General features: G+C 32.8%; 15 protein-coding genes and 1 long non-coding RNA gene across 25 annotated transcripts; 14 read left to right on the top strand and 2 right to left on the bottom strand.

Annotated features, from left to right (window-relative positions):
* Window positions 1-5001: 5001 nt before the first annotated feature.
* Window positions 5002-7355, bottom strand: LOC144421054 (uncharacterized). The gene is made up of 3 exons (XR_013474917.1): window positions 7142-7355; window positions 6535-6606; window positions 5002-6446 (listed from the first exon to the last, which is right to left on the bottom strand). It is a non-coding gene; the product is annotated as an uncharacterized LOC144421054 (long non-coding RNA).
* Window positions 7356-10935: 3580 nt separating this feature from the next.
* LOC120343486 (OTU domain-containing protein 5-A-like) lies at window positions 10936-13043 on the top strand. Its single transcript, XM_039412678.2, has one exon. The coding sequence runs from the start codon at window positions 10989-10991 to the stop codon at window positions 12885-12887; it is 1899 nt and encodes a 632-aa protein (XP_039268612.2). The 5' UTR covers window positions 10936-10988; the 3' UTR covers window positions 12888-13043.
* An 82-nt stretch (window positions 13044-13125) lies between these two features.
* Window positions 13126-14628, bottom strand: LOC120343497 (transmembrane protein 98-like). Its single transcript, XM_039412698.2, has one exon. It carries the CDS (start codon window positions 14479-14481, stop codon window positions 13780-13782), a length of 702 nt encoding a protein of 233 aa, XP_039268632.2. The 5' UTR covers window positions 14482-14628; the 3' UTR covers window positions 13126-13779.
* Window positions 14629-29055: 14427 nt separating this feature from the next.
* On the top strand, window positions 29056-47694 carry LOC120343477 (ATP-dependent RNA helicase DHX58-like). The gene is made up of 26 exons (XM_039412668.2): window positions 29056-29315; window positions 29816-29933; window positions 30514-30573; window positions 30646-30748; window positions 31531-31745; window positions 33421-33559; window positions 33898-34025; window positions 34217-34429; window positions 35111-35289; window positions 36056-36114; window positions 36628-36698; window positions 36788-36812; window positions 37556-37648; window positions 37746-37872; window positions 37991-38131; window positions 39701-39845; window positions 39919-40084; window positions 40618-40725; window positions 40825-40967; window positions 42378-42498; window positions 43262-43483; window positions 43853-44020; window positions 44369-44523; window positions 44869-45024; window positions 45410-45534; window positions 45613-47694. Exons 1-26 carry the CDS (start codon window positions 29215-29217, stop codon window positions 45902-45904), a joined length of 3573 nt encoding a protein of 1190 aa, XP_039268602.2. The 5' UTR covers window positions 29056-29214; the 3' UTR covers window positions 45905-47694.
* On the top strand, window positions 47678-61981 carry LOC120343492 (antiviral innate immune response receptor RIG-I-like). The gene is made up of 18 exons (XM_078110398.1): window positions 47678-47764; window positions 48344-48396; window positions 48483-48553; window positions 48819-48837; window positions 49136-49258; window positions 49388-49520; window positions 49794-49919; window positions 51963-52104; window positions 52589-52754; window positions 53356-53457; window positions 54173-54315; window positions 54683-54803; window positions 55141-55362; window positions 56188-56355; window positions 57847-58001; window positions 58483-58647; window positions 59173-59291; window positions 59609-61981. The coding sequence occupies exons 1-18, from the start codon at window positions 47751-47753 to the stop codon at window positions 59883-59885; spliced, it is 2319 nt and encodes a 772-aa protein (XP_077966524.1). The 5' UTR covers window positions 47678-47750; the 3' UTR covers window positions 59886-61981.
* On the top strand, window positions 61979-83690 carry LOC120343498 (antiviral innate immune response receptor RIG-I-like). 2 transcript variants are annotated; one of them, XM_078110397.1, is made up of 28 exons: window positions 61979-62096; window positions 62379-62477; window positions 62582-62695; window positions 63042-63101; window positions 64396-64504; window positions 64642-64853; window positions 65107-65245; window positions 66005-66129; window positions 66564-66764; window positions 67129-67304; window positions 68549-68601; window positions 68862-68917; window positions 69350-69371; window positions 70001-70102; window positions 70399-70525; window positions 70758-70883; window positions 71242-71386; window positions 74459-74624; window positions 74717-74824; window positions 75039-75193; window positions 75518-75638; window positions 76112-76330; window positions 76671-76844; window positions 77318-77472; window positions 77780-77935; window positions 78081-78202; window positions 78829-79042; window positions 79862-83690. In XM_078110397.1, exons 3-28 carry the CDS (start codon window positions 62687-62689, stop codon window positions 79952-79954), a joined length of 3345 nt encoding a protein of 1114 aa, XP_077966523.1. In that variant the 5' UTR covers window positions 61979-62096; window positions 62379-62477; window positions 62582-62686; the 3' UTR covers window positions 79955-83690. The 2 variants fall into 2 exon arrangements, with proteins under 2 accessions (XP_077966523.1, XP_077966522.1); XM_078110396.1 differs by having other exon boundaries at window positions 61979-62100.
* LOC144420772 (ATP-dependent RNA helicase DHX58-like) lies at window positions 83688-104787 on the top strand. Its single transcript, XM_078110390.1, has 28 exons — window positions 83688-83804; window positions 84087-84185; window positions 84290-84404; window positions 84751-84810; window positions 86106-86214; window positions 86334-86545; window positions 86799-86937; window positions 87718-87842; window positions 88277-88477; window positions 88842-89017; window positions 90226-90278; window positions 90539-90606; window positions 91037-91058; window positions 91675-91776; window positions 92074-92200; window positions 92430-92567; window positions 92927-93071; window positions 97248-97413; window positions 97506-97613; window positions 97828-97982; window positions 98307-98427; window positions 98939-99157; window positions 99498-99671; window positions 100826-100980; window positions 101289-101444; window positions 101590-101711; window positions 102339-102552; window positions 103372-104787. The coding sequence occupies exons 2-28, from the start codon at window positions 84100-84102 to the stop codon at window positions 103462-103464; spliced, it is 3561 nt and encodes a 1186-aa protein (XP_077966516.1). The 5' UTR covers window positions 83688-83804; window positions 84087-84099; the 3' UTR covers window positions 103465-104787.
* Window positions 83752-163918, top strand: LOC144420773 (antiviral innate immune response receptor RIG-I-like). Of its 5 annotated transcripts, none has more exons than XM_078110392.1 (28): window positions 83752-83808; window positions 107447-107548; window positions 107652-107766; window positions 108112-108171; window positions 109471-109579; window positions 109717-109928; window positions 110182-110320; window positions 111098-111222; window positions 111648-111848; window positions 112212-112387; window positions 113160-113212; window positions 113322-113371; window positions 115577-115598; window positions 120516-120617; window positions 122064-122190; window positions 122260-122397; window positions 122738-122882; window positions 126903-127068; window positions 127178-127285; window positions 127561-127721; window positions 128048-128168; window positions 128557-128775; window positions 134049-134222; window positions 158810-158964; window positions 159890-160045; window positions 160193-160320; window positions 160857-161070; window positions 161920-163918. In XM_078110392.1, exons 2-28 carry the CDS (start codon window positions 107460-107462, stop codon window positions 162007-162009), a joined length of 3555 nt encoding a protein of 1184 aa, XP_077966518.1. In that variant the 5' UTR covers window positions 83752-83808; window positions 107447-107459; the 3' UTR covers window positions 162010-163918. The 5 variants fall into 5 exon arrangements, with proteins under 5 accessions (XP_077966518.1, XP_077966521.1, XP_077966517.1 ...); XM_078110395.1 differs by lacking the exon at window positions 83752-83808 and adding an exon at window positions 107027-107147 and having other exon boundaries at window positions 111648-111776; XM_078110391.1 differs by lacking the exon at window positions 83752-83808 and adding an exon at window positions 107027-107147.
* Window positions 142543-155400, top strand: LOC144420774 (serine/threonine-protein kinase/endoribonuclease ire-1-like). 2 transcript variants are annotated; one of them, XM_078110400.1, is made up of 18 exons: window positions 142543-142673; window positions 142977-143075; window positions 143180-143294; window positions 143640-143699; window positions 145006-145114; window positions 145252-145463; window positions 145717-145855; window positions 146633-146757; window positions 147192-147392; window positions 147757-147932; window positions 149177-149229; window positions 149490-149545; window positions 149978-149999; window positions 150795-150896; window positions 151194-151320; window positions 151550-151687; window positions 152030-152178; window positions 155261-155400. In XM_078110400.1, the coding sequence occupies exons 2-17, from the start codon at window positions 142990-142992 to the stop codon at window positions 152058-152060; spliced, it is 1752 nt and encodes a 583-aa protein (XP_077966526.1). In that variant the 5' UTR covers window positions 142543-142673; window positions 142977-142989; the 3' UTR covers window positions 152061-152178; window positions 155261-155400. The 2 variants fall into 2 exon arrangements, with proteins under 2 accessions (XP_077966526.1, XP_077966525.1); XM_078110399.1 differs by having other exon boundaries at window positions 142557-142677.
* On the top strand, window positions 163906-186596 carry LOC120343478 (ATP-dependent RNA helicase DHX58-like). Of its 3 annotated transcripts, none has more exons than XM_078110387.1 (26): window positions 163906-164009; window positions 165561-165647; window positions 165862-166006; window positions 167074-167133; window positions 167252-167342; window positions 167675-167862; window positions 168888-169029; window positions 169446-169573; window positions 172806-173009; window positions 173155-173324; window positions 173404-173459; window positions 174010-174213; window positions 174831-175034; window positions 175486-175612; window positions 176083-176208; window positions 176575-176725; window positions 177176-177341; window positions 178058-178159; window positions 178767-178909; window positions 179550-179670; window positions 180148-180375; window positions 180483-180650; window positions 183536-183690; window positions 184300-184461; window positions 184584-184702; window positions 185057-186596. In XM_078110387.1, exons 2-26 carry the CDS (start codon window positions 165568-165570, stop codon window positions 185325-185327), a joined length of 3711 nt encoding a protein of 1236 aa, XP_077966513.1. In that variant the 5' UTR covers window positions 163906-164009; window positions 165561-165567; the 3' UTR covers window positions 185328-186596. The 3 variants fall into 3 exon arrangements, with proteins under 3 accessions (XP_077966513.1, XP_077966515.1, XP_077966514.1); XM_078110388.1 differs by lacking the exon at window positions 163906-164009 and adding an exon at window positions 164341-164481; XM_078110389.1 differs by lacking the exon at window positions 174010-174213.
* A 6589-nt stretch (window positions 186597-193185) lies between these two features.
* LOC120343484 (uncharacterized) lies at window positions 193186-200857 on the top strand. The gene is made up of 13 exons (XM_039412676.2): window positions 193186-193450; window positions 193938-194104; window positions 194616-194753; window positions 195101-195247; window positions 196289-196402; window positions 196639-196780; window positions 197324-197535; window positions 198019-198053; window positions 198634-199012; window positions 199215-199424; window positions 199852-199975; window positions 200047-200169; window positions 200505-200857. Exons 1-13 carry the CDS (start codon window positions 193298-193300, stop codon window positions 200589-200591), a joined length of 2031 nt encoding a protein of 676 aa, XP_039268610.2. The 5' UTR covers window positions 193186-193297; the 3' UTR covers window positions 200592-200857.
* Window positions 200858-201770: 913 nt separating this feature from the next.
* Window positions 201771-205973, top strand: LOC120343494 (N-acylethanolamine-hydrolyzing acid amidase-like). The gene is made up of 8 exons (XM_039412691.2): window positions 201771-202612; window positions 202863-202928; window positions 203292-203480; window positions 203556-203688; window positions 204409-204573; window positions 205088-205260; window positions 205455-205584; window positions 205693-205973. The coding sequence occupies exons 1-8, from the start codon at window positions 202479-202481 to the stop codon at window positions 205807-205809; spliced, it is 1107 nt and encodes a 368-aa protein (XP_039268625.2). The 5' UTR covers window positions 201771-202478; the 3' UTR covers window positions 205810-205973.
* An 863-nt stretch (window positions 205974-206836) lies between these two features.
* LOC120343495 (N-acylethanolamine-hydrolyzing acid amidase-like) lies at window positions 206837-213478 on the top strand. Its single transcript, XM_039412695.2, has 8 exons — window positions 206837-207110; window positions 207351-207416; window positions 207842-208030; window positions 208108-208240; window positions 209303-209467; window positions 209625-209797; window positions 209991-210120; window positions 210225-213478. The coding sequence occupies exons 1-8, from the start codon at window positions 206977-206979 to the stop codon at window positions 210339-210341; spliced, it is 1107 nt and encodes a 368-aa protein (XP_039268629.2). The 5' UTR covers window positions 206837-206976; the 3' UTR covers window positions 210342-213478.
* A 146-nt stretch (window positions 213479-213624) lies between these two features.
* Window positions 213625-221031, top strand: LOC120343488 (sorting nexin-9-like). The gene is made up of 4 exons (XM_039412680.2): window positions 213625-215003; window positions 215426-215515; window positions 215910-216093; window positions 218998-221031. Exons 1-4 carry the CDS (start codon window positions 213704-213706, stop codon window positions 219110-219112), a joined length of 1689 nt encoding a protein of 562 aa, XP_039268614.2. The 5' UTR covers window positions 213625-213703; the 3' UTR covers window positions 219113-221031.
* A 387-nt stretch (window positions 221032-221418) lies between these two features.
* LOC120343480 (uncharacterized) lies at window positions 221419-227333 on the top strand. Of its 2 annotated transcripts, none has more exons than XM_039412672.2 (7): window positions 221419-222488; window positions 222786-222857; window positions 223072-223533; window positions 224322-224422; window positions 224798-225327; window positions 225540-226696; window positions 227187-227333. In XM_039412672.2, exons 1-7 carry the CDS (start codon window positions 222375-222377, stop codon window positions 227292-227294), a joined length of 2544 nt encoding a protein of 847 aa, XP_039268606.2. In that variant the 5' UTR covers window positions 221419-222374; the 3' UTR covers window positions 227295-227333. The 2 variants fall into 2 exon arrangements, with proteins under 2 accessions (XP_039268606.2, XP_039268605.2); XM_039412671.2 differs by having other exon boundaries at window positions 223042-223533.
* Window positions 227334-227787: 454 nt separating this feature from the next.
* On the top strand, window positions 227788-232739 carry LOC120343493 (uncharacterized). Its single transcript, XM_039412689.2, has 10 exons — window positions 227788-227972; window positions 228274-228359; window positions 228906-229052; window positions 229126-229302; window positions 229502-229637; window positions 230009-230159; window positions 230436-230533; window positions 231519-231631; window positions 232233-232369; window positions 232449-232739. The coding sequence occupies exons 1-10, from the start codon at window positions 227841-227843 to the stop codon at window positions 232553-232555; spliced, it is 1284 nt and encodes a 427-aa protein (XP_039268623.2). The 5' UTR covers window positions 227788-227840; the 3' UTR covers window positions 232556-232739.
* The last annotated feature ends 3350 nt before the right edge of the window (window positions 232740-236089 follow it).

Raw genomic sequence — 236089 nt, 5'->3', positions numbered from 1 at the left:
GATTCAAATAATAGTTTATTTATCCATATTTATATTATGAGCACCATTGGTGTATTTGCAATAACTGCCGTCTAATTTTGAGGCTGAACCCTTGCTATATTCTTTATATTGAGGTCTATTTTGTGCATTTGAGAGGCTGACCCTCTTTATTTCAAATGATGTTTATTTATCCAAATTTCCACTTATATATGACTATTGATATTAAGATTACCAAAATTGTTTCACATTTGGGGTATATAATAGTTTATAAATTGGTACTTATATATGTATTTGTGGGTATTAGTCACCCATCTGTCTAAATTCTTTCTTGTTATAAGGCTGATTCCACTCTTTATACAATTGTTTCCCAATATTATATTCACCCGACTATGAGTACCATTTTGTTTATCTCCTGAAGTTTATTTTTACATGTGAGGCTTACCGCTTGCTGACTCAAAGGTGACCGTACATTTGAACCCATGTACGTTTGAACCCATGCGTATCCACGGGTTCAATCTATATGCGGGTGCTAAAACCCATGGGTTAGTATGGGTTTAACTATCCGTGAAACAAAAAAATTCCATAGGTGCAATAGCATACAGGTGCAATTGTCATGGGTTCAAATGTACGTGGGTTCAAATGTAATGGAACCTGACTCAAACAATTGTTATGTGTCCAACTTTACATTTGAGTATAGTAGTCCAATAACCAAATTTGTTTTTTATTCATGGGACTTAGACCTTGCTTTCGAATAATAGTCTGTGTAATAGTTGATTATTCGTTCAAACTGTTTCATTTCTCAAAGACAAATCTTATCTTTTAAAAATTGACTTCGCTAAAATAATTAGGCTTCCCGCTGCTTGTCAGCAGGGAACCTATTGTATTCCTGTGTTTTATTATTATTATTATTTATTTATTATTATTATTATTATTATTATTTATTTTTATTATTTTTTTTTTCAAATTGGTCCTACAAACTTGAAATTCACCTCAAATGTGCAGAAGTTCTCAGTTAGCAATAAAATGCAAATTTTATGCATAACTGATCACGCTTTCACGCTCCAGTGAGCAAAACGCGTTTTCAGTTTTTCCGCGATTTCTCAAAATTGATACATGCTATTTGGTTGAAATTCATAACAATGATTAATGGACATGTTCCGGATACGATATGTCAAGGATACGCATGAGTTACCTCGGCGATACGCTCCAGTGAGCAATATAGGATTTTACATTTTCATCTTCTTCTCGAGAACGACACTACTTAGAGACTTGAAATCTACATCACATGCAGATAATAAGTCCCCCATCATAAATTGCAAATTTTATGCATGACCGACCACGCTTTCACGCTCCAGTGAGAAAAACGCGTTTTCAGTTTTTTTTACGCGGGAAGCCTGTTAAAGCTGCACGCAGCTCTAGTTATTATTTATTTTTATTATTTTTTTTTCAAATTGGTCCTACAGACTTGAAATTCACCTCAAATGTGCAGAAGTTCTCAGCTAGCAATAAAATGCAAATTTTATGCATGACTGACCACGCTTTCACGCTCCAATGAGCAAAACGCGTCTTCGGTTTTTTTGCGATTTCTCAAAATTGATACATGCTATTGAGTTGAAATTCATAACAATGATTAATGGACATGTTCCGGATACGATATGTCAAGGATACGCATGAGTGACCTCGGCGATACGCTCCAGTGAGCAATATAAGATTTTACATTTTCATCTTCTCCTCGAGAACGACACCACTCAAAGACTTGAAATTTACATCACATGCAGAAAATAAGTCCCCCGTCATAAATTGCAAATTTTATGCATGACTGACCACGCTTTCACGCTCCAGTGAGCAAAACGCGTCTTCAGTTTTTTGCGATTTCTCAAAATTGATACAGGCTATTGGGTTGAAATTCATAACAATGATTAATGGACATGTTCCGGATACGATATGTCAAGGATACGCATGAGTGACCTCGGCGATACGCTCCAGTGAGCAATATAGGATTTTATATTTTCATCTTCTTCTCGAGAACGACACCACTCAGAGACTTGAAATTTACATAACATGCAGATAATAAGCCCCCCATCATAAATTGCAAATTTTATGCATGACTGACCACGCTTTCACGCTCCAGTGAGCAAAACGCGTCTTCAGTTTTTTTGCGATATCTCAAAATTGATACATGCTATTGGGTTGAAATTCATAACAATGATTAATGGACAGGTTCCGGATACGATATGTCAAGGATACGAATGAGTGACTTCGGTGATACGCTCCAGTGAGCAATATAGGATTTTACATTTTCATCTTCTCCTCGAGAACGACACCACTCAGAGACTTGAAATTTACATCACATGCAGATAATAAGTCCCCCGTCATAAATTGCAAATTTTATGCATGACTGACCACGCTTTCACGCTCCAGTGAGCAAAACGCGTCTTCAGTTTTTTTGCGATATCTCAAAATTGATACATGATATTGGGTTGAAATTCATAACAATGATTAATGGACAGGTTCCGGATACGATATGTCAAGGATACGAATGAGTGACCTCGGTGATACGCTCCAGTGAGCAATATAGGATTTTACATTTTCATCTTCTTCTCGAGAACGACACCACTCAGAGACTTGAAATTTACATCACAAGCAGATAATAAGTCCCCCGTCATAAATTGCAAATTTTATGCATGACTGACCACGCTTTCACGCTCCAGTGAGCAAAACGCGTTTTCAGTTTTTTTGCGATTTCTCAAAATTGATACGTGCTATTGGGTTGAAATTCATACCAATGATTAATGGACATGTTCCGGATACGATAAGTCAAGGATACGCATGAGTGACCTCGGCGATACGCTCCAGTGAGCAATATAGGATTTTACATTTTCATCTTCTTCTCCAGAACGACACTACTTAGAGACTTGAAATTTACATCACACGCAGATAATAAGTCCCCCATCATAAATTGCAAATTTTATGCATGACTGACCACGCTTTCACGCTCCAGTGAGCAAAACGCGTCTTCAGTTTTTTTTTACGCGGGAAGCCTGTTAAAGCTGCACGCAGCTCTAGTTTTTTTTATTTTGTTCAATTTGTATAACGCGCCTCAGCCCAATTCTTATTTTCTCATTTTGTTTTTAATCATCACATGTTGATGGCTATGAAATTTGAAACCCAATTGCAGGCAATTTATGTAAATTTAGATAACAACATCACATGTAATATCAAAACGATAAATAGCATCCCGATCCCGCTTACATATATTTTCCAAATATGTATCCATGACGAATGCTTGTAATATCCTTACCTGACCCCTTCATAAATTATTCTCCCAGTCCAAAATGAATGCAATATTTCTTCAAATGAAAAATAGTAATGGGCTTCTTAGTTGCATCATACCACATTTATTTTGTTAGTTTTATAACTTTTCTGTATTACTATGTTTTATTCAAATTGTGTGTTTGTATATATAGATGTTAACAACAACAATTGCTTAGTCCATTTTTTTTGTTTTATTCGTTTTTTTTTCAAATTTTGTTTCATGAATTTTAACCACTTCAAATAGTCATATTTTACTGTGAACAATGACATTAAACAACATGATAGGCAACTCTGACGTCACTCCATAAGACTACAGGCAAAACATTGTATTTCATGATACGCTCCAATGCACATATTTCTCGTCGCCTTTCGCGTCCGTTTTCCGCTCGCTCTTGCTACTCGGCGTCTTTTTTACGTATAGTACCTGCCTTTTTGCGCCTGTAACGAAACAAAATAATCTCTATATCTAAGAAGTTTTGCTTACTTGGAAAGCTGGAATAACAGGCAAGCTGTAAAGAGCAATTCTGGACATCATAGACGTTTTTTTTTATCAGAGAAGATTACAAACGCGATAGCGGAAAGATTAGTGTGGAACATTTTGCAGATAATGACAAAGTTCAAAGTTAGTAATTTTAGTGTTTGCGCTTAATCATTGAAATTTCATACAAAACTGTGCTGCGATACAATTCCATAACACAAAGTTTGCACCTATCGAACTTGCTTTTGTAGGTGAATTTATTAGACATATTACATATTCAGTTAATCGTAGGTAACATTGCTGGTACATAATGCATCGTAGATAGGTTTGTTTAAATTTAGGAATTTAGCTCATAGCCCACTAATTAATATTATCTTCTATGCAGGAGGTTGCAGGGCTGAATTCAACTTGCAGCCTTACCGATCACCTGACGATGCTCATTTAGTTTGGCTCGAGCAAGTCTTCTTGAAATGCTTGTGTGGATGGAAACTACCTATATTTTTTGCCTTCCTCCGATTTTAGACAAATTTATTCTGAGGGATTTCGCATATAATTCTCACTGATTGTTGGCTGTTTATAATACCTATTGATTGTGAATTCTGATTATAACAATGAGTTGAAAATTTTTTTACCTAATTTACTGGCACCTTTTTCTTGTCAATACTCCAAGCTGAGGTAATAAACATGACAATACATTTATGTCATCTGGAAGCAAAATATGCACACTAATTAATAGTTTGGCACATTGAGATAATACATCATGACAGAAAATACAAGTTAAAGATATGTATGACCATCACATGGTAATTAAAATTAAAAAAAATTAATAGGGGCTGTGGAGTATGGAAAGTTCAAGACAAAGAAAAGAACAAATGTTCATAGCTCATGAACTCTCAATTTTGCCTCCATTGCTTTGTGAAGGCCAGTATATTTCGAGTGGCTGAATTGGTTTACTTTTATGATAGCAACGATTTTGTATTTAATATAGCGAGATTATTTCAATTTAATTGAAGTGATATAATTTCCCAAAGCAATGCTTGAATCGTCTAGAATAGATCAGTGGTGTCAAACTCATGGGTTTTCGAGAGCCGCATTGCATTTTGAAAATTGTAAAAAGAGCCGCAAACAGTTTTTGATAATGTATACTTAAAAGATATTTTTAAGATAGTTTTAGTTTTTGACATATATTGTGATGCAACTAAACAGTTGGATTAAGTTTTATTATTTTCTTCATTTTCAAATGCAATTACATATTAATATTTGCATGCCACTATTATTGCAACATTTGCAAGTTACAGTATTTATTATAAAAAATCGTAAAATTCTATGTACAACCATCAAAATCATTTTTGAACAAGCTTTGAATAAGGAAAGAATAATACATACACTAAAAATAACTTAATCTAAATATATGAACCTAAAATTAACAAAAATACTACAGTATAAACTCAATGTTTTAATAATTACATTTGTCCTGGCGTTTGGCATTTTTTTGGTGTCACCAGCATACTAAGGCCAGTCTGAAATGATTTTATAGTACCAACTCTAACTAACGAGGCCACATGATCATGGGTTTATCTGGATCTTTACGAATGTTTAATTAATTCCAGTAATGCAAAAAAGTTACTTTTATCATTTCATGTATAGATCAGTAAAAAAACAAATGACAGATTTTTTCGACAAGACATTTCGCACTACATTGCGTGGCATAGGATTGCTTGAATTATTATTGATATTGATTTTTAGTAACTAAGTCGTTGTATAATTATATTAATATACAAACACATGGAAATTTTCTGTTCGAAGTTGGTCTTCGAATTTGTCATATTGACTGCTGAGCTTATTGTGTTTTTTGATTGTATTGATGGAAATATGACAAATTAAACAATGTGCTTCAGAATTTTGTAAAGAGCAGAAATGTTACAACTCCCATTTTCTTCGAAAATGCCACCTTCTTCATGTACTTTGCGTTTAATTTAATTACTCAAGTGTTTTATTCAAGTATTCTTTTGCTAGCTTGATGTGTATTCCTAATTGGGTCAAAATGTGGACAAAAAAAATCAATATTCCAAAACTACTTTCAGTAAATTGTTTTCTGTGTGAATAATCAATTTCACTTTAGAAGGTTTGAAAAATCTATTACATTTAGATAAAAATAAAAAAACTTCCAAAATACTATTACAATTATTGTTAAACGTTCGAGGGCCGCACTGGAAGTTCTCTGGGGCCGCGAGTTTGAGATCCCTGGTCTAGATTGAAGTTGTTCAAAAAATATATGATAGTATTTTATCATGAATGATGATTATACCCCTTCCGGAATTTCTTCTATAGTACTACCAAAAGTTGATGAACCAAATATAACACAGGTGCAGTGAGGTACCCGTAATCCTCATTTCCAAAGCTGTTTTAAGTATGTCTGGCGTGTTTTGTGCCTTTTTACAAATAAGACCGCTTATGCAATCTTACGCTTTGGAATTTTTAGTTATTTTCCTCAAGCCCTGCAGGATGTGGGGGCCATACACAACTCTACCGGAGGGTCAAATGTCTTTGCATGCCTCCATAGGTTGTTTTTCTATTGCAATTTTCTATTTTCAAATGCATTATATTTCTTGGAATCACACTGTCACTGATATGTCGCCAGACTTCTGATATCTCCCCGTCTGCTATAGTTGTCCTGTGAATAAATAATAGAAAATTGAGATTAGACGAATAGTTGAAAGTTTTGCTTTATGTCGGCTTAATTTCTTGATTGATATACTTACTATTTCTGCTATTGCCTCTTGTGCTGCAAGAGTCTCACAATGCTTAGACAGGTTTGTCCACAACTTTCACATCTGAAGAAAGAGAGGAGATTTATTAATTTTCGTTAAGAATAAATAAAGCAGTCTATATGATTCAGAATGGAAAAGCTAATAAATCCAATATCTTATGTTTTATTTGAAAAATATTTTACTGAATTTGGTATATAAACCAACTAATAAAAGGGTTTAGTCAAAAAATTACAAGCATTCGTGGCTCCAAATACTTGAGAAATCAGACTATACAATATAGACCGGTATGAGTGAAATGTTAGGTGAACTTGTTAACACTTTGATTCAATACGCAAATAAAAGTGAATGCGTAATAGTATGTTACAATGAGCAGCAATCAACAATGAGTATATATCCTCACTGATTAAAAAAATCTAACTGGAGGTGCATGAACTATTTGAAACCATAAGGGGTAAGTAAATATGTAATTTCGGCAAATGGGCAACTACGTACCGTACTGAATTAATAACTTCGTAGTATTTGACAAAGGCTGGCTTTCCCACATGTACTTAACAGTGCGATGCCCGGGTGTGATATACAACAATAGCATTCACCTTACCTTTTACCGATTTCTTTTTACCCCAACTTTCAAAAATATCATTAAAATCGACAACAACTGTCAAAGCAGGCACGAACACCATTCGTGCTACGCCTTGAAAGCAGCACACATCCGCTCGTTTTCGTCTCGTCAAGTATGTGCATTGGAGCGTGCTATCGAATACGATCTTCGGACAAAAATGCCGGAGTTGCGCATCATGTTGTTTAATGTCATTGCTGTGAACTTATCAGCGTAAACTTGGAGGGAGCTGACTCCGATGACCGCATGGTCGTATCGCTCCTTCCAGTCTATACCGAAAAAAGTGTATTTTTTGTTACCATTATTTATTTATTGTTATGACTGTTTTTTTTTACTGGTTGACGAAAATAAAAAATCTCTCTCTGTTCACGTAGGCCTATATCACAAAATATGCCTTTAAATTTGCCAGAATTGAGCTATCAGTGCAAAGTTTACACGTAACGTTATATTCATTATGTAACAGGGCTCATTTATATTCCAAAGTGTTAAGAGATCTCCTTAAATTATACACAGTAGCCGCCATATTCAGAAAAATCCCAAAAAGATTGACAACTATAACAAGAAACTATCGAATTTTTACTAAATCATCAGATCAAGGTATTTTTAAGTAAGCTGTTATTCTTTCTTACAAAGAAACACAGCATAATACCTCTTTGGTGTCTTGACTATGTGACGTCATTATCGGTTGCTACTTCTGACGTAATGTTTACCACAATTCATTTGAGAGATCAATTTCAACTTCCGAAATTTTTGGAAGGACTGAAAGTTAGCACTTTGTCTTATTATAATAAAAATTATGAGCTTGATACTTGATAGGCGCTTTTTAAGCGTTTTACAAGAAAAGAGGTGGGTTTTTTTATCACTCAAATATTACAGGATAATTTATTTATAGTACAGTAGTAGTCTGTCACAAAGACATCATGATACGCTTGATTTCTGTGGTTGTAATTGAGATTGGTAATTGTCCAGGGACTTTCATTTAATACACCCCGATGAGTACATTGGGAAATGGTATATTTCTTCCCTAAATATAACAGAAACTCTTTTATTTTGGTCGAGCCGTTTTATGCCTTTATAAGTTCTCTTGTGGGTGTGTGGGAATCCGACCCTTTGACCAGTCTTTGTTTATAGCAAGCGACCGCAGACTCCGCCCGTGAGGGTTTTGGGCCTGTCTGCCTGTGTCTCTGTCTTCAGCAGGAGGTTTCAAATTAGAATGTGCTTATTTTATAATCTTATCACAGTAAGTTGTAGGGTGGGTACCGGTACCGTAGAGCAGAACAATGTTTTTTTCCCCACGAATCTCAGGTCAGCAGTTACCGGTAGATAACGGTACGGTAACTTAGTATTTCAGGTCTTTTGGTTTTGTTTTTTAAAATTAGGTTATTTTCATTCATATTTTTTTAGATTTTCAACATTAAATTGACTGCTGTTAAAAAGTACTTTGTATATTCATAGATGTCAGGATGACTTGCAGATTAGATTAGGGCTGTAGAATATGCTAACAAAATTCTGTGTTTTAAGTAGGTTAGTTAATTAATAGGCATTTAAAATGGGTTTTGTCAACTTTTGTGTTTTACTTTGGTGTGACAGTAGGATTTAGGATATAATTTACAACCAACCAGCAGTTACGTGCACTACGGTACCGTAATCTACAATCTACGGACAGACTGAGGCAAGGAGTCCAGCAATCTTCTCGTACATTGCAATATTTAGACATTTTGCACAGTTTTTGCCGATCTTTGGCTCTGAATCAAAATGATGAACTGCCTGCATACACTTGTGAACTCGACTGTTTTTTTAAAGATTTTTTTGTTCGATTTAATGGTACTAAAATTTGAGTTTCATCATGCCGAAAATTTTTCATGTTTATTCCTATTCTTTATCTTAAATATAATATATCAGTTTGTTTAGATGAACTCAACTTCAACTTACATTCCATATCATTATATTTATCTGAGATTTCTAATACTTATATGCTAAAAATAATAGATGTATTTTTTCCCATGTTCTGGCAAACTTCTAATTCACCCTACAAGTCTATAATTAAGACTACTTGCAGTTGACTGGCTATATATGTGTATACCATCAAGTCAACATGTTGATGCATGCAATAGCGTATTTTACTATTCCAGCACAGCTCACGTCACGTAGAGCAAGAAACTGATCAGTTACACATCTGTATAAATATGAAAATCCTTCTATTCGAAAAGAAGCCACATATTGCTGTATTGTAAAGCATTTCCTAAATCATTCACTTCCTATTTATTTTGTATATGATTGACAAGTGTCAAAACTATCTATATTATCCTTCCAGTTTCATTTTTTCTTGGTAAATGTATCTTAATAAAAAACAAACAGTTTAATTCTCTTTTTCTTTCAATATGAAACCCATTTGATGCTGTTAATTTTGAGTGAATCATTAAGCCTTTTCAAGACAAAAAATGGTATATTTTACCTGTTGCTTGGAAAAGATATTCACACATCAAAATAGAACGATAATGAAAACTCAATGAAAGTTGAATTGCCCGAGTCTGGCACACTCAAAAGTTATGTTTATCTAATCTTTGTGGCAATTTCCTTATACAGGACATTGTTTTTCTTTTTTCTATGAATGACCGTTTTGAGCCTGGATGTATTTTTTAAGTATCAAATATTAATTTGCGACCTTGCAGCCGTGATCACTAAGAAGTCGTGCATGACGTCATCAATTTTAGTGTTGTATCTGTAAATTGTTAATCCGCATGATATAGTAGTACCAATTTACAATGTTGAGTCAATTTTTAATTATAGGCCTGGTTGTAACTTTAATTACAAGTATTGTCATTATCCCATTGGAATCCAAGTTTTAGTGGTATGCTGTAATTAATTAATTATAAATAGTGCCATCATTGTATTCAGACAATAGTAGACATAACTTCAAGGTGAACTATTTTTTTCACTGAAGAATGAGTTATACACAGCCAATTGGTTAATCCCACATCCCTTTCAAGTTTTATTGAAGTCATATTTTCCTTCCCTGGTCAAAGTTGCAATAGTTATCATTATGAATTTGCCATGAAGGATATTTCATACTCGAATTGAAAATATATTATATTCTTCAAGCAATTTTAACTGGAAGGTATATTTTTGTCAATGTAATACCCAAACATAGCATTTTTCTTAACTGCTAATACGCTATTAGACGCTTCTTCAATATCCAGTTTTGAACGGGCCATACAAAATTGAATGCTTCAAGTGAGTGTAGACAGCTGTTTTAACACTAATTCAAGTATCCATGTGTTAAAATGGCTTGGATGTGTGAAGCACCACCAACGCAGTCATAAATTGTCAGAGATCTCAAATTTTCTGCTTAGAATAATGGTAATTTGGAGGCTGGTGTTGTATAGAATAAAATCTCAGATAACATTCCATAGTGTTATTTATCAATTGGATTTTGCAAAACTTTATTAATATGTGACCTGTGTTGTTATCTCTTTATATCTCTAGAAAATCTAATACTGAGTGCTCTGATTTGGAACGGATTTTTATTTTTTGAAAAGATACGACTAAGGCTTTGTAAAATTTAAATGAGATAATTTTTAATATACACTATAATAATATCATTGATAAGCTATTACCGACATTTTTTAGGAATATCAAGCATTACTTTTTATCTTATTGCCATCAGCACCCTAAAGTGCATTGAATCAAAATGTGCATATTAACAAAAACTATTGTTCCACCAATCTATAAGGGCTATTTTGTTTAATTAAATGCATTATCATATCCATCTAAATCTTGTCTAATTGTTTATATAGAAGAAATAGAATAAACTGTAATAGTCGTCACAATGACGATTTTAGATAGGGAAGTTACTGCTAAAAACAAAGAAGAAACGGGACAGTCACGAAAACAAAATCATGATAATGGAAATCGTAAACAGAAATCACGGAGTGGTCACTCTGGTTATAGACCATCATCCCAACACAGAAGTGGACAAGTTAGTCCAGCTAATGATTTTAACTTCTGGAGAGATCCAATGGTGGGTCACAGAAATCCAAGAATTGAAGTTCCACCTCATGAAGCTGAAAGAGTGAATATTCATGAAGACTTAGCTTTGCGTAATCATTTGAAACCAAGGGGCCTCTCAAAAAGCAGTGCTGTACCTACACAAAGTGATTCACTCACTGCAATGATAGAGACAACATCAAATGAAATGTCTCATTCTGTTGTTGATGGGAATTGTATTCAGCTTGGTATACCTAAAATATCACAAACAAGTGATATGAACATGCCTTCATCTTCACAGCCTGTCAAAAATTCAGCTCGACACGGGAAAAAGAGTGCTGATAAGAAGATATCTCATAAAAAGAAAAATCGAAGGTCTGCTCCATATGGCCAGAGTAACAAATTATCAAAATCTCATATGAAAACCAGTGTTCAAGTTCATCGTGTGCACTTGCAAACTGAAGAAATTGCAGAAAGCACTGACAGCAATACCAGTGCTGCTGTTAGGCCTTATGGAACAGGAACAACACTGGGAAATGAAAATCCATTCATAGCTAATGATATGGATGGGCAATATAAACAATTCCCCAATGAAGCGACTGGGTTTCTAAGGGCTATGACAGTAAATCCAGACAAATTTTCTAATATTTCCAATTTCCCCAAAAGTTCCCACAGTTCCCCAAGCAGTATGTTGGATACATCGTGTTCTGGTTTAGATAAAAATACCACAAATGAAGTGAATGATGCAAAACATAACTCTGATGATGAATATGATCAGAATCGTTTGCAAAAATTACATCGTGGAGTAGATTTTAAAACACTTGAAAGTGAATTTGAAGAAAAACTAAAAAAGGTTCGTGGCTTCATAATAAGACCAATGGGAGAGGATGGAGCTTGTTTGTTCAGAGCAGTTGCTGATCAAGTATATGGAGATCAAAATATGCATGATGAAGTACGCAAAAATTGCATGAATTACATGATTAAGAATTCTGATTATTACAGTAATTATGTAACAGAAGACTTCCATTCATATGTAGACCGAAAACGTGATTTAACTGAGTATGGTAATCATTTGGAAATGCAAGCCATGGCGGAACTTTATAATCGTCCATTTGAGGTTTACCAGTATGCAACAGAACCCATAAATACCTTTCAAGCTAGTCATTTAACTGCAAACCCACCAATAAGAGTTAGCTATCATCAAAATTCACATTATAATGCCGTCATAGATCCATATAAAGCAACAATAGGTGTTGGGCTAGGACTTCCTTCTCTCAATCCTGGAATGGTTGATAAAGGCATGCTAAACTCTGCTCTAGAAGCTTCATGTGAGGAATGGGAACAACAGATGTTGAATGACAAGGTTCAAGCCACCGACTGGGAAAGCACCGATGATGCCATATTAGAACAGGTGGCACGTGAATCTTACATGGAATATATTGAACAAAAATCAAGCAAAATTCAAGAAATACAGCCAAAACTTGCTAATGCAAAACTTTCACCCCCTCGAGAACCCAGTGCTTCGAACATTTATTCTAAACCAGAAACACCCAAAATAGTGAAAGAATTCCCTAAGAAGTTCAATCGTACTGCTACAAACTCATCTACCGGTGATTGGGTGGCTGAGGATGAAGAGTGGCAGGTCTTATCTAAAGTATTAGCTAATTCACAACAAGAGTATATGGACGCTTTAAAACATCATGCTACTCATTCCAAAGCCACCTGTAGCAAATATACATAGCTATATTTCTAATGAATTTTCTATAAGATGTGACTGATGGCACAAGCGAGAAACCTTCAGGTCACTAATTAAATTTTTTTTTTATCCGTGTACTTTGATCAAAGGAATTAATAGATTATTCTCTTAGTGCTAATAAATTTTCTAAATGTATATCAACACCTTGGAATGTTTCCTTTATTAACCTCTGATGAGCTGCAGAATTTTTTCCCAATTTCATATGATAATCACTACAAACTGACAATGTTTGATGATATATTGCAAATTTATTGCCACCGAACAAAGGTAAAATATGTAATAGTATTCAAAGAAAAATCAATTTTGGCAAGAATCAACTCAGCACCAGAAACATCAGGCTGTATTGGAATGTAGTCGCCAGATACATGTGTTCAGTCATTATTAAAAATCTGATTTGATGGAAAAAATGTACAAAAATCAAACACTGTTTCATAAAACATAATGTGATAATACTATGAGAAAAGATTCGGAACATCATCATTATAAAAAAAGTAAAATGCTATTAAGGTAATATATATTTACAGAAAAGAATATCAAATAAAGAAGGCGCTAGCAATTGTTCAAAAATCAGTGTTAACACTCTACTTTAGTGGTAGATTTAATGTTGGTTGTAAACCTTCCAATGGGTATTATATATATATGTCAGTAATTAACTGCAAACCCCTGAGTAGTTTAGTTAACAAAGTGATACATAACAGGACTAGAGTTTAAAAAACAAAATAGGAAACAGAGTTCATTGAATGAGATGACCTTTGGTAATTTTATCCCCCAAAATGGCAAGATCTATAAACACTTCAGTAAAGCAATATACAGATAAAAAAAATCTAAAATTAATTTAACTGCAATACACAAGATACCTTATGACAGACATGCATTTTTACAACTTTGTTACATTTGCATCTGTATTGGTATTTGAAGTACCAGCATCAGGTTCCTGTGGGAAAGTTTCAAATGCAGAATTAAGTGCCACACCTCTTAATATTCTCATATGCTCATCCATTTCAAGCATAGCTTGATCTATCCATTCCACTGAGCCTTTGTGTCGGCAAGCACCCTTTATTATGAGAGCCAGATGTGATACAGAGAATATCAGTGCAGCAGCACGTGCCTCCAAAAGCTTGGGATCTAAGGGGGGTTGTATTGCTCTCATCAGGTCATCGACCCTGGGAGTAACACGTTTTGCTATTTGTACAATTTCTTCCAACTGGACAGGATGAATCTGTTCGGTAGTCATTGTTTTTGCTACTAATTTTTCAGTAACGGATCGGCACAGACGTAGAACAGATATACAATGTGGGATGAGGCCCTGAGCATCGAAGGCCCAATCTTCGGTCTCCAATAACTCCCTTATTGTATCGTCATCACAAGTTATGATATCGGCAAGTTCCAACTCTCCCACGGCATCGGATTCATCCATGTTCGCAGATATTGCATTTGGCGATATAATTCTGTATTCTTCGGCTTCTTCCGCTGAACGTCGATTACAGTATTTGTGGCGACAAAGTACCAGAAGGGCGACAAACGATGCAAGAAATAACGCACCTAGGAAGCTAACACATACAACAACTACAGTTTCCATCTTGATCAGCAGTAATGTCGATCGATCAAAGAAATATGGCGTGCCAATCCAGCCTTCTTTATTGAGCCATTCGTCGACATACGCGATGTCGCCTGAGGCGATTTGTTGACATTCGTGAATCGTTGAAAGAATATGAACCGTGGGTACAACCTTTAACCTCAATGAGTAATACAAGCAATCCTAAAGTTGTTTTGTTTAATAAAGCATCTATTCAAGATTGAAATTATCTCCTAATTTTTTTTAAATCTGTCCGTCGTGGAACCGGGGGACAAGTACAATACAAACATATTTCCACCATAAGCAACAAAACTGAAAAACAGACATATAAAAAAGGTTACTTTGCACAAAATTTAGTATGAAGTTTAAATTTTTTTACAAGAAGTAAAGAAACACGTAGGCTACAGTACAGGGGTGTAAAATCCACTAAACATAGGGTGCACAACACAAAGCACGCGTTTCTAATGTGGCACGCAAACGGTTTGGTACAAAGTAGTCTGAAAAAACTTGAACCATCAAGTTTATTCACACAATGGTTCGTAAGTAAGGCTGGACATTTTCGAAACTAAATTTTGCCTTCGAGACGAACACACGTTTGTTACAAACAGTAAAACATGGCATCATTATTACCCATCGAATTTAATGTATAATAGCACATATTTTCCAGGATCAAATCCACAAAATGAAAGCACAAGAGGCTAATCCGAGAGCATGGGACGCTAATGATAATTCCACGAAGATTTCTACTTAATGACAAAGCAGTGTCCAAATGGCACCAGAATAATACGAATAACGTCATTGTTAGAGAAGGGACTCACAAGCAGCACAGCACGGGGCCTCTCAATGCGACCCTGCCCTCATCTCATGTAATAATTGGGCTCATTTTCTACTTCATCCGATGCCACAGATCCTTGTGTGGGAGTAATTATACCAGGAATAGCCACAACCGAATACTTGACTATTTCATATACATTCGAAAAAATATTTTTGAATATGAATTTCGAATACATTCTTAACACCAGGAACATAGGAATTGGACTTTTGTGATATTATCATTGATTGAAATTAGTCTATTTTAAGGAAATAGACTTGATAAACATTACAGTATTTATGATTTGTAGTGCATCTTGGTAAGCACAGAAAAAAGAACAACTAGGCGCCCAGTGAAATGTTTTAAATTGTACAGTAAAATCAACATAACTCGGAATTTTAACACGGCTAATTTTTGTTATGAATTTTGACTGTTTATCGTCAGCGTGACATCGTTGAGCTAAATTTCGCCACAATTATCCATCCCCGTCGATATTGAGTCCTACTGGGGGAAATTGATTTTTATTTTGCTTACGAAACTATATATACGTGTTTTATTTTTCTTCAAGCCAGCTCTGATTTAAATACTTCATGTCGGCTGTTATGCTTTTATTATTGCTTATAAATTGATATCGCAAACTTGAACTAAACGATATTATTATCAACGACGCCAGTCTAACAATAAAAGGATTTCATACGGGGTAAATTGCAAGAAATGCAAAAAATGCTCGGTCACTATCAACGACTAACATACCGGTCACTATCGAAACTAAGGATGAAAACGATTAATTACGACATAATTTGATTTTAGATTCATTGCCGCGGTAACCCAGATTATCTCGACTATGTTAAAATATACGATAATAATTGTAAAATATCTTCAATCAAAAACTTCCTCGACGTGTCATAAGTACTTCAAGTTGGCGCTGACTTATTTAGTCACGTGGTAAGATTTGCCGGTTACAGGCAGTTTGCCAACTGCATGGTTAGATCAAACTGATGTGAAAGTGAGATCAGCTGATAAAGTGATACAAGTTTATCCCTCCTGAATCCTTGCCAGAGTAGAAGATTGTGCTCATGGAAACTAGCCCATCGCTCATAAATCATATTGAAAGTTATTGTTATTTTTAGCTACAAACAGCCCGATTTCTATATTGATATTTCAGATTTATGTGACTATGTAAATCATCTAATTGTGCCCTTTGTAAGTTGCAGACACGAATTTGTTATGCCTATTCTCCAACTCGAGTCCAGAAACCATAAATCCTATAGTTATTTCTATCCTAGGCCAAAACTGATTGAGATAATTATCGGGTCATATCCTGGGATTGTTTCAAAAAATACAAATTTTGATATAAAATGGGGTAACGCGATTCCGAAAAGGTTGAAGAAACACTGATCCAGGGTAGTGGTTCTCTAACTGTGGATCTTCACCCCGGACGAGGTTACGTGAAGATTTTACGGGGTTACATAACTCCCGCTGAACATGTAATACGGCTCACACAAGTCACTAGGATTTGAAAGCTGAAAAGAGAAATTTGTGATCGGGTATAGTAGTAAATGCGATTGGGTGTTAGTGTTACGAGCGTCAATGATATTTCCCAGTGTATAGTTTAGTTGAGTATATTACATTATAATTGGAAGTGTACCTTGGTCCTAATCTGGCAAACATTTATCCATACGACTAAACCATCCTTTTTATTCGGTAGACTTCGATTTCCATGTTATAATCAAGTATCCGATTCTCGAATCTCGATTACTCGACATATCTTACCGAGAAAACATACCCACCTAAGCAATACCATATGAACAGTGGCGCAACCAGGCCGTTTTCAACGGGGGGGGGGGGGTCCGACCGGAATTTACACAGTGCAACCACGACGTAAGTCGCAACGCCACTAGGTGTCGCCCCGCTGACCACGATAAATTGCTCATGGTTAAAAGGGAAACGCCATCGATTAAATCCCAGCCTTTCGCTTACCTTGCACTCGTTCATTAACGGCGCTTCGCTATGTCTTGCACCTCGTGGGTAGCAAAACGCCGTTCATTCCATTCCAGCGAATTGCTAACGAAAAGCTGTTAATTATTTTCAACGTTTTCCTCGCTTTGCGCCTCGTGGATAGTGAAACACGGCTTGAATAAATTCCAGTGTTTCCCTCGTGCCGCGCCTTGCTCGTTGGGTGAATTCGTCAAGACTAAAAACAAAATGCACTTCTTGCGAATGGACCTTTTCCCGACCCTAACCCCGGAAAAATTCTAAACTAAACTGAAGCTCACCGGAAGACATAATGACAATTAAAATAATTGATTTACAACTAATTTTTGGAAACACAACTAAAAACTGACTAATTTAATGCAGGGATGTCCAAATCGAATTTAAATTCAAATATCGCAAACTTCAAATACTGTTTTTTCGTGTTTATAATAATCCCAAATATGGCGCACATATCCTAGGCGTCGTCGTCCATGTGTGGTTCGGCAATATATTACAGCTGAAATGAAAGAATTTCGATAAACGCCGACTTGAAGAACTTATAAGACTTCGAGGACGTTTTTGATTGAAAATATTTTCCTACCGGGTATTTAACTTAGTCGAGATGGTTTAGGCGTCCTCGGCAAATTGTGTCTTAATTAGTTGTTTTCATCCTCAGTTTCGATAGTGACCGAACATAACAGGAAATTTTTTCATTTCTTCTAATTTAGCGCGTATAAAATAGCTCTTAAATAGTATTTAATATCTATCGCGGATTTCGTCGGCATCCGGCATTGATAACAACATCCGTTCAGTTAAAGTTAGCGGTATTCATTTACAAACAAAAGTACATAACAGCCGACATGAAATATTCAAATCAGCGCAGAATTCAATAATAAAACACGTTTTTTGGTCTTAATATGCACATAGAAAGAAGAAAGGACAGAGAAATAACGACTAAAAACTGAGAACGGTATGGTATGTTTGTGTACTTTTGTTTACCATCGTCATCATAATCAAATTAGTTAAACCCGATTCCCAAATTTCCGTCCGCCAATAATGGAGAATGAAGATGGAAAAACGTGTTTTACTTTTTGAGTCAGCGTTGATATAAATTTTTCATGTTATGTGTTATAATTTTTTTTTTTGATTATAAACCAATACCTCCAACTTAAAATGAACGATATTGTTATCAACGACGTCAGGACTCGGGATAACGATAAAATCTCCGATAGAAACCAAATAATATTTAGAAGCTATTTTATAGATTGCAAGAAATTAAAAAATTTGACTAAATTGAAATATACGATAACAAATGTAAAAAATTTTCAACCAAAAACGTCCTCGACGTCTTATAAGCATTTCAAGTCAGAGTTTATTGAAAACCTTTCACGGCGACTGTTAGTTATTGCCGTGCCACACATGGCTGCTTTCGATTGCGGTAAAAAATGAAATAATTGTGGAATGTTTTTAAATCAGAACGTGGACGGGGGCGGTAGGATGTTTACGGCGTTTTCGGTTTTCGGCCTTTAATATGTAGAAAATCTTAGGTTATTCGAAGCAATATTTTTCCGAAAATAATTTCTACTGCATTATTATAACATGAAGACGGGCGGCGTTACATTGAGTCAAGATGATGAAGCACAAGAGTATTCGTCACAAGAGAGAGAGAGATAGCATTATGCTATTGTCGCTTTCAATTCGCATCGACAGCGCGCGATTTCTACTTTTTTGAGATAACATATCTCATTTTCGAATACAAACATATACGCGGGGTTAGCGATTATTACGTAACTATCAGCAAAAAGGTATGATTGAAGTCGGGCGGTGTTAAATTACGTCGAGGTGATAAAGCACTGGAAAAAAGTAGTTTTCACCGGATTGTTATGACCGTGGAACGACGTTGTTTTAACATAGAACAATAATAAAAAAAAACGAAATTCAAACGGGGGGGACACGACCCCCGTAACCCCCCCGCTGGTTGCGCCACTGCATATGAAATCAAACAAGAGAGCGGTGTTCAAATATATGGACGGACAAGAAGGCCAAACCTAAGTAGTATGAGGATCCAATCTGTCACAGGACACAAAATCGCACAAAAAAAGAATCCCTCAGAACCCACAGAGATTTCAGAAATAAATAAACATAAAAGCCTTCTAGCGAAATATATATATCGTCACGCTTATAACCGAATTGCGTAAGTCATTTTTGGCGGTTTTGAGTTTTTCATAAAATAGGTATTTATGTTATGCTGCGCACCTGTCTGTTAACTCAGATTTTATTTTAAGAATTCCGAAACCCATAAAAATAGAGATTTTGTATGATATGCAAATTTGTTCAATTGTTTCTTCATAATGAATTATCATTGTTAACGCATGACTATTGTGACGTCACAAAGACAATATAACCTCGGCGAAGGATTTTCGAGTTTTGCATCTCAGATTCTAGCTTAGCGCTTATAAATTTCAATTTCTACTACAGTATAGGAAGGCGTGCACTTGTGATATTCACTGTCTGAGTCCAATTCACCTTGGTTGGCTTTTATATAAGGGTACATTGCTGTTTTATTCTTTATATTTAACTTTAGTCTTAACACGGTGGATGTGCAGAGCGTGTTGTATTGATGGAATATATATTTTTAAACATAAAAAATAATGTAATTGAAGCGAATTAGCTATTTTGGGAATTAGACTTCGTATATACTAAGAATTACATTCGTTTTTGGATTGTTTAGTTTTCAGGACTGGTGCATATAGTAAAGTTGCAAAATTGCGTATGTTCCCAAGTCATAGACACATTTCTGCCTAAGTCACAGTGCGCCATTATGACGTCAAATTAACTTAAATCCGGCTACGATCAAAAAATTGAACCATGGCAAATTATTGACTCTCAATGGCATAGCAATATCATTAGGAAGTTTTTTACGTTTTTCTCAAAACTGCTAAAAATGACTTGCGCAATTCGGTTATTAGCGTGACGATATATACATATATATAGTTAAGTTCATCGTTCATGCGGCATCGTAGCAACTCAACATAGCAGTAGAGCAGTTTTTACATATATGCAGTGCTGGGATTCAATTTCTTCGTCAGCCGGTTCCATCACAAAAGTCATATTTTCAGCCGGTTCTATTACAAAAAGTCATATTTTTAGCAAATAAACCAGTAATGCTAACCGGTTCGCTGATCTCATAAAATTCCGTTAGACGGTTTTATAGAACCGGTGCGAACCGGCTGAATCCCACCACTGCATATATGTGAAGGAATTGCCACAAAACGTTACACATTGTTTGCAATCTAAGGTTTAATCTCGAGAATCGATTCCAATGCATCGGAATCGATTATAGTCGATTCCGCGAAGAATCGATTCTGTAATCGAATCCGTACTCGATTTCGTCATCCCTAACTGTGGACAATCACTGAAGTAAATGGTACGCCAAAGTATGTTGTTTATGAAAAAATTCTTGCCAAATCGATAAAACTACTCTCTTTGCGTCAAACCATTCAGGTTGCGTCGATAAAACGGAAGAATATTTTCAACGTAAATTGGAGGCACTGTCAACGCAAGAAGGAGTCATGAGAGTTTTAGTACTGTAAATAAATACGCGATATCTCACGAATGCGAGATTGAATCTGCTTCAGATTTTGCATGTGCATTCATCATATGTCGGACCAGTAGCCTATTGATTTTGGATAAATATGTCGTATAATTAGCGAGTTATTAATTAATTAGTGATGGGACACAAAGTGTCATTATGGAGTAAGAGCGCTGTTTTGGGGATCCCCCAACTTTCGATCGTTAAGTCTTCGGTCTCTGACCGATATTCTTGTTTATTTCTTACGAAATAGCAAGTTTTCAAAAACTCACAGACGATATACACGTGCATTGTTCTTATTAAGATAAATATATAGAATATATAATCCTTCACGAATGGAGCAAAACGGTATTGAAAAAGACATACGTGTTTGTGTCTCACTGCAAATGCCACCAATTCTCTTTTAGAAAAAACACATGTTGAAAATATCCCTAGCCATTTCACTATCTCCTGATGGCTACGCCTATAATAGCGGCAAACGATCGCCTGCCTTATCCTTTGGGTTGCCAACTTCACGCACGATAGCTTTGCATATTATTGTTTTTTTTTAATATGTCACAATACATTTATTTTACATATATATATCACTTGGTGTCATAATAAAATGCACGAGTCCTATGATGTCATTGTGGTGGGGGCCTCACAAATACCACCCACTATTATTAATTTAAATAAATAAAAAGTTCGCGAACTTATAACAATGTCGTTTAAGTATATCGTTGGTCCATTTTTTGAAACAATTTATATACCAGTTCGTATAAAGTTGGATGACTTACGGTAAACGAGAGTAAAGCTCCATTAAATGAATTCTAAAGTACTAAATTTGTGTTACAATAAGATACTTACGCCAACCACTCAAGCATATTTGATAGTAACTTGTATTTTAAATCACTTTATGAAGCTGTAATAGAAGGCTGCCATACCCGCTCCTGGTCGCGAGAATTGATGCATGGCCCAATTATTGATGAAAAAAGATCAAAAAATATTCATTTATTTATTAAGAAATTTTAGTTTCGTCGTTGTTTCTTAAATTTGCATGACTATATATATATATATTCTTATATTAAAAAAGGAAAGACTTTAGTAGGGTAAAAGGAGTAGTAGGGTAAAGTGATATAGTTTTTCAGATTGAGACTAATTCATATATTCGACCGACTAAAATTTGAGGCCCCCTGGGGCTTGAGACCCCTAGACTTCAGCCCACCTCGCCTAATGGCAAATCCGGCTGTAGTGTATTCTGCCTTTAGATCTTTATAAACAAGCACCAAGTTTCCATTACAACACCACTTTATTGTAAGAGTCAAGCACTTCAAAATTAAGACACCATAGCAGTAACAGACAAAACAGCAAGTCTTAACACGTGCACAGATATAACAACAATCACAGCCTCGGATATACCGATTATAGTATATTATAATATATAACGCTTTGGGATATATAAGGTCAAATCAGTCTCAACCCCGTGCAACTAACTTGTTCCATTATGGCGTCATATGGACGCCATTTCGATCATTCGGCTCGAGTAGTGTAACGCAGCTTACCATAAATCTGAAACAAAAAACCGGGACGGTGCGATTTGGCAAACATTCGGTTGATTGCCAGTCTTTGTAATATTGAAACGTCCACCATGCCATTGCGGGTATATACGGCTGTAAATCTCTATACTGATCATTGAATTAGAAAAATCACAAAAAAATAGTTTGTATTATTTATTTAGACCAAAAGTATTTGTTCGCAGATGGAACCCTTCTCAAAAATTCTTGTTTTGATTTTGTCATAAAACTGATAACAAGAGACATCACCATTAAATTTGCAGGTTACGAGTGCTTTTATATTTTCTTCTGGCATTCTGAACCTGCTTCCAGACCAGAAAATTTGAACAATGGAGAAAAAATCTGTTCAACAGATGCCGATGTTCTGGCAAACAAAATGAACGAGTTTCTGCAAATTCGAAATGCTAATATTTCTGTTAGAAAAAACGTTAAACATCTCTGTCCACTTAAATTCAACCGCAAAGTAAGCCAAATTGCATTTGGACCATGCTCAGATAAATATCTCTTTATCAGTATTCGTCGAAAAGTGCATCTCTATTCAAAACCTGACTAGCTAACCAAACATAACATTTATCAATTTTGCAAACCAAACACTTTAGTCCAGTTTAAATCACCCTTTGAATTTGGCCATATGTGGGGCCTGGGGAGCATTGTAGACTTCATCATGCAGCTCTATATACCGCAAACATTCTTTTTAAATACAGTTACATCGATTTCGCCAAAGCGTTCCATGGATTCCAGAAGTACAAGTGATTGCGACGGAATTAACATTCTTCACCCTTTTTCCTTCAAATTTAGCTTCACCTCTGACATCTACGGCAGGGGTCGGCAACCTTTTGTCGTTCGCGGGACAAAATTAAGGGTTGTGAGTCATTGGCGGGCCGTACATATTTTTAGAAAGCTGAAACCGAACGGATGATACTTTTTATAATAAAAATCAAGCAGTAATACATCTTTCGAATAGAATATAGATTTATTTCCTCATTGCATCGCAAAAAATTGCATTTGAATATTTTCAGCGCCATTGAACCCTTTGCACTTCGCATCATTTTTCTGCGTTTTGTTGCCATTTGTCTAATTATAATTAAATTATAGGCTCATTAAACAAGTAGTTGTGAATTATATACTTGTTAGGTTATAATATAATTTAGTTTAAAAAATATAATCGTCAAAACAGCTGTTTTGTTACTATAATTTAGTGAAGCGTCACGAGCCGGATTATAATATTTTGCGGGCCGGATCCGGCCCTGGAATCGTAAGTTGCCGACCCCTGATCTACGGCATTAGTATTATCTTTTTTCAAAATTAAAATAATTTTGTTGAAGTAGGTGAGCTGGCAAAGGACAAATTTCAAGTGAAGTTCGTACGCTGGAACATTTAAGCATAAGAGTAGGACATCCTTCTTGAGAATTTGAATAACTTATCAAGCTTTCAAACAGTTCCGTAATCCTTTGCAAAGCAGGTAATAAAGGGAAAACCCGAGTGTTGCCATGCTGTAATAGCCGTTGATACTCACTATCAACAAAATCGCAGAATGATTTCTCCTCTGTTACTCGGACAGTGTAAATGTAATAATATTTATACATTTCGACAACAACACAAACAGGCAAAGTATCTACGACATGTTGAAAATGGCATCGCAGTGCACTGTTGAACTACATGGTACGCACAATCTATACCGGTTATATTTCTTTTAATTTGAAAAAAAAGCATTATTTGTTTTTCGTCTTTTTACGCCTTCAAAGTTGATGTTGCAATTATCCGCACAGAATCCAACAACTTTTCCGAGAAAAGAGAGCAAGTATTCAGTAAAAGTTTTGGCGGTTTCCCCGGGTAAAGATTTGAATTCTAATAGTTTTATCTTCACACCAACATCAGGTAAAAAAATAACGAACCACAACTGGAACAAGCTTTAAATTCTTTCTGTTTGATGCATCGAAGGTTACTGATACGAAACTGGTTTAAAGTAAATCATTATTAGGTTCAGAGGAGAACAGCGGAGCAATTCAATTAAAAATCATCGACTCTCATTTATTTCTGGCTAAACGTGCAAAATCAGCGAATCCGCTTATCAGACAGCGGACATCAGAAATTTTAACTGTGTATATTTACAAGTTAATGCAAATTTAGGCTAAAAAAATTAAAATTAATTTAGAGGTGCAGTCAAAACTTTGTGTGATAGGCAAATGTCGGCTGCCAACGACAAACAATCATCCGAATTTGTTATCGCAAAAAATTGGTCAGTCGAGTCGATGCCTCAATTAATGTTTTGTGCTTCCTGCTGTGGATATGATCGTTGACATCAGAACGACCGTCTTTACTAATAGGAAAACAGATCTGCAATGCGTACAGTGTACCTTTCCTCCTTCAGTTTGCGCAAAATAAGGAAAATCTCCTTTCAACTCATTAGAAAATTTGTACTTTTTTATGGCATTTCGACAACTTAACGGCATTGTAGTTAACGCCAGAAAACGCATTAAAACATATACCGATTGTGACATAACAATAGAGCAATTTTTTACTCTCTGAACTAGCGAAGTGTGTCGCAAAACAGTGGTAAATGGGCTGCCACCATTAAAAAAAATTTGTAACAATAAGGAATATGAATTTTTCACCCATGACAGCCGTGCTGACAAACCGGGACATTTGAGTCAACCGGCCGGGACGCCGGGACAGCTCGTCAAAACCGGGACTGTCCATGCTAAACCGGGACGTATGGTAAGCCTAAGGGTAAAGTGATATAGTTTTTCAAATTGAGACTAATTCATATATTCGACCGACTAAAATTTGAGGCCCCCTGGGGCTTGAGACCCCTAGACTTCAGCCCACCTCGCCTAATGGCAAATCCGGCTGTAGTGTATTCTGCCTTTAGATCTTTATAAACAAGCACCAAGTTTCCATTACAACACCACTTTATTGTAAGAGTCAAGCACTTCAAAATTAAGACACCATAGCAGTAACAGACAAAACAGCAAGTCTTAACACGTGCACAGATATAACAACAATCACAGCCTCGGATATACCGATTATAGTATATTATAATATATAACGCTTTGGGATATATAAGGTCAAATCAGTCTCAACCCCGTGCAACTAACTTGTTCCATTATGGCGTCATATGGACGCCATTTCGATCATTCGGCTCGAGTAGTGTAACGCAAACAAGCCTAATTTTAGTAGTTTTAAAAGGCTATTGGGGCAGATTTATATCAGTAGTTATATTTCGAGGGCGCAGAAATCCGATAGGATGTCTCAATCAGTATCGAACCCAATACGGGGCACTCACATTAAGAATCCACGACGCTCGGTAACAAACATAATATAGACGCAACGCACGGTTAGTAAAGTAACGTTTATTTCGATTTTCCGTAACACTAAAACAAATATATAGACAATGCAAGTCAACACACACACATATAGCCTACAGAAAATCGGAAAAGTAGGCAAAATCTAAAACTATTCAAGACCTGCTGATGCTAGGGCTACCAACCGTCCCGGGAATGGCTGGGACAGTCCTGGAATTGACGTCTGGCGTCCCGGTGGTCCGGAATTTACTGACAACCAAGGCGTCCTAATGAGTGCAACAAAACCTCCATGATGATTTTTCTATTAGGATAGTAGACACACACAGTTTCACACTACAACAGGCTTAATTGACTAAAACGAACTAAACTTTTCGACAGTAAAGGCAACGTCAATTGGGACTGTAGCTAAATATTGATGTCAATGTTACATTAGAAATTCGCCATTTTTAGACACTCCAGCTGCGTAATTGAATTGTACACGTCTTTACCAATGGCAGTACAACGAGAGAGAGAGAGTTTTATTATTTTGTCAACCAAAAAATACAGTCAGCAATAAAATAGCCAGCAAATAAAACTGTTTTGGTATGAACAGGAGGGAACGATACGGATATCGAAGTCGAAGTCAGCTCCCATCATATATGCTGAAGTGATTAGTATTAACACTGAAAGATGACTGGTGGCAAAACTTGAACTATGTAAAGTGTTGAATGACATTTAAATATAATGTTAAATTCATAACACGTATGCAAAAAAATATTAACATATATATTCTCAAAAACACAAACGGGGCAAATAAAATCAAAGACAAGGCTTAAGACATACGGAGAAAATTAGTTTCTAACATGCACCTCAACAGCTTTATTAAAATGCCAAACAAAACAACGAAACTTTTATCACAGAAGGCTATACCGTTACCGGTACCTACCACGTTACCGTATCTCGTTTAATTTAATTTTAGCGTCACAGATATTCCGTCTTTCTATTTAATGCTACAAGATTTTATTACCTGTTTCTTTGCTCTCAATATGCACCGCGTCTAATTGAATGCCAGTGTTACGCCTTCAGAATCTGACGTTTATTGCCGACTGCTAGACAATGCGCATCACAATACAGCAATAGTATTGTTGTGACACAGTCCATTATTGCCATCTCCATGGTTACCAAGTTAGTGATGTTCAGAGTCGTGTTTTGTTGAAGTGAGCGACTGTTGATTATAGCAGATTGCCTCGAGATATTGTATGCATTTTATTTTCCAATTTACTTACACTTGTCACTTGATTCGACTTTTTCTTCTTTATAATATAGTGTCCAGAGTTATTTTATAGGTGCCGCTGCTCGATAACCACCACTGATTTCCCGCGTCCTTTTCATCCTGTAACATGGCCTATTTATAATTCATTGCCATTTGCATGTTTGCGCCTATTTAAACTATGGTTATATATAAACTCCTTATTAGTGTTTATAGTGTTCGCAATCAGGCTATTTCTAGCCAATATATACAACACGTATCAGCATTTCAGACCTTTACTTACCCGATTAATCAGGGAATACCCTACGAGTTATCCGGTGGGATGGGATTTTCAAACCTGTACCGGTACATTTTATTCTTAAAACATAACTTCCGAGTTTCCAAATTAAATTAGATGACGAATCTTGGGTGTCGCTGCTCGATAACCAAATTTGGTTCCCCGCGGCTTCCCTTCCCCAGTAAAAATGTGTGTTAAATTTTGTTTATCTTTTGATTTTGTATGTTATTTTTTTGCTGGTTGGAAAAAATAAAATTGACTATGACTATGACTATGACTATATAAAACTGCGTTACTGGGAAGCGATTACACTGACCGATGGTGGGTATCACAGCGACAAAATTGTGATATCATGAGTAAACTAAAAGTATCAGCGATAGGGACTGGCAGTCCGGCATCCTCTGCTTATTTTCCAACAGATATCGCAATTTCTCACACAATGTTGCCAATCTAAAGATAAATTAAAAACTTAGTTCTGTAGTAAAATATAGGAAACGGATTACATTGATCTTTCACTATGCTTTTCAAAAAACTTGGATAAATACGGTAAATGTTTTATTTCGAAAATTCCATATTACCCCTAAAATTAGAGAATTCTGAACAGGCAATGCAGGATAGGCAATGCAATTTTCTGATTGTACAATAAACCTTGAATTCCGACTTTTCAGTGGGGCTTAGGCACGTTTAAGGCGTGGCCCTGTAATATTATACATAGAAAGGGGATTTCCCTTAGAACAGCTGTGATTAGAAGTAGCCTAATGTATTACAAAGTTATGTTTTCGAATAACCTTAACTAAGATTTAGGATGATAAATACTTTTGTTGGATATTTATATATTTAATTGCATTGCTGTTTCCCATAACTCTTTTGTTATTTCTGAAACATATCTTAGACGTCGAACGATACGACGATGTCGGCGTCGGGGATTTACCTTTGGAAATACCCTTAATCGCGACCGAAATATCGGATCTATGTTTACTTGGTCTTTGTTCGCAATCACGCCTTTTATACAGTTTAAAAGTGTTGCTTTATCATACAGGTGGCTACTCCAAATTAATATTTAACCACTGAAGCTTGTTGGCAGGTAAAATAATTGTCTGGAGCATTTGTATTATAAAGTACGCATATAGATTTTCTATAGATGTAAAAGGAAATAGCCGTTTATTCTGACATATGAGGAAGAGGTATAGTTATAAGCTATATCAGGGGTTTGCAGCCTTTAATACAAGAGGGCCAGATACAAATAACTGGGTGAAACCTCTGCTGCACCTTTATGTAACATTGACCTTCTTATAGTTGCAGGCACAAACATAATCAGATATTGGTTAGTTATCTTATGGCATGTGTTGTTGATATCTCACAAGCTAGTTGTTAGTGCATTGTCACATCATAGGCCTGTAGGCATGGATAATAAATTGTACTCCAGATTGAAATTACTCGCACTTACCAGATTAAACTAATTAAAACTAGTTTCGTGGTCCACATACTGACATACCATTAAAAATTGGCACTTCACACACTTTTTTGTGGGCCACATTTGGCCCACGGGCCGCTGGTTACACACCCCTGCGCTATATGATTGACTGCTTCAGCCATAGGTTGTATTAATTATTAGGAAATTTGATTGATTGGGAAGTTTTCTATTTGTGTCCAAATTTACCAACTGGTAAATTCAAGACTACAAGGTGATTTCGGAGGGGATTTTCATTGAGAATATATATCATTAGTAGAAAACACTGTAGATATGTTTTTATATTTACGGTTCCTCCTTAAGATGAAAAGTGATTGATGGGCCTTGCGTTTTTATTACAGTTTCATAGTGTTTTTCTCTGGTCTACTGGGCTGGGTTGCTTAGATCCTGGGCTTTAATTTCAACAAGCAATTCTTGTTTTGAAAGAAATCTTTTATACTAATGGTAGATGCTTTGATTGACTGTTTGTGATCTGCTTTTGAATGTTTTTCATTGCTTCCCATTATGGAGCTTGGAGAAACAATAAACTATAAGTTTGTTGGAAATAAAAAAGAAATCAAAGTTGGGCCAGTGATTGGAGATGGGACCCAGTCGAAGATATATAAGTATGCTATTTAATTAAACAGGTGTATAAAACGGTATATAAACAATATACCGGTATATGAAAGTATAATTTTAGTATGACAATGCATAATAGAAAACTTTAATACGAAGCAGTATCTTCATGAATATTTGCACCAACTTATATTTATCCAATATTTCATTCTTGCAATTGCTTACCAAGCCTGTATTAAATAGATTATCATATATAGTATATTGGTGAAATGATTATACTTACATATGCCCATTTGACCTTATACTGATAAATTATGCTATATTGTTTTCTTTGGTATGCTGAAGGGTTAAGTTTTATAATTTGAAAATGGCACCAAATACATATCGTGGGGTTAGACTAGGTATAAAGAGAATTTCAGTTGTTATGTCCAAATGAATGCCCTCTTTATTAGATATTCAACTTGCTATATTTTGTATCATGGTAAGAGAATCACACGACCAATATTTTTTTTCATTCAAATCATTACTATATTTCATTTTTATTTCATAGGGGGGTGTTTGCGAAAAAATTTGTTGCTGTGAAAGCAATGCTTTATGACCGAGATGCTGTGGAAGTTGAAATTCTTCGAAAGCTAGATCATCCGAACATCATTAAAATATTCTTTACGGTATGTTCTTACAAGAGCTACATGATGCTGTGCGATGTTTTTTGGCAACTTGTGTTTAATAGGGCCCACATGAGCATAAGTTAGAATTTAAAATAAAAAAATATTAGAAATTGCCCTTCAAATTTTTCAGACGCCTAATTTTAAGATCCACTGGAATTTTATCTTCTTAGCGTTTAATTGAAAAGTCACATCCAATTTTCGAAAAATTCATATCCAAATATCATTACAAATTTTTATAATCCCATAATTTGTTCATAAAAAAACTTTTTAAATATAAGTCTTAAAGTTGTATGACACAGCTACCGATAAGTTTGTTAATAAATAAGTGGTATTTTATTTGCTTTACGTAAAATCCTTTATATTCATTTGTATTCTAATTGTTTGCCATTATAATGATACAAATGGGATGTGAGTCAGTCGGGATGCTTGCTATACCTGTCTGTAGTCATTCATATTATTATTAGTCAATGTCACAAGGAAGTAACTGCCGATGACGTAGTAATATTATATTTTGTTTGTGCACATGACTTTTCCTGGGTGAATCTTCTTTATTTATTCTTTATTTATATATTATATTTAGGACAAAGATGATATCACACAGTTCATCGCATTGGAGTTGTGTTCTCACACCTTGAAACAGGTAAAAAATAACCCAATCTAAATACAAAAAATCTTTTTAAATTCACAATGATGTGTAAATAAATTCTTTTAGTATGTGGAGGAAATTTCCCCAAGAATGCTCAATGAAATTGAAGTGTTAAAACAAATTACCAAGGGATTGAATTACCTCCACAATGGACAAAAGTATTGCACAGGTATTTGTTCATGACAATTTCTCTCCTTACTCCTTATGATATATATATATATATATATATAAATAAGATAGGTAATAGGTATCATATTACCAGTATGTGTCCTATGTCTGATCTGATAATATGTGCTCTGAATTAATGTGGAATAAATTTCATTTTCTGGTGTATAGATAGCTTTGATATAATTGCCTTAAAAAGATAGCAAGGATGTTGATCATTGCAACAGCATTCTATATATTCTTGAAAAAATAAGAAAAAAGTGTACAAATGCCTCAGTTTTAAGCCAGCAACTTAAGTTTGTGAAATTATGGAATGGAGACATACTTCAATCTATAAAATTGTATTTTTATCCCAGCAGAGTTGAAATGCATCAAGCTCATTTAATTATATAGCGAAATACCACCTCTTATCTGTTGTGAATTCATATAAGAAAAAATGTGCTTGGTAGAGGAAGATAGAAGCAATAGAATATGGGAACCAAACTGCAACAATTAAAAATTCTTTCATCTTTGCAATTATCATCCTTCATGAAATTCAAATCTGCATTGTGATAAACTGTCGAGAGTAATCTTAATTCTTGTACAATGCATTTTAATAATAGGGCATTTAGTAGATAGTCATTGTGATGGATGGTTCAGATATCCCTTTGATTACTTAGAGTTTGACTGAATAAGGGTGAGCATATTGTATGTGACAACTTGCTGAAAAATAGTAATAAATAATAAAATAAATAACGAATCCTTGATGGAAATCATATAGTGTTACATATAAACCTTGACTCTTAGTTCACAGAGATCTGAAGCCTTCGAATATTCTTTTTCAATACGTTGATCGAGAAAAAATCTGGAGAGTAAAAATATCTGACTTCGGTATAAGCAAAGAATTTTATAGTGGTAAGACATCAACTCACTCTAAATTGAAAGGGACGAGTGGATACACAGCACCTGAACTACTTACGATGTTTGACGATGTCGATTCCAAAGCTGGAAAAATCAGGAAGGTATACACTGACAATATCGTCTTTACTCATCTTGGCAGGAAATGAAAAATTGCCTCGTAGACCATACTCAATATATGCTCAATTTCATCAGAGATGATCTGATATTATATTTTTGTCCACTGATATATTAATTATGACTGACAGTTTTTAAAACATGGAAGAAAAACTTATAAGGCCCTTCTTATATCGAAAATCTTGACCAGTTCAGATATGGTAAATCATTCTAGATGCGTGGCTAGTGGAAAACCCGGGAACTAACTTGTGTTTACATTAACCTTACTGCATGACAGCACTTCTTCTGTTCATAACCATCTCCCATAAAATTTCCAGCTTAAACTGATAACCGCTGGTCGATTACCTCCACCATCAAGTCCATGCTTCTGAAACAAATACCTGACTAACTAATCCCATACCCAACAGGAACTGGTAACAGCATGAGAGGCCGGGGTTTGCCATGATGATTGAGCCCCTTATTCGGCTTTTCTCTTCCCCGGGATAAACATGCAAATCATATCCTAACTTAGAAGGCTAAATAGATGCAGCAACTTGCAGTACGATTAAGCCTTATTATCACTTTTTCTCTCTCAGGGATAAACGAGAAATCTTATCTTACTCTCATTATTGTAATCTTATCTTACTCTCATTATTATTTATAGATGGATTTTCGTATGTCTCTGTAAAAATTATTGAAGATGCTATTATGTATAGTCTGAAGTGTTTATATTTACTATATAGCTTTGGAAATATGGTATTTTCAATTTTTCACCCATTCAAAGAAATTGCCTCATTGTCACGATTTGATTCTTGTCTAACATAAAGTAAAATTAATTTGAGGAAATTATAATTAGCTCTAAGCCCTTCTTATTCTTTCTCTTTTTTTTCGCACTTCTTATTACTATTGAAAAACATTAGGATCTGCGTAATTATGTGATGTTCCCTTTTCTTGTTCCTTGTAAATTTCATTCTTATTCTAGTACTTTTGTGGAATTGATTTCTGAGGCCTCTTAAACAGGCTCAACACTCAAAAATTTATTTTCCCCCTATTGCAATTATGATGCCTTCTTTAGAGTGTCCTGTCCTGGAAGAATCTCTCCTTAGGGGTCGGTTGACCTTGGAAGTCTTGCTCGTCTCCTTCCGTATATATTTTTATGCTTATTGTTGTTTGCTTATGCTTACTGTATTACGTACTTGTATCGGAAATAAATCATTATCTGTCTATTGTATTAAATATAAATTCAATTTAAAAGAAATTCTTAGGGGCTCCCGAAGTATGCGAACCAAGATGGCGGACATCGGAATGTAATATGTGTACTAGGTTAGGGTTAGGCCATAATTTTAGGTATAAATAATACGGGAGGCTCTTGGCTAGTCTTCGAACTGATAATAGGACTAAAATAAGGAAAATTGGAAAAAAATTATCGCCTAACCCTAACCTGTTACCCATGTTACGTTCCGATGTCCGCCATCTTGGTTCGCATACTTCGGGAGCCCCTAAGAATTCCTTATAAATTGAATTTATATTTAATACAATAGATAGATAATGATTTATTTCCGATACAAGTACGCAATATTATATTTTGTTTGTGCACATGACTTTTCCTGAGCACCAATTCTTATCTTGTATTGTAAGGATAAAATATGTATTGTTCATTTTTATACTTTGTTTGCTTCATAGGAAACTGATATGTTTTCTCTTGGTGTCATCTTCTATTACACTTTAAGTGATGGCCATCATCCATTCAGTGATAATCAATATGATGTTGATGCGAAAGTGCAAGTTGGTGAACCTTCTCTAGACTATCTCAAAGAAGAACGTAAGTGATTAATATCTGTATTAAGTATCTGGCTAAATGTGGGAAAAATACTGCTCTCGCAGGAAGTAAAAGAACAAACAAATAGGATGAATGCAAAAAAGAAATCATCAAAGGCAATACAATGATTCTTCCCAATAAAATAAGCCTTTTGTACTACATAGCATTATCCTGAATATTTACTGAACACAGCCTTCTACAGATGATTCTTGAATAAACTTGAGGAAAAGGGTATGCAACTCAGGATTCATCATATCTGTGTACTTGTCAACCTTTACTTTGGATAACAAATTTGTATTTTTTCATCTTTTACACCATTTTTTAATGTTTTTAATATACAGATAAAGAAGCGACTAAAAGTCTTATTCTTTCGATGATAAACAAGAATTATAAGGAAAGAATTCCAGTTAAACAAGTCAAAGCGCATCATATTTTCTGGGATGCCAAGAAAAAAATAGACTTTCTGCAGGTGAAAACTAGTTATTATTTAATTCTTTGCTTTTATTGCATTCAACTTGATATTAGTTAACAACAGCCTCACTTTTCCACTGGCAACGGGGTCAATTATTTTTTGTTTATTCATATCCAAATTTTACTTAAATTGTTCAAAATGAAGATGGAAAGAAAACAGGTACTCAATTAATATAATGTTTTTTATAGACTGCTTCAAACTTCCTTGAAAATCGCCGAAAACATGATGATGTTATTAACCAACTGGAAGAAAAATGTGAGGAAGTAACTGGTGGACAATTTTGGAAGGACGTGATTTGCAGTGAAACATATAACCCAGAAGTAAAAAGAGTCATTGAAAAATATAAAGGCTGGGAGAACAAAACAAAACTTCAAGACTTGTTGAGATCTATAAGAAATTGGGTAAGTATGCTTCACTATGCAATGAGAGCAGTCCTAAGCAAGCAGTGAGTCACTGTTGTTGATATGATATGTTTTCATATCTAAGAGAAGCGGCAGTGAAGATAAGAAAGCTTAATCATATGCTAGCTAAGGTATCCTGGTCAGTTAGAAGTTCATGCTATGCATAGGAATTGTAATCTTGTTTAAAGTTCCTACTCTATGAGCATATATGGTGGAGCAAACCATATGTGACCAGCAGTTATTTGAACCACCATATAATAACAAGAATTTCGGCATTTATTTGTATATGATTATCTAACATTTGATAACAAATTTCAACATATGTATGAGGAAATCAGCAGCATTGTTGTCTTTGTTGAATGAATATTGATTATTTGATGTGTGTGAAGTATTTTAGGCATGATATGACTCTAAATATTACAAAATTAGTATGTGATATCTTGTCATTGTTGAAAAAGTTTTACCGGTATGTGAAATGTTGATAGTGATTTTGCCATGTTATGGAAATTTTTTACCACAGGTAAATCCAATATTAAGTTATCAGTTGCACACTGTTATTCTATTGTCTATTTGTATAAATTATTACATATCTTTAAAATGAAATGGTGACTGGTTTATGTTACTGGAATTCTATGATGAACAGGAAACATATAGGGTAAACATATATGTTTATTACTACAGTCTCAGCATTATCATGACCCTAAGACCACAGAGAAATTCAAAAAAGAGGTTGGAGAACATGAGGCCGGTTTTGTGAAATTCTTCATATCTCATTTTCCAAAACTTCTTCCAGTTACTTTTGATGTTTTGAGAGGACAGAAGGACGAAGATATTTTCAAAAGATATTACTTTGGCACTGGGTAAGTGTTTTAACACCGTAAATAAAATACATGGAAAACAGGAATATACCTTGTCCTAAGCGAATGTGCAAACACCACACACAAAAAAATTGAGCGAAAAAAGTTATTATTTGTTATTCAAATATACATGCTCAGCTTGACGGTGTAGTGCATTTTGCTGCGCATTAGGAATTCTCTTGCCACCAGATCTCCGATTACCTGTGTGGGTTCGCAGGTTCGGATCTTGTGGGGATAATTATATACGAGAGGATTACTGGGCTCCTTGCCGCAATAGGGTGGTTCACGGCTTCCTCCACCATCAATTCATGCATCTGGCTAACCAATCTCATAGCCGATGTAGACTGATAACCGGACGATAAGCCATGGTTTTCCATTTGATTGAGCAGTCGTATCGCCTTTTCTTTTCCCAAGGATAAATGTGTAAATCCTATCATTAATTCTACATATATGATCATTCTTTTCACAAAGGTACCATGGAGTAAAATTTCAACTTTTGACTAATAACTCAAACTTAATTTTAATTATCTTGGATAACCTTACATTGATTTCAAAACTCCGAAACATGCAATGTATTGTGTGAACGAGTTTTTCATTCCACTTATTAACCTATTCAGTGATTTGTACCTTTCTGGCATCTCATCACATCTCTATGTCCATACTTAGTGGCAGTTGTCATGTAAAAGACATTTTCAATTTTAGTAAGTTAGGGTTTGAAATCTTGCTCCACACGACTTTGACTGCAAGTCACATTTTTTTTGAATATCAGGGATGTGGAAACATATGAAATGCAGATTGATGAGAAAATGGAAACCTCACTCGGTGCCGGTGAGTTTTTGTACTATTTTATAGTAATTATATTCAATTGGTATGGTCATGACCAGACCTGGCCAATGCCCAGCTCTGAGCAGTGTTTAAGCCACTTTGTAATGAAGCAATATCCATAGCTACATAAAACAGTTATAAGACTACTGTACCACCTTTTAATAGGATTTTTTAGTATTGCAATTTTTGGCAAACTTTTCTATATCAAGTTTCCACACAAATTTACCAGTAACATATATATAAGAAAACTTCAAAGTTTCGAATTATTTATTAACTATATTAGTTTTTGGGTAACTACTACAGACTGACTTATTTCCAGATATCAGTTATTTATACCATTTAAATTTTTTCATCATATAAATGCTAATCTTGAGCTAAATAAACTGAATTCAAAAAAATTATTTATAATACTGGTCACAAGGGTTCATCTTGGATTTAGCTATGATAAATATTAGCTTGTCTGTGCTAGTTTTAATTCCGTCTTTATTTAACACCCAATTATTTGTGTTCTTGCAGAGGCTTATGGAACAAGAATGGAAATGAGTGAAGCCGAGAACTTGGATGATGAGGATATTTTGCCTTCTTCGGTGTGTTTTCATTTGATTGATTTCTATAATGAATTTTATTGTGAATCATATAGCTAATTCTCTTTTTGAATTTTTTTGCTTTCTTTTAGGATGAAGAAGATGCATCAAGTCCAGGTTTGTTTTATTAATTCTTGTTTTAGAAATTCCTTTTTCAAATATTGAACCCTAGATTTTTAGCAGGTAATGCCAGTGGGCTCAACCTTAGAAATTTTGCACATAAACTATGCTAACAAAAACATCCTTAATACGCTATCCGAAATTGTCCAAAACAATTACTTTTATCCAGGGTTATTTGATAGTGTAATGGAGTGTAACTGCGTTTAGTCTGTTGAACTATAGAAAGGGGAGCATTATGTCTGGAGTTGAACGAATACCTTGGGTTTTTGAAATCAAATTGAAAGCCTTTGTCATGGGTTGTGATTTGGTATTATGTTAAGAAGTCAATGTTTTGTTTGACTGTTTTTAAGTCCTCGTGCCTGTGACATATCCAGGTTTAGGCCAGTTACACCCCAATTCTACATGCTTGAGACTCTCTTAGTCTCTCTGTGTTTGTACTATATGTCAATTAAGGAAGCGGAATGATATTAACACAATTTGATCCTGAATATGTCTATAATGTTAATTGCATCATTGAAATGTGATAAAAAACAAGATGGCAGTGATTTCAAAAATAATCTGTGCCAATTTTAATAATTAAGCATATATTAAATTTGATATACTTGATATATATAAATGCCCTATTGGATAGGTTTCCATTGGTTTTCATTTTTCCATCCTGTGAAGGTATTCTAGTCAGTGCTATTATGTTCTTTTATTGATTGTCGTAAAATCAACAAAATTGTTTCTATTTGTTATAGAAGAGCCGGTGAAGCTCACTCTTCGGGGATACCAAAAAGAACTGGCAGAACAAGCACTAGCTGGAAATAATTCATTGATTATTGCACCTACTGGTTTGTATTTTTATTTGCTATTTTGATATATTTATTTGAATTCTTTACTTGATAATTGATTTTAAATTTAGTATTATTATACAAATTTGTGTTTTAGGGTCTGGAAAAACAGCCGTAGCTAGTGAAATTATCCAAAATCATTTGAGAAGTGGAAAGTCAAGAGGCATTTTATTCTTGGTATCAAAAACAACATTGGCTCGTCAGCAGTATGAATTTTTTTCTAGGTTTGTAAAATTTTAGAAAAAATATAGTTGCATGGTCAAATTTGTATCTTTCAGCATTTGTTTTATTAGAAAAGGTTGCCTTTTTCTTATTTTATTCTATGCTATTTTTTATATTTAGGTATTTAAGTGACGACTTGGAAGAAAGTGAAGCAGCTTACTTAATTGGAGAAATTGCTACAAATGCTGCTGTTGGAGCAATAATTAAAACAATGAAATTGACAGTATTAACTCCACAGATTCTTATCGATGAGTTGAACAGGTAACATAAGTTTACTCAATCAAAGAGATACCAACAAGTTTCATCCACTGGAGAATATTATAATTTCTCTGATCATCAAAGGATTCTGGTATTTTCCGCATATTCCTTCTTATATTTCTTACTTCATATTATTATTGGAGCATTAATTAAAATGAGCTAAGTAATTTTTTTTTTGTATTTGTCATGGTGCAATAATTGATAATATACATTCACGAAATGTGGCTCGAACTTCCAATGAGGTTTTAGCATGTAGGTGGGCATGAATATAGGTAAAAAAAATAATGAGGTACTCAGGGTTGTTCAAAACGAATCGAATATTTGAATGTATTTCAAATTGTCGGGACACCTACAAGACTTCTGATTTACACATTCATTCCCATTACGTCGAAAAATTGAAAATTAATTAAAAATTGAAAAGTAATTGAAGCCGTAATGGTTACAAGACCCAATAAATTGCAGCAAGTTGGAAAACTTTTCCCGCTTTTTGGCAAGTAATTTTGACAATGATAGCTTCAACTTTTTACGTGGATAATTTTCTATTGCGCAAAATATACGAATCCATGACCGATACCATCATTCAAAATCATTATGCCCTATTAATTTAATTTTGTTCAACGTAACTCACAGTTGCGTCGACAATCTGTAGAAAATAAAATGTATGGTAAACTACCCGATATTATTAATTTCTGATTCGTATTTACAAAATAATAAACATATTATTGCAATTAAATACCACGGCCATCTGTGGACATAAAATGTGTGGTAAATTGCCGATATTATTAATTTTTGATTTCTTCTTTCGTGTTTACCAAATAATTAATGTGATATTACTCTAAAACACACCGGCGATCTGTGGACTGGAAATGTGTGGAAAACTGCCCGATATTATTCATTTTTGATTCGTATTTACTAAATAATAAAAGTAATAATAGAATTCTAAAATACTATGGGAATTCGTGGACACATAATGTGTGGTAAACTTCTCAATTTACCAACGTTTGAGTTAAATTAATAGAATTAAATTAATACGGCAAGGCATTTTAAATAGTGGGATTGATGATGAATTTGAATATTTTGCGAAACACAAAATCATCCTAGTAAAACGCCCATACTTTCAAATACACACCATTATCCGAATTATTTGCCAAAATGCAGGATGAAGTATAAATTATTTTTCCGACTTTCTGCAAAATATTCAAATCCATGACCGATACCACTATTTTAAATGCCTTGCCCTATTAATTTTATCCTGATAATGGTATATAAAATATATATCGCAGTAATCTGCAAACAAGAAGTGCATGGTGATATAGCCAGGTTGTAGATAACAGTTATTCCATTGTCTATTGAATGCTAATCTCTTCATACACTTACTCAAATCAATTACTTGATTTTATTTTTGAATGTATTCGAAATTTCATATTCGAAAATAATAATTTCGAATGTATTTGAAATAGTGAACTATTCGGTATTGACCATTCCTGGCAGGTAGGTACTTCAACATCAGGCTTCAAGCTTGTGAGAATTGTGACATCCTATCAGCATTTTTTTATCGATTTTATTACACAGGTCACATTCTTTTGTATCAATCGATGATATCTCACTGATGATATTTGATGAATGCCATAATGCCAGCAAAAACCATCCTTATAAAGTCATCATGGATATGGTACTGGATTTTCGCATGGATTCACCAAATTCTCTCCCAGTTCAGGTATTCATTCTCGTGTAAAGCCTTATAACTATAGATATAAATATTTGCATTAAAAAAACTTTTTCTGGATTAGATTGTTGGAATGACAGCATCACCCGGAGTTGGAAAAGGAAAGACACGAGATGTTGTTTTGGATAACTTGATAACTTTGCTGGCAAACTTGGATGTGAGACTTTGCCCTGCTATTGTAGAAAAGAACACTGATGAACTGAAACTCCATCAGAATGAGATTGAAGAAAGTAATACTCAATATATATCTTTTGTGCATTTTTTTCTGTCTAATCTAATCTGTCTGAGATAGTTTCTATATATTTACTTTGTGGAGGAGGTAAATGAATAAATTGTTTTGAATATATAATGCAGGGGTGGCCAGCCTGCTTTCGACTGCGATCGATAAAAATCTTCAAAAGAGCACGCTATCGACTGATAGGTAATAAGGTCGTACACAAAAACGAATGAGTACTAAATATGCAGATAACTGCACACACACATACAAAAAATTTAACTGCTGTCAATAAGTTCGGCTCCGTGGATGCATTTTGAATGAATTCGCCACAAAAATTTGTATTTTGATGTTCCATATAATTGGATTATGCAATTGTAACTGATGTAAATTTGTCCTGTTTCAAAACACACAACAGGGCTGCATGAAACTGGTTCAAGGCAGTTTGTGAACCATGGTTTCACATCTAATCAGAGAGTTTTCTCTAGTGAGATTTCGTCTATTTTGTTTAGTTACATTAAACACCATATTATTATTTCTATCACACAGGTTATGTCAGAATAAAAGTGGAGGGTGACAGGTTCACTCGCAAAATATTGGAAGCTATGGGTCTGATTGAAGCTAGAATGGCTAAACAATTAAGTGTTGATTCTAAAGGTAAATATACAGAATATGCATTTGCACAAATTTTAAGTTTATTTTTTTTCAGTGATTGCATTAATTGGTTTCAAATATAATGTCTTACATCTACTGCAGGAAAGCAATACAGCAAACCACCAGGTGAGAAAGACAAACAAGCTTATGAAAGTTGGGTTGTCAGTCTCATGAGATATGTGCGGGAGAATGTTACTGACCGAGACATATCAAGAATTGTTCTTACTTATGCGGATCACTTGAGGGTAACATTTGCTACTTCTACTTTTGTATCATTTAACCTTTTACTGCTTTGAGTGATAATCTTCGAATGCAAGGGTTCTCGCTGTGGTCCATGATTATCTACAGCTTTTTCGTGGCCATTTTTTAATAGATAGACGATGCATCAACACCATTTGAGTACATTTGAATTCTCATTATAAGAGCAGGTTTCAAACTACAATTTGTGTGAATTTTTATGTTTTTTGTTATAAAATTTATTGGATTATTTTGCGATTTTTTATTGGAGAATCTCGAAGGCTTCTTTCTGGTGTCTGATGGAAGAATATCTGTGAATTGATGATAACCTCAACCAGTTAGATATCAAAGCACAATTTAACTCGATTAACAGTTCACTACAAATTGTAGGAGCTGAGTCCTTGGAATCTGTGAATATTTCGAATTGAATGTTGAAATGTTTTTTTCTATTGAATCGCTATATTGTATATAAATCCGTATAATCCATAGTCACAAAGCTCATTACTATGTACCAATTTTTGTCCAATATTATTTGGACCAATATGTACCAATAATTTTTTTTATTTATTATGCGTACTTATGATGCATTATCAAAGCTATAACACTGTCAATCAATGGAATATCATCTTTCTAAGTGATTAATTTGTCATTTTAAAGGACTAGTTTCTCTATATTTTCCCATATTCATGACTAACTTTGTGTGCTATTTTTTATTTTGCTAAATGAAATTTTATATATATTTTTCATCGGATTGTTGTGAATACTTGATCTGATCCACAGCCTCTAGCATTTCCCTAGTAGGTGGGTTTTTGTATCTGTCAATGCTCCTTACTAGGATAAATGTTGAAATGCTCTTTCCTTACGATATGTTGTAGAGGGTAACTTACAGCCACAGCCAAATTGTTTGTTGATATAGATCACTCCGTTGATCATCGGTATTTCATCCATCTATTGAATCGATTTAATGTTTCCAAACACCAGTTTCTCCATGTTTACTTATGTTGGTCCTTTTAATATGCTTTTGAAATTTTATTTCACTGCTTGGAATGTTTTCTTTACTTATTACGCATATTTTCATTGTTTTAATCATATTGGATTGCTTTCTCATTTCTTCTTGGACTCCCATATGACTCCAGCACCAGAAACCCCCGCCACTATACTTTATTTATTCGCTATATAAAAGCTAACAAAGCAATTCCCCAGATACTGGTACTGCATTTAGTGCCGCTGTGGCTCTGGAATGCTGTTGCTAGGGTTACGGTGCTTGACGGTGCTCGGAGTTTTTTATTTTTGTATGTATTCGGTTTTGTTTTCTGTTCTGATGTAAACTTTTTTTTTTCATGATGTAATGTTTGACTCACAACACAAACACACAATTCACTTACTGTTGTTATGTAACTAATAAATTTGTTCCACAGATGTATTCAAATCTGTTATATTTGAAAAAACATATACCAAATGCTATGGAGATCACTAACACTTTGGCAGAGTTTGATCAAGAAGGAAGTGTAGGAAAGTTTTTGAGGACAATAAGAGCAAGTATGGTCTACATTGGTGATATTCTGTAATGCTGTAGACTGTAGTTGTATAAAAAAAATTTATATTATTTGTGTATGGAATACCATGGGTTTAAAGGAATATTATTCATGAACTTTACTTGACTTTACCTTAACCTTGGTATTAAATTTGATCTAAATTTTGGCAGTGATTATTTTATTTTTTGTGTGAAACAGTTGGTTAATGTATTTTTTCTTGTATGAAACTATTTATAGAAAAAATTATTACATTTGATATGTTAAGAGAATTAGTATTTCAATAAGTGCTGATATTTAAAAGATTTGATATTATTTCTCCCTAAGCATTACAATAAGAGTTCTAATCTATATACAAAAGAAGGCCTGTGAAGTATGACTCTGTATAGCATTTTTAATAGTAATAAGTAATAAGTCGGCAACACATACAGTATACTGTATTACTACTTTTAGTTGGTAGTATGTATTTTAGAATCATGTAAGTCAGTGACAAAATTTTTATTGAAACAGAATGAGGTTGACCAATACACTTATTTTTGTAGCTGAAATTTGTTGTCTTGAAATTGGAAGCGGTGTCAAAAGTTTTTGTTAATTCCGAAAATTTCTAGAGATTAGACGAAAATTTCTCTAGCTTCTAGGCCTGCATAACAAATAGCATTTTGTCATATTGAAATCAATTTCAAGACTTTTAGATAAAATCTGATGATATAAAAATATCAAAAAACGCAACCAATGATTTTTAGGTGTGTTAAGATTACTTTCAATTTTAGAATTGGAAAGTGCATCTCTGAAATCAAATGTGCCTATGATGGATAAGTTGTTTGGTATATTAAAAGATGAATTTCAAAAGAATGAAAGTTCTAGATGCATTATATTCGTACCACGGAAATTAATTGCTCCAGCTATTGTTAACTGTATAAAAAACAATAGAGAGCTTGCTCATCTTGAACCAGAATACTTGACTGGGAAAAATGAACAAGCTGCTATGGGTGGTAGGTATCTGGTATATTCTCGCATTAATTTTCATAATTATCTGACTGTTATCTGAAGTTGAACATAATTTGAACTTAGCACTGTTACATTATTTCTTTACATTGTTATAAATTTCTTTAATCGTGCAATGCTCTTTCATACATTTACCTATTACAAAAATCATTATAAATATCAAGTGTAATGTTTGCACCAAATGAATTTTATTTAAAAAACCTGAGATCAGAAAAGCCTCATAATTCATGGGTGTCAATAAAGCAATGTGTGCGAATTCCTGGAAGAAATGTACTACATTTCGTCTCTACTTCTGTAAAACGTTAAACAGTTGAGGTGAAATATGTTTCCATATTTGCTTTCTTTTGGTTACTCAGGTATGACCAAAACAAAACAGGAATCAGTTATTAAAGCATTTCGAGATGGCGAATGTAAAGTTTTGGTTGCAACCTCTGTTGCTGAGGAAGGCTTGGATATTCGAGCTTGTAATCTTGTTATCATGTACAACTATGTGACTGGTGAAGTTGGAAGAATTCAAAGAGCAGGTTACAAATAGTATAGTATAAACATCCATTCAAGTAGGTATATTGTAATATTCATCATACTAATTTGAGAATGGTAATTAATAATACACTGTGTACCATAATAACATATAAGATACATACCGTACTAATATAATGGGTAAATTTTTCTTCAATTCACTAAAGAATTTTGGTAAAATGGTAGAATTATTTTCGATTGACCTATTACAGTAATTCCCAACTCATGCGTTTGTCGATTTGGTCCCATGAGAAGAGTTTTTTCAAACTATTGCATGGACATTGAATGGTAGTTAAGAAACTGAAGCAGAATTAATTTTGTGTATTTGAAATGTTCAACTCCACCATCTCTAGGAAGAGGAAGGGCTGCAAATAGCAGATCAGTGCTTATTACTCCACAAGATACTGAGCAAATTCAAAGAGAAAAGATGAATGCTATTTGTGCTGTAGCAACTGAGCAAGCCATTAAAGATTTGAATCGGCTTTCAGATGGTGAACGTACATCACGGGTCAGTTTGAATGGCATCTTTTTTTTCGATATTCATAAAATTAAAAAATATCAGACACTCATTTTATGGAGTTTATCACAACACTAACTCTGTCTCACTAATACTGTTTATACTGCTAACTTCTACACTGTTTGTATGATGTCTTGTTGCATTGATATAAGATTAGCCATATAGTTATGCGTAGTTATAAGTGTTATGTGATGTTTGCGGCTTATAAGATAATAGTAGTTGGCGGATAGTATCTCTTAGAAAGTTATTCTTCCATTCGTTTCGATAAATTTTCTATTTTGAATGAAAAATTAGTTCATCTTTATTTTGAAATTTCATTGAAATGTTGTTTTTCAGATTAATAATGAGCAACAGAATCAAAGAAGAGATAGGCAAAGAAAAATTATGGATACTAAAAGGCTCATTCAGGAAGCTGGTAATTGGCAAATCCTGTGTGGTGTTTGTCAAAACTTCATAACAATGGCAAACAAACTACGCCACATTAAAAATCAGGTTTATTACCTTTTAATGGTTATGATGTGCAAATAGTCTTAGAGGTTTTTCAAATTGCTATGTAGCTTGTATCAGATTGAATCGTTTCTCAAATGGATTTCTATAGTTAACTTTGCTGATTAAAAAAACACCTATAGGCATTTGTTACAGTAAAGATGCTTACTTCAGTACGTATTTTACATAGTTTCTTCCAGTAAGGATTCATACAAACAATCATCTTGAGTCTGCCCTAACAAAACCCACCCAATTTCTTACTTTTTGGATGAGGGAGTCATACCATAAAGTGTACATACCGATAATTCAATTTCAACATAGGTAATTTGCTCCCATCATACACAGATTACTTTTCAGTTATAAGACCTTGAATTGTTTGAATATCTTTTAGCATAGGTTTGTTGTTGATCCTGAATTTCAAACAAGAATCCTCATGAATAAATGTGAGCCAATAGTTGTTCCCTGGGGACCATTTGAGCAAACAGCAACATTTACCTGCATAAACAATGAATGCAAGTAAGTTAAGTTTTGTATTTTTACATGTTAATTCATTGTTGCAGTTTTTCATAAATTCAATTGCCATCTATTTTTCAGAAACTATTTAGGTGTGGAAATGCAATACAGAGAAAAAACATATCCAACTCTATCAGTTGACAGGTTGATCTTCAAGGATGAAATGGGTAATCAAAAGACAGCAAGACAGTGGAGCAAGTGCCCATTTGCTGTTGAGAAGGCAATGGATGAAGTTGATGATGTGGAGCAGGCTGATGTTCAAACCGTTAAAGAATTTGCAATTTCTCAAGCAAAGTCAGTATCCAAAGGATTCAATCCAGAGGATATTTCTGAAGAAGAGAGAAAAGAAGTGATGGCAATGGCAAATGAATAAATGTTTGGAAAATTATATGGATGCTTCGTTGTACATTTGATTTATTTACTTTATTCACTGATTGTCCTCGGAACCTATCTATGCTCAAGAATTTTTCCAGGCCCGTAAAAAGAATGATAAAATTTCATGGATTGTATGGCTCAGCTGAAGTGCATTTAATTTTTCATCAATGTATTTTTATACCCAAGCAACATTTTATTGCTGTATTATGAATAAAGTAAAAATGAAGCAGTAAAGATTATAGTATTACCACAGTACAAATATGATATCGCACAGCACAACATTTTTGGGATTTCTTGACATAGTTGTTTGGATAATTGACTAAATAAATAAATGCAGACATCTTTTTGTAAACCAAACAATTGCAATGTATTTTTGGGTTGTTTTATATTACAAACTATTTGTAGAAAAGTTAATGAGATATTTATGGTACTGAATGTTAAAAATCAAAAGCAATAGTATTAGATACTTGTGTGTGATTTTGAGAAATCACATTTTCTTTTACTGTCCAATTAGTTATCTTATTAGTTTGTATATAGCATATATATTATATTTATCGTTTTGTCTATATTATGTCACAATAAATTACTGTATATCATAAACCATACCAACAGAACTTGGGAAATATCATAAATATTTTTCGGCTTCCAGAGGTGCTATCTGAGATCTTAACATACTGGTAATTTTGAATATAAACTGTTTTTGTCCACGAACTCACTGTTACAATGACAACTCGACAATTATCTTTTATAATTTTTTATTTAAATCTTTCTTCGAAGACAAGTCAATTCTAAAAGTTCATTCTCCTATCTTCTTCAATCTATAAATATTTCAAACCAACTCAACATTTGTATATATATATATCATATGAGTTGCATGCCTGCCTGACATTGAAATGCATTTTTTATTTGAAAAATTAATAATTTAATACTTAATTTAATGAATCTGAATTGACTTCTTATGCTTCACAATTTCGAAAGTATGAAGGTAATCTTTCAAGGTCAGACTTTAGAAAGCCTTGCTGTTGGATGAAACTATTGTCTGGCTCTACATAACTTCATGCTTGATATATTAGTCCTGTGCATTTTTTAAATATCAAAAATTATTTAAACAATATATAGTTTGATATATGCTAAATTGACCAGTTGTACTATATTATGTGTGGCTTCGTTACTAAATTATTCTTTTAATGATTTATTTAAATCAAATTGTATTATTAGATTCTTTGTCTAATTTTCATGCATAGATTTCAAATAGAGACGCTGTATTATGATTTTTCAGATTACTTTTTATAACAGTGGTTCCCAACCTATCCTGTGGCCTATCGGAGTCTTTTAACACTCATGCCAACCCTCCCCCTTGTTCATCATTTCAGTGGTAAATATAGTGTTACTTTGATTGGTAGATTCCAAATCCCATCACGTTCAAATAATTCATACCTAAGAAAGGTAAAACACCATGTAAAGTAACTTTATCAAGCAATGAAACTGGGAAGAACGTGGAGTTTTCTAGTAAAGGGCAAAGTAAAATCAGTTTTGCGCCTGGCATAGTGACTCCCATCCAAATGCTCTGCGGCCCAAATGCTCTGCGGCTACAGGCCTCCCGTTGGGAATCACTGTTCTATAACATGGTTTAGTCAGACTGTTGCATTTACTTGGCTTTATATATATATATATGTATATGTACGGTATGTTACAAATTTTGGGTTCTGATGCTGATCCTGAATCAACCTAATTATTTAAAATTGATATTATTCAGCAACTAATAAATCTATGTAATTATATTATAGATTTTACTTTGTTTAGTTTACTGTATAAAGTAAAGAGTTTGAACCTGGAATTTTACTATGAAGAGACAAAGGTTAGAAAATTTTTCTTATTTTTATTCATGTAATAAACTAAGATACATCAATTCTTATGATCCTATGATGCCAATGCATGCTTTCAATATGCATGTATGTAATGCTTCATTAACCAATCATAATTAGTCATAGGTGGTTTATTAAACTTTGATAAGTACAGGTGAAAATAAAAATGAGTGAAAAATTTGTTGTAAAGAATTTTTTTCATACTGCAAGTTCTGGGGTGGATTTTTTTCATAATAAATATTTTGCATTTACATGAAAATTCCAGATAGTGGTCCATTCATGTTATATAGGTTGCCCCAAAAACGAAAACCAGGTCATTTGGAACATATTGTATGGAATCTGTTTTTTTGAGTCAAGCTGTGATTCTTCTATCACCTGTTTTACCTTTTATTTTTATTGTAATCAAGAGAATGTTCTTATAGTACGGTTAGGCAATTAATTGAAATCTATAGCATATGCTCGTTTATACGACGGAAACAAGAGTTTCAGCTCAACTTATGTAACAAAATTGCTCATTCATACAAATATGATTTTTTACAATTAACATAATTATACAACCATACATGTTACAGAATTGAATCTTCTGAAAGTGAATGGAAGAGTGATGGACCAGATGTGTTGAATGGTAGATATATATTTTTGAATTGTTTTATCCTTGTTTAGTAATACCGGTATGTGTAACATCATTGATTTTTATATTTCTATCCTTAGCAAAGAGCTCACGACTTGTTGAAGATATACAAACCAAATCCGATGCTGGTACCTCACCCGATACAAATCTGGTATGATTTTTTGTTGTATTTCACAAATAATAATATGATATTTCCAAATGAGTGTAGATAGATACTAACTGGAAAGTGCAAAGATGGTGTTTTAATTGTATCGTTAGGCTGATCAAGCTCATACATAAAAAAAATTTCTCTTAATAAAAAGTAGAATATTTTCACAAAAGTAATTGCTTGATTGGTGAAAACCATTGGCTGTTGTAAATGTCTGTATTATTGTTTATTTTAATGAATTAACCTACACAATTATTCTCCTTATCAGAATTCATCATTGGAATCAGGTATGATACATTATTATATTATTATACAATATTACATTATTATAACTCATACTTTAATCTATTGTGCAGTAACTGTAAACTGTGAAGAAGTTAGGTCTGTATGAGGTGTTTAACAATCTTGCATTCATCATTGATGCACAAAATTAATTGTTTATATATTTCTGCCGTCACAATTTGCAAATATCAAAAAAAATAACAGAAACCACTGATTCCTCTGCTGCTCTGCTCACTCCGTTTTTGCTGCTATCTGTAAGGTAGAAGGCTAGTACTGATAATAAAACTAAGTTCTAATCTTTAGATATTGAAATGCAAAGATTTGAAAAAGAAGAAGATGATAATAATCTTATTTTACGTGGTTACCAAAAGGAACTTGCTGAAAAAGCTCTGAATGGGCAAAATGCTCTAATTGTTGCACCTACAGGTATACATTTTAATTCTGTAATAAAATATTTAAGTCGCTGAAAAGTTCATAGTCATACAACATCGCATTAGGGTAGAATTAAAACGAATTTACTGCTGAGTTGGTCAAAATTATTTTTCATAATTTCAGGTTCTGGAAAGACAGCAGTTTTAACTGAAATTATCAAGCAGCATATAGAGTCTACAGAGCAGAAAAACCGCCGTGTCTTGTTCTTTGTGCCAAAAACTACTTTAGCACAGCAGCAGTTTAAATTCTTAAAAAGGTACAATGTGTTTACACCAGAATTTGGCTGAGGCCTGTTATGTAGGTCCGTGTCTAACTCCCAAAAAAAGTATGCATTCATATTTCAATATTATGACATCTGTATTGATAACTTTTGTTAGTGCTGGCCTGTATTTTGTATATAATACCAAATGCATGTTGTCATTAGTTTGTTGCATATTTTAGCGCCAAAAGTGAAAGCATTCAATTTTAAAATTTCATCGAGTCCATTAATCTATTTGTATCGATAAACAACCTAGTAAATTAATTTCAGGTATTTGTCATGTTCGGTCAGCTACATCATTGGAGAATTGACTGCGTTGGCACCACCTGGACTAAAAATAAAGAATAGTCAAGTCACTGTTCTGACTCCACAAGTATTTCTCAATGAATTAAAAAGGTAGGAAATACTTATAAAGAAGTGTAATTTCTGTTGAATAATGAAGTGCGTTGATAATGACATATGGTTTGATTTTAAACCAATATTTAGATAAGTTTTACATATTTATCCCAGGGGAGAGGAAGAATGATAAAACGGCTTAATCATATGGCTAACTATGGCCTCTCGTCCGGTTGCAAGTCCATGTCGTGTATGGGATTAGTTATTTGTTTCAAAAGCATGGACTTGATGGTGGAAGCAGTAACTGGCCAGCGGTTACGTGAACCACCCTGTGGCGGCAGTGAGTCTAGCAATCCTCTAGCACAGGGGTTCCCAAACTTTTTTTTCGCGACCCCAATTTTCATCAAATCAAAACGGATACTCGCCACCCCACAACAAGAAACGTTGCGCAACTTCAAAAATCAGTTTAATTACAATATACCTGTATATTGACTGCAAGTGGACGTTGATGGTGAACATTGGCCAAAAAAAAATATGAACGGGGGAAACGGGGAAACCTTAGAAGATTCAATAACACATGGCATCATATCAGGATTATAACGGTTCTCGACGAAACATAGACGGACTTGATAAAATGTGGTAGATTGTTGTAAGGAAGCGTACGATACTTCGGAAATAGAAAGATTGCTTCTAAATATACATAAATTCAAAATCTTATTCAGTATATTCCAACAGTGTCTTCCTTAATTTTAGTTAATTTTCTTAATTCGAAAGTAAAACAGAGCACTGAAGTAAAATAGGGAAAACGTGTATGGAATCACATCTTTTAAGTTCCTTTTATTATGCTAGAACGGAGGTTGGGAACCTTTTTGGTCAAGAGAGCCATAAAGTTACTTATTTTCAATTGCATTTCCATACAGCATTTTTCTTTCCCTAATCATGTCTCAAATTTTTACTAAGAAGTCAACACCTACAATGTCTCAATATACATTCAATGTGACTTCTGATGCTGCATATTGTCGCTAAAGGCCTTATATGGGTGCTCACATGCAACACATGTTGAAATCGATGATACTCAGCCATATATGGCTTGTGAGACATGGGTTCAAGACCACTGTGCTAGAACTTGTTGTTGTTTTGTGGTCGACTGCTCGGAACGCTTCGAAATTATGTAGGAAACGTCTAAATACGTAATACAGTAATATTGCAATACGAATATGTTCACTTTTATGTCACGGCGATGTGGACAAAAAACTCGTATTTTACTCGTAGATTTTAGACACAGGCGCGAATTAACAAAGTGCTTTCATAACTGATCGAAATCTGAAGTGTAATTACTCGGCCAAGACACCGCCTGGCCACCAATATCATACTTATCAAACACCTGATTAACAGCCAATCACAAAATAAGTTTGATTTGTATATTCGATAACCAAGCGGATACACTGGTACAAAATAACAAACCAACATAATTTCTCGCAGCCTGGCAAAAAAATCCGATTTGCGTACTAGTGGGACACTACTCTTTCGGATGTAATATGATCAAAAAGCTATAAAAAGGAATATATTATTGTCGTTCATACCACTGTCACTCAATTACATTTACTAATACTGGTTTCTGCCGACTAGCTGGAAAAATACTGCATGAAAGTTTTACAGAAAAAATTTGGCTCTATTTGGACAATAAATAGGGTTATTGCTGAAAACTCCGAAGTTAGGCACTTTTATGGTACTTGCCGACCAGCATAAATTTCACTTTCCAACTTTCGAATCCTAGACACCCGTGTGCGCGTGTTTGAAAGAAATTAGGAGACCCCGGGAAATCTTCGCGCTACCCACAGTTTGGGAACTACTGCTCTAGCACATGACTATCACAGCATGGGTTTTCAAACTTGCGAAATCATGCAGGGTAATCAGAAGTGCAGTGATCATATTCCTAGTACTTAGCACGATGCGCCACACCGCCAAGCGTTTTCATCATTCCAGTTATATAATATCCCCTTCAACAAATCATTTTGTGCATTACTCACAGTAATTACTAAGCGTATTGGAGGAGAAGATTTCATTAGCTATCCACAAATGTCATAAATAATTTTCTTTCAGCTCAAAGGAAAAAAGGTATGTCGACTTCAGTGATATTTCCATGATTATTTTTGATGAATGTCACAATGCAACAAAGAATCATCCATACAAGGAAATCATGAATATGTTCTTGGATGAACAAGATCAAAAACACAATGTTCAGGTACCTTTAATTCATGGTATTCATTTTGAAAATATAACAGGCTGTACTCAAAACTCAACTCAGGTAACTTGGTCAGTCAAGTTTCAACTATATTTAGTCTTGTGCTTTTCTGATACCAATGCATTCGAAAAATACACTATATCAGTGGTCAGCAACTCTGGCATTGAAAGATCCATTTGGCATTCTTTCCGTCACCTCAATGCAACCTATTTTTACTCGACTTTATTTTCGACTTTATGTCCTCGACTATTAAGGAATTCCACTTTTCTCACAAAGAACTTCTGTAGCCACTTTGATTCATATGACCCGGCTCCAATATTTGATCTTGCATTTTCTTCTTAATAATGCTTTCAGCTTCTTTACAAAGATTTCCAAAGGATTAAATATGCTGTCAATAACTGGACTGTTTATTTTAAAAGGTGTTATCAAAATGGAAGATTGACACATTTGGTTAAAAATGATAGCATTTATTCATTTTTTTAAGATTGTCGGTGTAACCGCTTCCCCTGGAGTTGGTAAAGCTAAGAATAAAGAACGAGTAAAAGAAAATCTTTTGAGACTACTTGCTAATTTGAACATTACTACTGCTCCTTGTACGGTTGAAAAGAATTTGAAAGAACTGGAGGAACATCAGAATAAAATTAGAGAATGTATGTGTCTTATGTGATGAGATGATTTACTTTATGGTGCTCATTTATTGGAAAACAAAATTTGCGATTTTCTTCAGTTTATTGTATACATTTAATGTGACGACTGTTTCTGTTTATAGTAGTATAGTAGTAGATAATGCACGATGAATATCCGATTTAAAGATAAGTCTTGCCATGAATTTTAATGGTTTAACTTTGAATTTATTGGCCCACGAAACAAAAACAATTCGCCTCCTGAAGTAAATTTACCCCAGGTCAAGAACCACCCGTTATAAGTTAACTCAAAAATGTAATGTCCCACTTGTCTCAATTTATAAATGAACATTTAAAATGAACTTGTGATACTTGAGCTGTCCAATTCATGTGAACCTGTTTCCCGTTTCACTTGGTTGCATCGCAGAAGTGTCATATATATCTACAATGCAAGAAGCCGAGAAAGAAACTCTATAAGCTCAATAACTCAAGAAACTCTATAAAGTGCTACAAGTGGGACACAACATTCTTGGCACACTGCGATGAACTGAACAAAAGAATAGAATGAATAATTAAGTTAAGAAGTTTTTAAATGCAAATACCAGATAGTACTTAAATTTTTTTTCAGCATTGATTCAAGTCAAAACCGAAACTGAATTTGAGAGTAAAGTTCTGCTTACAATGAGTGATATTGAACAAAATGTAAAAAAACTAAACACAGAAAATGAAGGTAGGATTTTTTATAAAACATTCTATAATGATTGTTGGTAATAAATAAATGCAAAAATGATTCATTGAAACTAAAATGATAGACGGAAAATATTAAGTAATTTTATTTTTATTTTCCACAATTCAGAGAGGTTTAATTTTAGTAAAGAATATATATATATCTATGTCTGGTTTATTTCATATATACCAGGAACAGAGAACTTTTGGTAAATGTGGATGCTTGGTAATGATGCTGGGACTCATGTTTTGAGTTTCACATGTGGACGCACCTTGAGAGTCTTGTCTCAAATCTTATATTATAGTGGCTTTTGATCTCAGTTTAAACAACACTATCATAGTCATTAGATATTTCAGTTTTTCCTGAAAACAACAATGTTATTGATTATATTTATGATATGATGGCTTAATCATATGGCGAACCACGGCCTCTCGTCTGGTTACCAGTCTAAGTCGGGTATAGGATTAGTTAGCCAATCATTTGTTTTCGGACGAATGAACTAGATGGTGGAGTAAGACCCGCGGTTACGTGAACCAGCCCAACGACGGATCCTCTCGTACATAACCATCCTCGCATGGGATTTGAATCTGCAAACTCACGCAGGGTAATCAGAATTGCTATGGCGAGTGTATTTCTAACTCTTGGCATGATGTACCACACCGCCAATATAATACTCATATATGTTGCTCATGGCAAATAGTGTTACCTTTTTTTTAAGCAAAGAAGCTGAGTAATATTCCAAGTGAAAAGGCAAAACAGGTTTACATGAATTGGATAGATCAGTTGAAACAACATGGCAAACTTTACATGAGTGACCAAGATGCAGCTCGAAAACTCATAACATATTCCAAGCATTTGAGGGTAATTGATTTTGAAATATTTATGAACAAAATAGATATACCGGTACACCAAATTTGTTTTTTTATTGGACAATGATGTAAAATTGAAAAGCAGGTACCTATTGAATAGGAATGCAAAAATGCAAACACTTATTTTTCGATGAACTTTTAGTGTTGTTTTCTTTGAAAGAAGCAACCTTCTGTGAGTCACAGCTCTTCAACAGTTGGTTGGCATAAAACAGTTGAACACTTTGAGCGTGACGGAATACTGTCGTAATCTGTTGTAAGAATGCAAATGTTTTGTATGGACGCATGGGATGTATGCTGAAGTATAATTCTAATGGAACAAGCTTTTAACTTCTAATTAAAATAAAGTTATTGAACTTTAGATGTATCATTGGTTACTGGATTTGAAGAACCTCATTCCACAAGCAATGTTGAAAACGAACAAAATGGTGGATTTTGTGCATGAAGGATCTGAAAATATTGAGTTGGAAGAGAAAAATGAGGGTAATTCTCATCATATAAGCATTTCTCAATTTTTGCATGCAGTTTCACTAATTGTGGAATACGAGTAAATGTGAAAGTAAAATTTGATATAGGGAGCAAGAATCTATTTTGAACCATTGAAAAACTTCTAAAATTAAAAGAGATCAAAAGACAGAAAGTTTGTCAAAAGACAGAAAGTTTGTAATTTAAAATGTTTTTATTCCTAGTTTTATTTACTTTATTTACTTTTTTAGTGTTAATATAATTTGTGCAATGCTATTATACATCATTGTATTTTATACCTTGTTACATGTTTTCATATTATATTTGTATAATGATTTCTTTCATTTAACTTAAGAATTGCTAAAGATGTCATCAAATATTGAATTGCCAATGCTTGGAAGGTTGGTCAATATCTTGGGTGATGAATTCAAGAAAAATCCAGAAGCTCGGTGTATTATATTTGTTAAAATGAGATTGACAGCTTCATGCCTGGAAGAATACTTTATGAACAATAACGAACTTAAGCATCTGAACCCAAAATATTTGACTGGAACACATGCCAATGTACAATCTGAAGGTATGAATTCTTTTGAATTATAATTTAACATTTGTCGAGTGGTGTGTAATCGCATACAACTATATTGCTTTTTCAGTTTTTATGCACATTTCAGGTAGAAACGCTGACAGTCAATTTCCACTTGTGGAACACTATATCAAACTGTCATATAAATAATGACTTACTTTTAGGCATGAATAGGCACGAGTCAGGTTATTATTATATTACAACATTAAGGTTAGGACATCTGTTGTAATATAATAAGGTTATTATATTACAACATTTAAGATCAGTTAGGACATCTGAAAAAATAGATGTATAATTTGATTAAGATTTCAATCTATGCAGTGTGACACACATTATCAAACCTCCATTTTTATTACAGTATGAGTTCGATTAAAAAATTTCAATTTAGCTTTTTTTATTTTTTTCCACTTCTGTATTTGATTTGTGTTCCTGCATTTCTTTTTCCTATTTTTAATTTGGTGGTCGGGCATTGATTATTACGATGGTAGGACTCTTCTTACCCAAAAGCGGTTAATTAGGTGCGAGAGGATTACGGGACTCCTCACTTTTGTAGGGTGGTTTACGTAACCTCAGGTTGGTTACGGCTTCCTCCACCATCAAATCCTTGCACCTGAAAACAAATAACTGGCTAACTAACCCCATGCCCGACATGGACTGGTAACCGGACGAGAGGCCATGTCATCAGCTTCCCTCTTCCCTGGGATAAATATGTAAATCATTTGGTTGTTAGTTTCTTTGTCCCCAGAGGATTGTCCACACTTGGTTTAAGCTATTTGAGTAATTTATAATCTTTTTACTTCATTACTGCACTGTATGTAGCAATGACAAAAGATAGTCAAGAAAGTGTCTTGAAATCGTTTCGAGAGGGTGTTACAAAAGTGCTTATTGCAACATCAGTTGCTGAAGAGGGACTAGATATACCAGCATGTAACCTGGTTATCATGTTTAATTATGTAACTGGTGAAGTTGGAAGGATTCAAAGGAAAGGTATGGCAAGTTATGAATTGTTTGTGTTTTTTATGTTTATTAGTTTATTGTGAAATTATATAAAGCTAGAATGGCTACTTGTCCAACCTCGTTTTTCAAGTAAAGGTGTGAAATTAAAGAAATGAATTATGCATCACTGCATGAATCACTATATTATGTATATATGTAAAAAAAAATTTCAGGCCAAGAACCTCAATGAGACCCAAAATACAATTATTTTGCTTTTTAAAAAAACTTCATTATTCTGCTGTAACAATGTATGGTTGTCATAATCAGGGATGGCCAGTACCAAATAATTCACTACTTCGAATACATTCGAAATTTTATTTTTGAATATGAAATATCGAATACATTCGAAAATAAATTTAATTAAAAGAAGCTTATTTTAGTGTATGAAGCAATTTGCTTACAATAAACAATGGAATAACTGGTATCCACAACCTGGCTATTTACCAGACATTTTTTGTCCACAGATTGCCGTGATATTTGAGGGGTATATGCCGTGATATTTGAGTAGTATTGCTTCCATATTTTTGTAGGTACGAAAATTCGAATCAAAAATTAATTATAATTAGCAGTTTACCACACATTTCATGTCCACAAAGATTGCAGTGGCATTTTATTTTTAATCTTTCGTAATTCGACACAACCATGAGTTACTTTGAACAAAATCAAATTAAAACGGCAAGGCATTTTAAATGGTGGTATCTGAATATTTTTCGCAACAGAAAATCATCCTAGTAAATAGTCAATACTTTTAAACTATTATTTCAAAATTATTTGCCATAAAGCGAGAAAAACTATAAATTATTACGTGACAAAGCGTGGAAAACGTTCGAAGATTTCCCTCAAAAACGAAAACCTCGCTTACGGCGAAACGTGGCTAATATTAGAAATTATTCAAAAATCGGCCAAAAAGGTATTCGGATACTTTGATATTTGCATACATTTCAATATTCGGCAAAAATGATATTCTGGAATGAATTTAGGCTGGGATAACTGGAAATTTCTCCCAAAATCAACTTCACTAGTTGAAGTATTGACAAAGGCATAGGGTATTGGAATTTTCCTGATAACCCTTGACATTATTACAGAAGAACTATAAGAGTTACTTTTCACAATTGATCTAGATACTCCTTTAAATAAATGCAGATATATCCTCAAAATAAAAAATATATTTTTAGTTTGGGTTACTTTTGTTGTTTCATCTTTATTCTGTTTGTACCATAAAATTTTACAAATGTATTCTACCTGTTTGTTATTAGTTCAGCAATTAGCAACAGCAATTAGTTGATAGTACCGGTACATCACTGTGCAATGTTCCACAGAATTGGTTTTGATGAGCTCAATAATATGTTGAAATTTAGCAATTTGTGAGTGAGTCAAATGCGGGAACTCATACATATTGATGAGCCTGTTCTTACTTCAGATCAATTGAATCCCAATCTAATATCACAAGATTTAATTTGTAATAATGTGACATTCCTTAAGGTCGTGGTAGAGCTGTAGATAGTCGGGCAATCGTCATAACATCACAAGAAAGTGATCACCTGAGAAAAGAAGAAGACAATAAAATTTGTTCCCAAGCTTCTGATATTGCAATTCAAGATGTAAAAAATATGACAGAGGAGAAATTAAAAATGCAGGTACGTGCTAGACTTTCTAAGATTGGATATGATTTACATATTTAATGGGGATGGGGGGAGAAAAGGAAGTCAATAATATGCTTAATCATATGACGAACCACGGCCTCTTGTTCGGTTACCAGTCCATGTCGGGTATGGGATTAGTTGACCAGTTATTTTGTTTTGATATGCATGGACTTAGTGGTGGAGGAAATTGTAACCAGTTACGCAAACCACCCTACGTTGGTGAAGATTCCAGCAATCTCTCGCACATAATTAAGCCTCAATGGGATTTGAACATGCGAACCCACGCAGGGTAATCAGAGATGCAGGGGCTAGCTTATTCCTAACGCTTAGCATGATGCCCTAGTCCTGAAAATACAGTTTTTTCTTAAATATGAAATTTAAAAGTTTCAGAATTTAAGATTTCAGTAAATTCATCTTTAAAAATTAGCCAATATTCTCTTAGATATCCATCTCAGATATTCTACTTTTAAAATAGATTACTGACATTCAAAAAAAACAAAAAGAAGATAGAGATATAAAAAGAAAGATGGCAAATAAGTCAAGCAAAACTAAAGAATCTCCTTCAAAATGGAAAGTACTTTGTGGGGATTGTGGATCATTCATTACATCTGCAGACAAACTTCGCCATATAGATAATACAGTAAAATTAAGGATTTATTGTTTATGATTTTTCAACATAAGAATATTACGAATATTCATTTTATTATTCTAGTTTGGTAAAATATATTGTAATATATTTGTAATATTATGTTGTAAAATATAATGTAAAAAGTGTCATTGATGCATTTTTGTAAAATCACAAAGTTATTGATTTTGTTTGAAGTTTTTTATTCTCGTAAACTGTTCTGTTAGATTCAACCAATATACAGAGATTTTTCAAAACTAGCTTCAATAATTTGTGCTTTCCAATTTTTGTTTGACAACACTCACTGTAATTAAAAGTTTTAATCTGACAATTGGAGTTATTTGGCTCGAGCATTTTTATGTAAATATCAGTTATTTGATGGCGATTATAAAGTAATCTATGTTAATGATTGTTATGCTAATTTTGGATGAACTGCTGCATTACCTGAAGCTTGCTTGATATTACCAGACAACTTTTCAGTGATTGGTCAGAAATATATAGGTATATTTTTATAAAGTGGTTCCATTAAATCTATTGCAGCATACTGTGGTGATGGATGAAAAGTTTCATGGCCGGATGAAAAAACAGGCAATGGATATGAAAAAGGGGCCTACTATTCGAGGAAAAGGAAATTTTCTTTGCTACAATCCAAAATGCGGGTATAAAGTTTATAATAAAAGATATGAGATGAATCAATCACATTTGAGATGGTTAGGTTCTGTGATTCCTGGAACATTTACTGCTATAGAGTAGTCTTGTAACTTATCTAATGCACCAATTTCACCAAATGTTCTAATGCACCTGAAATGCTCAACTTATATCCGATCAATCCAGGCATGTGCATGAATGGTGTCATGATTATGCTATTAAACTTGTTACTCAACCTGTATTACAATATTTTTTTCTCGTATCATACCTTTTTAATTTTTTTAGTTTGTGTAGAAATCCTATCATACAGTCATTCCTATTCTTACAGTATAAAGATAGCATTAAACCTTGTACATAAGAAGACACTTTTTCCAACACTCTCTATAAAGAAGATAAAGTTGCAAAGAGATGATGGCAAAGTGGAGATTCCTGGAAAAAGAAGTAACTTGCCTTTTGCCATAAACAAAAGTGTCCATGAAGCAGATGGTGAAGAAATGCAGAAATCATTTGATGACAATCCGGAGGATGGAGATGAAGAGATGTTGGATGAAGATTCTCTTCTGTATGATGAAGATGATACTTGTGAACTTTTAGAACTGATCTAAAACAATTAATATGATGTGACCCAATCTTATTGTAGATGTTTCATAGTTTAGCATCTATTTGATACGATTCATCTGCAAATCTGATGTATATTTTTGTTTGTTAAATTTGTAATAATATTTGTTGGTAGATTAAATTAATTATTAGGTTGTAATTTGATATTAGTAAATACTTTTAAATGTACTATATCTAATTTTTTTAGTCTCCCTATTGTTATCAGTCAAATCGAGTTTAAGTCTGAGGTGTTTTGAATATGATTTGATTATGCTTGTGTTGTCTAATGTTGATTCATATTATAGATATGTAATTTATATAAAAATAAAAAATTGAATGGTTCAAAGTTTATCATTTCATTTCAACAATGAATTAAATGATTGCTATCGAATAAACTACAATCAGTGAACCTGTGATGTTTTCTAGCCACTGTTATAATTTTGCACAACTTTGATTCACGCACATTTTTATTTAATTATTCTTTGAAAATGATATGCATTACAACATTGCATTATGCTATGCAGCCTTTTTCTCAAAATGATGTTTTCATATTATTTTTTAATTTTGTAAATGAAAATATTTATCATTAACAACTGAACTCATCTGTGCTATGATATATTCAATGCTTGAACAGATCAACCGAATGAATTGATTTTTTTTATATGCTTTACAGTAATCTGAAAGTTATGTTATATGCATCTCAAGAAACAATTCTTCATTTGTACATCATAGTGTGGTTAATACACTCACTCCAACTGTGTCTTTGTTAGTTTTTGTATGTATTGAAAACTAGTTCGATGTTGATTCTTTTGCTTAATATGCTGGTATTACTTAAAATTCTGATTTTATGCAGTTTTCAGTAATTTTCTAACTCAACTTTGAAGTAAATTTCTTTTTTTATATTTGTGATTGTAAGTTTTTTGAATGGATGTCCATTAGATGAATATATTTTAGGTTTGTTACTTACAGGTAGATTTATATGGGTCATTTTAGAAAAATTGTACAGCTTATTATCATGCACTGTTAGATCATATTTTATATTTTTATTTTTGAAATAAATGGCGTCATGATTTTTAGGGCCATATATTATAGTTTTTATACTAGTAAAACAGTGGTTCTCAAATGGTGGGGCGCGCCCCTGTACACAATTTTTTGAGAGGGCGTGAAGCTAATTAAAAATTGAAATATTTGGAACGTGCCAACCTTATTTCAGATATTCACATTTCTTTGTTTTGGATATTTACGTTCCATCCACGTATTTCTAACGTTTTTTTCAAAAAAAACATACTTTCGTCTTACTATCTGTTATTTGTAGCTTATTGTCACCTAGTTATTTTTGATGTTAGACGCGAGACTTGACAAAGTCTAAAAATGGGGCGCGGCTCAAAAATTTGAGAATCACTGTAGTAGAAGATTGCTCCGTGTGCTTGAGATAGTTAAGTATGTAAAGTATTAAAATTCTCTATTTAAAGTCTGTAGTTCAAATATTATAACAATATGTATTCAGTTATTTTGAAATTTTTTATGGAGAGTCGCTAAGAATTTTTTAATATAAGTTTCTGAATTAACCCAATTTCATTGTTATGAATCGCCATATATTAATATCCTGAGTTTTTAAAACAGAATTGTTTAGGTACTAATTAGTACAGGCTGGTCGCTAGAAAAACAGAAAATTTGTCAAACAGCTATATATTTTTACAAAGAATAACTTTTTCAAAGTTTTTCAAAGACATATGTTAGATTCCTTTCAAATTCTGGAAACTGTTTCCTGCTTTCTTTCATGATACAGGTGTCAACTTAAAAGGTATCAAACTAAAAAAAAGGTCAACAACCTAGAACCTCAAAGAAATACGGTAAATACTTATCGAAAAAGAAATGAGTGAGCACACATTTTATTTGTGTTCTCATTTGAACTTCAATTTTTTTGCTTTGTTAGCGACCACCATTTATTCAGTAACATATTTTAAAATTTTATATATGATTTTATTTTAATAGTATCCATTAGTACATTGTGATTATAAATTAATCCAAAAATATATGTAGTATATGATTTTTTTCCTTGTTAGTGTTTGTTTACCCAATACCCAATTTTTTTTTTCTTAGATGTATTTTTGATTTTGTATCAGTAAAATCAGTAAAATATTGGCAATGCTGGTGTGAAAAGTAGAAGAGCATGACTGAAATTGAGACAAAAGAAAACTGCTACATTATCTAAAGTTGTAAGTAAGTAGCCTATTTTAACTATTTCCAGTTTTTAATGAAAGAAAAACATGTGGAGGTTTTATTTAATAAGAATTATCAATGAACTTTACATTTCAAATTTTACAATCTGAAATCTATCACTTTTATATTTTGAAGTTTTACTTGAATAAAACATTTCAATTTCTCTTAAATTTCCAATTGGTTTCAATTTTGTGCTTTGTTGTTGTTTAGTTACGCTTGTTATAAAGATTGACATACAATAAATGAACTTTCAACATCTTATTTTTTTTAACTTTCAGAAAATTCGAAAACATGTCAGGATTCACGAATTGGACACCTTTAGGAAGAGGAATTGTCAAAATTGGAAAACTGATTGATAAAGATTCTATTGTATACAGGTCAGATTATGTTGTTCTCAAAGATCTTTTTTATGGCTCGGTTGTCCTGGAACTGCTTTGAATCTAGCAGTTTTACTGATATTTTCAATTTGTTTTAATTGCAGGGGGGTTTTGATCGCAAAGAAGTTGCTGTAAAGAGTGTGCTAGACACAAATGAAAAAGAATGTGAAATTCTTCGCAACTTGAGTCATGAGAATATCGTAAAATATATGTATATGGTATGAATTAATGTTATACTGGATACCAACAATTTTAATATTGTCAATTTTTGTGATTTCACTTTTGTTTTTGAAGAGATTTGAAAACTTGTACTATCATATCAGCATTCTTTATATACCCATTGTAAATATAATCATAATTGCAGGATGTAAATAACCATAATCATCCTGTGGCTGTTGGTCACATCTGTTTCAAACTAAATACTGCAAATTTTTTGAGTGTTGCTGCCAAAATTTTTGGCATGGATTGATGCGTATATTGTAAGGATAAATATTGTGATTTATAGTTTTCTAGGCTTTTTATCAACATGTGGTTTTGGGATTGATGGCATGACATTATTTTTAGGAGCAAGAAGGTCGAACATTGCATATTGTTTTGGAGTTGTGTTCATATTCACTCAAGCAAGTAAGTATTTTATTTTACTCAGAATTGAAAAATATGTTAGATTCAAAAATAATAATTTCCCTTTATCATCAAATACAGCACTGGGATGAGATTATTGATTATAGATTACTCTCAAATTTAGTGAAGCGATGTGATTATGATAGAGCAATGGTTCTCAACTGTCGGTCTGCTAAGCTTTTTCGCTGGTCGGCGTGAAATTTTCTTTTTGTTGATTTTCTGCCTTCTCAATCGCTTTATTGAAGCTGAAAAGGTGAAATTAATATGGTTCATTGTGCAATTTCTCTTCCATCCTCATATTGCTGTTTGATGAGTGCGGTATTAATGGCCCGGCATAACTATACTTTTCGCTTTCTTGGTTTCTATTCATCGCCAAAGCGCTCCGTCAAATCTCGCAAGATTCAGAAACCTGAAAATCAGCATGCATGCTTTTACCGTTCTGCATGCTTTTCTTGATTTATATGACCATCCAAATAAAAGGTTATGAATATTTCTTTGTTTAAAATAGAAAACAGTCTAGACCAATATATATTCCAGAGCTTCGCCATCCAGCAAGATATGATTTTGTTGGGACCTTGCAGGTGGTCACGAGATGCGCACCAAAAGCATTAAGCCGTTGAGATCTTTTTCTGTTGATTCACAGTAGGATTTTGAGCCTGGTGCCAAGTTAGCACCGACTTTATCATTGCAATATAAATTCATTTTATTCGGGGCGTCGATCAACTGCAGAAGGATAAATATGAGAAACCTGATGTAAACTCCTACTTTACAGTCCAGATTTAAAAAAGAATCACTGTCACGATTCTCAAGCTTTCTTGATAACGATTACCCATCGTTAAGTAATCGAGCAATCAAACTGCTGTCCGATTTTTCAACCAGTTACTTGTGTGAAAAAACTTTTTCATCACTAGCTTTAATTAAAACGAAGCAAAGAAATAGACTCTATGAGCCGCTGCAGAGCTAAGCAAGCATTTTTGATACCTCGTTTGCAATCCTGTCCAGCACTGCATTTTAATACACAAATATATGTTATTATTTTATGTTCCACCCATTTCAATTTTTGGCCGGCACATTATTTGATAGTTTTTCTTAATGTGAAATGTTTTCAAGTGTGCCTTTTTCCAGAAGCATAGAGAGTGAATTTTTCAATATCAATTTCTCAATGAAGTTTTTATGTAAATACACAAATTTAATACTACACATATGCTTTTAATCTAGATCTTTTTAACAGCAGTCTAGCCTGATTGTCATTATAAATATCTGTTAGATTTTATTCATCAATATCAAATAATTACAGTATGTTTTGCAAGAAGATCATTGTAATATCTCACTTACACCGATTGAGGTATTGAAGCAAATCACAGAAGGAGTCTATTACCTTCATACTGGGCAAACATTTTGTACAGGTATAAATACAGACATTCTCTCAATTCAATTTTCTGATTGATGACAAAAATGAATTTTTAAATGTAGAAACCGTCTTCAATGTAAAACAAAATTACTCGAGAGCTTCTACAACTTTTGTGCAACATTATATTTTTAGTTCATCGTGATCTGAAGCCATCGAATGTTCTTTTTCTATATGTGAAACGAGATGCCAAATGGGTGGTTAAAATATCAGATTTTGGCTTAAGCAAAGATTTATCCCCAGATAAATCTTCAACAACATCTTATGTGGAAGGCTCGCCTGGCTATATTGCTCCTGAATTATTGGCATTTTCAGATGGTACAAAAGGACATGGGGAAATTAGAAAGGTATTGATATTATGGTGTTACCATATTAAATGCAGTACCAAAGCAGTATGTTCACATTTGTCTTTTATGTGCTATCTCAAGCAATTTCTTTTATAGGAAACGTGACAATATTTTCCTATACTCTGTATTTGATTCCTGTTATTGCTTTGCTATGGTCGCGAAATTGACTGAGCTCATGTTTCCACAACAAAAATGTTGGAGAATATTATAATTCAGGACTTGATAATATTTAGTACTTTAATTTATTTTATAGGAAACAGATATGTTTTCCCTTGGTGTTATATTTTACTTCACATTGAGTGGTGGGAAGCATCCATTCAGTAATGATCCTTATGCTGTTAATGCTAAAGTTCGGGATTATGAGCTATCTCTCTGTGAACTTGGAGGAAAATGTGAGTCATAAATGCTTCATGAAATTGTTATTTAATCGTTTGCCAAGTTTGTAGTCAGTTACAAGTAACCACACAGTTTAAACTTACTCAAAAACTAGGTTTTCCAATTGATGATGTGCAAAAAAGCATATATCATTATTTTTTTGCAAAATAGACCAAAGAAGTAATTTAAAATTGAATTTATTCCCAATGCAGAACTTAGAATAACTTAGTATTGGACTATAGACTTCAATAAGTTGGGTTCATAATTCTATTTGTGATTTATAGTTATGTGGTAATCAGGGTTCCATTGAGGTAGAGTCATAATAGTTTATGACTCTACCAGTAAGACAAAGTGACCTGACAAACAATAAAGATGAATATTGGAATGAGTACAAGCAACGTGGCATAATATAAAGCAAGAATATACCAATTCACTTACATTTAAATGATGCTTTGTCAAAACAGATAATCCCGATGTAAGAAACTTAAGAAATAGATTATTCATACCCAATGACTATAGCACCAGTAACAAGCTTTTGTGAACAATTCTAAACACAGACTGAAGTACTAGACAGTTAAACACAACAAGTAGTGATCAAGTAATCAGCCAATAATCGTGGTGCAGTGAACCACATGTGAACACGCCAAAAGTAAGTAGTACAAAGATAAATCAGTCAGATGTTCAAACCAATGTGGTAATCAGAGTTCCATTGAGGAAGAGTCATAATAGTTTATACCAATTTGCCATTATGATACTTTTTACCCTGTTATCAACAGATAAATTAGCAGAATCTCTTATTCTGTCACTGATTTCGAAAGACTGGAAGGAGAGAATCAAGATTCAAGATGTAAAATCTCATTTCATTTTTTGGGACTGGAGTAAGACGCTAAATTTTTTTCAGGTACGTGTTTTTTTGGAACAGCATTTTCAATTGCATCAAGTTTTGTATTACAAATGTATAAATAAACAAACACTTTTGGATTTATTCTCAATGTTTTTATTTTGATATGTCATTGTTATCTTAAATGAAAATTTGATTGGAATGATATTGAAATAAACTATTCAGCATTTTAGCATTATATCTATACATATAGTTTTATGACACAATGAAACAAAACTGAAATTTAATACTGTATTATTAAATTTAAATTTTGGTATCTGTAAATAACATGTCTAAATCAAATGATCATCTTCCATTCTTGATAAATAAAAGCTTTTTCTAGTGATGCAAAGTAAATTTGAGCAGGGAACCAACATACTCTATGGCATGCACTCTGTCTATATGTGCTTTGTTTGCATTAATCATTAAATATTGAATAAATATTGTTCATACAGACTGCATCTGACTTCCTTGAAGATCGCAACAAGCACCAGAAATTGATCAACGCCTTCAATAAAAAGTGCAATGATATTACTGGTGGTGATTGGTTTGAAAAGTTGTGTAGTGAACCTGACAAACCAAAGGTTTGTGAGACGTTACAAAGAAGAAAGAAAAAAACGTCACTTCAGGATCTTTTACGTCAAATTCGAAACTGGGTACATATTTTCATCTCTATTACCGGGAATTTAAAATTTTTATTCACTTGTGTTTGCTATAAAATGCTAAACATACCAGGTTATGTAACTCAGTAGCATAGAAAATATCAAATTGATCCTAGGCAGCGATGCTCTAGGCAAGATTATGAGATTCTACTTAGATAAATGGAAAATAAATTGAATGAAAGTACTATGAAAAATACTAAAATCCTTTTTAAATAAAATAAAAACATTCAGTCTTGAAATTCATAGCTTAACAAGCTTTCAAATTATACTTTATTCTTTTCCATTATTTGCATACTTGTGCAATGTGCATATATACAGAAAAATCTTAAAAAACTTAAATTGTAATCAATTATAATAGGGTCATCATTATAATGACAAAGCTACTTCTGATGAACTTCGTAAAGAGCTAGGTGACTTTCCAGATGGTTTCATCCAATATTTCACATCAAGGTTTCCTAAGCTTTTGCCTCATACATATGCTGTTCTCAGCGAGAAAAAGGATGAACTTGTTCTGGAAGACTTTTATGGTATCAAGTATGTTAATTTAAATATTCAATAGATAATTTTATTATATTTATATTGTTGATATATGTGTTTATTGGGAACGAAGTGTACATATAGATAGGATAGGATTTACATATTTATCCCAGGGGAAAAGAAGGCTGATAGGGCGTCTGTCTGATTACCAGTCTATGTCGGGTATAGTATTAGTTAACCAGTTATTTTTCTCGCAAGCATGGACTTGATGGTAGAGAAAGCCGTAACTGACCAGCATTCATGTGAACCGCATAACCACAATCTCGCACATAACTATGCCTGCATGGGATTTGAACCTGCGAACCCTCGCAGAGTAATCAGAGGAGCGATGGCGGGCAGATTCCTAATGCTTACTCCGATGCGCAACACCATTCTTGTTGTGATGCTTGAGGCTTTTGTTATGAAATGATCACTTTCTCTGCCATGAAATGATCAATTAAATTCTCTGTACTTTATAAGATGGAAGACAGGCTATTGCTTAGTACCCTTGGTTGCCTCAGTTCAAATTTTACTTATTTATGTTTATGCATGTAAACACTGTTTGACATTTAATTTTCGTGTCCATTTGAGCAACGCACTCTTGTTTCCGAATTGAGTTGAGATTTTTTGAGTTGTTCACATCAGAACTATGGTTTAACAGCTATTTAGAAAGGGTTTTTAGAGTGTAGCATGGCATGAATCTTGCCAGTTCGAATAATCTATTCATTCAGTTACATGCTAGATTATGCAGGTGACCTTTCTTGAATACCTTTCTTGGCTGTTCTTGAATCTTAAAAACAGTTCTGAAAGCCGATATATAAATCATCTTTTTCAATCTATTTGGATAATTGTTCATTGCTATTATTTATGTTAAAATATTTATTCTTGATTTCCAACTTGATATTTGTTACTTATCGATCTTGATCGGTAAGTATGTTGATAGGTATTTGTCTGTTTGTCTGTCTGTCTGTCTGTTAGATGCACGTGGTATCTCACGAAAGCGAGGTTGAATCAGCTCCAAATTTTGCATGTGCATTCATCATATCTCGGACCAGAAGCCTATTGATTTTGGATGAATTATGTCGTATAATTAGCGAGTTATCAATTAATTAGTGATGGGACACACGGTTTCACTATGGAGTCATGAATCGAAACCGCAGTTTCGATTGATAAGTCTTCGGACTTGGACCGATATTCTCGTTTCTATATTATTTTTCCTATAGCTATGGTGTGATTTGCATCAAATTTTCTATGTATTATAGAGTCGAAGCTGCAGTTAAATATACGGAAGGAGCACAAGCGTCATGCAGTAGTGGTATGTATTCTTTTTTTAAATGATTGAGTGTTCGGTTCTTGGACTTTATACTGTTATATATTGTTGAGTTTTTAAATACTTTTGAAAGTTTTTTAAGTGTTGCTTGACTAATTGAATGTTACGGTATTAAAATCAAGCTAAATTATCAGTATTTATTCTCAATTCACTCGTATTTTTTGAAATAAAAGAGTAAAACTACAATATACAGTGATTCAACCCATTGTTGCATTTTATTTTACATTGGAACTTTTTTACTCAAGTGCCAATGCCAAATGATGAGGATGATGATGATGATGACAATGAGCTTCTTGGCCTGGTGAGCTCTATCAATTAACTATAATTCATATTTTATATTCTGACACCTCCTAATTCAGATGTGACATCATGTCGATATCCAGATATTAATGCGAGAAATTAGCAACAAATTTTGTATTGTACTGTATACATGTGTGCTACTTTTTCAATCTTCTGTGATTTGTTTATATTTTATTGAACTTGCTCCTTGCCTTACTCCACTAATGCATTTTATTTCACAATTTATAATATTTTGTGACCCAATATAAAAAATTAGTCCTTGAATTTATTATATGAATAAGTTATGTATCGCTGTTGTAATAAGTAAGGAAGTTCACTTATTTTAAAAATTTTGATGTTTTCATGTATGCTTGAATATGCCAAAAAATTATATTGCAGAACAAATTTTATTAACATGTGTTTGTAATGTGTCTTTGTGTTTTTCTATTATCAGGATGATGAATCAATTTCTCCTGGTATGGTTTTGTAATATTTGATATTTTTGTATTGGGTAATAAAAAAGTTTATGAGCGATTGTCTTTCTCATATATTTTTCATCTCAATATATGAACATGATATACTTCATCATCAATAAATTACATTTTGTTTTTGTTTACTACTGGTAATCCAACAACCGGCAGTGAGTCGGTAAGTCATCTAATCGCCTCTCCTACCCCCTGGATAAATCTAAAAATACTATCCAATTTGAAAATAATTATTACTACTGGCTGTTGCATACGTTTTCTTATTTATAGATCCATACAAACACACATGTTAATTAATAACTGGCTGCAAGTCACTTTTTCATAGATGTATATCCACTTATCTCATCATGGAAGAAAAAAAATATTTTTCAATTTGAGTTTAAATTATGAACCAATTAGTGTTAGCTTTGATAACTCCCAGATGCATATGAAGCTCATCGATGCCTCAAATAAATGAATATTAATGAGCACAATAGAATCTACTCATGTTCGAAACAGGAGATAACTGCTATGTCAATTAATGCAATACGATATATTATCAGTTAATTCACTTTGGTCTGTAAACCCTATACAAAAAATAACAAATTATTTAAAATGAATGTTACTTTTGATTTTTGCAGCAAATCAAGCCAGTGAAAGTACACTCATTCTTCGTAACTATCAGAAAGAATTAGCAGAACAAGCACTAGCCGGACATAACTCTCTCATTATTGCTCCTACTGGTGACAATATTTATAGACTTCGTTTCTTTCATATAACAGAATCTTCTAAATTTTATCATTTGTTCTCAATTTTATTCATGCATTGTTATATATTCAGATAATAATGCAGTATCCTTCAGTTATTTTCACACGTTACGAATCATGATGTAAGTTTTAAGAAAATCAATATCACCCATTTTCACCCTTAACACCAAATTTGTATATGCAATTTTCGATCTATATACAATATTTTTCTAAACTTCTCATTTGGACAATTTTGGTTTACACTTTTATACAATACTTGATTGTTGCTTCAGGATCTGGAAAAACAGCCGTTGCAAATGAAATTATAAAACATCATTTGAAAGAAGAGAATTCCAAATCAGTTATGTTTTTTGTTTCAAAAACAACACTTGCCTTACAACAATGTGATTACTTTAAAAAGTAAGTAAATAAGATTGTATACAATGTGCTTTTTTGTATGAGAAGCTTCGGAAACATCCGACTAAGAGCAAAAGAAGAATGATGCTGATTTTTCTAGGCATCCTGTTGTTCCTAGAAGAAGAGGCTGTGGTGGTTTATATGATTGGATTGTTTTATTCAACGTTTTTATTATCTGAATAAATTTAATTAAATGATATTTCATGTTGATTTTCATATCTTTGATTAATTCAAGGTATTTGGAAGATCTGACTGCGTATTTGATTGGAGAGAACACAACGAACTATCCTATTGGTGCCATAATGAAAAGAGCAAAATTGACAGTTCTCACGCCGCAAATTTTGATTGATGAATTAAGAAGGTGAGTATTTTGATGGTGTGAATATATATTGTAAAAAAAGTATAAAAAGCAAAATTATATCTAATATTTTTACCACTTCAGTTAGTACTCTATACATGGACTTTCTAAAGATAATCTTTTGTGGTATGACTCCTCTGTGGTGCGGGCTAGTTCACCTAGTAGTAGGTGAGGTGAAGAAAGATGTACTAACTGAATCCCTAAATATACCATCAAATAGCAGTGAAACAAATAAACTAGCTCTGATATCCATATTATTTATTGTGTTTTTAGCTGGAATACAAAATATAAACATTGAGTATTCACATCATTTTGAAACGTGTGATATAATTTTGTCAAATATTCGTCTTTGTAATTGCAGAAAAAAATCATTCATCTCATTCAATGATATTTCTCTGATGATATTTGATGAATGTCACAATGCCACTGGTAGGCACCCATATAAGATTATTATGGAGATGTTGTATGATTTTCAGATGAAGAATGAGAATCCACCTACTATTCAGGTAGATCAGTTGTAGCCTGTTTCAAATTCAAACCAAGATATTTTACCTTCTTGTCAAAAATCAAGAATTACTGTCGAATATTATATGTTAGTCGCTGTTTGATTAAGATCAAAAATATTAAATTTTATTTCATATAGCTCAACAGTCTGAAGCAGTGATTATCAAACTAGGGTTTGAGATCCGCATGCGGATCTCAACAACCTTTCCTGCGGCTCTTGTTAATGCTTTAAAAATTAATTACTTTCAAAGAAAATTTTTCATTGAAAATTAATCATTGACTTGAAATAAAAATGCAAAAATCTATTAGTTAGTCGAATGGATTCCCCTTTTGTCACCGCGATTGTTTCGGCAGCGATATCGTAAAGTTGGTATTCTATATTCCACCCTTTCTCCTTTTTTGCAAGTATAAAGGGTCGCCGAATATCGAAGTTTCATATTTCTAGTATGCCCTTTCGTTCACATCAGCGACAGCTGTTGAACACATTAAGGGATGATTTTAAAACCAAATCAGTTGTATTCTGAGTTTTATCCTCTGCCTTGGATTTGATCTTACTCATCATCGCTTGTGAATTTACTGTGCCTGTTTAAAATGAACGATAACCGAGATGCACATATTTATTAAAATCCATGCTATTTATATAACTAACAGTTAGTTTTCTAACAACCTAACCTAAAATCGCATTTTTCACAATGAAACGCCGAAAAGTCATTTTAAAATTCAATTTTGATCAACTTGTTCGGGTCATGCAAGAAATGGCTAATGACATGTCACCAAGGATGCGGAGTTCAAAATCTGGGAAATTTATTTAAAATACTTAATCTGGTTTGACGTTTCTAAATTTATGAAACGGTCGGTACCTTTTTTTTTACAAAAAATAGAATTGAAATGATACGTTAGGTGCAAAGATAAGCATAGAACACCATAATGCAGAGGCAATGACTTTTCAAATTTGTCGTTTTTTTCTGATAGCGAGCATGGTTGGGAAATCTCGCACAATTCACGGTTTGAGTTGAAGACGCGCGAGTTCGGTTTCCAAGCAGAGCGGCGCAGGTCACATGGTTCCGGATATTCGAATAGTAAAATGCCATTCGAATATTTTATTATTCGGTTCGTTATTCGAATATTTTGCCCAGCCCTAGTTGTGACGTGTGTTGTTGTTACGATGACTTGGTGTTTTAAATACGCCCTTAAAGTTTGTTGCTATTTTTTCCTTGCGATGTTTGTGTGCGGCTCTTCATAACTTTGAGGTTTGAAATTTGGCTCTCGGACTAAAAAAGTTTGAGAACCACTGGTCTAAAGCATTAATCTTTGCTGTCAAACTCATTATCAGTATCAGCAATATGTTGAATAACAGTAATGACATGGCCTTTGCCAGCAAAATCTTTAAATCGATGGCTAAACAACATCTGTGAAAAAGCCTCCCTAACCCTGTGCGTACACACAAGTATTTCCAAATAAACTCATAAATTCAAGGCCTCGTTATATGTGGAATTTATAAGCATCCCAAACAAAATTTCTTGCCATTACTGGAACTATGGCTTGTTTTTTTGGAATTTTTGCCAAACTCTACTAATATAAAGTGACTTGAATATAAACTTCTTTAGTATCAACAAAAATACCACTTACAAGTATTTGGTTCATTCTAATGCTTATTTTGTAATCTCATCATGTTGGATTTCGAAAAACTGCGAGAAAATTGTGATTATCCTACTGGTTAATATCAATTTGTGGAAGTGGATTTCCTCAGATCTTTATTGTTGACCACCTCCTGTGGAATTGTACAAGGATCTGTAATTGTTCCACTGGGTTCTTGATTTTTATAAATGATCTGTCGAACTGCCTTAATCTTTCAAGCAAATTGTTTGTAGAAACATGATTTCTTGACAGTCCAAAATTTTTGACTTCATTGCTAACAAGTTAATAAACAAAAGACATTTTGAATTGAATTTGACCTGATTATCTTACTAGTTAATCAATTTGTGGAAGTGGATTCCCACAGATCTTTAATGTAGACCACCTCATGTGGAATTGTACAAGGATCGGTAATTGGACACTGGGCTTCTTAATTTTTATAAATGAGAATAAAAAAATAAATAAATTTTAGATTGAAACTGTCAATCTTGAAATGTTGAAGTACATCAAAACCTTTTTCGTTTGGTCTTAATCAAACTTGGTATCATATGAGTTCCAAAATTTGATAGGAAAAAATTTCTCAGCATTTGATCAAAATCATTGATAACGGTGTTTAAAAGAGTGTGATTTGAAGCAGATTGACTGACATCATCACTGTATATATTTGTGTTCAAGTTCTCCTTCTTCAAGAGAGTGTTGAAATTTTGTTGGAATTGTTTTCAAATTCCTTTGGTGACTGGAAACTTATTTCTTAAGTTACTTGAAATCCTGAAAGTATTCTCCCATTGTTAGTTAGAATTCTTGCTCTGATATATTGCTAAATCTTTGGAAGGGTGTAGTTGAAATGCAGTATTCTGACTTCAATTTGTAGGATTGGGTACTGTATCTTTAAATGTCACTAGTTTAGATCATCATGGCATACTATGTCTCTTCAACTAATATTCTGAAATGAAACAAACAGAATCGCCAAATTGATTTTTAACCTTACAAACATTAAAAGATAACCATCAAAATTAGTACTACAAGAAATCAGTAAAATGCCCAAACCATTGTGTCAGCTGTAAAGGCGCCTTAGCACTGTTATTAACAACAGTGATTAATTTTTAGTGTTTTGAGTTGTTTTTCTTTTGAACGAGAGATTTATGGGTCAATTGTTTTTCGAGTATATACAATTCAGCTTTTAATTTTTTCAATTTTCTTTAGACTTCATGAAGGGTGTGTTCTACCTTTTTAGTTTAGTTTTACATTCTGTTTTTATACTTCTAATCTTCAGTATGCTGAAAAATATAACTACTGTGTACTGATCGAGTTTATTCAAGCCTGATAATCAAAAACTATATAAATATCCTTTTTTCTTTTATTTTGCCATGTGAGCATATACTTAATTTGAAGACATCTTGATAGGTTAATCAGTTATCACTATGCTTTTTTCTTTCTAGATTGTTGGAATGACTGCATTTCCAGGTGTCGGGAAAGGAAAAACCAGAGAAAATGTTCTTGATAATCTTATTGGTTTGCTTGCTAATCTCAATATTAATCAATGTCCATCTATTGTAGAAAAGAATACGGAAGAGCTCAAGCAACACCAAAATGAAATTGATGAAAGTAAATTATTTAATATTTAAGCTCGAATATGGTTGTTTTTATATATCTATCTAATTAACCAATATTTCAATAAATTGTTTGATTTTGTGTAGGTTTTATCAAAGTACCAATCGGAGCTGATATTTTCACAAGAAAAATATTGAAGGCAATACAGCTCATAGAAAACAAGATACGAGAGGAAGGGGTCATAGGATCGGAAAGTGAGTGTTCGCTTCTGTTCAATTTGGTAATATAAAAATGAATTGTAAGAAAATACATTGTCAATAACATGCAATACCAAGCCTGTTATAACTATATTTACATAACTGATTTTTTATGATACGAATATTTCACCATTACAAGTATTTTGTGTATTCTCTTATGATTTTAATCGTACTTGGAATTCTGGGAAATTATTTTGATTTATTACTTCAGAGGGTCAATTTGAAGAACCGCCTGAAGATAAAACTAAGCAGATGTATGAGAACTGGACTGTTCAATTAATTCATCACGTTCAATTGAGAATTTATGATACCACTGGGCAGTCAGGGAAAGCAAGAACTGTAGTCACCTATGCTGAACATCTCAAGGTATAATTTCTGCTTTTCTGACAAATATATTTGAATTGTAGAATTGAAATAAATTATGAGTTAACGCTTTGGTGGCCGCCATTGTGCCTTGTTAATAAATTCATTTTTACATAGTTCTTTGCTATTTATTTTTTTATACTGAATTAAAAAAATTTTAGCAACATTCACTCATCATATTAGTTCACATAAATAAGTTTGCTCAAAAAAATATGACTCAAGTAAAAAACACAAAAATATTTTGAGGAATCAGACTCATGAACCACTCTCACAATGTGGTCTATAGTATGCGTTGATTCATATTTTATTTATTTTTTCAAATTTCAGATGTACTACAATCTTCTTTATTACAAAAAACTTATTCCACGTGCGATGAAAGTCACAGATGATTTCGCAAGTTTCGATCAAGATGGTGAACAAGGAAGATTTTTAAGAAAAATCAATAAAGGTTGGTTGCAATTGATGAAACTTTTCATATTATATGGAAATAGTGATATTATCTATGAAAACACGATTTCTATGTAAATTTTAAAGATCTTGAGACTAATATTATTAGTCATCACAAATAGTTATGTGGAAGAGGATTGCTGGCCTACGGCTTCCTCCATCATCAAGTTTATGCTTTCGAAAACAAATTTCAAAACCTGACATGAACTGATAACCGGACGAGAGGCTGTGGTTTGCAATATGATTGAGCGGTCTTATCGATTTTCCTCTCCCTTGAGATAAATATGTAAATCTTATCTAACTGACGGCGTTTTATTTTGTATTATATGTTTACTATTTTCAATCATCTTACTATTCACAATCATCAAGTATTTAAAAAGTATTTGACAAATTCTTTCGAAAAATGAATTTTCCTACAACTTCACTTGTGAAAATCAAGATGTTGTCAACTTGCTAAAATATTTTAAATTTCAGAATTAGTAAAGGCAGAAAAAGATGCAAAAGTCCCTATGTTAGATAAACTGTTCCTGGTACTTGAAGATCAGTTTAGGAGAAAACCTGACTCTCATTGCATTATATTCGTTCCACGAAAAAAAATTGCATCCAGTCTTGTTGATTGTATCAAAAGTCATAATAAGCTTAGCAACCTTGAACCTGTGTTTCTGACTGGATCAAACAGACTAAGTTCAACAGGTATCGATTAAACTAAGTATTCTTGATTCAAACATTGACTTTGAGTGATATTTAAGAAGAAGACTTTTGTAATGTAAATTACCTATTCCAGATTTTGGGCACTAATAATTTTCATTTGTGGGCTCGCTGCTCACTGTTTGGTTTTAAAACTATCATTTAGGATTAATTATTACACACTCTTTTTTGTTTTTGTTTTTACCTTCCAATTCTATACTAGCAACTTTGTGATGTTGCGATTTTTGAAAAAATCAATTTTGAAGATTTTCACACTTGTAAGTTTTGATAATTTAAATTTTATCACACCGCAGTTTGTCAGTTTTCAATTGATTTTGAATTGCAGAGGGAATGACAAAAACAAAACAATCTTCTGCATTGAATACTTTCAAAAAACCTAACAACTGTAAAGTTTTAATTGCAACCTCTGTTGCTGAAGAAGGCTTGGATATTCGAGCTTGTAATCTTGTTATCATGTACAACTATGTGACTGGTGAAGTTGGAAGAATTCAAAGAGCAGGTAGACTAGAATCATTTTTTTAATTTTTTTTTTAAATAAGCTAATTAATTATGATATTAAAATGAAGATGTTGTGTTTATTAAAACATATCATGAATTATTACCAAAAAGTCAAGCGAATAAAACTAATGACATAGATCCAACATTTTTTTTTTTTAATTGTTCTTGAATGAATATAAATTCTTTCAATATGTCAATGGATTCGTGAGTGAAACCTGATTGATCAGCAATTATGAGAAATGCTCTACAACATAGGATTTGATATCTAGTTTAAATTTCGCTGAGACGAGCATGTTTAAACTCTGTAGGATAGATTAACAAGCTTTACTTTGTATTAACCAGAACTGTTTCATGTTTTGTAATAAAAATAATTTACTAGTAGTTGTCAAACTTTAAATAACTTCAAAAATATATATTAAAATAAACAAACATAATATTCTAAATCACACTCACCAAATCTTTTTTGTCTCCCAGGTCGTGGCAGAGCAGAAAATAGTCGTTCCGTTTTGATTGTTCCATATGGGAGTGAGCAGCTTGATCAAGAAGTAATGAATGCTGTATGTGAAGAAGCCACGAATGTTGCAATTGAAGATTTTAAGGAACTCACAACTAATGATCGTACTCAAAAGGTATACAATATAGAAAGAAAAAAGGATGAAATAAATTGCACTGGATAAATGTTTTGTTATATAAGAAGCAATGTATCCTGCTGGCCAACCATCACTCTGTGCAAGGTACATGAGCAACCACCTGAATATTATTTATTACTTTGTTTCAATGAACATTATTTTTCAGTTTGGCATAGCCTGCACAGCATGTTACAATCCATTTTACAGATGTTACCACAATGGACAATTCAGGTTAATAGTGGTCAGAAACATGTGTACATGTCAAAATATTTTTGTTAGTGGTTGCTTATATTCCAATATAATACAGATCAGAAGAATTCAAAGGCTTGAACACAGAGAGAGAATCAGCAATATCACAACTGTAAAGAAACAACTTGATGAAGCAGCACAATGGAGAATACTCTGTTCTAAATGTCAAGCATTCTTAACAACTGCTGATCAGCTGCGCAGAATGAAAAAACAAGTAAATATAGAAATGGTTTTGAATAGCAAGTTTATGTATTTACTGACAATTTATACTAGCCCCCACATAGCAAAATTAAGGTATAGATATAAAAATACATTTGTTTCGCAAATAGCCTATTATTACTAATGGTGTTTTATTTCAGCATGTATTTGTCATTGATCCAACTTTCAAAGTACGTGTTTCTAACAGACATTTCCGTGGCGAACCTCAAGAAATTTCCCCCGGAGTATTCAGTGTTGGACAATTTGTTTGTCTGAAGTGCAGGTAACATAAGCATAACACAGTTTTACCAAGATTTTTTCTGTATTGTTACATTTCACCTGACAGATGACTCAATGTTGTAAGAATTAACATGCCATCACAACATTGATGTACAGGGATTTGTTGTCATCTATTGTAGATGAAGGTGTGCTTCTTACACCTACAATGTTCTAGCACAGTGGTTTCCACTTTTTATTGCTTGCCATTTCGAAGACTTTTGGCACTCATTATCCCCCATGTTTATCTTTCCAGTGGTATTAAAAGTGTTATCTTAATTGTTAGATTTCAAATATCAAATATGTTCAAACAATTCTTGCTCAACATAGTGGAAACACCCTGTGAAATAACCTTATCAAGCAATGAAACCAGAAAGAACATTTTCTTGTAAAGTGAAAAGTAGAATGAGCATTGTGGCCCCGTCTGGGAACCGGTGTTCTTGCATGTAAAATTTTAGCATGTTATGCAATAATCATGTACCCGGCTGGTTACTACACAAAAGATTGCCATTATGACTTTTTCTTTAGATCAAGTATGAAAACTTATATCTTACTCTTGTTCCTAAAGTGCATCGCAATGAAACAGATTTTACTTTGCATTCTACTAAAGGTTACATAAATTTTGTGTTGAAGATCATACGTGGGATTAGAGATGCTGTACAAGAACCAGAGTTTTCCAACTTTGACTGTGAAGCAACTCATATTTGAAGATAGCTTAGGGGACAGGAAAATACCAAAACAATGGACGAAATGTCCTTTTAAAATTGAAGAAATGGAAGAAACAGAAGCAGATGAAATCGAAGAAACTGTGGTTGAAGAACAAGTTGAGAAATTTTTTGATGAACAGGTAAAACTTTGGCGTTTTGAATATTTAAAATTTCAGATATTTCAAATTGGATCATATTTTTATTTTTATTTTCGTGTCTTTTCATAACTGTTCTGCAAGTTATCTTAATTGCTTTTATAATTAGTGGTCATTAATATTAGAAAGCAAATGTAAATCAAGGTTGCTGAAATTGGAAAATCTTCGTGGCCATGTTAATTTCATATTGCCTAAGATGTACGGTAATTGAGAATGAAGATCAAAGATAAATTTCTTATTTTGATATTTTTTATTGGTTTATTTTCTTTGGGCTTGGCTTTCAATTATATATTTTCGACATTGTGAGCATTATAAATCACTAAAATAGAACAGAGAGTGGCGTACACACCCCTGGTATTAATTCAAAGTATTCAATTTTCACCTGAATATGCAACCATTTTAATAAAATTTTCATCAATTTTTCACATTGTGTTCATCTATGATAATCAGATATTTTCTTGTATTTATTGATTAAATTTCATACCAATGTATGATATTTATAACTTAGTGTGCTGCATAAAATTTTCTATCTATCACTTGGGAATGACAAAAGGTGGATATTTTGATAAAAGGTTAAAGGAGCATATTGTTTTATATACTGTGTGAAGAACATAATTCTACAATAGCTTTATAGATTGTTATGTTACATGGTCATTGCAATATACTGATATGGCCCTCATTGAATGATTCTATTGTTCAAAGTTTTACTACATTTGCTAATGATTTCATTCTGAAATATTTTTCAGATTCTGAATGTCAATTGAATCAGCAAATATTTTTAATGATATTTTTTGATATTTCCAGAATATTAAATTGCCAAATGGGAAGAAAGAATTGGAAGGTAGCAATTATTCTCCATCTGATGCCGCAGAAATTACTTATGGAGAAATGGCATGAAACATAAAAAAAAGCTTTGTTTATGAGTGGTATTTTATTTCATGTTGCTTTATTACACCAATGATATGCTGTAAACTAACTAATCTGCACAAAGACTGTGAGAAATAATTTTTACAATTTTCCAAATGCAGAAATATATCATATCATAATTATGTGATTCTGAGTGATAAAAAACTTTCGATTTGACACATCGTATATCCTTGCATATAAGCCGACCCCTAAGAACGGCCCTAAAATGATGAATTTATAAAGGTTCGCAAATAAGCAGACAGGCCCTAACAAATTGTAACAATTATTAACAGCACACATACTTTTTGACATGACTAATTTTTCGTATAAATTCTAATTGTTTATCGTCAGCACCGGTGTCATTTAGTTCATCAACATCGTTAAGCTAAACGCCACAATTATACCTCTGCACGCGTATTAAGTGTTGTGCTACCATTGGAATTAATTTTTGATTTGCTCGCGAAACTATACGTTACTTCAAAAAAGGAAAGTGTTATAACGCGATCATCGTCATAATCAAATGAGTAAACCTGATTCCCATCCGCCAATTACGGAGTATTAAGACCGAAAATTGTGTTTTATTTTTCAAGTCAGCATTTTGTTTTTGCTCATAAAGTAATACCGCCAACTTCAACTGAATGATATTGTCATCAACGTTGCCGGGATATTGACCATGTCAATTGCAAAAAAATCCATCCCATTATACTCTGTCACTATCAAAACTGAGAATTAAACGTGGACGACGGCGCTAAGATGTGTGCGCGTTTTTCCATATTCTTATAACACTAAAAACAATATTCGAAGTTCGTGATATTCGAATTGGACATCTCTGAATTAAGTCGAATTTCCAGTGCAATCAGAGTTATGCACGTATAAGCCAACCCCTTTGTTTAGCAACTTTTTTTTCAAGTTTTCAACTCAGCTTATATGCGAGGATATACGATAATTAAATTTTGTAATATGGTAATGCTGTATTTTATATATTTCAAAGTACCTTGTCTTATATACCCTATCTTGATCACCCAGTTTGAATAATTAGATCTCTGACTTATTTTTGTTTTCATTCTTGAGCAATTTTCTGTGAACTATGTTTGTGTGCTTCAAGTGACCATTATTATATAGATTTTTTTGCTTTATTGTTATGCATGATACTTCCAGCTGAATGACATATTGAAAGTTTGTATTACTATTATTATCAATGAAACTTCAATTCCCAACTTGTATATTTTAAAATCCACTTTCTTCAATGAATCATCTTATATTGATGCATAAATATGCAAAAGGATTTATTGATTGCTATAAGCAACGATTGTCAACTTGTATATATATATATATATATATATATATATATAATTGTTGCATTCCTAGACCAGCTGTGATTAAACTTGGGAAAATGAATTGATCATCTATTTGGGTATGTTGCTTTTTCAAGTTACAAGTACTGATTTGTATATTTGTCTCCATCATTTTTAATATAACCAATGGATAAGGTTAATTGATTAACCAGCATTTCAGCGATTGAAATGTGAGCCAGACAATTCTATCCTAATTTTTCAACCTTGTTATGCAAATATACTTTTTCCACTAATTTCCCAATTTACACAGACATTTTCCCATCAATTTTTAGCCAAATTTTAGGTTTCCGGATCTAAAATATAGAATGAATAGATTCCGATTGAAGATGAATTCAGACAAATATAGTTGAAAATCTTTTAAGAATGATTACAATACAAATGGAAAAATCTTTACTCAATTTAATCTATTCTGGGATGCTTGTTACTCAATTTTTGTCACTGTTCTGATATGTTCTTTTTTCACATTTCAAAAAGTTTTTCAAAATCAAGAAAATGAATCTCCAAAATTTAATTGAAGCCCAAGATTCAACAGCAAATGGATTAAAGCTGAATTAGGTTTTGAGACTGAAAGTGTTGAGACCTTGCATTCTCTACATTCTTCAAATATTTTTTTGATAATCAGTTTCAAGAAATATTACGCATTCATATTTTACATAATATTGTGAAGTCATTTATTAATTTTGTTTTTAAGTTTTTCATTTGCATTTTTTTGACCTGAATGAACAAAATTGTAATCAGTTTTATTTGTCCCGGATTGAATTTCAGCTCAAATTTCCATGCAGCTTTCATGTATACTTAGGTGACCGTACATTTGAACCCATGTACATTTGAACCCATGCGTATATCCACGGGTTCAATCTATATGCGGGTGCTAAAACCCATGGGTTAGGGTTAGTATGGGTTCAAATGTACGTGTGTTCAAATGTAATGGAACCGTATACTTATGCAATTGATTATGCTATTTTATTTTATACATGTTCATCTACTGTATCAAGACATTGAAATGAATAAAAGTACAAACGTTTACCTATGTTTTGGTATGAGAAAATGAAATAACTGCCTATATGCAATTGAAAACATTTACAATGTAATTATACTTAGTAACAACTGGTATGTATTATGCATCTTTCATATTTGTCAAATCAACATCAAATATGTTCAGATAATTACTAACATATGGAAAAGTTTAATTAAAATAGTTGTATTGAAGTATATTTTATCTTTTGCATGTGCTACTTGTATTTAATCTGCTATATGCATAACTGTGATATTCTCCATCAATGTTACTTCATATTAGATTTACCGTAAAAAAAATTTAAATATTGTTTATATCAGGGCCTATCAAATTTTTAGACGTGCAACTCTTTACAATATATATACATTGAACCTGTGAAGTTTTTCAGCCACTGTTATAATTTCTCTGCACTATTTTGATCCACACACTTTTTTATTCCATTATTTTTTCAAGCATACGTTGATTCTGTTATGCATTACAATATTGCATTATGCTATGCAGCAGAATTTTTCTAACTCAAATATGATGTTAATTTTTCATTTTATATGTTTAATTGTTATTTTTATGATTTAGAAATATTGTACAGTTCATTATCAAGCACTGTTACCGTAAACTTTTTATATTTTATATCTTTATTGATAAAATGAGTTGTAATGATCTTTTGAAGCCATATATTCTAGTTTATATTGTAGTAGAAGATTGCTCTTTGAGCTTGAGATAGTCAAGTATTTATTAAAACTCCATATTTGAAGTCTGTAGTTCAAATATTGTATCACTATGCCTTCATTTATCTTGAACTTTTTTATGGAGAGTCAATAAGAATGTTTTGATATAAGTTTCTGAAATAACCTAATTTCATTGTTATGAATCGTCATATATTAATATCTGAGTTTATTAAATCGAAATTGTTTATGCAATAATTAATACAGGCTAGTCTTTAGAAAAACAGAAAATTTGTCAAACAGCTATTTATTTTTACAAAGAATAACTTTTTCAAAGTTTTTCAAAGACATATGTTAGATTCCTTTCAAATTCTGGAAACTGTTTCCTGCTTTCTTTCATGATACAGGTGTCAACTTAAAAGGTATCAAACTAAAAAAAAGGTCAACAACCTAGAACCTAAAAGAAATACGGTAAATACTTATCGAAAAAGAAATGAGTAAGCACACATTTTATTTGTGATCTCATTTGAACTTCAATTTTTTTGCTTTGTTAGCGACCACCATTTATTCAGTGACATATTTTATAATTTTATATATGATTTTATTTTAATAGTATCCATTACTACATTGTGATTATAAATTAATCCAAAAATATATGTAGTATATGATTTTTTTCCTTATTTTTTTTTCTTAGATGTATTTTTTATTTTGTATCAGTAAAATCAGTAAAATATTAGCATGCTGGTGTGAAGAGTAGAAGAGCATGACTGAAATTGAGACAAAAGAAAACTGCTACATTATCTAAAGTTGTAAGTAAGTAGCCTATTTTAACTATTTCTAGTTTTTAATGAAAAAAAAACATGTGCAGGTTTTATTTAATAAGAATTATCAATGAACTTTACATTGCAAATTTTACAATCTGAAATCTATCACTTTTATATTTTGAAGTTTTACTTGATTAAAACATTTTAATTTCTCTTAAATTTCCATTTGGTTTCAATTTTGTGCTTTGTTGTTGTTTAGTTTCGCTTGTTATAAAGATTGACATATAATAAATGAACTTTCAACATCTTATTTTTTTTAACTTTCAGAAAATTCGAAAACATGTCAGGATTCACGAATTGGACGCCTTTAGGAAGAGGAATTGTCAAAATTGGAAAACTGATTGATAAAGATTCTATTGTATACAGGTCAGATTATGTTGTTCTCAAAGATCTTTTTTATGGCTCGGTTGTCCTGGAACTGCTTTGAATTTAGCAGTTTTACTGATATTTTCAATTTGTTTTAATTGCAGGGGGGTTTTTGATCGCAAAGAAGTTGCTGTAAAGAGTGTGCTAGACACAAATGAAAAAGAATGTGAAATTCTTCGCAACTTGAGTCATGAGAATATCGTAAAATATATGTATATGGTATGAATTAATGTTATACTGGATACCAACAATTTTAATATTGTCAATTTGTGTGGTTTCACTCTTGTTTTTGAAGAGATTTGAAAACTTGTACTATCATATCAGCATTCTTTATATACCCATTGTAAATATAATCATAATTGCAGGATGTAAATAACCATAATCACCCTGTGGCTGTTAGTCACATCTGTTTCAAACTAAATACTGCAAATTTTTTGAGTGTTGCTGCCAAAATTTTTGGCATGAATTGATGCGTATATTGTAAGGAGAAATATTGTGATTTATAGTTTTCTAGGCTTTTTATCAACATGTGGTTTTGGGATTGATGGCATGACATTATTTTTAGGAGCAAGAAGGTCGAACATTGCATATTGTTTTGGAGTTGTGTTCATATTCACTCAAGCAAGTAAGTATTTTATTTTACTCAGAATTGAAAAATATGTTAGATTCAAAAATAATAATTTCCCTTTATCATCAAATACAGCACTAGGATGAGATTATTGATTATAGATTACTCTCAAATTTAGTGAAGCGATGTGATTATGATAGAACAATGGTTCTCAACTGCCGGTCTGCAAAGCTTTTTCGCTGGTCGGCGAGAAATTTTCTTTTTGTTGATTTTCTGCCTTCTCAATCGCTTTATTGAAGCTGAAAAGGTGAAATTAATATGGTTCATTGTGCAATTTCTCTTCCATCCTCATACTGTTTGATGAGTGCGGTATTAATGGCCCGGCATAACTATACTTTTCGCTTTCTTGGTTTCTATTCATCGCCAAAGCGCTCCGTCAAATCTCGCAAGATTCAGAAACCTGAAATCAGCATGCATGCTTTTACCGTTCTGCATGCTTTTCTTGATTTATATGACCATCCAAATAAAAGGTTATGAATATTTCTTTGTTTAAAATAGAAATAAGTCTAGACCAGTATATATTCCAGAGCTTCGCCTTGGCATCCAGCAAGATATGATTTTGTTGGGACCTTGCAGGTGGTCACGAGATGCGCACCAAAAGCATTAAGCCGTTGAGATCTTTTTCTGTTGATTCACAGTAGGATTTTGAGCCTGGTGCCAAGTTAGCACCGACTTTATCATTGCAATATAAATTCATTTTATTCGGGGCGTCGATCAACTGCAGAAGGATAAATATGAGAAACCTGATGTAAACTCCTACTTTACAGTCCAGATTTAAAAAAGAATCACTGTCACGATTCTCAAGCTTTCTTGATAACGAATACCCATCGTTAAGTAATCGAGCAATCAAACTGCTGTCCGAATTTTCAACCATTTTCTTGTGTGAAAAAACTTTTTCATCACTAGCTTTAATTAAAACGAAGCAAAGAAATAGACTCTATGAGCCGCTGCAGAGCTAAGCAAGCATTTTTGATACCTCGTTTGCAATCCTGTCCAGCACTGCATTTTAATACACAAATATATGTTATTATTTTATGTTCCACCCATTTCAATTTTTGGCCGGCACATTATTTGATAGTTTTTCTTAATGTGAAATGTTTTCAAGTGTGCCTTTTTCCAGAAGCATAGAGAGTGAATTTTTCAATATCAATTTCTCAATGAAGTTTTTATGTAATTACACAAATTTAATATTACACATATGCTTTTAATCTAGATCTTTTTAACAGCAGTCTGGCCTGATTGTCATTATAAATATCTGTTAGATTTTATTTATCAATATCAAATATTTACAGTATGTTTTGCAAGAAGATCATTGTAATATCTCACTTACACCGATTGAGGTATTGAAGCAAATCACAGAAGGAGTCTATTACCTTCATACTGGGCAAACATTTTGTACAGGTATAAATACAGACATTCTCTCAATTCAATTTTCTGATTGATGACAAATATGAATTTTTAAATGTAGAAACCGTCTTCAATGTAAAACAAAATTACATTGTGCAACATTATATTTTAAGTTCATCGTGATCTGAAGCCATCGAATGTTCTTTTTCTATATGTGAAACGAGATGCCAAATGGGTGGTTAAAATATCAGATTTTGGCTTAAGCAAAGATTTATCCCCAGATAAATCTTCAACAACATCTTATGTGAAAGGCTCGCCTGGCTATATTGCTCCTGAATTATTGGCATTTTCAGATGGTACAAAAGGACATGGGGAAATTAGAAAGGTATTGATATTATGGTGTTACCATATTAAATGCAGTACCAAAGCCGTATGTTCACATTTGTCTTTTATGTGCTATCTCAAGCAATTTCTTTTATAGGAAACGAGACAATGTTTTCCTATACTCTGTATTTGATTCCTGTTATTGCTTTGCTATGGTCGCGAAATTGACTGAGCTCATGTTTCCACAACAAAAATGTTGGAGAATATTATAATTTAGGACTTGATAATATTTAGTACTTTAATTTATTTTATAGGAAACAGATATGTTTTCCCTTGGTGTTATATTTTACTTCACATTGAGTGGTGGGAAGCATCCATTCAGTAATGATCCTTATGCTGTTAATGCTAAAGTTCGGGATTATGAGCTATCTCTCTGTGAACTTGGAGGAGAATGTGAGTCATAAATGCTTCATGGAATTGTTATTTAATCGTTTGCCAAGTTTGTAGTTAGTAACAAGTAACCACACAGTTTGAACCTTATCTCAAAAACTAGGTTTTGCAAAATGAAGTGATGTGCAAATGTGCAAAAAAGCATATATCATTATTTTTTTGCAACATAGACCAAATAAGTAATTTAAAATTGAATTTATTCCCAATGCAGAACTTAGAATAACTTATTGTATAAGTATTGGACTATAGACTTTACTAGGTTAGGTTCATAATTCTATTTGGGATTTATAGTTATGTGGTAATCAGGGTTCCATTGAGGTAGAGTCATAATAGTTTATGACTCTACCAGTAAGACAAAGTGACCTGACAAACAATAAAGATGAATATTGGAATGAGTACAAGCAACGTGGCATAATATAAAGCAAGAATATACCAATTCACTTACGTTTAAATGATGCTTTGTCAAAACAGATAATCCCGATGTAAGAAACTTAAGAAATAGATGATTCATACCCAATGACTATAGCACCAGTAACAAGCTTTTGTGAACGATTCTAAACACAGACTGAAGTACTAGACAGTTAAACACAACAAGTAGTGATCAAGTAATCAGCCAATAATCGTGGTGCAGTGAACCACATGTAAACACGCCAAAAGTAAGTAGTACCAAGATAAATCAGTCAGATGTTCAAACCAATGTGGTAATCAGAGTTCCATTGAGGAAGAGTCATAATAGTTTATACCAATTTGCCATTATGATACTTTTTACCCTGTTATCAACAGATAAATTAGCAGAATCTCTTATTCTGTCACTGATTTCGAAAGACTGGAAGGAGAGAATCAAGATTCAAGATGTAAAATCTCATTTCATTTTTTGGGACTGGAGTAAGACGCTAAATTTTTTTCAGGTAGGTGTTTTTTTGGAACAGCATTTTCAATTGCATCAAGTTTTGTATTACAAATGTATAAATAAACAAACACTTTTGGATTTATTCTCAATGTTTTTATTTTGATATGTCATTGTTATCTTAAATGAAAATTTGATTGGAATGATATTGAAATAAACTATTCAGCATTTTAGCATTATATCTATACATATAGTTTTATGACACAATGAAACAAAACTGAAATTTAATACCGTATTATTAAATTTAAATTTTGGTATCTGTAAATAACATGTCTAAATCAAATGATCATCTTCCATTCTTGATAAATAAAAGCTTTTTCTAGTGATGCAAAGTAAATTTGAGCAGGGAACCAACATACTCTATGGCACGCACTCTGTCTATATGTGCTTTGTTTGCATTATTCATTAAATATTGAATAAATATTGTTCATACAGACTGCATCTGACTTTCTTGAAGATCGCAACAAGCACCAGAAATTGATCAACGCCTTCAATAAAAAGTGCAATGATATTACTGGTGGTGATTGGTTTGAAAAGTTGTGTAGTGAACCTGACAAACCAAAGGTTTGTGAGACGTTACAAAGAAGAAAAAAAAAAACGTCACTTCAGGATCTTTTACGTCAAATTCGAAACTGGGTACATATTTTCATCTCTATTACCGGGAATTTAAAATTTTTATTCACTTGTGTTTGCTATAAAATGCTAAACATACCAGGTTATGTAACTCAGTAGCATAGAAAATATCAAATTGATCCTAGGCAGCGATGCTCTAGGCAAGATTATGAGATTCTACTTAGATAAATGGAAAATAAATTGAATGAAAGTACTATGAAAAATACTAAAATCCTTTTTAAATAAAATAAAAACATTCAGTCTTGAAGTTCATAGCTTAACAAGCTTTCAAATTATACTTTATTCTTTTCCATTATTTGCATACTTGTGCAATGTGCATATATACAGAAAAATCTTAAAAAACTCAAATTGTAATCAATTATAATAGGGTCATCATTATAATGACAAAGCTACTTCTGATGAACTTCGTAAAGAGCTAGGTGACTTTCCAGATGGTTTCATCCAATATTTCACATCAAGGTTTCCTAGGCTTTTGCCTCATACATATGATATTCTCAGCGAAAAAAAGGATAAACTTGTTCTCAAAGACTTTTATGGTATCAAGTATGTTAATTTAAATATTCAATAGATCATTTTATTATATTTATATTGTTGATATATGTGTTTATTGGGAACGAAGTGTACATATAGATAGGATAGGATTTACATATTTATCCCAGGGGAAAAGAAGGCTGATAAGGCGTCTGCCTGATTACCAGTCTATGTCGGGTATAGTATTAGTTAACCAGTTATTTCGCAAGCATGGACTTGATGGTAGAGAAAGCCGTAACTGACCAGCATTCATGTAAACCGCATAACCACAATCTCGCACATAACTATGCCTGCATGGGATTTAAACCTGCGAACCCTCGCAGAGTAATCAGAGGAGCGATGGCGGGCAGATTCCTAATGCTTACTCCGATGCGCAACACCATTCTTGTTGTGATGCTTGAGGCTTTTGTTATGAAATGATCACTTTTTCTGCCATGAAATGATCAATTAAATTTTCTGTACTTTATAATATGGGAGACAGGCTATTGCTTAGTACCCTTGGTTGCCTCAGTTCAAATTTTACTTATTTATGTTTATGCATGTAAACACTGTTTGACATTTAATTTTTGTGTCCATTTGAGCAACGCACTCTTGTTTCCGAATTGAGTTGAGATTTCTTGAGTTGCTCACATCAGAACTATGGTTTAACAGCTATTTAGAAAGGGTTTTTAGAGTGTAGCATGGCATGAATCTTGCCAGTTCGAATAATCTATTCATTCAGTTACATGCACCTTTCTTGGTTGTTCTTGAATCTTAAAAACAGTTCTGAAAGCCGATATATAAATCATCTTTTTCAATCTATTTGGATAATTGTTCATTGCTATTATTTATGTTAAAATATTTATTCTTGATTTCCGACTTGATATTTGTTACTTATCGATCTTGATCGGTAAGTATGTTGATAGGTATTTGTCTGTTTGTCTGTCTGTCTGTTAGATGCACGCGGTATCTCACCAAAGCGAGGTTGAATCAGCTCCAAATTTTGCATGTGCGTTCATCATATCTCGGACCAGAAGCCTATTGATTTTGGATGAATTATGTCGTATAATTAGCGAGTTATCAATTAATTAGTGATGGGACACACGGTGTCACTATGGAGTCATGAATCGAAACGGCAGTTTCGATCGATAAGTCTTCGGACTTGGACCGATATTCTCGTTTCTATATTATTTTTCCTATAGCTATGGTGTGATTTGCATCAAATTTTCTATGTATTATAGAGTCGAAGCTGCAGTTAAATATACGGAAGGAGCACAAGCGTCATGCAGTAGTGGTATGTATTCTTTTTTTAAATGATTGAGTGTTCGGTTCTTGGACTTTATACTGTTATATATTGTTGAGTTTTTAAATACTTTAGAAAGTTTTTTAAGTGTTGCTTGACTAATTGAATGTTACGGTATTAAAATCAAGCTAAAGTATCAGTATTTATTCTCAATTCACTCGTATTTTTTGAAATAAAAGAGTAAAACTACAATATACAGTGATTCAACCCATTGTTGCATTTTATTTTACATTGGAACTTTTTTACTCAAGTGCCAATGCCAAATGATGAGGATGATGATGATGATGATAATGATGATGACAATGATCTTCTTGGCCTGGTGAGCTCTATCAATTAACTATAATTCATATTTTATATTCTGGCACCTCCTAATTCAGATGTGACATCATGTCGAAATCCAGATATTAATGCGAAAAATTAGTAATAAATTTTGTATTGTACCGTATACATGTGTGCTACTTTTTCAATCTTCTGTGATTTGTTTATATTTTATTGAACTTGCTCCTTGCCTTACTCCACTAATGCATTTTATTTCACAATTTATAATATTTTGTGACCCAATATAAAAAATTAGTCCTTGAATTTATTATAGGAACATTAATGTATCGCTGTTGTAATAAGTAAGGAAGTTCACATATTTTAAAAATTTTGTTGTTTCCATTTGTGCTTGGATGTGCCAAAAAATTATATTGCAGAACAAATTTTAATAACATGTGTTTGTAATGTGACTTTGTGTATTCTATTATCAGGATGATGAATCAATTTCTCCTGGTATGGTTTTGTAATATTTAATAATTTTGTATTGGGTAATAAAAAAGTTTATGAGCGATTGTCCTTTTTCATTTCAATATATGAGCATGATATACTGCATCATCAATAAATTACATTTTGTTTTTGTTTACTACTGGTAATCCAACAACTGGCAGTGGGGCGGTAAGTCATCTAATCGCCTCTCCTACCCCCTGGATAAATCTAAAAATCCTATCCAATTTGAAAAAGATTTTTATTACTGGCTATTGCATAAGTTTTCTTATTTATAAATACATACAAACACACATGTTAATCGCTAACTGGCTGCAAGTCACTTTTTCATAGATGTTTATCCACTTCTCTCATCATGGAAAAAAGAAAATATTTTTCAATTTGAGTTTAAATTTTGAACCAATTAGTGTTAGCTTCGATAACTTCTTGTTGCATATGGAGCTCATCGATGCCCTGAATAAAGAAATAATAATGAGCACAATTGAATCCACTCATGTTCGAAACAGAAGATAGCTATGTCAATTTATGCAATACAATATATTATCAGTTAATTCACTTTGGTATGTAAACCCTATACAAAAAATAACAAATTATTTAGTATGAATGTTACTTTTGATTTTTGCAGCAAATCAAGCCAGTGAAAATAAACTCATTCTTCGTAACTATCAGAAAGAATTAGCAGAACAAGCACTAGCCGGACATAACTCTCTCATTATTGCTCCTACTGGTGACAATATTTATAGACTTCGTTTCTTCCATATAACAGAACCTTTTAAATTTTATCGTTTGTTTTCCATTTTATTTATGCATTGTTATATATTCAAATAATAATGCAGTACCATTCAGTTATTTTCACACGTTACGAATCACGATGTAAATTTTGAGAGAAATCAATATTACCCATTTACACCCTTAACACCAAATTTGTGTATGCAATTTTTGATCTATGTACAATATTTTTCTAAACTTCGCATTTAGACAATTTTGGTTTACAGTTTTATACAAAACTAAATTGTTGCTTCAGGATCTGGAAAAACAGCCGTTGCAAATGAAATTATAAAACATCATTTGAAAGAAGAGAATTCCAAATCAGTAATGTTTTTTGTTTCAAAAACAACACTTGCCTTACAACAATGTGATTACTTTAAAAAGTAAGTAAATAAGGTTGTATACAATGTGCTTTTTTGTATGAGAAGCTTTGGAAACATCTGACTAAGAGCAAAAGAAGAATGATGCTGATTTTTCTAGGCATCCTGTTGTTCCTTAAAGAAGAGGCTGTGGTTCTTTATATGATTGGATTTTATTCGACGTTTTTATTATCTGAATAAATTTAATTAAATGATATTTCATGTTGATTTTCATATCTTTGATTAATTCAAGGAATTTGGAAGATCTGACTGAAAGGGAGATTGCTTATTTGATTGGAGAGAACACATTGAACTATCCTATTGGTGCCATAATGAAAAAAGCAAAATTGACAGTTCTCACGCCGCAAATTCTAATTGATGAATTAAGAAGGTGAGTATTTTGATGGTGTGAATATATATTGTAAAAAAAAGTATAAAAAGCAAAATTATATCTAATATTTTTACCACTTCAGTTAGTACTCTATACATGGACTTTCTAAAGATAATCTTTTGTGGTATGACTCTTCTGTGGTGCGGGCTAGTTCACCTAGTAGTAGGTGAGGTGAAGAAAGATGTACTAACTGAATTCCTAAATATACCATCAAATAGCAGTGAAACAAATAAACTAGCTATGATATCCATATTATTTATCGTGTTTTTAGCTGGTATACAAGATATAAACATTGAGTATTCACATCATTTTGAAACATGTGATATAATTTTGTCAAATATTTGTCTTTGTAATTGCAGAAAAAAATCATTCATCTCATTCAATGATATTTCTCTGATGATATTTGATGAATGTCACAATGCCACTGGTAGGCACCCATATAAGATTATTATGGAGATGCTGTATGATTTTCAGATCAAGAATGAGAATCCACCTACTATTCAGGTAGATCAGTTGTAGCCTGTTTCAAATTCAAACCAGTATATTTCACCCTCTTGTCAAAAATCAAGAATTACTGTCGAATATTATATATTAGTCGCTGTTTGATTGAGATCAAAAATATTAAATTTTATTTCATATGGCTCAACAGTCTAAAGCAGTGATTATCAAACTAGGGTTTGAAAGCCGCATGCGGATCTCAACAACCTTCCCTGTGGCTCTTGTTAATGCTTTAAAAATTAATTACTTTTAAAGAAAATTTTCCATTGAAAATTAATCATTGACTTGAAATAAAAATGCGGGAACCTATTAGTTAGTCGAATGGATTCCCCCCGTGTTTATTTGCGTAGCGTTGACTAATCTACAAGATACAATAGTGTCGCAACTTTAAGCGTTTTCGCGGGCACTCGGACACTTTTCACTTGGAAATATTTTAGACACGACTGTAATCGTTGGCTTGCTTTCGTGGATTTTCAGTTTTTTTCGCATTTTCGAATATTATGTATGAATCAAATAATGAATGTTTTGATTCCTGGAATCTAGAGCATTTTAATTTTGTTTCAGTAATCGAAAATAGTCCCGAAATATCTGGCAAGCAGCTACTGCACCTTGCATCCTCCACGATTATGACCCGCTTTGACAAACTTATCAGAAGTCGAAACAAAATTAAATGGCTAAAAGTCTAGGGTGGGCAAAATTGAATATTTTTTCAAATCGAAAATTTGAATATTTTTAACGAATACCGAATAGTGAATAATGAATATTTTTTATGCATAACAGGGATACAGAACGTCGGATGTCGATACTCCATTTGGAAATTAATAGAAACATTGAAAAGTCGGCAATAAAGCGTTTTTTTACTTGTTAATTAATGGTCAATTTTATCATAATCGCTTATTGTCATTGTTACGCGATTGTTTTGGCTGCGATATCCTAAAGTTGGTATTCTATATTCCACCCTTTCTCATTTTTTGCAAGTATAAAGGGTTGCCGGATATCGAAGTTTCATATTTCTAGTATACCCTTTCGTTCACATCAGCGACAGCTGTTGAACACATTAAGGGCTGATTTTAAAACCAAATCAGTTGTATTCTGAGTTTTATCCTCTGCCTTGGATTTGATCTTACTTAAAACCGCTTGTGAATTAACAGTGCCTGTTTAAAATGAACGATAACCGAGATGCAGTTATTTATTAAAATGATAATTGAGTTTCTCATGCTTTTCTATGGTGTTCGTGTTATTTTAGTATTAGATAGAAAAACCTAGCAAATTTGTGATTGCGTGAATCCTGAATGTTGATTTGAAATAGCAATTAAACAAATTAGCAATAAAGGCATTTCCAGGCCTTTGTGCCTAATAGAGGGTCAGACACTACTTATAACTAATTCTCTCAAGCATTAACGTTTTTTTTTTTCAACAAACACCCCGATGGGTATTATAGCTAAAATACTTACTGAGTAATGCTCAATTTTATTTACGGAATTTGCAAATTCAGCACTTCATTCAATGATTTTGATTATATGATGCCTTAAGACTTAATTAGTTCTGCCCAAATGCTTCAAAATTTAACAATTGTAATCATTTTCGATGATAATAGACGCACAATAAATGGAAAGGATAACTAAAGAGCTAATACAAAGTTCTTTAAATCGAGTACTACATGATATTTCTTTCCTGGTTACAATTTAATGAGTGTTTTTCATAGTAAGTCATACCAGCTTTTGAAAAAACTTTGACTGGTCATTTTTAAATCCATGCTATTTATATAACCAACAGTTATTTTTCTAACAACCTAACCTAAAATCGCATTTTTCACAATGAAACGCCGAGAAGTCATTTTAGCATTTAATTACAATCAACTTTATGTTCGGGTCATGCAAGAAATGGCTAATGACATGTCACCAAGAATGCGGAGTTTAAAATCTGGGAAATTTATTTAAAATACTTAATCTGGTTTGCCGTTTCTAAATTTATGAAACAGTCGGTACGTTTTTTTTACAAAATATAGAATTGAAATGATGCATTAAGTGCAAAGATAAGCATAGAACACCATAATGCAAAGACAACGACTTTTCAAATTTGTCGTTTTTTTTCTGATAGCGAGTGCGGTTGGGAAATCTCGCACAATTCACGATTGAGTTGAAGACGTGGGAGTTCGGTTTCCAAGCAGAGCGGCGCAGGTCACATGGTACCGGATATTCGAATAGTAAAATGCCATTCGAATATTTTATTATTCGATTCGTTATTCGAATATTTTGCCCAGCCCTAGTTGTTACGTGTGGTGTTATTACGATGACTTGGTGTTTTAATAACGCGCTCAAAGTTTGTTGCTATTTTACCTTGCGTTGTTTGTGTGCGGCTCTTCATAACTTTGAGGTTTGAAAATTGGCTCTGGGACTAAAAAAGTTTGAGAACCACTGGTCTAAAGCATTTATCTTTGCTGTCAAACTCATTATCAGTATCAGCAATATGTTGAATAACAGTAATGACATGACCTTTTCCAGCAAAATCTTTAAACCGATGGCTGAACAACATCTGTGAAAAAGCCTCCCCAACCCTTTGCGTACACACAAGTATTTCCAACCAAACTCATAAATTCAAGGCCTTGATATATGTGAAATTTATAAGCATCCCAAACAAAATTTCTCGCCATTACTGGATCTATGGCTTGTTTTTATGGAATTCTTGCCAAAACTCTACTAATATAAAGTGACTTCAATATAAACTTCTTTAGTATCAGCAGAAATATCACTTACAAGTATTTGGTTAATTCTACTGCTTATTTTGTACTCTCGTCATGTTGGATTTCGAAAAACTGCGGGAAAATTGTGATTATCCTACTGGTTAATATCAATTTGTGGAAGTGGATTCCCTCAGATCTTTATTGTTGACCACCTCCTGTGGAATTGTACAAGGATCTGCAATTGCACCACTGGGTTCTTGATTTTTATAAATGATCTGTCGAACTGCCTTAATCTTTCAAGCAAATTGTTTGTAGAAACATGATTTCTTGACAGTCCAGGACTTTTGACTTCATTGCTAACAAGTTAATAAACAAAAGACATATTGAATTGAATTTGACCTGATTTTCCTACTGGTTAATCAATTTGTGAAAGTGGATTCCTACAGATCTTTAATGTAGACCACCTCATGTGGAATTGTACAAGGATCGGTAATTGGGACACTGAGCTTCTTAATTTTTATAAATGAGAATGAAAAAATAAATAAAATTTCAAATTGAAACTTTCAACAGTATTATTGTTTCATTCTTGAAATGTCGAAGTACATCAAAACCTTTTTCGTTTGGTTTTAATCAAACTTGGTATTATATGAGTTCCGAAATTTGATAGAAAAAAATTTCTCAGTATTTGATCAAAATCATTGATAACGGTGTTTAAAAGAGTATAATTTGAAGCAGATTGACTGACATCATCACTTTTGCTGGAATTCTTTTCAGATTCCTTTGGTGACTGGAAACTTATTCTTAAGTTACTTGAAATCGTGAAAGTATTCTCCCATTGTTAGTTAGAATTCTTGCTTTGATATATTGCTAAATCTTCGGAAGGGTGAAGTTGAAATGCAGTATTCTGACTTCAATTTGTAGGATTGGGTACTGTATCTTTAAATGTCACTAGTTTAGATCATCATGGCATACTATGTCTCTTCAACTAATATTCTGAAATGAAACAAACAGAATCGCCAAATTGATTTTTAACCTGACAAACATTAAAAGATAACCATCAAAATTAGTACTACAAGAAATCAGTAAAATGCCCAAACCATTGTGTCAGCTGTAAAGGTGCCTTAGCACTGTTATTAACAACAGTGATTAATTTTTAGTGTTTTGAGTTGCTTTTCTTTTGAACGAGAGATTTATGGGTATATACCAGGTCAATTGTTTTTCGAGTATATACAATTCAGCTTTCAATTTTTTCAATTTTCTTTAGACTTCATGAAGGGTGTGTTCTACCTTTTTAGTTTAGTTTTACATTCTGTTTTTATACTTCTAATCTTCAGTATGCTGAAAATATAACTACTGATTACTGATCGAGTTTATTCAAGCCTGATAATCAAAAACTATATAAATATCCTTTTTTCCTTTATTTTGCCATGTGAGCATATACTTAATTTGAAGACATCTTGATAGGTTAATCAGTTATCACTATGCTTTTTTCTTTCTAGATTGTTGGAATGACTGCATCTCCAGGTGTCGGGAAAGGAAAAACCAGAGAAAAAGTTCTTGATAATCTTATTGGTTTGCTTGCTAATCTCAATATTAATCAATGTCCATCTATTGTAGAAAAGAATACGGAAGAGCTCAAGCAACACCAAAATGAAATTGATGAAAGTAAATTATTCAATATTTAAGCTTGAATATGGTTGTTTTTATATATCTATCTAATTAACCAATATTTCAATAAATTGTTTGATTTTGTGTAGGTTTTATCAAAGTACCAATCGGAGCTGATATTTTCACAAGAAAAATATTGAAGGCAATACAGCTCATAGAAAACAAGATACGAGAGGAAGGGGTCATAGGATCAGAAAGTGAGTATTCGCTTCTATTCAATTTGGTAATATAAAAATGAATTGTAAGAAAATACATTGTCAATAACATGCAATACCAAGCCTGTTATAACTATATTTACATAACTGATTTTTTATGATAAGAATATTTCACCATTACAAGTATTTTGTGTATTCTCTTATGGTTTTAATCGTACTTAGAATTCTGGGAAATTATTTTGATTTATTACTTCAGAGCGTCAATTTGAAGAACCGCCTGAAGATAAAACTAAGCAGATGTATGAGAACTGGACTGTTCAATTAATTCATCACGTTCAATTGAAAATTTATGATACCACTGGGCAGTCAGGGAAAGCAAGAACTGTAGTCACCTATGCTGAACATCTCAAGGTATAATTTCTGCTTTTCTGACAAATATATTTGAATTGTAGAATTAATATAAATTATGAGTTAACGCTTTGGTGGCCGCCATTGTGCCTTGTTAATAAATTCATTTTTACATAGTTCTTTGCTATTTATTTTTTTATACTAAATTGAAAAAATTTTAGCAACATTCACTCATCATATTAGTTCACATAAATAAGTTTGTTCAAAAAAATATGACTCAAGTAAAAAACACAAAAATATTTTGAGGAATCAGACTCATGAACCACTCTCACAATGTGGTCTATAGTATGCGTTGATTCATATTTTATTTATTTTTTCAAATTTCAGATGTACTACAATCTTCTTTATTACAAAAAACTTATTCCACGTGCGATGAAAGTCACAGATGATTTCGCAAGTTTCGATCAAGATGGTGAACAAGGAAGATTTTTAAGAAAAATCAATAAAGGTTGGTTGCAATTGATGAAACTTTTCATAATATATGGAAATAGTGATATTATCTATGAAAACACGATTTCTATGTAAATTTTAAAGATCTTGAGACTAATATTATTAGTCATCACAAATAGTTATGTGGAAGAGGATTGCTGGCCTAATGCTGTAGGGTGGTTCACATAACCACTGGTCGGTTACGGCTTCCTCCATCATCAAGTTTATTCTTTCGAAAACAAATTTCAAAACCTGACATGAACTGATAACCGGACGAGAGGCTGTGGTTTGCAATATGATTGAGCGGTCTTATCGATTTTCCTCTCCCTTGAGATAAATATGTAAATCTTATCCTAACTGACAGCGTTTTATTTTGTATTATATGTTTACTATTTTCAATCATCTTACTATTCACAATCATCAAGTATTTAAAAAGTATTTGACAAATTCTTTCGAAAGATGAATTTTCCTACAACTTCACTCGTGAAAATTAAGATGTTGTCAATATGCTGAAATATTTTAAATTTCAGAATTAGTAAAGGCAGAAAAAGATGCAAAAGTCCCTATGTTAGATAAACTGTTCCTGGTACTTGAAGATCAGTTTAAGAGAAAACCTGACTCTCATTGCATTATATTCGTTCCACGAAAAAAAATTGCATCCAGTCTTGTTGATTGTATCAAAAGTCATAATAATCTTAGCAACATTGAACCTGTGTTTCTAACTGGATCAAACAGACTAAGTTCAACAGGTATCGATTAAACTAAGTATTCTTGATTCAAACATTGACTTTGAGTGATATTTAAGAAGAAGACTTTTGTAATGTAAATTACCTATACCAGATTTTGGGCACTAATAATTTTCATTTGTGGGCTCGCTGCTCACTGTTTGGTTTTAAAAGTATCATTTAAGATTAATTATTACACACTCTTTTTTGTTTTTGTTTTTACCTTCCAATTCTATACTAGCAACTTTGTGATGTTGCGATTTTTGATAAAATCAATTTTGAAGATTTTCACACTTGTAAGTTTTGATAATTTGAATTTTATCACACCGCAGTTTGTCAGTTTTCAATTGATTTTGAATTGCAGAGGGAATGACAAAAACAAAACAATCTTCTGCATTGAATACTTTCAAAAAACCTAACAACTGTAAAGTTTTAATTGCAACCTCTGTTGCTGAGGAAGGCTTGGATATTCGAGCTTGTAATCTTGTTATTATGTACAACTATGTGACTGGTGAAGTTGGAAGAATTCAAAGAGCAGGTAGACTAGAATCATTTTTTTAATTTTATTTTTAAATAAGCTAATTAACCCTTTCCGTGCGGTGGGCACGTATACGTACCCACGACAAAACTCCCTAGATTGCGGCGGGTACGTTGATGTACTCCACTGTTTTATTTAGCAATCGGTCGCAAACTGTTGGTCTAGTTTTTCCGGGTTTTAGTTTATTGATAAGAAGTCTTCTTCGAGATTAACATAAGCGACGGTAAATCTCGCTTTCGTTTACCATGGGAATTTTATTTGCAGCGGAACGAGGGAGTGTTTTTGAAATTTATGCAAATTTCGGTGTTTTTTGGGTGGTAATAGAAGACATATTATTCCTTCCATCTACCAAAGTATTTTGAGTTAGATAACGAAATTGCTACAGCAATTTTATGCTATTGTTTGCCAACCAAGAAGCAGTAACAGTAAAGGATTTAGCGAATATTTCTATTTTTATCACGGTTTGAAGTTTCAACACCCAAGAAAAAAAAATGCCTTTTTTTCTATCCGGTTTGTGACTCAGACCACCCCTTTTAAAAAAAAAGTTTTTTTAATCGCCAATTGCAAGCTCTTTAAATAAGCTTTCCAACGAGCCGTCAGTGGGCAGCAGAGGATCATTACTTTTTCGTTAGTCGATCGATTAGTTGTGGGGGTACAAATGCATAAAGTCGGCGTAGCAAATACGATTATTTAATAAAAAATAAAAATCGCATGGAAAGGGTTAATAATGATATTAAAATGGAGATGTTGTGTTTATTAAAACATATCATGAATTATTACCAAAAAGTCAAGCGAATAAAACTAATGACATAGATCCAACATTTTCTTTTTTCAATTGTTCTTGAATGAATATAAATTCTTTCAATATGTCAATGGATTCGTGAGTGAAACCTGATTGATCAGCAATTATGAGAAATGCTCTACAACATAGGATTTGATATCTAGTTTAAATTTCGCTGAGACGAGCATGTTTAAACTCTGTAGGATAAATTAACAAGCTTTACTTTGTATTAACCAGATCAAACTGTTTCATGTTTTGTAATAAAAATAATTTACCAGTAGTTGTCAAACTTTAAATAACTTCAAAAATATATATTAAAATAAACAAACATAATATTCTAAATCACACTCACCAAATCTTTTTTGTCTCCCAGGTCGTGGCAGAGCAGAAAATAGTCGTTCCGTTTTGATTGTCCCATATGGGAGTGAGCAGCTTGATCAAGAAGTAATGAATGCTGTTTGTGAAGAAGCCACGAATGTTGCAATTGAAGATTTTAAGGAACTCACAACTAATGATCGTACTCAAAAGGTATACAATATAGAAAGTAAAAGGATGAAATAAATTGCACTGGATAAATGTTTTGTTATATAAGAAGCAATGTATCCTGCTGGCCAACCATCACTTTGTGCAAGGTACATGAGCAACCATTTGAATATTATTTATTACTTTGTTTCAATGAACATTATTTTCCAGTTTGGCATAGCCTGCACAGCATGTTACAATCCATTTTTACAGATGTTACCACAATGGACAATTCAGGTTAATAGTGGTTCAGAAACATGTGTACATGTCAAAATATTTTTGTTAGTGGTTGCTTATATTCCAATATAATACAGATCAGAAGAATTCAAAGGCTTGAACACAGAGAGAGAATCAGCAATATCACAACTGTAAAGAAACAACTTGATGAAGCAGCACAATGGAGAATACTCTGTTCTAAATGTCAAGCATTCCTAACAACTGCTGATCAGCTACGCAGAATAAAAAAACAAGTAAATATAGAAATGGTTTTGAATAGCAAGTTTATGTATTTACTGACAATTTATACTAGTCCCCACATAGCAAAATTAAGGTATAGATATAAAAATACATTTGTTTCGCAAATAGCCTATTATTACTAATGGTGTTTTATTTCAGCATGTATTTGTCATTGATCCAACTTTCAAAGTACGTGTTTCTAACAGACATTTCCGTGGCGAACCTCAAGAAATTTCCCCCGGAGTATTCAGTGTTGGACAATTTGTTTGTCTGAAGTGCAGGTAACATAAGCATAACACAGTTTTACCAAGATTTTTTCTGTATTGTTACATTTCACCTGACAGATGACTCAATGTTGTAAGAATTAACATGCCATCACAACATTGATGTACAGGGATTTGTTGTCATCTATTGTAGATGAAGGTGTGCTTCTTACACCTACAATGTTCTAGCACAGTGGTTTCCACTCTTTATTGCTTGCCATTTCGAAGGCTTTTGGCACTCATTATCCCCCCTGTTTATCATTCCAGTGTTTTTAAAAGTGTTATCTTAATTGTTAGATTTCAAATATCAAATATGTTCAAACAATTCTTGCTCAACATAGTGGAAACACCCTGTGAAATAACCTTATCAAGCAATGAAACCAGAAAGAACATTTTCTTGTAAAGTGAAAAGTAGAATGAGCATTGTGCCCATCATTGTGGCCCCGTCTGGGAACCGGTGTTCTTGCATGTAAAATTTTAGCATGCTATGCAATAATCATGTACCCGGCTGGTTATTACACAAAAGATTGCCATTATGACTTTTTCTTTAGATCAAGTATGAAAACTTATATCTTACTCTTGTTCCTAAAGTGCATCGCAATGAAACAGATTTTACTTTGCATTCTACTAAATTTTGTGTTGAAGATCATACGTGGGATTAGAGATGCTGTACAAGAACCAGAGTTTTCCAACTTTGACTGTGAAGCAACTCATATTTGAAGATAGCTTAGGGGACAGGAAAATACCAAAACAATGGACGAAATGTCCTTTTAAAATTGAAGAAATGGAAGAAACAGAAGCAGATGAAATCGAAGAAACTGTGGTTGAAAAACAAGTTGAGAAATTTTTTGATGAACAGGTAAAACTTTGGCGTTTTGAATATTTAAAATTTCAGATATTTCAAATTGGATCATATTTTTATTTTTATTTTCGTGTCTTTTCATAACTGTTCTGCAAGTTATCTTAATTGCTTTTATAATTAGTGGTCATTAATATTAGAAAGCAAATGTAAATCAAGGTTGCTGAAATTGGAAAATCTTCGTGGCCATGTTAATTTCATATTGCCTAAGATGTACGGTAATTGAGAATGAAGATCAAAGATAAATTTCTTATTTTGATATTTTTTATTGGTTTATTTTCTTTGGGCTTGGCTTTCAATTATATATTTTCGACATTGTGAGCATTATAAATCACTAAAATAGAACAGAGAGTGGCGTACACACCCCTGGTATTAATTCAAAGTATTCAATTTTCACCTGAATATGCAACCATTTTAATAAAATTTTCATCAATTTTTCACACTGTGTTCATCTATGATAACCAGATATTTTCTTGTATTTATTGATTAAATTTCATACCAATGTATGATATTTATAACTTAGTGTGCTGCATAAAATTTTCTATCTATCACTTGGGAATGACAAAAGGTGGATATTTTGATAAAAGGTTAAAGGAGCATATTGTTTTATATACTGTGTGAAGAACATAATTCTACAATAGCTTTATAGATTGTTATGTTACATGGTCATTGCAAAATACTGATATGGCCCTCATTGAATGATTCTATTGTTCAAAGTTTTACTACATTTGCTAATGATTTCATTCTGAAATATTTTTCAGATTCTGAATGTCAATTGAATCAGCAAATATTTTTAATGATATTTTTTGATATTTCTAGAATATTAAATTGCCAAATGGGAAGAAAGAATTGGAAGGTAGCAATTATTCTCCATCTGATGCCGCAGAAATTACTTATGGAGAAATGGCATGAAACATAAATAAAAGCTTTGTTTATGAGTGGTATTTTATTTCATGTTGCTTTATTACACCAATGATATGCTGTAAACTAACTAATCTGCACAAAGACTGTGAGAAATAATTTTTACAATTTTCCAAATGCAGAAATATATCATATCATAATTATGTAATTCTGAGTGATAAAAAACTTTCGATTTGACACATCGTATATCCTTGCATATAAGCCGACCCCTAAGAACGGCCCTAAAATGATGAATTTATAAAGGTTCGCAAATAAGCAGACAGACCCTAACAAATTGTAACAATTATTAACAGCACACATACTTTTTGACATGACTAATTTTTCGTATAAATTCTAATTGTTTATCGTCAGCACCGGTGTCATTTAGTTCATCAACATCGTTAAGCTAAACGCCACAATTAAACCTCTGCACGCGTATTAAGTGTTGTGCTACCATTGGAATTAATTTTTGATTTGCTCGCGAAACTATACGTTACTTCAAAAAAGGAAAGTGTTATAACGCGATCATCGTCATAATCGAATGAGTAAACCTGATTCCCATCCGCCAATTACGGAGTATTAAGACCGAAAATTGTGTTTTATTTTTCAAGTCAGCATTTTGTTTTTGCTCATAAAGTAATACCGCCAACTTCAACTGAATGATATTGTCATCAACGTCGCCGGGATATTGACCATGTCAATTGCAAAAAAATCCATCCCATTATACTCTGTCACTATCAAAACTGAGAATTAAACGTGGACGACGGCGCTAAGATGTGTGCGCGTTTTTCCATATTCTTATAACACTAAAAACAATATTCGAAGTTCGTGATATTCGAATTGGACATCTCTGAATTAAGTCGAATTTCCAGTGCAATCAGAGTTATGCACGTATAAGCCAACCCCTTTGTTTAGCAACTTTTTTTTCAAGTTTTCAACTCAGCTTATATGCGAGGATATACGATAATTAAATTTTGTAATATGGTAATGCTGTATTTTATATATTTCAAAGTACCTTGTCTTATATACCCTATCTTGATCACCCAGTTTGAATAATTAGATCTCTGACTTATTTTTGTTTTCATTCTTGAGCAATTTTTTGTGAACTATGTTTGTGTGCTTCAAGTGACCATTATTATATAGATATATTTGCTTTTTTTGCTTTATTGTTATGCATGATACTTCCAGCTGAATGACATATTGAAAGTTTGTATTACTATTATTATCAATGAAACTTCAATTCCCAACTTGTATATTTTAAAATCCACTTTCTTCAATGAATCATCTTATATTGATGCATAAATATGCAAAAGGATTTATTGATTGCTATGAGCAACGATTGTCAACTTATATATATATATAATTGTTGCATTCCTAGACCAGCTGTGATTAAACTTGGGAAAATGAATTGATCATCTATTTGGGTATGTTGCTTTTTCAAGTTACAAGTACTGATTTGTATATTTGTCTCCATCATTTTTAATATAACCAATGGGTAAGGTTAATTGATTAACCAGCATTTCAGCGATTGAAATGTGAGCCAGACAATTAAATATACTTTTTCCACTAATTTCCCAATTTACACAGACATTTTCCCATCAATTTTTAGCCAAATTTTAGGTTTCCGGATCTAAAATATAGAATGAATAGATTCCGATTGAAGATGAATTCAGACAAATATAGTTGAAAATCTTTTAAGAATGATTACAATACAAATGGAAAAATCTTTACTCAATTTAATCTATTCTGGGATGCTTGTTACTCAATTTTTGTCACTGTTCTGATATGTTCTTTTTTCACATTTCAAAAAGTTTTTCAAAATCAAGAAAATGAATCTCCAAAATTTAATTGAAGCCCAAGATTCAACAGCAAATGGATTAAAGCTGAATTAGGTTTTGAGACTGAAAGTGTTGAGACCTTGCATTCTCTACATTCTTCAAATATTTTTTTGATAATCAGTTTCAAGAAATATTACGCATTCATATTTTACATAATATTGTGAAGTCATTTATTAATTTTGTTTTTAAGTTTTTCATTTGCATTTTTTTGACCTGAATGAACAAAATTGTAATCAGTTTTATTTGTCCCGGATTGAATTTCAGCTCAAATTTCCATGCAGCTTTCATGTATACTTATGCAATTTTATTTTATACATGTTCATCTACTGTATCAAGACATTGAAATGAATAAAAGTACAAACGTTTACCTATGTTTTGGTATGAGAAAATGAAATAACTGCCTATATGCAATTGAATACATTTACAATGTAATTATACTTAGTAACAACTGGTATGTATTATGCATCTTTCATATTTGTCAAATCAACATCAAATATGTTCAGATAATTACTAACATATGGAAAAGTTTAATTAAAATAGTTGTATTGAAGTATATTTTATCTTTTGCATGTGCTACTTGTATTTAATCTGCTATATGCATAACTGTGATATTCTCCATCAATGTTACTTGCTATTAGATTTACCGTAAAAAAAATTTAAATATTGTTTATATCAGGGCCTATCAAATTTTTAGACGTGCAACTCTTTACAATATATATACATTGAACCTGTGAAGTTTTTCAGCCACTGTTATAATTTCTCTGCACTATTTTGATCCACACACTTTTTTATTCCATTATTTTTTCAAGCATACGTTGATTATGTTATGCATTACAATATTGCATTATGCTATGCAGCAGAATTTTTCTAACTCAAATATGATGTTAATTTTTCATTTTATATGTTTAATTGTTATTTTTATGATTTAGAAATATTGTACAGTTCATTATCAAGCACTGTTACCGTAAACTTTTTATATTTTATATCTTTATTGATAAAATGAGTTGTAATGATCTTTTGAAGCCATATATTCTAGTTTATATTGTAGTAGAAGATTGCTCTTTGAGCTTGAGATAGTCAAGTATTTATTAAAACTCCATATTTGAAGTCTGTAGTTCAAATATTGTATCACTATGCCTTCATTTATCTTGAACTTTTTTATGGAGAGTCAATAAGAATGTTTTGATATAAGTTTCTGAAATAACCTAATTTCATTGTTATGAATCGTCATATATTAATATCTGAGTTTATTAAATCGAAATTGTTTATGCAATAATTAATACAGGCTAGTCTTTAGAAAAACAGAAAATTTGTCAAACAGCTATTTATTTTTACAAAGAATAACTTTTTCAAAGTTTTTCAAAGACATATGTTATATTCCTTTCAAATTCTGAAAGCTGTTTCCTGTCTTCTTTCATGATACAGGTGTCAACTTAAAAGGTATCAACCTAAAAAAAAGGTCAACAACCTAGAACCTAAAAGAAATAAAAACGTATCAAAAAAGAAATGAGTAAGCACACATTTTATTTGTGATCTCATTCGACCTTCAAATTTTTTGCTTCGCTAGCGGCCACCTTTTATTCAGTAATGTATTTTATTTATGATTTTATTTTAATAGTACCAATTACAAATTTGGATACCACGACATTGTGATTATAAATTAAACCAGAAGTATATGTAGTACATGACTTTTTTTCATTTTAGTGTTTACCCAATACCCAATTTTTTTTTTTCTTAGATGTATTTTTTATTTTGTATCAGTAAAATCAGTAAAATATTAGCATGCTGGTGTGAAGAGTAGAAGAGCATGACTGAAATTGAGACAAAAGAAAACTGCTACGTTATCTAAAGTTGTAAGTAAGTAGCCTATGTCTGCTACCATCTGTTGTAGTGATGAATATTTCTAGTTTTTAATGAAAGAAAAACATGTGGAGGTTTTATTCAATAAGAATTATCAATGAACTTTACATGCAAATTTTACAATCTGAAATCTATCACTTTTATATTTTGAAGTTTTACTTGAATAAAACATTATAATTTCTCTTAAATTTCCATTTGGTTTCAATTTTGTGCTTTGTCGTTGTTGAGTTACACTTGTTATAAAGATTGACATACAATAAATGAACTTTCAACATCTTATTTTTTTTAACTTTCAGAAAATTCGAAAACATGTCAGGATTCACGAATTGGAATCACGAATTAGGAAGAGGAATTGTCAAAATTGGAAAACTGATTGATAAAGATTCTAATGTATACAGGTCAGATTATGTTGTTCTCAAAGATCTTTTTTATGGCTCGGTTGTCCTGGAACTGCGTTTATTTAGCAGTTTTACTGATATTTTCAATTTGTTTTAATTGCAGGGGGGTTTTTGATCGCAAAGAAGTTGCTGTAAAGAGTGTGCTAGACACAAATGAAAAAGAATGTGCAATTCTTTGCAACTTGAGTCATGAGAATATCATAAAATATATGTATATGGTATGAATTAATGTTATACTGGATACCAACAATTTTAATATTGCCAATTTTTGTGGTTTCACTTTTGTTTTTGAAGATATTTGAAAACTTGTACTATCATATCAGCATTCTTCATTACCCATTGTAAATATAATCATAATTGCAGGATGTAAATAACCATAATCACCCTGTGGCTGTTAGTCACATCTGTTTCAAACTAAATACTGCAAATTTTTTGAGAGTTGCTGCCAAAATTTTTGGCATGGATTGATGCGTATATTGTAAGGAGAAATATTGTGATTTATAGTTTTCTAGGCTTTTTATCAACATGTGGTTTTGGGATTGATGGCATGACATTATTTTTAGGAGCAAGAAGGTCGAACATTGCATATTGTTTTGGAGTTGTGTTCATATTCACTCAAGCAAGTAAGTATTTTATTTTACTCAGAATTGAAAAATATGTTTGATTCAAAAATAATAATTTCCCTTTATCATCAAATACAGCACTGGGATGAGATTATTGATTATAGATTACTCTCAAATTTAGTGAAGCGATGTGATTATGATAGAGCAATGGTTCTCAACTGCCGGTCTGCAAAGCTTTTTCGCTGGTCGGCGAGAAATTTTCTTTTTGTTGATTTTCTGCCTTCTCAATCGCTTTATTGAAGCTGAAAAGGTGAAGGTACAATGGTTCATTATGCAATTTCTCTTCCATCCTCATATTGCTGTTTGATGAGTGCGGTATTAATGGCCCGGCATAACTATACTTTTCGCTTTCTCGGTTTCTATTCATCGCCAAAGCGCTCCATCAAATCTCGCAAGATTCAGAAACCTGAAAATCAGCATGCATGCTTTTACCGTTCTGCATGCTTTCCTTGATTAATATGACCATCCAAATAAAAGGTTATGAATATTTCTTTGTTTAAAATAGAAAACAGTCTAGACCAGTATATATTCCAGAGCTTCGCCTTGACATCCAGCAAGACATGATTTTGTTGGGACCTTGCAGGTGGTCACGAGATGCGCACCAAAAGCATTAAGCCGTTGAGATCTTTTTCTGTTGATTCACAGTAGGATTTTGAGCCTGGTGCCAAATTAGCACCGACTTTATCATTGCAATATAAATTCATTTTATTCGGGGCGTCGATCAACTGCAGAAGGATAAATATGAGAAACCTGATGTAAACTCCTACTTTACAGTCCAGATTTAAAAAAGAATCACTGTCACGATTCTCAAGCTTTCTTGATAACGAATACCCATCGTTAAGTAATCGAGCAATCAAACTGCTGTCCGAATTTTCAACCAGTTACTTGTGTGAAAAAACTTTTTCATCACTAGCTTTAATTAAAACGAAGCAAAGAAATAGACTCTATGAGCCGCTGCAGAGCTAAGCAAGCATTTTTGATACCTCGTTTGCAATCCTGTCCAGCACTGCATTTTAATACACAAATATATGTTATTATTTTATGTTCCACCCATTTCAATTTTTGGCCGGCACATTATTTGATAGTTTTTCCTAATGTGAAGTGTTTTCAAGTGTGCCTTTTTCCAGAAGCATAGAGAGTGAATTTTTGAATATCAATTTCTCAATGAAGTTTTTATGTAAATACACAAATTTAATATTACACATATGCTTTTAATCTAGATCTTTTTAACAGCAGTCTGGCCTGATTGTCATTATAAATATCTGTTAGATTTTATTTATCAATATCAAATAATTACAGTATGTTTTGCAAGAAGATCATTGTAATATCTCACTTACACCGATTGAGGTATTGAAGCAAATCACAGAAGGAGTCTATTATCTTCATACTGGGCAAACATTTTGTACAGGTATAAATTCAGACGTTCTCTCAATTCAATTTTCTGATTGATGACAAAAATGAATTTTTAGATGTAGAAACCGTCTTCAATGTAAAACAAAATTACTCGAGAGCTTCTACAACTTTTGTGCAACATTATATTTTTAGTTCATCGTGATCTGAAGCCATCGAATGTTCTTTTTTTATATGTGAAACGAGATGCCAAATGGGTGGTTAAAATATCAGATTTTGGCTTAAGCAAAGATTTATCTCCAGATAAATCTTCAACAACATCTTATGTGAAAGGCTCGCCTGGCTATATTGCTCCTGAATTATTGGCATTTTCAGATGGTACAAAAGGACATGGGGAAATTAGAAAGGTATTGATATTATGGTGTTACCATATTAAATGCAGTACCAAAGCAGTATGTTCACATTTGTCTTTTATGTGCTATCTCAAGCAATTTCTTTTATAGGAAACGTGACAATATTTTCCTATACTCTGTATTTGATTCCTGTTATTGCTTTGCTATGGTCGCGAAATTGACTGAGCTCATGTTTCCACAACAAAAATGTTGGAGAATATTATAATTCAGGACTTGATAATATTTAGTACTTTAATTTATTTTATAGGAAACAGATATGTTTTCCCTTGGTGTTATATTTTACTTCACATTGAGTGGTGGGAAGCATCCATTCAGTAATGATCCTTATGCTGTTAATGCTAAAGTTCGGGATTATGAGCTATCTCTCTGTGAACTTGGAGGAGAATGTGAGTCATAAATGCTTCATGGAATTGTTATTTAATCGTTTGCCAAGTTTGTAGTTAGTAACAAGTAACCACACAGTTTGAACCTTATCTAGGTTTTGCAAAATGAAGTCAGTTCCAATTAATGATGTGCAAAAAAGCATATATCATTATTTTTTTGCAACATAGACCAAATAAGTAATTTAAAATTGAATTTATTTCCAATGCAGAACTTAGAATAACTTAGTATTGGACTATAGACTTCACTAGGTTAGGTTCATAATTCTATTTGAGATTTATAGTTATGTGGTAATCAGGGTTCCATTGAGGTAGAGTCATAATAGTTTATGACTCTACAAGTAAGACTCTGTCAGTAAGACAAAGTGACCTGACAAACAATAAAGATTAATATTGGAATGAGTACAAGCAACATGGCATAATATAAAGCAAGAATATACCAATTCACTTACATTTAAATGATGCTTTGTCAAAACAGATAATCCCGATGTAAGAAACTTAAGAAATAGATTATTCATACCCAATGACTATAGCACCAGCTTTTGTGAACAATTCTAAACACAGACTGAGGTACTAGACAGTTAAACACAACAAGTAGTGATCAAGTAATCAGCCAATAATCGTGGTGCAGTGAACCACATGTAAACACGCCAAAAGTAAGTAGTACCAAGATAAATCAGTCAATTGTTCAAACCAATGTGGTAATCGGAGTTCCATTGAGGAAGAGTCATAATAGTTTATACCAATTTGCCATTATGATACTTTTTACCCTGTTATCAACAGATAAATTAGCAGAATCTCTTATTCTGTCACTGATTTCGAAAGACTGGAAGGAGAGAATCAAGATTCAAGATGTAAAATCTCATTTCATTTTTTGGGACTGGAGTAAGACGCTAAATTTTTTTCAGGTACGTGTTTTTTTGGAACAGCATTTTCAATTGCATCAAGTTTTGTATTACAAATGTATAAATAAACAAACACTTTTGGATTTATTCTCAATGTTTTTATTTTGATATGTCATTGTTATCTTGAATGAAAATTTGATTGGAATGATATTGAAATAAACTATTCAGCATTTTAGCTTTATATCTATACATATAGTTTTATGACACAATGAAACAAAACTGAAATTTAATACCGTATTAAATTTTGGTATCTGTAAATAACATGTCTAAATCAAATGATCATCTTCCATTCTTGATAAATGAAAGCTTTTTCTAGTGATGCAAAGTAAATTTGAGCAGGGAACCAACATACTCTATGGCATGCACTCTGTCTATATGTGCTTTGTTTGCATTAATCATTAAATATTGAATAAATATTGTTCATACAGACTGCATCTGACTTTCTTGAAGATCGCAACAAGCACCAGAAATTGATCAACGCCTTCAATAAAAAGTGCAAAGATATTACTGGTGGTGATTGGTTTGAAAAGTTGTGTAGTGAACCTGAAAAACCAAAGGTTTGTGAGACGTTACAAAGAAGAAGAAAAAAAACGTCACTTCAGGATCTTTTACGTCAAATTCGAAACTGCGTACATATTTTCATCTCTATTACTGGGAATTTAAAATTTTTATTCACTTGTGTTTGCTATAAAATGCTAAACACACCAGATTATGTAACTCAGTAGCATAGAAAATATCAAATTGATCCTATGCAGCGATGCTCTAGGCAAGATTATGAGATTCTACTTAGATAAATGGAAAATAAATTGAATGAAAGTACTATGAAAAATACTAAAATCCTTTTTAAATAAAAAAAAACATTCAGTCTTGAAATTCATAGCTTAACAAGCTTTCAAATTATACTTTATTCTTTTCCATTATTTGCATACTTGTGCAATATGCATATATACAGAAAAATCTTAAAAAACTTAAATTGTAATCAATTATAATAGGGTCATCATTATAATGACAAAACTACTTCTGATGAACTTCGTAAAGAGCTAGGTGACTTTCCAGATGGTTTCATTCAATATTTCACATCAAGGTTTCCTAAGCTTTTGCCTCATACATATGCTGTTCTCAGCGAGAAAAAGGATGAACTTGTTCTCAAAGACTTTTATGGTATCAAGTATGTTAATTTAAATATTCAATAGATAATTTTATTATATTTATATTGTTGATATATGTGTTTATTAGGAACGATGTGTACATGTAGATAGGATAGGATTTACATATCTATTCCATGGGGAAAAGAAAGCCGATAATACAGCTTTTTTATATGGCAAACCTAAAACTCTCATCTGATTACCAGTCCATGTTGGGCATAGTATTAGTTAGCCAGTTATTTGTTTTTGGAAGCATGGACCTGATGGTGGAGAAAGCCGTAACTGACCACTGGTCACGTGAATCACCTATTTGGCAACGAGAAGTCCATCAATCATCCTGCACATAACTATACACGCATGGGATTCAAACTTGCGAACCCTTACTGGGTAATCTGGGTGCGGTAGCGAGAGCATTCCTAATGCTTAGCATAACGCGCAACACCACCGAGCCAAATCGCTTTGCCATAATATGGACCGACATGACTCTTGCCAGTTCCAAATAATCTATTCATTTAGTTCCATGCTGGGTATGCAGGTGGCTTCTCTTGAACACATGTCTCAGTGGTTCTTGAATCTGAATTTCAAAAACAGTCCTGAAATCCCATATGTAGATCATTTTTCTTTTACTGTATTTAGATAGTTGTTTATTTCTATTGTTTATGTTTAATATTTATTCATGATTCCTGACTTGACATTTATTTCTAGTAAAAGTGAAAAATTCATCAATATTAGAAGGAAATGTTCATTTTTAAAAAACTATGGTGGGATTCGCATTGAATTTTCCATGTATTACAGGGTCGAAGATGCAGTTACTTACGCGGAAGGAGCTCAAGCATTCGGCAGTACTGGTATGCATTTCTTTTTTAAATGATCGAGCGTTCGATACTAGGACTTCATATTGTATGTATATTGTTTAATCATATACCATATATATACATTGGAACTTTTTTACTCAAGTGCCTATGCCAAATGATGAGGAAGATGATGACAATGAGCTTCTCAGCATGGTAAGCCCTATCAATTAACTCTAATTCATATTTTATATTATGGCACCTTCTGATTCAGATAATATGATGACGTAAAGTCATGTCGAAATCCAGGATTTGATTCGAGAAATTAGCAATATATATTAATATTTTACTGTATACTATGTGCCCTTTTCATACATAGTGCATTTTATTTCACAATTTATAATATTTTGTGAGCCGATGTGAAAAAAAAAATATATATATACATATATATTTATAATTAATTAGTACTTTATTATATGATACATTATATATTGTTGTTGTATTGAGTAAGAATGTTAACATATTCTGAAAATTTTAATGTTTTCATGTGTGCTTGCAAAGGAGTTGTATTTTTAATTTAGCAGAACAAGCTTTCAGTAGGGATGCCACTTTTGGATTTACGAATCGAATAGATTCGAATCGCATCTTTTCCGAATCGATTCGAATAAGATTTACGTGATTCAGAAAAAAAATAAGTGATTTACCGAAAAAATATAATTTAACGTTTGTTAAATCGTTGTTTACGGCGGCTTTAAATTTGCCGAATGCGTTTATGCGGCACTAAAAATAACACCAAATTATGGGACGGAAATAAATGAAAATGAATTTTTCGTGACTGACTATTTTATTTATCTGCCGTCATTTGTTTCAAGTTCGGCACAACACAATCTTTTACGCATCACTCGAGATGATGTGTGGCGTAATTTCCACTAAACTGCGAATTCAGTTTTCCACTCAATAGTCTAAGTTTCTATTATGCGCGAATTTTACTGGATCGTATATCTGAAAATTCGTGACCATTTTGTTGAAAATTTTTAACAGCACACCTGCGCTGCGACTAAGTTATCATACGCCCTGGCATGACTGGATAAAGAATCAGCTACCGACGTCTAGATAATTTTTAATTTTGATTGAAATTTAATTTAAACTTTGTTCTGAGTGAAATATTTCACGTACATTTGAAGAAAACTATTACTGAATTAGTTCATCGGTCGGCAATGTTAATTGACAATCATGTTTCTCATACTAAATATATATTTATTTTGTTTGCGTTTGTCAGGCTTTGCGTTTGTCAGGCAGGTAAACGAAATCAGGGGCACATAATGTAATTAGTACATACACGTCTTTTTTCAGCTGTTACAAAAAAAGTAGTATTTACTTTTAATTTTGTTAGCGTTATACAAGCGGGAATAAAACATTTCGGATTATTTCTAGCAAATGTCTAGCAACCAAGCATTCTGTGTGAATGTCGTCTTACTTTATCCCCAGCGACCATGTTTGATAAAGCGTCGACCAATTATCGCTCGCAGCGGGGCGTCCATTATGCACATTAGGACTTCTGAATTACGAAATTAAACGTAGTTAGCCAATAACGCTGTTAATCACAAATAATATTGTCTCTAATATTTATGGAAATTTTTTTCGCAATCTTAGTCGAGTGAACGATTGTTTTTCTCGAAATTAATTCAATTTAATCGTGGTTAATTTTATCGTCTTCAATCATATTTTGCAAGCATTTGCCATTTATCGTAATTCAGATGCAATTAGAATGTTTTTGTCGTATTACTCTATGCTGCTAGCATAAATATAAAATATTGTATTAAAATTTTGAAGATAAAAATCGGTAATAAGGCTGGCCTTAATTCAATATAACAAGAAGTGAAATACCACAGTCACATAGACTGGTGTGGGACTAGGGAAAGCAGTGCTGTTATTGTGTTAATGACATAACAGTACAACTGTTTCCTGCTTATTTTCTTATATGAATTCCATCAAATTGCCTCAGTCCTGATACAAGTATAACACAATAATAACTCAGTATTGTAAGACTCACAGATAAGTTGCAACAGCAAGTTTTTCATCAATGCATTTATTGGTGATATCTATGACCTACGGTACATCTTTTTTATCATGATGGTAATAAGTGTGGCTTATTCACTGAAAAACCCTTATCATCCTTGCTATATAGCGTATTCCATTTTCAATTTTTTCTTTTCTAGATTTGAGCTTTTTTGTGACTTTGAGCAAACATACACATGCAATAAAAAAAAAAGTGAAATGGAATCAGATTCGGAAATATTCGATTCGAAAATTTTCGATTCAAGATTCGATTCGAAAAAAAAAATGTATAAAGAAGTGGCAACCGTAGAGCCTTTCAGTAACATGTGTTTGTAATGTGCCATTGTGTTTTTCTATTATCAGGATGGTGATTCAAGTTTTTCAGGTATGGATTTGTAATATTTCATATTTTTGTATTGGCTATCAAAAAACTATGAGCAATTACCTTATAGTTTATATTTCAACTTACCGTAATATACGAACATGATATATTGCAACATCAAAAAATTGCAATTTTGTTTTGTTTTTTACTGGTAATCCACCAACATGCTGTGGTTCACCATATTATTGAGTCATCCAATTGAATCTGCTATCCCCTGGATAAATCTGAAAATCCTATCAATTTTACAATCATTTTCATTACTACCTATTAAATATATACCTAATTCAATTATAAAAAAAACCTGATTTCCTTTTACCAGTCCACTTGAATTTGCCAGGTCACTGTTTTATCCTTCCCAAGATAATACTCAGACTCGATCCACAGCCCTTAAATTGACATGACCTGGAATAAACAGACCTATTTATTTTTTGTTAAATTCTTGTTGTATTTTATATATTGTATAGTGAAATAAATAGTCATGCTTATTTTTATTGAATTTTTGATCTACTGTTACTTTATATATTGCCCATTGCCTCACCTCCAATCTACTGTGAACATGTAGTCACACATGAGTGCCTATTTTTGAGTTAAAACTATTATCCCTCCATACTTTGCAAGCATTAACTTACATTATTGTTATTTATTACCTGCAGCCATATCAAAGTGTTCACCCCTTTGTTGTCACTTTTTTTTTTTTTTTGCACTTTTATTCAATAACATGTACATTTGCCAGTAACCCTGGCCTCCCCCGCGCAGGGGGGCAAAACGGTATTTATAAATAAATACAAATAAGAATTTAACCATAACAAAAATTAAATTGAACATGTAAAGAATAACTAGTCAATATAAAGAAAGAGTACGGCTTATCTAACTGAGCCAGCCCCCCTCAAAGAATATAGGAAAGAAAATCATAAGCAAAAATAACAAGTATAAGTAGTGGCGAGGGGTTGGCAAACTCGGCGATGGGTTCTAAACATGGAAAAATCTAACTGAATTATAATTACCGCTCGCCTTTTTCTATCAACCGGGGTGAAATTCTGAATCAATAATGTGGAAAAGTTTGATAAATTATCAGATAAAAAAAGAAGGAAACGAACAAACTACTAATAAACCGTGGAAAAGTGCGCAATAACTGCAAATTAAAATTGGGACAACTAAGGCAAGCGGTATACACTAATATATATATATGGCATCTAAGTTGGCCCAAGCCCATCGCCGAGCGTGAGTTTGTGGAGGCAATACCAGCCATACCAAAGTGTACACCCCTTTGTTGTCACTACTACATTATAGCACAAGAACCTTGTGGTATATGAATAATATGATGAATAACTTAATGCAGGCCTGCCCAACTTTTTTAGTGTCGCCGGCCACCGCAAACTTTTTATCAAACTTGAACATCAGCCAAGTTCTGATTTACGTAAGAATTTACAAAATAAAGGAAAAGCAAGTTTGGGACAGTGCTGGGCAAAATATTCGAATATCTTATTGAGTATTGGAGTAGCAGCTTACTATTCTAATGTCTGGTGTCAGTTTACTATTTTAATATTACTTGTGCATCGCTGAATCAAACTCTAGAACTGTACAATACACTTGCAAATTTCTGACGAATGCACTTAAATCTGCACATACTTTTTCGCTAACAGACAAAGACGTCAAAATTCAGTGTTATATTCACGTTAGGATGTTTTTTATTTATTTTGAGTGGCTATGATATCGTTTTTCAGTCCTTAAATTTCTACAAATTCTGAACGGATGCATTAATTTGATTATGTTGAAAAGCCATTAGGATAATTTTATCAGAATTTTCAATCGATCTACAGTAACGTAATTTCATGAGTTTTATGTAACACAAAATGACATAGACACGACAGAAAAATACAATGAATGCCGAAGCCAGTAGCAAAAATATTGTTCACTTTACGTTGGCGATAAGGGCATTCAAAGTCGACACAAAACATAATTTCCAAAATGAAGCTTATTTGGAAATTTGCGTTGCAAATTAATTCAACTTGAGTTTGTAGTACAGAATGCGCAGTTCTGTGAAAAAACCTAAACGTTGAGTTCAACCAGAGCACAGGACTTGATACATGCGTGATTAAGAGAACCCTCATTTAGATGTAGATGGCCGAAGAAATCACGCCAAAATCATGAAACATACCTTAGCCTCTATAATATGAAGATCTGCTTATAAACACATAGTGGGCGGGCCGCAGTAAACAGCCGGGCCACCGGTCAGGCATTCCTGACTTAATGCATAAGTTCTGCATCTCAACTTTTATAGTATGGTACCGGTGCTATATCATACTGGTTCTTATCATCCTATTTTTATATTATTAGTGCATCTTGTTGTCTCATGTGCTTTTGTACTTGCAATCTATTACTATATGCTGAACAACCTCTTGGTATACACCAGAATAATGTTCACCTTTTACCCTTTTTTTTCCATTTTTATTATTATTTTTTCATATATTTATCTGTCTCCAGCCCCCAGCCTCAGTAGAGACCCACGAGTTTATATTCATAACATCACTCAGATTCTGAATCCATTTATATTTTCCAGTGATCTCTACTCGTATGCAGTACTAAGCCATTGGAATAACTAACTTTCCTTTATTTTTTCTTTTGTTATTCAATCAACTGCGGTTACCATGGCTACCCTGGCCTGTCTGGAGTCGCTTTTTTCTATCAACTAGAGCAGGGCTTCCCAAACTTTTGAACTCGCGGCCCCTTTTGATATATTAAAATTTTTCGCGGCCCTCACCCACGTTAATAATGCTAAACAGTCCGAAATATGCATTTTTGATGTTTTATTGGCACAGCTAATTCTCAACTATTATTATATATCTATCAAATAACGAAAACAAGCACATATTTATTCAGATTAGCGTTACTCAATTATTTAGTGTAATGGGTGCGAATGCTTTTTGTTGCATAGCAAGTCCAGCCTTGCCTCAATGTATGTTTATGCAGGCCTAAATAATGAATTATGATGTCTGACCACCGACGACATGGTCCTTATCTTGAATTGTTCACTCTTATAGATCAAACTTAGCATAAGGCAGCGGTTTGTGCAACGCCAAATTATCAGGGCAAAAAACTCATGGCGCACCTACACGAAAAATATGCTGCCTCAAAACAAAACACAATTTTGTCATCGTTAATATGTATTTTATGTCGTTTGATGTTTTTAAACATGTAGGTCTAATGAATAAAGGCAAAAGGTTAACGTTTCTTTCTTATCTCTGCCAGGTTTTTCTTTAAAATGCTAAAAAAAATCACTCATGTTTGATAGTCTGGGTTCAGCAAATGAATAAACTGCAGCCTATGAAATTGCAACATGTAGGCAGGGTTTACCTCTTATCTTACGTAACAATAGACCCTACGTAACAGAAAGTAAACAACATAAAATGGTAAAATGAATTTGATTCATACTTGTATACACATCATTTGCAACAATGAGAAACAATAAAACATTTAGAATAAATATAATATGTAATTTTTTTCGAGGCGCACTCAGCAAATTGCCGTCGGAAACTGCTATCTTAACGATTAAAGCCGTCATTGTTATGCGAGCACCCGCAAATCGGGTCTTACGATCAGAATATGCATTGTTATGCAAGCGCGATGATTATACAGTGTTTCCCCGAGGACAAGCCTGAATTTTAATCGCCTTTAAAAAAGACTTACGGTAGTCGATATCGCAACTATTGTTTTTTACATAATCCCGTGGAAGTGCGTCGTTCAATTTTGCAACTGTTACAGAAAATTTCCTTTGGTATTTATATAAAGCAGTCTTTCTACCAAGGCCCATTAAATGCGATTTCACTGACTGTTGTTAAGTTTTGTGTGTTTATATGATCAATACGTATTTTCACGGGGAGTTCCAACTTGAGCATGTTTTTGAAGGGCTTCACAATACAATGAAGTTCGAGAACCACTGAGTCCCAGTCGATAGCAAGAAATATTTCCTACTTTTTAAATGGTTAATAATTAATCTATACGTAGTAGTTATTTTAAATAAAAACGTGCTATTTATAAGCAAATGGAAATCGGTTACATATTTTGTATAATAAGAAATCTCGGTATTCTCTATCCCAAAATTAAGCGCTAGTGTTATTTTCGAAAGAAAATTGAAGACACTGTCTTATTTTGGGGAAACACGGTAGGCTATTATGATCATGTATTCACTCAGAATCGTGAAATTTATGTTTTACACTATTTTCAATAATTGTATTTCGCATCAAGAGTCTGAAAAAGCACAATTGATATGGTACTTTGTGTAAAATTTGTGTTCTCTTTGCGGCCCCTGGAATTCGTTTCGCGGCCCCGTCTAGGGCCGCGACCCCTAGTTTGGGAAGCCCTGAACTAGAGTGACACAGGGATTTCAGTTGCTTGAATGTGTTTTGAAAGGCTGGCTAATTATTTCATAGGCGATGCTGCTCGTAAACATAACTGGTTTATCGCGTAACATATTTTTCTCATCTTTCCTAATTATCTTTGTCCATTGTGTACTTTCGGCATGTATTGTATAAGTTATCCTTTTTGTAGATACATTTTCGCTTTAAATAGAAACTAACCAAGACACATGTTGATCTGTAACTGACGGCATATCACTTTTTCATAGATGTATACCAACCCACTAATCTCGCCACGAAATCTGAGTTGAGAAAATCAGTGTTAGCTTAGCATTATCTTTGATACTAATGAAACTTTCTGTTGCCTATAGACCTCATCAATGCCTTGAATAAACGAATGATAATGAGCACAACAGAATCTTCTCATGTTCGAAACAGAAGATAGCATCATGGCAATTGATGCAGTACAATAATATTATAAGTTCATTTAGTTTGGTCTTTTAGTGCTTTACAAAAGAAAACAAAATATTTTGTAAGTATATTATGGTACTTTCTATTTTTGCAGCAAATCAAGCCAGTGAAAGTACACTCATTCTTCGTAACTATCAGAAAGAATTAGCAGAACAAGCACTAGCCGGACATAACTCTCTCATTATTGCTCCTACTGGTGAAATTATTTATAGACTTAATTTCTTTCATATAGACAGAATCTCCTAAATTTTATCATTTGTTCCCGATTTTATTCATGCAATGCTATATTATACAAATAATAATGCTGTACCAGAAAACTCGCTCATTTATTCAGTAATTTTATCATTCACACGTCACGATGTAAAATTCAAGAGAAGTCAATAAATACCAATTGTCACCATAAACACCAAATTTGCGTATGCTATTTTTGTTCTATGTACAATATTTTTCTAAACTTTTCATTTGTTCAATTTTGGTTTACAGCAATTCCATAAATGTCATGGATTAAACACATTTAATAAATTTTACCATATCAAGGTCTTGATGGTTTGCTATTGTTAGAATGTTAATTGGTAGCAGTGACACTGATGTATTTACCATAATTCACTTATTTACTTTCAACCAAACATTTTTCAAGCCATGAGATGGAACAAGTGATGTCACAGAGTGACAAAAAGTTGAATTTATAAAATGCTAAATAAGCCAAACCAAACCAAATTTCGTCAAAAGCTTCAGGACATGTCATCTATAATAACTTGTCTCTGTATTCCAGAGCTATTAATCTCCACATATATGCAAAATTTATTGTAAACAAACATTTTTCATGAAGCAGCCAAATTATACAGCTTAACTAGTTGCACGTCACTCCAAGACGTCACCGAATGACAAAAATTTCTTACCATTAATATGGTGAAAAGGGATGGCAAAATAAATATGGCAAAGCGCATTTTTTGCCATATCATTTGACATTTTCATAAAAGGCGCAAGTGAATTCATATAATTCACAAACAATATCAAATCTTCGGTAAGCTCTAACATCGAAATTTGGTTTTTGGTTTACATCCACTTTTCGGGTCAACTCATAGTATACGAAAAATCCTGAAATGTAAAAGAAACATGGTGCATTTGTCAAAAATTGAAGATAGCTGCAATTAGAAACAACAAGCAACTATCAACTGCCAAATTGGTAAATTATTGGGCCTAACCCCCAAAGTGACGTCCCAGTTTTTGTGACAAATAATTAATGAAATAGATCAGATTATTGAAAAAAAGTTGAAAAATTGTCACGGAGTGACACTCTCGGAGTAGTGTTGGATTAAGCACAGGATATCAGGAGTAAAATTTAACACATGCTATGGTTAGCCAAATACATTTTAAGGTAGCATAAATAGAATGAGAGTTTATGAAATTACGAAATTTAAGGCAAATTGGACAGAAAACCATCAATTATTCTGCTGATAAAAAAACAATGATTTTGAGTTGTATCTGTACTTTCTCATGCGATTTTGAAAACTTTGAGATATGTTCTATACTTTCTGCAGTTTAATATTTCAATTAGACAAGATTTAATTTTTACCAAATTTTCAACTAATTTAAGGAATTGCTGTTCACACCTTTATACAATATTTAATTGTTACTTCAGGATCCGGAAAAACAGCTGTTGCCAATGAAATTATAAAACATCACTTGAAAGAAGAGAATTCCAAATCAGTTTTGTTTTTTGTTTCAAAAACAACACTTGCCTTACAACGATTTTATTACTTTAAAAAGTAAGTAAATAACAAATGCCAATAGTTAAATATAATTAATGTTATTTTCATATCATTGTTTATTTCAAGGTATTTGCAAGATCTTTCAGAAAGGGAGATTGTTTATTTGCTTGGAGTGAACACGGCAAACTGTCCTATAGGTGCTAATATGAAAAAAGCAAAATTGACAGTTCTTACACCGCAAATTTTGATTAATGAATTGGGAAGGTAAATATTATGATTATAAATGTATGATTATATATAATAAAAAAATATAATATGCGGACTTTCTGGAGACCATCTTTTGTGGTATGACTCTGAAACTTTTCTGTGATGCGGGCTGCTCCACCTAGTCCTAATCAGTGATTAGTTTAGGTTTGTCCACTAAACATTAGTACAACATGAAAGATGTCTTGACGGAATTCCTAAATCTATAATCAAATAGTGATGAAGCAAATAAACTAGCTCTGATTCCTGTACTGTTTTTAGTTGAAATACAAGATATAAACATTGAGTAATCACATCATTTTGATATAATTTAGTCAAATACTTGTCTTTGTGATTGCAGAAAAAAATCATTCATCTCATTCAATGATATTTCTCTGATGATATTTGATGAATGTCACAATGCCACTGGTAGGCACCCATATAAGATTATTATGGAGATGCTGTATGATTTTCAGATAAAGAACGAGAATCCACCTATTATTCAGGTAGATCAGTTGTAGCCTGTTTTAAATTTAAACCAGTAAATTTTAGCTTCTGATCAAAAATAAAGATTTAGTTTTAAATAATATATATTAGATTGAGATCAAAAATCTTATTTACATTTTATTTCATATAGCTGAATGGTCTTAAACAGGGGTGTCAAACTTGTGGCTTCGGGGACTTCCAATGTGGCCCTCGAACGCTTAACAATATTATAATATTTTGTAAGGTTTTTTATCTAAATGTAATACATTTTTCAAATCTTTTGAAGGGGAAATTGATTATTCACACAGAAAACGACAATTTATCAAAAGTAGTTTTGAAAAATTACAATTTTTTTATCCTCTTTTTTGAACCAAATATATTTACAAAATTATGAAGCACACTGTTTAATTTGTCACATTTTTTCCATCAGTACAATGGAAGAATACAATTTAAGTAGACATTATCAGAATAAGCACAACAGTCAATATGACAAATTTAGAGATCAAGTTCGTACCGTGAAACTGTTGCAGTTAAAAGCACAGCTAAATCAGCAGCAAATCTGCTTCAAAAAAATGCTAGATAGGCAGATCTCCAAATTAAACTTTTAGAAATGCAATCTGACTCTTTTGTAAAGGCACAAAATGATGCTGTTGGAGTTCCTGAATTCTACTCTTATCTTTCTGAGCAATACAGCAGCATCAAGTAATTTGCATGCTACATCTTAGCAATATTTGGGAACACATATAGATGTGAACAGCTGTTTTCATTTCTAAAATCAATCAAACATTCTCATCGATTCAAATTGACCAATGATCCCGTGACCTCCTTAATTAAAATTGATACTGTAAAATCATTTCAGCATGTTCTTAGTAAATAGTGGCCCAAAAGAAATGCCAAGCGTCAGAAGTGCATTCTGTATTTTTGTAAATCTTAGGTCCATATATTAAGATTAAGTCATTTTTGGTGTACTCATTATTTTTTTCTTATCAAAAATTTGTTCAAAAATGTTTTGGATAGTTGTATATAAAAATTTATGATTTTTTGTAATAAATACAGCAAATTGCAATAATAGTGAAATGCAAGAAATAAATATGTAATGGCAATTGAAATTTAGGAAAATAACAAAACTTTAATCGGTTGTTTAATTACATCACAAACAATACCTATCTAAAAATATGCTTCAACTATACGTTATCAAAATAAATCAAAAACTGTTTGCGGCCCTTGGCACAATTCCCAAAATACAATGTGGCCCTCAAAAACCCACAAGTTTGACACCCCTGGTCTAAAACACCAATCTCTACTGTCAAACTCAGCCATATGTTGAACACCAGCAATGACATGACCTTTCTCAGCAAAATTTTTAAGTTGACGGCTAAACAACATCTGTAAAAGAGCTTTCCCAACCCTGTAAGTACACATAAGTATTTCTAACCATACTCATAAATTCCAGGCTTCGTAATATGGGAAATTAAAAGCATCCCAAACGAAATTTCCTGTCATCTCTAGAGCTATGACTTGTTTTTATTGAAATCTGGCAAAAAATCTATTACGATAGAGTGTCTTAATATACCACTTCCAAGTATTTCGGTATTTCTATTGCCTATTTTGTACACTCACACTCAGTTTCATGCTGCTCTTGTTGCCTCGGTTATTTTGTGGAAAAAAATACCCTCAAACTACGATTCATCATGTTTCGATTAAACATTTTGTGATTCGTCCAGCCTCCTTCTTCTATGTCGACCTCTATTATGCAAATTGTTTGTAGAAATATGCTTTCCTGACAGTGCAGTGCAAAAATTTTGACAACATTGTTAGCAAGTTGATGAATAAAAGAAAATTTGAATTGAATTTCTCACCTGTTTTTTTTTTAATTATTTTAGAAATATCTAAGTATATCCCACACTTTTTTATCAGATTTTAATTTAACTTGGGATTATGTCAGTTCCAAACTTTGATAGAAATTTTCCGTAGTATCTATTTGATATACATCATGGGTAACGGTGTTTGAGAGTGTGTACGGTAATTTAAAACAGAATGACTAACATATTTTTTATGACATCTTGTTTTTGTGGAAATCTGGCCTAAAAACCTATTTATGTACGATGACTTGAATATAATATTATTTGATACCCATGGAAATGGCAACAATTATACTGGTGTAAATGTAGTCATTTGATTTTTTTTTCAGCCACTTCAATTGGTTGATAAGTAAACATGCTAGATCATTACCTTTCCACATGTGAAATATTTTTTAAACTTTGTATACCTAAGTGTTTATGTTTACTTACATTAGCCTTTGACACTGTTTATATTAGTATTCTGACTGAAAAGTTAAGACATTTTGGATATTCGAATTACTGCCGGCAAATTGTGATTATCCTACTGGTTAATATCAATTTATGGAAGTGGATTCCACAGATATTAAATGTTGACCATTTCTTGTTGAATAGTACAATGATCAGTAATTGAGCCACTGGGCTTCTTTATTTTTATAAATGACATGTCAATCTTCCTTAATCTTTTAGGCAAATTGTTTGTAGATGATGCTTGCTTGGCAGTGCAAAACTTTTGACTCTACTCCTAACAAGTTATTGAATAAAGGAAAAAGGGGAATTTTTAATTAAAGTTGTCAACAGTTTTCTTGTTTTATTCCAAAAATGTCTAAATGCATTAAAACCTTTTTTGCCAGACTTTCATCCAACTTGGTATTATATTAGTTCCAAAGTCATTCATAACCGTGTTTGAAAGAGTGTACCGTAATTTAAACAGAATGACTGACATCATCACTATGTACATTTTTGTTCAATAAAATAGCGGCAAAACAAGCGATTTGGTTTTAAAAAATGCTAAATCAGAACTGAATTTATGATAAAATGTGATTGATAAAAATAATTCCAATGTAGTAGTTTCAGATCTCAAAAGTAAATAGGATTATCTTTGATGCAACTATTGCAGTTGCAGTGCACTGCATCCAGCACTCTAATGCTCTATTCACTTTTTATTACGGTGTGATAGATTAAGAGAAGTCTAATTTAAATTTTTCATTTGCATATGTTGCTTGATTGCTGGGAGATTGATTCAGATATGCACTGTTGCAGACATTCCCATCCACTTTAAATTTATCTGCAGTCACATATATTTTTCCGATAATTGTCATGGTTAGAGTCATTTGGCAGCACACCATTATGTAAAAGCCAGAACATTTGTACTAAATTCATAACTTATCATAGCATGATATTTGGGTTGGGTTCTTTCCATGTATCTTCAAATTTCTCTCAAAATCAAACACAATCTTGTTGCCCACATTTAAAATATCTTTGCTAAGTGCGGAAATAGCTGGTAAGAGCTTTGATAAGAGCCACTTCTATAGAAACTTGATAAGACAAATCAAAAATGTTATTTCATTATTAGCATCATGAAACAGTTATTTGATCTTTAAAATTTTATATTTTCAAGAGAGTGTTAGAATTCTTTTCGAATTTCCTTTGATGACCTTCAAACTTGGAAGTATTCAACAATTGTTAGCTGGCATTCTGACTTTGATATATTGCTAAATACCCAGAAGATTGAAGTTGAATTGTTGTATTCAGACCCCAATTTGTAGGTGTGGGAACTGTATCTTCAAATCTTACTAGTTTGGTTTCTGCCTAGTGATAAATTATCCATGTGTATTATATCTTTTTAACTGATATTCTAAAATGAATCAAACATATTTCCCAAATTGATTTAATCTGGACATTCGTCAAACACAGTAACTTGACAAACAATAAAAAATAACCATCAAAATTAGTACTTTGAGCAATCAGTAAAATGTTCAAGTCAATATGTTTCAGTTGTACGTGTTGTCTCAGCAGTGTTATTAACTGGTCTATTTTTGGTACTTGGAGTCGCTCACTGTTTGGGTTTATGTAAGACTGATGATCAAAAACAATATAAATATGCTATTTTGCTTTTATTTTGCCATGTAAGGTAAGGATTTACTCGGTTTGAAAACATCTTGATAGGTCAATCAGTTGTCACTATCTTTTTCATTCTAGGTTGTTGGAATGACTGCATCTCCAGATGTCGGAAAAGGGAAAACCAGAGAAAAAGTTTTTGATAATCTCATTGGTTTACTTGCCAATCTCAATATAACTCAATGTCCATCTATTGTAGAAAGGAATACAGAAGAGCTCAAGCAACACCAAAATGAAATTGATGAAAGTAAATTATTTATTATTTAGGATTTTAAAAAATTCTATATTGTGTTGGATATGGTTGTTTTTATTTTGTAATTAACCAATATTTCAATAAATCGTTTGATTTTGTGTAGGCTATATCAAAGTTCCTATTGAAGATGACTTATTCACAAAAAAAATATTGAAGGCAATACAGCTCATAGAAAACCAGATACGAGAAGAAGGAGTCATAGGATCAGGAAGTGAGTATTTAAAACGATTCAACTCAGTAGTATAAAGATTAAATGTATGAAATCTATTATCTGTTATCTGTTATCTGTTAATCACATATTTTAGTATGTATTTACACATCAACTCATTTTCACTATTGACTAAACTAAACCAAGCCTGTTATACCAACATAACTGATTTTTTTTAATCATTTAGAATACTTCAACATTACAACTATTTCGTGTATTTCCTTGTGTCTTTAACCTTACTCAGAATTCTGGGAAATTATATTGATTTATTTCCTCAGAGAATCAAGTTGAAGAACCGCCTGTAGATAAAACTAAGCAGAAGTATGAGCAATGGACTGTTCAATTAATTCATCATGTCCAATTGAAAATTTATGAACCTGACAGTACTGGACAGTCAGGCAAAGCAAGAACTGTAGTCACCTATGCTGAACATCTTAGGGTATAATTTTTTGGACAAGTATACTTGCATCGTAGCATCAATATAAATTATTTGTTTTTACACTTTGGTGGCTGCCATTGTGCCTTGTTAAGAAATCCATTCTTTCATATAACCCTTTGCTCTTTGTTTTTTACACCCTTACAAAAAAGTTTATTGACATTCACCCATCATATTAGTTCTGATTCACATAAATAAGTTTGCTCAAAAATATCTACCTTAAGTAAGACGCACAAAAAATATTTTGAGGAATCAGACTTATGAACAACTCTCATAATGGGTCTTTAGTATGTGTTATAATGCCTTTTTCCTTTTTTTTTAAATATCAGATGTACTACAATCTTCTTTATTACAAAAAACTCATTATGCATGCGATGGAAGTCACAAATGACTTTGCAAGTTTCAATCAGGATAGTGAACAAGGACGATTTTTAAGACAGATTAATAAAGGTTGGTTGCAACTTGCAATTGATAAAAAGTTTTCATAATATATAAAAATGGTGATATTATTTATGAAAACAAGGTTTCTGTGCAAATTTTAATGATACACAAATATTCTTAGTCATCGGAGATAGTTATGTCTATAAAGAATAAAGGTCATGGTTCGCCATATGATGAGCCGCTTTAACGCCTCTCTCTTCCTCTTGGTTATATACGTAAATTCTATCCAATTCCAACCAATAGCATTATCATTTATATTGTATATGTACTATTTACAATCATCAAGTATTTAAAAAGTGCCGTATTTAACAGATTCTTCAATGGGATGATTTTTTCTACAAATTCACTTGTAAAAGTTTAAGATGCTATCGATATGCTAAAATATTTTAAATTTCAGAATTATTGAAGGCAGAAAAATATGCAAAAGTTCCTATGTTAGATAAACTGTTCCTGGTACTTGAAGATCAGTTTAAGAGAAAACCTGACTCTCATTGCATTATATTTGTTCCACAAAAAAAAATTGCATCCAGTCTTGTTGACTGTATCAAAAATCATGATAAGCTTACCAATCTTGAACCTGTGTTTCTGACTGAATCAAACAGACTGAGTTTAACAGGTATGACTAAATACAAACATTGGCTTTGAGCGGTACATCACACTTTTTTAGTCTAAACAACCTATACCAGATTTTGGGTGAACTTGGTAAATGCCACTATTAATTTTTATTTGTGGTAATAACTATTTTTAACTGTTTTTGCTCCCACTAAGATTGGTATGCAATATTCATTAGACCAGTGTTTACCCAACCTTTTTTTGATTGCGGACTACTTTCTTAACGACGAAAACCTTTGCGGACTCAAGGTGCGTTCATTGCAACCGTACTGTGCGTGAAGACGCCATAAGATAGATAGATAGAAGTTTATCCATCATCCAGTCATTAGCCAACAAATCAAACAAAAAACACAATATCAACATTCAATAAGTAAAAGGATATTCGACTGACAACGGAATTGATAGGAGGTTGGAAGGACCGTACAATCACTAAATCAAAACAACTCTTCTGGCATAAAAAGGTTGACAGATTACATTTTATATTATAACATTTATAAAACATTTTAACTTGTAACTAATATTCATGCAACGAGAGTAATGTGACACATATGAGACGAATTTTAAACAGAAGAGAGAGAGAGAGAGATTTATTTCGTCAACCAGAAAAAAATAGTCATAATAATAAATAAATAATGGCTATAAAAAAATACACTTCTTTCGGTATAAACTGGAAGGAGCGATACGACCATGCGGTCATCGAAGTCAGCCCCCTCCAAGTTTACACTGATAAGTTCACAGTAAAATATGACTATTAGAAATAGTTAAAGTTCACGAAACAAAATTTGGAAAAACAAACAAAAAAAATGAACTACCGGTAAGCAACTGTTCAGGATGTTAACATATATATACAAATACACATGTCGAATGTACAAACAGCAATACAGAAAAGTTATAAAACAAACAAAATAAATGTCGTATGATACAACTAAGAAACCCATTATTTCATTTGAAGAAATATTGCATTCATTTTGTGTAGCGAGAATAATTTATGAAGAGGTCAAATCACAATATTGTAATAATATTGTAGCATTCGTCATGGATACATATTTGGAAAATATTTGTAAGCGAGATCGGGATGCTATTTATCGATTTGATATTCCATGTGATGTTATGTGAAACCTAACGTTTAAAACCGTTATCTAATTTAGATTGCCTGCAATCGGGCTACAAATTTCATATTCGGTGACAATTGTATTGATTAAAAACAAAATGAGAAAATGGGAGATAGGTTGAGTCGCATATCTATTTTTTTTTCGTGAAATCAATTTTTAAAAGATGAGATTTGTGATTTGAAACAGTTTGGGCAAATAATCAACTATTACACTATTATTTGAAAGTGAGAAGTAAACCCCACAAATAAAAAACAATTTTAGCTATTGGTTTACTATACTCAAATGTAAATTTGGACACATAACAATTGTTCGAATCAGCAAGGAGCCACCCTTACATGTACGAATAAATTTCAGAAGATAAACAATATTGTACTCATGTAAAAACAATTGTTTAAAGAGAGGAATCAGCCTTACAACAAGAAAGATTTTTGGCAAATGGGTGACTGAAAAACTATTATATACCCCATATAAGAAACAATTCTGGTAAACATGCGAATAATAGTCATATATATAAATACAATTTAGGTTGTATAAATATTATTTGAAGCAGTGAGGGAGTAAGCCTTTCAAACCAGACAACAACTGTGGCATATGAAAAACTAAAACCCAATATTTAAATTGGTAAACGATGACTATTATTTGGAGCGTCAATAAATCAGCCTGGCAAATAAAAGGCAGTTTTTGCAAATATACAAGTAGCCCTCATATATAAGTGGAAATTTGGATAAATAAACATTATTTGAAGTAGCGATGGTCAGCCTCTCAAATAAACGAAAGATTTTGCAAATGCACAAAATAGTTCTCAATATAAAGAATATGGATGAATGAATGATGTGAAGGTAAGGCAGTTTTTGCAAATACACAAATAGTCGGGAAAGGGCTTAGCCCCCAAATTAGATGACAATTTTTTGCAAATACACAAATAGTACTCAATATATAAATATGGATAAATAAACTATCATTCAAATCAGCAAGGGTTCAGCCTCAATATTAGATGACAGTTATTGCAAATAGACAAATAGTACTCAATATATAGATATGGATAAATAAACTATTATTCAAATCAGCAAGGGTTCAGCCTCAATATTAGATGGCAGTTATTGCAAATAGACAAATAGTACTCAATATATAGATATGGATAAATAAACTATTATTCAAATCAGCAAGGGTTCAGCCTCAATATTAGATGGCAGTTATTGCAAATAGACAAATAGTACTCAATATATAGATATGGATAAATAAACTATTATTCAAATCAGCAAGGGTTCAGCCTCAATATTAGATGGCAGTTATTGCAAATAGACAAATAGTACTCAATATATAGATATGGATAAATAAACTATTATTCAAATCAGCAAGGGTTCAGCCTCAATATTAGATGGCAGTTATTGCAAATAGACAAATAGTACTCAATATATAGATATGGATAAATAAACTATTATTCAAATCAGCAAGGGTTCAGCCTCAATATTAGATGGCAGTTATTGCAAATAGACAAATAGTACTCAATATATAGATATGGATAAATAAACTATTATTCAAATCAGCAAGGGTTCAGCCTCAATATTAGATGGCAGTTATTGCAAATAGACAAATAGTACTCAATATATAGATATGGATAAATAAACTATTATTCAAATCAGCAAGGGTTCAGCCTCAATATTAGATGGCAGTTATTGCAAATAGACAAATAGTACTCAATATATAGATATGGATAAATAAACTATTATTCAAATCAGCAAGGGTTCAGCCTCAATATTAGATGGCAGTTATTGCAAATAGACAAATAGTACTCAATATATAGATATGGATAAATAAACTATTATTCAAATCAGCAAGGGTTCAGCCTCAATATTAGATGGCAGTTATTGCAAATAGACAAATAGTACTCAATATATAGATATGGATAAATAAACTATTATTCAAATCAGCAAGGGTTCAGCCTCAATATTAGATGGCAGTTATTGCAAATAGACAAATAGTACTCAATATATAGATATGGATAAATAAACTATTATTCAAATCAGCAAGGGTTCAGCCTCAATATTAGATGGCAGTTATTGCAAATAGACAAATAGTACTCAATATATAGATATGGATAAATAAACTATTATTCAAATCAGCAAGGGTTCAGCCTCAATATTAGATGGCAGTTATTGCAAATAGACAAATAGTACTCAATATATAGATATGGATAAATAAACTATTATTTAATTCAGCAAGAGTTCAGCCTCAATATTAGATGACAGTTATTGCAAATAGACAAATAGTACTCAATATATAGATATGGATAAATAAACTATTATTCAAATCAGCAAGGGTTCAGCCTCAATATTAGATGGCAGTTATTGCAAATAGACAAATAGTACTCAATATATAAATAAACTATTATTCAATTCAGCAAGGATTTAGCCAAGCGGCAAGAAAAACCGTTTAATTTTATATCACTCAAAATAAAAATGTACAAGTTGAAAACTTATGAATCAGTACTTATTCAGGAAAAACTGGAAATACTTATTGGAAAAAATATTAGAACTGGAAATTTCTTTTAGGTTTTCGTTAATATAGTTCCAAATTCTCACATCCTGGTACATTATGGATTTTTGTGCACGCGAGGATGAATAAAACCAAACACAACAGAATTTCAAAATTGGAAATTTGCTACAATTACGCGTTCCTTAAAAGAGCCTACTTTTTAGGTGTATTATGGACTTTTCTGTCGTACAATATTCAATTCATGACAACAACGAGAATTTAAAATGTCTTTCTATTTTAATTTAATTGTGTTCATGGTAACTCACGGTTGCGTCGACTTACGACAAGATGAAAGTATTATTTCTTCAAAATGCCACAGCAATCTGCGAACATAATAAAGTGAAAATATATTGCCCGATAATATTTAGTTTTATACATATTTTTTGCAATCTTGCGAATTTTGTTATCGTCGTTAGAAAAATCCTACTATGTGTTATAAATTTCCAAAAAATACAACTTGATTTAGTACTTATTAAAAATATATTTAAAGTATATTACTAAATCAAAAATACATATCATCGCCTTGCTTTATTATTAATTTAATTATGATCATTTTAATCTGCAGTTGTGTTGACGAAATAAAAGCAATACTACTCAAAAAATATCATGGAAATCCATGGACACAAAAATGGATGGTATAGTGCCCAATAATGTATTTTGTTTTGATTCGTATTTTTGTGAATTCAACAAATCTGAGCTGTTCGTACAACACTTACGGTGCTATAGTAATGTACGTACCTATGTGGAGGCAGTAAAGCAAAGAAATGGCAACACCAGAAATTTTCAAATTTGCAATGTCTAAAAAAGCATTTTTAATCGGTCGGGAACCCTCATAAAACAAAACTTATGGTGTTCTCCACTTTATTTTTAGTATTTTGTATTGTCGCTTTGCAATTTAGAAAATTTAGGTTGCTACCATTGACACCTACCAGGAAAAAAATTTATTCTTCTTTGTTCGAACTCGCGATAAACACCACTTAGGTATTTATCAAAGCGTGTGCAGACTCATGTTTTCGTTGGAAATCCGCAAGGGAGTTGTGAAATCTAATCGTTTGATTGAGCAACGCGCAAGTCACCCGTCGTGTCACCTGTTAGCAAATTTTCGAATAGTAGATTGGTATCCTAATTGTTGAATATTTCAATATATGCCCAGCCCTACTCAGTAACCAGTAATTATTGACTCGATTAATGTTATGTGAATAAATTTCCTTTTGATGTTTTATGTAAATTCTAACATAAATCGTAACTTGACTAATAGTTAAGTTTCGCAAAAGCAGGCTGCAGTGAATTTCTGGCTCGTTGTGGACTCATTCGAACGCTCAGCAGACTCATTTGAACTCTGGTTGGAATACACTGCATTAGACCATGTTATAAGCAGTTTAGCTGTAGCCATAAAGATTGCTATATAAAGTTGCTGCTTACTGTTTGGTTGTAAAATAGTGCTGCCACTCATAATCGATCATTTAAGGTTGTATAATATACACTGTTTACATCATTTTTTTGTGGTTTTTACCTTCTATTTTATGCTAGCAACTTTATTATGTTGCAGTTTTTGATAAAATAAATTTCGAAGAACTTGAGGTCTTTTGGTTTTGATTTATCAACAACTTGGATTCAATTTGAATTGCAGAGCAAATGACAAAAACAAAACAATCTTCCGCATTGAATACTTTCGAAATCCAAAACAACTGTAAAGTTTTAATTGCAACATCTGTTTCTGAGGAAGGCTTGGTTATTCGAGCTTGTAACCTGGTTATCATGTACAACTATGTGACTGGTGAAGTTGGAAGAATTCAAAGAGCAGGTAGACTCATCTTCTTTTGTTAAATTTTTTTGAAATATATCAATTAATAATACTATTATTGAAATGAAGATGTTTTGTTTTTTAAAACATATCATCAAATATTATCAATAGGTAAAACAAGTAAAATTGATGACATAGAAAGTTTAAATTTTCATTTTGTAACTGATCTTGAATGAATTTAAATTCTTTCAATACATGAATGGATTCATGAATGAAGATCTAACTGATCAGCAATAACAAGAAATCCTCTGTTTAAACGGTGTATTCTAGATCAGGGGTGTCAAACTCGTGGGTTTTCAAGGGCCGCATTGCATTTTGGGAATTGTGCAAAAGGCCGCAAACAGCTTTTGATATATTTTGATAATGTATACTTTATAGCATATTTGTAGATATGTGTAGTTTGTGACATATATTGTGATGCAATTAAATAGCTTGGTCTTTCTTGGTATTTCACTACTATTGCAAATTTATTTATTACAAAAATCAAAGTTTTTTTACAACTATCCAAAACATTTTTGAACGAAGATTCAATAAAAGAATAATACATAACAAATATTACTTAATCTAAATATATACCCCTAAAATACTAACGAATAAACTTAATGTTTTTTATTACATATGTCCTGACGTCTGGCATCTCTTTTGTGCCACCAGCTTACTAATATCGGGCTGAAATGATTCTACAGTACCAACTCTAATTAACGAGGTCACATGATTATCGGGTATACTTGATCGTTGAGAATGTTTGATTAATTTCAGTAATGCAAAAATATTACATTCATCATTCCATGAATAGATCAGTTAACAAAAGTAATGACCGACTTTTTGGACCATACATTTCCTGCCACATTACCTACCATTGGCACCACGTGGCATGTGGCCGATTGGGTTATGATTTATATATATTGATTTTTAGTAACTAGGTAGTTGTATGATTATAATAATATACAAACACATAAAAATATTCTATTTAAATGTGATCTTCAAATTTGTCATATTGACTGTTGCGCTTATTCTGATATTGTCTACTCATATTGTATTCTATCATTGTGCTGATAGAAATGTGCCAAATTGAACAGTGTGCTTTGGAATTTTAAGAAATATTGCAACCCCCCTTTTTTCCGAAAATGCCACTTTCTTCGTGTACCTTGCGTTTCATTTAGAAGTGTTTTTTCTTTCAATTATTTTTTTTGCTAGCTCGAAGTGTGTCCATAATTGGGTCAAATTGAAAACAAACAAAAAAATTAATTTTTCAAAACTACTTTCTGTAAATTGTCCTTTTTTTGTGTGAATAATCAATTAGATGAAAAAAAAACTTACAAAATATTACAATTATTGGTAAGCGTTCGAGGGCCGCATTGGTTCTCTGGGGCCGCATGTTTGACACCCCTGTTCTAGATTATCAAGCTTTTTTTTGTAATAATCAGATCATATTATCTAACATTTTATAAAAATAAAAAATATGCTAAACTCTAAAACTTCAAACTACCTGAATATAATAAAAAAACGTAATATTCTGAACCCCACTCACCAAATCTCATTTTTCTTTCAGGTCATGTCAGCGCAGAAAATAGTCGTTTCGTTTTGATTGTCCCAAATGGAAGTCAGCTTGTTCAAGGAAAAATCAATGCTTATGGTGAAGAAGCTACAAATGTTGCAATTGAAGATTTAAAGAAATTCACAACCTATGATCGTACTCGAAAGGTATGCAATATATAAGATAAAAGAATAAAATAAATAGCACTGGATGAATGTTTTGTTATATAATTCGTTTTAATAAGTGATAACATGCATGTCATCAAAGCAGAAATATAATTTTTCAATTTCTCAAATTTCAGTATTTAATTTTTTGACATTGTTCTAATATTCACAACTTCCGTTTTGGACTAATGCAACATTCCTTCACACCCACATCTTTGAGATGTAATTCCATGTTGTGGTTTCTATATCCCATATAAATTACCATATATAATAACTGGTTATGTTCAGTTTCATTGAAAATATGTGTGTAAAATCAGCTTGCTGGTGTGGTGCAAAGTGTTAAGCGTTGGGAATATGCTTGCCACCGCACCTCTGAATACAGTGCGTGGGTTCACAGTTCCAAATCCCATGTGGGTATAATTATGTGCGAGAAAATTGCTGAACTCCTTGCCGCCGTAAGGTGGTTTCGTCTTCCTCCGTCATCATGTCCATGCATCTGAAAACAAATAACTGGTCAACTAATCTCATCACTGACATAGATCGGACAAGAGGCCGTTGTTCGTCATATGATTAAGCCGTCTTATCGACTTTCCTCGTTCCTGCGGTGTATGTAAATACTATACTATTCTTATATATGTTCATTAGTGGTTGTTATTTTTCAATACAATACAGATCAGTAAAATTCAAAGGCGTGAACACAAAGAGAGAATGAGCAATACCACACCTGTAAAGAAACAACTTGAAGAAGCTGCAAAATGGCGAATACTCTGTTCTAAATGTCAAGCATTCTTAACAAACGCTGATCAGCTGCGCAGAATAAATAGTCAAGTAAATATAGCAATGGTTTTAATTAAGTAGCAAGTTTATGTAATTACTGACAAATTTATACTAGCCCCAAGTTGCAAAATGAAGATATAGATGTAAAATTACATGTGTTTCTCAAATAGCCTATTACTACTACTGGTGTTTTATTTCAGCATGTACTTGTCATTGATCCAACTTTCAAAGAGCGTGTTTCTAGAAGACATTTCAGTGGTGAACCTGGGGAAATTGGCCCTGGAGTATTTGGTGTTCAATTTGTTTGTCCTGATCTGAAATGCAGGTATCATAGGCATAGTAACAGTAACGCAGCTTTCACCAAGAGATGGTTTTTTTTGCATTTTGTTACAATTTACACCTGACAGATGGTTTTAAAAATTAAGATGACATCACAACATCGATGTGCAGCAATTTTTGCCTTTTTATCGTAAATGATTGTGTACAAAAGCATTGCTAGACTCATCACTATCCTTAGTAAATTCATGTAACTACTATGGTTAGTTACATGAAGTTAGTTATTTACAGCTTCTTACACCTACAATGTTCTGGCACGCTGGTTTCCAACCTTTCATGGCTTGTGGTCCCCTTTTCGAGACTTTTAGCACTCATGGGCCCCCTTTTTATCATTTCAGTATTATGTTTAAACAATTCCTGCTCAACATAGTGAAAACACACTATGAAATAACCTTTCATGCAATGAAACCAGATAGAACATTTTCTTGTAAAGTGAAAAGTAGAATGAGTTTTGTGCCCATCATTGTTGCCCTTGGTTGGGAACCGCTGTTCTTGCATCGGAAATGTTAGCATGCTGGACAATTTTAATATCTACCAGGCTGGTTACTGCACAAGAGGTTGGCATTATGACTTTTTATTTACGGTACCATAAATCAAGTATGAAAACTTCAAACAAATTTTAACTCGCATTCGACTAAACGTTACATGAATTCTGTGCTGTAGATCATACGTGGGATTGGAGATGCTGCACAAAAACCAGAGTTTTCCAACTTTGACTGTGAAGCAACTCATATTTGAAGATAGATTAGGTGGCAGAAAAATAACAAAACAATGGTCGAAATGTCCTTTTAAAATTGAAGAAATGGAAGAAACAGAAGCAGATGAAATCGAAAAAACTGTGGTTGAAGAACAAGTTGAGAAATTTTTTGATGAACAGGTAAAACTTTGGCGTTTTGAATATTTAAAATTTCAGATATTTCAAATTGGATCATATTTTTATTTTTATTTTCGGGTCTTTTCATAACTGTTCTGCAAGTTATCTTAATTGCTTTTATTATTAGTGGTCATTAATATTAGAAAGCAAATGTAAATCAAGGTTGCTGAAATTGGAAAATCTTCGTGGCCATGTTAATTTCATATTGCCTAAAATGTACGGTAATTGAGAATGAAGATCAAAGATAAATTTCTTATTTTGATATTTTTTATTGGTTTATTTTCTTTGGGCTTGGCTTTCAATTATATATTTTCGACATTGTGAGCATTATAAATCACTAAAATAGAACAGAGAGTGGCGTACACACCCCTGGTATTAATTCAAAGTATTCAATTTTCACCTGAATATGCAACCATTTTAATAAAAATTTCATCAATTTTTCACACTGTGTTCATCTATGATAATCAGATATTTTCTTGTATTTATTGATTAAATTTCATACCAATGTATGATATTTATAACTTAGTGTGCTGCATAAAATTTTCTATCTATCACTTGGGAATGACAAAAGGTGGATATTTTGATAAAAGGTTAAAGGAGCATATTGTTTTATATACTGTGTGAAGAACATAATTCTACAATAGCTTTATAGATTGTTATGTTACATGGTCATTGCAAAATACTGATATGGCCCTCATTGAATGATTCTATTGTTCAAAGTTTTACTACATTTGCTAATGATTTCATTCTGAAATATTTTTCAGATTCTGAATGTCAATTGAATCAGCAAATATTTTTAATGATATTTTTTGATATTTCTAGAATGTTAAATTGCCAAATGGGAAGAAAGAATTAGAAGGTAGCAATTATTCTCCATCTGATGCCGCAGAAATTACTTATGGAGAAATGGCATGAAACATAAATAAAAGCTTTGTTTATGAGTGGTATTTTATTTCATGTTGCTTTATTACACCAATGATATGCTGTAAACTAACTAATCTGCACAAAGACTGTGAGAAATAATTTTTACAATTTTCCAAATGCAGAAATATATCATATCATAATTATGTAATTCTGAGTGATAAAAAACTTTCGATTTGACACATCGTATATCCTTGCATATAAGCCGACCCCTAAGAACGGCCCTAAAATGATGAATTTATAAAGGTTCGCAAATAAGCAGACAGACCCTAACAAATTGTAACAATTATTAACAGCACACATACTTTTTGACATGACTAATTTTTCGTATAAATTCTAATTGTTTATCGTCAGCACCGGTGTCATTTAGTTCATCAACATCGTTAAGCTAAACGCCACAATTAAACCTCTGCACGCGTATTAAGTGTTGTGCTACCATTGGAATTAATTTTTGATTTGCTCGCGAAACTATACGTTACTTCAAAAAAGGAAAGTGTTATAACGCGATCATCGTCATAATCAAATGAGTAAACCTGATTCCCATCCGCCAATTACGGAGTATTAAGACCGAAAATTGTGTTTTATTTTTCAAGTCAGCATTTTGTTTTTGCTCATAAAGTAATACCGCCAACTCCAACTGAATGATATTGTCATCAACGTCGCCGGGATATTGACCATGTGTCAATTGCAAAAAAATCCATCCCATTATACTCTGTCACTATCAAAACTGAGAATTAAACGTGGCTGACGGCGCTAAGATGTGTGCGCGTTTTTCCATATTCTTATAACACTAAAAACAATATTCGAAGTTCGTGATATTCGAATTGGACATCTCTGAATTAAGTCGAATTTTTAGTGCAATCAGAGTTCCCTTTGTTTAGCAACTTTTTTTTCAAGTTTTCAACTCAGCTTATATGCGAGGATATACGATAATTAAATTTTGTAATATGGTAATGCTGTATTTTATATATTTCAAAGTACCTTGTCTTATATACCCTATCTTGATCACCCAGTTTGAATAATTAGATCTCTGACTTATTTTTGTTTTCATTCTTGAGCAATTTTTTGTGAACCATGTTTGTGTGCTTCAAGTGACCATTATTATATAGATATATTTGCTTTTTTTGCTTTATTGTTATGCATGATACTTCCAGCTGAATGACATATTGAAAGTTTGTATTACTATTATTATCAATGAAACTTCAATTCCCAACTTGTATATTTTAAAATCCACTTTCTTCAATGAATCATCTTATATTGATGCATAAATATGCAAAAGGATTTATTGATTGCTATAAGCAACGATTGTCAACTTGTATATATATATATATATATATATATAATTGTTGCATTCCTAGACCAGCTGTGATTAAACTTGGGAAAATGAATTGATCATCTATTTGGGTATGTTGCTTTTTCAAGTTACAAGTACTGATTTGTATATTTGTCTGCATCATTTTTAATATAACCAATGGGTAAGGTTAATTGATTAACCAGCATTTCAGCGATTGAAATGTGAGCCAGACAATTCTATCCTAATTTTTCAACCTTGTTATGCAAATATACTTTTTCCACTAATTTCCCAATTTACACAGACATTTTCCCATCAATTTTTAGCCAAATTTTAGGTTTCCGGATCTAAAATATAGAATGAATAGATTCCGATTGAAGATGAATTCAGACAAATATAGTTGAAAATCTTTTAAGAATGATTACAATACAAATGGAAAAATCTTTACTCAATTTAATCTATTCTGGGATGCTTGTTACTCAATTTTTGTCACTGTTCTGATATGTTCTTTTTTCACATTTCAAAAAGTTTTTCAAAATCAAGAAAATGAATCTCCAAAATTTAATTGAAGCCCAAGATTCAACAGCAAATGGATTAAAGCTGAATTAGGTTTTGAGACTGAAAGTGTTGAGACCTTGCATTCTCTACATTCTTCAAATATTTTTTTGATAATCAGTTTCAAGAAATATTACGCATTCATATTTTACATAATATTGTGAAGTCATTTATTAATTTTGTTTTTAAGTTTTTCATTTGCATTTTTTTGACCTGAATGAACAAAATTGTAATCAGTTTTATTTGTCCCGGATTGAATTTCAGCTCAAATTTCCATGCAGCTTTCATGTATACTTAGGTGACCGTACATTTGAACCCATGTACATTTGAACCCATGCGTATATCCACGGGTTCAATCTATATGCGGGTGCTAAAACCCATGGGTTAGGGTTAGTATGGGTTCAAATGTACGTGTGTTCAAATGTAATGGAACCGTATACTTATGCAATTGATTATGCTATTTTATTTTATACATGTTCATCTACTGTATCAAGACATTGAAATGAATAAAAGTACAAACGTTTACCTATGTTTTGGTATGAGAAAATGAAATAACTGCCTATATGCAATTGAATACATTTACAATGTAATTATACTTAATAACAACTGGTATGTATTATGCATCTTTCATATTTGTCAAATCAACATCAAATATGTTCAGATATTTACTAACATATGGAAAAGTTTAATCAAAATAGTTGTACTGAAGTATATTTTATCTTTTGCATGTGCTACTTGTATTTAATCTGCTATATGCACTTCATACTGTTACTTCATATTAGATTTACCGTAAAAAAAATTTAAATATTGTTTATATCAGGGCCTATCAAATTTTTTGACGTGCAACTCTTTACAAAATATATACATTGAACCTGTGAAGTTTTTCAGCCACTGTTATAATTTCTCTGCACTATTTTGATCCACACACTTTTTTATTCCATTATTTTTTCAAGCATACGTTGATTATGTTATGCATTACAATATTGCATTATGCTATGCAGCAGAATTTTTCTAACTCAAATATGATGTTAATTTTTAATTTTATATGTTTAATTGTTATTTTTATGATTTAGAAATATTGTACAGTTCATTATCAAGCACTGTTACCGTAAACTTTTTATATTTTATATCTTTATTGATAAAATAAGTTGTAATGATCTTTTGAAGCCATATATTCTAGTTTATATTGTAGTAGAAGATTTCTCTTTGAGCTTGAGATAGTCAAGTATTTATTAAAACTCCATATTTGAAGTCTGTAGTTCAAATATTGTATCACTATGTCTTCATTTATCTTGAACTTTTTTATGGAGAGTCAATAAGAATGTTTTGATATAAGTTTCTGAAATAACCTAATTTCATTGTTATGAATCGTCATATATTAATATCTGAGTTTATTAAATCGAAATTGTTTATGCAATAATTAATACAGGCTAGTCTTTAGAAAAACAGAAAATTTGTCAAACAGCTATTTATTTTTACAAAGATTAACTTTTACAAAGTTTTTTAAAGGCATATGTTATATTCCTTTCAAATTCTGAAAGCTGTTTCCTGTCTTCTTTCATGATACAGGTGTCAACTTAAAAGGTATCAACCTAAAAAAAAGGTCAACAACCTAGAACCTAAAAGAAATAAAAACGTATCAAAAAAGAAATGAGTAAGCACACATTTTATTTGTGATCTCATTCGACCTTCAAATTTTTTGCTTCGCTAGCGGCCACCTTTTATTCAGTAATGTATTTTATTTATGATTTTATTTTAATAGTACCAATTACAAATTTGGATACCACGACATTGTGATTATAAATTAAACCAGAAATATATGTAGTACATGACTTTTTTTCATTTTAGTGTTTACCCAATACCCAATTTTTTTTTTCTTAGATGTATTTTTTATTTTGTATCAGTAAAATCAGTAAAATATTAGCATGCTGGTGTGAAGAGTAGAAGAGCATGACTGAAATTGAGACAAAAGAAAACTGCTACGTTATCTAAAGTTGTAAGTAAGTAGCCTATGTCTGCTACCATCTGTTGTAGTGATGAATATTTCTAGTTTTTAATGAAAGAAAAACATGTGGAGGTTTTATTCAATAAGAATTATCAATGAACTTTACATGCAAATTTTACAATCTGAAATCTATCACTTTTATATTTTGAAGTTTTACTTGAATAAAACATTATAATTTCTCTTAAATTTCCATTTGGTTTCAATTTTGTGCTTTGTCGTTGTTGAGTTACACTTGTTATAAAGATTGACATACAATAAATAAACTTTCAACATCTTATTTTTTTTAACTTTCAGAAAATTCGAAAACATGTCAGGATTCACGAATTGGACGCCTTTAGGAAGAGGAATTGTCAAAATTGGAAAACTGATTGATAAAGATTCTATTGTATACAGGTCAGATTATGTTGTTCTCAAAGATCTTTTTTATGGCTTGGTTCTCCTGGAACTGCTTTGAATCTAGCAGTTTTACTGATATTTTCAATTTGTTTTAATTGCAGGGGGGTTTTCGATCGCAAAGAAGTTGCTGTAAAGAGTGTGCTAGACACAAATGAAAAAGAATGTGAAATTCTTCGCAACTTGAGTCATGAGAATATCGTAAAATATATGTATATGGTATGAATTAATGTTATACTGGATACCAACATTTTAATATTGTCAATTTGTGTGGTTTCACTTTTGTTTTTGAAGAGATTTGAAAACTTGTACTATCATATCAGCATTCTTTATATACCCATTGTAAATATAATCATAATTGCAGGATGTAAATAACCATAATCACCCTGTGGCTGTTAGTCACATCTGTTTCAAACTAAATACTGCAAATTTTTTGAGATTTGCTGCCAAAATTTTTGGCATGGATTGATGCGTATATTGTAAGGAGAAATATTGTGATTTATAGTTTTCTAGGCTTTTTATCAACATGTGATTTTGGGATTGATGGCATGACATTATTTTTAGGAGCAAGAAGGTCGAACATTGCATATTGTTTTGGAGTTGTGTTCATATTCACTCAAGCAAGTAAGTATTTTATTTTACTCAGAATTGAAAAATATGTTTGATTCAAAAATAATAATTTCCCTTTATCATCAAATACAGCACTGGGATGAGATTATTGATTATAGATTACTCTCAAATTTAGTGAAGCGATGTGATTATGATAGAGCAATGGTTCCCAACTGCCGGTCTGCAAAGCTTTTTCGCTGGTCGGCGTGAAATTTTCTTTTTGTTGATTTTCTGCCTTCTCAATCGCTTTATTGAAGCTGAAAAGGTGAAATTAATATGGTTCATTGTGCAATTTCTCTTCCATCCTCATATTGCTGTTTGATGAGTGCGGTATTAATGGCCCGGCATAACTATACTTTTCGCTTTCTTGGTTTCTATTCATCGCCAAAGCGCTCCGTCAAATCTCGCAAGATTCAGAAACCTGAAAATCAGCATGCATGCTTTTACCGTTCTGCATGCTTTTCTTGATTAATATGACCATCCAAATAAAAGGTTATGAATATTTCTTTGTTTAAAATAGAAATAAGTCTAGACCAGTATATATTCCAGAGCTTCGCCTTGGCATCCAGCAAGATATGATTTTGTTGGGACCTTGCAGGTGGTCACGAGATGCGCACCAAAAGCATTGAGCCGTTGAGATCTTTTTCTGTTGATTCACAGTAGGATTTTGAGCCTGGTGCCAAGTTAGCACCGACTTTATCATTGCAATATAAATTCATTTCATTCGGGGCGTCGATCAACTGCAGAAGGATAAATATGAGAAACCTGATGTAAACTCCTACTTTACAGTCCAGATTTAAAAAAGAATCACTGTCCTGATTCTCAAGCTTTCTTGATAACGAATACCCATCGTTAAGTAATCGAGCAATCAAACTGCTGTCCGAATTTTCAACCAGTTACTTGTGTGAAAAAACTTTTTCATCACTAGCTTTAATAAAAACGAAGCAAAGAAATAGACTCTATGAGCCGCTGCAGAGCTAAGCAAGCATTTTTGATACCTCGTTTGCAATCCTGTCCAGCACTACATTTTAATACACAAATATATGTTATTATTTTATGTTCCACCCATTTCAATTTTTGGCCGGCACATTATTTGATAGTTTTTCTTAATGTGAAATGTTTTCAAGTGTGCCTTTTTCCAGAAGCATAGAGAGTGAATTTTTCAATATCAATTTCTCAATGAAGTTTTTATGTACCCGGTAAATACACAAATTTAATATTACACATATGCTTTTAATCTAGATCTTTTTAACAGCAGTCTGGCCTGATTGTCATTATAAATATCTGTTAGATTTTATTTATCAATATCAAATAATTACAGTATGTTTTGCAAGAAGATCATTGTAATATCTCACTTACACCGATTGAGGTATTGAAGCAAATCACAGAAGGAGTCTATTACCTTCATACTGGGCAAACATTTTGTACAGGTATAAATACAGACATTTTCTCAATTCAATTTTCTGATTGATGACAAAAATGAATTTTTAAATGTAGAAACCGTCTTCAATGTAAAACAAAATTACTCGAGAGCTTCTACAACTTTTGTGCAACATTATATTTTTAGTTCATCGTGATCTGAAGCCATCGAATGTTCTTTTTCTATATGTGAAACGAGATGCCAAATGGGTGGTTAAAATATCAGATTTTGGCTTAAGCAAAGATTTATCCCCAGATAAATCTTCAACAACATCTTATGTGAAAGGCTCGCCTGGCTATATTGCTCCTGAATTATTGGCATTTTCAGATGGTACAAAAGGACATGGGGAAATTAGAAAGGTATTGATATTATGGTGTTACCATATTAAATGCAGTACCAAAGCAGTATGTTCACATTTGTCTTTTATGTGCTATCTTAAGCAATTTCTTTTATAGGAAACGTGACAATATTTTCCTATACTCTGTATTTGATTCCTGTTATTGCTTTGCTATGGTCGCGAAATTGACTGAGCTCATGTTTCCACAACAAAAATGTTGGAGAATATTATTATTCAGGACTTGATAATATTTACTACTTTAATTTATTTTATAGGAAACAGATATGTTTTCCCTTGGTGTTATATTTTACTTCACATTGAGTGGTGGGAAGCATCCATTCAGTAATGATCCTTATGCTGTTAATGCTAAAGTTCGGGATTATGAGCTATCTCTCTGTGAACTTGGAGGAGAATGTGAGTCATAAATGCTTCATGGAATTGTTATTTAATCGTTTGCCAAGTTTGTAGTTAGTAACAAGTAACCACACAGTTTGAACCTTATCTCAAAAACTAGGTTTTGCAAAATGAAGTCAGTTCCAATTAATGATGTGCAAAAAAGCATATATCATTATTTTTTTGCAACATAGACCAAATAAGTAATTTAAAATTGAATTTATTCCCAATGCAGAACTTAGAATAACTTAGTATTGGACTATAGACTTTACTAGGTTAGGTTCATAATTCTATTTGGGATTTATAGTTATGTGGTAATCAGGGTTCCATTGAGGTAGAGTCATAATAGTTTATGACTCTACCAGTAAGACAAAGTGACCTGACAAACAATAAAGATTAATATTGGAATGAGTACAAGCAACGTGGCATAATATAAAGCAAGAATATACCAATTCACTTACATTTAAATGATGCTTTGTCAAAACAGATAATCCCGATGTAAGAAACTTAAGAAATAGATTATTCATACCCAATGACTATAGCACCAGTAACAAGCTTTTGTGAACAATTCTAAACACAGACTGAAGTACTAGACAGTTAAACACAACAAGTAGTGATCAAGTAATCAGCCAATAATCGTGGTGCAGTGAACCACATGTAAACACGCCAAAAGTAAGTAGTACCAAGATAAATCAGTCAGATGTTCAAACCAATGTGGTAATCAGAGTTCCATTGAAGAAGAGTCAAATAGTTTATACCAATTTGCCATTATGATACTTTTTACCCTGTTATCAACAGATAAATTAGCAGAATCTCTTATTCTGTCACTGATTTCGAAAGACTGGAAGGAGAGAATCAAGATTCAAGATGTAAAATCTCATTTCATTTTTTGGGACTGGAGTAAGACGCTAAATTTTTTTCAGGTAGGTGTTTTTTTGGAACAGCATTTTCAATTGCATCAAGTTTTGTATTACAAATGTATAAATAAACAAACACTTTTGGATTTATTCTCAATGTTTTTATTTTGATATGTCATTGTTATCTTGAATGAAAATTTGATTGGAATGATATTGAAATAAACTGTTCAGCATTTTAGCATTATATCTATACATATAGTTTTATGACACAATGAAACAAAACTGAAATTTAATACCGTATTATTAAATTTAAATTTTGGTATCTGTAAATAACATGTCTAAATCAAATGATCATCTTCCATTCTTGATAAATAAAAGCTTTTTCTAGTGATGCAAAGTAAATTTGAGCAGGGAACCAACATACTCTATGGCATGCACTCTGTCTATATGTGCTTTGTTTGCATTAATCATTAAATATTGAATAAATATTGTTCATACAGACTGCATCTGACTTTCTTGAAGATCGCATCAAGCACCAGAAATTGATCAACGCCTTCAATAAAAAGTGCAATGATATTACTGGTGGTGATTGGTTTGAAAAGTTGTGTAGTGAACCTGACAAACCAAAGGTTTGTGAGACGTTACAAAGAAGAAAAAAAAAAACGTCACTTCAGGATCTTTTACGTCAAATTCGAAACTGGGTACATATTTTCATCTCTATTACTGGGAATTTAAAATTTTTATTCACTTGTGTTTGCTATAAAATGCTAAACATACCAGGTTATGTAACTCAGTAGCATAGAAAATATCAAATTGATCCTAGGCAGCGATGCTCTAGGCAAGATTATGAGATTCTACTTAGATAAATGGAAAATAAATTGAATGAAAGTACTATGAAAAATACTAAAATCCTTTTTAAATAAAATAAAAACATTCAGTCTTGAAATTCATAGCTTAACAAGCTTTCAAATTATACTTTATTCTTTTCCGTTATTTGCATACTTGTGCAATGTGCATATATACAGAAAAATCTTAAAAAACTTAAATTGTAATCAATTATAATAGGGTCATCATTATAATGACAAAGCTACTTCTGATGAACTTCGTAAAGAGCTAGGTGACTTCCCAGATGGTTTCATCCAATATTTCACATCAAGGTTTCCTAAGCTTTTGCCTCATACATATGCTGTTCTCAGCGAGAAAAAGGATGAACTTGTTCTGGAAGACTTTTATGGTATCAAGTATGTTAATTTAAATATTCAATAGATAATTTTATTATATTTATATTGTTGATATATGTGTTTATTGGGAACGAAGTGTACATATAGATAGGATAGGATTTACATATTTATCCCAGGGGAAAAGAAGGCTGATAAGGCGTCTGTCTGATTACCAGTCTATGTCGGGTATAGTATTAGTTAACCAGTTATTTTTCTTGCAAGCATGGACTTGATGGTAGAGAAAGCCGTAACTGACCAGCATTCATGTGAACCGCATAACCACAATCTCGCACATAACTATGCCTGCATGGGATTTGAACCTGCGAAACCTCGCAGAGTAATCAGAGGAGCGATGGCGGGCAGATTCCTAATGCTTACTCCGATGCGCAACACCATTCTTCTTGTGATGCTTGAGGCTTTTGTTATGAAATGATCACTTTCTCTGCCATGAAATGATCAATTAAATTCTCTGTACTTTATAAGATGGGAGACAGGCTATTGCTTAGTACCCTTGGTTGCCTCAGTTCGAATTTTACTTATTTATGTTTATGCATGTAAACACTGTTTGACATTTAATTTTCGTGTCCATTTGAGCAACGCACTCTTGTTTCCGAATTGAGTTGAGATTTTTTGAGTTGTTCACATCAGAACTATGGTTTAACAGCTATTTAGAAAGGGTTTTTAGAGTGTAGCATGGCATGAATCTTGCCAGTTCGAATAATCTATTCATTCAGTTACATGCTAGATTATGCAGGTGACCTTTCTTGAATACCTTTCTTGGTTGTTCTTGAATCTTAAAAACAGTTCTGAAAGCCGATATATAAATCATCTTTTTCAATCTATTTGGATAATTGTTCATTGCTATTATTTATGTTAAAATATTTATTCTTGATTTCCAACTTGATATTTGTTACTTATCGATCTTGATCGGTAAGTATGTTGATAGGTATTTGTCTGTTTGTCTGTCTGTCTGTCTGTTAGATGCACGTGGTATCTCACGAAAGCGAGGTTGAATCAGCTCCAAATTTTGCATGTGCATTCATCATATCTCGGACCAGAAGCCTATTGATTTTGGATGAATTATGTCGTATAATTAGCGAGTTATCAATTAATTAGTGATGGGACACACGGTGTCACTATGGAGTCATGAATCGAAACCGGAGTTTCGATCGATAAGTCTTCGGACTTGGACCGATATTCTCGTTTCTATATTATTTTTCCTATAGCTATGGTGTGATTTGCATCAAATTTTCTATGTATTATAGAGTCGAAGCTGCAGTTAAATATACGGAAGGAGCACAAGCGTCATGCAGTAGTGGTATGTATTCTTTTTTTAAATGATTGAGTGTTCGGTTCTTGGACTTTATACTGTTATATATCGTTGAGTTTTTAAATACTTTTGAAAGTTTTTTAAGTGTTGCTTGACTAATTGAATGTTACGGTATTAAAATCAAGCTAAAGTATCAGTATTTATTCTCAATTCACTCGTATTTTTTGAAATAAAAGAGTAAAACTACAATATACAGTGATTCAACCCATTGTTGCATTTTATTTTACATTGGAACTTTTTTACTCAAGTGCCAATGCCAAATGATGAGGATGATGATGATGATGACAATGAGCTTCTGGGCCTGGTGAGCTCTATCAATTAACTATAATTCATATTTTATATTCTGACACCTCCTAATTCAGATGTGATATCATGTCGATATCCAGATATTAATGCGAGAAATTAGCAACAAATTTTGTATTGTACTGTATACTTGTGTGCTACTTTTTCAATCTTCTGTGATTTGTTTATATTTTATTGAACTTGCTCCTTGCCTTACTCCACTAAAGCATTTTATTTCACAATTTATAATATTTTGTGAACCAATATAAAAAATTAGTCCTTGAATTTATTATATGAATAAGTTATGTATCGCTGTTGTAATAAGTAAGGAAGTTCACATATTTTAAAAATTTTGATGTTTTCATGTGTGCTTGAATGTGCCAAAAAATTATATTGCAGAACAAATTTTAATAACATGTGTTTGTAATGTGTCTTTGTGTTTTTTTATTATCAGGATGATGAATCAATTTCTCCTGGTATGGTTTTGTAATATTTAATAATTTTGGATTGGGTAATAAAAAAGTTTATGAGCGATTGTCTTTCTCATATATTTTTAATTTCAATATATGAACATGATATACTGCATCATCAATAAATTACATTTTGTTTTTGTTTACTACTGGTAATCCAACAACTGGCAGTGGGGCGGTAAGTCATCTAATCGCCTCTCCTACCCCCTGGATAAATCTAAAAATCCTATCCAATTTGAAAAAGATTTTTATTACTGGCTATTGCATAAGTTTTCTTATTTATAAATACCGGTACATACAAACACACATGTTAATCGATAACTGGCTGCAAGTCACTTTTTCATAGATGTTTATCCACTTCTCTCATCCCCTGGATAAATCTAAAAATCCTATCCAATTTGAAAAAGCTTTTTATTACTGGCTATTGCATAAGTTTTCTTATTTATAAATACCGGTACATACAAACACACATGTTAATCAATAACTGGCTGCAAGTCACTTTTTCATAGATGTTTATCCACTTCTCTCATCATGGAAGAAAGAAAATATTTTTCAATTTGAGTTTAAATTTTAAACCAATTAGTGTTAGCTTCGATAACTTCTTGTTGCATATGGAGCTCATCGATGCTCTGAATAAAGAAATAATAATGAGCACAATTGAATCCACTCATGTTCGAAACAGAAGATAGCTATGTCAATTAATGCAATACAATATATTATCAGTTAATTCAGTTTGGTATGTAAACCCTATACAAAAAATAACAAATTATTTAGTATGAATGTTACTTTTGATTTTTGCAGCAAATCAAGCCAGTGAAAGTAAACTCATTCTTCGTAACTATCAGAAAGAATTAGCAGAACAAGCACTAGCCGGACATAACTCTCTCATTATTGCTCCTACTGGTGAAAATTTTTATAGACTTCGTTTCTTCCATATAACAGAACCTTTTCAATTTTATCGTTTGTTCTCAATTTTATTTATGCATTGTTATATATTCAAATAATAATGCAGTACCAGTCAGTTATTTTCACACGTTACGAATCACGATGTAAATTTTGAGAGAAATCAATATTACCCATTTACACCCTTAACACCAAATTTGTGTATGCAATTTTTGATCTATGTACAATATTTTTCTAAACTTCGCATTTGGACAATTTCGGTTTACAGTTTTATACAAAACTAGATTGTTGCTTCAGGATCTGGAAAAACAGCCGTTGCAAATGAAATTATAAAACATCATTTGAAAGAAGAGAATTCCAAATCAGTAATGTTTTTTGTTTCAAAAACAACACTTGCCTTACAACAATGTGATTACTTTAAAAAGTAAGTAAATAAGGTTGTATACAATGTGCTTTTTTGTATGAGAAGCTTTGGAAACATCTGACTAAGAGCAAAAGAAGAATGATGCTGATTTTTCTAGGCATCCTGTTGTTCCTTAAAGAAGAGGCTGTGGTTCTTTATATGATTGGATTTTATTCGACGTTTTTATTATCTGAATAAATTTAATTAAATGATATTTCATGTTGATTTTCATATCTTTGATTAATTCAAGGTATTTGGAAGATCTGACTGAAAGGGAGATTGCGTATTTGATTGGAGAGAACACAACGAACTATCCTATTGGTGCCATAATGAAAAAAGCAAAATTGACAGTTCTCACGCCGCAAATTTTAATTGATGAATTAAGAAGGTAAATATTTTGATTGTAAAAAAGTATAAAGAGCAAAATAATATTTAATATTTTTACCACTTCAGTTAGTACTCTATACATGGACTTTCTAAAGATAATCTTTTGTGGTATGACTCCTCTGTGGTGCGGGCTAGTTCACCTAGTAGTAGGTGAGGTGAAGAAAGATGTACTAACTGAATTCCTAAATATACCATCAAATAGCAGTGAAACAAATAAACTAGCTCTGATATCCATATTATTTATTGTGTTTTTAGCTGGAATACAAGATATAAACATTAAGTATTCACATCATTTTGAAACATGTGATATAATTTTGTCAAATATTCGTCTTTGTAATTGCAGAAAAAAATCATTCATCTCATTCAATGAATGATATTTCTCTGATGATATTTGATGAATGTCACAATGCTACTGGTAGGCACCCATATAAGATTATTATGGAGATGTTGTATGATTTTCAGATGAAGAATGAGAATCCACCTACTATTCAGGTAGATCAGTTGTAGCCTGTTTCAAATTCAAACCAAGATATTTTACCTCCTTGTCAAAAATCAAGAATTACTGTCGAATATTATATGTTAGTCGCTGTTTGATTAAGATCAAAAATATTGAATTTTATTTCATATAGCTCAACAGTCTGAAGCAGTGATTATCAAACTAGGGTTTGAGAGCCGCATGCGGATCTCAACAACTTTTCCTGCGGCTCTTGTTAATGCTTTAAAAATTAATTACTTTCAAAGAAAATTTTTCATTGAAAATTAATCATTGACTTGAAATAAAAATGCAAAAATCTATTAGTTAGTCGAATGGATTCCCCCTTTGTCACCGCGATTGTTTCGGCAGCGATATCAGAAAGTTGGTATTCTATATTCCACCCTTTCTCCTTTTTTGCAAGTATAAAGGGTCGCCGAATATCGAAGTTTCATATTTCTAGTATGCCCTTTCGTTCACATCAGCGACAGCTGATGAAACACATTAAGGGATGATTTTAAAACCAAATCAGTTGTATTCTTTTTTATCCTCTGTCTTGGATTTGATCTTACTCATCATCGCTTGTGAATTAACTGTGCCTGTTTAAAATGAACGATAACCGAGATGAACATATTTATTAAAATCCATGCTATTTATATAACTAACAGTTAGTTTTCTAACAACCTAACCTAAAATCGCATTTTTCACAATGAAACGCCGAAAAGTCATTTTAAAATTTAATTTTGATCAACTTGTTCGGGTCATGCAAGAAATGGCTAATGACATGTCACCAAGGATGCGGAGTTCAAAATCTGGGAAATTTATTTAAAATACTTAATCTGGTTTGACGTTTCTAAATTTATGAAACGGTCGGTACCTTTTTTTTTTACAAAAAATAGAATTGAAATGATATGTTAGGTGCAAAGATAAGCATAGAACACCATAATGCAAAGGCAATGACTTTTCAAATTTGTCGTTTTTTTCTGATAGCGAGCACGGTTGGGAAATCTCGCACAATTCACGGTTTGAGTTGAAGACGCGCGAGTTCGGTTTCCAAACAGAGCGGCGCAGGTCACATGGTTCCGGATATTCGAATAGTAAAATGCCATTCGAATATTTTGTTATTCGGTTCGTTATTTGAATATTTTGCCCAGCCCTAGTTGTTACGTGTGTTGTTGTTACGATGACTTGGTGTTTTAAATACGCCCTTAAAGTTTGTTGCTATTTTTTCCTTGCGATGTTTGTGTGCAGCTCTTCATAACTTTGAGGTTTGAAATTTGGCTCTGGGATTAAAAAAGTTTGAGAACCACTGGTCTAAAGCATTAATCTTTGCTGTCAAACTCATTATCAGTATCAGCAATATGTTGAATAACAGTAATGACATGGCCTTTTCCAGCAAAATCTTTAAATCGATGGCTAAACAACATCTGTGAAAAAGCCTCCCTAACCCTGTGCGTACACACAAGTATTTCCAAATAAACTCATAAATTCAAGGCCTCGTTATATGTGAAATTTATAAGCATCCCAAACAAAATTTCTTGCCATTACTGGAGCTATGGCTTGTTTTTATGGAATTTTTGCCAAACTCTACTAATATAAAGTGACTTGAATATAAACTTCTTTAGTATCAACAAAAATACCACTTACAAGTATTTGGTTCATTCTACTGCTTATTTTGTACTCTCATCATGTTGGATTTCGAAAAACTGCGAGAAAATTGTGATTATCCTACTGGTTAATATCAATTTGTGGAAGTGGATTCCCTCAGATCTTTATTGTTGACGACCTCCTGTGGAATTGTACAAGGATCTGTAATTGCGCCACTGGGTTCTTGATTTTTATAAATGATCTGTTGAACTACCTTAATCTTTCAAGCAAATTGTTTGTAGAAACATGATTTCTTGACAGTCCAAAATTTTTGACTTCATTGCTAACAGGTTAATAAACAAAAGACATTTTGAATTGAATTTGACCTGATTATCCTACTAGTTAATCAATTTGTGGAAGTGGATTCCCACAGATCTTTAATGTAGACCACCTCATGTGGAATTGTACAAGGATCGGTAATTGGACACTGGGCTTCTTAATTTTTATAAATGAGAATAAAAAAATAAATAAATTTTAGATTGAAACTGTCATTCTTGAAATGTTGAAGTACATCAAAACCTTTTTCGTTTGGTCTTAATCAAACTTGGTATTATATGAGTTCCAAAATTTGATAGGAAAAAATTTCTCAGCATTTGATCAAAATCATTGATAACGGTGTTTAAAAGAGTGTAATTTGAAGCAGATTGACTGACATCATCACTGTATATATTTGTGTTCAAGTTCTCCGTCTTCAAGAGAGTGTTGAAATTTTGTTGGAATTGTTTTCAAATTCCTTTGGTGACTGGAAACTTATTCCTTAAGTTACTTGAAATCCTGAAAATATTCTCCCATTGTTAGTTAGAATTCTTGCTCTGATATATTGCTAAATCTTTGGAAGGGTGTAGTTGAAATGCAGTATTCTGACTTCAGTTTGTAGGATTGGGTACTGTATCTTTAAATGTCACTACTTTAGATCATCATGGCATACTATGTCTCTTCAACTAATATTCTGAAATGAAACAAACAGAATCGCCAAATTGATTTTTAACCTGACAAACATTAAAAGATAACCATCAAAATTAGTACTACAAGAAATCAGTAAAATGCCCAAACCATTGTGTCAGCTGTAAAGGTGCCTTAGCACTGTTATTAACAACAGTGATTAATTTTTAGTGTTTTGAGTTGCTTTTCTTTTGAACGAGAGATTTATGGGTATATACCAGGTCAATTGTTTTTCGAGTATATACAATTCAGCTTTCAATTTTTTCAATTTTCTTTAGACTTCACGAAGGGTGTGTTCTACCTTTTTAGTTTAGTTTTACATTCTGTTTTTATACTTCTAATCTTCAGTATGCTGAAAATATAACTACTGATTACTGATCGAGTTTATTCAAGCCTGATAATCAAAAACTATATAAATATCCTTTTTTCTTTTATTTTGCCATGTGAGCATATACTTAATTTGAAGACATCTTGATAGGTTAATTAGTTATCACTATGCTTTTTTCTTTCTAGATTGTTGGAATGACTGCATCTCCAGGTGTCGGGAAAGGAAAAACCAGAGAAAAAGTTCTTGATAATCTTATTGGTTTGCTTGCTAATCTCAATATTAATCAATGTCCATCTATTGTAGAAAAGAATACGGAAGAGCTCAAGCAACACCAAAATGAAATTGATGAAAGTAAATTATTCAATATTTAAGCTTGAATATGGTTGTTTTTATATATCTATCTAATTAACCAATATTTCAATAAATTGTTTGATTTTGTGTAGGTTTTATCAAAGTACCAATCGGAGCTGATATTTTCACAAGAAAAATATTGAAGGCAATACAGCTCATAGAAAACAAGATACGAGAGGAAGGGGTCATAGGATCGGAAAGTGAGTATTCGCTTCTATTCAATTTGGTAATATAAAAATGAATTGTAAGAAAATACATTGTCAATAACATGCAATACCAAGCCTGTTATAACTATATTTACATAACTGATTTTTTATGATAAGAATATTTCACCATTACAAGTATTTTGTGTATTCTCTTATGGTTTTAATCGTACTTAGAATTCTGGGAAATCATTTTGATTTATTACTTCAGAGGGTCAATTTGAAGAACCGCCTGAAGATAAAACTAAGCAGATGTATGAGAACTGGACTGTTCAATTAATTCATCACGTTCAATTGAAAATTTATGATACCACTGGGCAGTCAGGGAAAGCAAGAACTGTAGTCACCTATGCTGAACATCTCAAGGTATAATTTCTGCTTTTCTGACAAATATATTTGGATTGTAGAATTAATATAAATTATGAGTTAACGCTTTGGTGGCCGCCATTGTGCCTTGTTAATAAATTCATTTTTACATGGTTCTTTGCTATTTATTTTTTATACTAAATTGAAAAAATTTTAGCAACATTCACTCATCATATTAGTTCACCTAAATAAGTTTGCTCAAAAAAATATGACTCAAGTAAAAAACACAAAAATATTTTGAGGAATCAGACTCATGAACCACTCTCACAATGTGGTCTATAGTATGCGTTGATTCATATTTTATTCATTTTTTCAAATTTCAGATGTACTACAATCTTCTTTATTACAAAAAACTTATTCCACGTGCGATGAAAGTCACAGATGATTTCGCAAGTTTCGATCAAGATGGTGAACAAGGAAGATTTTTAAGAAAAATCAATAAAGGTTGGTTGCAATTGACGAAACTTTTCATAATATATGGAAATAGTGATATTATCTATGAAAACACGATTTCTATGTAAATTTTAAAGATCTTGAGACTAATATTATTAGTCATCACAAATAGTTATGTGGAAGAGGATTGCTGGCCTACGGCTTCCTCCATCATCAAGTTTATGCTTTCGAAAACAAATTTCAAAACCTGACATGAACTGATAACCGGACGAGAGGCTGTGGTTTGCAATATGATTGAGCGGTCTTATCGATTTTCCTCTCCCTTGAGATAAATATGTAAATCTTATCTAACTGACGGCGTTTTATTTTGTATTATATGTTTACTATTTTCAATCATCTTACTATTCACAATCATCAAGTATTTAAAAAGTATTTGACAAATTCTTTCGAAAGATGAATTTTCCTACAATTTCACTTGTGAAAATTAAGATGTTGTCAATATGCTGAAATATTTTAAATTTCAGAATTAGTAAAGGCAGAAAAAGATGCAAAAGTCCCTATGTTAGATAAACTGTTCCTGGTACTTGAAGATCAGTTTAAGAGAAAACCTGACTCTCATTGCATTATATTCGTTCCACGAAAAAAAATTGCATCCAGTCTTGTTGATTGTATCAAAAGTCATAATAAGCTTAGCAACCTTGAACCTGTGTTTCTAACTGGATCAAACAGACTAAGTTCAACAGGTATCGATTAAACTAAGTATTCTTGATTCAAACATTGACTTTGAGTGATATTTAAGAAGAAGACTTTTGTAATGTAAATTACCTATACCAGATTTTGGGCACTAATAATTTTCATTTGTGGGCTCGCTGCTCACTGTTTGGTTTTAAAAGTATCATTTAAGATTAATTATTACACACTCTTTTTTGTTTTTATTTTTACCTTCCAATTCTATACTAGCAACTTTGTGATGTTGCGATTTTTGATAAAATCAATTTTGAAGATTTTCACACTTGTAAGTTTTGATAATTTAAATTTTATCACACCGCAGTTTGTCAGTTTTCAATTGATTTTGAATTGCAGAGGGAATGACAAAAACAAAACAATCTTCTGCATTGAATACTTTCAAAAAACCTAACAACTGTAAAGTTTTAATTGCAACCTCTGTTGCTGAGGAAGGCTTGGATATTCGAGCTTGTAATCTTGTTATTATGTACAACTATGTGACTGGTGAAGTTGGAAGAATACAAAGAGCAGGTAGACTAGAATCATTTTTTTAATTTTTTTTTTGAATGAGCTACTTAACCCTTTCTGTGCGATGAGCACGTATACGTACCCACGACAAAACTCGCTAGATTGCGGCAGGTACGTTGATGTACTCCACTGTTTTATTTAGCAATCGGTTGCAAACTGTTGGTCTAGTTTTTCCGTGTTTTAGTTTATTGATAAGAAGTCTTCTTCGAGATTAACATAAGCGACGGTAAATCTCGCTTTCGTTTACCATAGGAATTTTATTTGCGGCGGAACGAGGGAGTGTTTTTGAAATTTATGCAAATTTTGGTGTTTTTTGGGTGGTAATAGAAGACATATTATCCCTTCCATCTATTAAAGTATTTTGAGTTAGATAACGATATTGCTACAGCAATTTTATGCTATTGTTTGCCAACCAAGAAGCGGTAACAGTAAAGGATTTAGCGAATATTTCTATTTTTATCACGGTTTGAAGTTTCAACACCCAAGAAAAAAAAATTCCCTTTTTTCTATCCGGTTTGTGACTCAGACCACCCCTTTTAAAAAAAAATTTTTTTTAATCGCCAATTGCAAGCTCTTTAAATAAGCTTTCCAACGAGCCGTCAGTGGGCAGCAGAGGATCATTACTTTTTCGTTAGTCGATCGATTAGTTGTGGGGGTACAAATGCATAAAGTCGGCGTAGCAAATACGATTATTTAATAAAAAATAAAAATCGCATGGAAAGGGTTAATAATGATTTTAAAATGATGTTGTGTTTATTAAAACATATCATGAATTATTACCAAAAAGTCAAGCGAATAAAACTAATGACATAGAAACTTTAAGATTAAATTATCCAACATTTTCTTTTTTCAATTGTTCTTGAATGAATTTAAATTCTTTCAATATGTCAATGGATTCGTGAGTGAAACCTGATTGATCAGCAATTATGAGAAATGCTCTACAACATAGGATTTGATATCTAGTTTAAATTTCGCTGAGACGAGCATGTTTAAACTCTGTAGGATAAATTAACAAGCTTTACTTTGTATTAACCAGATCAAACTGTTTCATGTTTTGTAATAAAAATAATTTAGTTGTCAAACTTTAAATAACTTCAAAAATTTATAATAAAGTAAACAAACATAATATTCTGAACCACACTTACCAATATATTATTTGTCTCCCAGGTCGTGGCAGAGCAGAAAATAGTCGTTCCGTTTTGATTGTCCCATATGGGAGTGAGCAGCTTGATCAAGAAGTAATGAATGCTGTTTGTGAAGAAGCTACTAATGTTGCAATTGAAGATTTAAAGGAACTCACAACCAATGATCGTACTCAAAAGGTATGCAACATATAAGATAAAAAGAATAAAATAAATAGCACCGGATAAATGTTTCGTTATATAGGAAGCAATGTATCCTGCTGGCCAACCATCACTCTGTGAAAGATACATGAGCAACCACTTGATTGTTATTTATTACTTTGTTTCAATGAATATTATTTTTCAGTTTGACATAGCCTGCACAGCATGTTGCAATACATTTTTTCAATGTTACTACAATGGACAATTTAGGTTAATAGGGGTTCAGAAACATGTGTACATGTCATGTCATAAATGCAGAAACTATCAACTGAAATTAGCCTGTCAACTTATGATTAGCATAATTTTTTATTTTTTATTCCAATGCTGCTCTTTTAATTTCTTTAATTTCAGTATGTCAATTTTGACAACATTAGAATATTCACAACTTGAGTTTTGGACTAATGCAACATTCTTTCTCAACCACATCTTTGAGGTATAATTCCATGTTGTGGTTTCTATATCACATATAAAGTACATTACATAACAGGTTATATAAAATTTCATTAAAAATATGTTTGTAAAATCGTTTTGGCAATGTGGTGCAACGTGCTAAGCGCTAGGAATATGCTTGCTATCGCACCTCTAATTAACATGCGTGGGCTCACAAGTCCAAATCTCATGAGGGTATAATTATGTGCAAGAGCATTGCTGGATTCCTTGCCACAGTAGGGTGGTTCACGTAACCGCTGGTTGGTTACGACTTTCTCCACCATCAAATCCATGCATCTGAAAACAAATATCTGTCTAACTAATCTCATAACTGACATAGACTGGACGAGAGGCCGTGGTCTGCCATATGATTGAGCCGTCTTTTCGTCCTTTCACTCCCCTGCGGTAATATGTAAATACTATCCTATCCTAAAATATGTTTGTTAGTGGTTGTTTATTTTCCAATACAATACAGATCAGAAGAATTCAAAGGCTTGAACACAGAGAGAGAATAAGCAATGTCACACCTGTAAAGAAACAACTTGAAGAAGCAGCAGAATGGAGAATACTCTGTTCTAAATGTCAAGCATTCTTAACAACTGCTGATCAGCTGCGCAGAATAAAAAATCAAGTAAATAAAGCGGTGGCTCTGAATAGCAAGTTTATGTAATACTGACAATTACGTAATACTAGCCCCAAGTCGCAAAATTAAAGTATAGATGTAAAAGTACATTTGTTTCTCCAATAGCCTATTACTACTACTGGTGTTTTATTTCAGCATGTATTTGTCATTGATCCAACTTTCAAAGAGCGTGTTTCTAGAAGACATTTCAGTAGTGAACCTCAAGAAATTGCCCCCGGAGTATTCAGTGTTGGACAATTTGTTTGTCGCGATCTGAAATGCAGGTAACATAAGCATAGTAACAATAACACGGTTTTTATCAAGAAATGATTTTTTCTGTATTGTATTACCATTTACACCTGACAGATGACTCCATGTTTTAAGAATCAATATGCCATCACAACTATGATGTGCAGGAATTTTTGACTTTCAATTCTATGATAGATGATTGTGTGCACGAGAATTGCTAGACTCATCACTGTCATTAGGAAATTTATATAACTACTAGTTATTAACAGCTTCTTACACCTACAATTTTCTAGCACAGTGGTTCCCAACTTTGTATTGCTTGCCATGCTGGAGGTGCCCATCATTATGGCCCCGGTTGGGAACCGCTGTTCTTGAAGCTGAAATGTTAGCATGATGGGCAAATTTAATTTCTACCGGGCTAGTTACTGCACAAGAGGTTGCTATTATGATTTTTCCTTTAGATCAAGTATGAAAACTTATATCTTACTCATGTTCCTAAAGTGCACACAACCTCAATTAAATGAATTTTGACTTCTATTCTACCAAAGGTTACATGAATTCTGTGTTGTAGATTATACGTGGGATTAGAGATGCTGCACAAAAACCAGAGTTTTCCAACTTTGACTGTGAAGCAACTCATATTTGAAGATAGATTAGGTGGCAGAAAAATAACAAAACAATGGACGAAATGTCCTTTTAAAATTGGAGAAATGGAAGAAACAGAAGAAGATGAAATTGAAGAAACTGTGGTTGAAGAACAAGTTGAGAAATTTTTCGAAGAACAGGTAAAACTGTGGGGTTTTGAATATTTAAAATTCCAAATCAGATATTTCAAATTAGATTATATTTTTATTTTTTTTTCATGTCTTTTCATAACTGTTCTGTGAGTTAACTATATTTTGATTGCTTTTATGAATGGTGGTCATTAATATTAGAAAGCCCATGTGAGTCAAGGTTGATGAAATTGGAAAATCTTTGTGGCAATGTTATTTTAATATTGCCTAAAATGTAATTGAGAATGAAGATTAAAGATAAATGATTTATTTCAATATTTTTTATCAGTTTATTTACTTTGGGCTTGGCTTTAATTTACATATTTTTGGCATTGTGAGTATTATAAATAACTAAAATAGAACAGAAAGTGTTGTACACACGTTCAAAATATTCAATACACGACATTACACGTATTCAAAATATTCAATTTTTGCTCGAATATGCAACTATTTTTATAAGGTTTTCTTCAATTTTTCACACTGTGTTCAACTATAATAATCAGATATTTTCTTGTATTTATTGATTAAGTTTCATACCAATGTATGATATTTATAACTTAGTGTACTGCATAAAATTTTCTATCTATCACTTGGGAATAATCACTTGGATACTTTGATAAAAGGTTGAAGGAGCATATTGTTTTATATACTGTACAGAATGTGAAGAACATAATTCTACAATAGCTTTATAGATTGTTATGTTACATGTTCATTGCAAAATACTAATATGGCCCTTATTGAATGATGTATGGTTCAAAGTTTTACTATCCTTAATAATGATTTCTTTCTAAAATAATTTTCCAGTTTCGATTGTCAAATAAATCAGCAATTATTTTTAATGATATTTTTTGATATCTCTAGAATATTAAATCGGCGAATGAGAAGAAAGAATCGGAAGCTAGCAATTATTCCCCATCTGATGCCACAGAAATTGCTTACGGAGAAATGTAATGTAACATATATAAAAGCTCTGCTTATGACTGGTATTCTATACAATAATGATATGCTGTATATTATTAGTAATCTGGACCAAAATCATGAAAAATAATTTATACAATTTTTCAAATGTAAAAATATATTACCGGTATATCATATGTTTTGATTCTGAGGGATAACAAACTTTTTATTTGACATATTTCAATTGTGTTATATAGAAATACTGTATTCTATATATTTTATATATATTCTATATATTTATTATACCATACTTTACATCTTAACATGTAGTTTGAATAACCAGATTTCTGACTTATTTTCGTTGTTCATTTTCAAGCAATTTTGTGTGAACTAGGTTTTTCTGCTACAAAGGACCAATATATAATGGATGTTTTTCTTTTTTATGATTTATTATTATGCATGATACTTAGATTTGAATGTAGAATTGAAAGTTTGTAATACTATTGTTATCTCTGTAACTTCAATTGCCAACTTGTATATTTTTAAAACCACTTTCTTCAATGATTTCTCTTTTATTGATGTATAAATATGCAGGAAGTTTTATTGATTGCTATAAGAAACGATTGTCAACTTTTATACTTGTATATACAGTACATAATTGCATTCCTAGACTTTTGATTTCAATTGTCATTAAACTTAAGAAAATTGATTGATCAACTATTTGGGTATGTTGCGTTTTCAAGTTACAAGTCATAAATACTGAATATTAATCTCCTTCAATTTTAATATAATCAATGGAAAAGGTTAAAGTAACTAGCATTTCAGCGATTGAAGTTTGAGCCAAAGAATTTTATCATTAATTTTTCAACATTCTTATGCAACTATAATTCCCACCAATGATGCATAAAATAAACATTTTTTCCCAATCAATTTACAGACTAATTTTAGGTTTCTGAATCACACATATAGATAGAATGGATAGATTTTTATTCAGATGAATTCTGACAAATTTAGTTGGTAATCTTTTAAGAATGATTACAATCGTAATGGAATGAAGTTTATTAAATTCAATTTATTCTAGACTGCTTATTACTTAATTTTTTGTCACTGTTCCGATATGTGCTTTTTTCACATTTTAAAAAGTTTTTTAAAATCAAGAAAAAGAATCTCCAAGATTTAAATAAATCCTTAATTTCCAACAGGAAATGGATAACAGCTAAATGAGGTTTTGAGACTGAAAGTGTTGAGACTTCGCATTCTCTATATTCTTTGAATGTTTTTAGTTTTTGATTCAAGAAATATATTGCTTTTAGAATATACCTAGTATTGTGAAGTAATTTACTGAGTTTGTTTTGAGTTTTTCATTTGCATTTTTATGACCCAAGTGCATTTGATTTAGCAAAAATGTAATAAGTTCTATTTGTTCCAGATTAAATTTCAGCTCAAACTTTCATGCATCTTTTATATTTATTCATGCAACTACCGGTAATTATGTTATTTTATTTTAAATTATCTACTATATCAACCTTTAAAATGATAAGTTCAAACATTTACCCATGTTTTGGTATGAGAAAATGAAATATGAATTTCTTTATGCAATTGAAAAACTTCTACAGTGTAGTAATTATAGTTAGTAACAACTACCGTATGTATGTGGTTGATGTAGCTCGTATATATGTCAAATCAATATCAAATACTGTTCAGATGATTACAAACATAGAGAATAATGTTTGATTCAACTAGTTTTATTGTTATATTTTGATTGTGTATGTCATTGACTGCACTCAAGTATATTTTATGCTTCACATGTGCTACTTGTATTTAATCTGTTATATGCATAACTGTAATATTTTTAATCAATGTTAATTCATACATGATTTACTGTAAAGAAAAATTTAGGTATTGTTTGTAGAATAAATATTATAGCTAATCACTTGCACTAATTATTGATATTGTATTTAGATCAAGTATTTATTTACTACTTAGATATGTAATGTACTTAGAGTTATAACATTCGAGAAACATATGAATGAAGATATCTTTTTAAACATGAGGTATGTATATTTATAGATCACTAGATTGAAAATGTAGCTATTGTAGAAAGAGTTGAATACCTTGTAGATAGATGATCAGTTATTATGGCAAATTTATTTGGAAGAGATTGAAAGTTATCAGGATCAATTGACCATATGGCTAACCTGTTGTCTGGCTATTAGTCTTGGTTATGTATTAGATTATCTAATAAGATTAATTAGTTTCCGAAAAAAGCCAGTAGTACTTCAATACATTGCCTTGTGGCAAAGATATTTCAATTGGTTATCACATAATTCACTTCTGCATCTTTTGCATAAGATAGTTAAGTGGTGTGATGTCAAGGGTTAGAATGAAGAAACAATTCTTTGATTTCAACATGATATAGGATCCTTCAAGTAAAATAGATTTATGATGCTATAGATGTGCAAAGTTGAAATGTTTTAACATCCTCACGACCTGAATTCCGAAGTGTTAATGCTTCTTTTCCATTCTGTATGTATATTGATGAATTTTTTTTATTCCAAACACAGTTTATGAGAAAAAAAAGATACTAAAAATATATCATGTCTTGTATTTCACAAGATGAGCGAGCCTGTTTTAGGACATATTGAATGAATGAATCAAAATATTAATTAAAGGAATAAAATAACTTTGTGGTGTTTGTAATTAATTGAAGATTCACAATTATCTGAATGGTTTGTCATTGATAGATTTTGGTGACGAAATTAGAAGCTATCACTAAAAATATTTTTATTTTATACCATAAGTATAAGTTTATTTTGACTCCATAATCAGCATATTAGACGATGTTTGAAACGTACAGATTTTAGATGGAAAGGCATTGGTAAAGAAGTAGTGCGTGTTCGCCCATCCTTATCTTTGATGAGGTAGTAGCATCTGGTCTAAAAACAGCAATACAAATATTGTATCTTGTGTTTGATGTTCGAAAAACGTAATTAAAAATATTACACAAAATTTTATTTATAAAATATATATTCATATATACATATCAGACTAGTCACTAGTGGTTCTCAATCTTTTTCTCTTGTGGCCCATTTTCAGCGTCAAAAAATCTTATGACACTTGACAAAATCTCAAGATGTTTTCTATGTCAATTTATTACATTATATTCATGTTGAGAGTAGAAGTGTCAATAGGACCATTCTAATACTTATGTGTTTATGGTTCAATCTCAGACCTAAATCTCCCTTTTTTACTTTTTTTATTGATGACATTTCCTTGTGACCTACCGATAAAACTTTGGGCTCATTTTAAAAATCTTCAAGGCCTACTTGCGGGCCTGAGGGATCACATTAATAAACACTGAATTAGAGTACAAGTTGTTTATGAAGTGAGCGCCAAGGTAACATGCCAGCATAATTTTCAGTCCTATACAAGACCGAAATGCAAATGAACTAATTTTTATAGATTACAATATTTTTGACTTTCAGAAAAGATTTTTTAAATCAAATTAAATTAATATTTTGGATGAAGTTTACCTTAGATGACATGCAATATTTTTGAATTAGAATCCCATAATACTGAAATTCTAAATTTTTCTTTTGAAACAGATGAAAAATGATTAAAGTCGGAGAGTATAAAGCCATACAAAGAGAAAAAAAACCACTTGCATCTGGAAACTTCTCAAAAGTGTACAAGTAAGACAACCCTCTAAGATTTATGATACAATTTTTTGGATTGCACCAATAACTTATCTCAGTAAAATATTGAGTGAATGAACAGCAGATTTGAAACAATTCCTTTCATTTATAAACTTCCAAATAATTTTGATTTAGATCAAACTTATGAAAAAATGATTTAGAATGTGTATGATTTGAAGGCATTTTGTACAAAGCAACCTATTATTTTTAGAGGGAGGTTCGATGACAAAGATGTCATAGTAAAGCGTTTAGATCGCACTGATGATGACGATGATGATATGATATTGAATTATTATGAAGAATTAGAATTGCATAGAAGTCTCCAGCATGAAAATGTTGTAAAGTATCTTTATAAAGTAAATACAGTATTACTGAGTTCAAATAGCTTTTCTATTAATCTATTTCCATTTGATAAGTGACCAAATATTTAAAAAAGATCTATGCCCCAGACGCTGTGCATATTTTTCAACTTTGATAGATTTATGTCTCTATATAATTTGGTAAAGTATTATAAGAGATCTACAACCGCTAACTATACAAGATATTAAGCTGCTAGTTGCTATGTTATTTCCAGTTGCTGGAGCTAATTGATAGTGGCTTGGTGGATTTCTTGTAATTACTGCATGGTACATTTAACCACCGATGATTAGGTTACTACTAAATATGCCTGAGCATGTTGAACTTTTAACTGATTTTCTATTCTCATACCCCTCTGAACTTGACATCAGATGGGGGTCTGTCTGTTCTTCGACATTCGCTCAAGTGGTATGAAAAATTCCAAAACTAAGAGTGTGTTATATACAGCAGGGGTGCACAACACAAGGCACATATGCCCAATGTGACATGTCATGAGCTTGAACATGACAGCCAGATACTTTGGTAAAAAAATAATTCTTGAATTTATCATAAACCCGATAACTCAAGTTTATTTCAAAATAAATTTAAATCACTGTGTTTATTTACACAATGCTACCTCGTGGCCTGTTATCAGAAGATAGTAGCTGAAAATAAGTAGGTAGGATTAGGTAGGTAAAACATGATTTTTCTATTCAGCGAGAGTCACAATAAAGCGAAGTTCTGTCATAATATATTCAATTAAATGGGCAAGTTTATTCACACATGCCTAGCTCTCAGTTCGATTAGAAAACATGCAATAACAAGTAGTGTTAATGTCTGATTAACACATTTTGTTAATCACTTCACATTCTTTTCTTGCCGTAAGGTTACCACAGGCTTTATAATTGGCACTGTTTGTAGCAATGAACAAAACCCTTCGTTGCGAAAAAAAGCATGAATTACAAGATATGCGGACGATTGACTATTTCCTTATCAAATATGTTTTCATTGAAGTTTGTTGTTATATGTTTTACGGAAGTTGTATTTGATTATGTCTTATGAAATATCTTTATATTTTGAATTTCAGGACATTGAAGTTGAATATATTTATATAGTATTGGAGAAATGTGAATGTACACTCAGAGAGGTAATGAACGTAGTGTAATATTGTTATTGGAATTTCTGTTTATTTTTTCTCTTTTATTAATAATAATGCTATGTAACAAAATCAGTTTAGTGAGCATCATAAAATGATTTTTTTTTAGTTTGTCATTGATAAGAAATATGAAGTTCCACATCTGAGTATGTTATGGCAATCCACGAGTGGTCTGGCATATCTTCATGGCCAAAATATCAGTGAGTGTATTATATTTCATAGTAGTTTTATTTGTTGAGATTTATCGTTGTTAATGGCTCAGTGAGTTTTTTTTTTCATTTCATTCACCATTTGGGGGGTTCAAATTTTGCAGAAGATAATCATTCGCTGATAATCATCAGAATCGACAATGATGTAATGTGCTTAACATATTTAGTTTTCACCAGAAACCACAAAAATTTGAACATTTTCGACTGGCCAATTCATTCTACTCCTACAATGGTAAAAACGAGTACCCATACTATGAAGGGTAGGATTGTCATACCACACATAGTCAATGATGTCTGAAATATAGACTTTTATTTATTCCTAGTTCACAGAGATTTGAAACCATCGAATATTTTGCTGACACAGCAAGATGGTAAGTGGATTGCAAAAATAACGGATTTTGGTATCAGTAAAAAGATTTCTCCAGACAAAACAAAATTAACATTGACCAGTATTAAAGGAACACTGGGCTATTCATCTCCTGAAGCGCTCAATGAAGATAAGATCACAAAGGTATCATTGAGTAATTCATTTTTCTTTGTAAAAATGTAATTCATGCCAAGCATAAAAAAAGGGTTTTGTCATTTTGCTCTATCAGTTGCAGGATCCAACGCTAATCTTTGGAGAGTTTAAGTTGTATTCTAAGAACTTATGTGAAATTTCTTTTCATTTAACTATTTCTTTGTAGTGTTGACTTGAGTTGTTTCGAGCGTTATTGGAACCTTTTTCTACTGTCATTTCTGTCACAATTACAAACTTAAATTTGGAATGTATATAGCTTTTAGTAAATAAGTGGTCAAAATTAACTCTTTGGCACTTTGCACTTTTTGCTAATGACTCCTTAACCTCACCTCTTCTGCACAACATCACTATGAAATATACTGTTCATGTGTATGAATTGTTCACGCCTTTGCATCTGAAATGTTTACTGAAAAACTGACCTGGGCTGGCGACTCATGAGACATACTGTTTGTCAATAGGGTCCATTATTGATGCAATATTTTTTGTGCGTTTTGCACTGAACAAGGCCCTGTAAAAGCTGCCACTGATATCTAACAATATATGAAGGAGCTAATATTTTGGTAGGACATATTCTTTCTGGTTCAGCATTGCCTACCCAATTTATTACACCCTGAGTGAGGTGGCGGGCTTGCAATTTCGAAATGTCAGAAATATTAAAAAATTTGTTGAAGATCATCCATCTTATTCAAGAAAAAATCATGAATCATGATTAGTCTACTTGGTTTACTGATTTACAATAAAAAAAATTTCATTTTTCATTTTATATTATTATCCTGGGGTGTGATGATGATGTATATATTACGGTAAGTACTGCAAGGCGGCGACGGTGCAAAAAAGTTTGAGAACCACTGAACCAGGCCATTGCACCCACTAATTGTATTTGAAAAAAGTGGACAAATTTTACAGTGGTCATTTAATAGCGAAAACTGAGATTTACACTCTATGATCTCCACATGGCAAACACCACAGCTACAAATACATATCAAATTTACTTCCCTGTGTTTTATTCTATTCAGCGTTCTGATATCTATTCAATGGGTGTTATATTTTACTACGTGTTGAGTAAAGGTGACCATCCTCATGGTCCAGATAACTTGAAAGTTGAAAGCAAAATTCGAGATGGAGAGGAGCCAAATATTGAAAATATGGATGCAGAATGTAAGCGAATTTTACAATCCATTCACAGTCATTCATTTTGGACGCTGGAATAGATTGTTATAGGTTGACTCATACAAGACATGAGTCATATTTTTTTAGACTGCGTTTGATCTAAGACAATTTTGACCTTGACATTTTTAAACTTACTCAACATTAACCCAATTAATTTATTAACATTGTACTTTTGCAAAATATCCTGCTCCCACGATGTGCACAATATTATGTTTTTTTACAAAAATACATTCTCACTAAATACTCTTAGGCATAATAATTTCATTCCTATTCTGAAGCTGGATTCAAACCAAACATTAATAATGAGCTTGTGCACAATAACACATATAATCAGTTATCAGTATGACAGTATTTAATTGAATTGGAATTTTTGTGTCTGGAATATTGAACATTTCATACCACAGATATTCATGATGCCAGAAGTTTGGTATTAGCCATGCTTTCTCATAAATATTCTGATCGTCCAAAAGTCGATGAAGTGCAAGCACATCATTTGTTCTGGGATCCTGAAAAGAAATTTTCATTTATACAAGTATGGAAATTGAATAATATTTGATAGTTTTTAATGCATGCAATCCAATTTCCAATTCAGTAAAAAAGCTAGAAGGCTGACATAGGCTCAGAATAAGAAATAGACTTAGCAGAAGAATCACATACATTTCTCACAATATAATTTAATATTGCACTTATGGCTGCTCTTACTGTAAAGTTTACTTCTTTCAGAAAAATATGTAAATATTATATATTGATCATTAGTCAATAGGTCTTATTGCCAATATTATGGAAATAGTCACTGCTGAACTTTTCTCTGTGGCTTCTATTTCTCATACCGACTTTCATGTAATTTCTCAACCAGTTTTTGTTAGTTAGATTTACGAGTATTCATTTATAGCTCTTAATGTTTGAAATTAGCCAAAAGAAAACATAGCCAGTAGTCTGAGCATTGACATAAATAGACATTCTAAAAACGATATTCAGCGTTCACAAGCATATTCATAAACTGCCTCTCAAAATTAGTCGAAAAACGTTTTACAACAGTGGGAGATCTCAATATCAACTTGCTCGCAACATCTCATAACTATATTTCTTTAATTACCAATCCCACTCGAGTTACGCAAACCGCTTTGATACCTTTAGACCACATGTATAAAAACATGACAGATCTGAAAGGTAATTCCTATGTAATATCATCAGATATCACTGAAGGCATCAAACCATTGACCAGACATGATCTTATAATAACAAGAGATATGTCCGCATCGTCTATCGGTGCGTTTAGGTCTGATATACTGGACATAATAATGATCGATTCATCTAATTAGATTTGAATTCTCATAATTTCGACTCTTCGAAGAATTCACACAAGCTCTTGTTAGTATAATCAACCGTGATGCACCATTAAGACCAATGTCACGCCGCCAAACAAAGATCAATCAAAAACCTTGGGTATCCAAAGGAATACTAACTAACATTCGCCTAAGATGTATAAATCGCACTTCCTACAGGGTAATAACTCTCAGCGCTCACATTTTAAAAAATATCGCAATCCACTAACTCATGCCATTGATGATGCAAAACAAATGTATTAGAAAAGTCTGAATCCTGCAGCAGAAAATGAATAAACATCGAAATAATAAGCTTGAAAGTTGGTAAAGCAGCTGGTGCTGACAAAATCTCCAGTCGATTCTATCTGTTCTTGACAAGGTATTCGAACGCCTAATTAATAGAAGGTTAATGAACTTTTTTGCGAAGCACGATGTAATAAATAAATCCCAGTTCGCCTCCCAACGCAAACACTCTACATCACATGCAATTTTGGATATGTTATCCCATATATGTGATAAATTAGAAAAAAAAGAATATGTTAGTGCAACATTTCTGGATCTTAAAAAAGATTTTAAAACTGTAAATCACGAAATTTTTAATTTACCGGTATAAGCTGTGGCATTATGATATTATGGGGTAGTATATCTACTCTTCGCTAACTATTTGACTGATAGATCCCAATATGTATAAATTAGTACTTATTGCTCATCTTCCCTACCTGTAACCAACGGGTTCCCACAAGGTTCTTGTTTAGGGCCATCGCTATTTTTATTAATGACCTTGCCTGTAGCTCTATATTATTTTCAAATTTTTTTTCTGATGATACAATCCTTCTCAATAGCGATAAGTTTCCGTATGTGCTCCAGGTCATAGTGAACACTGAAAGAGAAAATATTCCTATTGGGGGACGGGGGTACTATTCTCGAAGTCGGTAAGAATGCTTTAAAAGGTTCGTCGATACATGTCAATATAAACCTTTGGTATGGTTGAATTCGCCTTGTTCCAGTCTCATATCCAGTATGGTATTGAAGCCCGGGGTTCCGCAAGCAGGACCTTATTGCGACAAATCAAAGTTATGCAAATCAGGGCAATTCGTGCTATCACTAATTTCGAGCTTCGGTCAAAACTTGATCTCCACTGTCATAAGATACAATTGGTTAAAATTGTAGATATTTAAAACTTGAAGTTCTGAAAATTATGCACCAACATCATAATAACAAATTGCCTGTTGCATTCACTAGATATTTTGTGAAGCAAAGTGCAATTCACTCATGTGCAACTCAGTCATCTGTCAATAACTCTTATTATGTGGCCATCAAAATTCCGTCAAGTTCATGGGTATAAAACTTTGGAATATGCTCCCCGTTACTGTTCGTTCCAAGAAATATAATTTATTTAAACAAGAGTTAATTTTTTTTAACTTGATGCATATATTTATCAATGATAGACCGGTTAATAGGCAAAATTTGAGGTTGCTTTTATTTGGTTATATCTCAGCAATTATTAGACCATGTGATTGTCTGATTGGCATTGTCAATATATTTTTTTTTACCTCGTAGAATATATGCAATAGCATTTTGTATGCATTATTGCGCAAAGTGCCTGTAGAATGAATTTTTTCCACTAAATTCTTGACAAACTATTTCTCTTGCATGAAATGTATTTATATATTACTCTACCGGTACTTAATCCAAGCCGACTTCCCCTGTAGTGATTGCTGGGAATTCCCCTTCAGTTACCTCGGCTTTGCAGCGTCATGCTAGACAACAAAACTGACATATTTAATTACAGTAAATATGTCTTTTCTGACTGACCCGACACGAAGGATATTTCTTTCCCATTTGAACTATTCTCTCCTGACTCTTTCGAGTATATTCATATTTTTTGTTTAAACATTCTTTTTTTGTTTTACTTGCTCCATTCAATTTACATTTCCTAATTTTTCCTCTGAACGTATTTCAATTTAGTTAACTTATTTGGCATTTTGTTTGACGTCATCTCCTGCTGAACTCGGCATTCATGATGTCGCCGACTTAATGACTTAATAGTATTTTCGAGGCTCCTCATCAATTGCAGTCGAAACATTGTGTGTCTGTTTTTTTTCTTTTAACTTGATTTTATTATTGTTTGTGTTATTGCACGACGAAAATAAATTATCCGAACCTCGATCAGAATCTGAATCTATTGACATTTAGCTCGTCAGGTAGGCTATTATTTTCAGATTTTTTCCATGTGATAAAATTTTTGTTCCTTCATTCACTTACCTTCCTTCTCTCATCTACCAAAAGAATAGGAAAATCGTACCATCAATAACAAAAATAATTTTTAACATTCAGAAATATATGTTAATTGATCCAATATTCTATATCAACCAACAATATTGTATGCTTTTTGGCACTACAATGCCTTGAAAAGTTTGTTGCTTTAATTTTTAACAGGATGTTTCAGATTACTCTATAGCAGATGGAAAGTTTGATGAAATGTCTCCCTTACTTGAGAAAAATAGCCAGGAAGTAATCGGTGAATCTTGGAGAGATACATTGTATGCTGTTTCATCTGTTGTTAAAGAAACATTCGAAAAAATGAAAAATAAAAAACAGAAAGATGGAGTCTTCGATCTTCTCAGGACGATAAGAAATTTGGTTGGTATATTGTACCATTTATTGAAATTATATGATATTTTTTTTTTCAAGTTGGAATTTAGGCCAAAAGTGCTTGAAATAATGTTAATAATTAATGAGCTTGTGTAATGTATAAAGCCAGCATGGAAATATGACATTTATTCAGAAACATCATTACCACGAAAAATCTGATGAATTTAAGCAAGCAGTTGGAGAAATACCTGATGGTCTTATGGAATTCTTTACTTCACTTTATCCCAAGCTGTTGTCACATACTTATGACGCTGTGAAATCTAAGAGACAGGAGTATAATTTTGCAAAATATTATACCTTTACGTGGGTGTTGAATAATTTGTTATCATGGTATATGACAGATATGAATACACCTTAACACACATAAAAAATATTATTTCAGAGAAAATTCTGGAATTAATTTGCAACGAAGTCCTTCGAGGCCAAGTACAGAAGAAGGTATGATTTTTATATTAATATCAACAAATTAGATTTACCCGTATATGAATTATTTTGAATACATTCAAAATTTGAACCAGTAGTTCTTTTTTTGAATCATAAATTGAGGACAATTTCTAGCATATGTATGAGGACATATGTATAATTGCAAGTATCATGACAATGAGGAGATATTGTGGAATGTCTTATTTTATATAATCATCCTGGGGATAATATTACTTCTGGGAAACCCTATTTATATGGCAACCTTGGCTTCTCTCCTGGTTACCTGTTTAGGTCAGGAATAGGAAAATTTGATCAGTTAAATATTCAACACGCATGACTAGTATGGTTACATATTACTCTGCATAATTGAGGATTTCGATAATCCTCTTTATGAAATATATTCTATGAAACCTATCTTTCATACTATTCTTGTTTCTTGAGTACCCAACCATTGCACACTATATTTGTTGGTGACATTTTTTGTTGTCTAATTTCTCAACAATTTTCAAGTCTACATGGCAATTCAAATGATTCATGTGATTCACAATATGTTTTTTTTTTTTAGAAATCAAACAAGATTCAGTGCCTGATGCTAAATCTGAGGATTCAAACAACACCAACGTCAAAGAAGTAGTTCATAATGAGAATCCAAAGTTAGAAAAGTCCAGTAATTTCGAAAAACCAGAAAATTTGGTTTTACGTAACTATCAGAAAGAACTTGCCGAGCAAGCTTTACAAGGGAACAATTCTTTAATTGTGGCTCCCACAGGTGATGTAGACAATTTTATATTTTCAAAGATTGGTAAAATCTTACTATTATCACTACTGTTATCAATAATTTCATATATTTTCAATCCCTATCTGTAGTAATGACAGCTCGGATTTTCATTGAAATGCTCTCTAACGACAAAACTTCCAATTTTCTATTGGCAAATATTGTAGATGGTTTATAGCCTAGGTATTAAAAAATAGTCTTTCATAATGCAATGGTATTCAAGTCTGCACTGTTTCAAAATTGGTTATTATTATTTGCAATTGTAGTTGATTTAATAAAATAACAGCAAAAGGTCAAAATATCAAATGTTATTTACAATACTAAATTGCTGAAGAAGAACAAAAGCCATATTTTCTTTTTTCATAGTATTACTCTATTCCATATTATATTTCAAAAAACTTGTTCCCTTTGTTTGATCAAACTATCTGAAATAAACTGAAATATATTCTATGAAACCTATCTTTCCTACTATTCTTGTTTCTTGAGTACCCAACCATTGCACACTATATTTGTTGGTGACATTTTTTGTTGTCTAATTTCTCAACAATTTTCAAGTCTACATGGCAATTCAAATGATTTATGTGATTCACAATATGTTTTATTTTTTTTAGAAATCAAACAAGATTCAGTGCCTGATGCTAAATTTGAGGATTCAAACAACACCAACGTCAAAGAAGTAGTTCATAATGAGAATCCAAAGTTAGAAAAGTCCAGTAATTTCGAAAAACCAGAAAATTTGGTTTTACGTAACTATCAGAAAGAACTTGCCGAGCAAGCTTTACAAGGGAACAATTCTTTAATTGTGGCTCCCACAGGTGATGTAGACAATTTTATATTTTCAAAGATTGGTAAAATCTTACTATTATCACTACTGTTATCAATAATTTCATATATTTTCAATCCCTATCTGTAGTAATGACAGCTCGGATTTTCATTGAAATGCTCTCTAACGACAAAACTTCCAATTTTCTATTGGCAAATATTGTAGATGGTTTATAGCCTAGGTATTAAAAAATAGTCTTTCATAATGCAATGGTATTCAAGTCTGCACTGTTTCAAAATTGGTTATTATTATTTGCAATTGTAGTTGATTTAATAAAATAACAGCAAAAGGTCAAAATATCAAATGTTATTTACAATACTAAATTGCTGAAGAAGAACAAAAGCCATATTTTCTTTTTTCATAGTATTACTCTATTCCATATTATATTTCAAAAAACTTGTTCCCTTTGTTTGATCAAACTATCGTTTCATCTTTTTACAAAGGTAGTGGAAAAACAGCAGTTTTGACTGAAATCACTAAGCACCATATAAGTGGCAAAGAAAACTCTCGAGTCATTTTCATGGTTCCTAAAACCGCTCTTGCTCATCAACAATATTTGTTTTTAAATAGGTAAAAATTAGGTTAATTATTTTTATAGCATGCATGATTTTTTCACTAAAATTTCACTCTAAAATGTTGACATGCACAAACACATATTTGTTCTAAAATTCCATGTTAAAACTGTCGACATAAAAGTGTTGTAACAGAAAATATTGCATACCATGTTTTTGAATTGCTCTTTCTCCCAGAGAAACTACTCTGATTAGAGCTTAGTACAGGATTTTAATCACAGAAAGGCTTTAATTTGACTGTCATCTTAGTTTCGTCCATCCAGCATGAATTCATACCTTTTGATAAAAAGTTGATAGAATACCCATTCTAGCGAATAATATTAGACTTCATAGGATTGAATTACTCAGAGTATGCATTCAGAGTAAAATATTTTTTTATGTGTTATTATTTACTTCAACCTGCAGAAGTGTAATTTTTCATATCTTATTGCTTTTAAATTTTATAATAATGTATTTTTTAATTTGCAGATACTTGAATTGTGAATTGAGTTTCATTATTGGTGAAACTACTCCACTATCTCCACCTGGACAAAAAATTAAGGAAAATCAAGTGATTGTACTTACTCCACAAGTTTTAATCAATGAGTTAAAAAGGTATTTTATTTTCTTTTATTGGTAAATCTTCAAAGTATTTTCTCTATGTGACGTATATTTATTTATAAACACAGCCATGCTTAGTGAGTGACAAAGTTTAATTTTAATGATGAAAAGGTGACAATTATAAAAGTACATACATTACAACATTTACCTGGTTAACTCCATTGTGACAGACTTGCCTTATGAGAACACCATTTAGGCAACTATGAAAATCCTTTCTTTTTTCATTTTTAAATTAAATAACACATTTCCAGAAAAATATGGTTGCTTAATAATGCCTTGTGTTGTAACCATAAGAGCTTACAAGTTCTTGATTCTGCCAAGAGAGGATTATAAAAATTAAAATAAACGACATTTTCACAGAAAATCAGAGGAAAGTTTTGTATCATTCAAAGATATTTCTTTGCTTCTGTTTGATGAGTGTCATCACACCACAAAGAAGCATCCATATAGGGAAATAATGAATATGTTGTTGGATTTTCAAGCTGCAACTCCAAATGCCAATCAAATTCAGGTAACTAAGTCGAATCTGCTATTTTGTTTTCTAGCTTCCTTTATTATACTCCCTGAATTATTTTCTATCAAAATACATAAAAATGTGATAAATTTTATTTTTATTTATTGTATATTTATTCAAAAACAACAGATATTTGTTATGTGTTCATTATATAGAAAATTTATGAAAATGTTCTGCTTGGTATTTTTTGAAAATTTTATATTTTCGGTGGATAATCAAATTTTTTTTTGTGAAAAAGTCAAAATAAAAGCCTAGATATGATTTTTGGCTAGACAACCTATATGGTATCATAATAATGAATACCGGTACATGTATACGATTTGAAATAAAAGATAAATACTTATTATTAAGTAATAGTGAAGAGAAATGTCTCAGAGGCAATCGTCTTCATAAATAACTGGTTTTAAAAGTGATAATAAATATACATATGTTTTTATTTTGGAAAAGATTATTGGTGTGACGGCATCCCCTGGTGTTGGAAAAGCTAGAGACAGAGTTAAAGTTACTGAGAATCTTCTCAATCTTCTGGCAAACATGAACATCATGGTAGCACCTTCAATTGTTGAAAAGCATATTAATGAATTGAACAAACACCAAAATATTATAAAAGAATGTGAGTACATAAAATATATGGCATTTTTAATTGACAGATTTGGGGTGTTTGTTGAAATTTCTCTCCTATTTATTTTTGTGACAAATTATATGAGATGACTTAATCACAGCCTCTCGCCTAGTTGGCATTCCAGGTTGATAATGCAGATAGTCAATTTACCAGTTTATCATTTTAGATCAGCGGTTCTCAAACTTTTGAAGCTGTGCCCCTTTTGAGCCAGCCCCCTTTTAATAAGCTACAAATAACAGAGTAAAACGAAAGTATGTTTTATTCCAAAATCACGTTGTAAATACGTGGATGGAACGGATAATGAAGATACAAGCACAGCAGCTTTCTGCAATCTCTAAAAAATAATGAAATTTAAATATCCAAAATAAGATCAAATCTAGCATATGTTTTTGTTTTTACCTGTCTCCACGCCCCTTCACAAAATTGTTTATGCCCTCGCGTGGGGCACGGCACACCATTCAGAACCACTGCTTTAAATACATAGGCTTCAATTGTTGGAAAATATTATATTATATCAGCGCATGATCATCCCCACAAGATTTAATTCCCCAAACTTTTTTTCAAGTTTATGTCCGTAAGTTACAGAATTAATCAAGGAAACAATCCAAGGGATACTGTTTTAATGAGTCAGTAATCACTTCCAAAAACATTCATTCATTGTGGTATAACATATCTTACTATTAGCAACAAGATCTTCAATATTTCAGATATCAGACAAATTCAAACAGAATCTGAATTCGGAAAGTCAGTCATGGATGTAATGGAAACAATTGAAAATAAAGTGAAAGAACTCAATAGAAAGAATGATGGTAAGTTTCGTTTATGTGATTTTGTTCAATAACAACTGTTTTTAATAGGGCACAGTGCGATATTTACTTGTTATTTTGTAAATACTGGGTAGTGGTTGTCTCCGTACCCAGTTAACCATTATCTGAATGCCATTTCAATCAAGCAGTCCACCAATATTTTTGTATGTTTTTTTTTGTTAATAAGTCTATTCCATTTATTATTCATCGATATAAATGCTGTTCAGTGTAATAGCATAGTTTTGTGTATACAGAATATGTTTCATAGTGGATGGATTTCTGCTAGCATAAGGAATAGAACATGGAAGAACATAAATTGCAGAGTGCTTGGCTAAGGAATAAAAAGCTTCTAGATTCTTTCACTGCAGGGTTTAACTGATGAACCAAATGTCGATGATACAGAATCTTCTCAAGAATATCCACAGAATGTTCTACTTTTAGCTATTCATACACCATCATTTTGATGTGGCCATACCATCCACTTGACCAACTGTTTTTTTTTCTCATGGTAAAATTGTATTTAATAACAAACCACGGCATACTTCTTTTATATAATTTGTTTGAATAGTTTATAACTCTTGTATACTTATTTATAATCATTTAATTTCAGCTCTTCATTTGAATAAATCTCCCATGGACAAGTCAAAACAATCTTATGAAAATTGGACAAGTAGTTTGGTCCAATTCGGAAAGCTTCATATGCGTGATCAAGATGCAGCCAGAATATTGATAACTTATGCAGAACACTTGAAGGTATTAAAAAATTCGCATTTTCAACATTTTTTATCTGTTTTTTAAAGTATTTAGCAATATTTCAAATTTTGGACCTAATTTATTTCAGGAAATGATTTGTAGCATACTTGGATATTTAAGCTTGGAAGTGGCACATGTATAAAATTGATGTTACCTCTAAGCTATGGTTACTCATGGTTAATACGCCTAATAACCTTTCAGATTTTATTGAACTAAAGCATTCGTTCAGTCATATGCTTAAAATAATTTACATGGTTTTGTCTACTATAATTTGTATTATCGGTCTTATATTAAGCAAAGAAGCCTAAAGAAAAAGTTGCTTTCACAAACAATAGTCAATTCTCTAGTCTAAAACCTGCAATTGATGTGAATCAGTCAAATGTATGGTACTCCAGTTGTGTTTGTACCAGGTTAGAGTTAGGGCATGATTTTATCCCGATTTTCCTTATTTTGGTTCTATCACAAGTTCGGGACTGTCTGTGTCAACCAAGTGAATATACCCCATGCCCATAGGTTTTCGTCCTCTTACACAACTTGATGTAAAGTAGGCAAACGAAATTAGTTACCTCCATATTGGTACGCACGCCTGGAGCGCCAGATGTATTACAACAGTATCGTTAAAATAAGATTCCCATTTCAGATGTATAATTGTTTACTTCAACTGAAAGATCTTGTACCAAATGCTATGGATCACACCAACAAAATGGTGACATTTCGAAATGAGGGATTTGAAAATAAAAAACTGCTTGAACAAAATCAAGGTAATTTACAGTTACAAAACACAGTGTAAATACGTAGATGAAACTTTAAATACAGAATAAAGAACTGTAAATATCCAAAATAAAGCGAGCAAGATTAAATCTAACGAATATTTTCATTTTCAATTAACTTCACGCCTCTTCAGAAAATAGTCTAAGCCCCACCCCCCTTGTGAGGTATGCCCCACTGTTTGAGAAACACTGGTCTAAACGAATATCTCACCAAATTATAATCATGCATATACTGCATCGCTTATTCATGATGCTATTATAAAAATTAACTACAGACTGATTTCCTGTGTCTTGCATTGTTTGATTTGTTGAATGAGTCATTCAATGTTATTATTATGAACCACCTGATGCATACAACTCTTTCTATGGGAGAGTTTATTAAAAACATTGAGGCTGGTTTTTCAGATTCCTATTTTATTTGACAATCATGAATCAAATTAACACAAATATTTTCTTGTTTTATGTTAGAATTAATAATGCAAGCCAACAACATCAGAGTTCCTATGTTGGAATGTCTTTCTGAACTTTTGAGAGGTGAATTTGATAAAAACAAAGATGCACGGTGCATCATATTTGTTAAAAGAAAATTGACTGCCAGGAGTCTGGAAGAATGTTTTGCTAATGATGATAAGCTGGCTTTTCTCAATGCAAAATTTATGATTGGTGCTCATGATAGTGATGCAATAGAACCTGATGGTAAATATTTTTGACTAATGCAAATATTAGTTAATGTATTTTAAAGAATGGGCAAGTACAGTTCTTGTCATGTTTCAGCAACTTGCAACATTTTATTTGCATTGCAGCTATGACTAAAGTTGCCCAACAACAGATTGTGGGGTTGTTTCATGAAGGGAAGGTTAAAGTTATTATAGCAACATCAGTAGCAGAAGAAGGTCTCAACATTCCAAAATGTAATTTGGTTGTTATGTATAATTATGTGACTGGTGAGGTTGGCACAGTACAAAGAATGGGTAGGTACTGCATAACGTTTTAATACATATTGTAAAAAGCAGTAATATATGGCGCACTCATTGCTGTGAAAATCATTGCGTTCTAATTTATTCGAAATATTTTGATTTTCGATTTTATCATATGTTGAGCCATATCATCTCATAATAACCAAGATATAAAGATGCATAATATTTTTTTTGGATGAAACTGCTTATTTTTTCAACTAATTAAAAATTTCTTTGAGACTCGAATTCAAGCATTGGCCATAATAGCATCTTTGGTATAGTATGGATGCGTTTTCCACATTCAGTGAATACCATAACCCAATACAGCAATGCAGACCACAAGTTTGATAAAATTAATTGAAATCCATATGCTTGAACAATTTTTAAGAAATATTAAAATTTTGGACAAAACGACAGGCTTGAGGCCACCCACAGAGAATATGGGAAATGAAAGGTCTCGAGTCTTCTAGAAAACACTTCCTTCCAACTGCAAGCATTTGGTCTAGTTGTTCAAAAGAAGTGTTTGCTTTGTTCCAGCAACAACAGCATGGAAAACGATTTATAATCACTTTGTGTCCATATCTATCTACACAGGGGTTTAACAGTAAACAGCATTGTGGGCAAGACACGTACTTGTGCCAGCCTGGAGCCAATCCAACCAACTTTGCAACACAACATGCTGTTTACTGTCCAAAATAGACTGGGCCAGAGATAACGAACCACTGACCAGCGGTTTACAAAGTGATCATTTTCAATTTCTTTGTCATTATGAGTTAAACAATTAATTCCAATGATGCAATATGGTGCTCTGACTGAGTTTTTTTCTCAAGCATTATCAAGTTCCAGTCCAGTCCAGCAATCTTCTCACTCACAATTATCCCCACGTGGGATTTAATTCTGTGAACCCACGCAGGGTCATCAGAGACACAATGGCGAGCATATTCACAATGCTTCACACAAGGCCGACCTAGTCTATCAACGGTCTGAAAATAATGCATCTTTGGATATTCCATGATATTGAGCACCATCTCTTCATTATGGTTTTCCTTGTAGTTTAGTTGTAGTTTTGTGGTATAAACTTGAAGTTTATGATCCAATACCTCTTGAGATTGTTTATCAAAAATTTCTATCATTCCAACACGACGATCGTTCTCTGTTTCATCATACTATCTAACCTTCTGAGAATATTCCGGCTTTTCTGCCACCATATTATCCTCTTACTCTAGAGCAGTGTTACTGTTATCGTCGATCTTGCATAAATCGGTTCTAGTTGTCATACTAGCTTGTTTAATCTTATCGGTTCAAGTTCCAGCATTTGCAATCCCATTACTTTCTAATTTACCCCCATTGGTAGTTTTTTGCACCAATGCCTTGTGTACTTGTAGCGTTCTCAAAATTAGACATTACATCCATAACCATGAGGTCAAGTAGTGACGTCGTTGTCAGTTGTCACATACTTCCTAATTGGGAAACACCAGTAAAACATGAGCCAAATATTCTGCATTCATAGCCATTTTTTTCATCTTTTATTCATTACTCCATCTGTGTGAACAACTGTTACTATTTGATTCTGAATATAATGAAAGTAAGTGACGAGCCAAACTGTTCATCCGCTTCCATTTACTTCTACTGTTCGGCCTTATGATTTCAATATTGTTGGTATGGACCCCGACTTCGGTGAGGTACATGGGACTGTGGTTTACTGCCCTGTGACTATAGCTTCCGTCCAGCCTCTCTATGTTTTTAACGAAGGCAAATGCATCTGACCAAATTGTAGTTCCTCTCAGAATGTGTTAATCTCGTTATTAATTCTTTCGTGATAGTTGCTGTATGTCCCGGTTCCGATACTATTTTAATAAAACTTCTCTTGTGGATTGGTCTGTACCTTCAAATAGCCATTGTGACTCTCTAGGCTAGGGTGTCCTTGAGCATTATTTTTATTGTGCTACCTGCATTTCATCTATTAAAACTATGTGTCACTTTGGTGAGGCTTTTTACAACGCCATCTATAACTATCCTCTTCACTTGCTTTAGTATTTTTGCCAAAAGTTGATACCGGTACTCCTTCAAAAATGTTATACATTCGTGCACATCAGTCACATACTTCGGGAGCGCCAAAATTTCTTTGTCAAGTCATAGTGGATTAGTGGGGTTTGCTTTTCCTGGTGTTATTGGACGATTATTGTATAATCCATGCATTTTTCTAGTCTCTATACAGGTTATGGTTTTTTATTGTAATTTTGTATCAGGCACTCTTTCGTGCCTTGTTTTGAATTCTTACCTATTTCTTCAGTCAATTCTCATAATATTATAAAAAAAAAAAATGGTAAAATTACTCTGCTTGCACACAGCGGATGTTAGTCATCGCAGCTTCTCAAGCAATTCATTTCATGAGTCATTACTATTGCGGGTTATTTGAGTAGCTATGATCCCCAAATTTCATAAACTTAAATTAACGACTAAAGAAATCTGAAATAACAATGAAGCAGGGCAGCAGTAACTTCAATGTGGTTAGAAGCCGATCGAATAATATAAAAATTTTGCAGTGGAACTGAAACACATGAATATATTTTCCGTATAAACGTATGCATGTGTATCTGTTTTGTTGTGCGTAAATTTCATAAAATTGAGTACCAGAAATCGATGTAAGTGCTGCAGCTCAACTACAAAATACAACCAAGAATTATAAGATTTTCAGAGAAGATGCTATAGCAAGTATCTAATTGCTGCAGACATTGATATTTATGTACGTCCACCGTCCACTATTCGATAATGAAAGTGTATTTTTTGACCCATTCATTACAAAAGATTCACCATTCCTGAACCTCTATTTTGGGTTTCTGTATAATCATTTTGTTAAGACATGTTTTTTTGTAAATATTGTCACTTTCTTCATCCAGGAAGAATAAGGGCTGCTGATGGCCGAGCAATATTGCTCACATGCATGGACAGCAAGCATGTATATATGGAGCAAAACAATAAAATTTGTGCCATGGCTTCTGATCAGGCTATTGCTGATGTGAGAAAAATCCCAGTTGCTGAATTGCAACAAAAGGTATGATATCTTGATTTGTTCGAAATGTCATGAAGAAATGTAATAAATGGCACTACATAACAGCCACTCTGACTGTGCTTCAATTACAGTCACTGTCTTCAGCTTTTGATCTTTTGTATTATTGAATTAATGCGAAAATTCCTGCTCAATGATAATTTCGAGTAAAAATTTCTTTGTCAAATCATAGTGGGGTTTTCTTTTCCTGGTGTTATTTTATATCAGGGACAATTATTGTATAATTCATTTAAATGATTTTTGTACGAATTTTCTATACCTGCATAATTACAAGCAAACCTCGGATTATGGGAAAAACCTTAAGATGTCAAAATCTATAATAATTGCATTGTATTGTAATGGTGGCAAGTGTTAAGTTTCGTATTTTTACAATATATCCTTTAATGTTATGCATGAAGGTTATGCTATACAAAATGATCATGTTATTTTATTGAATGCAGTGCTGGTGCATCTTCCATTCTTTGAATGACACTTTACTATTTTTAGTATCAATTACACAAAACTTGTAAGTTAACAAAAAATAATGTGACTATTTTTCCCTATAATACAAATATTCATATTCATGCTCATTCTTTTTTCGTTATTTTTCTTCAGATTAAAAACATTCAAATCAAGCAAAGAGAAGAAAGAAAGCGTAAAAAAGAGTTTGGATTGAAAGCAAACAAGAATGACCCACCATCAAAATGGGAAATTCTATGCGGAAAATGTAAAAATTTCCTAACAACTGGAGATAAACTTCGTCACATTGACGAAACGGTAGACCTCTTGATTGTTGTACCCATTTAGGGGATATTCTATACAAATTTCAATCACAAGATAATGTTGTTGGAAAGACAACATAGTGAAAATTGTACTAAACTAAATTATTTCTTTTGCAGCACGTTGTTGTGAAAGATCCTGGATTTGAATCTAAAGTCACCAAAGTACTGAAGGAGCAGAAAAAGGGACCCAGTGTATATGGAACAGCAGATTTTAACTGCAATAATCCGAAATGCGGGTAAGGATGATAACTCATATTTCATCCAATATCATACCTAAAAATGGAAGTGAAAGTATATTAATAAATATTTAACTAACCCTTTTTTTGTACGAACTATTCTTCTTCAAAACTCAGTTGAGTATGTATATATAAATAAGGGGACATGTGTCATGGTTTCAGCAATATGCATATTTACATATAAAAAAATTGGATGGATCTCCTGTTAAAAACCACTGGGGTATTTAGCTTATAGTTAAACAGTTGCGACACTGCATAAGCGAATGTCATGTTACTGGAAGAAACTTGGAAGGTTTTAATGTAATGTGAAAGCAGAAATTTTTATTATTAAGAACAAATTTGCCTCATTTACAGGATAAAAGTTGCCCTGGAGATGGTTCATGAGAAAAGTCATTATCCGGTTTTTTCAATTAGAAAGATCATTTGTAGAAGAGAGGGAGGAAGATTAGTTGACCCTAAAAAGAGAAGCCTCCTGCCATTTACTATTGATCGAAGTATTCATGAATCAGAAGATGAAAAAGAATATGAGAAGATTGTTCGCGAAGATAATATGTTGACAGAAGAATTGGATCTTGATGAGAATTATACGACAGAAATGCTAGAAACCATTAATAAAACTTCATGATGCCAGAAGAATAAATAGGATCAACAACATACTTGAATATTTCAAGCTATTGTCAGTTCGCATTGTGACAACTGATTTGACGAACAGGTGAACTGTTTTAAGTGAAAAAGAGTCATCGTTTTACTCCTATCAATTTACAAATAGAATTCAATTACAAAAGTATTCATCCAGCGATCACTCAGTCTCAACGATGTGACACATCGCTGACAATTTTCAAAAAAAAAATATCTCTTATAAGTCTCGGTGACTTAGTAGGTCTCCTTTTATTATGATACCAATTTTTATTGGCCTTTGTAAATTTGTATTATTTTACTGTTAAATTGAAAATATGTTTGTTACATTATCACAATGCGGTAATACAGATTTGCTCGAGTTATTCAATAAATCACTGATATACATTAATAAAATGACAAACAATTTTACTGATGTATTAACATAGCAAAATATTGTGTGTACTGTGCACCAAAAATTATGACATTATCATTCACAAGACACAAAAATGTCTTTGATTTTTTAAAACATTGCTTATTCTAGTATATGATTCATATTTTTCATAATATTAAATATTGAAAAAAACATTATTTATGCACATGTAACCCCATGTATATATCAACTATGACTACTATTTTTTTTATTCTAGAATATGTTCATTTATAAAGATTATCAAGTTTCATGTCATAATGTGCTTCAATTACAGTCACTGTCTTTCGTTTTTGATATTTTATAAGACAGTTCCTGTTGAAAGATCATTTGGAGTAAAAATTTCATTGTCAAGTCATATTGGGGTTTGTTTGCTTTTCCAGGTGTTATTGGACGATCATTGTATAATTCATCCATTTTTCTAGTCTCTATATAGATTATGTTTTTTATTCTCATTTTGAATTAGCGTAGGCATAGCCTTATTATAATGTCCTTGATGCAGACAGATTCGTATCATTAGCTATGCATGTGCAGTAACTCTCTTCATCATCGTGGGAGCCCTCAATTTCGATCTTGTTTGTCGTTTTTCAGAGTTGAAACAAGACAATCATTTTGTTCGTTTCAAATTTAAAGCAGTGTAAAAGCTGGTTATCATAGTATCACTCAACAACCTTTAGCATGATATGTCGAACTAAGTAATGGTAATATTTCATTTGTAATTCTTGTATGTGGGAGTGTATGTAATAGAGTGTGCTTTATTATCATAATGTCCTCTTTATAGGTTGATGAGCACCGATGCATGACTGTTACAATTATACATATATCTATATATATATATATATGCCCTAAATAAAAACTTTTGGTATACCATTCGTTGTAGTTCGTGTTTGGGTTGCAGAAATTGATACATCTAGGCCTGGGAGTTTTGATTGTTGGCTGGTGAAGTGCCGTTTGTTTCAAACACACTGCATTATGTTTCAGTTTGTGTATAACAGAAAGGACACCATGGCGAAATATCGTTTATCGAGACCTCATTGTACATAGATTGTTATTATAGGACTTGAACCGAATAAAATGGAGTTTACACCTGCAGCAGACGCGTATCACGAGCGTTAGCAAACCGGACATCGGGAGCATTTGTATAAAATGTGGAGTTGTAAAACATTCGAAAATATGTCAGTTTTCGACAATGCTACCGAAATTGTCAAATATCCAACTGAAATATCGAGAGTGCGACAAGTTAACTAATTTGCATAATAATTTATTGATTTTCAATAATTATATATAAAAAAAAAGTTAAAACTAATAATGCTTATCGCGTAATTCACTGTGACACTCACAGAGTGTCCGTCACAAAATGGTATCTGGGCACATTCCCTCTTTCGAAGCACTCCATAGAAAAAATCTGTGGTTGTTCATGGCGAGATGCAGGAACTCCAATAACATCCTATTACAATCATTATTTGATTCCCAGATACTTTTTGTGGCGGGCTATCTTGGATTCTACACTCCACTTTAGGCCTCTTAGATTACTGTATTAACTCTTTTTTGAGATCTACTGTGAATCTGATTGTCGTATCAGGCATTTTTTGTATTTATTGCGTTATTTTTGTTTTTGCTCATATTCATTTGTTTGTGTTATTTTTATATGGAGCGCTGCAGTCTGGAGTAATAAATGAATTGAATAACCCTAATCCTAAAGTTGCAGAAGTGTCGAAAATTAATACCAAATGCGGAAATGTAGAAATTCGACATGTCGACAGTTTTCGATCCGAAATATGGACGTTTGGCTAATGCAGCATTCATTTACCTTACAATTTATTACATGCTTTTTACCTTACTCGGATAATTTCCATAACAACATCCTGGGATAAAGACGGGATAATGTTTCCACCAGAGGCCGTAGTTCGCCATATGGTTGAGCCGTCTTATCGGCTTTCCTCTCCCCCGGAATAAATACGTACATTTTACCTTATCCTTATCCTTACATATAAAGTGTTTATATGAGACATAGCCTACATTCATCATCTCGAAATCTCAACAAAACGAAATGTGTTGCTTCATTGATTTAATTGGGATTGTATGTTGTTTTTGAGGGTTTTACGGTGGGAAAAAACCTTAAGTCGGCGATAATATTCCACCGAGTAAATTTATGTCAAAATAATGAATTAAATATACCTTACATTATCGTAATTACGGTATTATTGTAGCCAATTAGTTATTATGTAACTACAAAACTACACCAAATTGGCCCAATTCGTGAGAAACTCATGATCACCAACTAATAGACACACAAATGCGGCAACTTCAAATATGATAATCACAGCATTGAAATTCCAGATTCACCGCGCGAGAATGTCGATTTATTTAAACTAACCTGATGAGAGGGAGATGCTCGAGAATGTCGATATATTTAAACTAACCTGATGAGAAGGAGATGCTATCGCCTATCGCCGAAGGTATTCTATTGTCCGGATTTAATAATAAGGGACACCAAAAAAATGAAAATGATCATACTCGCCTCATAAGATTCGCCCAAAATCAGGCAAAAAATTTGGGTCTAGAAAAGCGACTTATTCGCCGGGAAATACAGTAGTTGTTATCATTTTTATTCTTACGATGTTATACTGTTATATTATTTTGGTTCACGAAAAAATGAAATCACTCCCTCCCTCCAATGAGCATATATACAATGAGTGGAAACTTGCAAAGATTTGCTCATTTTGGTATTGTTCCCTGCATTTTTACGTCGTCCAGCTAAATGGTTCGTTGCATATTAAGAAAACGCATTGCTCGCTGCCAAAATCCCTTGCTTCAGCCGAGTCGGGTGCGAAATTGGCCGTATTGAGGTATGTAATTCTTCAATACATCTTTGGTTTTGGATTTCGAAGTATGGTACGCTGAAAGCATACAACTATGAGCATATGCTTATTGGGAATGCATATCTATTAGGCAGAAAACGTATCTACAGAACAGAATATGAACCAGTCGCCGAGAGGGGTGCGGTTATTTATGTATTTATTCATTGATATAACATGGGATTTACATATTTATCCATGGAAGAGGAAAGCCGAGAAGAATGCCTAAATACATGGCGAACCACGGCCTCTCACAATCATAGCTCTGTCCTCCATATGAATCACATGGCTCTGCGAGCTATTCGTTTACTTATTAAAATACTGATTTTAACTATAAATTACTCTGGGATACCTGGTATCTTGCCTTTGAAAACAAAACCCAGAAATTGGAAGAAAATCAGGGAATGAAATGTGTGTATTATGTAATGGAGAACCTGAGTTTGTTTCACATATTTTCATGTATTGTAAATTACAAAAAATATTTATGAAGATTTTGTTTTAGATATATTAAAATTGATTAGAATACATTTTGTTATCAATATGATTCTTGCATATCATTTAATTTTAACGATTCTTTATATAGTCATATAGATACTGTTGATTTGGATGCAATTATACTTTTGTTATCAATAGTGAGAAATATTTCAGGACTGCTATTAACTATGTGAGCTATTTTTTCTGCAATGCAAAATACATCCTGCGTCTGCTATTTACTATGTGAATTAATTTTTCTGTAATGTAAAGTATTTCCATAACTGCTTTTACTATGTGGGCTGTTTTTTCGGTACTCTTGTAGTATGTGTACCAGGTTAGGTTACGATTCTCCTTATTTTTGTTCTATTAAAAGTTCGGGAATTGTCTGTGTTACACAAGTGAATATCCCCCTACCGATAGAATTTAGTCCATTTACACAACTTGATATAAAATAGGCGAACAAAATTAGTTACCTTCATATTGGTACACATACTTCTGGAGCACCATTTTTTTGTAATGTAAAATATTTAATATGTGAACTAATTTTTTTGGAATGCAAAATATTTTCTACAGCTTCTGTATTTTTTATATGTCACTTTTCATTTCATCGATAATACACATGGTCTGGCACATTGTTCATTCTTTGTGGAGTTTTTGGTAAATTTACAGATGGAATAAGACCGACATTCAGCCTTTTTCTGTTTTACAACTGTAATACAAATTGAAGTATGTAAACCCAGTTGGTAGACACCGGAACCATGTGTACCAGGTTAGGGTCTACTACATACAAACTTTTCAAGCCGCACCCCCTTTTTAGAATTTGTGAAGTCTTGCGCCCCACCTCAAAATAGTTAGCTAACAATAATAAGCTACAAATAACAGTAGTAACAGTAAGGCATAAGTACGTTTTATTGGAAAAACAGTTGAAAATACATGGATGGAACAAAATAAGTGACAAGTTTTGATATGCAAATATTTACAGTATTTTAAACTAATAGAGAGGGAGAGTTTATTTCGTTCGTCAAACCATGAACATATATAAATTATAATAAAAAAAAAACAGATGCTCAGGTGTTTGACTGGGAGACAACGTTACAACATTTGGGGTCAATTAACAGGTTCGGTGTTAAATTCTTCAATAGCTCTCATATACCGTATTCACTATATACATTATTCACAAGAATTTTTGATTTGGAAAGTACTAAATAATCATGTTTTGTCCTAAGATCATCATTTATTCAGCTGATAAGTTGACATGTATTGCATATCAACTGCATAAAAATGGGTTAGCGAGGATACCTATTATTTGGAAAATTTGTCTACTAAAAATGAATGTGATAGGACATGGGTTTTTTATGAGCAAAGATGAGGAAAATTCTATTATTATAGCAATCATGAGTATATTTCTTTATACACTATAATTTGAACCCATCAAATTATAATACTTGATTATGACTGGCAAGTGATTTGGAGGATAGTGACACACATTAATACATGATCAGGATTTGACCCTTCTCCAGCAGATATATATATATATGAAATAAAGTGCTCATGTACATATCTATATTCGGCTACAGAGCACGTATCATAGAATGAATTTTAAGGCGAAATATTGATAATATACTAAAATAGCAATGATAAACAATAGGTTATTTTTAAATGAGTACTACCGGTACTAAAAAATAAATGAGGTGCTCATATACATATAGATATTTGGATACAGAGCAAGTATCATAGAATAAAATTCAAGGCAGAAAACTGATTAAATACCAGAATAGAAAGTATAATAAACATTAAGATTCTTTTAAATGAAGTATTACTAAAAAATAAATAATGTGGTCATGTACATAGATATTTGGATACAGAGGAAGTGTCATTGAATTTAGAGCGAAATATGGATGCAAGTATGATAAACAATTCGATATTTTTATAAAAAGTGTTACTAACAAATAAAATAATAGATTATGGAGTTCCAGCAAGTGTGCTCATAACAAATAAAAAGATAGCAATTCATTTACCACAGTGAATTAAATTCATTACACATTACTACTTGCTATAACACGGCGGGCACATAATACTCATCGTGTTTTAAACTTTTTTAAAGGTTTTGCTCGCTCTCCAGAACTCTCCATTTTTTATTTGTTTGTATTGTCAGATTGTGAACTTTTCAAAATAAACTATCTCTATCTATATCAATGAATACAATATCCCAGGTCACCACTTGGCTGGTTCATATTCTGTTCTGTAGTTAAGTTTTCTGCCTAATAGATGGTATGTATTCCCAATAAGCATTACAGTATGCTCATTCGTTCACTCAATGAGTGATTTTAATTACGGTTAATATAAAATAATATATATAATATAAATAAGTTCATATTCCATTTTGCATCCATGATTCAGTATTTATTTTGTTCAATTCCAGTAGTAATCCATACCATAATTAGGTTATTTTAATAAATGCATTATATAAAACAATAAAAATGAAATTAGTAAATATAAAATACATATCATAAACATATAATTTTCTTTTTGAAATAACGCTTTACATAAATTTTTCAATTCCCTCTCAAATGGGTTGTTTATTCTATAATTCTCTATATTTTTCTCCATATTTCCATGCTTCAAGTCCATGCTTCCGAAAACAAACAATATAACTAATCCCATACCCGACTTGGAATGGTAACCAGACGAGAGACCGTGGTTCGCCATATGAATAAGCCGTCTTATCGGCTTTCCTTTCCCCCGGGATAAATATGTAAATCCTTATCCTGATAAATACATAAATAACCGCACTCCACTGGGCGACTGGTTCATATTCTGTACTGTAGCTACGTTTTCTGTCTAATAGATATGCATTCCCAATAAGCATATGCTCATAGTTGTATGCTTTCAGCATACCATACTTCGAAACCCAAAACCAAATATGTATTGAAGAATTAAAGACCTCAATACGGCCAATTTCGCACCCGACCTGGCCGAAGCAAGGGATTTTGGCAGCGAGCAATGCGTTTTCTTAATATGCAACGAACCATTTAGCCGGACGACGTAAAAAATGCAGGGAACAATACCAAAATGAGCAAATCTTTGCAAGTTTCCACTCATTGTATATATGCTCATTGCTCCCTCTCACCAGAAAGCACCAACGCGGTACCGCCACAAGATGCGCTATTTTTATTTTCTTTACGTCATCGCGATCGCACACAAACAAACAAATCCCATTGCATAGAGCTGTGTAACCCACAAAAGGTTTGGATTTGCCACCGTTGCGTTTTACCTTCTACAACTCGGAGAACATTTTGTTTTGTCATATTAAGTCTTCTATTATATACCGTATATTTATACAATGCCAAAATTTAGACAATTGGAAGACAATTAATTATTATGTTATTGTAGTCTACAGGCCAATACAGCAAGGGTTCTTCAAACCATTGAAATATTTTTGTTTTTTATTTGAATTATCGATGGTACATTTGCCAGTAAGCCTGGCCCCTTTGCGCAGGGGGTCAAAAACGGTATGTAAGAATGGTGAAAGAAAAAATTAAAAGTGGGGAGGTCAAAAACAGATGTAACAAGAGTCAGAGAGTGGATGTAGAAGGGTGTTGGAACACAGACTTAGTTTAGAAAGTCATAGGAATGATAACAAATATGTTAATAGTCTATATTATGCCAAAGTTTTGTACATAAATACATCAGCCCTAGGTAGACTACCGGTACTCTGGTACTGAAAAATGAAAGATGAGATTGTTTTAACTTAATTTATTACTAATAGTAATAGTGTGAATTATTTATTTGCTAATTGTCATTTTTGTTTTTCATGTACGGTAACTATTGTACATTTATGACCATAATATCTTAAATATTTGATAATATTAAACAACTGGATAATATGTATTTGAAAAAATTGGATAGTACTGTAGTACCGGTACTGACACCACTGTGAAGTGACTCTCACGGTGACCTTTGTGTGCAATCAAGCGAAAAGTTCAAATATCATATCAGACAGCACGGAAGCAGATAAAGTTTGAGAGTTATGGAGTATTTTTACACAAATTGTCATAAATATAGCAATTATTGGATGCTTTGACATTCAAGGCATAATTTTGGTTAAATTCCTACGGTACTTTATTTCTGTGCTAGTTTGATCTCCATTGACTGACTGAAGAAATCTCGTATTAAAATAATAATAGATCATGATAGTTATTTAATAGACTATTTACAATGCAACAACCTTTGATATCTGCTCAAGACAAAAAAGACTTGGATAAATTCTCAAAGTTTCTATGTGTGAAAACAGCACAAGTTATTGTTCAGGGTCGACTTGGAAAATCTATATCATCACAGTGCAGTCCATTGCCAACTGGTGCAGAATGGGTAAACTATATTACAATTAAGTTTTCAAATACTGATAAATATTTTGAAATGCGAAATTGATCAAATGGCTTATTGATATTTTATCAAAGGTCGGCAACCTTTAGCATTGAAAGACCCATTTGGCATCATTTCATCAAACTCAAATCTACTTGGACTTGGATTCGCAACATATACTTTAATGCCAGTGGTTATTGAAACTTTCAGAAAACTGCTTATGATGCATTAATCTAGTTCTTACTAGGAAGTGTGTTTTGTAGACCTACGACCCATTTTTACCAATCTTGATTTATACTTTAGGAACCGCTGTAACATGTAATTAATTAGGAGTATTTGGCTTCTCCCCTTCCCTTTCATTGAATCCCAATGCCTCTAACATAAAACTGCTGTAATCATTTTACTTCGCGGGAGCCAGGGCTTTTTTAGTAGGATATAAATTTTATCTGTTTTTTTATTCCTTTCCTCATTGATTCCATTTTTCTCTCTTTAGTTCAATCTTGCGATTAAAGATTATCCTGAAATACAAAAAGAAGCGAAGTTCGCATTAATTGAAGGAAATCCCACTTTTGATTCGAGTTTTATTATTGAAATTTCACTGAGAACAAGCGATTCTGAATCGCTTACCCTGGAGGTGTGGTCTTTGAGTGTGAAAAGGAAGTATGTTCATTGTTTTTAAGCCTTAATGTAAAAGTTCACTGATCTGATGCCAAAGTTTTTCAGTAAACTTATGCTATTCATGTAGTGTATGAATCCACTGGGGATTAGTTAAATTATTAATCATTCGTCTATGCTATTCCACTCATGAAATTTCATAATTTCGTTATTTAATTGACAATTATATTTCAGAAAAGCATTGAAATGCTGCCAGATCAAACAAAATTTATTTTGAATTATCACGATATCTTTTTTTACTATATTGTATGAGTAATCTTTAATAAGGGTGGTTTGTGAGACTGTTCCTTAGTTGGTTACTACATATATCAGTAAAACAAAATTGGTACTCCTGAAGTATGCGCACCAAGATGTCGCACAACCTGAACCCTAACCTGGTACACAACCTGAGTTCAGATTGTACTCCATCTTGGTGCGCATACTTTAGAAGGTCCACAAAATTTAATCTTCATATTAACAGAAATACTGTAATATTGTCTTTCTACAACTAATCTAGGTATGAAGATGTCCGAATTCATCATACTGTTTACAACAGAATGTCCCTTTTATTGAAATCCCTTATGTGTGTTTCTCGTGCAACACCAGCATATAAACTATCACAAAAACAGGGATCCGAATATGTCATTTGCTTCAGGTTGGATTTTATATTGTCACTCCCACTGAAAAAATAGCATAGTCATGTCATTCTGTTCGTTGGTCTGCATTGAAAATAATTTATTTTTATATAAATAGTCTTAATGTAGGTACCGTATATATGTTTCAACACAGTCATGGTATGTTCTAAAGTTGCTAAATTTCACATGGATCGTTATTTCGGCGGGAAATTGGTTAATGATTTCAGGTATCCATTTATAAATTATAATATATTTATAATAATAATTTATGAATTATAACTCATAATCCATTTATAATAAAAGTCTTGATAATATATACTTTTTATTTGGTAAATATATACGAAAATTTGACGACTTGAATTTATAGAGTTTACATGGGAAAAGTTGATATCAGTGGACTTGGTGAGGGTTTTAAAACCCTGCGTGTTGGTTCAATCGGAACTCCAACTGGTACATTGATGTTGTCTGCAGTTTTTCGTACAGCTGAAAATTTGCATGTGTCAACAAAGAAATTGTAAGATTTTTGTTAGTTTTAAATTGAATATAATATTTCAATTTGCAACTTTTGAACACAAAATTCACATACAGATCGTTTGGCTAAATTCTTATTGGTATTGATGTTCAAAAATTTGCTATTATTCAATGGCTCAATCTATTTTAAATTTTTCGATACTTGAAGATGGAAGAAGATTGCTAGAAAGCTATTACTTGTATTCTATGTTTTAATCTCTTATAATAGGTCCCAGTATTTCACCAAGAATCTTACTCCACATTAGTGCTTCCCAACTTTTTCAATTCCCCACCCACTTTTATTGCCATTTTTCCTGTTCGACCCACAATGAGCTTTTATTAATATAATATGGAAAGAAAGCAATGTATCCTCATGTGATTTACTATTAATGCGAAACTTGAGCTTGCATGTTAGATATTATCAGATCAAGTCGAGGCATTTTTTTGGCTCAGTCATTGCCTGCCTTAATGCAACCACGTTTGTAATCAGTCCATTATCCATTTTGATGCCTACAAGAACCAATCGAAGTTGGGGCGTTAAAATAAAGTATATTATCCCTGTTAAGCCAATATTTAAAATGGAACTGTTGAATATAAGATTACCAATTTCCTAAACCGACATCATTGTTGCTGTTTACACAAATTCAAGAAATTACTAATCTGCCAGGTAGCCTACCTACAGTTTCCAACTGAAATTATTAACGGGACACGGCGCATAGTTCTAATTGTTGCACTGTTTCATATTTGTTATATAATGATAATGCCACAATTTCTCGATCTAATTGAAAACTGTATGTAACATTTGCATGCTATTAGATAAAGGAAACTTTTGTGTTTTTTCTTGTTGTGCAAATTTCTTCTTTGAACACTTCCCGTGTATACTAGTATTTTCAGGGAAATTTCTTCAATCTTCAATCTTTTAAGTTTTTGACTTGAAAAGTTGCCAAGTTCAGATTACAATGGATATGATTGAAAAATAGCTCTAAGTGATGAGATAACACATTGCTCTTAAATCTGGTGAATAACATCCTCTAATTCTAATCAGACATCCTGGAACTGGAGACCTTATGAAGGTCAGTCCTGATCATTTTACTTCACCCAAGAATGCTACTCTGTCACCAGCACGACCTTGTCATACGCTGCAATCACGTATAATGAGGTAAGTATAAATAAGTTCAATTATGAACCTAAGTTTTTTTTTATATATTACTCTTTATAATCTTATCTTTTTTTAACAATACACTGATATTTTTTACTTATCATTTCCTATTGTTTATTGACTCCTCAATATTCGAGATAATACTAATATTGAATTTATTTTGCAACCCACAGTCCAGGAACCACTGATTCAGACAACTATTTCAGTTTCGGTTCTAAATACACTATTTAATTTAGTTCTAGAGATATGGATGGAGAATCACCAACTTGTCACCCTATAGAGTCACCTTCATATGGTGTCTTACCAACATCATTCTCAACATCACCTGGTGAACTTGGTTTAGGAATGTCACAACATAAGTTTCCTGGTGATATGGCTGTAAGAACTATTAAATACTTATAATTTGTTGCTGTCCAACATGTATTGTTTTTGTTTCTTAGTAAACCTAATTTTATGAGATAACAAAATACTGTCACTCTCCTGTCTTTATCATTCAAAATAAATTAAAGCGATAAATTGCTAATAATATGTTCAGATTGGGTGACAGCACATTTGAACCCAAACATTTGCACCCGTATATCCGCGGGTTCAATCTATACAAGGGTGCTAAAATCTATGGGTTAGTATGGGTTCAAATGTTCGTAGGTGCAAATTTCCATGGGTGCAATAGTATTCAGGTGCAATTGTCCTGGGTTGGAAACTTCATATTGTTATGTTTATTATGTTGTATTAAATTATATAATAAAGTTTGTGGGCCGAGAAAATAAGTTTGGAAGGCAATGGCAAACCGAAAAGATTTCGGTCTTTCCGAACTATTGTAGCTCCTTTCCTTGCGGGAGCTGCCTGTGCGGAGCCTCGTTCTGCGCGAAATGCATATAAATAGTAAATACATCATATTGAGAAAATTGTGTTTTTCAACAGGGTGCAATATTCAGTGTCGGCACACCACCGACACAAAATTCAACAATGAAATCAAAAACTACTTCATCTCATTCTGTGGATCACAGACGACATAGTGATTATCTTCGGGACAGAGAGGGAAAACAAATTCATACCAGCAGAATACAACAACAGACTTTTATTCATTCCCAATCGGAAAAGAACTTTTCTGACCCAATAGATGATGGAACAAGGTAAATAATTCCACTTAAACTGAGTTTTGTTAGTATTTCTTTTCCGCCAATGCTTTCAGCTATTACATTAAGCCATGTTTTTATATACAAGCTTTATTATCGCTCTGGTCTGAACAGTGCCCGACTGCCCGGTATAAACCACCACTTTTATGATATACGGTAAGCTACTCTTTTTGGTAGGACTGAAATCTTTGCGATTTGGCATTGCCTACACAGTTTATTACAATCTGAGTAGGGTGAGGGGTATCATTGGATTTGAACCGGGAAACTGGCCATTTTTTGACTTGAATATGATGTAATTATAAAGCATTTTGTGTTGCATTGAGGAAATACACAAGTTTGTAACGATAAACAAATCAAATATTGTATTATCTCAAACATATACAAAATATTTGTAGTTATTGTTTGGAAGTTAAATTATTGAAGATGCAAAGTACCATATCTTATTACCTTAGATTACATTACTTTTCATCATTTTTACAGAACATCGCAACAGCAGAATGTTCATCATATGCAGGGTGCGTATCAGATAGAAACTGATTTATTATTTTCCTAGATTCAGTTGTTAGAAAATAATGTAATATGAATAATTAGTTTAAATTATGGTCTATTTGTAATAAAACGTTTCTGTCTTACTATGTTTTGATGTTCTTCCCTTGCAATATCATAGGTAAGTCTAATGAAAGTCCACATGATAACTTAATATCAATGATGAATCGTGTTCAGCAGGAGTGCGCAACCTCAATACAGGAGGGTCGAATACAAACTGGGTGAAACTGTGGGTCGCACCTTAATTTAAAATAGGATTTCTAGTAGTTGCAGGCACAAAACTTTTGGTTCAATAATTGTATGACATGAGTCGTACGCCATTTTAACGTCATTGGCATAGATAATAAATTGGACTCAGGTATAGGCTTTGCAACGCAAAGGAATTGGAATTACTTGCACCTACCAGATTAAACTAAATAAAAAACTTGTTTCCCTGGCCGCACACCATTTAAAATTGGCACTTGGCTGTGGGCCGCACAATTTTTCCTCGTGGGCCAAATTTGGTCCGCGGGCCATTCATTGATGTGCTTACTATTCTTGTTTTAATAGGTTCAAGCAATCGTCGTAGAACTACTTCATCCAGTGTACCGAAAGACAACACTTCATCCGATATCCTAATGGACAAAAGAAATGTATTTAAACCTATAACAGACGAATCATTTAATGAAAACTCTTCAAGATCATCATCAAATCATAGAAGAAGTCGAAAGATTATAACTGTCAAGAGTGGAAATAGAACTGCAAACACTGACATCGTAACTGCATTGAAAAGCAATTCACCTTCTAATGCAAGAGTTGGATTCCCTGATAATGCAGAGACAACAACTCATTTAGCACATCTTCCACCTTCTCATCATGCTGCATCTGTGGTAACTGAAGTTTCATCCACGGCACCTAAACAGCAACAGCATCAGTTACACAAACCAAGGTATTGTATACATTCCACCTGTATATTTTTGTTAAGTTGAAAATAAGGACTGTATATACTCGACCTGTAAATCGCACAGTTTCATACAAGGATAGAATTTACATATTTATTTTACGAACACATGCATGGTAATCATAGGTGCCACACTGTCGGGCCAAAGTAAAGTAAATCTTTGTTAAAAAGCACACTTTTATGCATTCAGCACTGGTGCATTTGTGTCGAACAGCAAAACAGCAGCTAGAGCACAGGATACACTAATTGGTGTTTCTGGAGGTCACAAATTACCATTTGAAGATTTAATTACTGAAGATAATTCCAGAACTTCTGGAAGGAGAACAAAAAGAAATAATACGACAAATGAAACTAATTCAAGTTCAGATACGTCTCCTGAGAGTGGACGAGAAGATGCCAGGTACATGGATCAAACTTTCCGTCTTTTTATCCAATCTCTACTTTAATTTGGTTCAATCTTATTGAAGATGGCTTATCAGCTTAGATACTGCATCTTATACTGCATGTAGTTAGCTGTTAGCATGTTAGTATTCTATTCTCATTTGGGATTTTACCTAATAATGATAAAGTTGTGCACAATAATGTGCATCAAAGCAGCAGTTTCTATCTATATTCAGTTCAAATTTGATTTGTCAGACAAGCTTTTCAGTGATATTTAAATCTAAATGGTTTATTTTTGAAAGATATCTCACACACAAGTTTACTACTCCTAAGTTACAATCCGAGTAATAGACATTCGTGGATCATAATTTAGTTTCATATCCAAAATATACGAATGAAATGTAAAACATTTGAGGATACCATATTTGTTTTATTAATTGTTTCAGCACAATTACAAGACTGTCAAGTCAAAGCAGTTTATCATCTCACCAAAGCAGTGAATCAAGCCCCAGTAAAGAAAACATATTAGGCTTGCCATCTCCCGCAGATGAATTTGTAATGGTTGATCTTGTAAGTTTGAATTGTATTATCCTTCCCATGTCTTACTCAATGTTGATCCTTATTTATTCCTTGCTTCCAAGAATCCCGCATTTGGAAAAAATGATTCAGCAGGGGATCTTGGAACATTTTATCGAGAATGTGAGAATGCTCCAGATCTTGTAATGTTTCAAGACAACAATGGCCAGGAAACTCAGGAAGCACTTGTACGTTTTTCTTTATTTTTTGTCTTTTTATGATTATGAAGTGCCATATATAAGCACTCCTTTTTGACTCTTGTAAGTTGGTTTATTTATGGGTAACTCCTAATAAGCATCATGCGTAAAGTTTTCATTCTACAGTCTTTTCAGTTTTTGTGCACAAAATATAATAATATAGTAGCTAATATGATATGGTATCACAATCAACCAGTGATGTGTAACTAGGGCTAGATTATTTCAAGAGCACATTCTCAATGGTTAGTCTGAAAGATTGACAAAAGCTTTTAGTGCACTTTTATCTATGTTCGAGTCGTGTAACTCTATTTTTTTCTTCATTAAAGCTCGATCTTACTAAACAATTGGAAGATTATGAAAAGGATGCAGTAGATTTTGATAATTTTGCTGAGGAAATACAAGCGTTGCCATAGCTTTATCCTCTATTATTTCATCACAAATCAGCTTGTTTTATTGAAGATGATGGCTTACTACATGCAGAGTGACATTACTCACTTGGTGGCCTTGTTTTTGCCATGACATAACAGTATTATGAATTTTACTTCAAATATTGATATTATTATTCTTATTGACCAAACTGTTGTCGGGAATGTTTCTTCTTCTGTTTAACTTTTCTTTCTTTTTGTTCTTAAATCTTTATGACGATACTGGTGACAATACAGAACACTGTTCACCAAAATATTATTTTGACATTTGAGTGGGTTGTTCGACGCCTTTCGATATGATCACAATGCTGAACATAAAAAAAAGGGATAGGGGAGGGGATGGGGGGGTCACGGTGACCTTTTATTGTTTTTCGGTGACTGTGAATTAAAAAATTATTGTAAAAAAACTTCATAATATTTCCGTGAGGAGAAGAATTTGTTATATATAGCCGCTCTTGATATAATTTAACAAGGAGTTACATGAATAAATGGGCATTTCCAGTCAATATAAAAAGTGGTTACTATTGTCGACCATTACGCATGAATTTTATTGTGGGATCGTAGGATGAGGGATTTCTAACTATCCGGTAGTATATATGTCCAGCCGGTGTATCCCGTCCAGTTTAGCTTGACAATAAAATATGTGGCCAAAAATTGTCATTTTTTTTCGCGACATATTTATGTAATCGTTTGGGCTTTGTGACTTCAACCGGAGATGCAGTAACCTCATTGGTAAATAAATAGCTCAAGGAATTTTAAATGTTGGGCGTTTGGATCATGGTGCCACACCCCGGTCTGTTCTATACACATACATTAGGCGACCGTATACTGCAAAGGGAAATCGGCTTATGTCAGGCTATGTTTATTGTACTCGTGGTAGGCAAGGTTACACGTGCTCTAGGCCCTATATAGAAACGCTATTTTAAAATTAAATAATAACTTTAAAATTCGAAATCGTCTATCTCAAAAGACGAAACCAATATTGCGGGACATTTAATTACATACCCTTGGTATCTTCTTATTGTTTTATACTCTAATCATTGGACTTCTACTTCTACCCGACTTGAAGATCCATACATCAAAGCGTGCAAAAAAATTACTTTCATCACATTTATTATACTTTTTTGAGCTTTCATCTTTTTCTACAAAATACAAGATGCCAATACTGGGTACAGTTAGCACAACTGCGTGGTATCCGGTTTTATGAAACAAACATCGAATAACCGTCAGCCAAAGCACGAAACTGCGGCGCGGATTTGTTTTTGTCATTACTCTGCATCAACAGTTACGTCATACGTCACGGGTTCCGTCCTTAATTCGGGTAAATATTCACATTGTTTGATAATAAAAATTACACAGATTGCCAATTTATAAATCAATTCTCTATAAATACTGATATTATCTGTTGAGTTTGTTAGGCAAACCTATGTCGTGACCTCAACCTTTTGTGTAAATACGGTTATGCTTGCCCGTACGTCCGAAAATCGGAGGTGTACTTAATATTTTATGACGAACTCGTGTTCCGCATAGGCAAATCTCAGTTGTTTCAACGCCGTGAACCGCGACGGATGGTAGACAACATACTGGCGAGTCAAAGATAAATACAAACTTTTGGTTTTGGGTTTTTTACTTTGTACGTCTGTTCTGCTGAATTTTAAGATATCTTTCACACGATATCCAGGCGCCAAACGTAGTAAAGAATCAGTTTTTGAGTAAAAGCGGTAGAATTGCCATTTTTTTTCTGATTACAACAGCATTGCCAATTAGTTTTGTAGTTCTTTGCTACTTTCACTGTCTGTCTGCAATATTTATTTGCTGCGGTAATGAATTCTCTCTGATATTGCAGATTAGGTACAACTGACGTACAATAAACAAATGTTAGAAATGAAATTTTCGGGCTTCTTATATGTGTTTGCCATCGCTCTGTGTCTTTTGAAAAGCGCTACGTGCAAAGATGCACTGCCAGCGAAGCGTTTCAAAGTAAATTTAGACGCCGATCCATTGGAAAGGTAGGCTAACATTATGTAACTCTGATCGAATTACATTACTAACGGCTATTGTTTGGTCTGTACTATTGAGATAAACTGAGATGATTTTAATTTCATTCGAATCCTTTGTTCGTTTAATATATCCAACAGGATACTGCAAAGTGCTTAGCATGAAATTATTTCCTCGTTATAATGAACTTTATAAAATAAGTAACGTCGAAAAAATTTGTTCGGCGTTAATTCGATTTTTAAAATAAAACATTTTGTTCAGGTGGGAACCCGTATTGAAGAATTTTGATGTATCTCTTCTGCAAGATGTTATGGACACACTTCTGAAGTAAATATTTGTGTGCATTATGGTTTGATCACATTCGTGAAACTAAAATTAGCCCGATAAGTATATATATATATTCCTATACCGCTTCTACCATTGAAACAAAAGTGAATTTATTGTGATATGCAATTATCACGAAATCGTTTGTACAAAATTATGCAGCATTGTAGTTACAGGAAAAGCTGTATATAAATTCCAATAGAAATACCAAAATCACGTAGCTTTTTGCCGTGACTTTCGAAAAGCTGGCTCATTAGAGCGCGAAATATTTCTGGTGAAACATCAAACTTCTGCACAAAACCCAGTAAAAAAGTAAAATTAATTGACTGTGATGAGTCATAACTATTCATTTAATTTTGTATCCAGAGAATACGTCAAAAACAAGGAATTGATTGCTTTGGCTGAGGTAATAGGGAAAGATCTCGACAGATATTTTCCTTATCCATATGGCGATGAAATACGTGGAATCAGTAATTTTTACAATATGAAATTGGGCGACCTCGTTCTAGGAAACCTAGCTTATGACCTATCAGCATGGAATTCAAATCGTTTCAAGTAAGATTAAGTCGTAAATATTTTTGCTTGATATCAGCTTTTACAATTGATTAATGTGCGCTTTTTTCATTGCAGGGGTCGAGCTTGTACAAGCATTGTCACAGTTGATGAAAATGGTGGACTAATTCACGCGAGAAATCTTGACTACGTAGTTGGAGATGAATTGCGGAATATAATTGCCGAGATAGAATTTCACAAAAACGGAGAAGTTGGTTGATTTTCAATATTGTATCTCAAATATAGAAAACTTGAGGTTAAAATAGAAATAACAACCATCGAATATTATTTTCTATTCTTCATATTCTGGAATACAATCGTATATTATCATTTATTCTTTCATCGTTGTCTCATTTCTCTGAAAGTGTAAATCAGAAATATCTTTGAAATCTAAATATGATTATGTTGTAAAACTCTTCGCTGAAGCAAATATGTTAAATACAAATATTTCTATATTTAATGATTTATGTTGATATAGGGATATTTATTACTGCATGTTGCGCACAGTCGATTAAGCTTTTACTTGATGAAATCTGATTTATCATCAAAGCACACAATTCGATTGTTTCACTTGTTCACCACTTCAATTATTATAATATTGTAATACTTACTGTATCGTGACCTTTATTACAACCTTGTCATTCAAACACTTATGAACAACATGAAAGGTAGTTGCGAACACTACTCATAATATATACTAAACCCTAACTCCCAGCCTAAAATCTCCATCGTGATTTTTTAACAATATTCTACTTTAAAGCACGGCGTCAGTTTGTGAAGTAGGTTCTTTCAACCAACTACAAAAATACACACACTGATTAAAAGTTGTTCATTACACTATTGGCTAAGCTGAAAATGCTGTAATTTTTCAATTTTTTTAACAGTATTTTAACATATATATAGCAAACAATTACTGTAAGTTGTTTTGCAGACTGTATTTATTGGAACAACATACGTTGGTTATGTCGGATTGTTGACGGCAGCAAAACCAAACAAATTCTCCCTGACTGGGGATCAGCGCAACACTGGGTTTCTATGGGAGAATATTTTGGCCGCCTTGGAAAAATCATGGCCCACAATGCTGATGGCAAGAGAAGTATGTTCTGAAAACGAGTATTTATATAAACACGATTACTCATTGTATTGCGAAAACGATTGTATTTAATTTTTTATTTAAATATACAAATCGAATTATTGCATGTAATTCGTTTCCGGCATCATTTTAAGATATATGTTTATTATAGGCTTTAGAGCAATCATAAAATGGTTTGCAAATTAATATTTGTCTCATTAACGAAAGCATTATTTTCCGCTAAGTATATCTACTTTCGTTTTATTCGCATAACATAGTAGGTCCTGTAACAACAATTTGGAACATTTGTATGAATTTGGGCATCAAATGTGCAACGGTTCAAAGTGAACAAAAATGGAAATTATTGTCATATATAAGTTACGGTTTATTTTGATAAATAATAGTTTTATATAAAACTGTCTTGAAATATCTTCTGCAGTCAAATTTTTACCTTGCTAGCTAAGTTTTTTCCATAGTTAGTCAGAAATTTTTTCTTTTGGTGAATGAATTACAATGAAATTATATACTTATTTTATAGGTCATAACAAACGCTGAAAACTATGAATCTGCAATAGAAATGCTACAAAACGCAAAGACAATAGCACCAATGTATTTCATAGTGGGTGGACTGAAACCACAAGAAGGTGCCATAGTAGTTCGGGATAGATGGGGAGCAGTCAATGTTACAAGGATGATAGATACTTCTCATAAGTAAGTAAAAGATAGCTTCATTCTTTATTTGCAATTTTATTTGGAAACTTACCTTCTGATACCACTGGACTCAACGATAATATTGTAATTAATGTGTTTGGTTTTGGTTTTGAAGCGAATTTTATTGGTATCATCTAGATTCTAGAATTAAATAAACTTTTTCACTGTCAGTCTAATGATCATAATTATCACAGATGGTTTGTCGTTGAAACAAACTACGACCCTTGGAAGCCCCCACCTCCAACAGACGACAGGAGAGATGCTGCTGTAAAATCTATGAATGAGTTTGGACAAGACAAAATGAATCCTGATAATCTTTATAAGGTATGTTTGAGTCAATTAAATCAATATTATTTTGGTATCGATTTGTTTTATGGTAAAAACGTTTCCGATACGTTTGTTCGGCAAAATGTATTTATATATATATTTTAGGTTATGTCGACACCTCCTGTATTTAACTCAGAGACAACATATACGACAGTGATGAGTGCTGCAAATATGTCTTTATATCATACCATGATAAGATGGGATCACCCTACGGAAAACTGATAAACTTTTTTGATTGTTGATCTTACTAATTTTCTTTCTGATCTTTTTATATTTTGTTCCAAATATATATTCTATTTTACGCATAATTTTTGATCCATTTGATCATATTCGATGATATAAGACGTGACCACTAATTTTAATTCACGTGTTAATTAATATTTCACTCGTCCAATTAATACTAAGATTTAGTTATTTAATTAAATCAATTGTGGTTTATTTCAAAGTTTCACTATATGCGAATGTGATTGTAAACTTGAATTGCAATTTAATTGTGATTCCAAAACTTAGGTATAAATAAAAGAACTCAATGGTCATTTGAGTCTTTCGTGGAGTTTCAGTTGGTTGAATTGTAGTTAACCAAACGTAAGTCCAAAAAATTCTTCAATAGACTAGCAGTCAGGTATCATTGTAAATGACAAGTGGCTAGATGGTTTGAAGCAACATTATGTTTATAAACATTCAAACTGGTTTGTGAACGCAATCTTACAAAATGAGAATCGAAAAATATTTATGCGGTCAAGGGTCGGAGAAACATCCATCTGACAGGAAATAAATGTGTGTACTTATCAAATTTTCAGTTTATGTTAGTAGCTTACTAATGATGAATATCTTGTTAGAATTCTTCTTTTTGTGAAAAAATTTATTCAAAAAAACTCTGTGGACTCTGTAAGAATTTTTTTTTTGTCCGATGACGTCATTTAAATTTAAAATTAGCTTACGTGTTCATATATTTGAGCATTGCTCTCTTCTATAATCATAAAGCATTGCACTGAATGCGTCTCAAAATGAACTTTTAACCGGCTTTGGAGATCAATACAACAAAGCGTGATGCCCGTGATGACTAGGCTATGTACAAAAAAAATATACTTTTATCGTATTGATTGTGGTTTTCTGGGCTAGCGTCTTATTTTACAAATAGTCACTTTGTACGTCTATTTCTGGAGGATTTTAAGATATCTTTCACAAGATATCCAGGCGGAAAACATTGTAAAGAAGGAGTTTTTGAGTGAAAGCGGTGGAATGGCCATTTTTTTTTATTACAACAGCATTGACAATTAGTTTTCACTCTTTACTACTTTCACTGTCTGTCTGCAATATTTATTTACTGTGGTAGCGAACTCTTTCTGATATCACAGAGTAGGTACAACTGTCATACAAAAATAACAAATGTTAGAAATGAGATTTTCGGGCTTCCTAAATGTGTTTGTCATCGCTTTGTGTCTCTGGAAAAGCTCTACGTGCAAAGACGCACTGCCAGCCAAACGTTTCAAAGTAAATTTAGACGCCGATCCATTGGAAAGGTAGGCTAACATTATGTAAATCTGATCGAATTACATTACCAACGGCTATTGTTTGGTCTGTGCTACTGAGAGGATTTTAATTTCATTCGAATCTCTTGTTCGTTTAATATATCCAACAGGATATTGCAAAGTGCTTAGCATGGAATTGATTCCTCGTTATAATGAACTTTATAAAATAAGTAACGTTAAAAAAATTTGTTCGGCGTTAATTCAATTTTTAAGATGAAACATTTTGTTCAGGTGGGAACCCGTATTGAAGAATTTTGATGTATCTCTTCTGCGAGATGTAATGGACACACTTCTGAAGTAAATATTCTCATGCTATATGACTTGATCACATTCGTAAAACTAAAATTAGCCGGATAGAGAATATATATATATATATTCCTATACACCGTTCCTATATCATTGAAACAAAATTGAAACGTATGTACAAAATTATGCAACATTTTAGTTACGTAAAACTGTGTATAAATCCCAATAGAAATATCAAAACCACGTAGCTTTCAGTTTTATTTAAGTTGAAGTAACTTCCGGGAAGCTGGCTCATTAGAGCGCAAAATATTCTTGGGGGTAAACATCAAACTTCTGCACAAAACACGGAATAAAAATCGCAATAACGACATTAATTTTATGAGTCTCGCTTCTTGAATGTCATTGTTTGACATTATGGAAGTAAATTTAATCAATTGTGATAGGTTAGCCTATAAAAACTATTTGTTTGTATCCAGAGAATACGTCAAAAACGAGGAATTGATTGCTTTGGCTGAAGTAATAGCTAAAGATCTCGAAAGATATTTTCCTCATCCATATGGCGATGAAATACGAGGAATCAGTAACTTTTACAACATGAAATTGGGCGACCTCGTACTAGAAAACCTAGCTTATGACCTATCAGCATGGAATTCAAATCGTTTCAAGTAAGATTAAGTCGTAAATATTTTTGCTTGATATTAGCTGTTTACAATTTATTAAAGCACGATATTTTTCAATGTAGGGGTCGAGCTTGTACAAGCATTGTCACAGTTGATGAAAATGGTGGGCTAATTCACGCGAGAAATCTTGACTACGTACTTGGAGATGAATTGCGGAAGATAACTGCCGAGATAGAATTTCACAAAAGTGGAGAAGTTGGTTGATTTTTTAATATTGTATCAATTAAATCTAAAAAAATTCAGGTTAAAATAGAAATTACAACCATCGATTATTTTCTATTGTTCATATTCTGGAAAAACAATCATAGTATTTTTCTTCTATTCAATTAAAGAGTCCAGCTGCATACTAACACAAATGTATTTCTGTAACGTTTCGTCCGACCAGAGTCAGACTTCCTCAGACAAGCCAACAGCCAACAGAGCCATTGTTGTAAACTGCTTGTCTGAGGAAGTCTGACTCTGGTCGGACGAAACGTTACAGAAATACATTTGTGTTAGTGTGCAGCTGGACTCTTTAATTGAATAGAATAGTCATATTTATTCCAGCTACGTTATCCTTGCAGTATACGCATACGGATCCACTAGCATAAAGGCATAGAGAAAAGATAGGAAGTTAGTCTCGCGCAACCCAACTCAAATTTATAGTTTTATTCATTTGCCATCTTTGTCTTATATTTCTGAAAGTGTAAATAAAAAAAATATTTAAAATGTAAATATGATGATGGCATAAATCTTTACCCTGCACTAAAGAAATATTATGCTAAAACCAAACATTTTCATATTTAATGATTTATGTTGAAATATGGATATTTATACTGCATGTTACGCACCAAGATTTGAGCTTGGTTTAATGAAACTTCCTTTATCACCAATGCATACAATTAGATTGTTTCACTTGTGTCATCACTTTAATTATTGAAATATTGTAATACTTACTGTAGCATGACCTTTATTGCGACCTTATTATGTAAACACCTGTGAACAACATAAGACAGTTGCAAACACTACTCAAAACATATGTATATACTCAAACCTGCTTCCCATCATATATTTTCCTCCGTGATATTTTTTTACAATATCTTACAGCGGCGGTTTGTGAATTAAGTGCTTCCCACTAACTACACAAAATACACAAATAAATTAAGAGTTGTTCATTAAACTATTGGCTATGCTTAAAACTGCTGTAACTTTGCAAATTTTTTAACAGTACTTTTAATTCATAGGCATAGCAAACATTTACTGTAAGTTGTTTCGCAGACTGTATTTATTGGAACAACATACGTTGGCTATGTCGGGTTGTTGACGGCAGCAAAGCCAAACAAATTTTCCCTGTCTGGAGATCAGCGTAACACTGGGTTTCTATGGGAGAATATTTTGGCCGCCTTGGAAAAATCATGGCCCACAATGCTGATGGCAAGAGAAGTATGTTCTATTGCAAAAAACGATTTGATGCAATTTATTGACATTGATTCACAAATATATAAAAGGTCCTGTAATAGCAATCACTTTTTTCCATATTTAGTAGGGAATTTTCTCCTTTGGTGATTAAATTACAACGAAATATATACTGATTTCATAGGTCGTTACAAAGGCTGATAACTATGAATCTGCAATAGACATGCTACAAAACGCAAAGACCATTGCACCGATTTATTTCATAGTGGGTGGACTGAAACCACAAGAAGGGGCCATAGTAGTTCGGGATCGATGGGGAGCAGTCAATGTTACGAGGATGATAGATACTTCTCATAAGTGAGTGTAAGAAAGCTGATACATTTTTTATTTGCAATTTTATTTGGAAACTCACCTTCTGGGGCCACTGGACTTAACGATAATATATATCCTAATTAATGTATTTGCTTTTTATTTAAAGCGAATTTTATTCTGATCATCTAGAATTTAGTAAACTTTGTCGCTGCCAGTCTAATTATCACTATTATCACAGATGGTTTGTTGTTGAAACAAACTACGACCCTTGGAAGACGCCACCTTCAACAGATCACAGGAGAGATGCTGCAGTAAAATCCATGAGTGAATTTGGACAAGATAAAATGAATCCTGATAATCTTTATAAGGTCTGTTTTAGTCAATTAAATCAATATTATTTTGTTATCGATTTATTTTATGGTAAGAACGTGTCTGATATATACGCTTGTTCGGCAAAATGTGTATTTTTCAGGTTATGTCGACACCTCCGGTATTTAACTCAGAAACAACATATACGACAGTAATGAGTGCCGCAAATGTGTCTTTATATCATACCATGATAAGATGGGATCATCCTACGGAAAACTGACAACTTTTTGATACCTCCGGATTACTAATGTTTTTTCGGTTATTTTTCTATATTTTGTTTCACATATATATATATATTCCATTTTACGCATATTTTTTTGATCCATTTTATCATATACGATGATATACGATTGAACTCGTAATTACAATTTGTGTTGTAATATTTAGCTCGTCGGATCAATATATACTAAGATTTAGACATTGAACTTAAATCAATTGTGGTCAATACTAAAATTTTATTATATTTGAATTTGCTTGTAAACACGAATAAGTAATTTGAATAAATACGGATACTTAAATTAAAATAATATATTTACCCAGCAGTAAAATAGCAGCGTTTGTTTTAAGATATATATGTGTAATAGTGTCTGCTAATGATTTTTTGAAAATAAATTCAAAAATATTATTTTTTAATTTTAATAAAATCACTTTTCTTTCATCCAAAGTTTTTCCGATTATAATGACGAGTCCAAACAACTTTTATATAAGGATACGATGTCACCGGCTTTCTTGTTTACTTCTGTAACATTAGAAATCCGCTCAGAGACTACTCACAAAGACAGAATTTCAGGCATGGCGATATAGGCTTACATCGTTTTCGTGGTTTTTGCTATTTATTTGTCATTTTTTAATTGTGATTCCAAAACTTGGGTATAAATAAAATAACTCAATGGTCATTTTGGTCTTTCGTGGAGTTTCAGTTTAATTGCAGTTAACTAAACGTAAATCCAAAAATTTTTTCAATAGACTAGCCGTCAGCTATCATTTCGAATAGCGGATGGCTAAATAGTTTGAAACAAAATTATTTTTATGAAAATTCAAACTGGTTTGTGAGCGCAATCTTACAAAATAAGAATCGAAAAATATTTATGAGGTCAAGGGTTGGAGAAACATCCTTCTGACAGGAAATAAATGTGTGTACTTATCAAATTTTCAGCTTATGTTAGTAGCCTACTTTTTTCAAATTTGTTTAATCCCAGAAAATTGTGATCTTGAAATTTTCAATTCTCCCCCAGAATCCCAACCCCACTTGGAATAGGCCTTATTGATGCCAACGTAACTACTTATGATTTTCAAAATAAGATTGGCTTAACCGTAGTAGTATATACTCCTTTTTATACATTTCACGATTGTTTATAAAATCTAGTATAATCAGAAACGGTAGTGACTAGATTTGACTTGTGACTAGGGATCTGGATACGATAGGATTTACATATCTATTGATTTTTGGACAAGTCTATCTAATTTTGACGAACGCTGAACTGCACATTAGGCATATTACGTTTTGAATTGATTACAGGTGTTGGACGAGTTCCAGGTGTCTCCCCATTTGCCTGTTTTAACTTTATGTTTGCGCAAAAATAAACTTTAACTATAAATAAAATTAGGATAACTGATATATGTATTCGTATATTTGTATTTTATCTGGTCAGTTAACCCGTTAACCGGATAGTTAGAACATCGATTACAATTGATTGAACTGATCGATTGATGATGAACTGATCAAATAATTACGTTGAAATGTCGTAACACAGCCGAAGTTTCGTAAGGAAGAGTCTACAAAATTTCCAGTTGAATTTTCAGCGGAATATTTTTACAGCTGTTATCGCATTTTGCTAACCTTACTTCTATTTATTGGATACGGAACGTACGTTTTGTTATTATGTTGTTGTTGGTATTCTTTGTATTTTTCCATTCCTTGTTGTTGTTTCAAAAGGTAATAAAAAATCCAGTTCAACCGATCAGCATTATCCGGATAACCACCCCTGCTTGCAACAGAACTAGTTTCTGCAGTTTTGAGCAAGTTGGTGGGCGCCTGGAATCGCAGTTCTGCAAATGTTCTCATGACGCGACCGATGTCGGATGAACTGTCAGAGAAGAAATATCAGTAGATTTCATTTTCACAAATCAAGTCAGCCGTAACTATCATGAATTGAAGTAATATCCGAAATTAATTTAGCGGCAATTGGTGGTGTAGCAGTAGCAGGCGAACAAATGCCTCAATGCAGAGATGAAAGTATGAGATCTCACACGCAATCCTGTATAAGTCGAAGAATGATATAGGCCTACAGGTATCAGAATACAGAAATAGCAGAAGATCACAATAGACCAGGACTGACCAACAGACAATGGTTTGATAATGTTTACTTATCACTGTATCAGGTTAGTGCAGTATTCAGGTATTGCTGAGTTGTATCATCGCAATATTGAATGTCAGAATGTGGTTATTAATCACTGGAATTTTCCAAGCTGACAAGCATGCCCCTGGAAAAAGCAAAATTTGTGTGAGAATAATAATTGTTAAACAAACTTACAAAAGTAACAATATTAGTCTAGTGGGCTGGGCATAAAACCTTTTTTGCTTGTGTTATTCCTAACCCCCACCTGACTAAGTCATCCGAAAATTATGTCACTACGTTGTCACAACTCATAATCACATCATATACTGCATATGCTACACTAAAAGTTATTGTGGTAAGAAACCACACAAGACCCGTCTACCTGTATTATGCAAATCTCTTTTCTAACAGTCTATTGTTACTGGAACTATATCTGTATATTTAAATTCTTAGAACAATATGCTTGATTACTATTGGGATTGTCATTATCACACTTAGATAGAAGGAGAAATTCCAGGGAATGGGAAAGCCGATAATACAGCTTGATCATACTGTCATATGGAAGTATGGCACACCACAGCATCTCGTCCGGATACGAGTCCATGTCGGGCATGTCAGTATGGGATTAGTTAGCCAGTTATTTCTTTGTTGTCAGTTGCATGGACTTGATGGTGACCATTGGTTACGTGAATCACCCTACGGCTATGATGAGTCCAGCAATCCTCTCGCACATAATTATACCCTACAGGATTCGTACCTGTGAAGCCATGCAGGGTAATCAGAAATGATGTGGCAAGCTTAATCCTAACGCTTATCACAATGCGCCGCACCGTCGAGTCAGTTTAACTGGCTTATCCTGTTTTCTATTAAATATATCGGCCTTGATTTCAGTCGTGAAAATTACTATGGCATTCACTGGTTGTACAATTGTAACAGTGTAATGATATTTAAAATTGAATGTTGTGGTTGTGGTTTTTTTACTCTATGGTTTTAAGTTAGATCTTCTCTTCAGTCTAGTTTATGCCTAGTCACACTTTTTGGGCTATCCAAGGTTGATAGTTTGGTTAAAATTTGTGCTATGAAAACTTAAATTTTTTCATGCCATGTATTAGCTATGTCCATATGTGTTAAAACTGTAAAGAGAAGTGAGAGCACTTTTACTTATATATTGTGTTGCATCATAGAAATAGGTTTATTTTTTAAATAACATCTATAAATAAGTAGCAATCTTTGTAAAATCAGTATGGCTCAGGTGGGAGATAAAGTTACAGTATTGTATGAGTTTGATGGAATTGTTGATAATCACGAGCTGGCTCTTCGTGAAGGAGATATTGTGACATTGACCAATCCAGATGTAGGTGAAGGATGGTGGGAGGGTCAAGCTTCTGATGGAACAGTAGGTCTTTTTCCTTCTGCGTATTGTGAATTGGTGCAAGACAATGGTGCTGTTGGTGATGCAGAATATGATGAATCCTATGCTCCACCCGAACCACAAGAAACTACATCATACAATGGAGATAATCAACAACAACACGAGGAAGTTTATGATGGTGGGGATGATGATGAGTGGGAAGCGTCATGGGGTGTTCAAAACTACTCAGCCCAAGCGCCAACAGCTACCTCTCAACCTGTACCAATAGCCTCATCACCTGCTCGAGAGGGATCAACTAAAAAATCATCAGAGAGCGACTCACCCAAGAAGAATGCAAAAAATACAGGATTATTCAGCAGTCTCACCGGAAACATTTTTTCAGCTTTCAGTGTTACTCCGGCTGAATCTTTTATATTGGGTGACATAAAAGCAGATACATCATCTAAACCTAAGATTCATATGGTTTTAACAGAGGATGGTCCAATGTGGGATAATACTGCTCAGCAACATTTCACGTGCACTATATCTGATCCCCAAAAAGCGAGCAAGTTTTCTGGGTTCAAAAGTTATATTACGTATAATATCACACCTAGCCATTCAGGGAAGACTGTATCGAGGCGTTACAAACACTTTGATTGGTTGTTGGAACAGCTTGTGAAGAAATTCAATGTAACTATTGCCGTTCCTCCATTGCCAGACAAGCAACTTACTGGGAGATATGAAGATGAATTCATAGAAGGACGAATGCACCAGTTGCAAGGATGGCTTTCTAGAATGTCTTTGCATCCAGTCATATCCCAGTCAGAAGTATTTCAACACTTTCTTGTTTCAAAAGATTCAGAAAAGGCATGGAAGGAAGGAAAACGAAAAGCTGAAAGTGACCCAGCTGTTGGCGGAGCGTTTTGTACAACTATTGTACCTGTCACTGAGAATAGAATGGAATTATCCACTGCTGAGCAAACTTTACAATACTATTCACAGTTTACAAGGGCAATGGATGAATCATTAAAGCAAATTGTTGCTCATGGTGCTGCTTATTCAAGAAAATGTCAAGGTCCGTTAATGCAAGAATACCAGAAAATGGGACAGTGTTTCGGAGCATTAGGAGATTCATTTGCTATGGATAAGCGACAAAATGCAGCACCATTAACAGAGGCAATAAAGCATACAGGTATAATTATGAATTATACTATCATATTTATGTATAAAGTATAGTAATTAATAAATGTATTAAGAGGATATGTGTATTTATATTATATTGATAAAAGTTTATTAAGTAGCCTAACTAATTAAATGTGACTGATGGGAATAGTGTAGCTCAAATGAACCTTCAAATCCATTCAGGAAAACTGAAATCAGATTAATTCTGATCTTTGCAATCTGAGACAATATAAGTCATATGTATACCATAACACCCAGATTGCAATTTTTTTAACCAAAGTTTGTACACTCAAATGAATAAGTCTGTATCCATATATTCGGCAATATTATTGTGCTTGTCATAGTTCATGATCGGGCTGCCCTTTTCTGATACTGGAATTGTTTTATTAGAGTTATGTATATTAAATTGCTGAATTAAATCTATTCTTCCAGGTAAAACTTATGAGGACATTGGGTTGATGTATCAAGAGCAACCAAAACAGGATTGGAATCCATTATTGGATGGTCTCAATGAATATAAAGGTAGAAAATATTTACTGAAGATTTTCTATGCATTGATGTAGGTTCTAATGGGCAGTACCGAATAATTGTACTTCACAAATACCCCATTGCTCGAAAATGAGTTATAAATAATGATTCACTCTTCTAAAATACTGTATTTAATACAAAGAATTTGGTAATATAAAGAATGTGGATTGTGGTACCTGCGATATATGCATCATATAATAGTTGATGGTTGGTGAAATATGGAGCATTTTTTAGTTTTTATGACACATATAATTGTCACCTATGGGGTTTGTACCTGCGGGGCCCTTTCAGGATAATTAAAGGTGCAATGGCAATCATGTTTCTAAGACTTAGCTCGGTCCACTTAGTAACTACAACTAACAATTTGTTCTGTGTTTTCACAATTTAGGAATCATGGCGTGTTTCCCAACTATCCTTGGCAATAATAAGAGTGCGATAGACAAGCAACGAGAAATGATGCGTCTTCAGCTAGAAGGAAAATACACAGAGGATGATGTTGAAAATGCTAAATTACGAGCTGAAACTCTTTCATATGCCGTTCAAGCAGAAATTAATCACATGCAGTATTACAGGTAAGACGATGAAAATCAATTGATTGAAATTCAATTATAATCGCTTAATCATAATAAAATATAATCTTGATTTAAATCATTGAGTTGCACTCAATCATCAGTTTATGCAAAATGTACTATGGACTGGTCATACACATATATATAAAACTGCACCACTCCAAACCCATGTGAGCTTTGTTACTTGTCTCAAGTAACTTATTTTATGTATAATAACATCAGACTTTCTAGTTTCTACTTGAGTGAATGGTCATCCAAATCAGGCTTCCTCATGCAATTTTAATGACTCCATATTGCAATACTGATCAATGCTACTTTACTTTGTACTGAATAGAAGTTGACATGATGCTTGTCATTCACCAGCAATATCAATTTCCTTATTCTGGTTATGATTCTATTGTGATAATATGAGTCGGTCGTTTTCGCTTCGAGTTTGCAAATATATATTTAATATATATAGTCATCCAATTGCCAATATATTTATTCATTTTTAGCCACTGCTATTGTATTTATGTTAAACTTATGAATTAGCATTTGACAAATGCAATGTAATAGTGAGTAAAGGATTGGCTTGATAGGCCTGTATCTGTATGATTTTGATATTTTTCAAATTTTGAATCAACAAATTTGATCATTTTGAAACTATAACCCGTTAATATTATGATCATTCTATCAATTGTGGAATAGAAACATTTTATTTCTAACAATTTGAAAAGAATAATGGGATTGATACATACAATATATGGGGTGTCCAAATAGTCTTAAAATTGCAAAGGGAATTCATCGATACCATATATAGTTTTGATCCTTACATATGTATTAAATAAGGTAAAAATACTTGAACAATTACTGATTTAAAAACAACAAACCTGGTTAGGATATATTGAGAACTGACTTCATATCAAAATTGTAAAGGGACCTCATGGACACCCTGTATAGTTTGGAGTTGCCATTTCGGTGCATATCTGTAAAATATAGTTGATATAAATAGCAGTTGTTCAAATGGTATATATGATAAGTTAGGTGGTATTATACTAAAATCGTGAAAAACCGAGGGGAAGTATCTAGATTGACTTCATATTCTGTCTGCGAATGTTAAATTCCCTGTGGATTATTTCATTATATACAACTTCACAACTGTGCCGTGCACAAAGGTTATGAATGTTTTACACAGTGCTAGCTTATTTACTCTGTTTCTGTAAATATTTGTTTCAGATGCTCTATCTCCCAGTAGTTTTAAATTTTCAATCAACGATTTTCTAAGATAAATTGCCTTATTGTCAGTAAAATGAATGTTTCACTAATAACAACAGATGTCTTAATTAAAGCAAATGCAGTGATCAATGTTCTCATCAGCAATATTCTTTCATCCCTTTGTGCATTCCTTGTGTTGTTAATAATATCAAGTGGAAAGAATGTATTGATTTCCAATAACGCTGCCCTATATCAGACTGAAGCCTAATTTCAAGATGACCATAATATGAACCTAGACATATGAATATTATATTCGACAGTAGTTCCAATTCCAACAAATCAAAACCAAAATGAATGCATATATATACTTTAACAGCATTACAATGATAACTACTAAATCTGCTTTTTAGTAACATAAAATGAATTTTGTTTTCAGTATACACCCACAAAGCAAATCTTTATTGATAAAAAGCATATGCCAAAGAAAATTTCATTTTCAAAATCTCAAATTAAAATTATCACCAAATGAAAGACTCAAAAATTCAATAATTTCAGCAATCACCATATGTATCCAGCATTATAAATAACACATGTGGTGTTTCGAAAATACTGTTTTATCGCACCACTGTCTCTTTTAATAATGCTGCGAATGAGAGGAAATTATATCATTAAAAAAACAAAATTATTTGTGCATTTGTTGCATCGATTGTTTCATTATAAATATTTTATATTCATATGATATACCCTAAAGCACAAACTTAATTGTGATTATTAAAACACAAGTGTAATTTATAAGTTCTCACTCATAAAGTTTATAATTTAGATGTCAGAGACAACTTAAATGAATACATGCTTTGCCATTACTATACTAATGTTCAGACCTCAGAATTAGGCCTGACCAAGGTTTTTCTATGTGTCAGGCATCCTCATATGACAATAGATATAATGAATGTGATTCTTTTCAAGAAACTGGTTAAAGAGCAAGGAAACTGGTTTCCACAAAGGAAGTTTCTCAAGCATTGACTTCCTTGTAAACTTCTGTAACATTGACTAATCAGCAACTTGCCAATGAAGACATTTGAAACTTTAGCAGCCATTTAAGATATTTTTTCACTCAACAGATTTTTATGCATGGTTGTAAACATTGCCATGTTTTCCTAGTCTCGTTATATATTTGACAGCTCTTAGTTGTCTTTTAGAAATTTAGGTACCGGTCTAAATAAAATAACTGAATGGTCATTTTGTCTTCCGAAGTGATTTAATTTAGTTGCAGACTTGCAACAAAAATGAATTCCTGAAAAATCTCAATAACATGATCTCAAATAAACATTAAAAACTTTGCAATGATAAAGTATAGAATAAGTTTCCTAGGGTCCTAGTTTGGGAAAACAACCATAGTTTTGAATTGCTCTGATACAAATTTTGTCATTGCATTTACTGATATAATGATATAGCTAAGCCGATATCAAGTTGTCGATGAATTTGGTTTTGTATTTGACTTTTATATGTATATGCAGAGTGTCCTGTCCGTAAAGTCTGGGTACACATGATATTTTTAGTGATATTATCGGTAATAATAATTATCGTAAATAGTGAAAATAATATTAGTTTAAATAACATATTGAAAAAATCTAATTATCCTATGTTTCCAGACTTTATGGACACCATGTACGTTTGTTTATCAAGATTGACTAAACTGACCTTATTTTGCAGGGTTGGAGATTTTGCTGCTTATATGAAAAGTTTTGTGCAACAACAAGTTGTCTTCTATCAGAACATAGTGAGTAAATTACAGGATACAGCTCGGATGTATGACAATCTCCAATAGAACGTTGTTTCATTATTTCTACGAAGTTAACTTGATCAGCTTGACGCTGCTTCCACATAGTTGTGATTGTCATATTATGAATGTGTTTTTGTACAATTTTCTTGATCAATCTGTATGCTTCTAACTGCTGTATTTTCATGTAGTACAAATTATATAATAACAGACTATTATTTTATCATATCTGTATACCTACTGAAAGCATGTCCCTCTTAATAATAATATGCTCAGACATGATACCATTTTTCATATTTTAAACAGTATAATGTATAAAGTGTGGGATTCTGTTTTGGTATATTAATTTTTAACAATATTTATATGAGATCATGAAAATTTTATGACTTTTCGTCAGTGTCTCACTTCTAGTGTTCAATTTCATATAAGTGAGATGGTGGCAGTCTTCAGGAATTGTGCTAACTAAATAATATTATGTGTGATTTCTCATTATCCAAGGTGTCTAAAAAGTTTTGCAGAATTACAATTACCAATTTCTTATCATTTTGATTAAATCATTTCTTGTATATATTTTTATCTGTATATTTTATTAATGTTGTCACTTGAAATGTGCACTGTATTGTATGTTTTTTACTCAAATCTTGACATGTTTTAAGATTGTTACATATACTCTATAAATGCTTGGCCATTTTGATTTGCCATAGCTTGCAATTTATAAAGTCTATACTCAAGTTTCAGATTAATGATCGTAACATATGGATCTTTGTTGCACCTTTCAACTACTTCTATTCGATACTGAAAAGCTCTGACTTCCTGTATATGAATTAGTTGCGTAAAATGAGACAAGATTCCCTGTAATTTGCATATACTTAGCCATTAAACAATGCCACCATAACTTAGTAATATTCTATACTGTTCCCCTTTTCTATAACTTCCATTTTAAAAACAATAGTTGTTTGCTGTGAGACGTAACTTATATTTTTGACATAAAAGCAAATTTTGTTACCTACTTTATCGGTTGAAATTTCTTGTTCATGAGCATACCTTACCCAAAAACGTCAAAAATTTGTAACTTTTGAAATAGTTTATTGCCTTTGTCAAGTCTCATGCCCACTTCAATAACTAGCTAACAATAAGCTACAAATAATAGATAGTAGGGCGAAGTATCTTTTATTCGAAAAACACATTGAAAATACGTTGATGGAATGTAGATATCCAAAATAGGGCATGCAATATAAAATCTAACAAATATTTTTATTCTCAATTAGCTTCACTTCCCCTCAAAAAATTGTCTAAGCCCCCGCTTGTGCGGTGCGCCGCACCATTTGAGAACCACTATTCTATATAATTGAAAATTCCACATCTCAAGATATCAGTTAATTTCACAACATATACATACATATACATATACCTTCACCCGGAGTACCAAATATATGAATTTGCCCTTTTTTCATTATATTTTGAATACACAGTCTTCTCACGAACAATTCTAGGAAATATTGGTCTAGTTTTTCCATATTTTGGGTCAGTTCATATGTTATAATTATAATATAGTCTAAATATTGAGAAAAAGTAGTTCCTAAAATCAACTATTCCCTCTATCATAGCGTATTACTATGTGTTGGTCCTGTTTTTCCTCATAGTTAATTGTTGCAGTTGTATTTAAGGTCATTGAGATTATGCCTAGATTGACTTTATGGGATTATCTTTCATTAATCTGTGTTTCTGCAATGATCCCTTCTTACATGACAATAATATGTTAGTATTGGTATTGGTAGTATATACCCTATGTAATGTGTTATACCCATTGGAAGCAGTATTTTGTGTAATGTGTGCAGACTTATGTATATTTGATGTCAATCATTTATTGAACAAATATTATATTTTGTAATTGTTTTAATAATTGCTTATGGATGACATAATATCATACTATTAAATGTATTAATAAATTCTGTGCAATAACATAATTATCGTTTCACTGTTATTATAACGTGGGGCTAAACTGTTACTTTCTTAGACAATGACGCCCCAAACAAACCGAAACAATTCTAACTTGTTTGTGTGATCAATCGAAACACGTGTAAACATATACTTCGTGCCTATTGTAGGCGGTACAATGTAATATTTTACCAACACTATAAAGGGCAAATACTTTTAATTTAATCAAATCATCTTCGAAATTGATATCTTCAAGTCATTCTGGACTTTTTATTCCAATGATCCGTTTGATACAATATATCATACGTGATTAAATTAGTATAAAAATTTCGAAATCAAATATTGGTCGACAACTCTCCTGATGCATCATGAATAGGGCGTGGGATTATCTCGAACCATTCTATCAAGTGGGATTACGGAGCTTGGTCAAACATGGCGTGGGACTTTCAGGGCAATACCCATTTAATTCATGTTGTTTGCGAGAATGGTGTATAAGGAGTGAGTACTGGTTTATTGTCGGATGGAAAACAGGAATTGCTAGTCAAGTCGGTTAGTTACAGTTTGATATATTTGATTGAAAGTTTTTTGTTTGGCTGGACGCGATACGGTAATACACATTACGTGGTATAGATTGTTGTGCTCGGCGACTGTATTTTGTTTAGGAAAGACCTGTTTGCTGGACTATAAATTCTTTAATAATCTAGGTTGGAACTTTTTATTCTTCCTTGTGGATTCAGTTTACCACGTACATGTCTATATTCACCAATGCGCGGTTTACAAATTGGACCTAGAAAGCCGAATTATTTAATTTTTTATTGCTGTCCTTTCCCGAAAGACACGAGGTAGGGAACTGTCACTGGTCATTCATGTAAAATAATTGATCGTGTGTTTGCACTCCGCTGGTTTTGTTAAGTTAACTAAATTCCCTTGTTGTTTCTGCGGAAAGGTCAGGCGAAATCAAGTTTGCTTTCCAATAATTTCTTTTGTTAGGCGCGTATAAAACATTGTAGTCTTTTGATCGGTAAGCTTAGATTCGACCGACAGCATTGTTATCAACCGTGGGCTCAATCGTAGAACATTTTAGGCCGCAAGACTTTGAAGTCAACGAACGAAATAAAGATTTGACTGCTTTACTATTTTCATCTTCCGTTGTAGACATATTATTTTGCAGGTTACGAGAGGAAATGTTTCGTGCAAGATGAGAGTTATAGTGCCCTTTATGTTAGTGTTTTAAGTTAATGGTCGCATGGGTTTATTTCCTCTGGGTTGATTCAACTATTTGATTAGTTAATTGTTTGCACCGCACCATTGTGCAGTTTCAAAAACAATGATATATCCTTTGTAAAGAAATAAGAGGCAACAATAATATATCATGTCCACCCTCAACCTGCCTGCTATCATCGCACGTCTTCACAACGCCGCGGATAATTATGCAAAAAAAGGGAAGTCGACAAAGCACGACCTCCTACTATCCAATGGTTATAGAGTGAGTAATTCTGATTCCCCTTTTTTTTTATTTAACTTTTGTACGCACACCTGCTTATATATATTTCTAATTATTACCAAAATATTCTGCTTGTCTATAATTTTCAAAGTTTGTTCGCTCTGGTGTCATATATATTTAAAGTTTATTATAACTTATTATATATATATTTTATGTTTTCCTTCGGTCCCACTATTAAAATTCTTTTGGCATCCGAGCACGAAGAATGTTATTCTATTTGCAACCGTGTACAAATTGAGCAAATTTACTTGATATAAAACATATTGTCTTGATTTCTAGAATTTCAAAATTCCCGAAATTGTGCGGCATGTTGGGATTGGAGATCGAGGATGGATGAGTTTACAAGGCAATGTGAGCGAACTTGTATTAACGAGATATTGCCTACACGTTTCTACGTGAATTAAAAAACTATCGGCCCTATAACTTCAAAAAATATAGCTAAGTATTGCATAATTAGAATCGAAAAATACTCCATGTAATTACTTAGTTTCAACGCTTACCAAACAATTTTTCAATGTAATTTAATTAATTACAGGTAGCTTTTCAATCATCATTCTTTTATCAGAATTCTCTTTGGAACCAAACTTTGTATCTTGATCAAGTCCTTCGGAGACACCCTAATAATGAATCGGACGCGGGCAAAGCAATCCTTTCTAAATATGCGCGCAGAAAACGTCCTCGCTTCCTGCCCAAGCTGGACGACAAACCCGTTGAAAACTCTCACACTGCAGCGCCATACATCAGAGGACAAAAAACCGAAACACACCGCCTTGGTCCCAAACATGATGCAAACGAACGGTACTATCAATTTGACGAAGAAGACGAGGACGCCGAGTGGACAAGAAATGCTCTCGATGGAAATACTTCCCATGAAATTGTACAGGCGTACCGACATGAAACAGTCAAGCAAACGCCGAATCTCAAAGGTGAACAAGGTGATGCAACTACGCTCGTCAAACATCCGCCTTTACCACCAATCAAGAAACAAGCTGATGTTGTCAGCGAATATAGAGAAGAGGTGGAAGAGGTAAGGTAGACACGAATTACGTAGACGTGATGTGAATTTGGCTACAATATGTATTTTGACGCACATCAGAGTAAAAAAAACATGCGCGGTGATGCCACAGCGACATTTCAGTACAGGAAAAAAGTTTGACAAAATTTGGAATTCACAGCACGAAAAAAACTATTTGTATACTATCAGCTACTAACATAATCCAACTCGAAAGGTTTTCCAAATCAATGACATGTTCAATATTTGATGAATTTGTAAAAATGAGGGGCTAACAAATTTTAACCACATATTCACAATTCACATATTCATACATGGTTAACGACGAGCCGCCAATACCTTTGCCATAGTTTTTCTGAAATTCGAATTCAAAAAATCGTTTATAAATGTAGCCAAGCATCAATAATAATCTAGTATATTTTATAGCAGTAATATCACTAAAAATAGACTACCAATATGGGTGAGAGTAACTATTTTCCTGATTAATGAGAGAGAGAAAAGTTAAACAGTCTTATTGCGTAAAAGTTATTTTGTTAGAATTTGACCCATAATAGGTTTCATATATCACGAATTCAATGAACATGTGGTTGGTACAAACAATGACAAAAACACTTAAATTTGTTGAGATCTGATATCGCGATTCAACGGCGTTTAATGGCCCTTGACAAGACCGTTGGTTGTAAGGGAGCAAGTGGTTCAACCATCGACGAAAGTGCGGCCAAACACAACAAACAAAACCACATCCTCATTTTTGTTTTCAATTAATCCTGTTTTGATATACAAAACGTAATATAATATTTTAGATGCAGATAGACGTCAGAGGTGAAGACAATAAGAAACAGATACCTAAATTTGTTTTACACACATTTGATTTTGGAGACATGAGAAGCAAAAAAAGTGAAAGGTACCATTTGGGATATTGTATTATATTTCAGAAAGAAATTACTAATTAAGTTTTTTTCTTTGTTCCTGATGATTGATATCAACATCAGCTCCTAAATTAAAAAATATACTGCATGAAAAATATTTGTGAATGTAGTTCTAATTATCAACAAATATTTTTATGCACCAAGCATAAATGCCTCTTTGCATTCCGCATTTTGAGAAAATCAGTGAACTTATGAGTTCCTAATATTGAATTACTTATGAATTCTGCAATAAGCACTGTAATATTGAGTCTATTGCAAGTGATTAGATTGTCATTCATTGAAATCATGGTATTATTATTTCAAAACTGTAAAAGATTTGACGTGCAGTAACGTACTATAATTCTTCACAGAATGTTCACAAAAACAAATATGTTCGTCCCAAACTTGGAGCAGAAAGCGGCTCCTGTTACGAAAGTCGATCGCATAGCAAATACACATAATCAATCTACGTTTTCTCGCATCTTAAATCCAGATCCGAATCCAAAAACTCAAGCTGGTAAAAAATTGTTGACAAGTTTATTGGGTAGAATGGAAAAAGACAAACGAACTACAAACAAACAAGAACCCACTGTTCTGCAAAAATCAAACTCCATCCTGTATTCCGAAGAATATATGCGATTAGTCGACAACAAAGGTGTTAAAAACGTTGCAAAAGCTGCGTTTAACCAGCAAGAAAAATCGTCAACTATTGACCGGAAAATAGGAGAGTTTTCCTTCGACAAATTACCCGCTGATTTAGTTGGTCAGCATTTCCAGCAAACATATGAGCATTTATGGAAATATCTTGTTCATAATGGAAGAAGAAATTTACCGAAATCGTACTTTTCTTCAAAGAAAGAGCTGCAGAAAAATAATCCCGGCGTGATCTACATTCCCACAGGTTGTATTGTGATATCCATGCACCCACATTTTATGTCGTTCACATCGTTTGAAAAATATTAATAAAGATATTATGTCTAAATCCAATTTTGGTTCGTAGGCGCCATTAAGGATATTTACCGTACACAGCTTTAAACTATTTAATATAATAACTATTCGTAAATTGTGACGAAGAATCAAACCACACAATCCTATTCTGTTCCTATTATTCAGGTCGACCAGAAGAAGCTTTGTATGTCGAAGGTGTTGAACGCAAATACTTGTCGCAAAATCAACAAAGTGACAAACCTATCAAGTTAAAATACAATCATCGTAATGATGCCGACGAAAATCACACGGTATCCAGGAGTAAAGATACGTCACCATGGGACATTGACGAACAACTTAAAACTCCGGAAGAGCCATCAAAGTTGACAGGCAAAGTTATCTTAACGGAAATGAAAAATTCAATTCAAAGAGTACCGAACGCAGAATTTGATAAACAACATGAGGGGTACAATGACAATGGAATAAAAAGCATCTCTATAACCCTCCCACCCCCTGAGATTAACGCACCCCCTTGCACACCAGCGTCTTCACATGACAATCATCACCCTAATCAAGAACACCTCGGCGCTAAAATCAATTTGCCTGAATTCGGCGCCAAAGCTTTAAAACAGCCAAGAGAAGATTTAGTATATCCTACCCCAAAGAAAAATGTTCGATTCAAGGCAGTTGGTAAGACTTCAGAAGAAAACCAGAAAATCGGCCACAGAAGAGGATTGGGACCCGTTCCGGAAAAAAACAATAGGCCTACTCAACAAAGCAAACAGGGAAGCAAAAAAACTCGAACATACACACATGGACAATACCATATAAAAGTAGATGAAAAAATTGTATATAAAAGAAAGCCCAAATTACCAAAAGATTTGTCCAATATGTTCACGAAACCATATACATTCTCATATTTAACGGGGGTAAAAGCACCTGGCACCTCATCAAGTACACTTTTTGCTGGAAAGATCGCAAATCTTTCCGTACGCAACAAGCCTCAAGTTGCACCTTTACATAATAGCACTCTAATATCTGAAATTCACCACCCAGTCTATGACGTGAACGACAATGATGCATTACCTAATACAACTCAAAAAGATGCAAGTACTCAAATCGACGAAGATGACGATAATGTCTCGTTGTCAATACCGTATAGTCTGTTCTCTGAAAACGAAACGCTAGTTACCAAAGAGCTTATATCGTCAGAAAATTCGCCCAAAATAAAGTTACGATCTCCACTGCCGGACGCGGAAGAAAAAAGTACTTCAAGATCTATCGACCACAGAAAAACAAGCTCTAAAAAGTCTTTGTATTCGAAATCTTCGAAGCATGTGAGGGTGAGTTAACGTTTCTTTAAACCAACTTGAATATAAATGTTCTGTTGTTAACAATCTATTATTGTAATCTGTTCCTTTTAGTTGATTACCTTAATTGTCACAGGTATGGTAGCTACTTTATAAATACGTTTGATCAAACTATTTTTTTTTTTCTTCCCATGCTTAAATTTTCACCACCAAGTGTTCCATATAAAAATCTCACATTTTCCAACTGTGAAGTTATGTTACCGCGAGGACTTTATCGCTTATCCAAGTTAAGGATCTATATTTCAGGCAACCTTACTTCATATCCAAATATTTTTATGTGCTGCTTTTTTGCCTTAATCTCATAAACCAAAAAATTGTTCTGAGAAAAAAAAACATATTGGAATCATGCACACTGCCCAGATCAATTTTAAATCTAGGAGAAATGAAGGAGATCGTTACATATTGAATTTGATATTCAAACGTTAAAACAAAAATTTTTATTTATTCAATTTTTCTTTTCCAGTCACTTTCTGAGGGGGCGAAAGATGTAGATATTAAAAAACATGCAACGACAGTGCAAACTTACGACGCTTCGAAATATTTTCGTGGGACGAACGACGGAGTCAAATGATTGTGATAAAATATGTTTGGTAATTTAAATAAACTTATGAACAACGCCACATTTGTGTTGATATCCGTATATATATTGAGTTTCATTCATGACAAGAAGGGACTTCAATAGGTCGTGCTATTCCGCTTACTCGTATTTTGTTACCTGTATAAAATGATATTCTCTTTTTTGTAAGAATCAAAATGGATCGACGTCATGCAAAAATGCGGAGTATTATTATTATTTGATAAGGTAATTCGACTACAACTCCTAGTGCGATCATAGACGCTTAGCACAAAATTTATTTCCACCCACCGTTGTTACCACCATTCCATGCGTCACTCTAGTCTAGAAAAAAACATAACAATGGCGCCATACTGCGCCAGTTTATTTGTTGAATGCTAAACCATCGTGAATCGTGACACACAAGCTTTCGGCCGTTGAGCCTAGGTTAGTATGGCGTCACAATAAAACCATGGTCGCCCGTTCAGCTACATCTCTCTCACTGTATTCTCTACGGATGGTTCTGCGTAGACTTTTCGCCACACGCCATTTTCCTCTTGACATATGCACGGAAGCTTTGGGTTGAGGATGTCGTGTCATGACTTGTTAGATCCTCCAGTCACGGAATTCTCGGATGAACTTTATTCATTATTCGCACCTCACTCTAAAAACCAGCAGACAACGACATCCAAGAAGGTAAGTCACTTTATAGTGGAGTAGGGTATTCCAAATCATTGTCAGGATGAGTTAAAGTAAAGTGCGCTAAGACGTCTTCGACATTTATAGGCTACATGTGTGTTATCGATATCTAAACTGCTTGCATGTGCTTACTTGATACGTTACGCGCACAGTTTGCGGAAGATCGGGAATTATTTTTGCAAATCTTATATTTCGTAGTGATAAGGTATTTACTACTCTGATATAGACTTTCGTAACCTAAAATCGAGGATTTTTGCATAATGAGGTACCTATATATTGTATATTCTATTTTTGATAGGGTGATTCTATATTTGGATGGAAAATTTGCGAAAATCTACATGAGGAAGAGTTACCTTTCAACTGCGAGTCAAATCGTCCGTATGCGTGAGTTTTCCATTCCACAGTATCATAGGCTTTCATAGCATGGCTGTAGTCTGTTATCAGAATTATTTTTAAATAAAATGTATACACAGATTATGGCACATTGTTTTTTTTTTAATTTGGGCCGGAGACATTCAAAGTCATTTATTCAAGTAGAAGCCTTTACATAAAACACCACACTTGTTTGGCTGTACATGTCTTGTGTATTTGTCCTAAAAACAGTCCAATAGCCAGCCCTTCGGGGAAGGCCATTCAATAGGCGATTTGGACCATATTTCGATACCTATTTCAGCTGCTCTGACGTATATACGTATTAACATAAAAGACGGTGTTGTACTTTGGAGAATTAGAGATTAGACCAGGGGCGTGCAACTGTTTATTGCAATCGGCCAAAACGTAAAATTATGGTGACGCCGAGGGCCTGACCATTGGTATTTCGCAACTCGAAGTTGATGGTATGAGAATGTTCTGGTGTGAATGGTATGTGTGTAGTCTATGTTCTATCAGTCATTGATCTTGGTTTACTAGAATGAATGTGATGTGTTTTAGGGCTTTACATCTCATCCATATGACACTTGAGGACACAGAAGAAGCAGCAGATGGCGAAGTCCCTGATCGGCCGACATCAGTCAATAGCGAAGTAAAAAGACGAAACAAAGTTGTCAGTTCACTGAACATCGCCATACGGCGTAGCAAGTAAAATGATAGCAAATTTGTTAACCTTTATCCTATGAATTATATAACATGTGATCGGTGCCATTATATCTAGAAGCTCCCGGTGTGTTCCATCAGGCCCTCCTGCAGCAGTGTTGAGAAGTTGGGGATCTAATCAGCAACATGGCATTCGTTACGATAGCAGATTTCCAATGTTATTTCACGGAATTCGAGAAATCAAATATGAATTCAGGCCGTTTTGTCATCACCAACAACACGCCGATGCATACAGGTGAGCATCGAAAGTTTTCATGTTTCGAGCCTTTGTCACATACCTCAATCTCACGGGATCAAAAAAGATGTGGTTGATTCCAGAAGATGTGTATTGCATGTTTTTCATCTAACTTTCAGTTTGATTACTTAAATATTTTATATTTTCAAATGAAACTATAAAGTACTGTCACTGTATTCAATAGCTTATCATTTTGCAGAAACTCTTATACATATATACTAATTCGGAATTTTCGCGAACTGAGAGCAACCGGATTGATTGGGAACCGACTCCAAGCTGCACTAAGATTCAATATTTCATCCTGCCAGGGTGAGCAGCACAAAGACCAAAACCACGTAAGTTTAAATGCGTAATGAATAATCACAACAACTATATTATTATATTCAGCATCAGAATCTCGCCTACCATGGTTTGGCCATGTCCATGTACGTTACTGGTAATTTAAACTTAGATCATATTTTCATGGTTTGTTCGTTTGGTACTCCAAAAAGGTACACTGTTGCCGTATACAATTTCCAATACTTCTTTCACACACATGTCTTCAAATGACAATTCACCAATAACGCACTTTCCGATAAGTGTTTTAGGTGAATGGCCATCCACGCAATTTTTTCTGTAACTTTTTTTCGCAAAATGGCTATTACGCTTCTGCACAGCACTTGCTGTCATTAATATCGGTATATATTTTCTTCTGTTGTTTACGCAGATCCATGGATGTCGAAATATTCATCGTAAGAAGCATGGTAGTGCAACGTATCACCAATCTCCTATCGTTTACTACACCGACCAATGCCAAAGTGGACCAGTCAGCGTGCGAAGTGCAATAACTAAAAATGGCGAATTTATACCGAGCGCAGGTACAACTTAAGAAACATTGTTTAACTTCTATTATTCTTTAGTTTAAATTATGCATAAGCAATGCCTGTGCACAGTTTCTTCGTCTACTTTTGTACATGTTTAAAATAAGTGTAACAAAAACTTTTTGAAAAAGCTACATTTATTCACATTAACGTTATTAACAAAATATAGTTGAACTAGTGGAGACGGAAGTTCCTCTTTGATTCTTCTAGCAAAATCACTGATGTTCATTTTAAAAAATAATAAATAACATTTTTTTAATCCTAATATTACAGGTGCATGCTTTCTTCCTAAGTCAACGATGGAAATTAATGCAGTAACATTGCGACCGTCACAACAACGCCCATTTGGGGAACAAGATCTTCAGAACAAAGTTGGTTGATAACACTATATTCCTAATTTCGAATAATAAGAAACCGGGTTTTGTACTTTTCACGGATAGTGTGTAAATTCGGTCGACTTCTTTCTGTCAGAGCCAATGTTGCTATTGCTAGAGTTGATTAGTATGACGGGGCTGGAGATATTCATAGTACAATAGTGCCTGAATCGGGCTTGTAAGCAACAATATCTCGAAAAGGCAACGACAAAACTGAGTTTCTGGCGATTGCATTTGCGCGAAAATTGACAATGAGATAATGGGGATAAATAACATCAAACAGGTTCTGTTGGGGTCTGCTAATTCAGTGATGTTCAACCCCTTTTTAAGCCTCGGGACAACTTCTTATATTACGTATTTTTGCTGAACAGCAAATGAAAATTCAGAATTTTCCGGAATAACCGTTTTTGAGTGTCTGTTTTTGTTTTCAGATATCTATCCACCATAACAAAGTAATTGATATAATTGTATTCGTTGTGATATCATTAGCAAATTGCCTAGTATACTGACAAATGCTAATGATAAATTAAATTAATAAATAAATTAAATAAAAATTAAAATAAATGAAATTCCTCCTATGATGTCATAAAAACTCAAAGAATATTCGCACTGTTACTTTTAATTATCACGCAACAGGCTCGACCTAAAACCAAATAAGTTGATATAAAATTTGTAATATTTTATATCATAAAATATATCAATTATAGAAAGAAATTGAAGCAGTAATTTGACGCGGAACTCCTGAAAGTCTTTCACGGAAAACCCGTTTTCGTGTTCCGCGGAAACCGGTTGAAGATCAATGCCCAGATGATCGATTTTTGCATGAGGAGAAATTCTATTTGTTATTCTGGCTTACGGCTGTAGTGCCCAAGTGATGTCTACAAATATAGACTTCTCTTTTAACCATCTTGAAAAAAAAAACGATCTACATTGACTTTAATTAACATGACAAACCTAAATTGAGTTCACATTATAACTTTAGAGCAACTACGGGATACTCAAAACTTCGAAGCAGCTGAAAAACTCATCTGGAGACTTATTTTGCGTGAAAAGGAAATGTAACAGTGGTCCTGTGGGAATTGTGGCTGGGACGAGGTGAAGACATTTTGGAAATTATCTACTACGTATCTTATTGAATATGATGATAAGGCTTTTTTTGGCACATGGATGCCTGAACATAATATCATAATCTAAAGCCGAGCATCTGGAAAGATAACCTGGTAAAGAATTCCCACAAACGACTTGGTCTGGCAATCGGGCATGATGCCATGGTACATCATATAATTAGACTTGCCTGGTTAAATATAAAAATTCTTATTCCATAATGAAATCAATCTCGTTTATTTAAAAATTAAAACTTATCGAAATTTATAGTAGACCATTAATAGTCAGGAATCCAGAAATCCGAGGACGCACTATTCCATAAAATTAGCCTGACATTCATCGCGAACAGTTTTCTGAATAGAATTTCCATTTTATTTTATTTACGAAAGCATCTGAGACGCACGTCTACATTTACCGCTTAAAAAATGCAAATTTTTCATGAGAGAATATGCACCACGAATTTACTAAAAGTCAGTCGGTGAACGCAGAGTATGTTACCTGACACATTTTCAATGTATGTTTGGTTATACAAGTATTGAAATAAGATTAAATGTACTTGCTTAACTGCCGGTATATTCAACACTTGTTGCAGCGCTTTTAGAAGAAATAATCAAGGTATATCAACTGGACGAAGGATGTCTCCCTTGAGTAAAGTTCCTGTGGCTATTCGAAGGTCCTCCCCATCTATTAGAGGAAAGCGAGATCCTACTGATTCGAGTGTCGAAGGAGGTGAGAGCATCAAGTTTCGCAAAATTGCTAATTCACGGACTTAATTTGAAGCAATCTATCTGGTTTTTTTGTCCTATAGTGAATAAATTCCTGTCAATAGCCGTGGCGACACACACAGTGGCTTCTCCATATCACACAAGTGTATCCCAGTCACATGAAGATATCTCACTGAACACAGACATATGAGAGACGGAAACCGTGAACAAGGATCGCAAAAAGATAGAAACAATCGTTTATTTCAACTTCGATTATTTTAGCGTTTTAATTCATCGATTGTTTGAGAACGAAGTGTTGTGTTTGTTTTTGCATCATATATGCAGAAGAATATATATATATATATTATATGAAATACTAAAAAAATACACTTTCATATCCACATTTGATCTTGACTACCAGGGACGAGACACTGAAGATTCAAGCGATCAATTTAGATTAAATTTAAAATTAGTTTAGTTAGGAATGAATCGGGTTCTATACTGTTTGAAGTACATCGCGTGTGGAGGATTACACGATAGCTTTTATTTTTCGATTTCATTCACTGTCCACGTATTAGTATTCATACCAATGACGAGTGTAAGCATTTGGATTATATAAATATATTATGTTATAAAAAAAAATTGGGATTGCGCAAAATATGAAATTTTAATTACAGACAAGATGCGTATGCTAATCATGTAGATTGTATAGTAAGTTGAATTTAACAACATTTTAACGAATTCAGTGCTGTAATAAAATGTTAAAATAAATGGGTTCACGATAAAAAATATAATAAATCTTCGTTGTTTTTTAGATAAATTAGTATAGATGTTCATAGATCTTTTTTCCCTAAAAAATAAAGACATTATTAGAGTACAAACTGTTACTTCAAATTAGCACTCTTTTGTTTCAAATTAAACGAATTCATTTATCTGATCGTGTTTAGTTTTTTAAATTTTAAACGATAAATATTTGCAACAAGAATTATCAATCTGATAAAAAAATACCAGGTTTGTAAAGTGTTAAACTGGCCTCTCAAGCATCTCTGGCAACGCTCACAGGCTTGGGGCATCTAGGCTTCCGCTTACTTTGCCTATAGGTAAATCTGGCCTAGACTAAATGTGATATGGCCCAAAGATCTACAATTAGTCTCCTCAATTGAATAAATATTTCTAATATACATATTGATACGGACAATTAAAATGTGAAAATGTTCTACATTAACACAAATTTGAAAATAAACACACATAGAACAAGAGAGCAATGCTCAAATATATGGACACGCAGAACAATTCCCCAAAAATCATATGCGGTGACCAACGACTAACATACCGGCGGTGACTTACCAGTACCTGTATCGGGGTACCGTGACGGTACAGGGACTGTCATAGATATTTTAGGTCCTGTGACAATTGAAACATCAGTTGAAATATCTCGTGATATGAGTCAATTATGTACCGTATTATCGGATCAGGTACCGAACCACAGTCAAACATTTCAGATAAAAACGTTACTAAATAAAATGCGTCAACTTAACACCAGCCGAATCGGGGTACAATTTTTGGTACAGTGACTGTCATAGCCGTTTAGGGCTGATGGACAATTCGACTACACGGACAACTCACCAGGCCTAGGGTGGTGTAGCCAGTCTGCGGACAATTTCATTCAAACCGCTATAAAACAAAAACCAATATATCTAACCCGTTAATTTTTTCACCGTGGGTGCATTGGCGGCATTTATTCTACACGCTAAACCTCGTATTAACTTTCTACGACAAAGGGTTGAAGCTATACAAATCCCCAAAGTACGGCACTCGAAAGACGTATTTGCGACCGACCAGTGTGCGACCACGGATTTCAAGCCTTGATCATCGTTTATGCTGCGTCGAGACTATCGCATACGCAGCATCACATACAGCAATCAAACAGACAAAACACGGTGGTCGCAAATTGGTTGACAATTGTTGGTCTTGTGACAGCGTGAAAACATTGGGCTTCTAATTGCATTTCTGACCGTCATATATTTCAAGAACAAGGTTATTTCGAACAAAACTCGTTAAATTATAAACAAAGCACCACATCACAGCAATCAAACAGACGAAAACACGGTGGCCGTAAATTGGTTGACAAAGATATTATCGACGTATCGGAAATGCACACCCCCTATTCCCCCTCCTTCAAATGTAGAAACGCGAAACTTTCAAATATGGTTAAAAGAAACACAACTCTACCCACCTGCCAAGTTTCATCTTTTTATTTCTCATATTTGTATGGATTTTCAAGCTTTTGACAGCTACGAGTTAGTTCAGTGTCACCGCGCTGTGTTACGGTACCAGAACTCCTGTCTTGTGACAGCGTGAATTGAAATTGCAAGATGGTCCGTTGGACACAAAATGGCGTCCGATATCTGCAGAACGTTTAGTGACGTCATAGCAAACAAAAACAAATCTTACAGAGCTAACAGAAATATTTGAAATAAATAAAAGTAATAGCCTTCTGGAGAAAAATTTCATCTTCAACCACTGAAAATTTCAAAGCAATTAGTCCAGTAATCAAAGAGAAAAGCGACTTTTTAAAAACGTGTCAAAGAACAAGAACAAGAACAAGAACAACAACATAATATTGAAACGATCGTTATGTCCACTACGTGTCCAATAAAAGTAAACATGCTATGAATATTGTTGGAGTCAGTCTCATTTGGTAACCGTACATTTGAACCCATGTGTATATCCGCGGGTTCAATCTATGTGCGGGTGCTAAAACCCATGGGTTAAGGTTAGTATGGGTTCAAATATCCGTAAAACAAAAAGTCCATATGTGCAATAGTATGCAGGTGCAATTGTCATGGGTTCGTGGATTCAAATGAAATGGAACCGTCTCATTTAATAATTAACAGTTCCATAGGCAATGCTGTGAACCTAAAACTACATTATTTGATGCATTCAAATATTTACCAAATGCGAATAATTATCAATCTCTAATATTTTATGAGAAAATAATTTTTAAAAATTTGGATATGGAGTTCCAAATACTCTAAAATCAATGAAATTACGCCCAATTATGATAGCAACCTATTCTGGGAGCGTACAAAATGAGAAGAATATAGATTTTCCGAGACAATTCACAACGAAGATTACAAATGTTTAAATCAATGATTTTGCGACATATTTTCACAGATAATTCATCCCTTGAGAAAAAATACAACATAGCTACTGTACTGAGTGATTCAAGAGTCTTGCTGCACACTAACACAAATATATTTCCGTATATACGTTCCGTCTCACCAAGGTCAGACTTCTTCAGACATACATAGTTCACCTATGATCCTATAGCAAAAAATGCAGTTGCATGCATATTTAAACAATCAGTGGAAAAGTTTGGGAGTTACGCATTTTAAATAATCAATAAAATCAGCGAATTCTTAATTAATTAACAGCGGGGTGACTGAAATGAAAGGTCATTAATGAGATCTCTCTCTTTGTTTGGTTTGACAATTGGAGTCCAATTCTGTTAAACAGCAAAACAGGGATATAAGCTATCGAGTAAAGGATGAGTACGGGCCATTATATTTATTTCAATGGACACGTGCTTAAAAAATATTGCTTCGCGTTTCCGATATCGGCGCTATAGGTCCATATAGCAGGGTGCAGCATCCGTTCAACGGTCTTGTCGGGTGGAGGATAGTATAAGTTCATTTCGATTCCACAATCAGCATAATAGACGATAAAATAAATGTTTAAGACA

This window comes from Styela clava, chromosome 3 (genome assembly GCF_964204865.1).
Source record: "Styela clava chromosome 3, kaStyClav1.hap1.2, whole genome shotgun sequence".
Classification (NCBI taxonomy): Eukaryota; Metazoa; Chordata; class Ascidiacea; order Stolidobranchia; family Styelidae; genus Styela; species Styela clava.
The sequence above is the reverse complement of the archived record's forward strand: the minus strand, read 5'-3'. Positions and strand labels throughout refer to the sequence as shown.

Excerpts from the sequence above, each read along its gene's own strand:
- LOC120343494 (XM_039412691.2), top strand. The coding sequence starts at position 202,479 with ATGTTAGAAATGAAATTTTCGGGCTTCTTATATGTGTTTGCCATCGCT. Across the intron at positions 202,929-203,291 it reads GTTATGGACACACTTCTGAA|AGAATACGTCAAAAACAAGG; the intron begins GTAAATATTTGT and ends TTTTGTATCCAG. Across the intron at positions 204,574-205,087 it reads CAATGCTGATGGCAAGAGAA|GTCATAACAAACGCTGAAAA; the intron begins GTATGTTCTGAA and ends CTTATTTTATAG.
- LOC120343484 (XM_039412676.2), top strand. The coding sequence starts at position 193,298 with ATGCAACAACCTTTGATATCTGCTCAAGACAAAAAAGACTTGGATAAA. Across the intron at positions 197,536-198,018 it reads CCAATAGATGATGGAACAAG|AACATCGCAACAGCAGAATG; the intron begins GTAAATAATTCC and ends TCATTTTTACAG. Across the intron at positions 199,425-199,851 it reads AGTGGACGAGAAGATGCCAG|CACAATTACAAGACTGTCAA; the intron begins GTACATGGATCA and ends TAATTGTTTCAG.
- LOC144420773 (XM_078110392.1), top strand. The coding sequence starts at position 107,460 with ATGTCAGGATTCACGAATTGGAATCACGAATTAGGAAGAGGAATTGTC. Across the intron at positions 111,223-111,647 it reads AGACGCTAAATTTTTTTCAG|ACTGCATCTGACTTTCTTGA; the intron begins GTACGTGTTTTT and ends TTGTTCATACAG. Across the intron at positions 112,388-113,159 it reads AAAGACTTTTATGGTATCAA|GGTCGAAGATGCAGTTACTT; the intron begins GTATGTTAATTT and ends CATGTATTACAG.
- LOC120343495 (XM_039412695.2), top strand. The coding sequence starts at position 206,977 with ATGTTAGAAATGAGATTTTCGGGCTTCCTAAATGTGTTTGTCATCGCT. Across the intron at positions 209,468-209,624 it reads CAATGCTGATGGCAAGAGAA|GTCGTTACAAAGGCTGATAA; the intron begins GTATGTTCTATT and ends CTGATTTCATAG. Across the intron at positions 209,798-209,990 it reads ATGATAGATACTTCTCATAA|ATGGTTTGTTGTTGAAACAA; the intron begins GTGAGTGTAAGA and ends CTATTATCACAG.
- LOC120343486 (XM_039412678.2), top strand. The coding sequence starts at position 10,989 with ATGACGATTTTAGATAGGGAAGTTACTGCTAAAAACAAAGAAGAAACG.
- LOC120343478 (XM_078110387.1), top strand. The coding sequence starts at position 165,568 with ATGATTAAAGTCGGAGAGTATAAAGCCATACAAAGAGAAAAAAAACCA. Across the intron at positions 173,010-173,154 it reads TCAGGACGATAAGAAATTTG|AAACATCATTACCACGAAAA; the intron begins GTTGGTATATTG and ends ACATTTATTCAG. Across the intron at positions 180,651-183,535 it reads TGGCACAGTACAAAGAATGG|GAAGAATAAGGGCTGCTGAT; the intron begins GTAGGTACTGCA and ends TTCTTCATCCAG.
- LOC120343492 (XM_078110398.1), top strand. Across the intron at positions 48,397-48,482 it reads TGGACCAGATGTGTTGAATG|CAAAGAGCTCACGACTTGTT; the intron begins GTAGATATATAT and ends TTCTATCCTTAG. Across the intron at positions 58,002-58,482 it reads AGGAGAAATTAAAAATGCAG|ATTACTGACATTCAAAAAAA; the intron begins GTACGTGCTAGA and ends CTTTTAAAATAG.
- LOC120343497 (XM_039412698.2), bottom strand. The coding sequence starts at position 14,481 with ATGGAAACTGTAGTTGTTGTATGTGTTAGCTTCCTAGGTGCGTTATTT.
- LOC120343493 (XM_039412689.2), top strand. The coding sequence starts at position 227,841 with ATGCACGGAAGCTTTGGGTTGAGGATGTCGTGTCATGACTTGTTAGAT. Across the intron at positions 228,360-228,905 it reads GAGTCAAATCGTCCGTATGC|GGCTTTACATCTCATCCATA; the intron begins GTGAGTTTTCCA and ends GATGTGTTTTAG. Across the intron at positions 230,534-231,518 it reads AACAAGATCTTCAGAACAAA|AGCAACTACGGGATACTCAA; the intron begins GTTGGTTGATAA and ends TTATAACTTTAG.
- LOC144420774 (XM_078110400.1), top strand. The coding sequence starts at position 142,990 with ATGTCAGGATTCACGAATTGGACGCCTTTAGGAAGAGGAATTGTCAAA. Across the intron at positions 145,115-145,251 it reads TGGGCAAACATTTTGTACAG|TTCATCGTGATCTGAAGCCA; the intron begins GTATAAATACAG and ends TTATATTTTTAG. Across the intron at positions 150,000-150,794 it reads TGATGAATCAATTTCTCCTG|CAAATCAAGCCAGTGAAAGT; the intron begins GTATGGTTTTGT and ends TGATTTTTGCAG.
- LOC120343480 (XM_039412671.2), top strand. The coding sequence starts at position 222,375 with ATGTCCACCCTCAACCTGCCTGCTATCATCGCACGTCTTCACAACGCC. Across the intron at positions 223,534-224,321 it reads ATAGAGAAGAGGTGGAAGAG|ATGCAGATAGACGTCAGAGG; the intron begins GTAAGGTAGACA and ends ATAATATTTTAG. Across the intron at positions 225,328-225,539 it reads CGTGATCTACATTCCCACAG|GTCGACCAGAAGAAGCTTTG; the intron begins GTTGTATTGTGA and ends CCTATTATTCAG.
- LOC144420772 (XM_078110390.1), top strand. The coding sequence starts at position 84,100 with ATGTCAGGATTCACGAATTGGACGCCTTTAGGAAGAGGAATTGTCAAA. Across the intron at positions 91,059-91,674 it reads TGATGAATCAATTTCTCCTG|CAAATCAAGCCAGTGAAAAT; the intron begins GTATGGTTTTGT and ends TGATTTTTGCAG. Across the intron at positions 92,568-92,926 it reads CTAATTGATGAATTAAGAAG|AAAAAAATCATTCATCTCAT; the intron begins GTGAGTATTTTG and ends TTGTAATTGCAG.
- LOC120343477 (XM_039412668.2), top strand. The coding sequence starts at position 29,215 with ATGGAGCTTGGAGAAACAATAAACTATAAGTTTGTTGGAAATAAAAAA. Across the intron at positions 35,290-36,055 it reads AGATATTACTTTGGCACTGG|GGATGTGGAAACATATGAAA; the intron begins GTAAGTGTTTTA and ends TTTGAATATCAG. Across the intron at positions 43,484-43,852 it reads TGAACAAGCTGCTATGGGTG|GTATGACCAAAACAAAACAG; the intron begins GTAGGTATCTGG and ends TTGGTTACTCAG.
- LOC120343488 (XM_039412680.2), top strand. The coding sequence starts at position 213,704 with ATGGCTCAGGTGGGAGATAAAGTTACAGTATTGTATGAGTTTGATGGA. Across the intron at positions 215,516-215,909 it reads TGGTCTCAATGAATATAAAG|GAATCATGGCGTGTTTCCCA; the intron begins GTAGAAAATATT and ends TTCACAATTTAG. Across the intron at positions 216,094-218,997 it reads AATCACATGCAGTATTACAG|GGTTGGAGATTTTGCTGCTT; the intron begins GTAAGACGATGA and ends CTTATTTTGCAG.
- LOC120343498 (XM_078110397.1), top strand. Across the intron at positions 64,505-64,641 it reads TGGGCAAACATTTTGTACAG|TTCATCGTGATCTGAAGCCA; the intron begins GTATAAATACAG and ends TTATATTTTTAG. Across the intron at positions 78,203-78,828 it reads TTTGTTTGTCTGAAGTGCAG|ATCATACGTGGGATTAGAGA; the intron begins GTAACATAAGCA and ends TTTGTGTTGAAG.